The 242,235-nt window shown below is 55.4% G+C and overlaps 75 protein-coding genes and 1 non-coding gene across 76 annotated transcripts; 38 read left to right on the top strand and 38 right to left on the bottom strand.

Moving 5' to 3' along the window:
* Positions 1-27,646: 27,646 nt before the first annotated feature.
* B0H64DRAFT_428690 (uncharacterized protein) lies at positions 27,647-28,687 on the bottom strand (the record flags this gene model as incomplete). The annotated part of the gene is made up of 2 exons (XM_062805861.1): positions 27,647-27,857; positions 28,045-28,687. 2 exons carry the CDS (start codon positions 28,685-28,687, stop codon positions 27,829-27,831), a joined length of 672 nt encoding a protein of 223 aa, XP_062664191.1. The 3' UTR covers positions 27,647-27,828.
* Positions 28,688-29,547: 860 nt separating this feature from the next.
* On the top strand, positions 29,548-30,711 carry B0H64DRAFT_381448 (uncharacterized protein). Its single transcript, XM_062802807.1, has 3 exons — positions 29,548-30,094; positions 30,175-30,377; positions 30,453-30,711. The coding sequence occupies exons 1-3, from the start codon at positions 29,963-29,965 to the stop codon at positions 30,556-30,558; spliced, it is 441 nt and encodes a 146-aa protein (XP_062664190.1). The 5' UTR covers positions 29,548-29,962; the 3' UTR covers positions 30,559-30,711.
* Positions 30,712-30,827: 116 nt separating this feature from the next.
* B0H64DRAFT_352313 (uncharacterized protein) lies at positions 30,828-34,357 on the top strand. Its single transcript, XM_062801489.1, has 3 exons — positions 30,828-31,373; positions 31,453-33,734; positions 33,811-34,357. The coding sequence occupies exons 1-3, from the start codon at positions 31,236-31,238 to the stop codon at positions 33,992-33,994; spliced, it is 2,604 nt and encodes an 867-aa protein (XP_062664189.1). The 5' UTR covers positions 30,828-31,235; the 3' UTR covers positions 33,995-34,357.
* B0H64DRAFT_334139 (muts domain V-domain-containing protein) lies at positions 34,358-39,911 on the bottom strand. Its single transcript, XM_062801093.1, has 9 exons — positions 39,752-39,911; positions 39,484-39,493; positions 37,920-39,417; positions 37,496-37,864; positions 37,093-37,437; positions 36,934-37,033; positions 36,139-36,883; positions 35,931-36,079; positions 34,358-35,875 (listed from the first exon to the last, which is right to left on the bottom strand). The coding sequence occupies exons 1-9, from the start codon at positions 39,834-39,836 to the stop codon at positions 34,713-34,715; spliced, it is 4,464 nt and encodes a 1,487-aa protein (XP_062664188.1). The 5' UTR covers positions 39,837-39,911; the 3' UTR covers positions 34,358-34,712.
* A 635-nt stretch (positions 39,912-40,546) lies between these two features.
* B0H64DRAFT_421731 (aminotransferase) lies at positions 40,547-42,370 on the bottom strand. Its single transcript, XM_062805538.1, has 3 exons — positions 41,898-42,370; positions 41,061-41,824; positions 40,547-41,002 (listed from the first exon to the last, which is right to left on the bottom strand). The coding sequence occupies exons 1-3, from the start codon at positions 41,965-41,967 to the stop codon at positions 40,634-40,636; spliced, it is 1,203 nt and encodes a 400-aa protein (XP_062664187.1). The 5' UTR covers positions 41,968-42,370; the 3' UTR covers positions 40,547-40,633.
* A 1,039-nt stretch (positions 42,371-43,409) lies between these two features.
* Positions 43,410-46,349, bottom strand: B0H64DRAFT_315507 (glycosyltransferase family 20-domain-containing protein; the record flags this gene model as incomplete). The annotated part of the gene is made up of 4 exons (XM_062800245.1): positions 43,410-43,450; positions 43,509-44,175; positions 44,233-46,213; positions 46,327-46,349. The coding sequence occupies 4 exons, from the start codon at positions 46,347-46,349 to the stop codon at positions 43,410-43,412; spliced, it is 2,712 nt and encodes a 903-aa protein (XP_062664186.1).
* Positions 46,350-51,207: 4,858 nt separating this feature from the next.
* B0H64DRAFT_20409 (WD40-repeat-containing domain protein) lies at positions 51,208-53,423 on the bottom strand. Its single transcript, XM_062799309.1, has 7 exons — positions 53,092-53,423; positions 52,913-53,037; positions 52,475-52,857; positions 52,019-52,420; positions 51,815-51,963; positions 51,481-51,753; positions 51,208-51,380 (listed from the first exon to the last, which is right to left on the bottom strand). Exons 1-7 carry the CDS (start codon positions 53,314-53,316, stop codon positions 51,297-51,299), a joined length of 1,641 nt encoding a protein of 546 aa, XP_062664185.1. The 5' UTR covers positions 53,317-53,423; the 3' UTR covers positions 51,208-51,296.
* Positions 53,424-53,662: 239 nt separating this feature from the next.
* Positions 53,663-54,554, bottom strand: B0H64DRAFT_20352 (uncharacterized protein). The gene is made up of 2 exons (XM_062799298.1): positions 54,201-54,554; positions 53,663-54,135 (listed from the first exon to the last, which is right to left on the bottom strand). Exons 1-2 carry the CDS (start codon positions 54,436-54,438, stop codon positions 53,744-53,746), a joined length of 630 nt encoding a protein of 209 aa, XP_062664184.1. The 5' UTR covers positions 54,439-54,554; the 3' UTR covers positions 53,663-53,743.
* A 1,081-nt stretch (positions 54,555-55,635) lies between these two features.
* Positions 55,636-56,301, top strand: B0H64DRAFT_20311 (uncharacterized protein). Its single transcript, XM_062799292.1, has 2 exons — positions 55,636-55,868; positions 56,021-56,301. The coding sequence occupies exons 1-2, from the start codon at positions 55,828-55,830 to the stop codon at positions 56,262-56,264; spliced, it is 285 nt and encodes a 94-aa protein (XP_062664183.1). The 5' UTR covers positions 55,636-55,827; the 3' UTR covers positions 56,265-56,301.
* A 935-nt stretch (positions 56,302-57,236) lies between these two features.
* Positions 57,237-59,198, top strand: B0H64DRAFT_470724 (uncharacterized protein; the record flags this gene model as incomplete). Its single annotated transcript, XM_062807846.1, has 5 exons — positions 57,237-57,558; positions 57,622-57,793; positions 57,859-58,159; positions 58,454-58,973; positions 59,035-59,198. 5 exons carry the CDS (start codon positions 57,237-57,239, stop codon positions 59,196-59,198), a joined length of 1,479 nt encoding a protein of 492 aa, XP_062664182.1.
* Positions 59,199-59,365: 167 nt separating this feature from the next.
* Positions 59,366-62,568, bottom strand: B0H64DRAFT_316024 (uncharacterized protein; the record flags this gene model as incomplete). Its single annotated transcript, XM_062800271.1, has 3 exons — positions 59,366-60,835; positions 60,894-61,478; positions 61,537-62,568. 3 exons carry the CDS (start codon positions 62,566-62,568, stop codon positions 59,366-59,368), a joined length of 3,087 nt encoding a protein of 1,028 aa, XP_062664181.1.
* A 1,522-nt stretch (positions 62,569-64,090) lies between these two features.
* On the top strand, positions 64,091-64,878 carry B0H64DRAFT_381419 (uncharacterized protein). The gene has a single exon (XM_062802806.1). The coding sequence runs from the start codon at positions 64,205-64,207 to the stop codon at positions 64,715-64,717; it is 513 nt and encodes a 170-aa protein (XP_062664180.1). The 5' UTR covers positions 64,091-64,204; the 3' UTR covers positions 64,718-64,878.
* A 1,469-nt stretch (positions 64,879-66,347) lies between these two features.
* B0H64DRAFT_381418 (glycoside hydrolase) lies at positions 66,348-67,731 on the bottom strand. Its single transcript, XM_062802805.1, has one exon. The coding sequence runs from the start codon at positions 67,490-67,492 to the stop codon at positions 66,740-66,742; it is 753 nt and encodes a 250-aa protein (XP_062664179.1). The 5' UTR covers positions 67,493-67,731; the 3' UTR covers positions 66,348-66,739.
* Positions 67,732-68,238: 507 nt separating this feature from the next.
* B0H64DRAFT_20278 (uncharacterized protein) lies at positions 68,239-69,078 on the bottom strand. The gene is made up of 2 exons (XM_062799283.1): positions 68,584-69,078; positions 68,239-68,518 (listed from the first exon to the last, which is right to left on the bottom strand). Exons 1-2 carry the CDS (start codon positions 68,844-68,846, stop codon positions 68,350-68,352), a joined length of 432 nt encoding a protein of 143 aa, XP_062664178.1. The 5' UTR covers positions 68,847-69,078; the 3' UTR covers positions 68,239-68,349.
* A 421-nt stretch (positions 69,079-69,499) lies between these two features.
* Positions 69,500-70,024, bottom strand: B0H64DRAFT_448986 (uncharacterized protein; the record flags this gene model as incomplete). Its single annotated transcript, XM_062807071.1, has 1 exon — positions 69,500-70,024. Exon 1 carries the CDS (start codon positions 69,797-69,799, stop codon positions 69,500-69,502), a length of 300 nt encoding a protein of 99 aa, XP_062664177.1. The 5' UTR covers positions 69,800-70,024.
* Positions 70,025-71,311: 1,287 nt separating this feature from the next.
* B0H64DRAFT_314328 (uncharacterized protein) lies at positions 71,312-72,046 on the bottom strand (the record flags this gene model as incomplete). The annotated part of the gene is made up of 2 exons (XM_062800196.1): positions 71,312-71,634; positions 71,695-72,046. Coding segments are annotated over 2 exons (675 nt in total), but the record flags the coding sequence as incomplete, so codon positions are not given.
* Positions 72,047-72,908: 862 nt separating this feature from the next.
* Positions 72,909-74,655, top strand: B0H64DRAFT_369886 (uncharacterized protein; the record flags this gene model as incomplete). The annotated part of the gene is made up of 8 exons (XM_062802063.1): positions 72,909-73,124; positions 73,303-73,354; positions 73,491-73,649; positions 73,729-73,819; positions 74,198-74,261; positions 74,307-74,335; positions 74,374-74,463; positions 74,523-74,655. 8 exons carry the CDS (start codon positions 72,909-72,911, stop codon positions 74,653-74,655), a joined length of 834 nt encoding a protein of 277 aa, XP_062664175.1.
* A 29-nt stretch (positions 74,656-74,684) lies between these two features.
* On the top strand, positions 74,685-75,930 carry B0H64DRAFT_381411 (uncharacterized protein). The gene is made up of 3 exons (XM_062802804.1): positions 74,685-75,323; positions 75,387-75,507; positions 75,565-75,930. Exons 1-3 carry the CDS (start codon positions 74,892-74,894, stop codon positions 75,750-75,752), a joined length of 741 nt encoding a protein of 246 aa, XP_062664174.1. The 5' UTR covers positions 74,685-74,891; the 3' UTR covers positions 75,753-75,930.
* Positions 75,931-76,903: 973 nt separating this feature from the next.
* Positions 76,904-77,700, top strand: B0H64DRAFT_381409 (uncharacterized protein). The gene is made up of 2 exons (XM_062802803.1): positions 76,904-77,036; positions 77,113-77,700. The coding sequence occupies exon 2, from the start codon at positions 77,125-77,127 to the stop codon at positions 77,458-77,460; it is 336 nt and encodes a 111-aa protein (XP_062664173.1). The 5' UTR covers positions 76,904-77,036; positions 77,113-77,124; the 3' UTR covers positions 77,461-77,700.
* Positions 77,701-78,565: 865 nt separating this feature from the next.
* B0H64DRAFT_20242 (uncharacterized protein) lies at positions 78,566-79,362 on the top strand (the record flags this gene model as incomplete). The annotated part of the gene is made up of 1 exon (XM_062799279.1): positions 78,566-79,362. A coding segment is annotated over one exon (654 nt), but the record flags the coding sequence as incomplete, so codon positions are not given.
* Positions 79,363-80,174: 812 nt separating this feature from the next.
* On the bottom strand, positions 80,175-82,218 carry B0H64DRAFT_314771 (general substrate transporter; the record flags this gene model as incomplete). The annotated part of the gene is made up of 6 exons (XM_062800218.1): positions 80,175-80,310; positions 80,382-81,551; positions 81,635-81,760; positions 81,819-81,843; positions 81,948-82,017; positions 82,093-82,218. 6 exons carry the CDS (start codon positions 82,216-82,218, stop codon positions 80,175-80,177), a joined length of 1,653 nt encoding a protein of 550 aa, XP_062664171.1.
* Positions 82,219-82,781: 563 nt separating this feature from the next.
* Positions 82,782-83,701, top strand: B0H64DRAFT_20238 (uncharacterized protein). The gene has a single exon (XM_062799276.1). The coding sequence runs from the start codon at positions 82,958-82,960 to the stop codon at positions 83,468-83,470; it is 513 nt and encodes a 170-aa protein (XP_062664170.1). The 5' UTR covers positions 82,782-82,957; the 3' UTR covers positions 83,471-83,701.
* Positions 83,702-85,126: 1,425 nt separating this feature from the next.
* On the bottom strand, positions 85,127-86,600 carry B0H64DRAFT_414500 (uncharacterized protein; the record flags this gene model as incomplete). The annotated part of the gene is made up of 2 exons (XM_062805036.1): positions 85,127-86,184; positions 86,579-86,600. The coding sequence occupies 2 exons, from the start codon at positions 86,598-86,600 to the stop codon at positions 85,127-85,129; spliced, it is 1,080 nt and encodes a 359-aa protein (XP_062664169.1).
* Positions 86,601-86,979: 379 nt separating this feature from the next.
* On the bottom strand, positions 86,980-90,579 carry B0H64DRAFT_352287 (amino acid permease-domain-containing protein). The gene is made up of 5 exons (XM_062801488.1): positions 89,317-90,579; positions 89,098-89,259; positions 88,502-89,044; positions 88,382-88,458; positions 86,980-88,192 (listed from the first exon to the last, which is right to left on the bottom strand). The coding sequence occupies exons 1-5, from the start codon at positions 90,187-90,189 to the stop codon at positions 87,151-87,153; spliced, it is 2,697 nt and encodes an 898-aa protein (XP_062664168.1). The 5' UTR covers positions 90,190-90,579; the 3' UTR covers positions 86,980-87,150.
* A 3,115-nt stretch (positions 90,580-93,694) lies between these two features.
* B0H64DRAFT_20185 (uncharacterized protein) lies at positions 93,695-94,503 on the bottom strand. Its single transcript, XM_062799271.1, has 2 exons — positions 94,083-94,503; positions 93,695-93,980 (listed from the first exon to the last, which is right to left on the bottom strand). The coding sequence occupies exons 1-2, from the start codon at positions 94,355-94,357 to the stop codon at positions 93,815-93,817; spliced, it is 441 nt and encodes a 146-aa protein (XP_062664167.1). The 5' UTR covers positions 94,358-94,503; the 3' UTR covers positions 93,695-93,814.
* Positions 94,504-95,879: 1,376 nt separating this feature from the next.
* On the bottom strand, positions 95,880-96,787 carry B0H64DRAFT_20136 (uncharacterized protein). The gene has a single exon (XM_062799263.1). It carries the CDS (start codon positions 96,476-96,478, stop codon positions 95,963-95,965), a length of 516 nt encoding a protein of 171 aa, XP_062664166.1. The 5' UTR covers positions 96,479-96,787; the 3' UTR covers positions 95,880-95,962.
* Positions 96,788-100,044: 3,257 nt separating this feature from the next.
* Positions 100,045-100,870, top strand: B0H64DRAFT_428676 (uncharacterized protein; the record flags this gene model as incomplete). Its single annotated transcript, XM_062805860.1, has 4 exons — positions 100,045-100,338; positions 100,474-100,692; positions 100,733-100,808; positions 100,854-100,870. The coding sequence occupies exons 1-4, from the start codon at positions 100,144-100,146 to the stop codon at positions 100,868-100,870; spliced, it is 507 nt and encodes a 168-aa protein (XP_062664165.1). The 5' UTR covers positions 100,045-100,143.
* Positions 100,871-101,933: 1,063 nt separating this feature from the next.
* On the top strand, positions 101,934-102,955 carry B0H64DRAFT_334112 (uncharacterized protein). Its single transcript, XM_062801092.1, has 2 exons — positions 101,934-102,300; positions 102,403-102,955. Exons 1-2 carry the CDS (start codon positions 102,036-102,038, stop codon positions 102,879-102,881), a joined length of 744 nt encoding a protein of 247 aa, XP_062664164.1. The 5' UTR covers positions 101,934-102,035; the 3' UTR covers positions 102,882-102,955.
* B0H64DRAFT_470713 (major facilitator superfamily domain-containing protein) lies at positions 102,956-104,847 on the bottom strand. Its single transcript, XM_062807845.1, has 4 exons — positions 103,406-104,847; positions 103,212-103,340; positions 103,062-103,161; positions 102,956-103,005 (listed from the first exon to the last, which is right to left on the bottom strand). Exons 1-4 carry the CDS (start codon positions 104,689-104,691, stop codon positions 102,982-102,984), a joined length of 1,539 nt encoding a protein of 512 aa, XP_062664163.1. The 5' UTR covers positions 104,692-104,847; the 3' UTR covers positions 102,956-102,981.
* A 1,912-nt stretch (positions 104,848-106,759) lies between these two features.
* On the top strand, positions 106,760-109,139 carry B0H64DRAFT_20107 (major facilitator superfamily domain-containing protein). Its single transcript, XM_062799261.1, has one exon. It carries the CDS (start codon positions 107,058-107,060, stop codon positions 108,783-108,785), a length of 1,728 nt encoding a protein of 575 aa, XP_062664162.1. The 5' UTR covers positions 106,760-107,057; the 3' UTR covers positions 108,786-109,139.
* Positions 109,140-111,746: 2,607 nt separating this feature from the next.
* On the top strand, positions 111,747-113,858 carry B0H64DRAFT_20093 (general substrate transporter). Its single transcript, XM_062799257.1, has 3 exons — positions 111,747-111,947; positions 112,003-112,319; positions 112,376-113,858. Exons 1-3 carry the CDS (start codon positions 111,847-111,849, stop codon positions 113,644-113,646), a joined length of 1,689 nt encoding a protein of 562 aa, XP_062664161.1. The 5' UTR covers positions 111,747-111,846; the 3' UTR covers positions 113,647-113,858.
* An 87-nt stretch (positions 113,859-113,945) lies between these two features.
* On the bottom strand, positions 113,946-117,741 carry B0H64DRAFT_428672 (uncharacterized protein). Its single transcript, XM_062805859.1, has 5 exons — positions 116,860-117,741; positions 115,405-116,803; positions 115,259-115,342; positions 114,435-115,134; positions 113,946-114,293 (listed from the first exon to the last, which is right to left on the bottom strand). Exons 1-5 carry the CDS (start codon positions 117,446-117,448, stop codon positions 114,123-114,125), a joined length of 2,943 nt encoding a protein of 980 aa, XP_062664160.1. The 5' UTR covers positions 117,449-117,741; the 3' UTR covers positions 113,946-114,122.
* Positions 117,742-118,784: 1,043 nt separating this feature from the next.
* B0H64DRAFT_381381 (uncharacterized protein) lies at positions 118,785-119,348 on the top strand. The gene is made up of 2 exons (XM_062802802.1): positions 118,785-119,164; positions 119,236-119,348. The coding sequence occupies exons 1-2, from the start codon at positions 118,945-118,947 to the stop codon at positions 119,268-119,270; spliced, it is 255 nt and encodes an 84-aa protein (XP_062664159.1). The 5' UTR covers positions 118,785-118,944; the 3' UTR covers positions 119,271-119,348.
* Positions 119,326-120,165, top strand: B0H64DRAFT_428671 (uncharacterized protein; the record flags this gene model as incomplete). Its single annotated transcript, XM_062805858.1, has 2 exons — positions 119,326-120,032; positions 120,083-120,165. The coding sequence occupies exons 1-2, from the start codon at positions 119,363-119,365 to the stop codon at positions 120,163-120,165; spliced, it is 753 nt and encodes a 250-aa protein (XP_062664158.1). The 5' UTR covers positions 119,326-119,362.
* A 106-nt stretch (positions 120,166-120,271) lies between these two features.
* On the bottom strand, positions 120,272-121,941 carry B0H64DRAFT_19970 (tryptophan synthase beta subunit-like PLP-dependent enzyme). The gene is made up of 2 exons (XM_062799231.1): positions 121,119-121,941; positions 120,272-121,031 (listed from the first exon to the last, which is right to left on the bottom strand). Exons 1-2 carry the CDS (start codon positions 121,827-121,829, stop codon positions 120,483-120,485), a joined length of 1,260 nt encoding a protein of 419 aa, XP_062664157.1. The 5' UTR covers positions 121,830-121,941; the 3' UTR covers positions 120,272-120,482.
* A 1-nt stretch (position 121,942) lies between these two features.
* B0H64DRAFT_19992 (PLC-like phosphodiesterase) lies at positions 121,943-124,288 on the bottom strand. The gene has a single exon (XM_062799236.1). The coding sequence runs from the start codon at positions 123,809-123,811 to the stop codon at positions 122,390-122,392; it is 1,422 nt and encodes a 473-aa protein (XP_062664156.1). The 5' UTR covers positions 123,812-124,288; the 3' UTR covers positions 121,943-122,389.
* Positions 124,173-125,614, top strand: B0H64DRAFT_20050 (uncharacterized protein). The gene is made up of 3 exons (XM_062799248.1): positions 124,173-124,636; positions 124,716-124,786; positions 124,886-125,614. Exons 1-3 carry the CDS (start codon positions 124,534-124,536, stop codon positions 125,546-125,548), a joined length of 837 nt encoding a protein of 278 aa, XP_062664155.1. The 5' UTR covers positions 124,173-124,533; the 3' UTR covers positions 125,549-125,614.
* A 377-nt stretch (positions 125,615-125,991) lies between these two features.
* On the bottom strand, positions 125,992-127,444 carry B0H64DRAFT_381376 (uncharacterized protein). Its single transcript, XM_062802801.1, has one exon. It carries the CDS (start codon positions 127,049-127,051, stop codon positions 126,167-126,169), a length of 885 nt encoding a protein of 294 aa, XP_062664154.1. The 5' UTR covers positions 127,052-127,444; the 3' UTR covers positions 125,992-126,166.
* Positions 127,445-128,387: 943 nt separating this feature from the next.
* On the top strand, positions 128,388-129,783 carry B0H64DRAFT_19949 (3' exoribonuclease family, domain 1-domain-containing protein). Its single transcript, XM_062799226.1, has 2 exons — positions 128,388-129,124; positions 129,221-129,783. Exons 1-2 carry the CDS (start codon positions 128,805-128,807, stop codon positions 129,732-129,734), a joined length of 834 nt encoding a protein of 277 aa, XP_062664153.1. The 5' UTR covers positions 128,388-128,804; the 3' UTR covers positions 129,735-129,783.
* Positions 129,784-129,970: 187 nt separating this feature from the next.
* Positions 129,971-131,509, bottom strand: B0H64DRAFT_369870 (uncharacterized protein; the record flags this gene model as incomplete). Its single annotated transcript, XM_062802062.1, has 2 exons — positions 129,971-131,302; positions 131,360-131,509. The coding sequence occupies 2 exons, from the start codon at positions 131,507-131,509 to the stop codon at positions 129,971-129,973; spliced, it is 1,482 nt and encodes a 493-aa protein (XP_062664152.1).
* Positions 131,510-131,915: 406 nt separating this feature from the next.
* B0H64DRAFT_19932 (Vta1 like-domain-containing protein) lies at positions 131,916-133,822 on the top strand. Its single transcript, XM_062799223.1, has 3 exons — positions 131,916-132,375; positions 132,434-132,561; positions 132,612-133,822. Exons 1-3 carry the CDS (start codon positions 132,169-132,171, stop codon positions 133,540-133,542), a joined length of 1,266 nt encoding a protein of 421 aa, XP_062664151.1. The 5' UTR covers positions 131,916-132,168; the 3' UTR covers positions 133,543-133,822.
* Positions 133,823-135,265: 1,443 nt separating this feature from the next.
* B0H64DRAFT_448969 (uncharacterized protein) lies at positions 135,266-136,776 on the top strand (the record flags this gene model as incomplete). Its single annotated transcript, XM_062807069.1, has 4 exons — positions 135,266-135,495; positions 135,555-135,812; positions 135,887-135,955; positions 136,020-136,776. The coding sequence occupies 4 exons, from the start codon at positions 135,266-135,268 to the stop codon at positions 136,774-136,776; spliced, it is 1,314 nt and encodes a 437-aa protein (XP_062664150.1).
* Positions 136,777-137,430: 654 nt separating this feature from the next.
* On the top strand, positions 137,431-138,903 carry B0H64DRAFT_421712 (acyl-CoA dehydrogenase/oxidase; the record flags this gene model as incomplete). Its single annotated transcript, XM_062805537.1, has 3 exons — positions 137,431-137,718; positions 137,781-138,625; positions 138,688-138,903. 3 exons carry the CDS (start codon positions 137,431-137,433, stop codon positions 138,857-138,859), a joined length of 1,305 nt encoding a protein of 434 aa, XP_062664149.1. The 3' UTR covers positions 138,860-138,903.
* A 699-nt stretch (positions 138,904-139,602) lies between these two features.
* Positions 139,603-147,369, bottom strand: B0H64DRAFT_448967 (polyketide synthase; the record flags this gene model as incomplete). The annotated part of the gene is made up of 2 exons (XM_062807068.1): positions 139,603-146,824; positions 146,900-147,369. 2 exons carry the CDS (start codon positions 147,367-147,369, stop codon positions 139,603-139,605), a joined length of 7,692 nt encoding a protein of 2,563 aa, XP_062664148.1.
* A 775-nt stretch (positions 147,370-148,144) lies between these two features.
* Positions 148,145-151,021, top strand: B0H64DRAFT_315727 (uncharacterized protein; the record flags this gene model as incomplete). The annotated part of the gene is given in 4 exon segments (XM_062800254.1): positions 148,145-148,249; positions 148,368-149,200; positions 149,218-149,221; positions 149,627-151,021. 4 exon segments carry the CDS (start codon positions 148,145-148,147, stop codon positions 151,019-151,021), a joined length of 2,337 nt encoding a protein of 778 aa, XP_062664147.1.
* A 136-nt stretch (positions 151,022-151,157) lies between these two features.
* On the bottom strand, positions 151,158-152,012 carry B0H64DRAFT_315296 (uncharacterized protein; the record flags this gene model as incomplete). The annotated part of the gene is made up of 1 exon (XM_062800234.1): positions 151,158-152,012. The coding sequence occupies one exon, from the start codon at positions 152,010-152,012 to the stop codon at positions 151,158-151,160; it is 855 nt and encodes a 284-aa protein (XP_062664146.1).
* Positions 152,013-154,155: 2,143 nt separating this feature from the next.
* Positions 154,156-154,901, bottom strand: B0H64DRAFT_381361 (uncharacterized protein). Its single transcript, XM_062802800.1, has one exon. The coding sequence runs from the start codon at positions 154,816-154,818 to the stop codon at positions 154,465-154,467; it is 354 nt and encodes a 117-aa protein (XP_062664145.1). The 5' UTR covers positions 154,819-154,901; the 3' UTR covers positions 154,156-154,464.
* Positions 154,902-156,471: 1,570 nt separating this feature from the next.
* B0H64DRAFT_19893 (JAB1/Mov34/MPN/PAD-1 ubiquitin protease-domain-containing protein) lies at positions 156,472-158,060 on the bottom strand. The gene is made up of 3 exons (XM_062799217.1): positions 157,722-158,060; positions 157,408-157,661; positions 156,472-157,349 (listed from the first exon to the last, which is right to left on the bottom strand). The coding sequence occupies exons 1-3, from the start codon at positions 157,782-157,784 to the stop codon at positions 156,653-156,655; spliced, it is 1,014 nt and encodes a 337-aa protein (XP_062664144.1). The 5' UTR covers positions 157,785-158,060; the 3' UTR covers positions 156,472-156,652.
* A 479-nt stretch (positions 158,061-158,539) lies between these two features.
* On the top strand, positions 158,540-160,959 carry B0H64DRAFT_19881 (uncharacterized protein). Its single transcript, XM_062799216.1, has 4 exons — positions 158,540-158,859; positions 158,928-159,228; positions 159,291-159,832; positions 159,885-160,959. Exons 1-4 carry the CDS (start codon positions 158,650-158,652, stop codon positions 160,752-160,754), a joined length of 1,923 nt encoding a protein of 640 aa, XP_062664143.1. The 5' UTR covers positions 158,540-158,649; the 3' UTR covers positions 160,755-160,959.
* A 1,113-nt stretch (positions 160,960-162,072) lies between these two features.
* Positions 162,073-163,426, top strand: B0H64DRAFT_381355 (protease). Its single transcript, XM_062802799.1, has 3 exons — positions 162,073-162,728; positions 162,792-162,934; positions 163,002-163,426. Exons 1-3 carry the CDS (start codon positions 162,321-162,323, stop codon positions 163,297-163,299), a joined length of 849 nt encoding a protein of 282 aa, XP_062664142.1. The 5' UTR covers positions 162,073-162,320; the 3' UTR covers positions 163,300-163,426.
* A 1,406-nt stretch (positions 163,427-164,832) lies between these two features.
* On the top strand, positions 164,833-167,632 carry B0H64DRAFT_313757 (uncharacterized protein; the record flags this gene model as incomplete). The annotated part of the gene is made up of 2 exons (XM_062800173.1): positions 164,833-166,885; positions 166,944-167,632. 2 exons carry the CDS (start codon positions 164,833-164,835, stop codon positions 167,630-167,632), a joined length of 2,742 nt encoding a protein of 913 aa, XP_062664141.1.
* A 993-nt stretch (positions 167,633-168,625) lies between these two features.
* On the top strand, positions 168,626-169,560 carry B0H64DRAFT_381350 (uncharacterized protein). The gene has a single exon (XM_062802798.1). It carries the CDS (start codon positions 168,931-168,933, stop codon positions 169,450-169,452), a length of 522 nt encoding a protein of 173 aa, XP_062664140.1. The 5' UTR covers positions 168,626-168,930; the 3' UTR covers positions 169,453-169,560.
* An 820-nt stretch (positions 169,561-170,380) lies between these two features.
* Positions 170,381-172,269, bottom strand: B0H64DRAFT_381347 (uncharacterized protein). Its single transcript, XM_062802797.1, has one exon. The coding sequence runs from the start codon at positions 171,789-171,791 to the stop codon at positions 170,586-170,588; it is 1,206 nt and encodes a 401-aa protein (XP_062664139.1). The 5' UTR covers positions 171,792-172,269; the 3' UTR covers positions 170,381-170,585.
* A 1,026-nt stretch (positions 172,270-173,295) lies between these two features.
* On the bottom strand, positions 173,296-173,940 carry B0H64DRAFT_428657 (uncharacterized protein; the record flags this gene model as incomplete). Its single annotated transcript, XM_062805857.1, has 1 exon — positions 173,296-173,940. The coding sequence occupies one exon, from the start codon at positions 173,938-173,940 to the stop codon at positions 173,296-173,298; it is 645 nt and encodes a 214-aa protein (XP_062664138.1).
* A 1,073-nt stretch (positions 173,941-175,013) lies between these two features.
* B0H64DRAFT_t4 lies at positions 175,014-175,094 on the bottom strand. Its single transcript has one exon. It is a non-coding gene; the product is annotated as a tRNA-Arg (tRNA).
* A 1,053-nt stretch (positions 175,095-176,147) lies between these two features.
* Positions 176,148-177,842, bottom strand: B0H64DRAFT_314405 (amino acid permease/ SLC12A domain-containing protein; the record flags this gene model as incomplete). Its single annotated transcript, XM_062800200.1, has 2 exons — positions 176,148-177,621; positions 177,691-177,842. 2 exons carry the CDS (start codon positions 177,840-177,842, stop codon positions 176,148-176,150), a joined length of 1,626 nt encoding a protein of 541 aa, XP_062664137.1.
* On the top strand, positions 177,661-178,678 carry B0H64DRAFT_19759 (uncharacterized protein). The gene has a single exon (XM_062799193.1). The coding sequence runs from the start codon at positions 178,011-178,013 to the stop codon at positions 178,626-178,628; it is 618 nt and encodes a 205-aa protein (XP_062664136.1). The 5' UTR covers positions 177,661-178,010; the 3' UTR covers positions 178,629-178,678.
* A 616-nt stretch (positions 178,679-179,294) lies between these two features.
* On the bottom strand, positions 179,295-180,366 carry B0H64DRAFT_19790 (Endoribonuclease L-PSP/chorismate mutase-like protein). The gene has a single exon (XM_062799199.1). The coding sequence runs from the start codon at positions 180,132-180,134 to the stop codon at positions 179,652-179,654; it is 483 nt and encodes a 160-aa protein (XP_062664135.1). The 5' UTR covers positions 180,135-180,366; the 3' UTR covers positions 179,295-179,651.
* A 19-nt stretch (positions 180,367-180,385) lies between these two features.
* On the top strand, positions 180,386-182,286 carry B0H64DRAFT_381338 (aldehyde dehydrogenase domain-containing protein). The gene is made up of 3 exons (XM_062802796.1): positions 180,386-180,994; positions 181,051-181,268; positions 181,326-182,286. Exons 1-3 carry the CDS (start codon positions 180,537-180,539, stop codon positions 182,219-182,221), a joined length of 1,572 nt encoding a protein of 523 aa, XP_062664134.1. The 5' UTR covers positions 180,386-180,536; the 3' UTR covers positions 182,222-182,286.
* A 336-nt stretch (positions 182,287-182,622) lies between these two features.
* On the top strand, positions 182,623-184,558 carry B0H64DRAFT_381337 (uncharacterized protein). The gene is made up of 2 exons (XM_062802795.1): positions 182,623-183,796; positions 183,849-184,558. Exons 1-2 carry the CDS (start codon positions 182,656-182,658, stop codon positions 184,319-184,321), a joined length of 1,614 nt encoding a protein of 537 aa, XP_062664133.1. The 5' UTR covers positions 182,623-182,655; the 3' UTR covers positions 184,322-184,558.
* Positions 184,559-185,839: 1,281 nt separating this feature from the next.
* On the bottom strand, positions 185,840-189,160 carry B0H64DRAFT_315062 (uncharacterized protein; the record flags this gene model as incomplete). The annotated part of the gene is made up of 8 exons (XM_062800228.1): positions 185,840-186,094; positions 186,134-186,821; positions 186,886-187,170; positions 187,227-187,341; positions 187,406-188,050; positions 188,119-188,550; positions 188,618-188,810; positions 188,867-189,160. Coding segments are annotated over 8 exons (2,907 nt in total), but the record flags the coding sequence as incomplete, so codon positions are not given.
* Positions 189,161-190,246: 1,086 nt separating this feature from the next.
* B0H64DRAFT_19696 (SNF2 family N-terminal domain-containing protein) lies at positions 190,247-193,167 on the top strand. Its single transcript, XM_062799182.1, has 10 exons — positions 190,247-190,755; positions 190,811-190,906; positions 190,976-191,166; positions 191,231-191,264; positions 191,346-191,524; positions 191,577-192,366; positions 192,426-192,599; positions 192,673-192,823; positions 192,905-193,000; positions 193,062-193,167. The coding sequence occupies exons 1-10, from the start codon at positions 190,349-190,351 to the stop codon at positions 193,098-193,100; spliced, it is 2,157 nt and encodes a 718-aa protein (XP_062664131.1). The 5' UTR covers positions 190,247-190,348; the 3' UTR covers positions 193,101-193,167.
* Positions 193,168-193,569: 402 nt separating this feature from the next.
* On the top strand, positions 193,570-195,142 carry B0H64DRAFT_19688 (glycosyl hydrolase family 61-domain-containing protein). The gene is made up of 6 exons (XM_062799180.1): positions 193,570-193,797; positions 193,867-193,924; positions 193,985-194,276; positions 194,351-194,563; positions 194,626-194,857; positions 194,926-195,142. Exons 1-6 carry the CDS (start codon positions 193,737-193,739, stop codon positions 195,060-195,062), a joined length of 993 nt encoding a protein of 330 aa, XP_062664130.1. The 5' UTR covers positions 193,570-193,736; the 3' UTR covers positions 195,063-195,142.
* Positions 195,143-211,752: 16,610 nt separating this feature from the next.
* Positions 211,753-212,184, top strand: B0H64DRAFT_448942 (uncharacterized protein; the record flags this gene model as incomplete). The annotated part of the gene is made up of 1 exon (XM_062807067.1): positions 211,753-212,184. A coding segment is annotated over one exon (432 nt), but the record flags the coding sequence as incomplete, so codon positions are not given.
* A 733-nt stretch (positions 212,185-212,917) lies between these two features.
* On the top strand, positions 212,918-214,720 carry B0H64DRAFT_381320 (putative trichothecene 3-O-acetyltransferase). Its single transcript, XM_062802794.1, has one exon. It carries the CDS (start codon positions 212,961-212,963, stop codon positions 214,365-214,367), a length of 1,407 nt encoding a protein of 468 aa, XP_062664128.1. The 5' UTR covers positions 212,918-212,960; the 3' UTR covers positions 214,368-214,720.
* Positions 214,721-215,377: 657 nt separating this feature from the next.
* On the top strand, positions 215,378-217,159 carry B0H64DRAFT_19578 (amidohydrolase 3). The gene has a single exon (XM_062799165.1). It carries the CDS (start codon positions 215,465-215,467, stop codon positions 217,121-217,123), a length of 1,659 nt encoding a protein of 552 aa, XP_062664127.1. The 5' UTR covers positions 215,378-215,464; the 3' UTR covers positions 217,124-217,159.
* Positions 217,160-218,285, bottom strand: B0H64DRAFT_19579 (uncharacterized protein). The gene has a single exon (XM_062799167.1). It carries the CDS (start codon positions 218,138-218,140, stop codon positions 217,196-217,198), a length of 945 nt encoding a protein of 314 aa, XP_062664126.1. The 5' UTR covers positions 218,141-218,285; the 3' UTR covers positions 217,160-217,195.
* A 771-nt stretch (positions 218,286-219,056) lies between these two features.
* B0H64DRAFT_19574 (uncharacterized protein) lies at positions 219,057-220,406 on the bottom strand. The gene has a single exon (XM_062799163.1). It carries the CDS (start codon positions 220,252-220,254, stop codon positions 219,274-219,276), a length of 981 nt encoding a protein of 326 aa, XP_062664125.1. The 5' UTR covers positions 220,255-220,406; the 3' UTR covers positions 219,057-219,273.
* A 3,775-nt stretch (positions 220,407-224,181) lies between these two features.
* B0H64DRAFT_19519 (kinase-like domain-containing protein) lies at positions 224,182-226,985 on the top strand. Its single transcript, XM_062799154.1, has 4 exons — positions 224,182-224,556; positions 224,694-225,112; positions 225,464-225,708; positions 225,759-226,985. Exons 1-4 carry the CDS (start codon positions 224,517-224,519, stop codon positions 226,882-226,884), a joined length of 1,830 nt encoding a protein of 609 aa, XP_062664124.1. The 5' UTR covers positions 224,182-224,516; the 3' UTR covers positions 226,885-226,985.
* Positions 226,986-227,963: 978 nt separating this feature from the next.
* Positions 227,964-228,669, bottom strand: B0H64DRAFT_437766 (uncharacterized protein; the record flags this gene model as incomplete). Its single annotated transcript, XM_062806291.1, has 2 exons — positions 227,964-228,275; positions 228,349-228,669. 2 exons carry the CDS (start codon positions 228,667-228,669, stop codon positions 227,964-227,966), a joined length of 633 nt encoding a protein of 210 aa, XP_062664123.1.
* A 745-nt stretch (positions 228,670-229,414) lies between these two features.
* On the top strand, positions 229,415-230,296 carry B0H64DRAFT_369846 (uncharacterized protein; the record flags this gene model as incomplete). The annotated part of the gene is made up of 1 exon (XM_062802060.1): positions 229,415-230,296. The coding sequence occupies one exon, from the start codon at positions 229,415-229,417 to the stop codon at positions 230,294-230,296; it is 882 nt and encodes a 293-aa protein (XP_062664122.1).
* A 107-nt stretch (positions 230,297-230,403) lies between these two features.
* B0H64DRAFT_448929 (peptidase S28) lies at positions 230,404-232,497 on the bottom strand (the record flags this gene model as incomplete). Its single annotated transcript, XM_062807066.1, has 7 exons — positions 230,404-230,735; positions 230,823-231,174; positions 231,259-231,434; positions 231,495-231,811; positions 231,863-232,017; positions 232,073-232,208; positions 232,279-232,497. 7 exons carry the CDS (start codon positions 232,495-232,497, stop codon positions 230,486-230,488), a joined length of 1,605 nt encoding a protein of 534 aa, XP_062664121.1. The 3' UTR covers positions 230,404-230,485.
* A 1,029-nt stretch (positions 232,498-233,526) lies between these two features.
* Positions 233,527-234,261, top strand: B0H64DRAFT_381306 (uncharacterized protein). The gene has a single exon (XM_062802793.1). It carries the CDS (start codon positions 233,875-233,877, stop codon positions 234,163-234,165), a length of 291 nt encoding a protein of 96 aa, XP_062664120.1. The 5' UTR covers positions 233,527-233,874; the 3' UTR covers positions 234,166-234,261.
* A 114-nt stretch (positions 234,262-234,375) lies between these two features.
* Positions 234,376-236,338, top strand: B0H64DRAFT_381304 (phosphatidic acid phosphatase type 2/haloperoxidase). The gene is made up of 5 exons (XM_062802792.1): positions 234,376-234,685; positions 234,744-235,370; positions 235,429-235,557; positions 235,707-236,034; positions 236,110-236,338. Exons 1-5 carry the CDS (start codon positions 234,606-234,608, stop codon positions 236,206-236,208), a joined length of 1,263 nt encoding a protein of 420 aa, XP_062664119.1. The 5' UTR covers positions 234,376-234,605; the 3' UTR covers positions 236,209-236,338.
* Position 236,339: 1 nt separating this feature from the next.
* B0H64DRAFT_470678 (uncharacterized protein) lies at positions 236,340-240,235 on the bottom strand. Its single transcript, XM_062807844.1, has 3 exons — positions 239,806-240,235; positions 238,777-239,729; positions 236,340-238,722 (listed from the first exon to the last, which is right to left on the bottom strand). The coding sequence occupies exons 1-3, from the start codon at positions 240,088-240,090 to the stop codon at positions 236,439-236,441; spliced, it is 3,522 nt and encodes a 1,173-aa protein (XP_062664118.1). The 5' UTR covers positions 240,091-240,235; the 3' UTR covers positions 236,340-236,438.
* A 190-nt stretch (positions 240,236-240,425) lies between these two features.
* B0H64DRAFT_470677 (uncharacterized protein) lies at positions 240,426-242,018 on the bottom strand. The gene has a single exon (XM_062807843.1). The coding sequence runs from the start codon at positions 241,968-241,970 to the stop codon at positions 240,921-240,923; it is 1,050 nt and encodes a 349-aa protein (XP_062664117.1). The 5' UTR covers positions 241,971-242,018; the 3' UTR covers positions 240,426-240,920.
* Positions 242,019-242,235: the final 217 nt, after the last annotated feature.

Below are 242,235 nucleotides of genomic sequence, written 5' to 3'. Positions count from 1 at the left end.
CGAACCCCCTCTACGGGCCCACCGCAGGAAGCAGCCAGTGCAGAAGAACGCACTCTGAAATCCGGAAGAAGCGGCACACGACGAAAGAAGCAGACACGGGAGGAACGAACCATTGCCGTCGTCTCAGTCGACGAGCACGGAATGCTCAAACACGAACAATGGGTCAATCAGCTCGAAGCGGCAAGCATCGAGCTGGCAGCAGAAGAAGTCAGGGAACTCGAAGCAGCAAGCATCGAGCCTGGGAACAACAAGTTCGCGTACTACGAGGGTACAGCGAAGAACGCAAAGACGGGGCAGATCCCAGACGACTACAAGGGGCACCCGGCGTTCACGGCAAAACATCTTGCAGGGCTACCAGACCACGGACCTTGGGATCACGAGATCAAACTCAAGGAAGGAGCCCAGTTGAAGTTTTTCAAGGTGTACCACACCAACGAGAAGCAAGATGCAGAGTTGAGGAGCTATCTCGAAAAGAACCTCGAGGTAGGACACATCAGACCATCGACATCTCCAGCGGGCTACCCAGTCCTCTTCGTCCCAAAGAAGGATGGAAGGCTCAGGATGTGTGTGGACTACCGGCAGTTGAACAACGAGACGGTGAAGAACCGCTACCCACTGCCACTGATCTCAAGGCTTCGAGATCAGCTGTCAGGAGCACAACACTTCACACGACTCGACCTTCCGACAGCGTACGCCCACATCCGCATCAAGGAAGGAGACGAATGGAAGACGGCTTTTCGGACACCCTACGGACACTACGAGTACCTCGTCATGCCGTTTGGGTTGACCAACGCACCAGCGACGTTTCAAGCCGCTATCGACCACGCAATTCGACATTGCCTCGATAAATTCGCAGTCTGTTACTTGGATGACATTCTCATCTACTCCAAGACACTCGAAGAACACAAGAAACACGTGCGGCAGGTGCTGGACGCACTGCACGAGCACAAATTGTCAGTCAACAAGGACAAGAGCGAGTTTCATGTCAAGAAAACAGTGTTTCTGGGTTACGAAATCTCCCCGGGATGGGTCAAGATCGAACCCGAGAAACTGGAAGCTGTTAAGACGTGGCCGACACCGACGAACGCCACGGAGGTCAGAGGATTTATCGGATTCGCCAACTTCGTCAGAATGTTCATCAAGAATTTCGGCGACTTCGCGAGACCTCTGCACGAACTTACCAAAAAGGATGCCACATTCCAGTGGAAGCAGGAGCACGAGCAGGCTTTCCAGCGGATCCGCGATGCGATCATCGCCGACCCGGTGCTCATGCTGCCTGATCCAAGCACACCTTTCGAAGTCGAGGCTGATGCTTCGGACTTCGCGATCGGAGGACAACTTGGTCAGAGGGACAAGGACGGCAAGCTTCATCCAGTTGCGTTCTTCTCCAAGAAACTCGAAGGACCAAGGCTCAACTACCCGATCCACGACAAGGAGCTTCTCGCAATCATTGAAGCATTTCAGGAATGGAGACCATACCTCAGCGGCACGACACACGAAGTCCAGGTGTACACGGACCACAAGAACTTACGATACTTCACCACCACCAAGGTGCTGAACGGACGACAGACTCGGTGGGCAGAATTTCTGTCCGAATTCAACTTCACGATCCACTACAAGAAAGGCTCAGAGAACGCACGAGCAGATGCCTTGAGTAGGAGAGCGGATCATCACGACAACACGTCTGAAGCCTCACCACCATTGCTACATCAACAGACAGACGGATCGCTACGGCACGCTTCCCAACCGACTGAAGACTACGAGATCGCAGCACTTCAGCAACAGTCGGAAGATCCCGAAGCCAGGCCTCTGCAACCGTTTGTAGAATGCTGTGCGGCCTTCAGAGAACAAAGATTGGAACGAGACTTCCAAGGGATCATCGCGGACGATCAGCGCGATGCATGGCAAGAAGAGCCAGAATCCAAGATTGCAGGATTGCGACTTGAAGGGACGAGACTCTGGTACCACGACAAGGCCTACGTCAGGCCTGGTGACCAAAAGGAGCTCATTCGAAAGATCCACGAGTCAAGACTCGGAGGACACATGGGAATTGGCAAGACAATTGCGAAAGTCAAGCAGAACTACGACTTCCCAGGAATCAAGCAGACGGCAGAAGGGGTCCGGGCGGAATGCGACCTCTGCAAGCGAAGCAAACCAGGACGACACAAGCCGTACGGGCTACTACAGCCATTGCCAGTTGCAGAACGACCATGGAGCTCGGTGACGATGGACTTTATCACCAAGCTGCCGATATCCAAGGACTCAGTAACGGGAGTGGAATACGACAGCATCCTCACGATGGTGGACAGACTCACCAAGTGGAGTTACTTCCTCCCTTACAAGGAAACATGGTCAGCAGAACAACTCGCAGACGTGATCTATCGCAACATAACCTCGGTCCACGGATGGCCAGAGGAATGGATCACGGACAGAGACACCAAGTTCGCATCAAAGTTTTGGCAGGCTCTGATGACGAGACTGGGTACGAAAAGTAAGCTCTCAACCGCTTACCACCCACAGACGGACGGACAGACGGAACGACTCAACCAGGTTGTCGAACAATACCTACGGTTGTACGTCAATTTCCAGCAGGATGACTGGGTCGAGCTGTTGCCAACGGCACAACTCGCCTACAACACCACCGTCACGGAGACCACGAAGGTCACACCATTCTTCGCGAATTACGGCTACGAAGCAGATTTGCGACAAGGGCCCGAGGTTTCGGTGCCCAGAGCGGCAGTCAAAGCCGACAAAATGAGCTCGCTGCACGCGATGCTCAAGGAAGAACTCGAATTCGTACGAACACGGATGAAGAAGTTCTACGACAGAAACAGGCTCGAGGGACCTCGCCTAGAAGAGGGGGGCAAAGTTTACCTCATTTCTCGAAATCTTCGCACGAAGCGACCAAGCAGGAAGCTCGACTTTCGCAAAGTCGGACCGTTCAAGATCGACAAAAAGATTTCGGAGAACAATTACGCTCTCGCGTTGCCCTCGACAATGCGACTACGGACCAACGTTTTCCACATCTCACTTCTAGAACCAGCGCCGGAGAACGCGCGACTCGACAAGGACGCCGAGGCGGAGGACGAAGAAAAAGAATGGGACGTTGAGGAAGTCCTAGACTCACGCATCACGAAAGGACAGTTGGAGTATTTGGTTAAATGGCTGGATTTTGGCCCAGAAGACAATTCATGGCAACCAGCTACGAATCTCAACTGCCCCGAGAAACTTCAGGAGTTCCACCAGAGGAACCCGGATCGACCAAAGGAAACCCCACGGACAAGTCAAACCCGGCGAGGAAATCGTCGGATGAGGCGCTAGGAAAAGAGTCGACAGGAAGGGCGGACCCTTGCGGCCAGGAGGGCACCAGGGAAGTGCCGTCAGGGGACAGGACGGGAACCGAGGAGGCCACCGCCCGGGATGACTCAGCGTCCCGTCGCTCTTTCTCCTCCTCCTCGTCCAGAAGCTCCGACTCGCGACGGAACGCCTCCAAGGCCTCTTCCTCAAGGGCGCGGGACTGTCGCTCCAAGCGGAGAAGCTTGCTCAGGGTCGCTTGGCGCTCACTGTCCAGTTGACGTTTCCGTTCGATGAAGACACGCACTACCATGTTAGAAGACACTTGACGAGGCAAGGGGGGACTCACGATCTGCCCCGTGAACGTCACAACGAGTGCGGTTCGCAGCAAGACACGGGCGACACTTGGAAGCGTTGTCCGCCGCGGTGCAGGTTAATTTCTTTTTACGGCAGTACGAGCAAGTAGACATGACGGAGCCAAATGCGTCGGCACAGGCGACCTGATCATGACGGCGGTCAGTACTGTTGCGCTTGCGAACGCGCGACATGACGAAAAGAAGGTGAAGGAGAAGACTCACCACGGACAGAGTAGGAAATTGTTGGATCTATTTCGGGGACGGAAAGAAGCGCGTGGTCTTCGGGACGAAGACCAACAGGGAGGGGCATCGTGTCACGAACAGCCAACGAGGGGCGTGCTGGAGACATGCCACCACGGGGCGCGGGCCGCCCCGAGCCAATCACCGGCGGCCAGCTGGGTGCTCTGCTCTTGGCACGACAGAGCACGCTACGCTCTGGGTGCTCTGGCACAGAGCAGGGAGAGCACGACGCTCTGGGTGCTCTGGCACGGAGCATACAGAGCAAGGTACGGAGATACCTCAAGACTTAGATAGTATATAGTCACTCGTTCTGGAGAGCTCTGGGAGTTCTCCAGTTAGCAATCACAACTACAGTTCGCTACAAGCTCGAGAGCCTACTGTTGAGACAAATCTTTGTTGTGCACCCTTTGGCTGCACCGAACCTAAGCACCCTTGAGAGAATACCTTCGACCGATACTGAACCCTAACAGGACGGGTCCAGAGACAGGTTCGTCACAGTATAGGTTTATACCCTTTAAAAGGTCTAGGTAGGCTATTATTTAACCAGCTAGGGAATAGATTCTAGAGTATCTTAGCAAGTTAGTCTACTATTTTATCGATTAAATAGGCTTAAAGAGTATTAGTTACTAAAGGTTTAGAGGTTGGAATATCTAGGTTAACTAATATAATAGTTTATATAGAGGTTAGTATTAAAATTAGAGTACTATTCATTAAGATTACTGTCTATTTAGAGGGAAGGCTAGTTAGTAGAGGTATTTATATTATATAAAGGTAGTAAATATCCGTTTATCCGATTTCGATTAAGATATATACTATCGAATTCTAATATAGATTTTAATTCCTTCTTATATAATAAGCCTATAACCCTCCATTCTTTTTAGATCTTTACCCTCTAACTATATTACTCTAATAATTATCTATTTTCTCAAGCTAATAGTATCCTTCCTAGTATATATTCTAAAAGAAGTTATAAATATTCTAGTAAGTTTATTTAACTAAACTAAATAACGTAATTATTATCGTTACTAATCCGTTTAAAATAAGCTATATTAAATAGAGAAAAGTTAGTTAGACTAGGGTTAAACCTACTTTAAAGAGGTAAATAAAAAGTTAAATATTATATTAGTGATTTAAAGATTATTATTCTAGATCCTATTATCCTACTTCTCTATAGTAGGCCGATTACTTTTTATATATTGATTACCTACTAGTTAGAAGAGTCTTTTAGAGATCTAATTATTGTTTTTATTAATAAATTAGCGGAGCCTTTCTCCTTTAAGCTTAGTTCGGCCAGATTGGTAACCCTTAATCCTTTGTTAGGGGTTTCGTTATTATTTTTCGAGTCTTATAGCCTCTGCTTTGTAAATTCTCTCGCAACTGAATCCGTCCTTTTGACGAATTGTCTTTCTGGTTAGAAGGTTCTATAGCCTAGTTTAGACCTAGAGTAAAGCTCCTCTCCGATTAAGCCCCTATTTAAAGTAGTAATATACCTTAAAACTATATATACTACCAAATACTTATAGTAGGTTATATACTATATATATATTATAATACTAATGTTATATAAGGGAGGAATTAGTTTAGAGAATAATCTTTAATACTATAGATCCTATAACTGTAGAATTAATATATCTATATATATAGCCTTCTAGTTAGAAGGCTATGGTTATAACTACTGTAAAAAGAGGTTACTTTAACAAGTATGGAAAAAGAAATAGAATTGTATGCCCTGTAAACTCTGAGAGGGCTTGAGCCTCTGACTAAATATAAGGATGCCCCAGGCGGACGAATGTGACGAAGAAACGGAAAAACGAAATTCCAGACCCTATGTCCCTCTGGTTAGAGGGAGCTCGTTGCCCCAGTTCAATAGCAGACTATATAGGCTATACTACTAGGAAGATAAAGTAAAAACTAAGTTGTAAGCTATATAATTTAAGCTAATATAGTGTGACGAACCTGTCTCTGGACCCGTCCTGTTAGGGTTCAGTATCGGTCGAAGGTATTCTCTCAAGGGTGCTTAGGTTCGGTGCAGCCAAAGGGTGCACAACAAAGACTTGTCTCAACAGTAGGCTCTCGAGCTTGTAGCGAACTGTAGTTGTGATTGCTAACTGGAGAACTCCCAGAGCTCTCCAGAACGAGTGACTATATACTATCTAATTTCTGGGTGCTTAGTCTGCTCAGTTGCTGAGCACACTGAGCACACTGCTCACCCTGCTCAGTCGCTGAGCGCACTGAGCACACTGCTCCTTGGTCATGTTAATGATTGGTCCGGGGCGCCCCGCGCCCCACTCCTGTGCTTCCAGCTCAGTGGTCGTGACACGATGCCCCCTCTCCGTGGCTGACGTCTCGGCGGCCTAACCCGCTACTTTTCTTCTTTCCGGCAACGCTGGTTCATTCTTCCCTTAGTGAGTATTCCCCTCGTCCCTCGTTGCCCACCATGTCTAACCGAGTGGTTAAGAGCTCGAAACGTGATTCCTCCAGTACCCAACGCCGCAAGGACCTTGCTCGCGACATCTCGTTCTTTGGCATCGACATGCTTCCTTGTTCTTATTGCGAGGCCAACGATCTCAAAGACTGCCGAGCCTTGGATCGTTCCGTCAAGTGCAACAATTGCCTTGAGCTTGGTCGTCCCGATTGTGACGTCCATGGTCTCACGCGCACCTTATCCGCCTCCTTTCGCCGCCAGAAAGAAAAACTGGACAAGGAGGAAGAAGAGGCGAACGCCGTGATTCTCCAGGCCGCTTCTAAGTTGGCGCGCCTTCGGACTCAGCGTCTTGTTCTGTCGGAGCGTTTCCACAAGGCGGCCGTCCGCGAGGAGCGCATCATCGAGGACCAGGAGCGGGAAGAGGCATTGGCCACTCTTGCCCCGCAGTCTGCCGATCCGTCTGGGGCCCAAGAGTCTGTCGTCCTTTCCTTGATATCGTTCCTCGACTGATTGTCCTCTAGGTCTTCCTTCGACGATTGGCTCGCCGGGGTCGATCCTTCTTTGGTGTCTCCTGTGGCCGGTCAGGGTTCCTCTGGTGAAACTCCTGCAGCTTCTCAGGGCAGTTGAGGTTCGTAGCTGGTTGCCATGAATTGTCTTCTGGGCCAAAGTCCAGCCACTTAACCAAATACTCCAACTGTCCTCTCGTGATGCGTGAATCTAGGACTTCCTCAACGTCCCATTCCTCCTCTTCGTCTTCTGCCTCGGCGTCCTTGTCGAGTCGTGCGTCCTTGGGTGCTGGTTCCAGAAGCGAGATGTGGAAAACGTTGGTCCGTAGTCGCATTGTCGAGGGTAACGCGAGAGCGTAATTGTTCTCCGAAATCTTTTTGTCGATCTTGAACGGTCCGACTTTGCGAAAGTCGAGTTTCCTGCTTGGTCGCTTCGTGCGAAGATTTCGAGAAATGAGGTAGACTTTGCCCCCCTCCTCTAGGCGAGGTCCCTCGAGCCTGTTTCTGTCGTAGAACTTCTTCATCCGTGTTCGTACGAATTCGAGTTCTTCCTTGAGCATCGCGTGCAGCGAGCTCATTTTGTCGGCTTTGACTGCCGCTCTGGGCACCGAAACCTCGGGCCCTTGTCGCAAATCTGCTTCGTAGCCGAAATTCGCGAAGAATGGTGTGACCCTGGTGGTCTCTGTGACGGTGGTGTTGTAGGCGAGTTGCGCTGTCGGCAGCAGCTCGACCCAGTCATCTTGCTGGAAATTGACGTACAACCGTAGGTATTGTTCGACGACCTGGTTGAGTCGTTCCGTCTGTCCATCCGTCTGTGGGTGGTAAGCGGTTGAGAGCTTACTCTTCGTACCCAATCTTGTCATCAGAGCCTGCCAAAACTTTGATGCGAACTTGGTGTCTCTGTCCGTGATCCATTCCTCCGGCCAGCCGTGGACCGAGGTGATGTTGCGGTAGATCACATCTGCGAGTTGTTCTGCTGACCATGTCTCCTTGTAAGGGAGGAAGTAACTCCACTTGGTGAGTCTGTCCACCATCGTGAGGATGCTGTCGTATTCTACTCCCGTTACTGAGTCCTTGGAGGCTGGTAGTTTGGTGATGAAGTCCATCGTCACCGAACTCCATGGTCGTTCTGCAACTGGCAATGGCTGTAGTAGCCCGTACGGCTTGTGTCGTCCTGGCTTGCTCCGCTTGCAGAGGTCGCATTCCGCCCGGACCTCTTCTGCCGTCTGCTTGATTCCTGGGAAGTCGTAGTTCTGCTTGACTTTCGCAATTGTCTTGCTGATTCCCATGTGTCCTCCGAGTCTCGACTCGTGGATCTTTCGAATGAGCTCCTTTTGGTCACCCAGCCTGACATAGGCCTTGTCGTGGTACCAGAGTCTCGTTCCTTCAAGTCGCAATCCCGCGATCTTGGATTCTGGCTCTTCTTGCCATGCATCGCGTTCGTCGTCCGCGATGATTCCTTGGAAGTCTTGTTCCAATCTTTGTTCTCTGAAGGTCGCACAACATTCTACAAACGGCTGCAGAGGCCTGGCTTCGGGATCTTCCGACTGCTGCTGAAGTGCTGCGATCTCGTAGTCTTCAGTCGGTTGGGAAGCGTGCCGTAGCGATCCGTCTGTCTGTTGATGTAGCAATGGTGGTGAGGCTTCAGACGTGTTGTCGTGGTGATCCGCTCTCCTACTCAAGGCATCCGCTCGTGCGTTTTCTGAGCCTTTCTTGTAGTGGATCGTGAAGTTGAATTCGGACAGAAATTCTGCCCACCGAGTTTGTCGTCCGTTCAGCACCTTGGTGGTGGTGAAGTACCGTAAGTTCTTGTGGTCCGTGTACACCTGGACTTCGTGTGTCGTGCCGCTGAGGTATGGTCTCCATTCCTGGAATGCTTCGATGATTGCGAGAAGCTCCTTGTCGTGGATCGGGTAGTTAAGCCTTGGCCCTTCGAGTTTCTTGGAGAAGAACGCAACTGGATGAAGCTTGCCGTCCTTGTCCCTCTGACCAAGTTGTCCTCCGATCGCGAAGTCCGAAGCATCAGCCTCGACTTCGAAAGGTGTGCTTGGATCAGGCAGCATGAGCACCGGGTCGGCGATGATCGCATCGCGGATCCGCTGGAATGTGGCATCCTTTTTGGTAAGTTCGTGCAGAGGTCTCGCGAAGTCGCCGAAATTCTTGATGAACATTCTGACGAAGTTGGCGAATCCGATAAATCCTCTGACCTCCGTGGCGTTCGTCGGTGTCGGCCACGTCTTAACAGCTTCCAGTTTCTCGGGTTCGATCTTGACCCATCCCGGGGAGATTTCGTAACCCAGAAACACTGTTTTTTTGACATGAAACTCGCTCTTGTCCTTGTTGACTGACAACTTGTGCTCGTGCAGTGCATCCAGCACCTGCCGCACGTGTTTCTTGTGCTCTTCGAGTGTCTTGGAGTAGATGAGGATGTCATCCAAGTAACAGACTGCAAATTTATCGAGGCAATGTCGAATTGCGTGGTCGATAGCGGCTTGAAACGTCGCTGGTGCGTTGGTCAACCCAAACGGCATGACGAGGTACTCGTAGTGTCCGTAGGGTGTCCGAAAAGCCGTCTTCCATTCGTCTCCTTCCTTGATGCGGATGTGGGCGTACGCTGTCGGAAGGTCGAGACGCGTGAAGTATTGTGCCCCTGACAGCTGGTCTCGAAGCCTTGAGATCAGTGGCAGTGGGTAGCGGTTCTTCACCGTTTCGCCGTTCAACTGTCGGTAGTCCACACACATCCTGAGTTTCCCATCCTTCTTTGGAACGAAGAGGACTGGGTAGCCCGCTGGAGATGTCGATGGTCTGATGTGTCCTATCTCGAGGTTCTTTTCGAGATAGCTCCTCAACTCTGCATCTTGCTTCTCGTTGGTGTGGTACACCTTGAAAAACTTCAACTGGGCTCCTTCCTTGAGTTTGATCTCGTGATCCCAAGGTCCGTGGTCTGGTAGCCCTGCAAGATGTTTTGCCGTGAACGCCGGGTGCCCCTTGTAGTCGTCTGGGATCTGCCCCGTCTTTGCGTTCTTCGCTGTACCCTCGTAGTACGCGAACTTGTTGTTCTCAGGCTCGATGCTTGCTGCTTCGAGTTCCCTGACTTCTTCTGCTGCCAGCTCGATGCTTGCCGCTTCGAGCTGATTGACCCATTGTTCGTGTTTGAGCATTCCGTGCTCGTCGACTGAGACGACGGCGATGGTTCGTTCCTCCCGTGTCTGCTTCTTTCGTCGTGTGCCGCTTCTTCCGGACTCCAGAGTGCGTGGTTCTGCACTGGCTGCTTCCTGCGGTGGGCCCGTAGAGGGGGTTCGTTCTGACCCGCTGCTCTCTCGTGGCTCCTGTTCTGCGCGTTCTCCCATCGAGTTGGTCGGATGCTCCCGCTGTTCCCGCGGTCGCAGATGGCCATCTCCCTTCCAACTGATGTCTGGGTCGTAATCCTCATGCCATGGGCGTCCGAGAATCATGTCTTTCTCTGGTCCCATGTTCACGATGTCAAATACCACTTGGGTGGTTTTTCCCTCCACCTCGATGTCGAGTGGTTCTGTTTCTCGTCGTACCCATTGCGTGTCGAATGGTCCTTTGACGACGTGTGGTTGCTCCTTGATCCTCCATGGGATTCTGAGTTGATTCACAAATGCGGGCGAGATGAGATCCATCTGCGCTCCTCCATCCACTAACGCGAGGGCTTCGATCTTCCCCCATCGCGCTGTGATCCAGAGCCTGTTGTCTGGCTTGGTGCTTCGTACAGCAGCTACTTCGTGTTCGTCTGCTGGGAGGTCGTTGTAAGGCTTCTGCTTGCGCCAGTTCTTCCTGTACTGCGCAGCCTGTCTCCGTTGTTGTGGAGTTAGAGGTTTCCGGGCCCCCCGAAGGGCCCTGAGCCGTTTCCCAAGCTCTCGTGGTGTTTCAAGGCGTCCCTGTCCGCACCTTGGCTTGCGGCGTCAATCGTCTGGTGTTCTTGGAGCCATTGGGCCGCCCATGCCTCAACTAGGCGCCTCTCGTTCCTTCGGGACGCTCTCGTCCTCTGGTGTGGCTTCCTCTGGGATTGCTGTTCCATGTATCCCCAGATTTTCTCGTCGGCGTGTGGTAGGCAGTCTGCGCTTCGGCATTCGTTGACTCCTACGCCCGCCATACAGCGTCGGGGCCAGGCTGCCTTGGGTTTAACCCTCAGCCTGCCCTCGTGAGTGCGTTGGGTGTCCCACAACATGCCTGCGGGAGCGTCGCCGCTGTCGTATACCCATCTGATGGGTAGGGGTTGCATTCCTTTTTCTTCCCTCGTGGGCCAGAAACTGTTGCGAAATTTGTCCTGGAAGTGGTACCGACATTCGTGCGCGATGCACTGGAACCAGGGCAGGTAGATGTGACTTTCTTTTCGTGGGTTCACCCGCTCGTGGTCTTCTGGCAACAACTGGAATCCCTCCGTGTTGTTCTCGCCCCGGAAACCCCACCATTCAAGGTCGGAGGTTTGTCGCCCGGTGCGCACGATGTGCTGATGTCGAGTCCAGTATTCTTCCCAGTTCTGTTGTTTCCTTCCTTTCGCCGTATTCTGCTCCTGTGCGTAGTCGAAAAGTTGCTCGGGGTATCGTACTCCGTTTTCGTATCCTTCCGCCTCTTCGGTGGGTCCATCCCACGGTGTGTGATGCGGAAGTACCTGGCGGATGTCGTCCTGCAAGGCCTGTGCCTCTCTTAATGTCTTTTCGACGTGATCCCCGGCCCTGTTGTTGGCCTCGGTGATCTCTTGGACTCGTTCTCTGGCGAAATCGAGTTCCGCGCAAAGTTGTCCATACTGGTCGTTCCTTGCTTGGAGAAGCTGCTCGAGTTCTTCTTTCTCTCTCGACAACTCCTCGATCCTTTGCCGTTGGCTTAGGACCCTCTGCTGTAGGAAGGTGAGGTTCGGGCTGACTCCTCCTTCACCCTCGTGGGTTCGCCATTGCCCGTCCTCTTGCTGAACCAGGGTGATGCCCCAGTCCTCAGCGACTTGTCGGATGTACCGCGGGGGAGCCAGTTCTCCCTCGTCATCCGTTTCGATGAAAGCGTGATGGGCGGTGTCATTTCCCTCCTGGTGGTTGCTGCTCCTCAAGTCTTCTTGATCCGAGTCGGTGAGTTCATCGTCCTGCTCGATGACTCGGTCAATGTCGATTTCGAGGTCGTCCTGCGTGTAGCTGGCGGCTGCGACCTCCAGAAACCGGGTTCTTCTTCCGACCGTGTCTTGGTCGATGGTGGCAGCTTCCTTCCCTGGAACCGGTCTCCACTCTTTCTTGCTGCGGCAGTCACGTTTGAAGTGACCCTTCCTCCCGCAGTTGTAACAGGTGATGCCTGATTTGTCCTTGGCACCATCTCTCTTTCCTGCCCACTGTGCCTGGGCAGCGCTGACGTCCATGGGTCCCGAGTGCGTGCCGTATGACGTGCTCTGGTGCTGGCGTTTCTTTTTGTCGTTGGGCTTGTGGTAGCCTGCGGATCGCTGAATCTCGCTGCCCTTCTTCTGTTGTTTGCGGGCGAACTGTCGGTCGTCAATTTTGACAGCCATGGCGATGTACTCGTCGAGCGTGTCAGGTCGGCTCTCCTTGTAGAGCTCGTCCTTGACCTCCTCCTTCAGTCCTCCGTAGAACAGGTGCATCAGCCCCTCGTCGTCTATTTCTGCCTTCATGGAGTCTTGTCGGAAAATCGTGGCGTAGGCGGTGGCTGACCTAGTCTGCTTCAGCCGTCCTAGCCGTTCCTGGGCGTGTAACTTCTCGTCCTTGTCACCGAACACCTTCTGAATCTCACTCTCGAACTCGGAGTAGTTCTCGAAGACCTTTTTGGTGAAGGGTTTGTGGATTGCTCCGCCGAGGAAATCACTCAGTGTTCCCGTGAACCACTTGAGGGCCTTGTCCTTGAGTCGGGTGGCGGCGTATCTGGTCTTGGATTCCTCAGTGGCGAACTGGTGCGAGTTGTGGTCGAGATAGTTCCGCATCTCCGTGATCCAACCTGGCAAGGCTTCCTGGTCGCCCCCGTACTTCTCGGGTTGCTCCAATTTGACCTTCGTCTTGGCCGGGTCCTTGGTGTGGACCTCGGTCGCCGCAAGTCGGGCTGCCAATGCCGCGTTGCTGGCCTTGGTCTTCGCAAGCTCTTCTTCAGTTTCGTCGAGTCGTTCGGTGACTCTCTGAAGCGCGGCCGTGATCTGGCCCGGCGTCGGTTGAGTTGCCATGTCGTTTTACCTTCGAGCCTGAACTGTAACAGATCAAAGGGAGTTAGCAACGTGTGACGAACCTGTCTCTGGACCCGTCCTGTTAGGGTTCAGTATCGGTCGAAGGTATTCTCTCAAGGGTGCTTAGGTTCGGTGCAGCCAAAGGGTGCACAACAAAGACTTGTCTCAACAGTAGGCTCTCGAGCTTGTAGCGAACTGTAGTTGTGATTGCTAACTGGAGAACTCCCAGAGCTCTCCAGAACGAGTGACTATATACTATCTAATTTCTGGGTGCTTAGTCTGCTCAGTTGCTGAGCACACTGAGCACACTGCTCACCCTGCTCAGTCGCTGAGCGCACTGAGCACACTGCTCCTTGGTCATGTTAATGATTGGTCCGGGGCGCCCCGCGCCCCACTCCTGTGCTTCCAGCTCAGTGGTCGTGACATATAGTCTAGGAGAAAGACTAGTTATTAACTTCTATAATTTCAATAATAATAAAGATAGGTATAAATAAATTATATTTATTAATAATAGAGTCTCTCGCTATATATAGAACTACTATATACTGGATAAAATAGGAGAATGGAACCTTACTGCTATCTATAATTATATAGATATTTTTGAATAGTAATATAGTATTAGAGTTAAAAGGATTAAATATAATAGTAAACTTAAGATAAATACCATTAAGGTATAGTTATATAAGAATAATATCGACTTTAAGCCCTTACTGGCCTATATATAAGTACTTAATGGAGCTGCTAAATGTTTAGAGGGTATATTTAAAGAAAGACTTCTAGTAGTATACTACTCTATAAAACTCCCTATAACAATATAGTAAGAGATAAGTAAGGTAGTAGTATATATCCTTAACCGAACGCTATAATAGGGTCTTAAATAGAAGATACTATTCGAAGTTTTCTACTCTAAAGGGGATATATACTGTTAACTAGATATCTTAAACCTTAAAGTCTATAGATATAAGGCTTATATTATAACAATAGCGGTAATAAAGAAAGAAGAATACTTTAAGAGATTCAATTTATATATATAGATTAGATATCTTATAGAATATATATTATTATTAATATATTATATTTAGAACCTAGTTACTAATATTATTATCTATATATATAAATGTTGAACCCTAGAGTTCAGATTACTAGTGCTGTGGCCATCTGGGGGGCTCTACAGTACTGTAATTGAATTCGTATGGCCTGTAGCTATATACTGGTATCTTGGTTGTGGCGGTACGATTACTGGGTGGCTAGCTATCTTAGTTTGAAGAAGGTTGGTTCTTCTTTTCACTAAGTGTTAGTTTCTCCCGAATCGAGCTACCCTGCACCTACCCTGCACCTGGGTTTCCCAAGCGAGCTACCCTGCACCCGGTTGTTCCCAACCGGCCTACCCTGCACCTCTTGGCATCCCAAGCGACCTACCCTGCACCGGTGGTTGGCTCCCAAGCGGCCTACCCTGCACCGGTTTTTAAGGTAGTAGTGCAAGTGGGCCCGGGCACTTCTGGGTGCGGCTGCGAGCAGGTGAGCCCATTTTTAGTCAAACCTATACAAATGAGTTTTGCGGGATTCAGTTTTTTACCACTAAGACCGCTGGGCCGAATTCGGCACTGTGCCCCGGTCGGTGGGTATATGAGAAGGAAGTAGTAAATCCAACTCCAGTGGTTAAGATAGCAAATATAGAGGCATTCCCAAAACAATAGTGGTCTACCCACTAAATTAACCACTGTTATAGGGCCTAGGCCCTGTAATTACTGCTGGTAGCTAAGCAATAGTACTGTGCATTGCTTCCCCAAAGTGCATTGTAAGCCCTGTTAGTGTGTGCACTACAGGGCCTCACCCACCTAAATCTAAATAGGTTATGAGCCCGGAAAAGTACTATTTCCAGCTGTAGGCTTATAAATTGCCCTGCAAATTAGAGCCTTTGAACGCTATAAGCTTAGCCCTGTTTCTACTGCTTGTAGCTTGGAATCCCTGAATTCTTCGTTTCTCCAAGCTAGAAACCACTATAGGAACTTCGACCTATAGATAGACCTCCTAGTGCAAGGTCGTCAACTATACTAGATAGCTGACAGTTAATATAGAGCTTCTGGGGGCCTATATTTTAACTTTTCCAACAAAGCCCGAAACGTTGGTTTTCTCAAAGAGATAGAAAAATCTAGCTTAACTTCGAAAGCTAGGGGTTATTATACCCACTGAAGGTACTATATTTATAGGCCTTCCCAACAGCCTGATCAACTGTATTGGTTCTACCGATTCTAGTAGGTAGGTAAAACGTAGTACCTCAAGGTACTAACTACTGCTGTAGCCAGTAGTTGTAGTTAAACTACGTAAAACAAGGACCTCTAAGAGCCGCACTGAGTAGAACTTAAGGCCCTAACAACCCACTGTAAGGTTGTTGGTCTAGGTAACTAGACTACCACTATAAGAGCGAATAGTGGTTACGCTATATCAAGGCTAGTAGCGTGTAAAAACTTACTGTGGTTACAGTATAGAATATAACCCGGTATTTTATACCGTTGAAGTCCTAGACCTATATAGTGGCATAGGCCCTATAACTACAGCGAAGGTAGTAATAGGATAGTGCTTACCAGCCTACGGCAACTGGTATAGCCGCTGTAGCCTACGGGCCTGTACAGAGGCACCATGGCACAGCCTGGGGGCGCTGGGAGCCCCCAAGCCCAAATAGAGGAGTTGCAAACCCGATTAGAGGCCCAGGCTACCCAAATGGCACAACTGCATGCCACTATAGCTACGTTGACGGATAGTTTACAACAGTTTACTGTTCAACAACAACAACGGCCCCAGATGCCTACCGAACAGCAGCTTACAGAAGCTATTGCTTCTGAAGTAGAAAATAGAGTAAAGGCCGCTTTACAGGCCCAACAGGCCCGTAATACTAGCCAGGGCCCTCCGGAGCCACTAGTAGTACCACCTTATACGGTACCACTACCAAATACAGTGCCTCCAAGCCCTGCCCTACAACCCACTATACCGCAAGACAATTTGAACAGTGGGTTGGTAAAAGAACTGTCAAGAAAGGTGTACGATTTCCCTGAAAATCTACGCCTTACAGGGCCAGATAACTTCGATATCTGGAAACAGGGCCTAAATATCATGTTTAGGGCTATCGGCATACCTACCTTTCCTTCTAACCCAGAGGGATTTATAGGGGGTAGCGACCAAACGTTGGCTCTACTTCTAATGCTGTTACGGAACAGTATAGGCCCTGGACCACAGGCCGCCATAGCCTGGCAAACAGACCCTATAGCGGCCTATAGGCTTCTAATACTACGGTATTCGCACTCCACTGGAATTCAACGGGACCAACTATATAGGAAGTTCCACGAGTCGGATTTCAGTAAATTTAGCGGATCTTTAGCGGATTTCAACGCTGAATTTTCCAACTTGGCTAGCCGGCTAACCCTAAACGGGGTTGAAATACAGCCTATAGACCAAGTGAACCACTACTTAAAGGCTATGGAAAAAGCCTTCCCACAGTGGGCTGAACGGCAACGTAGTCAAATGCGGGCCCTGAGGACAGTTGGCCAAGGTGTTGAAAACCTGAATTTGAGCTTCTTAATAGCCGACCTTCTGGAAGAGCATAGAATTCCAGCCTCTACTACCAATAAAGGTATGGCTAATAGGGCCTACGGCGAAAATAAGGGTGCTAAAGGCCCCTATAAAGGCCCTAAAAAACAGGGGAAAAAGGGTCCCCAAAGCCAACAAAATACCAACGGCAGTAGTGGGAATAGTGGTCAAAACGGCCAAAAGAAGAAGAAGAAGAAGGGTCAGGGTTCAAATTCCAGTTCGAACCACAGTACCCAGCCCGATTCCTTTGCCTGTATTACAGGGGCATACAATATCACTACAGGGCACTATAGTGATAGTAGCGAAGATAGTAGTTCTGAATCCGATTCAGATACTGAAGAACTACCTTCTTTCTTCAATGCTACCCACCAGGCCTCAAAATCTACCACTAAACCAACTAGTGGGAAATCTTCGAAGCCAGCCTGTAAAGATCACTGTAGCCACCAGGTTACCTCTGATGCTCTACTCTATGATACTGGTTCCACAGACCATATCATAAACAATAGGAAATGGTTTACCAGTTTTACTAAAAATACTGGTCAAATACCACCTATTTATACAGGTGGTGGCCCTGTAAAACCCAAAGGTATTGGAACTGCAAAGTTCAAAGTACTGGTCCAGAAGAGTCCCCCGAAATACTTAGAGTTGGTCCTTAATAAGGCCCTCTATATACCCTCTATAGATATCAATCTATTTAGTGGGATCCGGCACTATAAGGCCGGAGGCTATTTGGACCGGGAAACGTTGAAAGGCCCTACAGGGTCTACCATTGCAGCTCTGGACTTCCAGAGATCGGGCTTCTTCCTTCAAATTGAGGGTCACCTTCGGCCAAGGCTCCACCTTACTAGCTATATTAATATAGTTGGTACAGGGTATAGCCTAGCCCAAACTACTAAAGATTTAGTGGTTGAACTACCTTCTAAAACCCAATCTTGGAAGGATAGTTATACTAGGTACGATGACAACGAACCTAGTAGTGTAGAGCTAGATAGTAGGGGTACTATCGGCTCTTCAGGGCCATCGAGCCCTGAATCTCAGGGCATACCCCGGAGGAATAGGCCCCGTGATTCTGACGAAGGATCTATAGGCCTGGGTGCCCCTGGGAATATAGGGTTATAGGATCTACCCCAGGGCTCTATAGTGGAGGAATGGCCCCGTGTGCAAATAGAGCCCTGGGATAACGAATCTTGGGGCCTTCTAGAGGAGGACTTGCCCCGTGTGCAGAGGGGGCCCCAGGATGGAAGTAGTGGAACTACTACTATAGTGCCTGGTTCTCAGGCCTATAAAGATCTACTTATAGTGGCTAAACAGTGGCATGTTCGGCTAGGGCACCTTGGCCTACGCCTACTAAAGAAAACCACTAAAAATACTAGTGGTATCCCTGATTTAGACCCTATAAGGGAGGTTGATTTTCGATGTATAGCCTGTTCTAAGGCTAAAGTAACTAGGAGGGTAGACTGGAAGTCAATTCCAGATCCCCCGGCCGTTTTAGATATAATAGAGGGGGATACAGTAAAAACCAAGCCAATTCCACACAATCGGCTTCCTGTAGCCCTATTTCTAATAGATCGAAAATCGCGGTTCCGGTGGGTAATTTTAATGCCAAACAAAGAGGGTCCTACTGTTTTCAACGCAATTAAAGGCCTATTTCGTGGTCTAAAAAACAAGTGGGGAAAATACCCAAGAAAATTCCATTTCGATGGTAGCACTGAAATTAATACCCATTTACAGGCCTGGTTAACCCGTAAGGGCATCGATTTTTCTACCTCTAGCCCCTATGCCCACGAACAGAACGGTCTAATTGAACGATCTATTCGGGTGGTTTTAGATAGGCTTAGATCTACAGTAGTTCTATTACAGTTGCCGCAGTACCTCTGGTGCTATATACTATCTAGTATAGTGGATCTCGTCAATTCCACAGCGGTAACTAATAAAGACCTTATACCCTACCAGGCCTTCTTCGATGAATTAGAGCCTGGTATTACCCACATACCCAACTTAGGGTGGTATAAGGCTATAGGTTCTAGAATAGAACTACTTATACCGAATGAAAAGAGGCCTAAGTCCCTGAAACTACAGGCCCGTACAGAGCCTGGTAGGCTTCTAGCAGCACTAGGAAATAAGACCTGCCTAGTTTGGATACCTGCTAGAAGAGCTGTAGTAAAATCGCCGTTTGTTAAAATAGTTAACGAAAATGATACTATTCTACAAATTACTACAGTACCCTCGGAGACCTCCTCTAAAGGTGGTTATAAAGAGGATAGTATAGTTCGAGAGGGGGATAATATAGTAGATATAGAGGAAAATCCTACCTCTGAATCTACTAGTGGGCCTCGCGAACCCACTGATCTTGTAGAGGATCTATTATCTACTACTATAGTATCGAAAAATTTCGAACCCTCTATACCTACCTGTCACGGAACGACCTGAGGGGCGGCCCGGGGCGGCCACAGCCGAAGGCGCAGGACGCCGACAGCCAATCGCTAAAAGAACCAATAGGAACGGTTATCACCGACTGTCAGTGATAATGAAAGATTATCACCAGTTGTCAGTGACAACGGAGGATTATCACCATGAGGACGGTGATACTAGATAGTATATAGTCACTCGTTCTGGAGAGCTCTGGGAGTTCTCCAGTTAGCAATCACAACTACAGTTCGCTACAAGCTCGAGAGCCTACTGTTGAGACAAGTCTTTGTTGTGCACCTTTTGGCTGCACCGAACCTAAGCACCCTTGAGAGAACACCTTCGACCGATACTGAACCCTAACAGGACGGGTCCAGAGACAGGTTCGTCACAATATTGTTTACTAACAATACCCTTAACTATAAAAGTAATTAAAGATATACTATAAAGCTGTTTAGTAGATTAATCGGATAGTATATTAGTAAGTAAAATATAGTAACTATATTAATAACTAAAGCTAAACTTCTTACCTTCTTATAAATAATAAAAGAGGCTCTCTTTATAAATAAACTATTAAATAAACTAAAGATTATTCTAGAGGATAATTATATTATAATTTAATATAATAATAAGTAAATAATCTATCTAGTTACTATAGAGATAGCTACCTTTAAAACTAACTTATACTATATTAATATCTATAACTATTAGATCTACTAAGAATATTAATAATAGAAGATTAATATTATATACATTAAAAGTATAGAAATAATTACTAATAGCTTAATAAAGGCCTTTAATAATAAAGCTTTTAAATATTTTTAAAACTAGCTAGATCTTATTAACCTCTATAGCTAATTAGTTAACTAAATTAGTTAGAAAGGTTAACTACCTATAATAGCTAGTTACTAATAATAGCTAGCTACTAATAATAGTTATAAGGCCGAACCTACTACTATAGCTAGAGAGAGGTCTAGCTAAACCTATTACTATAATAGTAGAAGATCTAGCCAAACCTACTGCTATAGCTAAGAGAGGTTTAGCCGAACCTACCGCTATAGCAAAAGGAGGTTTAGCCTAACCTACTACTATAGTAAGGTCCCTACCAATACCTCTAAAAACTAGCAGTACCGCTAGGACCGAAGGCCGGGGCTAACACCGTCTTTATTAAGATCCGCTATAACAGAGCAGTATAGAATCGGAAGCTTCTTCAGAGAAAGTTCCAGGTAAACGTAAAGGGGTAGCTTCTATTACTACTCCTTAAGGAAAGGAGACCCCAGCTTTACTAGGAGGCTGGTAAACCTTTTCAGGAACCTGTTTACTAGGGGCCGGTAAACCTTTTCAGGGACCCGTTTACCGGGGGCCGGCAAACCTTCTCAGGGACCTGTTTACTAGGGGCCAGCAAACCTTCTCAGAGACCTATTCACCAGAGGCCGGCAAACCTTCTCAGCAACCCGTTTACCGGGGGCCGGCGAAGGCCCTAGGTATCAGACTAATCGCTAAGAGGTTTATAACAGCTATATTACCAAGGGTTTAGATATAGCTATAATATACCCGTATCTAGGAGGATATATTATTGAAGCGAAGCTTCAATGATGAGTCTCTGAGATGTACAATGTACATTGAGGAAGCGAAGAAGGAACGCTTCGTTTCATTTACTAGGGTTTCCCTCCAGAGTTCTCAGAGGAGCGATTGGATGCTGTCACGAGAGGTGGTTGCCTGTGATGGCACTGTGGCTCAATCGGGGTTAGCGCGCATAGCGCCTCGCCCTACTTCCCCACGAAACGATCGCTAGCGATCCCACCACCTCTCTTTTTCTCTTTGTCTCAGTTTCGATATTATAGTTGTATTGACTGGTGGCCTGACCCCATGGAATATCTGCTTCTCGTCACAAACTGAGACCAATCTCTCTTACCTGGGAAGGTATAATTAATATCCCACCGAAGAACCGAAGATCAAAGATTGAAAGCGTTGTTTCAATCGACCCGACAAACCAAATCCATCCACCTGCGTTTAGCCGAACCAACCGGGTTGGATACCGAAGACCGCCAAGATGGCACGCGAGTCAGCCGCTGACGATCGCGCCCGGAAGGAAGTACGGTTCGTGATCGAAGAGATCAATCGTCACGATCTCAAGAAAGATACCCCGTTGCGCCGCCGCTCGTCGGCAATCCACGACGTGCCGCTGAACCAGGCAGAGCCCCTCGTGGCCGAAGATGACGAAGACGCCGAGCCGGCTACGATTGAGAAGTTCACCCGCGATGTCACTACACAACTCCCAGACGTGCGTTACACTGAGACGCGCGAGAGCCTTGTGGAAGACCTGCGTGCGAAGCTTGTTGCATTTGCCGACCACTTCGCTGGCAAGTACAAGGACAAGGCTCCTGCGATGCCGTTTACCCGGATGGTCGACGACGACCCCAAGAAACCGGATGCCATGTTCGCGGGCGTGATCAATGGCACAGTCAATGCCACCGAATTCGCGGATCTCGCTGCCCGTTTCCCCGACGAAGTATTCAAGGAAGTCAAGATGCGCGGACTGTTGACCGCAGCATACGCGGAGCAAGTCGAAGAGCTCCATACTATCGCCAAAGACCTGGACCGTAACTTGAAGTACATCCACGATTGGGTCCCGATCATCGCCGACAATCTGAAGACGACCCATGACGCAGACTTGAACAGCCGAACCGAAGAGGTCGTGGGCCTTAACCAGATCATCGCCGATCTCATGATGCAAGCGCGCGAGGGAACGGTCGCTACCCACCATTCTATTCGCAGCACTGAAACCGCATCTGGCGGGAGCAAGGGGCGCAGCGCAAAGCAACCCGACCCGCCTATCTTCCTCAACGACGGGGCTAAAGATACTACGACCTTTGAGACCTGGTACCGCAACCTCCAGAATAAGCTCGCCGCCAATGGCGACCACTTCTCGAACGATGCTGCTAGACAAGGGTACATCGAGGGGAGGGTAGGTGGGAAGGCAGCTCGCGAGCTCGCTCCCTATCTCCGCGAAACCCACCCTGACGTAATCAACACGTCCGAGAAGCTGATGGCTCACCTCTGGTCGGAATACAACGACCCGCTCCAATCCGAGAAGTCCCTGACAGACTTCATCGAGCTAGAGATGAAGCCGGGTGACAGCTTCACTGCTTTTAAAAACGACTTTGTACGACTTGCTGGTGAATGTGGCAAGAGCAAGGTTGAGTGGAAGGCTGAGTTCAAGCGCCGACTTCCCGGCACCCTCCAGAGAGCGTTGGCACCGTCGTACCTCGATCCCGCTGTTACGTTCGATCAGTATGTCCGACTTGGCGCAGAGATCTCGCATTCCTACCGCCAGACAGGCAATGGCCATGCCCCGCGCCGCGATGGCGCGCCACGCGCCGCGAAGACCCCGAAGATCTCGGATCCCAGACCTGCAGCTCCCAAAGCCAAGAGCCCGGCTCCCCAGCTCTCACCCGAGGAGGTGCGCAAGCTCTATGATGAAGGCCGCTGCTTCGTCTGCCGCGAGAAGGGACATACGTCCCGGGAATGCCCGCAGAAGACAGGCGGCGGAGCCGCAGCTGGAGACTGGAAAGCGCAGCGCGAGTCCCGCATTGCGAACCTGCAAAGCCGTTGGGCGGCGAAGGAGCCTGCTGAGGAGCCTGCCACTCCCCGAGCACCCGCCTCCAACAAGAAGAAGCTTGCGAAGGTGGTTGAGCTGCCTGACAGCGCCTCCGACTCGGAAAACTAGATACCCTGGGTAGTCTCGACTCCCTCTCAGGGTTGGTATCAACAGTCGGTGTGACAGAAGCTCGACCGGATTTCGTTAGCAAGTTGCTGGGAGGAAGACCCTTTCTCACCTCTTGTTCCATAGCGAATAATGGAGTTTCGTTAACCACCACCGACGTTTTGGTTGATACGGGAGCCAATGGCTACCTCTTTGTGAGTGTTGCCTATGCAGAACGACTGTTGAAGCAGTTGAAATTGAAGACTCGAACCGACTTCACGCCCCGACCCGTGGGCGGGTTTGACAACAAAGGCGCGTGCCAATTGGTCGACGTGGTGCTCGTCGGGCATTTTACCATCCAGAACCGCACTCTCCGCGACGAACCGCTGCTGGTAATTGATTCCAAGCACGATGTGATCGTTGGTGACAAGTGGCTTGACTATCACGACATCCTTACCGACAGCCGACGCCGGAGACTGATCTTCCCTACTGAATGGCTCCCTGATCCAGGATGGTGGAAGAAGGCTGATATCGAGCTCGGCGCACCCCCGACCGGACGCCCCGATCCTGCTATAATGGAAGACATTCAGCGCCGCGAAGCATTGATGGAAAAGGAAGACCAACGAAGGCGCGATGGGCGAGCTGTCGCGCAGCGAATCGCACAGCTGGAAGCGCAGGCGAGCCGCCAGCCTGTTCCGCGGCCGCCGACGTCATCTGCGTCCCCGATTACCCACCTCCTATCGCGATCCGACCCGATACCCAAGACCGTTCGGTTCGATCCCCCTGAACAGCAGAAGATGCAGCGCGCGCTGCAAGGCCTTCCTCCCCCGCCAAAGGAGCAGCCTCCTAAACCACGCGTTCGGCGAAAGGAACCCGCGATCGACTACAAGCGTGGCACAGATAAATACGGACCGTACACTCTACGTAGGGATAGCATCGGCTGGTACAAGGATCGCCCACCCGATATGGCCGTTATCGGTGCCATTGCATTCAGGCAGATTGCGCGCAACCTGCCCACCGGCTGCGTCACTCTTCACGAGATCGACAGGATGATTGAGGACAAGCTCGCAGAGTCGATGCCCCGAGATGATCACGACCTGCGTCAGAAAGCAGTCAACGCGATCCCGAGCGAGTACCATGACTTCCTCGACGTGTTCAGCAAGGCGGAATCCGACGATATGCCCCCATACCGCCCGCAAGTCGACCATAAGATCGATGTCACTGGCAGGCCGGAGGATCTGGGATATTCGCCGCTGTACAAGCTCTCTTTGGAGGAATTGGAAGCCGCTCGGAAATATATCACCGAGAACCTGCGGAAAGGCTTCATTGAACCAAGCGATTCCCCGTGGGCCGCGCCCATCCTGTTCGCGATCAAGGCTAACGGTGGACTACGCTTCTGCGTCGACTACCGAAAGCTCAACGCGATCACAAGGAAGGACCGGTACCCATTACCGCTGATCGACGAGACTCTGGCGCGGGTCTCCCAAGCCAAAATCTTTTCTAAGATCGATATTCGCCAAGCCTTCCACCGCATCCGGATCAACCCGGAACACGAAGAACTCACAACGTTCCGCACGAGATACGGCGCGTACAAGTACAAAGTGATGCCGTTCGGCTTGACCAACGGCCCAGCGACCTTTCAACGGTTCATCAACAACACTTTGATGGGTTATTTGGACGATTTCTGTAGCGCATACATCGATGACATCCTGATCTTTTCGAACAACCTCCGGGAGCACAAGGAGCACGTCGGGAAGGTTCTGGAGCGCCTCCGCGAGGCGGGCTTACAGGCCGACATCGATAAATGCGAATTCCACGTCACCAGCACCAAGTTCTTGGGATTCATTATTGGAACCGACGGCATCGCTGTCGACCCAAAGAAGATTGAAACTGTTCGGGATTGGGAACAGCCGACTACTGTCAAGGGAGTCCAATCGTTCCTTGGCTTCTGCAACTTCTATCGACGCTTCGTTCGCGAATACGGTCGAACAGCGCGCCCACTAAACAACCTCACAAGGAAAGACGTACCATTTGACTGGAATGCGGATTGCCAGTGTGCCTTCGAGGAGCTGAAAGACCGGCTACTTAACGCGCCTGTTTTAGCCCATTTCTCTCACGACAAGCCAACCCGCGTCGAAACCGACGCGTCACAGGGAGTGGTAGCAGGCGTACTTACCCAGCAACAGCCGGACGGCGAATGGCATCCTATCGCCTTTTTCTCAGAGACAATGCACGGCGCGGAACACAACTACCATATCCATGACAAGGAACTCCTGGCGGTGATCCGCGCGCTGCAGTGCTGGCGAGCCGAGCTTGTTGGCCTCCAAGGGGACGACCCGTTCCTGATCATCACGGACCACGAAGCGTTGAAGTATTTTGGCACGAAGCGCCTGCTCAACGCTAGACAAGCCGGATGGGCTGAGCTGCTCGCGCAGTACCATTTCCAAATCACGTACCGGCCGGGCAAAGAGAATGCTGCGGCAGACGCTCTCTCCCGCAAGAGCGAGGATACAGTGACGCAGAAGGCGAAGAGGGAAGCCTATCGCACCTTGCAAATCTTCACCCCCGTGCTGGAGGATGGCGCAGCAACCCGCACTGATGATCTTGAAGTTGAGTTGATGGCGCTTGACGAGGAGATAGAGGCGCCCGCAGACTCGGGTTTCGAGCTCATCGACGAGCTCCTCCGTTACAACCAATCTGCCCTGGAGTTGGAGCCATACCGTGAGAAGGCCCGCAGCGAGCAGGATTCCGAATACTCGCTCCTGGATGGCCGCTTGCTGTTGATGAGCGGTAGATTGGTGGTCCCAGCCGTCAACCATCTGCGGACCCGCATCATTACTGAGGCACACTCGCGCTTGACGACCGCCCACCCGGGCATAAACAAGACGCGCAAGTTGATCAACACCCGGTACTGGTGGCCCCGAATGGGCAGCGATATCGATCAGTATATCGCTAACTGTGTGTGCCGCGCCGCGAAGCACCCGAGAGACAAGACCCCCGGATTGCTACACCCAATCCCCCCCTCGCAGCGAGCATGGCAGAGCGTTGTGATGGATTTCAACGAACTTCCGAAAGACAAGTACGGATTTGACAACGCTCTGGTCATGATTGACCGCCTCACGAAAGCTTCATGGACTATTCCCTGCACGAAGGGAGCCACGGCTCGCGATGCGGCGAAGATGTACTATGAAGGCCCGTATCGAGTCTACGGTCTCCCGATGGAGGTCATCAGTGACCAGGGGCCGCAGTTTCGAGCCGACTTTACCAACGAACTGTCAAAGATTCTGGGGATCAATTGGAAACTGGCCACACCCGGTCATTCGCAGACCGCGGGCCAAGTCGAGAACCTTAACCAGTATATTAACCAACGGTTACGACCGTTTGTAAGCCATTACCAAGACAACTGGTCCCGGGCAATCCCAGCTCTTGACGCGGTACAGTCGAGCCTCCCGCACGACAGCACCGGATTGTCGCCCCACGAAGTGATGTTTGGGTTCGCGATGCCCTTACCATTCGACTGGGAATCACGAACCGGACTGACAGATCTGCCGCACGAAGAGCGTCTCAATCGCGAAGAGGCCCAGCGGAGGGCGCGCCAGATCCAGGAATTTGGGGACTTCGCGCGGTCCAACATCCTTAAAGCGCAGGAGAAGCAAGCAGAGCAGGCGAATCGACATCGCCGCGTACCAGATTTCGACGTCGACGACCACGTCGTGATCATCAAGCGCACCGAAATGACGAGCAGACCCAGCGATAAGCTCGATTTCCCCGTTACGCGGCAGCACTTCCGCATCATCGAGAAGGTTGGCCACGCGTACCGTTTGGAAGTCCCAGCTTCGTGGAAGGGAACCGACACGTTCCCTCCCGACCGACTACGATTACACCTAAACAACCCTCTTCCTGGCCAAGCACCCGAGTCCCCGGATGCCGAAGAGGTTGGTCCGAATCAAGACATGGAATGGGAGGTCGAACAACTCTTGGCGAGCCGTGTTTACTATGGAAAATTGCAGTACCAAGTCCGTTGGAAGGGCTGGGCAGCCGACCCCGAATGGTATCCCGCGGCCGACTTCAAGAACTCGCCGGAAGCGTTGAAACAGTTCCATGACGCGAACCCCGACAAGTCTGGCCCGCCCACACGATTGCAAATATGGTTGGAAATGGCCGAACGCGACGAGTTCGCGGCGGATCATGAGGATGACAACGAACCAGTCATGGTGGGCGCGCCGTTGAGGCGATCCAACAGGAAGAAAAAGTGATGGACCTTTTCCGAGCAAAAGCTCGCGGACGAGCTTTTTCGTGGAGGGGGGGGGTTGTCACGAGAGGTGGTTGCCTGTGATGGCACTGTGGCTCAATCGGGGTTAGCGCGCATAGCGCCTCGCCCTACTTCCCCACGAAACGATCGCTAGCGATCCCACCACCTCTCTTTTTCTCTTTGTCTCAGTTTCGATATTATAGTTGTATTGACTGGTGGCCTGACCCCATGGAATATCTGCTTCTCGTCACAGATGCCACAGTTTCGACTGCATTATCGTGCATAATCTTGCATGCGGTGGCGTTGTAGCTAACACAGCAGCTTCGCTTCACCCTTACTGTGGCATACGAAGCAACATGGCACAGTCAGATACTTGTATAAAATATATAGTAGATAGTAGCTAGAGGTTATAGTATAGCGGATCAACGATATAGGGGTTACCGGGCCTATAATTGACACCCAGGTACAGAGTTTTCAGGGGTGTAGGAGGCCCTCCGTTTGTTCTAGATATATACAAGTTTATCAGACAATACGATTACGGTTGATTCGGATGCCCTCTGTACAGTGACCTTTGTCGCACTACATTTAGACCCCTGTTCAGAAGTACTGTTACTCTGGCTGTTGGATTTCCAACAGATGCCAAGTCTCAAGAGCTATAACTAGCCGCATGAGGCACAGTGCCGGCCGTAACTCCTCGCCGTTTAACAATAAAAGCACGAATTCGAAAGACTGCATCTGGCCCCCAAACTTTCGGCAAGAAGTAGGTACATGTACGATATCCCGTCTCGTATTGGCACTGGGAGATACCGCTCACTACCACACCTAAGGTACCTATATTATCCTAATACTAAAGCACATGATTTCTTGCCAACCACCAAAGGTTTCACTCAGCGTTGGTCTTCCTCCGGGCTACTGAGATTGCCGGTAAATCATAGTATAGCGCAGCTTCTCGGCTGTGAACGAGGCGCGTGAGAATTGTCAGGTTCGTCAAACTCACAACAACACGGACAACGGGGGGGAGGGTCCGGAAAGAGCTCGTCCTCATCCACTGCCGTAAAACCCGTATCAACTCCTTCCTCCCTTGGCCACGGCCACCAACCCTTCAGCGGCTCGTCATCATAGATACAGTTAAAGTTGTGCTTGGGGTAGCGGTAGTCATAGTTGTATATCAGCTTTCCGGCCCAATTCCAGGCGTAGGAAGCATAGACGTTCTTCCTCGACAGATCCTTGACCCGGAAGGCCGCGAGAGTCGCTAGGAGAGGGCTCGTGACTTCAAGTCTCCCTTTCCATTGAGGAGCCTTGTCGTTGGCTTTATCAGCGATAATCCACGTCCGTTTATGACGGCACCCCAGGCCTTCGCACTCCTTTCTAATATTGTCGGATATGTAACCTTCCTCGGGCACCACATTTTCGGTCGACCAGAAAAAGCCCTCACGCATCAAACGCGGGACATCTTCGCACCCGATCACAAGAAAGGCTACCCAGGGCTTGTCTGTCCATTCTGCAGGCGTCATTCTCATCTCGATGAATCCTGGGCCGGGTTTCGCCGCCGAAGCCTTTTTGCTTCCTTTGGGTTCGTCGGTGGTTTGTGGTGGCATAGGCGTTGTGGCTGGGTCCAAACCCGGATTGTCAAGGCTCTCGGAAGTCGGGGTGTAGCAATTAGGCACCGTGTCCTCCGTGCAGTCGCTGCCACCTTCGTCGTTCTCGCGTGTGTCAACAACGGGGATGAAGCGGTCCGCCATAGCCTTTCTTGCCAGGCAGTATTGGCCGCTTCACAACCCCTGGGATGTCGGAAGAGAAAGTGGGAGATGGCGGGAGTGAGACTGTCATGATTCCACCCCCCTGACGTAACTACCTACCTAGGTACCTAACTACCCCATAATGTATGGACCTACATCAGACCAAGAGTCCACCCCATATGACCGATGTAGACGCAGCTTTCTCCTTACCCCTTCTAGTAGAAGGGGCAATTATGCCCAGCGAGGCAGACTGGTGAAAAAGAGAAAAGAAAGACAGGAAAAAGCAAAGAAAGAAAAAAAGAAAAAGGAAAGAAAAGCGAGGAAAGAGAAAGAAGGAGAAAGGAAAAGAAAACGCAAAACCTCAGGTGAAGCAATAAAGGAAAGTCAAAAGAAAAGGGAAAAGAAGAATACTAAAATGGAGCCGATTGCAATATAGTATATAATAGATGGAGGAAATAATGTCAATTATTTATACATTGGATCGAGTAGATATAGTTCTCCCTATTCCAAGATCAGTTTTTATCCGTTATAGTTGCTCGGATGTTATATTTACTACATTACAGGGGTCATGAATTCCTTACAAGAACGACACCGCCGTTCGGGTTGCCGGTCAGCAATGGCGCCTCCTCTCATGTCCCAGATAGCTTTGCGGTACAGACTTTGGTGGTCTATGGGTGCCATGACACAAAACCCGCTCCGCCGCCCGACCGCAGTGGTCCGCCCTCCTTGGTTGGCCCCTGCGGATCTTTCTCGGCCTCGTCACCATCTTGGCTTCGACTCCAGTTAGAGCGATTGTAAGGATGGACTCAATGGGCGTGAATAAGCACCTTGCCCCATCTAAGAGCCAAGACGCCAAAGCATGGAGCCCACATCTTGTGTCCTTACTCAGCCGGTCATTGTGTTGTTGTTTGCTGCCTGATATGCATGTCACGCGGCTAACCCACCCCGGATGGCTGAGCGTATCTCTACAAATTACGGGAGGAGAGTAAGACGGGGCGGCTTCACAACTCTGGGGATAACTTGTTAGCTTACTATTCAGCGGTGACAGATGGTCGGTTCTCTGCGCCAAGTTGATCAAAGTTTGGTTACTGTCGGTTTAGAGGGACCATGTCTGGCAGCAAGCGGACTCTCCGCGAACGAGCCTTTTAAGGGAGAGCGCCTATATAAAGCACTCTCTCCCGGCACCGAGGTTCAACAAATCCTCATCCCTCAGCAACTCCGAACTTCCTTGGACAGTTCCGCGCAGTCTGCTCTTTTTCTCACCTCGTCTCACCAAAAATGCTCGGTTTCAAGTTCATTGCCGCTACGGCTATCCTCGCCGGTGGTGTCTTTGGAGAGGGGATTCACCTCCTCAACTGCCGACCATTCGGTGGCGCTGGTAGTCCCCAGACTTGGTACTCTGTGGTTGCGGTATGTCCATGAAGTTCTCCTGGGAGTTTGCTGCCCGACGGGCTGTTCATGTCCAAGAGCTGATCAATTATCGGATATAGTATTGCGCGAACGATGCGGACTGCAGCACGCTGAGCTACGTGCTTCCTACCCAAGACACCTGCATCGTGTCGACGTCGAGCACACCCGAGTCTTTCCACACTTGGGAGGGCGGCCAGCAGAGCTGCACCTTTCCGAGCGGAGTGACTTTCAACTGGAACATCCCGGGCAATGCTCAGTCTCAGCCTGATTTCTCCTCGGTCGGGTGAGTATTCTTTTGTTCAATCGCTCTCGGTTGTCTGAGACAGCAGCGCTGACGTGGCACATCGCGTTGAAACAGGGGTGGATGGAACGATTTCAGAAGCTTTTCCGGATTCAAGGACAACAAAGTCAATGGCGCGGGTCTCGGCTCGCACAGCTGTACCAAGATATATTACTATATCTAATTGATGGCCGTTCGGTAGTCGGTAGACCCCTTTGGGTGGGGGGAGGGAGATGTTGATGTTGGCTTGGTGTTCAGTTAGTCATCAGAGGAAAAGAAAAGAGAATCAGAATCCCAACTCCGGCAGATCAATGCTGCCAAGCGGCGGAGATGCGCCCAAAGCTTATCTTGCGCTAACCATATCCGATAATTTTGATTGTGATGAAGGTTTGCGCTCTTTTGACAGTAGCGAACGATCTCGTACAGATTCAACAATAGCCTTTTCCATTTTCCATGCTTTCCATGTCTCGGATACGTTGTTAATTTTCACCACTTCTGCGTTGAAGTACTTCGTAATCTGTCGGAAAAGATACCAACTCTGTTTGTGGCGGTGCGGCGCCACATGTGGCAGTACATACAATCCGTGTGCTCGGGTGGAGCGGCATTGCCTGCCGCCCGCGATTTCGTCACGTCACCGCCAGGTCAAGCTCCACTGCTGGCGCAGCTGCTGTTGGCCGCCAAGGTTGCGTGACCAAACCGAGCTCACCTCTAGTTTCTTGCCTTTTTCCCAACACCGCCTGTACATATCTTATCACCTTGCCTACGAAGGCACGAAGCTCGCAACCCCAATGTCAAGGTCGCCAGCACACATATTGTTCCGACGCATATGCCCTCCCAGGTGAAGCGTCTAGAGCGGCAGCCATGAACTTCGAAGACCCCGACAATCCCGACCCGGACCAGTGCCGCGGCGAGAATGCAATCAGACCCGGCAAGAAGGACACCCAAGTCCAGCTCGTCATCTCTCTTGCTCTGGGCTTGTCCGCATTTATAGCTTTCTGCGTGCGTCTCCCAACAAGGACCGGCGCTCCTCCCCTCTATTTCCCCGCACTGAGCTCGCTCTCTTACACTTCGCTCGCAGATCCTCCGACCACGATGGAAGTCCCTCTACGCCGCCCGAAAGCGACACTCCAATCCCCACCTCGGCCTACCGTCACTCCCCGACAGCTTCTTTGGCTGGATCCCCGTGCTATACCACATCACCGAACAGCAGGTCCTGTCCTCGGCTGGTCTCGACGCATACGTCTTCCTGGCCTTCTTCAAGATGTCCATGCGCCTCTTCGGCTCCATGTTCTTCTTCGCCGCCGTCGTCCTCGAGCCCATCAATCGCCACTTTATCGACAACACCAAGTCGTCCGAGATATTTCTGTTTAGGCCATACGCAACCGACTACAGCCATGAGCTTGCGAGACGGTCCGTTGGTATGGAGAAGCCGGACGGCGACCAAGACAACAGCTTCAACCGCAATATGGGATACCTGTGGTCGTATTTGGTATTTACCTACTTTTTCACCGGCCTCACCCTCTTTTTCATGGACAGGCAGACGTCCAAGGTGATACGTGTCCGCCAGGACTATCTGGGTACCCAGTCTACGATTACCGACCGAACCTTCCGCCTATCCAGCATCCCCGAAGAACTGAGGACCAAAGCCGCCATCAAGGATCTAGTGCAGAAACTCGAGATCGGAAAGGTCGAGAGTGTCACTCTTTGCTGCAATTGGACCGAGATTGACAAGTTGATGGAGGAGAGGAAGACTATTTTGGCCAAGCTTGAGGAGACCTGGAGTGTTTATCTCGCACGTGCGCCGCGAGGAGCCACCGAATCCGGGCCAAATGGGGGCGGGGATGACGGCTTCAGAGGTGGTGCGAGCAGCGCCCCGGAGGTGGTAGATGAGGAGGCCGGGGAAAGTGATCATCTCTTGAGCGGGGACGAGACCCAGCCGTCCGAAAGACAGCGTCCACGGACACGTTTTTGGTACGGTTTCCTGCGCCTCCAGAGCCGCGAGACCGACGCCATCGACTACTACACCGAAAAGCTACGCCGGGTCGACGAGAAGATCACCGCCGCGCGCAAGAAGAAGTTCGAGCCTGTCAGCCTCGCCTTCGTCACCATGGACTCTATTGCCGCCTGCCAGATGGCCATTCAGGCACTCATCGACCCTCACCCGGGCCGTCTCCAGACAAAGCCCGCCCCTGCGCCGTCCGACATCGTATGGAAGAACACATACGCCACGCGCTTCAGCCGCCGCATTCGGTCCTGGACAGTCACCACCTTCGTCGCTATCCTTTCCGTCGTGTGGTTGGTTCCCGTCGCCTTCCTCGCCTCCGTCCTCAGCATCTGTACCATTAATCAGTTCCTCCCATCCTTCGGTGAATGGCTCAAGGAACACGAAATCGCCCGAACCCTTGTTCAGACAGGGCTCCCCACGCTTGTCGTATCCCTGCTCAATGTCGCTGTCCCCTACCTCTACGACTACCTCTCCTGGCACCAGGGCATGCTCTCCCAAGGCGACATCGCTCTCTCCGCCATCAGCAAGAACTTCTTCTTCACCTTCTTCAACATTTTCCTCATCTTCACCGTCTTCGGTGCCGTCACCTCCATCCTCGACGTCCTCCGCAACTCCCTCAAAGACACCACCTACATCGCCTACACCCTCGCCCGCAAGATCGAGGAACTCTCCGTCTTCTACACCAACTTCATCATGCTCCAAGGCCTCGGCCTCTTCCCCTTCCGCCTCCTCGAATTCGGCAGCGTAGCCCAGTACCCGATCCTGCGCATGGGCGCCAAGACCCCGCGCGACTTCGCCGAGATGGTCCAGCCCCCCAAGTTCTACTACGGCTTCTACCTGCCCACCGCGCTACTCGTCTTCATCCTCTGCCTCGTCTACAGCGCTATCCCCGGAGGCTACCTCGTCCTGGCGCTCGGCCTCGCCTACTTCTCGCTCGGCTACTTCACCTACAAGTACCAGCTGCTCTACGCCATGGACCAGCCCCAGCACGCCACCGGCGGTGCCTGGCGCATCATCTGCTACCGCATCGTCCTGGGCCTCGTCGTCTTCCAGCTCACCATGTCCGGCTACCTCGCCCTCAAGAAGGCCTACACCGTCGCCCTGCTCGTCGGGCCCCTCTTCCTCGCCACCCTGTGGTACGGCTGGGACTTCCGCAAGCGCGTCGAGCCGCTGACGCGCTTCATTTCCCTGCGGAGCATTGAGCGCCCCCCCGGTGAGGGTGGTGGTGAGAGTGCTATCATGGATGGCGACGGCGCCGAGGCCGCCGAGCAGAGGGAGGTGCTGCGTAGGGGCAGCACGGTCGATGAGGACCGCGAGAAGGGGCTGCGGTTTGTGAATCCGAGCTTGGTGGCGCCGTGAGTACCTTGCCTATCCCTTGTTTCCCCTTCCTCCTTTTTGACTGTCGTTGCTGACTGACCTTTCTGGCTGCAGACTCGAGCAGCCCTGGATCTACGAGGACGCGCCGCCGCCGCTGGTGGGTTCGGGCGCGGGTTCCAGTCCTGGCAACACGCCTGGCCGTGGCACGCCGACTCGCGGAACCGGTGGCATTGGCGGGGGCAGTAGCAACTCGTCGAGCTCGGTCAGTCTGGGGGATACCCACATCTGGAGGGAATGATGGCGCCCTAGAGCGTTGTCGTTGGTGGTGGTGAATGCCGGCCGGTACGCCGGTCGGTTGGTTCCATTGCGTTGCATAGCGCGCGTCGGTTGCGGCCGTACGTCTCGCTGCGGTTTCTTTTTCTGTTTTTCTGTGTCTTTTTTATCATGTGAATTGTGAGATGACGATGGGTACGAAGACTGGGGTAGCTGGGACGTTGGAGTGATACCAAGGGGTTAATGATATGGAGCAGTGTTGGGAGTATATACCAGGTGGATTTGGAAGCGAGGTAGGACGGACATACGAGTTGAAGTAATATGACATACTCTCCGCAGTACCATTACTGGTGCCATCATTCATCATTCCACATGATAGGTTGTCTGGTCCCCTTGTGACTGGGATATCGTCTCGGTGACCCCTGAATATGGGTTCCAAAACGTCTAACGACACCAAGGCAGTACAACGGTGACAAAAAGGAACCTGCCGAGGACCATAGCCCTTATTAAGCCAGATCTAACTCGGGAAGAAGAATCGAGTCCTCCTGTGCAACGTTTCTAAACCCCAGCTTCGACTCGATCCCACTCACCTCTTCTCTGTCAACATTGTAATCTCATCCCCCGCCACTTCCCCAGCAAATTCACCAGTGCAAATTCCCCTCGATTTCAGCAGCCATCTACTCAGTCAAAACGCCCGTTCAGCCCCCCTAGCAATCAAAACCAAAGCACCCAGCCCCGCACCACTACAGCTCCATACCCTCCCCTTGGGATCCTTCCCCCACCTCCTCATGAAGACCACGCAAGAACTCCTGCGTGGCAGAACGACTCCGGCCCAGACTCCTACAGGCCGATCTCTCCTCAGGCGCCGCGCCCGAAGGCTCAGCGGCCTGATCGCGGGCATACCAATCTCTGAGCGGCTGAAACCGCTCCAACGGCTGCATATCGTCTAAATAGGCTCCGGCAGCGGGGTGCTGCTCAGAGCCTGTCGGCGAGAAGTTCTCTTCATCATCGACGTCTAGCATCTCCTCGTCGTAGTTCGATCCGGAGGAGATTGACATGGCCCGTGGTCGGTTTCCGGTCAACTTATCGACTTCTTTTGGTGTGTTGTCTCCAGTCAACACGTCGCTCATGATGGAGTCGGCGTGCGGGTCTGGGAGATCTGTTGTGACGCTGCTAGGGGTCGCTACCCTCGTGGTTGGTGTGCATGCCCCTTTTCGAAGCTCCTCGATCATCGAGCCCCGGTTGATTGGCGTTGGCTGGGATATCGTGCCCGTCGCGTCGTCCTCCATGCCAGCTCTAACCCTGTTTAACAAGGATTCGGTGCCCTTGCCGGTCGGCGAGACTCGCCTCTTGTCATCGGGCAGAGCCATGTTGGCGTGCATCACTCTGCTCTCTGCAGCGTCACACTTCTTTCTCCACTCCCCGCGCTCTTCCTCGCTTGGCTTTGCCAGAGTCGGCAGGTCGACAGCCGGCTCAATGTCCTTGCCAGCCAAGCTCTGTTGCGCGTCATCATCGGCAGCAATGTTCATCCTAATGGTAAACTCCGTTTGCAGCTTTTTGAGATACGACGCAAGCGCCGACTCGTCCATGGTCGAGTCATTGGCTTGTTTGAGAAGGCCCGGAAGGGCGAGGATCAGCTTGTTTTGCTTCGCAGCGCGAGTAGCGGGACCGATGCCTCGGTTCGAGCCTCTTTGATGAAGGAAATTACACACTTGCTCGGCATTGTCGACGACTCGTTCGGGGAGGAAGCGGCGAGAGAGGTCCAGACCGTAGTCCTCGTTCTTCACCGGCCCAGGCGCGATAGTGTGCGGCAGGGAGATTTGTGTAGTATCGGCTGTCTTGGTACTCTCACCAACCACATGGACGTTGAGGACACTGCTCTGTTTTGTGGTGTTTAATATTCTTGCTAAAAGACGGGTCAATATGGAGTCCTTGGCCCCGGAAGCATCCCGCCCACTTACCGAGCTCAGTGAAGTGGGTTGCAAAGAACACCCGGCATCCAGTCTTGATGAGCTCCTCTGACATAGCAAGAGCAATGCCGAGCCCTTCCTTAGTTGAAGTTCCTCGGCCGAGTTCGTCGATGATGACGAGACTATTGTCCGTAACCCGCCTATGGCTAGGGTTAGCAGAGCCGAGAGCAGAATACCACGCTTATGAAGGGGTAGATACCTTAAGATCATGTTCATCTCGGTCATTTCCACCCCAAAAGTTCCCAGGTTACTCTCGGGTTTGTCTTCGGTAGACAGGCGGGTGAAAAGACGATCGCAGACGGGAATTGCAGCATACGTAGCCGGAACAAAACTACCAACCTGCGCCAGAATCTGGATTAGTGCAACGGATCTGATAAAGGTGCTCTTGCCGCTCATGTTTCCGCCAGTGACGACTTGAAAACGGGCGCCATGGTCTCCCAAGTAGACATCGTTTGGCACAAAGTTTTGCTTTCTGGCTTCCACCACGGGGTGTCTAGCGCCTTTGAGAACCAGATTGTCGGAAATGATGGGCCGGACATAGTTCTGGGTGGTGGCCAAGTGCGCGAAGGAACACAACATGTCCAAGACGGCGATGGCCTCGTTGACGGCGAGCAAGACCTCCGCATGCTCCAGTAGAGATTTCTTGAGCTCCATAATGAATGTGTCGCATTGCGCTGTAACAATGTCGGCGTGGCGCTGGATCTGGCTGCTCCGTTGGATGAGCTCTAATGTCTGGCAGTCGTAGTGGTGTTTCCGCCGGATTCCATTGACGATCCCAACACCGCCCAGGAGCCGTGGTCTCCGATGTTGCATGCGAGCTGGCCGTTCATCCTCCGAGGCTACTTCGCTTCTCATTAGTTCTCGTTCGACATCCGACCACTGGAATCGTAGGTAGTAATGGTTGTCGTTTGCCAACCGAAGCTGCGGCGCGGTGCCTAAGTGTTCTGCATCTTGTTAATGGATGTGAGGATGGGATGACATGGACATCACGTACCTTGAAACACCGTGTTGAGCTCTTCGACGTACTGGTGCATCTCGTTAGTGCAGTCCCGGTACATCTGACGAGCGCCATCTAGAACGCTATGAGGGTCAGCCTGTGAGTTGGGCAGTTGTTAGCAAAGCTAGCGAACAATATGTTGTGTCAGTGACCGACCTTGACAGCCCACATTCTGTTGTTTCTGATATCGATGGGTGCCTTGCTGTATATTGCGTCCTGTTCAATGGACCCTTCAATAAAGGTAGCAATTGGGGCTGTGTTCTCCTGTCGGCACTTGAAAAGCACCCACTTGCACAGCTTGCTAGTACAACCCGCCGCCTCGAGTGTCTCCTGGACGGATTGGACACCTCCGAGGTATGCTTTGACCATAAGAAGATGATTCATGTCCTTTTCTGCTCCCTGGAGCTCCTCGTGGCTGGGCATCGAGATCTGATGGCGGCCTTGAATCAGAGCTACCCCGTCTTGTAAAGGGACACGCAACTCTGCGGTATTCAACGTAACCTGGTTCCAGAATTAGCTTACCGGCACCCCGGCAACGATAATATGGTTCCGCATTTACCCATGGGATGGATCGTTCGACGTCAATATGGAACAGCCGCTTGAGGCTCGCTCGCACCTCTGTGAACAGATCTTCGTTGCTCGACAATTCCTCAACCGCTTCGTGGCGCGCGGTAATCAGTTCTCGGTTAGTGCTTGGTTGGAAAAGAGCGGAACGGATCATCCGACGGCCTTGAGGCGTAAGTGTGTTGTTCAACAATCCAAATAGAGTTGACGTGGTGCCCTTCGAATTCCGAACGTTCTGAAAAAGCTCCAGGCAAGTAATGGTGGACCGGTCTAGGCCCATGGTATCGGCAGGCTGCCTGTACCTAATTCGCAAAGAATTATCCCTGAAAGTCACTTCGGTTTCCTCTTCGACGTACGCCATGACCTAGACACCGCCAGCATTAGTGTGTTGCGCTTGGACGGCTCGAAACGGTACCTACCGCAGAGAATGCACATGAGACGTAGAAATTCCGCTCGAGATCCTGAAGGATGGCTTTGATGTCTGCCCTCCAAGCAAAGCGGCCAATTAATTTTAAGCCTTCGGATTCGTTCCAGTGCTCTCTATCCAGGGGCACAATCTCCGCGTGAGGGAACTCCTTTTCCAGGCAGTCGGTGACTGTCGACTTGCTGTGTTGGTCCATAGCCTTCTTGAGCACAACGAAAATTTGTGGCCAGGTCGACGTCCCCCACAAAGTCTCGGCAAGCCGGTGGTATCTGTCATCATTGACAATCCTGAACAGATCGATTTCTCCTACTGTCATGTTGATGACTGCCACGCCAATCATGTCTGACGAGCGGCTTTCAGATATGGCACACACGACGCGATCTTCTTCATCCATAGGCTCGACACCGCCCGACTGGGGTTTCTGTCCTTTGTTGCCGCGTTGGGAGCGGCCCGCACCGAGGTTGTAGCGAGAGTCAACATCCTCGCCATCAGATTCAGAGTCGGAACTGAAGTCCAAGTCAAGGATATTCAGACCCCCCGACTCCGCCCTCTGACGCAATGTTCCCGGACGATCATTGTCGAGGTTGGCAATCGGCCGCGGAGCGTTCTGGGGAGCGCTTGGGCGTGACAATGGGCTGATAATTGAAGAATCCTGGTATTCGTAACGGGGCAACGGGGGTTGTCGATTGACATGGGCTGGGGCGCACCACTGCTCTCCGGGCTTGTCCACAACACTACCGTGAAAAGTATGACTGGTTGTATTGCCAACGGTCTCTTGTTCGGTCATTCCAGTTGCGTGTCGTTGATATGGAGACGTGTTTGGGGTAAGCGTCTGTGTTACCGCTCCGCTCACAACGGACGGCCCATAGCCACACTCAGAGTTGGTGTCATGGGTACGCCACAGCCTCGGAGAGGCTAGCCGCGCGCGGAACGTGGTTGACGGATGATTTTTCAGTGGTCGTGTATCTGAGTCATAAGACAATGACGCTTGAGCTTCGGAGTAGCCGTGGTTTTGTGTGTTGTCCGTTGAATCATTGGGTGGTTGTTGTTGATTTGACGCGGTGAACCTCGACTGTTGTGGGAAATTGCTCGACTCACGACGAGCGAAAGAACCACCGGGAAATGATTCAGTGGCTCTAGCAGTTGTTGAGAACTCGTGATGGAGGGGTTTGGCGTTTACGGTATCGTAAAACGGGCTGCTGCTGCGGACTTCGGTCGGCCCGGGCGTCGACTCGCCCCTTCGGAAATAGGGGGAACGCATTGATTGGCTGCCATGTGTTCCTTTTCTCAGAGAGTCTGGAGTGCTAGCTCTGGAGTTACCCTGCGTTTGGCTGAAGGATGTTGTGGATGAGAGACTAGCAATATCACAGGCGCTCTCGGTTTCTTCGGTTTCCTCGTAGGGGGTTTCCCCAACAAACGGCAACTCTACTTCATGCCGGAAGGGCCGTGGGAGCAGCCAGCTAGCCGGATCCCCAATGTTCGCCGGAGGAGAGCTATCGAGGGGTTTGTATTGAGGCATAGCCGGTAAGTTAGGGCTCATTGGTTTACCCGGAGGTGACGAGTCGTGGGCTGCGCGGATATTGAGGTTGTGACGATCGGAGGAGAGGTAAGCCGTATTTTCTGGATGGATCGGCTGACAGTTGGCCTGCTGGTCGGCGCTCCTGGAGTATCTGTCTGCTTGATCGCTGCGTCCACGGGTAGGTTGAATGCCATCGATGTTGTTGGTATCATAGCGGACGAACCCCAGCGTCCTCTTTGGCAACTGCGATAGGTGACTGGGACTATCTGAGATCGGTCCAACCAGGCTGCCGCGCTGAGTCGCGAGACTATGGCGCGTTGGTCTGTCGGGCGAGCGGGTTAAGTGTGTTTCGGTAGTCGACTCAGCGGCAGTGTTTCTCATCGCCCCAGACATTGCCCGTCTCCTCAGGCGGTCGGTCTCGGGACGAACAAATCTAATCGCACTGCTGCCACGATTGGTTCCTTGTGACGCTCGCCGTTCCTCGTGATCATATTGTCCGTCTTCTTCAGTTGTTGGGGCTTCCGAGTCGGAGACTGGGCCCTTGAGATTGCTGCCCATGGAAAGGCCTTTCCATGGACTCGCTCGGTCCATGCTTTTCAACTGGTATCCTTCTTGCTTCGTCGGGGTGTTGTTGGGGTCGGTTGGAGATGGGTCGAGAAGTGGCGACGAGGACAACGAGAAAAAGAGAAGACTTTGTCAGGCGAGGAGCATGAATCGAGGGCTGGGGCTACAACTTTGCGGGTACTTCCATTAACGCACGAGCTTTTCTCTGCCTATTATGTTCTGAGTCCTCTGGGTGCAAAAGACACCGAATATGGCAGGTACAGTGCCTTGCTCCTTCCGTAGCTGGAGTCCGGAAGCAGGAGCGGGTCCTCATCAGGACCGCACCAGGCCGGAGCACCGTCGGGTATGGGGGTGGGTTGTCCCTGTTAGTGGTGCATATTCAGACATTCGTATCACCCACCACAGGCGTGGCTCACAAACAAGACACACCGCTCAATAACAACGCCATTGGAATTCCATGCTCTCTTTTTTCACCAAACCCGAGAACATCCACCCCCCACTACCAAGCCCCAAGCTTTTACCAACCCCCTAACCCCCCTACCTACCTAGTCAAGCGACATGCGAAACACCCCATCAGCATACTCAGCAGAAGAAGAAGCACCACCACCCCGCTCAGCACGGAACCCCTAGTCCAGCTGATCCACGGTCTGGCCATTCCCATTCCCATTGCCATTGCCGGCCGCCCCCTCGGCCTCCACCACGCGGCGCGCGTCCGCCTCGCTGACCTCGAAGCGCCACCCGAACGGGTCCTTGCGCTGCCCGAGCTGGATGCCCTTGAGCTCCGCCAGCAGGCGCAGACACAGCGGGCCGGGCTCGTCTGAGGTGTCGGGCGTGTAGGTGACTGTCTCTTCGCCGGTTGTGTTGTCGGACGACACGCGCGGGCTTTGAGGGAGGGCCGCGCTGTTGCGCCGCGTGATGGATCGGATCGGTACGAGGGAGGCGGCGGTTCCGGCCGCCATGACTTCTTGGAAGGCCGGCAGCTCTGTGTACTTGATCTGGGCGGGTGTTAGCAGCAAGAATTTGATGTGTGGAATAGAGATAGGCACGGCTTACCGAGCGCTTCTCGACCTTCCAGCCAAAGCTGCGGGCGAGCTGCTGGATGCTGTCGCTGGTCACACTATCAATGACGGCGGCGCTGTCTGGGACAACGAGCGTGATGTCCTCGCCGTTGACCAGGGCGCCGATGAAGCCGCTGGTGCTGAACTCGTCGACCTCCTCGTGGCGCTTGCTGTCGAGGTGCAGGGTGATGCCGTAGCCCTCGTTGCGGGCGCGCTCGCTCCAGCGCAGCACGGGCGCGTAGTTGCCGCCGACCTTGGCGCTGCCGGTGCCGTTGGGGGCCGCGCGGTCGAAGTCGTCCAGGATCAGGGCCTTGACCGGGTGCGTGCCGTGGTAGACGCCCGTGGGCAGCACGAAGACGCAGAAGGTGTACTCCTCCGGCGGGTTCAGGCCTAGCTGGGCCGACGAACCGTAGACCTGGGGCCGGATGTACATGGCGGCGCCGGTCTCGTGCGGGGGGACGAACTCAGCGTTGAGGGCGACTGCGGCTTTCACGGCCTCGAGGAAGAAGTCCACGGGGACGGGCGGCATCGAGATGAAGTCGGCACTGTGCTGCAAGCGCGCGGCGTTACGGTCTGGGCGGAAGATGGCGATGGATTTGTCACCCGGGAGACGGAAGGCCTTAAGACCCTCGTAGGCTTGCTGGCCGTAGTTGAGGGCCGGAGCCATGCCGTGGATGCGCATGTAGGGGTCGGCAACGAAGCGGAGAGGGGACCATTTGCCGGTCTTGACCGAGTAGTGGGATTCGATGTGACCGTTGACTAGGACGAGAAGCGAATATTAGTTACCTTGCCTACAAACACAAGAGGTAACTAAGGGGGAGGGAGTAGTCACCCTCGCGGACACGGAAGCCGACATTGGACCAGTCAATGGTGTTGACCGGGGGCGGAGGGAAGGACGCCATCGTGACGGTTATGTTGGGGGTTGTTTCAGGAAGGTTGTCGCCGGGGGGAGGAAGGGATTTGGAAGAGGGAGAAGATGTAAAAGGCTGTAATGTGGATATTGGGTTTCTTTTTTTGTCCAAGCTTCAGCTGGTCAACCTAGTCACGGTTCCCAGAGACCAAATATAAACCAAACGCCCTTCCAATGGATACGACAGCAACACAGAACGAGTTCAAGAATTACGTGGTGAAGGGTCTGACTGTACCAGCATCGGAAATTTCTCCCGTGACAGTTTAACCCCTTGCTCCGATCGGACAATGACGGGATCCCGGGGAAGATGGGAGCACCCGATTTAGCTTTGCTTGGCAACCTGAAGCTCTTTTGCTGTTCTTTTGGTGGCATTTTTATTGGCCTGACATGGCGGGGTCAATGGGCTGATGTGATCCATGGGAAGAGAGCTCGGAGAGAAACATGCCCCGCAGTCCGATTGCGGAGCTGGAGATCCATGATGTCACGAGCTGCCAAGATATTTACATGCCCCTGAAAGAGCCCCCGAAGAGGCCTGGAACAAACACAAGAAAAATAAAACAAAATAAAAGGAAACAGAGGGCTGAAACGCCAGAGCCATGATAGTATTGAACCATGAAACGACAACAGTGCAGCAAACCCGTAGTATCCGACGCCTTCCTCCAAATCCCGTGTCTAATAACCTTAACCCTGAATCCTTCCATGTCATGCACGATCCATGATCCGTTCCATGATGTTGTTTCCTTCCGTTAATGCCTTGCTCCATTGCTGGGGCTCATATAATCTCAAGTAGTTCCCATGCCGACCAGCTCGGGCAGTCATTCCCATTCTATCTACAGACCCCCAAGATCTGCAACCAAGCAAGCGATCCCCTACTGCAACCCTTAAATCCATCCATCCATGATGACGTACCGGTCTGTTATCCTTCTCCTCCTCAAACCACGGCAAGGAAAGCCATCCTTCGATCCGGCAATTTGCTGCAGTATTTCAGCGAGCGAACACAGAGACGCGCAAGCCAATGGGTGGCAAAGGGCGGACGCTGAACTTCGACTGCGCTAAAGGGGAGATCTGAACCATACAGAACGCTACATGCAAAAAGAGAGGAGAAAAGAAAGAAAGAAAAAAGGGAAACCATCCATGCGCTTTTAAAAGTGAAAGGAGTTTGTTGTGCAACCACACAGACCGCATATGTAGCAAGAGAAACGGAGTCGAGAGTGGAAAGAAAAGCAACGAAATAGCAGCCGCTGGGTATGAACCAACCCCTATTTTTCCCATTGGAGATCATGGAGCCCACCGGAGCTGGACCGGGGCCCGCGTCGAGCCCGAGCTCTTCCGTCGATGGCGCAACGGAGCGCTGGCCCTGCATAATATATCAAGTTGGCATGCATGCCCTTGGAGCGCCAACGCAACAACAACAACACAACAGCAACAATAGGCTTACGTGAGCGTCGCCAGCTTATGCAGTGTTATCAGGACGCCTGTTGCGGGGTTGATGTTAGTAATGCCTCCAGCGAAGAGAGAGGGAAGTGAACTAACCGCTAACGCCCTGAGTCAATGTGGTCGCCGCCTCGGTGTTTCTAGTACCCAGGCTGACCGTGGCCACCTCCTTCACGGAGCCCTCCTCGCCCAGCGTGTTGGCCCACTTGAAGACCTTCTCGTCCTCGCGGCCGTCGCCGATGACCATGAGGAAGTCGGGGGACTTGGGCCCCTCGGCGGGCGCCATGCTCGTCTGGAGGTCGGCAAAGATCTTTTGCGCCGCCGAGGTCTTGGTCCAGTCGATGGGCTCGACGAGCACGCAGCTGTCGAGCGGGATGGCGTGCACACGCTGCGCTTCGCAGGCGTCGTTGATGTGACTAGCGCAATCGCTCGCCTGGCGCTGCGCGGCCTCGTAGTCCTCGGCCGATTTGTAGTGGAACTTGAGCGAGCAGAGGCGGTCCTCGATCCAGGCCCCCGGCGTGCGCTCTAGGTAGTAGGTTAGGATGGGCTGCACCGACTCCTTCCACTCGCGGATCTGGTTCGAGTCGGCCACCTCGGTCCACTCGGAGCTGCCGAAGTTCTTGAGGTAGCACCCGTTCTCCGCGATCAGGCCGAGGTTCGGCACCAGGCGGAAGAGGTGGTCGAGCTCGTCGGGGCTGCGGCCGGACATGACGTAGATGGTGTTTCGGTCGTCGATGAGGAGGTCGTTCAGGACATCGACGGTTCGCTGATACCATGTTAGATGCTCCACCATACGCTTAGTGAAGGGGGTTTGGTATCCCACCTGCGGGCTGACCGTGATGATCTGGTCGACCGGGCCCCAGCTGACCAGGGTGCCCTCAAAGTCGAGGATGAACAGGCGCCTGTTGCTGCGCGTGTACTGCTGGATGACGTGCGGGATTGAGAGGCGCGGGACCGACGTCATCTCGCGCTTGTGCTGCTGCTCGTGCACCTCGTCCAGGCGCGACATGAATTCCGTAAACCAATGCGAGCCGGTGTGGAGGTTGACGCGGTCAAACAGCTTGGACCAGCGCTGCTCCTTCTCCTCATCGCCCATCTCGAGCGCCTTCTTGATGGCGTTTGCGCAGGCCCGATAGTCCCACGGGTTGACCGACAGCTCGTTGCCGCCAAAGAGAGACGATGTGCCCGTGAACTCGGACAGGATGAGGGAGCCGTGCTTCTTCTCGCTGAAGTTTCCATCCTGGCAGTACAGGTATTCGTGCGACGTGAGGTTCATGCCCTCGCGCTGGCTGGTGATCATTAGTGCGTCGGCGATGCTCAGGAGTGCCAGGTACTGCGCGTAGTCAATATCCTGCTTCAGGTAGACGACCGGTTGGTACGCGAGGTTTGCCCAGGACGAGTTGACGCGAGTGACAATATCAGACACGGCGGCGTCCAGCTCGCTCTTCTCACTGGTGGACAGCGCGACCTGGATCAGGACGACATTGTCCCGCCAGTGGGGGTTTGAGTTTAGGAAAAGCTCGTATGAGAGCAGCTTCTGCCTGACCCCGCGGACGTGGTCCAGCTTGTCCCGGGCGACAATGAGCTTCTTACCAGCGTAGCGTTCGCGCATGATGTCCAGCCACCTCTTAACTTCTGCCTCTTCGCGGTGCTGGGTGAGGCTCACCGGGTCGATGCCGATCGGCAGGTTGATGACATCCACGAAGCGGTCCTCGAGCTGCAGGCCCTCGGGCGTCGCTTCGGCGCTGAGGAGGCGGCTGCAAGTCTGGAGGAAGTGCCTGGTGTACTCGTGAATCTGGAAGCCGATCAGGTTGGCCCCCACCATGCCCTCGAGAAGCTGCTTCCGCACAGCCAGGCACCGGAATACCTCGGAAGAGGGGAATGCGACGTGGAGGAAGAAGCCGATCTTGGCCTCGGGGATCTTCTTGCGGACCATGGAGGGCACGAGCAGGAGGTGGTAGTCGTGGACCCAGACAACGTCGCCGCGCTTCCAGTTCTTGACAATCTTGTCGGCGAACGCCTGGTTGACATTGACGTAGTACTTCCATGAATGGTCCTCGTACGCCTTGCTCTTCGGGTTGTCGGGGATTTGGTAGTGGAAGACCGGCCAGAGGATCTGCTTGCAGAAGTGCGAGTAGTGGCCGTCGAAATCCTTGTCGGAGCAAAACACGCTGAGCATGTTGTGCTCCGTGGCTAACCTGTCCTCGATGTCCTGCAGTTGCTGTGTCCCGTGGAGGGCGTCGGTCGGCATACCCAAGGTCCCGACCCAGGTGTACTCGGCCAGCTTGCCCTCTCTAGCAGCGGCCTCGGCCGCGTTACGCAAGCCGCCGTTACCCTGGTCGGCATTGACGACCTTCCAGTTGGCATGGGCGAAGACGCGGTCGTGGCTATCACTTCTAACCAACGAACGCGGCTGCGTCACACCCTGACGTCCCAGCTCTTTTGCCTTTTGCTGCAGCAGCCGGCCCTTGTCGATTAGCGAAGGGGGAGGCGGCGAGTTCGCGCGCGACATGGGTTGATCGGGGCGACCTCCCCAGGTCGGGGAGCTGCGGTCGGCCGGGGCGCGGAGGGTGTCGGTAACAGGCTCGGGGGCGCCCGGGATATGCACACGGAGGCCATCCTCGTTCATGAAAGGGTCATCTCCCTTCTTTTCCTCCGTCGGCGTAATCGGGGGAGTGATGTTGCTCGGCTGAAACAGGCTCGGCTGTCTCTCGGGCGGCACCGGCTTGGGCTGCTTCTTTTCGGACGCTGAACCACGAGGCGGGGTCCCTGGGAGGGTGAAGTGGATCGTCTTCGGGAGAAAGCTGCGGAAAGAGTCTTGTTAGTTATTGCTGCCCCGACCATGCCACGGTGGCACTGCAGGATCGGCTTCCAGCGAACACGTTGTCGGGGGCCGGTACATAGGGTATGAGCTTACAGGGAGGCTATAAACACCGTCATGACGGGCAGACTGCGGCCGAAACCGGTTCAAAGAAGGGTTCAATCGGTAACCTCGAGGTATCGAGGGACGGTGCGGTAGTCGAATACCGTATAGGACGCAGGAAGATGGAGGCTATCGAGCTCCGCGTGTCGAGCCCATGAGTAGGAAATCTGGGAGGAGTGACGGCCACAAAGACGGCTGAACTTGTGGGAAAGAATGGTTTCGCTTTGCAGGCGGAAATATACAAAACACGCCGGCACAATAAAAATAATAGCGGAGAATGAGTCGAAGGCCTGCGGGTCCGGAGACTACGGCGTACCCTCACGGGAAGGCGGGCGGGCCGAGGGAGTGAGGAAGGTACCGGAACGGGAAGGAGAGAAGGGGCTCGGTCTTCAATTCGGTGCCTGGCGAACAGACTGGAAGGGGGTGGCGGCCAGGAGTGTAAAATCGATCTTGTCCACACAGGGTGTAAAGTTTGGCACAGCTCGGGGCTACTGGCGCAAAATAGCGGGAGGACGTTGATGTCGAGGATGCGTGGGAAACCGCTGGGGATCAAATCCAGGGCTTGTTAAGGATCTGGGTGATGAGGGAACACTGTTAGTCAAGGGGTCAGTAAACAATTACACAGTATAATTGCAGGTTATATAGATAGGTAGCCAAGTGAATCTTGTAATGGTATGGGGGGTTGTGGTGGGCTTATAGATGCTAGTGGTTGAACAAGGCCGAGTGGCCATTCACTGAGTGTAGGGGCCCACCGCAGCAAAGCGAGAGCCGTCACTCTGACGTAAGGACTTAAACAAGCAGCGGAGTCTTTTTTTGCACACAAGATCGTGGCCAAGCACGCAGTCTTGATGGCAAATGGCAAACAACGCACTTGCAGTTGTTTATGACCTTGGCAAAAGGAGGGTTGACACAGGGGATAGACTTGCCTGGTAGCTGAGTTGGTGACCGAGTTGGAGAAGCAACATCAGCGAAGGAGATGAGAGATGGAGAGAGAGACGCGGTCCTGAGGGGTATTGGAGAAAGATGGACGCGTTCGGTGGGCTGTGTCCCTTGGCCGTAGGTGGCAGGGGAAGGGAAGAGGGTGAGATCTGGTGTGACCGGTGTGACGGGTGTGAGAGTTACCCAGGCCTGCCTCCATGGGTCGATGGGAATCAGGAAGCACATGGAGACACAGGGGAATATCAATCATTTTTTTTTATTACCCGGAGCAGGAAACACGGACGTGCAGAGTGAGGAGTTCTTCGAGGGAACGGTGACAGTGGGGCGGCCCGGCTGGGCAGTGGTTTGTCCCGCACTTGCTGCTCGTCATTCCAGCCCAGAAATGGATCAAGCGGGACTGCCAAGGGTGAAAAGGAACAAGGGCCAAACGATGGGGTAGGGATCAAAGCTCCGCTCCGGGCGCCAGGGCGCGCCAGCCAGGAAAGGCTGTTGTCAAGCCGTTTGGGCCGTTTCGACGCCTTGCCGTCCAACTCCAAACTCCAATTGCTGCCATTATTGGTTGCACTTTGAGCTGCTGGATGCATTCGGCTGTTTTGGTGTCTGTCTCTGTCTTGAATGTCTGGTGAAAAACTCTCTTTGCCCCTTAATTCATCACGTAATCGAAAGCCTCATCTTCACAGATCGGGGCCACATGGAAGCACCACCTGATGGGCCGCATAGTGAGAGGAAAGCTTGGCTCGGAAGCTGTGGAACGGGAATGTTTTGTGGTTACGGGGGGATCAGCGGAGCCCAGGCTTGAGACATGCCCCAGCCAAGTGTACCGAGTTACCCCGTTGACGTTGACGATTTCCAGGTTCGCCGTCTCCGAGAGTCAGACGGATGGGTGGATGCATTGGCATTGCAGGGCAGAGCTTATCAAGTTGACACACCTCCTGGGCCGGATATGCATACCAATCAGCAGGAGGACAACCCGCCAAAGGAACCTACGTTTCTTGCTTCGTGGACGGGGATGGGGAGCACCTGTGCGGCCTCCAACGGGGCAACAAAGGATCATACAGCCTGTGACAGATCGCCAAGTCCCCCGGATTGGTCGCTGCAACAAGACGGATTGAGAAATTACACGACTTGCCCAGACTCCGAGACTTGGGCCTGCTTGTGAAGCAGCGTGGCAATACTCACCCGCTGCTTGAGACGATAATACAACCTCAACACTGGATATTCAAATTTCTCGAGGGTTCCAGAAACGGGGAGAGCCGAACGTGCATCAAATCTTGCATCGATCAACGGGTCGAGACTCTTCGAGCTCTTCTGCGCCAAGCCATGGTAACAGGATCTTGGTAATGACGTTGTCGGCTTCGGACCCGTTGCTCCGGCTGAGTGTTCTCGGGGATACTGGTGGTGAAGAGAGGGAACATCTCGATGATGCACGCATCATAGAGTAGAATTCGCAGGAACCGGGTCAGGAGCAGACGTCCCGGGCGGGCAGGTATGCCGTACTGTGTGTACCTATCACGTATTCGTACGTGAGGTGGGTACAGATACCTCTTCCCCGCCCTTCCCTTTCCTCCGGGCATCGAAGAGAAACCTCCACAGTAAGGTTGTGTAAAGCCATCTCATGCCGAAGACTCAACAAAGCATGTCAACGCGCGGTTTTGACCAACTGCATGGAGTGGGCTGGCTGTCATTGGACCCGGTCCAGTGAGAAGTCCAAGCCGCACAACGTGCCGGGGTTACTGAGAATGGGCAGTCGACTTCTGGTCCAGTGGTTGCAGGCGCTGCTGCTGCGAGGCACAGGTGGCATCTTCGCACACCCACTCCGTTCCTGCCCTGCCGACTGTCGATTTCTCAGGATGATGGAACCTTGGCGAACGTGAAAGGGAAGAATTTGCTCGATCTGACCCAACCAGATGGGACTTGTCAGGGAAACGGGGAGGGTTGGCACGGTGGCTGTTTGATGTGCGAGCCGAAAGTGACCCGAAATGTTCCGATTCGATATGGCGGATTTTGATAGGCTAAACGTGAATTCTCTGGCGCACCTTCCAGGTTCTCAGAGTGTCAGCCCAAGCGCTCCATGCGGCAGCCAAGCCCCATATTCCAGAGGGGCGAAGAGCCCGGGCCATGAACGGTGGACCAAACCCAGGGCCCGTTCAAACACGATGTCTCGGCCGGACTCTGACGGCTCGAAAAAATAGCTCATACTGAATTGCTGCCGTGATGGATGCCCAACGGACAGACTTATATCTCACAATCTCACATCACATAAGGTACGACATCAGATCCGGTCATCGAAGCGAGCTAAAATCACCGAGCATGCGCCGCAGACGGAGATAGCTGCCGTGATGCCCATCCTTACATTGACCGACCAGTATCGATTGGATCCTCGAACCTCTTCCCCGAATCCCAATCCTCTCTCTCCTCTCCACTCCCCCGTCCCCGGAGACCGATCAGCCTGATTTCCAAATGCCTTATTGCAAGGATACGCTGCAATGGGACGAAGAAAAAAGAGGGAAGCCGCGAAGCGCCAGCCAAACGCAGCGCCACGAGGAGTTCCCAGCAATGGGACGGCCCGCATTGATAGTTGGGGAAAGCTCGAGCGTATCACAGCCCCTCGCATCCATCAACATGTCTCAGTCGGGCAAGTGGGCCAATGCAGGACACATGCAAATCGCCCGTCGGCTTGTCGCGTTTCGCACACCTGCAGGTCAGAGAGCAAAAGCACGGCGTCTGTCGTGAGCATCCGAGGTACCCCAATGCCGACCGTCCGCGGGCTTCATATCGAGATGTGCGTATGATGCGAGCTGAGCAGGCCGGCTGGGGAACTCGAATGGACTGGGGCGGTTCGTCTCGACTGCCAGTGGACTGACCTTGGATCTCGATATGAACTTCCAGAACCGCACGAGTTTGTGTCCCGGTCCACTGGCAGGATCTGCCGGGAACAGCCACAATGCTACCGTTCCGACCCCAGTCCAGACCACGAAAAATGCCGCTTTCGATTCCAAACGTCTCTTAGCCTCGTCCAGCATCCGAGTAACCCTCATACAAAACACGAATAGTGACTAATTGGGTAACCCTGGGAGGCCGCCCTAGCCGCCGCGACCCCGCCGGAGGAACTGTGCGCACCACGTGTAAGGCAGGCGTCAAAGCCAGCAGACACCCTCCCCATGGCCGGCATCACCAGAGGAGAAAATAAAAAAAGTGCACAACGCTCGATGGCGTTACACGACCGCTGCTGCCTCCCAGCCCGTGGCACAACACAACACCGAACGGTAATAAGTAAAGCATCTCTGTCTCCGAGGGCGCTTATACATGGAGAGAGGGGCATCGAAGCATGTGCCGAGGCCGAGGTTACGACGTCGATGCCGTCGACAACTGCGGTGCCTCCACATGGACGCAGGACCTGGCCATCGCGAGACCGCAACGCGCTCGCGTACATACCCAGGAAAAACCTGCGGATGCGCGCAGCCGACGCAGCGGCACGGCAGCGTCATCAAATCAGCCTCTTGGCCTTTGGAGCTTTGGAGAACACCATGCGGAGAAGGGGAGGTAGGTGTGTAGTGTATGTGGATGCGATTTGTCGCGCCCGCCCATCTTCGGCGTTACTCTTTCGGGGGGATGGAGGCCGCCGTCATGAGAGAGGATCCAATCCGCCCGCCCGTCATCGTGTCCTGTCCAGTCCCGCACATCCATCTAACGTACCACAGAGAGAGCAGCAGACCCCGCAAGGGCGGCGGCGGCTGCCTCCCGCCGGTTTCCCTGATGGGACATGGGGAACCGCTTGCGATATCGCTTGCTGGCACGGTACAAGTACATATCCGTACCTACTCCACACGCCGCCGTGTTGGTGCTAGCCGTCAGTTCACGATAGTAGCTCATGGGTCACTCCCGAACCGGGGGGCTTCGCTCGAATCGGGTCTCTTGTGGTGTACGCAAGCACTGCACCGCATGGCATGGCAGGGTATCATCGGCTCCCGTCCTTTTTTTTCCCCCGCCCCGGCAACAACCCCTCGTCGACTTGCTCGGTTGCCTCAGTTCCTCCACGTCCTCACGGCTTTGTCTTTCCCGCCCGAGCCGACCATCTTCCCGTCGGCCGCCCAGTCGACGGCGTAGACCTGATAGAAGGGGATAAAAATAAAGGTTAGCCATGGCAAATCGAAGAGAGATAGATACACGGGGCGGGGACCGGGTGATCCCGGAGATGGAGCTGCATACCTCGTCTTCGTGGCCCGGTAGGTCCATCGCGAGATTGCCGTTGCGCGCATTCCACACCTTGAGCGTGCAGTCCTTGCTGCCTGTGACGAGGAGCCTGCTGTCGGCGGACCAGGCACACTGGTAGACCTGCGCGGTTGAGTCAGTTAGCCAGCCTGTGATGGGTGATACGTATGGATGACGGGCTGGTCGTTCCGGAGTTGGACTGTGGCTTACCGGTGCCACATGGCCCCTCAAGCTCTTGAGGAACTTGCCATCCCTGGCATTCCAGAGTTTCTGCGCTGGGTGTTAGTACGTGGTTAAAGTGGTGGTGACACATTGGGTTCCGAGGACTAACCGTGCTGTTGTCCCACCCGGCGCTGGCGATAAGTGTCCCGTCAGGGGAGAACTGTACCTGGTTCACCTTATTTTGGTGACCCAGGAGCCTCGCAACTGGCTTGTTGCCGTTGTTGGTCGGATCCCACAGGTACATGGTGAAGTCATCGCCTAAACCACAAGTTAGTGGCCCCCCCACTAGAGGCAAGAGAATGGAGGAACGTACTGGCTGAGACAAGCCGCTCGGCCACCTTGCCCTGGATCTTGGCTGCCTTCTCAAACCTCTCCTGCGCCTTCGCCCGCTTGCCTTCTTCAGTGTCGGGGATCGCGGTAGGATGGTCGAAATAAGCAGTTCGTAGGGCGTGGTCACTCGACAGAGCAATGTGGTTAACCCAATGCCCGTGGGCAGTAAAACTGTGCACCAACGTGCCCTTCACAGCGTCCCAAACTCGTACAGCTTTATCATGGGATCCTGTGTAGATCATACCAGTCCCGCCCCACCGCACACAGCTCACCGACCCTTTATGACCGCTGAGGACGTGCTCCGTACGGCCCGAGTTCACCACCCATATCCGGCATGTGCCATCTTTGCTCGCGCTTGCAAGACGGGGCGTGCCATCTCTCCATACTGCCATCAATGTTAGCTGGATTATGGTATCGAACCCCGAGGCAAGAGACTCACAGTGATATGGCTCCCACGCTACGCCTAGCACCCACTTAGCGTGCCCCTTGAAGTCCTGCCCGACCGGTTTCCCCGTTTCGGGGTCCCATATCCGGACTGTCTTATCCATGGAGCACGTGGCCAGTTGTTTGCCATCTGGACTCCAATTGACCCCTAAAACCCAACCTGTATGTCCTTTCAACGTGTGTTTGGGCGTGCCGGAATCCGTGTCCCAGATGCGGGCCGTGTTGTCGCCGCTTCCAGTCGCCAGACGGCTGGAATTTATCGGGGAGAATTGGCAGGCCAGGATCGGTTGACCGTGACCGGGGATACGATGTGCGAGACGCGAGACGGCGTGGACCTTGAAGACCGCTTGGGGTTCGGCGCTGAGCGTAATTGTGGTCCTGGGGATGGGGTTAGCCCACGGAAACTGCACAGCACGAGTGTCTCCGAACCTACTCAAAAGGGTTGGTAACTCCGTGTTTCTGAAGCAGCCCAAGCAAATCGGTGGGATACTGGTCTATGATAACATCTTTGCCAGGGATGTGGATGCGGAAGCGGTATGGGGTGAAGTCTTCGCGGTCCTAGAGGCTGTTGTCAGGACGGCCGATAGAGCCACGAGGGACTAGGGCACATACCCTCCCTAACAATGTATTCAAGAGCGTCGAAACGTTCTTCTCGGTCGCATCGCCAAAGTTGATCTCGATCACGTCGGCCATCTGATTGCCATCGCTGTCGACAAAATTGGCCTTGAACGAGCCAAGGTCGGTCGCGAGGATGGGTGTGACATCTTGTTGTGTTGTTGTGCGTTCGATCTCCTCCCTCCTCTGCCTTTTCGACGGTGGTGGTGCAACTGTTGCCATATTCGCGGTTGTTATCGTCTCTCTCCTGCGATTGCGAGGGGCGTAGTTGCCGGGGTCTTCTGTCGCAGAACAATGGGAAAATTTTGGCGGTGAGAAGCTGCAGAACCAGATCCCCCACTTTGCGACGCTGAGGATCCAGGAATCCACACAATTCAACCCTCCCCACCTTCCCACTGCCCGTCTCTCTCCCTGCCGGCACCAAGATTCACAGAAACCAATATGCACGAGTTCGGATCAAGAGCAACAAAATATCTAATTTGCGCTAAACAAGAAAAAGGCTCGGTACATATAGCGCAACTCCAAACTCCATCCCTTTCCTCAGGTCATCCAATCTGCGCCGATACCGAAAGTCAAGCACGCTACCGCCGACTGACATGTTGCATCAACCAACACCCAGGCCCGATTACCGGTGCATACTTCTTCCACGTTAGTGCCTCTTCTCCGAGTAGTTGTCGCTGCTATCGGTGCTGTCATAGCTGTCGTATCTCTTCTCGCTCCGGCCCCTCGGTTCCTGTCGGCCAGTGCTGCTCCGACTCCGTCCCTTCGAGGAAGCAGTTGACGACGGGGCACGGCTGTATGTGGCCAGGGGGTCGATATGGAGGAACTGATCTGGCCGCGCACCGACACTCGCCCGCCGATCGGGGTGATACTCAAGGCCCGCCCGACTCGGTGGAAGGTCGACATATGGCTGAGCAGCGCGGTGCGGGACTGATTGTCGCTGCCTAGGTTGCTCGACGGCCCTCGACCGGTGGTGGGATGTTAACGGCGCCCCGTTCTCGAGAATCCTCATGTGCGCGCGAATTCTTCGCATGCCGGATACTGTGACCAGTTGTCAGATGGTTACCCTTCACCGCATTCTTTTCCTCCGCTGAAGCGTAACTCACAGTCCTTCTCCACCTTGGCCACCAGAAACTTCTCATACCACTGTTCGTATTCGATGGTGCTCATCAAGCCCTCGTAATAGGCCCTGCGTAGCCTGCGGAAGATGTAAGGCGCCTCCTCCTCGCATTCTTTTGACTCTTGCTTCCGCTTGACCATGCGGCGGAGCTCCCAGCTCGACTTGATCGAGGTGACGATGCTACCACAGGCGGCAACTGTCGCCAAAGCTACGGGAACGCCCATCACGGGAGGATTGTTTGCCCTCGGGCTTGAGAAGAAGACTCGGTTGTGTTGTAATGGTTGATGAGCGAGTTCAACATCTGTCGCAGCGGATTATGATCCTTTGAGCTGCGGAAATCGGAGCGGGAGATTCGATAGAAAAGGACGTGTCGGATGATTAACTGTTGAGAATGAGGCGACCGCCGTCCAGACCCAAGGCCAGAAACGTCCGTATCGTCCGTGTCTGCGACCGGTCATGATTCAAGCAGACTTCCGACGACTCGACCATTGTCCGTCTAATCGGCCGCCCCCAGACCTCCGCAAGCTCAATGCCGTTACTATTTTCGTCATGAAACACGGCCCCGCCCCGGCCCTCGCCGGGCCTAGAGGGCCGGGCCCACCACCTTACCGGACCCGGCTTGGCGTTCCGCAACCCGATGTGCCTCATGTGTCTGCGCTGTCCCGAGAGGACACTGTGGAGCATTCAGAGCATGCATGGGGCATTCGGACCACACCGTACACAGTAGTTAGTGGTGTAGATGCTGTTGTCGAAGCAGGCTCACAAAATACTGCACTAGGCAAACCTGCCCGCCTTCCTGGCCTTTCTGGCCGTTAGCAATGGCCGCACACGAGGGCCGCCCGACTTCTCCTAGATCGCTTTTCGATACAGCCGCCCTTCTCAGTTTTACCTAGCAAGAACACGAATGGTTACTTCCCATCACGGCGCACGGCGGGAAAACCAAGCCTTGATGTTCTGGGCCCCCACCTGTGCCTCTGAGCTACGTCAAGCGCGCAACTTTCAGGGCAATGGTATGCGGGCAAACCGGCGCAGATCTGAAGTGCTGACATGAGCCGCAGTCCAGTTGGACGGTTGTGCCAACTACCGCCTCAGCCTTCGCCAACGGAACCTCGCTGACGAGCTGCTGTGCCGCCCCCGCCGCTGTGCCCAGCCAGGTCTTGAGCACAAAAGGATGCGAAACCGGGCCTGGTCTCGTTCGACCCATTCTGATCCGGAATTGAAACGACATATAGCCCACGGCCAGCCCTGATTCTTGACCTCCGGGCCCGGAACCTGTTCCAAGAGACTCGCCTTCCTCGCCGGGTGGACCTGCTCTCAGCAACAAACCGACACCGCGGACCACTTTCAGCCAGCTTGCCGCCGTCTTCGACTCCTCGCTCACGTGCAGCCGGCCTTCCAATCGGCCAACTGCTTCACATCACGTTGCGGCCTGCTGAGTGCGATTGACCTCATTGCCAGCCGTCTGTCGTGGCCCCCAACCCCGTTGGTCAATCGCGACTTATTGAATTCGGACCCCTCACCAAGCAGGCGGGGTGGTTGCTCTTGGCGGTGGTGACGTCGACTCCCAGGCCATTGGTTTCGCTTGGGGTGTGTAGCCTTGCACCAAAGGCACAATGGGCTACTATTATGAACCGGAACCGCAGCCCGAGTATTAGTATGTCTCTCGTTCATTAGCTCAGCACCCTCTCGGCATCTCAGTCGTCTCAAATGCCGCGTGCAGCGAGGAAACGAACAAAAGGGGCTGAGCCGAAACCTCGTTGATTCCCAACTCTTAAAGAAGTTCACTGACACGTATCGGGCAATCAGCACAAGACCGCCGCCTAGAGCTTATTATCATTCCCCACCAGATGATCGTGGAGTCATACTCCAGGTCGAGGGGCCGCGGCCCATTTCGCCATCACCAACACGCGTGATTGTGGTCGAAAAGAGGAGACGGGAGGAGCCTGTGGGTTTCTTACCCTGGCTTTGTGCTAGTTTCTGCTGCTGCTTCGTGTGCTGCGAGTGTGCCGACGACTGTTGGTGTTGCTGCCCGGGGGAGGATTACGACTGAAGGGAGTCCATACAACTGCGAGGAGGAAAAGGCACTTACGATGTGATGATTACGAACTACGAGGATACCCCACCTATGACATACTAGAAGTCTCATTGAGTCGCAGAGTTGTGACCGACTCTACCGTCTGATAGACACCTACTAAGCTGGATGTGTTGCCAATAATTATCCTGGTGATTGTAACCACCATCTCACACAACAGTGCCTTCGTAAGTTTCGCATCTGTTCTAATGGTATCCACGAATGACAGATTCAAGTTGCGTCAATGGGAAAGAGGGCTGGTGGGAAAACCACTGCGTGGGGAAGTTGTACCCCCAGCGTGCAGCTGCTATGAACCTTCCCAGGTAGGTAGATTTTGGGACTACTTAGACCACCGTGACTTCTGTTATTTTTTGTTTTTTTGCCGGTACTTAATTGTTTTCACCTGCTCGCTATCATCAAGGGGCAACGCTTTCAATCCACCAGTAATCTGACCCACCACCATCCTGTTCTCTGGTGACGCAACACCCTCCAACTCGGTATGGGACGTCTGAACTCGGCCATCCTCCCGATTGTGCTCTAATCTCTTCCCCCCTGACCCCTCAGGCAAACTCTGCTTTTAACTAGAAGCTCAAACGTTTCCGGCGTTTTGTTGCTGAAGCAAAAGCCACATTCCTCAACATTTCGATCATTCTCCAAACACACACGACTGACACCGAGGATGAGTACGTCTCCCCCCAATCATCCCCTGGTTCGCGATGCAACATCCATTCGTATACGACTTTTCCAGATGAGTGAGCAAGGAATCATTCCCTTCATTGAGCTTTTCCAACGGAATACGGTTGCGAGGCTAGGGTTTGATGGCCACCACGTAGAACGTAGACGACAACGAGAACATACGCCTTTGAACAAGCTCAACGACCATCCTCCTGTTTCCGAACCTATTTCCATGCTGATCCCACTCTAGGTGAAAACTCTGACCGTATGGCGGAGATGGGTATGGCGGAGATGGGTCTCTCGCGTGAAACCCTAGCCCCTTTGGGCCCAGAACTCTCCAGCACACCCTCAAAAGTCTCACACTCGAGCAGCCTTGGCCCGAGCTATATCTCGTCCCCCCTAAGGTCAACTACGTTGCTCGACAAAATCCACAAACAACAACAATCAAACAGCGGGTCGTTTCAAGCCGTGGACCCCAACAACAGTACCCCTCACCCAGAAACTCTCCTCGGGCGCTTCCTACTCGCCGTCAAAAGCGTCCTCTCTTCTCGCATAGTCAACGTCCTACTTGTGTTTGTTCCTATGGGCATCACAGTTCGTAAGTCAGCTATCGGCTACTGTTCATATTTTTCGATGATGGGTTGATCTAACTTCCCGACAGACATGGCACGCATGCCAGTCGGCATAATACTTGTCATGGATGTCATTTCTATCGTGCCACTGGCTTCCCTCCTGCTCTTTGATATCGAGACTGTGGCTGACCGCTTGGATGATACCGCCGGTGCCTGGATGAACATCGCGTTTGGACATGCCGTCGAGTTGATAATCTTGATGTGAGACGACTTCAGCCAGTGGAGGTGTTGATTTTGGACAGGCTAACTGCTGACCGGTCTCCTAGTATTGCCCTCGGCATTGAACACATCTGCATTGGCCGGCTGTCACTTGTGGTTTCGGTTTTGGCCAACTTCCTTTTGGTCCTACGCATGTGCTACTCCCGTCTTCGATTCGGAGAACAGCTGTACAACAGGATGGCGACCCAGATGAACGCCTGCCTTCTCGCTGTAACCATGACCAACCTACTTCTACCGTCAGCATTCCATGTCTTGTTCAGCATCAACGCGGCCGCAGACGGCAGGGTTGCCGGGATCAACCGGGGCACGAGTATCATTGTGTTGGTGGTTTACTTCGGAAACCTCATTGTCCGACTCAGAAATGCGGTCCATATAATCGATTGTTTCGATCGAAAGACAGTTTCGAGGCCGGCTGCCCGGTGTATCAACGCACCTTCTTTGGAGCCATGGGTTTCGGATTCCGAAGTGTCGTCCCCATCAGTCGGTGCAGCTCGGAGCTTTGAGCACGCAGTGAAGAGAGGGGAGAAAACGAAGTGCAGCGCGGGCTCTGAGAGGGATACATCCATCCACTCGGAGACAGACCTCGCGACGTCTCTCACCCCAAGGCCAGCTGCCGATAATCCGACTGACAACAATCTCGAGGAAGGGATCGAAGCCCTCCAAAGGTTAGGGAGGGACCTCCAGCAACGCGGGAGGCAAGAGCCGCCCCAGAAACCACCACTGCCCTTCTTACCGGACCACCTAACAACCCTCGCTGCCCGACCCTCAAACCAAAACTCTCCGTCGACGGCACCGGGGGGTTCCGGTCCCAGCGTTCGCCGAGCACAGTCAGAGCCTTCCAACCGCCAGAACAACCACGACACCCAAGGCCCTACGAGGCGCCTGATAATCAGCAACCCGGAGTCCGACAACCCCCAACGCCTCCGCCCCGTCGCCATCCATCAGCAACACCTGGTCTCGTACGCATCAGTCACTCTCTTCCTCCTCATGCCCACCGTCATGCTCGTCTTCAACGCCTGGTCCATGCTTTCCTGGGTCGACAGGACGGTGTTGCTCTCAACGGCCAGCGGCTCGACACTCCAGCTGATGGACAAGGCCATCGGAGTGGCGGCCAGCGACGTTCTCCCGATCTTGCTCCTCTCGTCGCCGGCGGTCATTCTGGGTCAGTGGTTGGGTGAGGATGAACGATTGTCCTTCAAGCTGTGGCACTCGCTATTTTGTAGTGCTGCCACGTTCCTGTTTGAAATGTTTGGTGATGGAGGGGAGGGGCACTTATCGGCAGCGCATCATGTTCTATGCTCTATCTGTGGGGACTATTGTGGTGACCGTCAGCCTTGAGCCGTATCTCAAGGCGGTGAAGGTGAACGAGCTGGGAGAGGGCAGATGAGGTGATGTTATGGTTTGGGGTGGGTTTACATTACTGTTCTTATCACGGCGAGTTTCTCTTTTTCTTCTACAATACATAAAAGTTGCTGGTCGACCTCTGATCAGAGAACCGCGATCCTCACACCTACCGTCCCCATTTTCAGGGTCTCCTGATGGCTAGGTTGATGGCTACGAACCTTCATCAAACTCATCAATAACACTAACCGGCTTGACGAACCTTCCCAGCGGCTGGTATTCCAAATGATCAAAGCCAAATGCCTTCGGGCCCCCAAGTTCCACGCCCCTTTGTGAACCCGTCCACTTGTCTGACGCCGCGATGCCCAAGACAATGACCAGGAGCCCATAACGGTACTCTGGCGTGCCAACTGCCTCGCCGTTCTGGGCATCAATGACGCAGACTAGATCAGGCACGATCGCGAGGACATCCTCCTGCTTCTCCAACCCATCCTCCTGATTCTCCAGCTCACCCTCCTGACCGTCGTCACGAACCCTGATGGCGGCAATATTCTCGTTTTTGAATGGGATCTTGATCCGGCCGCTGAAGTTACCTCCACCAGCGCCCCTGGCGGAATCAGGATCAGCCACACTACCCCCTTCAATGACACACTCCCCATAGACATGCCCCTTCCTCAGCGTCCGCTCCACCCCCACGATCTTGCCCTTGAAGAGCACCCTCGCGGCGCCCGAACCCCCACACTCCTCCACGATGCTCTCAGCAACGGTATCCACACGGTTCTCGGCCCGCGCCCGCGCAACAGCCCTACCGATGCGCCACGCCTGCGAAACGGTGTTATCCACCACCCAGCGCTTCATCTCGGCGCCCGTGACGGGCGGGTCGGCGGCGGCGACCTGCGAGCCCATCTCGCTGAGCGCGGCGCGCACGACGCGCTCGACCTGCCGGTCCGACGCCGCCTTGGGCATGACCAGCACGTTGCCGTTGCCGTCGGCGATGCTCACGGGCGCCCAGATGGGCGAGCGCTCGTCGAAGACCACGGGCGTCGTCTGCCACTTGGTCGGGTACGCCCGCCCCATCCAGTCGCCGTCCACGCACGGTATGTTCATGTTGCTGCTCGCGCCGAGGGTGAGCCCTTGCAGGCCGTTACCGCCGCCGATCTCCAGCGCGATGATGTGTGTTGCTTGCTGGTCGGCCGGGCAGACCTTGTAGAGCTCGGTTTGGGCTTCCATCATCTCGTCGCCCTGCAGCTTCTCGATGCCTACCGTTGGGCTGCCGACCCCGCACCCGCAGCCGACGGCGCCCGTGTCGGGCACGTCTTGGGGGCTGACCACGCGCACGACGGCGCCGGCACGGAGGAGTTGGCGGAGCAGGATCATGTGCGGGTAGGGCGAGCCGCCGCCGCCGGTGCCGAGGATGTAGCAGCCGGTGGAGATCCAGGCGAGGTCGGTCTCGGTGATGTACCAGACGCGGTTGCGCACGTCGGGGTGGTAGGTGGGGATGTCGACGTCCGGTTCTTCTGGGGAGGCTGTGGCCTTTTGACGAGGTTGTAAGGAAACAATATCGGGCTGTTCAGTTTCGGCATCTGCTTCCAGCATGCTCGCAGTATCTGCGGCCGTGTTTGTTCTTGACATGTCGAAATCTCCGGCTGCTCGAACGATGAAACGGGCTTTGTTTGCAACATACTAACCGCGCGTCAGTCAACTCAGGGGCTAGCTGGGCTTGAGATCAGGGGGAACTTACCTGCAGTGGCAGCGTCTCCATCTCGACGACCGCGACGGACTCCCTCGCAGCTCCAGCGGCAACCGTCTTTTCCACAGCCTCTTTACAGATATCGTCGAGCCACTGCTGGGTTGTTTTCTTTTCGGTAGACCTAATGGTATCTACGACAGCACTTACGCGGGCCATGGCCGCGCCAATAGCGTTCGCAACTTGTGACCACTTCGGCCGCAGCACCTTGCTGGCTCCCTTGAGCTGCGTTGGGGCGATGATGGCGCCACCTCCGACAAGCACCACGGGGAGGTCGGCGGGCGACGTCTTCATTGTGTCGATGATGCGCTCCAGCTTATGTTGGACCACGCCCTTGAACTCGGCGAGTTCCTGCTCGGTTAATATTCCCTTGACCAGCTCCGTGTTGCCGATGTCGAGAGTCGGGTCTGCACACATAGCACAGTCTGTCGCCGTCAACGTGTTTCCACCAAACAAGATCGATTCTTTGGTTAGCTTGTAGCCCACGCTGTCCGGGCCAACAGTCATGGGAGGAGGCCCTTTCCGGACGATGGATCCACCACCAAGACCGAGGCTCTTGACATCAGGGCACGAGAAGTTCTACCGTAAAAGGTACATTAGTACAGAGAGTGTACAGTAGCGGTTCCAGGCAACTTACCATTCGTACGCCTGCCAGATCACTGTAGGCAGCCTGCTGTCTTGGGAAGCCGCTAGGGAGGAGCAGCCCGACATCGGTTGTTGTACCACCAATGTCCACGACCATCATGGCTTCCCCTTCCGAGTCCCCCGAATTCTTGTCTCCGTTCCCCTGTATGAGAAAGGCGGCTCCCCTCATGCTGTTGGTCGGGCCGCTCGAGAAGGTCCGGATGGGCAACCGTGCTGCCATCTCACCTGACAAGACCGTCCCATCGTTTTGCGTGACAAACACCGGACAAGTCATGCCCAGCTCCCGCACCGGCTTCTGGAACGACTTCACCGTCCTCCTCGCGAACTTCAAGATGGACGCATTCAAAATCGCGGCATTCTCCCTCTCCAAAAACCCCAGATTAGCTACCTCCTTCGACAAGACCACATCACACCCAGGCACCTCCCTCCTCACAATCTCCGCCGCCCTCTCCTCCTGCCTCTCCACGCCATCAATCGGACTAAACACCCCATTCACCACCACCGTCCCAATCCCCCGCGCCCTCACCTCCCGACACGCCTCCACAACCTCCGCCTCATCCACCTCCGCAATCACCCCCCCATCAATCTCCAACCCCCCCTTCACCAACACATACCACCCAAGCACAATCCCCCTCAAATCCGCCGGCCAATCCACACACGGCGGCACATGCTTCGAAAACGGCCCACACAACCGCACCACCGCAACACGAGAAAGCCGCGCAGCATCCCGCTCGACGACGGCGTTGACGAAGTGGGTGGTGCCGACGGTGACAGACGCAATATCGGCGGGCCGGACGCCGGCAGCCGCCGCCGCGGGAGAGGTGAGCATGTCGCGCAGGGCGGCGGCGATGCCCTCGCCCGGGTCGGCGGTCGTGGGGGTCTTGGTCCAGGCGAGGATGCCGCGGGACGGGTCGGTGGGGGTGGTGGTGGTGGTGGTGGTGGTGAGGGGGTTGAGGAGCACGCCGTCGGTGTTGGTGCCGCCGACGTCGACGCCGATGCGTAGGGGGGGTTGGTTGAGATGCATGGTTGCGGTTTGGGTTGGGGAGTGGGTGGGGTGCTGTGGTTGTGGTCTTTTTGAGTTGGGGGTTGCTGCAACTACAGGGAGTCCGGGATGGCGAGGGGGTGTGAGGTTGGTTCAAGGGATGATTGATTATTGGTTCTTGAAGCTAAGAGGAGCTGTAGAGATGCGACCCGTGTTCATAACAGATCAACAGAAAACCGTGGGGAACCGCAAAGGGCTGGCTGGGGTCTGCCTTGATTCCAACGAGGGGTTATTGTCATGAAGTTAGAAGCTCCGCATCGGTCCCGCTGCCATTTTGTTGACCCCGAAAACCGGTGTACGGAGTAGCCAGTCTCCACTATCATTTCTCGTACCACCACGGCATCAACCACCGGCAATCACATCAAAACATTCAAGTTGCACCGCAGAACCCATGGTTTCGGGGTTAAGGCTTCAAAGGGAGAAAGGGCACCACCCACTCTGGTGATAAGGGGGGTTCAAGGTGTATCTCCCAGAATCCGACTACCTACACTACCCAACAAGACATCCTGGGTAGGTAGGTAGGTAGTTATAATACGGGCCAGTCTATGGTCGGAACGGGAACCAAAATACCCTCGGGTTGAACTGATGAGGGGAAACACTGGATCATGTCCAGGCAGTTTAGCCGACACACGGGGATGTCTGGGACTCTGGGTACTCGGTACCTCCCTCGGGTTGTCGGCCATTACTGTCTCGAGTTTGTAAAAAGAAAAAAGAAACAAAACTGGCTGGATAGATATCTGCATTGAGATATTCGTACCTACCTAGTTACCTCCCTCAGTGGTAGGTCGGTATTTGATGCAATCGTGTCACTCATGTGATCTTGGGAGGATGTGAGCTTGACATCAATTTGTACATGACTCTTCCCGCAGCGACCGCGCTTGGGGCGTCAAATTTACTATGGTGGTATGGGTAAGTCTTTTCTCCCCTAACAAGTATCGACCGGGGGGCCGCCCAACACAACCACCAAATTTTGTCTTGCCTTCAAAAGCAATTGGTAGGGCACTGCTATCTTATATTCCGACGTCTTTTAGACTTTTTTTAACGGGTGTTGTGGTTTGGTTGATGCAAGAGTTGCTGCTGAAAAAAGGTGTAAAGTTACGCTTTGTGACGATTTGGCGTGCTGCAGGGGGGCTGGTCGGTACGCGGGAGGGGGGAAAAAACTTAAGCACAATACCATAGTAGGGCTGGAATTCGACCCTTGTCCACAGCTTCTGTTGCACAGCCATGCAAATGGTTGATTAACGAGAAGAAAGCATTGGACAACGTTGGCACGTTGGCTGTCAAGCTCTCCACTACCCCTGCACTCATGAGATGACTGCCTAAGTCTCTCATATAGGGTTACATGAACGGCCCCCAAAAAGCCCCCAAACCAAAGTCTTTGCATGATGAGTGGGACTTATGGGGCAGTCCCCGGGGCGCAGCGCTGACCGCAGCGGCAGGATCCCACAGGATTCAACATCGGGCGCCAAGGCATCAATAATCCAGGCAGCTTAAGCTTTTGATAGAATAGTTTATAAACGCTCTTCTCGTGGGAATCACGTTCGAGAGGGATATCTATCATTGTGTGGCGAAATCCCGAAAAATAAACCCACATCTACCCCTGCCCAAGTTGACAATCATGTTCTTCAAGGGCTGTTATACGACCCTGCTCCTGGCCGCTCTTGGCACAATACTCGCTTTCCAAGTCCAGTCTGCCTATGCCTTACCCCTCGGGTCGGCGGTGGCATCTCCCGCCATTGCATCCACTACACGAACAAGTTACCTCACAAAACCATGGCTCGCCACAAGAAGACTTCGCTTACTCGGCGTTGCGCCTTCTCCCGACCGCAAACAACCTGAAGACAACACAGCCTCGAAACTGCACCACTATCTCCTTCCCACCCCAAGCAACGCGCCTCGAGACATCAAGGATGTTCCACAACGACTTCTTCGACGGTCTGACATAACGTCCAACCAAACCTTCATCACGGCCATGTTTGTGCTTCTGATCGTTGTTGCGGTCCTCTTGGGCGTGGGAATTGCCTCCATCGCCGTCTGTGGCCTGGATTGGAAGAGGTACTTGTCCAGGTCAAAACCGAGGGTGGATCTGGAGGAAAAGGGGCCGGAGAGGGCGAGTGAGCCGGCGTCTTAATCTCAGGAAACTGGTCACAGTTTGGAATTTGGGGGTTAAGGGGGGACGGGGGTTGGATGGTCGGGATGGGATGGCGTTGTCGGTTTTGCATTTTTTACCCCCGTCGATACCCAAGAAGATACCCTTTTCTTATTTAAATATGATGATGATTATAACATGGCATACGTTAATTACGCCGAGTTATCTTTCCTGTCGGCCAAAACCCAGCGTGAAAGTGTCGGACACCTAAAAGTGTTCAACCGATAACTGTCTTGCCCGTGGACACTTCGAAACAATCACCGGTTGGAGAAAAGTGTCAACACTCAGGCATTCAAAATTCGTAAAGTCATATCATCGCGCAGTTATTTGTGGTACGAAAGCCCGGGGTGCCCATTTCATTTCCTCCTCAATCCTCACACCCCAATGCTCTCGCACCACCACAACCCCCTTTTAAATTCAGGCTCTCGGCCACCCAAGTCCATGACGGCGGACAACTGAAGCTAGTCAGAGCGGCATCCACAATGGCCCCTAACAATATAATCACGCGAAGCTTCGTATAGGACCCAGGTGCAGTCGTGATGTGACCTTGTCGCGGCGTAGCCATCGCACTCCCGTGTTCTTTTGTATCGGTAGTACCTTGACCGAGCGTCCATCACGTAATGACCGCAGACGCGGTAGCGTCGCTTTTGCCACCGGCACATGATGGGACTTTTGCCTCGCTTGCCGTTTTGATGACGCGTTGGGGAGACCGCCCTGGAGGTCGAAGGGGAACGATGGAGAGACTCTTTTGAACCTCTATACTCCGCAAGTAAATACCCGCCAGACTGGGCAGTTGTCTTTGCAATGTATACGCAGAGGAAGAGGTTCTGCTGTTGAAAGAGGGGCGATAGACAGTTTGCTTGCGGCTGTGATATCTTTTATATCGGAGTTCCTTGTTCGAGGGTCTCGTGTACTTGCCAGAGTGTTTGATGACGGGGTCCTACAAGACCACGTATTATCATAAACGTACGTTTTCCATTGTGGCCGTAATGCCGTGGCCAGCCACGTAGATGTTAATCCATGGTCAGACAATGGCCACTGTTTAGCTTTGTCTTCGAAAAGTGAGCGGCCCATGCTTCGCTCCATCAGAAGTTCTATTCTTACCTGCGCATGACCAAATTTGGGCTGGCAATTCATGGCCACTTTGAGCACTAACTTTACGACTCCCTTATAATACTGAATGGTCACAAACATGCCATGGCCCCAGGCTTGTGAACCATTGGTGCCACAATATTATTCTACCGGTCTCTAGATTTTGAGATAGGGTGGCAACCCTCATTATCTCGGATTAGGGAGGGGGGTTCAAAGACATTCCCGCGCCAGGTTACGCAGGACTTTGGTTGGCTGCATCTCAAGAGATTCAGACCCTTGTCAAGTTACGGTTCTCGCCCCTGGACCAAAACTCCAGGGCTCAGGAGATACACACAACATAGGTAGGGAAGGGATCACGTCATGTCGGACGCCAACTCGCGGCTGGTGAGCCTGTATGCCGCCAAGTGCTGTGAAAACCACCTCAGCCCTTTTGGGGCACGGCCGGACCCCTACCGTTGCTGAATGGCCACACACGAAGCCGCATGAGACTAAGCCCCTAACGTGCATTAGGTGGTGTGATGGCATCGCAGATTGCCCCAAGGAAGTGGGCCGTGTCCCCTATCGCCTATTGGACGAGTGCAAGTTGAGATGATGGCATCAACAGTAGTGGTGAGGATATCTCAACCCGTCGATCTTGATGAGGAAGTGAGGTACTTGACGTGTCTACTGCACTGCAGGATCTAGGGGACCGCATCTGCTCTCACTTCTTAGTTCCTCCTGGCCCCCTGTTTCCCTTTCATTCTTTTCCTCGCCTTCTCTCGCTCACTTCTTCACTCTCACATCCCCTTTGCCCCACGCTTGATCCAATCTCCCCGTGGCGTCTTCCTGGTCACGTTGAAGCCCCAGCTGTCTTTCATATCAGCAGGTAATCGCAAAACACAGCGACCGTTATTAGTCGTACCACTGTACCGATCAAATCAACGGAGGGCCGGGCATCTGATAAACCGGCTTGGTGTTGTCATCGTAGATGTTGTATTGCACGCCCGGGTGGTCCTTGGTGTAGAGGGATGTTCCCACCACGCCTTCCGGGGTGGCATCGCCACCGCCAGTGATCTGGATGTTGGTGCATTGGGGATAGAACTGGGCACCACCAACGTCGTAGGCAGAGTGGAGGGCGAGGATCTCGTGGCGGAGGACGTAGTTTCCGGCCTTGATGGAGGAGGGAATGGTGACATCCCAGTCTCCTCCAGCCAGACGCAGCTGATCGGCAGCCCAAACGCCAGCGGTGCCACCCCCGGGGCCATAGGAAATCTGGCCGACCTCTTCGATCTTGAACCACCGAAGCTGTTCCTTGTCCGCTGTGACGCAATCTCCGTTGCAGGCCGCCAGGTACGTGAAGATGGGCCCGTGGTGAGACTCGGGCCAAGCCGTCCAGTGCAGTCGGATGGTGCTGCCGGCAGCGACGGGGACGGGGTATTTGTTGGAGTTGGTGGCATTGATCGAGCAGATAATGTCGGGACTGCCCACGTCGCTACCGTATACAGGCCCCAGGTCAGTGTTCCAAGCCGGCCAGCTGATGGTACCCTGGTCAGGCGCCCACGGCGCTGTGGTCGGGTTGAACCCGGTGTAGCTTTGGCCGTCGATGTTCCATTCGTCAATGTATCCGTGGGCTGTGACAGTGTTAGCCCCAGCGAGAATAACGCCTAGAGCAGCTTGCAGCAGCATTTTGAGTCTTTGATAGTCGAGACGGGGAAAAATGGATGGGCTCAAGTGAAAATGGTTTGGGGTATTTAGATAGGTAGGTTGGTAGCCAACCCGAGTTATATCCTGCTTTTAGGATGCCTTTCAATCACCAGCCTCATTTTCTTGTCCAAATCAACTCCGACTGCGTCCACCAGTAGAAGTGTTTAGTGTTGCAGAGGACCTTGCCAATATGCGGAACATAGATGCCGTTCTGCATGTTATCCCTCCGGGTCCCGGAATTCCAGGTTTCGTCCGTGTGCCGAGCCGTTGTTGCCCGGCCCTGGTGACTCCGAGCCTGCGCAATTGGGCAACGGCTGCCCAGCTGGAAGCCGTTTAAATGATTTGGTTGGGCCCGTTGGGGGGCACCCTGCCGCCGATCCCACATGTTACATTGACTACGTGGCCCCCTCACCTGACGGCGACGAAATATTCCACCGCACATCTTGAGGGAAGCAGGGTCTCGAGGGCATCGCTCCACGCCGTCTGCCGGGAAGCCCCCCGAGAACCCGGGTTACCGGGCCATCGCAAGGGGGTATGCGTTTGTGTTTCAGGGTTCCAGTGCCGGCGTAGGAGGCCAAGCGAATTGGCATGCTTGGCTTATAAGTTATGATGCCATCCCCCCAGGGGAGGTTGGCCTGAGACGGGCCGTGTGCCATCCGTTGCATTCGTTTGGCGAAGGCCAATGGAGGACAGAACCACAAGCCCAATTCAACGTGGAAGTGGCAATAATGGTACAGGAGATGGTATACATTGAGGGGGGTTGGGGGTTATCCTAGCTAAGGTAGGTACCTACATAGGTAGGTACCTAGGTAGATTACTACCGGGTCATCGTGAAAACCTCACAAACCCCTTAGAATCAGTGCGGCGAGACTGATTGCTCCCACAGCAGCTGTGCCTATTATCCCAGCCATCGGCTTTCCGACCTCTCCCATGATAAACCCAAAAGTCAGGCTGCCAATGTCGACCGCATCCGCGATGATACCCGCCCAAACGGCCCTTCTAATTGCTCTACAGTCGTGTCCGTGTCACCACCATATATTATGTTTATCGTTTCGTGTTTCGAAAAAACGCACCTTCTCCCTCCATCTCCCGTCCCCTTATCCTCCGCGGAGAACAACAGCGCTCCGACCAAACCTTCTCGTACACCCACCATGCGCACAATGAATGCTTGGTCAGCTGGCACGTCGTGGTAGTGTAGCGAACATGTAAACCGTGGGGCGATGAGGCAGCCCGCTCCTGTAGCGATGCGGATCAATGAGAGGACCTTGATAGCGGTCAGGGTTGTCGACGACAGTGGTGTCGATGGTGATCCCTTTATGACCTTTGAGGGAGGCATTGCGCGAGTGTGGACTCTTGGAGCTAGATTTATGAGACGTTTCCGAAATGGAGACCACCTTAGGTACCTAGTACTTTGAAGTTGTTGACATATGGTACTGGGGGAGTGAGGTCGCAAACCTTTTAAATTCCACTTCGTATCGGCGGAACTTGGAGCTTCGACCCGTGAACACCCGACGCCAAGGTCCCGGGGATCGTATCTTGCCCCGGCAGACACGGAGCCCACCAGTACGAGTACTTCCTAACACATAAGGGGACCGAGGAACAGTTATAATACACCCAGCTTTACTAAACAGACTAGCCCATCAATACTAAGAGGAGTTGCTCGCTTGCTCGCCAAGTGAAATATTGGGAAACTATGACATTAAAATCTCCTGGCAGGGCATGTCGAATCCCTTTAAATACATAGAACAGCGGCCCCGAGGAATGGCGCGGCTTTGAAGTGCAAAGCCGCAGGGGGGAACCGAAGTGACAGAAAGTAGGTACCTAATTAAAAAAAAAGATTTGTGGCCCCAAGCAGCATCATCATGGCTGAACGGGATCTTCACCGATCCCATTCGTCACCCCCTGACTTTCCCCATGCTCAACTTCATGCCCAACCTCCCAGACAGCCGAGCCAGTCCTGGTCGAGCGCATCTGCAGCCGCAGACTAACTTAGGTGCAGCGCCAGTCCCAGAGTCCGCCACCGTTGACGGCGACGGAGCCCCCGCCGTAGGTTCTGGCGCAGTAGTCGTTCAGGTTGACGCCGCCGGTGTTGCCGTTGCTCGAGTTGACGCAATACCAGTCGTACTTGCCCTCCCCAGAGTGGGCGGCCGCCCATGTGCTGCCGAATTGCTGGTGGCAAGCCTCGACGATGCTGATACCTCCGCCACGGGCATCCACGTCGGCAGGGGCAGCTAGCAGGGCCGGGACGAGACAGGCGGCGACGCCGAGAAGGGCAGAGGTGGCGACCATGATGACCGGTTTGTTTTGCAGTTGAGCGGTGGGTGGGAAAGGTTGCTGTGAGGAACTGGGCCGATCTTTCTGGGGAAAGAATCGCAGAAATAGTGGTGAATTGCGAGTAGATAGATAGACGGGAGAGGATGATGAGGGTGTATGGCCGATGGAGAGAGCAAGTTGGAACGTCTGGGGACTTCTGAACGACTATTTATACAAGAATACTCAAGCGTTAGGCTCGCATATTGCAGTCCAGACCCGGATAGGCCAGATGGAGCAGCACGTGGGAGAGTTCAGGCTCCGTAGGGTCCCTATGTCAGGAATCATCACAAGGATGTTGCAAGAGGGAGAACCGTACGTACCAGGTTGGGGCGTAGGACACTCCGAACCAATTGTTGGGGCACGCGAGGGAACAACGCGAGGCTGGTCTCGGGGCTTTGGTGAAAGCCACGACACAGTAGACAGAGCAGATCCTTTCACCGAGTATATATCGCCGTTAGAGGTGAGAGAGTCAAGGACATCCCCCGTAAATAAACTTGAACACACCCGAGCACTTGAGTAAATCTCTATATTAGTTTAATAAACAACCTTGTTGTAGGGCCTGTTGGCCTCACCGAATTTCGAAGACATGCATCACCTTCAGCCCGGCGGGCCTTTTCAGAGTCTCTGTCTGGGAGGATTAGTGACGGGGAGGTAGGCTCATGCCAGTGGCGGAGCAACGGAGATGTCGCGCCTGCACCACAGGGGTGTCGTGGACAATGCGGCATCACGTCAGCGTCATGGTTGGTAGCGATACAATATCACCGGTAAATGTCCCCTAGCCCGGCTCCTTCCACATAACTGTCAGATATCGTGTAACCTCAAAAGCTTTGAACGGCGGATGGATTGGAGGCTTGCCTGGGGGATTCCTGGCGGATTGGGGCCGCGTGGTGCTTCACGCAGTTATCTTACAGGGTTCGGAGCGCCTCTTCACTCGAGGCGAGGACAGAACTCTTTCGACCACCTAAAAATAATATCTTCGGTTAATCACCTCTGCACTGCCCTTGTACAGCCCAACCTACCTTACTTACCTACCGTACTGTTGTAAAACTTCCATCAATTGGGAGACCAGCAGAGAGACGTGGCCATTAGACTTCAACAATAAGTAATCTTCGGTAGAAAATGGGTCTGTTGGTAGGAAATGACTTTGGCGGTAAAATATAGATATGCGAAGATGGTTGGGAGATGCTTTCTACGCTGGAATACGAATTTATATCCTCCTCGAATAGAAGGACACTTAACTGCAAAGGCTACTACATGTCTATGGCCTATTGCGGCAGCAGTGTGCGGCTTAGGGTTCTCGGGTAGGTAGTTTACGGTAAAGTACAAGGTAGTGAGGTAAAGTACTAAGCGGGTGAGTCAATTTGCTGCAACCTGGATGCTATCTATGTCAGAGTCTCCTAGTTTCCCGTTTAGCCAATATGTTAGCTACGGTCCAGACCAAATAGCACTCTGTAAACACCGTTTCCTATGTATAGGTACAGATGAGTTTCAAGTACGGCGCTTCGACTCGCGCCAATCCTGACGGGAAGGATAGTTGACATAGTCCGAGACATCTTTCAAGCGCGGGTCACTGTCACTGGGTGGGAGGGGGCGGCGCTCCCATATATCACGGTAGATTCCCGTGGTTTCGATGGCCTCCGTAGGATCAACGCGTTCGAGGTTCGCCTGGTCTGGAAGAAGTGGGAGCGGACAACGTTGTGATGGCGTGGTTCCGGAACCTAAGAACAGAGCAAGCGCCTCCTTTTGATCCTCGAGGAGGCGGCAGATGCGGTAGGTGACTAGGCGCCTGTCAGGATGGATGTATACTGCATCTGGCTGGCATTTTAAGGTCAGTCCGGTGGTTAATTCGGAAACACGACTTGGACATATACTCACCGCTGCCTCGCTCACCGATTCTGGATCTCGTCTATCGAAGAGCATCACGCCGCCAAGGATACGAACCTCGGCCCAATATCCAACACAGTCAGCGATGCCTTCAGGATATTGATCGTAGTCGGGATACCATGGGTGGGAAAAGACGGTCCCTAGAAATGCCCGACGATAAAACCTTTTGTGTTCCTCTGAGGGGGGCCACCTGCCGAGCGCGTCATCTTTATGCCGACTAGTGTCCTGGCGATACAGCCAAACTCCGATGTCGTGAACAGCTCTAGCAACAAGCTCGATAGGCTTGGTGGAGCAACGAGGGGTCCCCGGAGCAACAGCCTCGTAACCATGAAGGAGCTTGGGGCCCAAACCATCAGAAACACGTCAGAGCGGGGGGGGATGTTTAATTCACTGCTTACAACTATAGTTTGCTATAAGCTCGAGAGCCTACTATTGAGATAAGTCTTTATTATATACCCTTTAGCTATATCGAACCTAAAGTACCCTTAACAGAATACCTTTAACCGATACTAAACCCTAATAGGATAGGTCTAGAGATAGGTTTATTATACTAAGAGGGATTAAAGTAAGCCTTCTAGGCTTTAAGGTTGATAATAATACTATCTAGGGTCTCCTTTTACTATACCTAGGATACCTTCTTAGCAGCTCTTAAACCAAAGCCCTATATGCTCGGCTGTACTAGTAAGGCCCTCCTATTAACGGTCTCGAGTGTATTTATCGCCAGCGTTAGGCAGAGCGAGAGCTGGTGCAAGAGGTTATCTATAATGCGCCGCATTCCATCGTCTATAACGGGCGCGATGCGCGACATGAACTCGGCTTGTTGCTTGGTGCGATCCCCTATCCAACCTGGTACGGGCGCCGTAGGGCGGCTCACGGGGGCTGCTTCGCCAGTCGCACATCCGGTCGAGTTGCCTGACGAAACAACACAACCTGGGGAGTTTCGGTTTCCCTTATCAGATACCAGCGGCAATTTGGAGCATAACTGACTCTGCTCCTCTTTCCGTTGGATTCCACGCTACCACCAACTGCTTGTCATTTTTATTCTAGCTGCTACCGTCCCTCTCCCGTTACCAGGTACGTGAGCGACTGTTGCTCTAGGGGCGGGAGGGGAGCGTGAGCTGCTCGACAGGTTACTGGAGGTCCATCATACAAATTGCACGTCGACGCGTACGCTGATCGCCTCTCCCAGAGATTATCCGAAATGACTGCTGGAGACAGCTGGCGTAGGACAGTGGATATAGGCCACTGGTTGCAGTGCTGCGCCTTTGGTGTCATCGGCATGATCACTTACTCGAAGAGGATCGGCTTCCTGGGTTTTGGAGAGGACGTCGGTGATGTGATGCGGAATTTAGGCGACTACCTGGCCTACTCCAGCGTCATTGGCGTGTATTTGTGGTTGCATCTCATCCTCTTCGGGGTGCGGAGCTAACTAGCCGGCTCGCGCGGAAAGGGGAGGCAGTATATCGTCAGCTTTACAGAGGAGTGCATGGCGGCGCATCAAAGCCCAAGACACAACAGATATCCAAAGAGGATGACGCAAAGGGCAGGCCGAAGAACACCGAGAGACAATGGACTTTCTCACCACGTTGATCCAGAAACACTCGGAGGACCCGTCCGTCTTCACCTCGTACCACCTTCTCTCGGGATGTGTGTGTCCAACATGATGGCGGGCTCCGACACAACATCCATCAGTCTCAGTGCTATCTTGTACCATGTCCTGCGCAACCCTACTATTTTGAAGAGGCTGCACGAGGAAGTAGACCAATACTACCCTCAAAGCAAGGTGACCCATATCACGTTTCGCAGGGCCAGAAAATGCCGTATCTTCAAGCGGTCCTGAGGGAGGCGCTGCGCGTGCATCCAGCCACTGGTTTGCCTCTTGGAAGCGTGGTCCCGAAGGACCGCTTGGCCATCAACGAAGTAGCTTTTTCTGAAGGGGCAAGTTCGTCCTTTGTTTTTGGCAATAGTCTACCTAGGAAGTCTTGAAAAGTTGGTTAATGAGAGGCTTGAGGTCATCGTAGGAACTAACAGCTGGGTTGAGCACGGCGACAAGACGATATTCAGCGACTCTTACCCGCGCAAGGGGGGGGTCGAGGAGCGGTACCTGGACCGGTTATCAACACCACGTCAACAGTTCACGAAAACACCAGCGGGGAAAATTTAACTCACCTAAAACAGCGGCTCTCGAGCGGTTCAAACTGAAATGAGCGGCTCGATTGACATACGGCTCATTCAAGGAAGGGGCTATAGCCCGCTCCTTCCCCTGAGGTGTTTGAGAGCAACGTGTAGATCGCTCAAGCGGCAAGAGCGACTCCTACGTTGAGCCGTTCGCAGATCAAGCGGTTAAAGTACTATTGATGCTCTCCTCAAGGGTATTTAAGCAGTGTGTTAACTATTTAACTGTTTGGGTGGTTCATTACAATAAGGTGGAAAGATTTGACTCCCCAACCCCCCCCCTTATCCGGGTAAGGACGGCGTAAACACGTTTAGCCCAGAGAGATGGCCCCATATGGACAAGGAAAAGATAAGTGCCATGAATCGGCACTGGATGCCGGTAAGTGCTCACTAAGGTACCTAGTTACATATCATCAACTCTCAGGATTTCTGTGCTGTAGCAGCATTACCTAGGTAAGTTGAACCCTAAAGTTTGGCTTGGGCTCCCGTAGCTGCATCGGACGGCACATCTCGATGCTGGAAATGTGCAAACTAGTGCCGAGGTTGATTCGAAACTTTGATCTCCGGTCAGACATTCGAGAGTGGGTATTGCGAGTTTGTTTAGGATTCAAAGAAATGATAGGATGAACCCGAATCCGAGCAACCAACCAGCCAACAGCCCGGATCAATCGGCGATATGGATCCAACCTATTGCAGGTTTCCACACGCGGTCAGCTGGTTCTCGCCACCAAAGGATTGGCGGTGCCGAGGTGCCAAGTGAAAGGCGGCCATGATACGAGCTGCACGAACCGCCACCACCCATGAATGATTGGTACGGGATAGAGGTTTTGCAGGTCTAATAATAATCCAAACGGCTGCTTCGGGATGATAATCATCCATCTCTCTTACTGGTGCTTGTTGAATTCAGAATAAATTCAGGACAGCCGGCCACCATCTGACATCACCACCTACCGTAGACGCTCAAACAGAACCTCTCACTCACTCATCGGTCTTGTCTCCTTTCCACACAATGACGCTCGCATCTCTTCTTATCCTTTGCGCCGTCGGCCTCGTCCGCGGCCAGAGCGAGCAACTTGAATTCTGCGGCAGCGCGCCCTACTACGCCTCCGAATACACCTGCTACGACAACCACACACTGTGCCCCCGACTTTACGGACAACCCACCCTGCCCTGCAGCGGCGCTTGCTACAGCCCGGACATGTACCAGTGCCGCGACGGCCAGCTGGGGCTGCTCCCAGTGCACGACGCAACCGGCACCCCCTTCCAACTCCAAGTGCACAGCTCCAACCCGGCCCTCAACAACCGCCTTGCCGAGGTGTGCAGCCTGCAGTTCCACGTGGGTGAGGATGCTGAGACGTGCGTCTACTGCTTCAACGCGCCGCCCCAGTTCGTCTGTTCCGCGTATCGGAATGAGACCGTCCTGCTGCCGTCGGGAGCCATGGTATTTCTCCACTCCGGGCGTCTCGGATTGAGACTTTGATTGTTGCTTGCTGACACGTTCTAGTCTGTTGATGTTCCCGGGAGCCAGTATTGGTTCGTGGACCCCATGACTAGCAGGCTCAGAACCACGGTAGGTGGCAAGGGGGGCGGAGAGGGCATCGAACATGCTGGCAAAGGTGTCACGAGTATGCACAAAACGTCTGCTGCAGTGTAGGACAACGGAAGGCTAACCCGGGCTTCAGTTTATCAAGAAGGGTACTTCTCATACGACGGAACGAGCCATTGGTTGGCATGCAAAGAGGCTGGTGAGAGCCAGAAATATGGCATCTTTGCTCCGACGGGTAACCCGAACCAGAACGACTGCGAGAAAATCAAATTGGTGGCCATGGTCGATACGGAGCCTGGAAAGGGAGCGTATTCGTATACTTGAGCTCGGTCTCATTAGGCGAGAGCTCCTGCTACTGTTACGGCCGGTGGAAAACACTGGACAATGGAGCGGCTTCTCACTTGGTGCCATAGCCTCATAGGATCTACAGTGGGTGATGAAGCATGAGAGTAACGTGCGAAGTGGAGAGCAGAGGGCTGCAATTTATAACTACCCCAGCTGCCACCCCGGTGTCAACGCAACTTAAATCGTGTGTGTCGTATGAGTCCAATCTTGTCGCCTGTGCCACTGGTTATGGCTAGCAAACCTTTGGTGTTATATGTTCTGTTGCTCTCGTTTCTCTTTTTGCCTTACACTAGAAGGTATGAGCAAGGCGCTGACGTCGAATCCGGCACAGAGTCCTTCAGCCTGATCGGCTACGCCGGGACAGAGTTCTTTATGTTCCTGGAAGACCGGGTGGTTATAAACAAGGTTGCCGTCAAAATCTGAAGCGACGTCGGAAAGAGGCATTCCATCGACAATCTGGGCATACGTCTGGTTGGCGATCGGGCTTGATAGAAACGTTGGCGACGGCACGGACCAAGATTTCGCGATGAGGGTCCTTGAGTCCCTGGATTAGCAGTTGTTCGGACTCGGCTCTAGGTCTCCATAGTTCAGAATGATGGGTTTGGGGTATGGTGGGATGGAGATTTGAGGGGGATTGTGTTGGTGATTCTAAGAAGGTACGGGAAGCCTGCATGCGGGTGCCTGGATAGGTACAAGAGGAGAGACGGCGGGGTAAATGGGAACCAACTGCAGAGCGACAATCTCCTGCATTCTTTGGCAGTTGGCATAAAGGGCCGTGCCATTTGCAATATTTACTACTTACCAGTTGTTCGCTGCAATCTGGGTGATATGTCCGCGCACAGACACCATCATCCGAGTCCTCCTACACAGCAGCCATTGTTGGACGCTTAAGCTTTGATGCAGGAATCGTCAATAAAAGGAGGTGAGTTGGCACTTAATACTTGGTACTTAGAGTAAACAGTATAACCATACATTGAATTTGGAGCAGCCTCGAGCCGAGTACCGTTGCAGGTTCCTCCTAACCACCCTTACTTAAACCAAAGCATGCTCCCAAACAATCACATACGACCATACCTGCCAGAAAACACGGGATCCCGTCCGCTCTCCCCTAGTTAAACTCGCAAGGGCCGGATCAGTAGTTGGGTCGGTGACGACCAGCGAATCCCCGGTGTTGTATGTTTTTGACTTTTTTGCTCTCGGGGAGGCTCCATTCAGAGTCTTGGCGTGCTGTTGTTGACACCCCCTGAGCCCCTTTTCAACAAGGTACAGTACATACCCCAGTTACTATTTTTGTTTCACGACACAATTCACCCACTCCTTCGGTACTGACATGTCAGAGATATATTAATTGATGAGAAATGTGCGACTCTTAACTGGGGGTAGTGGGGCTTTGGTAGCGCTTCACGTGGGTTTCCTGCCGAGTACGAAAGCGAAGCCACAAGTCATGGGATGGGTGCTCGGTGTCTGCATCGCGGCCACGCTTTTGCCCGAGTCCCCGAGGCAGATGATCGATAATCACGAGCCATCGCGCAAAATACCACCGCACCACCGACAGATCGCCCCGTACCCCGCCCGGGGAACCCACAACCCTCTCCACCAGCGGCCCCATCCGCTCCGTGCTGTCTGGGGTTTAGTGGAGATTCCGTTGAGGCGGTACCTCGTGTGGGCTTGGGAATGTTACCCATAAAAGTTTCCATGTCCACTCACAAGGGGCTAGAACTGGTACATAGCTATAAGGACGAGAAAGCGGCCCCTTTGAATAACAACACAACGAGGGCAAGAAGCTGTGGTTGTTGCGGGGAGGCCGAGAACGTGGATCTGGACCTGGCAGTTCACTTTCTTATTTGAGTTATTTCGGGCCTTGTCCCGGTCAATGCTATCTCCTGCCTTGCGGCGTAACTCTCTGGCAGTCTGGCTTCAAACCATCACCAGCCGCCCGGTCTTGTTTGGAGCCTTAAACAGGGCCATCATTCATCACGTCGAGCAGCTTGTAGTGTAAGGGACCGCACCAGATACGAACCTCGCCAAGGTGTTCGTTCGGCCTGCGCCGCCTATTAGTAGTAATTACTCCAAATAAGTAAATGCGGCATCAATGTTTGTCTTCTCTTCGTACTTTCTGACTGTTTTCTTTGCTGCTTTGAGCACCGCGGCCTATCAATCAAAACACTTGCTGGCGTGCTCCGCTCGTCATTCGCTCAATGTCCTCCGCCTGTCACAAAGTGCCAAGGCTCGACTCTGTGCATGGAGGGAAGTCGGTGTGTGCGCTGAGTAATTTCCTTACAAAAGCCTCGTTCAGTGAATTACGAGGAACCTAGGGCGATTGGTCGAGAACTCGAGGAACTGGGTCTGGGCGGTTCTATAGAAGGCGGCGTGGAGAGAAACTGCTCATTTTCGGCAGCAGCTCAGGTCGCATGTACTTGTCCCTGGCCTTTTCGCACCGCCCATTTAGGAAAGCGAGATGACCGTCGCCTCACCTAAAACTGATTTTGGATTGAGGCTTTGGGTGCGCTTATGGTAGCCGTGGTAGATGACTGGCTTCCATGGCAACACTGCCGCTGAGATGGTATCATGATACGAGTTGGCAATAGAACGACCAGCTGTTGTTGTAGGTGTTTCAACTGTACCACGTCGGCTGGCCCGTTGTGCTGACGATCGAAAATAGAACAGACAAAACCTGAAGAGCTGCGGCGTGAGGTGGGTAAGTTCTGAGAGGAACGACGGTTTGAACAGGTATATATTCCCGCCTTCTCGACGTAGTGGCATATCCCAAATCTCAATCATCTCGACAACAACTCATCGTTTACCTATCACCCCAGTTCTGCTCATATCAACTCTGCTTCCCTCCATCTCATCAACCCTGTTCGCATCAGCTCCAATCAAACTCCCATCTCTCTTTTGAACAAACCCATCACACTACCAAAATGCTAGGTAGCAGCCAGACCCACAGTGTCTCGATGGACCATGTCCAGTCGAAGTCTCTGAAGAAAGAGCATCATGCCCAGTCCAAACTCCACGGTTGCTCCCTCCTCGGCATCGCCTGGCCAACCACGGATGCCAGCTCCAGAGATAGGCCCATGCCAACTGTGTATGCCTGCCTGGGGGGCACGACGATCAATGACGGCTCTAGCAACCCAAAGTCGGCAAGAAAAAAGCTCTTCGAGAAAATTGCGTCCGCTATCGACGGCCAACTTTCCGACCTTAACGCCAACCCGGTGGATATCACCTACGTCTATGCGACCATCTTCTCCCGCACGGAAGGCTGGGTCGAACAGCATCCGCAAGCGAACGCCGTCGTGCGGGACTTCATCAAGGGCCATTTCCGGAGCCGCAACCGTCAGGTGAATGTCCGCTCTGTTCCGTACCGGAACACCAACACCGCAGCTGGCGTGACCGTTTCGTACTATCCGCACTACTACAACGATCGGAAGGGCCCGGTTTCCATCTAAGGTTAGGCTCTAGCCACCACAGCGACAAAGGGACTCGGCTGCTGGCAGTGGGTATCGTGGTAGGGATTGCTGTGCGCAGCGGCCCGAAGGGACTGCCCGGGAGGCATCCCAGCCAATCATTAGCATAGATAGTACATAGTCACTCATTCTGGAGGACTCTGGAAGTTCTCCAGCTAGCAATCATAACTACAATTTGCTAGTACGAGCTCTGAAGCCTACTGTTGAGACATCATCGTTGTGCACCCTTTGGCTGCATCAAATCTAGAAGCCCTGTTTACCTTCAATCCGGCTGAACCCTCTCAGAATTGGGTCCAGGAGAGGTTCGTCACACTCCTGGACCTAGCTCCCGTTTTGGATCTCTTTGTTATCCCAGCGATGGCGGATCACTGTGAGCGGCAGTTTAGTGAGTCAAATCGAATCCGGTGTCTTCGAGGGAATGGGTGGGCGGTGAGCGAGACAGGCGGAAGTCCGTCTTACCAAAATCGCCGGTCGAGCCATGTCTGTGCAAGGCCGTACATTTGCTGATACAGGAGCCGGTGACCAAGCGGCTTGGTGCTGCAAAAGTCGGGAAACACCTGCCGGACCCGGTACCCGTGCCAATGGTGCGCGCGTTCGAGGGAACCCAGTTATGTGGGCCGTGAGTACGGATATTCCAACGGCCCGCCGAGGTGACATTGGAGTTTCACATCGGCGATGGGCTTGACATACAAGGTGTTTGTGGAGACGCTACGAAATCAGGCGTAACCTTGTGTCAACGCCACAAGAGAACGCAGGAACACAAGGGACATGAACACCGAGCGCGCAGTCACAACAACCTGGAATCCGATACGCAACGGACAACTCCGACTTATTATTTCGCCCCAGCGTGCTCGCTGAGTCCAACCGAATCTCCAGTCACTGCACAACAACCGGGATGTCCAGTCCCAAGGAGACTAAACCATGGCAAACACAACCCTTAGGCCACAATCTTCTCGGCGACCTTGCCGTCTTCGGTGAGAATGACCTTGTCGACCGTGAGCGAAGCCTTGACGGGGTTGGGCTGGTTGTAGACCCATTCGAGCTGTTCGATGGTGCGGCCCTGGGACTCGACACTGTGGGACGATCGTTATTAGCAAAAACAGAACAATGGAGCCCGAGGAAGAGGTGAAAAACCAAAACGTACCCAAAAAAGTACCACGCAATCGACTCGACAACGTCCCAGGCAACAAACACAAAGATGTACTTGTACCCGATCCTCTCGAGCGCAATGGGACCGGCAAACAGGTTGATAAAGCCCATGCCGTTGACGATAAAGGCGGAGAGGGCGAGGCCCTTGGCGCGGGTGGTGGTCTCGAGGGCCTCGGTGGGGATGGCGCCCTGCAGCGGGGTGTAGGTGAAGGAGAAGATGATGTTGAAGAGGAAGTACGAGGCGAGCGCGCCCTGGCCGTACGAGAGGTCGATCTGGCCCGCCGCCGTCTGCTGGTCAAGCACGGCCGAGAGGGCCGAGTTGGTCGCCAACGCCACCGCGCACATGAAGGTGCCGATGACCAGCACCTTGCGGCGCGGCATCTTGTCGGTGAGGCACACGGCCGTCAGGGCGCCGATGGCCGACAGGACCTGGTTGAGGATGTTGTAGCCGAGCTGCTGTGGCACGCTGGTGACGCCGAGGTTCTCGAAAATGGTCGTGTTGAAATAACCGAGACCGTTGCCGGAGAACTGGCCAAAGATGGAAATCATGAGCACCTGGGCGATGCGCCAGCGGCCGCTGTGCGTCATCATGAACGGCCGGTAATCCCACCAGGTCTTGTCCACGCCGTCCTGACGAATGCCGTCCCTCATCTCCTCGTACTCGAGGCGGACGAGGCGCGAGTTGGGGTCGCCGTTGCCGTGGTACTTGATGAGGAACGCGAGGGCCTCCTCTTCCTTGCCGTTGGCGATGAGGAAACGAGGAGACTCGGGGATGAAGAACACGGAAACCATGACGATTAAGCAGGCAAAAGCCTGGAGGATCAGCGGCACACGCCAGGAGTAGTCGTTCTCCATGTAGTTGCAGCCGAAGGTGACGATGGCAGCCGGAATGGCACCGCCGAACCAGCCGCAGTTGTAAAAACCCGTGCAACGGCCGCGCCAGTGAGGGGGAGAAATCTCGATGGCGTAGGCAGGGGCAGCGACCGTCATGACCGCGATACCGAGACCGAGGACAAAGCGGCCCACAACAATCTGCGGGAGATGTGACGAGGTCGAGATAATGATCATACCAATGTTAATAATGACACCACCTGCGAACATGCTCTTCCGGCGACCAAACTTGTCGGAGAGGGTAGCGGCGAACGGAGCGCCAACCATGGCACCACTGCAATACACGGCCCATGTCAGCTTCTTGGCCGTATCGGGGGTTCTTGGCCCGGGACGCGCCGCGACGCGGAGGAGACGTACACGACATAGAGCGAGAAGATGATAGCAGCGCCGGTTCCAACCGCCTTAACGCCAAACATCTCTTGGAAGGGCTTCATGGCGATGATGGACGTCATGAGAGAGCCATCGTACCCGTTCGCGCAAGCACTATTATCATTGAATTAACCGGCAATCCGAGCCACAGACGCGTGTAGGATGAGCATACCAGCAAAAGGCAACAAAAATGGAATCTATGTTGTCGCGGTTAGTTTACATCTTTCTTCTCTCTCTCTCTCTCATTTTTCTTTCTTTCTTTCTTTCTCGTTTAACGCGTTAATTAAAGTTCTTTGCTCACAATAGAGATGCAGGGACGTCCTGCTCCAGGGGTTAATGTTGGCCTCCTGAATGGCAGCGTAGAGCTCGGCCTATGCTTGTCAGTAAATTGAAACGACCGAATCGATTGAAACACAGCTTCGGCCTGGCAACCGTCAAAGACTTACATTGTGCACCGTCTTCTCCTTGCCCTGGACCTTGGGGGTATGGCTGACAGGAACGGCAGCGCTTGCTACCTCGGGAGCGGCGGCATGCTTCTCGCTGCTGATCTGATCCGACCCGTGAGACGACATCTTCGCGGTGGCTCGGGAACGGAATGGCCGGTGTGAAGATGGAGAGTGGTGTCGGGGAGGAGATCAGCACAACCTTGTGGCATCGTGATACATATACACAGTCGCAGCACAGCTTGATGGTTCGAGAACCCTGCTGCATGCAGAGGAAATGGAAGCTTCCCAATGAAGTACCCCAGTTTCCCAATTTAGCCACGGACGAGCATTCTCCGTGCTCCAAAAAGGGTAGCGAGGAGCGTGTACCGCCTGGGCTGGGTTCTGATTGAACAGAAATTCTCCGATCGAATATGGGGACACGGTTTCTCCGCAACAACTCCCTGGTACCGCGGGGACCGTTCGAAGGGAAGAGGATTGTATTTCGCCGGGCTGAACGCCGTGTGCGACGACCATGCGGGAGCGGCCCCAAGGACGAAAATGCGCAGTGTCTGACGGAGGCCGGGCCTGTATTCCCGGGGACTGGTTAGCGTGCGCGCCACGCCCAGGCAAACCGACAGCCCAGAGGCGGGAGCTGAGATGACACGGCAGATCGCAGGATTCAACGGTTTTACCACGCCTAGAACAGCTTTCCCCGAGCCATTGGAGCAATCTCGGGGAGACCAGCGCCGCTGGATGCAAACCAGTGTTTGGCCGGCGCCATCTTTACTCGCAGCGCACCCCTCACATCAGCGGTCCAATTGTGCGCCATCTCCCCGCGACACTGGCGCGGTCTAGCCCCTGAAGGGGCCAGTGGGCCGGGGTGACCATGCTGGGCCTGGGTACCGCGCATCCTCGCGAGCCGTCTGCACGTTTTCTCGTTGCATGTCTCCGCTCGTTTGCGGTCATCCCCTGCCCGGTCATCGCATCAGAGCGAAACCGCAGATCCGCCAACACGCACGATCGAGGAGTCAGCTCCGGTCAAGGGCCCGGAACAATTGGTCTGTGGTTCCGTCAAGCCTTGACCACGCGCATCACATGCCTGCCGGCGTCCACTCCTCTCGAGGCTCGTGATACCCGGACCTTTCCTTCTCAAACCCTCGGGGGATCGAACCAGCGGCCCAATCCAGGAAAGCACTCTGCAGGGCCTGTGGCACACACTCCTGTGCCGCTGCCGCGGGCCCTGGTTGGCGGTAATCAATGGCGTTCAGGGACGGCACCCCTGGCCCCTGACAGGTCGTGGCGTCGTTGCCTGTCTGTTTGCCCAGCCATCAAAGGAGCAGCAAGCCCACCGACTGGGTTTTTCGTCTTCGACCCAACCGATGAATTCTTTTCTCGGTAGTCAACGGTGAGCGGGTACGAAGTATTCCGTGCCGCGCATCGCTTGCTCTTGTCGAGCGTTGGGCTCGCGCTTGTTGTTTCCTTTTCCAGCATGCACGCGCCTTCTGGCCCTGCAGGAAACGGGCCCCCATGGTGGCACTTCCGGGGCCCTTTGAAAGCCAAGACGGATCCCGCCGCCGACTGGCCCCGAGAGTGCGGCTGGGTCCCTTGTCCATTCAGCGAGGTCCATGAAACTTGTCGCCTTCCCTTACTTGTGGCGCCGGCGAGGGCGAGCCGCCCTCGCGAGATTGTGCCACACCATGCACAGCGGCCTGCATCCTAGTCTGAATCGGGAGCTTTGCTGAGAGTTGCCATTGGCTCCTTCAAGGAGCCGCGGCCCGCCCCGGTCTGTCGTTGTTGTCCTTGAGCGAGACCAACAACCTGTCGAGTGGATCAAACGACGCTCTTCTGGTCCGATCGAAGATGGACCTTACTGTATGCAGGTGGCATGTCAGGAATGATCCCTTGGAGGGGCATATGGGGCGAAGGACCTCAACCTCTCAAGCGTGTTCAGCAAGCGAGAGTTGTTGGCAGGGCCGGGAGACGAACCTCGACCGAGCTATCGAGCTCGGTTATTTCTCCTCACGACGGGGGGGCCTCGGGGGCAAATTGAGAGCTTGTACGAGTCGCATCTCGGGCATTGCTAACGGGAAACCGTGCCGGTATCATCGGTCGTGGTCTAGATCGAGAAAAAGCATCATGGATGCCACTCAGTCTTGAATTGACATCAGTCGTCGTCGTAACCGAGCCTCTCGTTTCGCACGAGCTGGCAGTGAGAGAAATTTTGGAGGTCTCACAATAACCACCCACATACGGATGTGTATCGTACGATAGGTAGGTACTCGAAGAAACGCAGCTTATACCCCAAGATCATCAGGATGTGTAGTTCAGGCAAATGGATGAAACACACATTTCCCAAGACTGCCCGGTTACCTGAGGTAGGTGGGTACCTCAGTTACTTCTGGTCAAGGACAATGCAGCCACATTGTGGACGTTGGAAGGTGCTAAGAAGAAGAAGTTCTCGGCCAAGCGGGAGTCCCACCTGCCGCGGAGCGCCTTCCGAGACTTGCAACGATCTGGCGCCGTATCCCATCGACACGCCAGGGAAGGCACCCCTCGCTTACTGCCGTTCTCCCTGCATCTTTTCTCGATCGATGACACCGTGCCAGTGGCTTGCATAATAGTCCGTGCCTGCAATCCTTTTCTTGGCTCGTTCGATTGTTGTTTTCCATCAATTTCGCAGACGTGTCGATATTCGAAAGCTCCTCCTTCGCTGAAACCTCAGCGACCACCGGCGAGCCAGACGTCCCTTTGGCAACTTCCTCTACGCCTTGGGCCCTTGAACAAAAATACAAGCTTCTTCGTACTCCTATTACTTTCAATACCAAGTCACCACAGTTTTCTTTCTATCATCAGTCTCGTTAGGGGAAGCCACATCAACCCAACCATCACTTACTACCCAGGTAGTTTACACCAACCACAAATACCAGCAACTCGATCTCCTCCACGGTACAACACCTAGGAAACCAAGAACGGGTCGCCTGAAAACGCAATCGATGAAAAACAAACAAAGCGTTGTCAAGATGGCAGACGACCTTTCCTTGCCGAGACCCTGCCATTACCAAACCATACCGTGAGTTCGAATGCCTACGTTTGTGACTCCCCTCTTCTTCTCCCGGCGAACGCGGTTGCCACGCAGAAAGTCCTTTGCGCCCATGATGCCGACGCAGAGCAGTGTGACGAGGAGGATTGCAGCGATGCTGAGCATCACAACGACCGGGAACCAGATGGAGGCGTCGACAAATCTTGGCCACACCCCGTCCGGGGGCGAATTAACCATGGCGATGGCGGTAAGGACGACCTGCATGGAGTCGAGGAGGACGGAGCACACGACGAAGATGGTGATGATGGGAGCCAGGGTGTGTTCCAGGAAGGAACCCCATTGGGGGTAGATGTGGTAGTAGGCCAACCTGAACCTGAAGAACATGGCCGTGTTGTTGATGCGCGTCAGACGGAGCTCGCCGTAGTTGTAGCGGTAGTTGACGTGTTTGTCGCCGACTCGGGCGAAGGGCATGATGAACCTGCACCATTCTTCGTAGCTTGGCAGCCTGCCCTTGCCCTTGCCCTTCCTCGGTATCAAACCCAGCTTGCAGGCCTCCTTGAAGTCGATCTCGTATTTGATGAGCATGTAGTAGCTCCGCATGAATCCAACACAGGCCTTGTACAGTGTCTTGTCTTTCTCGCCGGTGTTCTCCAGGTACTCCCAGAACGCTGGCGAGTAGAAGTAGGCCGGGATGGGTTTGACGTAAATAATCTCGTGGTACCAGACGAGATGCAGGCCAGGGTTCTCCGTCACCTTCACGTCGCGTGCATGTGCTGCCTGGTGATGCAGCGGCATGATGTGCTCGTGGGAAGGTGTCTGCACAAAAATGAATCGCATGTAAGGGAGTAGTTCATCAAGCTTGTCGGTTTTGTGTGATTCATCAAGGTACAACAGAAGCGGGTCCTTGCCGTCCTTGGGGCCGTCGTCTAGGCATATACGTGGCTGGCCGGGCAGGAAATTCTTGTTGGGATCCACGGCCTTGAGCATCTTTCGCGTCTGCTCCTCCACTACTTTGAGGTCCTCGTTGAACTTCAAGTCTTCCACGAGGCCGGAAAAGGGCACATCAGTGGGATCTAGAGGCCGGGGAGGAAGCGTGCCAGACGGCGAGACCGCCTTCTCGCTGGAGTTGGGCAAGGCTTTCGACATGTCGTTCGGGATTTGGTGCAACGAGGCCCGATCTCGACCGTAGTTGGGCGTGGCAGTGGTGGCTGCGGTCAGGAACCGTCGTAGGACCTCTATCGCCTCAGTGACCTTCTCTGTTCTGCAACCTATGGGGAGCAGGATGAAAGAATTAAGGATGGTAGAGCGTGATATTTCAGCCAGATGCGTTTGCAGCACAGCGTGGCATGCATGAGGCATCAGTGTGTGTAACCCAACACCTGCGTCTGCCTTGGCGCCACTGAACTCCCATTGGAAGAATTTCCGTTGCCCCATCACATTTGACGAGACGCAATGGGGGCCACTGACCGGGGTATGCGGCTGGCAGCATGGGTACGTACCCCCCAGCTGAGGATGGTGAAGCCGAATTTGGGAGCCAGGCACAGCAAAGTAGCCTATAGATATTTCCTCAAAACCTGTAAGAAAGCATAAAGCGGAGGGGGGACTTCATTCCGGCGTTGTGTGGGCTGGAAGAGGCAAACAGCCTAGGTACCTCCTCTTTGCCACAGGCCGTCGGTCAGGGGTGAAGTGCTTTCGTTCGGTTACCTCGCCGGCAACCCAACGCACGTAACAACTAATATCCCTTAAACGCACACACTCAGCCCGGCTCGGGCCCCAACAGTTCGAAGTGCATATGGGCGACACCAAACCAAGGCAACGAATTAAGGAGGTTGTGTAGCCATTTGGGGAGCGAGAAGTAGAGTGTGGTTACAAGGAAAGGGAAGGGAATTTATTATTGCAACTTATGCTGAGGGCACGCTAAGCCGCCCCCAACGAAGTGTTTCACTTTTGCCAGCGTGTGACCGGATCTTGCCTCAAGCCCGTCAGCTCCATCACTAACCCCAGCCACCAACCTCGAAATGCATCACAACATCGCCAATCTATTGCTTCTCAAACCCGCACCAAGCCGCCTTCCTCTTCTCCAAGAACGCATCCATGCCCTCCTTCGCATCCTCACTCTTCGCGTGCAACGCCATCACTCTCCCCGTCCACTCAACCGCATCCATATAACCATCCCCCCCACTGCCCTCAACCTCCTCCCCATCCGGCCCAACAAAATCCCTCCCCGTCAACCCAGCCTGCGTCCAAAACGCCCACTTCCCCATCGCGCTCTGCTGCGGCGACATACCCACCAACCTCTCCACCGTCCGCAACACCTCCCGATCCAACACACCCACCCGTCCCTCCACAACCCTCACCACATCCCCCACCTCCCTGACCCCCACCTCCTCCGCCATCGCCAACATCCAAAACGCCCTCCCATTCCCCACCCGCCTCCCCACCGCCGCAACGGGACTCGAGCACGGCAACCCCAACCCCGCACCCGGCAACCTCAACCTGACACCCGCATGCGCCACCGGCAAATCCGCCGTCAGCGCGAGCTGGCAGCCGGCCGCGACGGCGGCGCCCTGGATGCGGCCCACGACCAGCGCCGGGCTGCGCCGGATCAGCGACATGACCTCGGCGCAGAGCCGGAAGGTTTCGGAGACGGCTTGCGGGGTGGGCGGGGTGCGGAGCTCGCGCAGGTCGTGGCCTGAGCTGAAGACGGGGCCGTGGGAGGCGAGGACGAGGACCGAGGGGAGGTTGTGCCGCGCGGTGGCGAAGGTGCGGGATGAGGTGAGCCAGGTGTAGTCCGAGTCGTCTTCTTCTGTGGAGAGGGGGGTGGTGGGGGGGTTGGTGAGGGTGGCGTGGGATCGTTCGAGTTTGGAGAGGAGGGAGGGCTTGAAGGGGGGGAGGAGGAGGGTGCGGCCGGTGGTGGGGGAGGTGTTGGCTTTGAGGAGCTGGTCGCGGAGGGAGCGTAGCTCGGTTAGGGAGAGGGCGTTACGCCGTTGTGGCGTGTTAAGCGTGATGTACGCTGCGCGTCGTGGTAGGGCTGGGAGAGACATGGGGTGGTATTGGCGAGCTTGTTTTGGATGTGATGAACTGTAATGATTCGAGATTGCTTTGAAATGGGGTTGGCTTTTGAGTGATGAGACCATGCCGAGGTTGATGTTGACAAACGGGAGGGGTAGTTTGGGAAGCCAAGGGGTTAACCCTAACCCCGTTACATATTCGAGCATGGTTATCGTATGTATGTGGATTGTTGACATCCAGCATAATGAATTTGGACACCAACCGCAGCTAAAAGCATCCAGCAAGACTTTATTGCTAACATCCTCGACACGGATCAGTCCTCCATTATATTCCCCCTATCCCAAGCAATAAGTCCTAGTCAAGCCGTGTCCCCTGAACACGCCTCCGAACGAAATAAAATACCAAACCTAAAGCCCAAAGCCCCACCAAAATGAGTGCCTGTGTCGGCGCAAATGCCGCTCCACGGACGACGACAAACCCGCTCACTAGGGCAAATATGATGGGAATCAAGACGAAGGGCTTGTAAGGCCTCGCCAACTCAGGCTGGCGGTACCGAAGAATGATGGCGCCAAGGACCGTCAGAAAGAAGAAAGTGTACTCTCCCAACCCATTGAACGTCAGAAGGGCGCGGAAGTTGCCTAGCAGAATATAAATGGCGGCGAGAGCTGTCGAGAGAATGATGGCGTTGATGGGCGCGTCGGGCTCAGACTCCTTGTCGGGGTCACTCTGTGCATGCTCTCGGTCAGGCCCAACCCGACCGACGACGGCGAGGGGGCGAGGAAGCCAGTTCTGGTTTGCTGCCGCGACGGCCATGCGGCCAGCGACGAAGGAGTTGCCGAGCAGAGAACCCGCAACGACGAGGCAAATGAAAACTGCCGCTACAATTCCAAACCCGGGCCCGAGCAGGCGTGTGATAGCCGTCTCGATAAAGCGTTAGCAACTGATCTTTGAAGAAATGGAAACGATAAACTTACCACTGCTACGCTGTCGGTTGTTGCAACCACGTTCCAGGGCAACAGAATGTAATATACCGCATTTGCGGCGAGGAAACACAGAATGATGCTGGGAAGGGAGGTGTTGATGGCCAGAGGCAGTTGGCGAGCAGGAGCTGAGAGCTCCGCGGAGATGTAGATGGCCTGCGTTGAATGTGAGCATTTTTCCGTCAGTTCCCCTGGACTCCCTAGGTAGCTTACCTTATCCCATCCCGAGTATGCCCACAAAGCTGCATACAAAGCCGCCGAGAGATGCCCAAACATATCCCACTGCCCCAAACCGTCCCAATGCGTGACACTGCCATCCGGATTGACACTGTCCCTGTACCCGAACCACGGCTTCTCTCTCCAGTCCCCGCCGCCGACCTGCCGATTCGGGTCGACAAGCTGTAGCACGACAACGACAACTCCGGCCAGGACGATGGCCGCAATGGTGATAAACTTGGTGGCGACAAAGAAGTTGTTAAGCCGTGTGCTCGCCTTGGTGCTGATGGAGTTGGCCACGCCGATGCAAGCTAGCACTGCAATCGAGAGCAACTTATGCACAATCCTGTCTCCTTCGCCCGTCACTCCAGCGGCCGAATAGATGCTCTCGATAAAGACGATGCTCAGGATGGCCAGAGTAGCAGGCATGACAGCAACGACCCATGTCCACGCGGCCAGAAACCCAAACACATCCCCGAAGATGTACTTGAGATACGGCTGCACTCCCCCTTCACCCGGAATCGCCGTGCCCAGCTCGGCCATGGTACTCGCCCCCGTCCACGCCAACACACCACCGACCAACCAAACCAGCAGCGCCGCACCGGGGGACGGCACGTTGGTGTCAATCGACCCGGGCGACGTAAACACGCCGCTACCGATGACGATGCTGATGACGATGGCAAACGCCTCGACCGCGCCGAGGTTGCGGGTGAACGTCCCAACTCCCCCACCAACCGCCCTCTCTTCAGTATCGGCGTCCCCGACCCCATCACCGGACGCCCGGCCCTCCCATTCCCGCTCTCCACCCGTAGTCACCGCGGCGAGCAGCGGCCTCCGCTCGGGCCCTCCGTCTTCGCTCGGTGCAGACATGGCCGAATGGAACGTGAACGGTCCCGACCTCACCGCCGACGCAACAACAACAATCTCGTCTGGGCGGCAACTCGAACCGATGCTGAGCTCCGGAATGCTAGCGCTACTATCGCTCTCGTCGACGTCGGAAAACGGCGGCGGGCTGGACGGCGGGGTGATGAAGAGGGAAAAGGACACGAGCGACGATGCCGCGTCGGGTGAATCGAGCGGGCTGGGGCTTGGGCTTGGCGGTGAGGGTCGGACGATGGTCACCGGGCGCTGCTGGAGACCCACTGCCACTGCCGCCGCGGCGTCTGGGGCCTGCTGCTGCTCGCTCGGCACGCCATCTTTCCCCGCGTGGCGTCGTCCCCAGCCGCAGGCACCGTATTGGCTGGCCCCGCGGCCGGTGTGCATGGGTCGCGGCAATGAGCCGCCGGCTGCTCTGAGGTTTGGCCGCTGCATGCTTTTTTTGGTGACGCTTGGTTGAGAGAATGCGGCGCTGATTGGCCGGGTTTGGGTGTCAAGTTCCAGTGGTGATTGATGACTCGGGAGCAGAGGGCGGATGAGAGTTTGTCGTGGTTGGCTCTGAGAGGAGAGGAATCAACAGCTGATTTGTGGTTTAATGAAATCACTGGAAGTTCTAGAGAGGTCGTCGTTGCAAGCCGGGCGACGGATTGAACAGGAGGAAGACGTTGGAAGCCCAATCAGTTTGTTGGGAAAAAGACGAGCTGTTATTCCACAAAGTTGAATCTTTGGTCGGCAGCTAACAGTCCGTGTTAGGAAACTTAGGTGACTGTTGATGCCAACGGCTTCGACCTGATACCAGGTATGTACCGAAGTAGTAATGTAGCGTTCCGCCGGATGGTAACAAATAGCACCCCATGATCCGCGCCGACCATGCCTCACAGAATTTGGAGACGCGGATTCATCTGGTTTTACACTCATATACTTGCACTCAATTTCCTACTACCTTGAACAGTGTGTATATAGTAGAGATCACTGGCCCTAGACTTTGAACATCATTCAAGCTCTCGAACACAGGAAGGGTGAGGTGGGGGGGTAGGGGGGTTTTGGTAACGAAACAGCAGAAGAACAAAAGTATGTGAATGGGGGAATAAAGCAACCCACAATGCTGGAGTGCAGTGATTCGGGATCGGACTACACAACTGTACTTAGGTAGGTATTGAGTCCATATATTCGATTTGTGCTGTGTCAGCGGTGTCAAACGGGATCAAGGTGACCCAACACAGAGCCCAAAACTCTTTCATTCAAGATCCCAACTAAAGCACTCTAGACCCCATAACGCCTCGTCTTTCCCCGCAACGCACAAGTTCATAGTGGTGTCGATCTTGGTCACGCATTTACATGATTACGAGCGGTCTATTAGGGTCAAGAGAAGAGGAAAGTCAAAAAAGAAAAAAAAAGAAGAAAAAAGAAAACAAGAAAGAAGAGCCGGGTGTTTATTATTATTCAACGCCTGTTCCTAATGGACTAGCGTGAGTTTTAGAACACATTCATCAAACCATACCGGCGTCATCAAACAGAGTTCTGCTCTGTGTGACACCTTTTACGGCGCCAGTTCTCTATTATCGTGTTGCCCGATTGTATCCTGCTAGTGATCCAGCAGAATCGACGGAACGTCTTCAAAGACGGGTGCAGTACCCCACGACTCGATTTCATCAAATTCGGTCTGCGTGCAGGTGGACTTATCAAAACAGTACAGCAGCATTGAAAATTGAAGAAATGGGGTGCATAATATAGAGCCTCGGAAGTGGCCTTCGACAGAAACTATCATTGGGAAATGGTGCCCGCTCGGAACATCCTTTGGAGTGAAGCTGGCAGCAACAGTGGTTCCCACCACTCGACCGGAGTGCATGGTGGAGCAAACCCTCAAGAAAAGCATGAATGATGTGTGGCGGCCAATAGAACACCCAAGGATGATTCAATACAAGGAAAAACAAAACTCTTTCCTTGTTTAATTTGGAAAATACTTGTGTGGGTTGTCGTTCCTCGTGAAGAACGAATTGCAACACCAAAAAACATCGCCTTCCCTTCAGCCAAAGTTGTAAGAAAGGCTTCACTTTCCGCCAACGGCGAGACTCATTCGCAACATTCAGATTAAAAGTGTGACGCGCTCAGTAACCAAATGCGTTACGTCAGTTGACCAACTTGCCATGACATTAAAAGACATGGCTGAGAAAACAAAGGCACAGACAGCCTCCAAGATTTATGAGAAACGGCGGCCGGGTACCGAACCTTGTTTCTAATCCTGGAGCACCTGATGAACCGACCCGATGCCGTCAGGCCGACATGGTTCTCAACTTTACCCGGCCACTCAACCCCACTGAACACGAAGATGACACGCCGGTTTTGCTGTAAAACGCAGAGACATCCTGGAAAGGCCGGGCGAGGACTTGGTCGAAACAACCGCAAACATCACCATCCATGCACTTCATGTACACGGCTTGGCTGGCAAGCGAAGATCACGGCTCGCTCCATGTGACCGGAAACAGGCAGCGGACGCGGACACGGGGTTTGGACAGGGTTAAAAAGCATGGACGGGGGACTGGCAGGGCTGGTTGGCATGGAGAGCATGAGCGAGGAATGTCGCACTCCATGATGCGAGTCAAAAAGGGCGGCCTGCGAGGCTGCGGCAGTTGGCCGTGGCTTGGCCAACCTCCCAGTCAGCTCGCGGCAATCTGGAGCCCTGACGTCAGTCAGGGGGCGACCGCGCCCCAGTCCCCATTCTTCGTTGAACCTTGAAGCGCGCAGTGGCGAAAGGAGGACCGATCCCGTGGACTCGGTCCCGATACTTTCGTCCGAACTTGTGGTAGGCATCATGCCCGTTTATTGATCTCTTGGCATTTTTTTCTTTCTTGGTGCTTCCTCGAAGTCTACCTAACGACCAAAGACGTTCCTATTTACACATTCATCTGAAAACCGGTAAGTAATCGTGGGTTAAGGGGGCACGGTTCTCTCCGCTCCCTTCTCAGAACGTAACAAAATGCACGCCCTTCCGTCAAACGCCTGTGATGTGGTCGTAACACAAATGCTTCCCATCCAAAACACCGCTCGCCGAGTTCGTTTGCCAGTAATCCCGCTGCCCTGGCCATTCCGATGAAAAGTCCATCCCCGGGTAATTTTCTTTGTGCTCAAAAAACCGTCGAATCGAGGCCGCGCGCGTGGTGGTATCAACGTCTTTCGGTCGGTATCAAAACAAATCCGCGCACAATAACCCCAACTCCTGTAAAACCCGCACAGCCGTAACAAAGCCAAAAATAAAGTGTGTCGGCGGCCGACGTTGAAGAGGGCGCGAGGTTGGCAGACCCGGGGGTCCCAAAAACCTTCAGTGCCAACGACCCAAGTCCCCAGTCGATCCAGACCCGTCGGAGGGATGGCGATGTCATCCTCGGCGGTGGTGAACGCGTCGCCCTTGCAGTCGTCCTCGGTAAGTACGCTCGGTCGGTCAGGACACAATCGGCGGCAGGTAAGCTGTCAAAAGATGCCGTTCGTCCAGCCGCCGGGCTTTAGTATGGTTCAAGGTGGCTGTATTGGTACGGCCGTAACATCTCGATGTCGTCATCACCTCCTCCCCCTTCGGGCCGACCCCCCTTCCTCCCTCCCAAGCCTTCCGGCATAGCGTTGCTCATTTCTTGCTCCGGCTGGAAGACGTGATCTTGCTAGTCGACATCAAGTCTCCGATATACTTTTGGAGAAACTTGTTGTGGCTATCGAGTTTGTCATGCTCTTCCTTTACCGCCTCGATTCGGTTGAAGAGGGTGACTAGAGAGTCCTGCAATGCTTTGGCGTGCCTTCGCGCAGCTAAAGTTAGCTCGCTGTTTCATCTTCTGGCGCAGACCCTAGGCCGTCCGTCGCAGGCGCGAAGCCAAGCCACTAGGCCTCTCCAGACTCACCTTTCTAGCTCGGCCCTCGCCTCTTTGCCGAGGGTTTGGATATCTTCGCTCGTTCGTCTCGGGCTCATGGCCCTCACGTCGTCCGGACCGGTGTGCACATCAACCGGCCCGACGTCTGTGGAGTCGCGGGGAACAATCATGGTGCCGCTGCTCTTGCGGCTCGGCAACTTTGGTCGCACGGGTTTCGGCGCGTGGATGGGTTGGTCGATAGACGTTCCTGATGATGAATCCGACCAGTCCGGACTTGCAGTTTTGTGCAGACTGGCGTCTCCCATTATGGATTAGGTGCCGACGAGGCGTATCTGATGCAAGGCTGGTCGACCAAGTCGTCTTAGCCTTGGGAGCGGGCTCGCAAAAGGTTCGAGTAATAAAGGGCTAGCGATGTCTTGAATGTCATGAGCGGAAATGTCCAGCTCCTCCGAACGAAAGTCAACCCAACGAGGTCTGTGTTGCCACCATCCGACGGGAATGGAATGGGTGGCGCAGGGTTGGGTATGGTCGAGGAGTTGGGGTGGTGGCGGTGGTGGTGAGTCGCGGTTGGGAAGGGTTGAGTCCGGGCGGTTCTGGGATGGAGGAAGATGGAAGTTCAGGGCGCAAATTCGGAGCGGAACCTCTGAGGGGTAGCGCAAAAGACAGCTCACAGTCCACTCTGGGCGGCGAGGCGGTGGTGGGGGCCCCTGGCCAGGGCCGCGGGTCCTGCTCGTGGAGTCGTGGGGCCGACTGGGACCGCCGCCAGCAAAATGGACGAAGGACGTCAGTGGCCCAATCACTCGGCAAAACGGCGAATTACTGTGGAGGCCAGCTTGGACAGCGGAGACCGGTTCAGGAGTGGCCACTCGAGGTGGGAAACAGCTGACTGAAAGAGGACAGGATTGAGGCGCGGGAAAAGCCGGCGGAGCGCAATTGGGCACTCGCTGGCTGACCAGGCTTTTGCGGCAAGACCTGGTCGATTTCCGGTGGATGCTGGTGTGTGGGAAGCGGAGGAGAGGCGTGAGAAGGAGCAACGCAGCAACGCAGCAACGGCAGCGGCAGCGGCAGGGTGTGTGGTGTGGAGTTGCTGGGCGGGCACTGGCGGGTTGACGGGGGCTGGTCAGGAGGTGGCTCTGTCAGTGTGTCTGTGTCCTGTTTCCACTGCCGCGATCAGCAAGCCGTGCCTTGGTGCACACTGGGCGTCGAGTGGTTGCGAGGGGGTGCTCCCTCGGTGTGGTCACAGGAGCGGAGAACCGGGACTTGTTTTGGGCTGCTTTCTGTGGAAGGCGGGACGACGATCGGTCGAAAGTAACGGCGTCAGGGTCAGGGTCAGGGCTCAGGCCCGGGCTTGGAAAATGACGCGGGCTGCGAGATGCTGCTTCCCACAAACAAGCCCGCGAAGTTCGGGTTTATGGTTTATTGTTGTTGGGTGACTGGATCAAAGAATACGGCCGTCGGGTCGAAGCGAAAGGAAGCAAAAGAAGGTTTTCTGAAACATCGGCAGCGATGAAGCAGGGCGGGAAAGAGGAGCGCCCGCCAAGGGTCCAACAACTTGCGAGGTTCATCGGTCACGTTGGGTTTTGGGCGTTTGCGGTCCCACTGTACCGGAAAAGAACGTAATTTCCAAATCGATAGTTCGTTTCTCCGCCCGTTTCCTGCCTCATTGCCTCATGCCTCAGGCACGATCCGCCCACACGTGTCGGGGACTGCACAGTCAGGGTGCAACAACAGCGGCCGGGGATCGGCACAATGACGCCAAAATCCGACACATTCATTGGTGTACTGCAGCGGGTCTGCAAAGGACCCCCAAAATCGGACAGCAGGGGTCAGCACGGTCAGATCGTCTTCGTTTTGCTCCATGATGCAGTGGCTGCAGAATGGGATTTTTTTCATCCACCACGACCGAGATTTCATTTCCGGCATCTTGCTGCCCGGGCACATTCTTCGTTTTCCCGGGTCTTCCTGCACCCGTCGCAGCATCCCTCCAGGCAAAATGCTAGTTTTTCTCCCGGCGAGGAAACCGAAAACGGGAACGACCCTGCGCAGGCGGCAGCGCTTTTTAATTTCGTCGCTAATCGGATGCGGGAGGCGCGTTCGTTAACGAACGAACTTGGATGCAGATTTGTTCCAGGTTCAAGTTGCAGACTCTGATTTCCGCCCGCCCCCAAGGCCGCCGCACAGCCAGCAAAACCATGCCATGCCACACGCGGATTGAGGGAACCGCCGCGGCGTCTTGGTTGCAACTCTGCCTTCCCTGTTTGAGCAAGCGTGAATCCAGGGCGCTTCCCCGCCGCCACTGACGAATGAGCGGAGCGAGGATTGGACCCTGATTGATGAGCCCGAAGAGGGAATCGCACTGTGTCCCCTCCATGCACGAGACAAACCCAACGTCGCCGACAAGAGGACGATTCGCGGAGAAGCGCCATTCTTATCCGGCGGAGGATTCAGGACGTCACCACCCGAAACGGCAAGACGGACGGTTCCCCACCCTCACCACCCCCATGCTCGCTCTCGTGATGGTTCTGAGTCGGGCTTGACTCATGGCATAAGTAACCGGTCGTGGCACCATCGCGTCTCCCTTTCCCGCGTCTCACGGTTCACAGCCCAGCCGGTCCCGTCGGTTGGTTGCTCGCGGGTTGCAGCAGGGGTTTACGACAGGGGGCTTTGGCCTGTGGCACTCTGGTTCGATAACGAAGCCGGCGACGATTAATGGAAGCAAACATAACCTCATTTTCCCGGCGACGACACGAGCCATCGCGCAGCAACCTAAAACATCAAAAAGGCGCGAGAACGGGAGCCTGAGCCAATCCCAGGCCGGCCAGTTGGCGGAGCGGAGGAAGGTGCCGGTTCCGCACCTCAACCGGCGACCTCCCATCGCGCTGGAGTGGCTGACAACTTAAAGTTGGTGCCCGTGTGTGGAAATACACGACCCGAGGGCATGGGCAACTCCGAGTGATCGCAAGGGCCGCCAGTGAGGAAGAAGCTCACCGCCTGAAGCTGACAAAACGGGCGCTGGGCTTTCTCCAGAGGCACTCATCACTCGATGTCACCAGGTTGTTTGTTCGACCCCTCAGACAGAGAAAGCGTCTTGGCTGTCGCCGTCACCGCCTTGCTTGAGGATTTCCCGCCCAACCACATGAATCGCACTGTGTCGACACTTGTCGATCGCTCCACGGCCGACATACCCGAGCCAATCTTTGCCGACAGCCAGGAACGAATCACCGTTGTGTTACACCGTGTCACCTGCCGACCTGGTTTTCGCGGGAGGGAAAATTCAGTCATGATCCCAACCCCGAGTCGCGATATGTTCTCACAACGTCAGTCTGGCGGTGGCTCTCGCTGCGAGGCGCCATAAACCGACTGGCACGTCGATCAACTGAGAGTCATGTTTTCCGAGCCGAGCTCGCGTCTCAGGCTCGTGCTGTCTTTGAGCAAGCTGGAGGGGGAGCTGTTGAGCGAGGCCCCACGTGTGCCCTCTGAGGAGGCCTTGAGGGCCCGCTGCGGTCAGTCAAGGCAGCCCGGCACTCGGCACACGGTGCTGTGCCAAGCCTGGTCTCATGGCTGAGATGAGCCACATGTAACACCCAACTCTCAACCGCGCGCTGGCAAACAGGCACTCGTTTGAGCAACATCCATTCCTCTCGCTGTCCGCGTGCAACCGCCCAACTGTGCCCGGAGGTTGATCACCGGCCCCGTTCCGTCCCGTCTTGACTGCCCTAAGGGGACAACGAACCTCTCTGAGCGAGTTCTGTACTTCGTATCCCCTGCCAAAACCCAATAACGAGACGCGCTCATCCTCATCAACTTCCTGCACGGAAACCACGGCCTCCGCCCGATCGCTGGTCCCATCGTCCCCACCGGGATGCTTCAATCTCACCCACAGCCCACCACCACACGGGCACGGCAGGGCTGAACCACAATTGCCTTGTTAGGCCAGGCTGGGACAAGCTCCTCGCAGCCGAAAACCTTCTGCACCAACTTCGCCGGGTACCCCTCCCTTTCCTTTCCGTCATCGGTCCGCTTCCGCAAGGATTCGAATCAAGGAACCAGCCCAAGCTTGCCAACGGTGCCAAGTTTAGCGTTGCCAAGGCTGAATCGAGACGGGTCGCGCCGTCCGAGTAGGAAGTATGGGAGTCGCTTCCATGCGGAGTCCTGATCTGAGGAGTCGAGAGTGAACTACCACGTCGGCAACTGGCCTGTGAGGGCTTGTGAGTGAAGAACGTTTCAAGGCCCGTTTTGCAACCCTACTCACCGGTCTGGCCACGACAAGGTGTGGGTCCCAACCAACGGTGGCAGCGGAGAGGGTGTGTGAGCTTGTCTGATGCCATGTTGGCGACCGTTCCTAACACTCGGTCTCTTTCGTTTACACCGCCAAACACCGCCATGGTACCTTTGAGATCACTCTAACACGACATCCAGTTCCCACGTTGGGTGTGTTTCTGACACAAAACTGATAACGCATGTCAGGATGGAACCGATCAACGACAAACAGAAATCTCAATTCTCATCAGCACAGAATGCGCCGATTCGTCTCCGAGGCCGGCTCTTCCAGTTAATGCTCCGCAATTAAGCTTCGTGATATTACGGTGGAGCCCGAACAGCCCATTTCGAGTCATGGGACGTGGTAATGCATGAACATTGCAAGTGTTGGGAGGAGGGAATGTGGGCTTGAAATATTTGTCAATGAACTGAAACATTACTCGCGAACGAAACCCACCCGCTAGCCCTGCATACCCTGTTGCTTACATTTGTCTGTCACATCAAGTGACTGAAGGATTTTGAGCCAAATGCCGTCCCTTGGAAGGCCCGAATCGAAAAAGAACTCACGACAACACACTGGTGCTTGGCTTGCCTTGAGTCCAGTTTATATCCACTGTTACGTGTCTCCCACCGGTCTCCAGGTCAAGGGAGCGGGAAGACCTGACGAAGTTTTATCGCGGCGGTAACTCGCTGTTTTTCGCCCAGAGAGGTTAGAGTCTGAGCATATAGCGCCTCCAGGCCAGCACACCGAACACGTGGGTGGTACGGTATGAGGAATCAAGGCACGGTGGAATTTGTCGGTGCTGCGTAGGTCTCGTCGTCGCCGAGCTAAGTTGCAACTCGGGATTATGCTCGCGAAGAAACGCAGATCAAACTGAGCTATGAGCGGGTCGGAACTCCTCCGACTGCTTCACCATGTGCTCTCATGAGTTGCTGGAACCAATATAAACGGAACGTGCTCCGAGACAGAAAGCCGCTCGCCACTATTCCACCGTCAGGTACGCGTTGAACTCCCGCCTCTCGAGGCAAGACACAGTGATAACTTCTCATGCTCAAATCACACTCCCACATTCCAGCTACTAAACGGACAATAAACTAGTTACGGCCCCACTAGCGGTGATCCCCGACAATGAAAATACCGAGACAACACCAGTTGCACATTGCGGGTAATGTTAGGACTGAATAGGGACAGAATTGAGTGCGATATCGCGGCCAAACGAGGCGTAGCACTTTTTTAACTTGTAGTTACCTCCCTACTCATGGTCTCCATTGGTTGAGTTGAGTCTCTACCGAGGGACTGGGGCATGCAATAAACGCCAAGTGATGAAGGGCAAGAGATTAGTTACGGAGAGAGAGTTTGAAGTACATGCTAAACTACACCACTGAAACGTCATGGTACTTGAGGTATTACCTGATAATTATATCGGGAACTGGTATAGTAATATTTCAAGGTTGGAAGATCTTAGAACAGTCCTTAAGCTCCTTTATCGCATGCAATGATAATCTTGAACCCTGGGATGCCATCAGCTTTGTTCTAGCGCAGGGATAAGAAAGATATTATGAACATGAATGTCAGGTTTTTTGGAGACAATGGATATTGCATTCGACATAGGGGTCTTCGAGTTTCCAGGAGCCATAACGGACACACCACATCGGTCTCTACTTCATATTTAACAGTACAGACACCTGGGCATGTCTAGAGTTTCGGGGTTCTTTACCTATATACTTATATATATATATCCGTCCGGACAACCACTTCAGCCCCACAGACATCCGAGTCAACGCCCCCCAGGCAACGTTCCATATTACCAAAAGACGACCTAGAATAATCATGGCAACTAACGCGAGCAACCTTCGGGCCGCCCACCACAACCCCCCCAGCGTGGGCGAGCTACCAGTGGGCGAAGCGCCACCTCTCTATGATGGCGTGCACCGTAACAACGGGCGTAAGCCGAACATGTCGCAGATTGCCAGCGAGCGCGACTTTTGGATGGGCATGGCTGAGTTCGGGCCCTGGATGCCCGCCGTCGGGCACAGAATGGAGCCGATGCTGGCGGAGTTGTTCAACCACCGGCAGGGGCTGGAGGAGCAACGCGACGCCCTCGACCACCAAATCGCCCACCTCTCAAAGATGATCAACTAGCTGGACTCTGTTCTCCAGGCGCCCGGGGGATCCGCCCGCCAGGGCGGGCCCCAAGAGCGGCCGCAGCGTCGCGGCACCGTCCAGCACGAGGAGGCATCCGACCGCGGCCAGGGCTTCAAGGAGCAGACCGCTTCCTTGGGCGATGGGGCCTCGGAGGTGGAGGCGGAGGACGAGGACGAGGACGCTACAGACCCCGGAACCCCGGCGACTGAAGGCCGTCATGGGACACCGCAGCGGGTTAGGTTGGACAAAGCGGGAGGGTCGTATCCCTGGCTAGGAAACTGAAGGTCGATTTGAGTATGACCTGTTCGCCTTCTCGCAGTACAGCGTCGCACCTCGTTGCCAACGGGAGGGTGGGTGACTAAAAACAATGTAACTTGTATTTGAGACTGAAAAAGATTTGAAAATTCGGTGACTGTGTTAATTTCCTCCTGTGTGAAGTGTAGGTACAAAAAGACAAAAGCTGGGTGGGCTGGTGCGGTGGTGATGCCCTCGGTCGACGGCTCCGGGACTCCCTTCCCGCAATCATCATTATAGCAATTGTGGTTCCGTCACCAGACCTCTTTTACAGGTCAGTAGCTTGTTCCGCCGGTAGTGTTGGCAACGTCATGTCCAAATGTAAACCGGCCTTGTCCTGTAGCTAAATCGGAGATCGGAATTTGATACTTCTGTCCGAGCAGAGACCGACCACCCGCAAGGGGCTGCGGCCGCCGTCGTTATGAATGCACCTACGCTGATGTGGTAATCCTGGGATCAAGAACTGTTCATCACTGCCCCTGCAAGAAGTTCTAGGAGAAGGTCCTCGGATGTTAGCCAAGACTCGTATGAGGAAGGTTGGCGCATCTGTTTACCCCCTTTTGGGCACCAGCTGAATATTCTTACCGCCGTATGGCGGGTCCCAAAGGCCATTGACAGCTTACTACCTAAGCGGAGTTATCCCGGTCTAAGGAAAAGGAGCAGCCCCAGGCGAGTGAGCCGGAGGCTAGCCGTGGGTTGCTGGCTTAGAACCTTGGATCGATTCGATATACAGCCCGCTCCTTCCTCTAAGCTGGTACCCAACTGCTCTTGTCTTCGAGAGCGGTCGCTTTGGCTTACAGGAAGGAATGACTTCAACAAGTAAGCCGCTCAAGATCACAAGCGAAAAGAGAGGGCTTGTCCATGTATTTGGGGGAGGCTGGAGCGTTGTTCATCGTCGAGATCACTTGGTCATGGCTCTATCTCATACATTGGATAAGTCTCCCGAGGAAAAACCACAGATTATGCTAATGACGCTGGTGGATGATGTCCAGTCGTTGATCACCAAGGTTTGAGGGAGTCGTGGTCCAGCGTGACGGGGTAGCGTTTGAGCGGTCTCTTGGAACCAGCACGCATGGAATCCAACAGGTGGGATTCTCGCTGTTTACGGAGTTAAGGCGGACATGGACATACCGACGTAGTCAGCGTGGCTGACGTCTTATTGGGCATTTGACGAATATTTATATCATACAACTCCCTGCGACTTTTGCGAGGTGGGCGAACAAGCATTCCAAAACACATCAAATTGCACCAAAATCCACCAAACACACCGATACTCGCCAACCATGTCCCTCAACGGTAAAGTAGTCCTCATCACCGGCGGCTCTAAGGGCATCGGACGCGCCACCGCCGAGCGGGTAGCCGCCGACGGCGCCTCCGTCGTCATCAACTACCTCTCCGACAGCAAAGCCGCCAACGAGGTCGTGTCCCAGATCGGCGCCGACCGCGCGCTGGCCGTGCAGGCGGACGCCTCCAAAATCGCCGACATGGAAAAGCTGGTCGCGGCAGCCGTCGACCGATTCGGCAAAATCGACGTCTTGATGCCCAACGGTTCGCACACCCAACCCAACCCAACCCAACCCAACCCCTTACCCCTTAGCCCTGACCTGACCCCAAAGCGGATTACTACTAACCACCGCCCCCCCCCCCCAGCCGGCCTGATGCGGATGCACGATCTGGCGCACACGTCGGAGACGGACTTCGACCAGCACTTCAACCTAAACGTCAAGGGCCCGCTGTTCCTGGCGCAAAAGGCCGTCGCGCACATGCCGTCGTCGGGCGGGCGCGTCATCTTCGTGTCGTCCGGCCTGGCGACGTCCAGCAGCGTGCAGCCGGGCCACCTGCTGTACGCGGCGACCAAGGGCGCCGTCGAGCAGATGGTGCGCACGCTGGCCAAGGAGCTGGCGCCGCGGGGCATCACCGTCAACGCGGTGGCGCCGGGCCCGACCGCGACGGAGCTGTTCTACAACGGCAAGAGCGAGCAGATGGTGGAGGCGCTCAAGAGGCAGAGCCCGTTTGCGAGGTTGGGCGAGCCCGCCGAGATCGCGGGCGTCGTGGCGTTTTTGGCCGGCGAGGAGAGTAAGTGGGTGTCGGGCCAGACGCTGCGCGTGAATGGGGCGAACATGGTGTAGGTTGCACATGGGGTGAGGGATGGAGCGAGGTAAAATAGCATTGATGTATAGGGGTATTCTAACGACAAAATACGATCGCTCCCTCTTGCATTTATCCTACCTAGTATGTAAAGCGGAATCCCTCCTGGTGTGTGTTAGTCTATTACAAACAATGTTCGGGGGGGCGTTCAGGTCCCTTACCGTGTTCTCCAAAACGGCAGACCTCTTGCTCTGAGACTTGTTGGCAAGGTAAAAGTGGACGGAAAGCCCAGCAACAACCGAAATCATCAAGAGATGCGACCTGAATAGCATTAGACGCGGGTGATGGTGCCTGTGAAGAGCTGGACATACCCTATCGACACCCAAACAGCCGTAGCATAATATGGCGCCTCGAAATTGCGCACGATGAAACTCCCGGCAATGCCACCAGCGCCGTTGAACATGGTGCAAGCGGCCGCCGTAAAAACGCGTTTCCACTGCCTAGAACCCTCAGATTAGCCCTCCGAGCCCTCCTCCTCATAACTCCACACATGAGACAAACGTACCCAACGACATTGTTCGCCTGATACGCCGTCAAGGCGGCCCAGTTCCCGACGTAGGCCCCCGTCGCCAGGAAGACGCCAAAATAACGAGCGCCTGAGTTCTGCGCAAAACCCAACACAGCAAAGCCGGTGATCAAACACAGGGCGTTGAAGACGATGACGGGGCCCCGGATGCGGAACCGGTCGGCAAAGTACGACGAGACCAAGACCGGGATCACGGCGTAGAAGTAAGGTGGTGCCGATAGGATGATTGCAGAATCGGGCGAATACCCCAATCCATTTTCGAGGATGATGGGAACAAAGTAAGCCAACGCGGTGGAAACGGTATTTTGCATAAAGAACAGCGAGGCAAAGACCCAGACTTTGGGGTCCTTGGCGTGGACGAGAACCTTTGCGAGGGCAAAGTCCTGGGCGACTAGGTCACCGCGGTCGGTCTGGATCCGCTTCGCGACAATGCCGACCTCGTCGGGCGTGAGGAAGCGGAAGCTCCTGTGCGAGTTCTCGGGGAAGTCGATCATCCACCAGTAGGTGACCAGGCCGATGACGCAGGTGCAGAGGCCCTGCACAATAAACATCCAGCGCCAGCCCTCCAGGCCGCCCCGGCCGCTCAGCCGGTTTAGGCCGTAGTTGACCAGGCCGCCGGTGGCGAGGATGATGACCTCGCCGCTCTGCATGAAGGCGAAGCGCAGCTGCTGCTCCCGGCGCGGATACCACGTGCTGATGAGGTAGGACAGGCCCGGGAAGATGCCCGACATGGCGGCGCCCAGCAGGACGCGGAGCACAATCATCTGCTGCCAGGTGCGGACGAAGCCGGTGCACAGCGTGATGATGCCGAAGGCCAGGGTGATGGCGGTGAACCAGACGCGGGGGCCGAGGATGCGCACGGCGATGGTGGAGGGCAGCTGGAAGACGATGCTGGAGATGGTGAAGATGAAGATGGAGACGGAGAAGCGGTTTCCCTGGTCGAGGCCGAGGTCGGACAGCATGGAGGTGACGGCCGCGCTGGATAGGACGCCGCTGTCCAGCAGGTTGAGGCTGCATAAGATGCCGGCGATGGTGCAGAGGCGGAAATCCACCTTGAGCCGGATGCGGCGTTCTAGGCTATCGTCGACGGCCATAGCCATGGTGTCGGTGACTGGACCGGACCCGGTCACATTCACGGCATCTTCCTCGGCTCCGGAGACGGCATCGTCCGAGGGGTCCGGGTTGGAGTCGACTTTGACAGTCTTGCTCTCGAATTGAGCCTTCTTCAGTGGTGCCGCCGGTTCGGGCGATACTGAGTGCGACATGGCTTTCCCGGAACCCCTGACGGAAATGGGTGGGTGGAGGAGGAGAGTTGGGGTTGCGTTGTTGTGAACACGTCTGTCTGTCTGTCAAAACTCGACTCTCCCCCTCCGAGGCCGAAAATGGCCGGGGTTCGGGCCGCCTCTTAGCTTCACTGGTCGCCCTCGGTTAATCCCAACCAGAGAGGCTGGAAAAGACCCACTGATCTTGCTTCCCGCGTCCGACAAATGCTTAATCTGGGCTGACTAATTCCTCGCGAGACTTTGTCACATTGTACAGACGAATCGAAAAACGGTGGACCGGAAGTCCATGCTGTATAAACATGACACAAGCACGCCTGTTCGAATCATTATACCAACCTTGAAGAATACCATACTCACATAACAATGGATGGAAGAGCACTTAGACTAGAAGTACTTAGCTATCTTCCTTCTCCTTTCCTTCTCCTTTTTTATTTCTTTTATTTCCCACTTTTCCCCCTCTTTTCCCTGTCTTCTTTTTCTTCTTCTTCCGTCTCTCTGGTCTTCCAGAGGGTCGGTAGCCTTTTTCTCTCTCTTTTGCTCTCTTTTCGCTTTTCTCTTTTCCTCTTTTTCTTTTTTTTTTTTCACTTTTTCTCTTTTTTCTCCTTCTTTCCAACAAACAAAACCCACCCCCCCCCCCCCCCCCTGTCTTTTTTCTTTCCTCCTCCTTCTTTTTTTCTTGCCCGCCTCTTTTTTTTCTCCCCTCCCCCCCCCCCCACCCCCCCCCTTTCCCTTCCTTTTTACATGGCCTGTTATGCCCGCAGCGTTTTGTCTCCGGGAGAGGATGGGGTAACTCATGTTTACCCATCTTGTGATGGGGCCGGCCCGTTTGACTGGCTCTTCAGACGTTAATATCAGGCAACTGAACGGAGACACAGAGAAAGGTAAGAACAATGATGCGTGCTTGCCATCGTCCACCAAAATTGTACCGCACCGTTTGGCAGATCCTACGTGGCGGTGCTGGTTATAAGCGCAACACAAATTTTCAATCGGCCTGAGATGAGTGCTAGCCACAAGGTATGTGTGGTATTGGGGCATGGAGACATGGAGCGTGTGGGGTGACCTGACGGGTCCCAAAGACCTTAAAGAGCGCAGAACAATTTCGGACTGCGTCCAGGTCAGTCATACTAGTTCATTTCACGAGTGTCATATTTATAACTTGTACTTTAGCTACGACGACGATAATTCCCACGTCGCTGTAGTCTCACGGTCCGTTGTCCAGGGCATGTTCTGGATCTACCAGGCAGCCTGTGTTATCAAGGAGATCCGGTTACCGGCGTACCTTGTTGACCGTGGGAAAGGCCACTTCTACATCATTATTGCCCTGACCGAGACCTTTGTCGACCAGTTTTACGCTGCCTTGCGGCGGCTGACGAAGGGCGGTAAAGTCGTACACTCGTTTCCACGACGAATCGGAAGCTAGTAAGGCCGAAATCCGCCGCTGGTACGTCTAATACGCTTGGTTAATTCAGTCTGAGCAGTTCGATTAATACAATCTAGGGACTGTACGATCGTAGAACATCCAGCGGCAGTGGACGCCCTTGTCGACCACCTTGTAGATGATCGCGGGCTGGTCATATCTGGATACCTTGATGATGATAACAAGACCTTCAAGGCCAAGGCCTTTGTCAGTCGCGCAAGGGCCAACGAGCAGCTGAAGCCCGGGGAATAGCATCAGCACTGTGTCACCCTCAACTTCGATATCGACCCCAACGACACCCGCCCGACTTCGGTTGCTCTATATCCATTGTCAACCTCTTGGCGGTGCAGGACCAGCGGTACGTGGACGCCCTGCTCCAACAGACACTACCGGCCAACCGCGCCCCGTTCCGCGTGTACCTGACGAAGCGAATCCTAGGAATCGAGATCGTCACCGTGGTAGGTTGTGTCCTGGTTATCGCGTTACCGTGTATCGACAGCTCACGGAGGCACCTGGATCTGGCAAGAGCACTTTGTTGTCGGTGGCGGGCCTCGCAATGCAGGCCTCTCTCGGCCAGATACTCTGCTCTGGTCCGTCTAACGCTGCTATCGACAATCTAGCTCGCGGCTTGGATCAAACCATTAGGTCCATCTGCGCAAGGTATGACGAGGTGAACTGGCCAGAAGACTCTATTATGTCCCGTGCCCCCGGTTATTTGAGGGGCAGGGAAAAACGGGGGCCTCTAGTGGATGTAGCGGCCGGAACGAGTCGGGAACGATGGGGATAAAATCTTTAAGTCCGGGTGAACTTGTAGAGCTTTTCGAAGTGAACGGGAATAAATTCACCTTTTTCTGCGAACCAGATTGTCCAGACTCTAGAGCCGTCGTTGGAGACTTCACGAACCCTCATCAACCGAAAGATACGGGGGCAAATGGAGGCCGAGAAGGTTAAAAATGACGAAAACAAACTGGAACCGAGCGCGACCGACGGGCCGCAGCCAGGATGTGGTGATGCGCCCACACTGATGGAAACAAGGGTTTCAGAACGCCTGTCTGTCCAAGACTCACCGGAGGTTGTTCAAAGGCTCGTAACTCCTCCGCCCCAGGACCGGTCCACCCGTGGCTCTGCCGGAGTCGAAAAGGCCGATGGGAAACGCGAGTCGGGAGTCATGGTTGGGGGAGACGAGCCTCAGGACCAGGCCCCGTACAGCGTGTTTGACGCCTGGGAGAAACGTTTTATCGTCTTCATGGTGGCGCTCGCCAGCTTCTTCTCGCCCGTTAGCGCCAACATCTACTTTCCGGCGCTCAACACCCTTGCTCAAGACTACCGTGTCTCAACCACGCTCATCAACTTGACAATCACCGTGTACATGATATTCCAGGGACTTGCCCCCTCCTTTACGGGTTCACTGTCAGACAGCATCGGCCGGCGGCCCCTGTATATCCTGTGCTTCGTCGTCTACATTGGGGCAAATATCGGTCTCGCGTTGCAGCATCGGTTCGCGGCCCTCATGGTTCTACGGTGTCTTCAAAGCTCCGGTAGCAGCGGCACGATTGCACTTGGCAATGCTGTCGTCTCCGATATAGCCAGTCCTGCGGAGCGTGGAGGATACATCGGATACGTTTCCCTAGGCGGTGTGGTTGGAGTCTCGCTTGGCGCCATCCTCGGCGGACTTCTCAGCGACTTTCTGGGTTGGAGATCCATTTTCTGGTTCCTCGTCATTTGCGCTGGTGTCGTCGTCATATTGATCGCTCTGTTCCTGCCGGAAACGGCACGAGCTGTCGTCGACAATGGTTCCGTCAGACCTCCCAACTGGAACCTGTCCCTCTGGGATCTGCTGTCACCCACCAGGAGCAGGAGAACAGCCACGCCAGAGACGGAGAGGTCAGTAAGCGGCCTGAAGGGCCGCAACTTTGTCAACCCCTTCATGACACTCAGGATATGCGCCGACAAGGAGGCAGGCATCGTGCTCCTCGCCAACGGCATCATGTTCGCGGGGTATCTCGCCATGGTAAGCGCCATACCGTCGCAGTTCCAGAAGCTCTACGGTTTTAACGACCTCCACATCGGTCTCTGTTTCATCCCCGGCGGAGTGAGCGCCGCCATCTCCGCCATCGCCGTCGGCTACGCGGTCGACTGGAACTTTACCCGCCACTTGCGCCGGCTGGGCGTCAGCGCCGGAGAGGCCAAGCAGATGAGCCGGGACCTCGGCAGCTTCCCCATCGAGAGCGTCCGGTGCGAGGTTGCGCTCCCGATGTTGGTTCTGGCCAGCGTTTCCTTCATTGTGTACGGCTGGCTACTCTCGTATCAAGCCAGCGTGGCCGGGCCCCTGGTCATGCTCTTCTTTGCCTGTTTCGGGGTGAACGGCTTCTTCACCGTCCTCAGCGTCCTCATGGTGGACGTGTATCCGCAGGCTCCGGCCACGGCGACGGCGGCTAACAACCTCGTCCGGTGTTGGCTTGGGGCTGGCGCGTCGGCCGTGATCGTTCCGATGATAGATGCCATGTCGAGCGGGTGGGCGTATACTTTTGTCGCGTTGGTATACCTCCTGCTCGCGCCCTTGCTCTGGGTTATAATGCGCTGGGGTCCAGCGTGGAGGGCAGCGCGCATTGTGGCGGAAAAGGCGCGGGTGTCGAACGGCCTGGACGTGGAGGCATGAGACGGTGGTATTTGGTAACGGAAACGGTGATTTGGCTACCTGTGTAGTAGAGACGTTTGATTCCCAACTGCTGAACTCTCAACATCGAGGTCTGCCAGAGACTCAGGTCACATTTCTCGCCCAAAGAACATCTGTCGCATTCGGAGCCTGCCAAGTCCGTCGTCGGACGGCTAGACATGTGCGTGGAGTTCCCATTCACCCGCTCGATACAGCACAAGTTGGGCTTGGCCGTCGTTGGGATGGTTTAATGAAAGGACGCATTATAGACTGGGAAGTTAGCGTGTTTCCACCGACCTGGACAGTCCCCCACGTCGAAGGGGAAACGGAGAGCTCTGTCGGCAGGCTGCCTCACTTGCCGTTGTGCCCCGACGGTTCTATTCTAAGATTCAAATCCTAAAAAAGCTGGCAGCTCGAGCTCATATTGGTGGAGGTTCTTCAGGCACCATGGCCGTTTTCAGATCGCGTTTTCCTCAGCATCCTTCCTGCAAGAGGATGAATCACCGCTGTAATTGGAATCACCGAACACCGACATCCTTGGGCTATACCCAATACAGAAGGCAATCATCAAATATTGCCGGAAAAACCTGCTGGATGAACTCGAGACGTGGAGTTTTGTTGGGGCACGACTTCCACTTCTGGCGAGTTGTTGTTGGAGCGGCTAATGCCTGCTATTTCTGCTGCGACAACGTGAAAAATCTGACACTTGGATGGTGCGAGAGACTCGCCTCGGACGCGAAACAAGGGTGAATATTTTCAGCGTGATCAAAAGGTTGCGTTTGATGACGGCGCTGGTTGGCCCTACGGCGGCGCTTGTGCGGCCGGGCTCCACGGGGATTCAGGGGCGGCATCCGGAGACGGGCCGAGCGGACTTGGCATGTCGATCCACACAGCGCACTAAAGGCAACTACCGGGATGCGGCTGGGCGGTTGGTGGTGGTTGCGAGTCAGGTACCGAACTTTGCCCGTCGCCGTCGTGGCGGATCCGAACCGGCACGGCGGACGGTAAGCGGGCTTATCTCCTCGGGGCCGAGGCCGCCCGTCGGTGAGGCGACGGCGAGGCGACGGCCACGGCGATTTGTGGCGCTGAGATCATCGGGAACAGCGCAGATGCGAGATCGGAAGATGGTCTGTCGAGCCTGTCTGCCGAGCATCCATAGCCAAGGCGTCGGCGTTTCCCGTGTTTCTTGAACCACACCTCAATCCCAACAAAGCCGCAAAGTCTCGGCGCATCTGATGGAGGGCGGGGTCTCAACCACAGGCTCCCTCGCCGCACGAGTAGAAACCATTGGCGACTGTGAACACACATTGCAAGGCAGTTAGTTGCATTCGAGAATCAAGCCAAGAAGCGGCTCTTGTGACCGGCACTGACGGCACAGAATTGTTATCGGGTTGTTGCTGGCGCTGCAAGTCGAGCTAGGCAAAATAAAAGTGTAGTCGAAAAAAAAAAAAAACGTGGTGTTGCAGCGTGGATACAATGCTCGCCGGCCTACCAGACCGCTCGTCTCCATGTTACCGAAAAGGTCGTGATTCCTTCTCGGCCAACCTGGAGCAGCGGGGAAAATTGGTGACCGCTTTTCTCATTCGAATACCGTGGGTCCCGTGGGGACGCACAAACGTGGAGGAAGGAGGGGTGTAATTTTTCAGGGTCTTCGGGGTTCCCCAGACTGCGAAAACGAGAATGAAATTCGAGTGAGGGGTTGCGCATCATCGCTCCATTGGGGTTTCCCCGAGTGTGGGAAAATAATGTTTGGGGCAGGTGCCACCAGCGTCATGCGGGATGTGGGTTTGAAGGTTTCATCACACGGCGCACGAAAACATGCGGCTTTCCCCAGAAACGCCTACGGGTACGAGGAGTTCGATTCATGAATACTTGGGATACGACGATGATAACGATAATTAACGAGATGTGCGCCTTGTTCGATAGTTTTGCAGACCGACTCTTGACCCAGCCTGAAAAGAGAAAAGAAAAACAAGACAAAAAAGGCCAGCCAGGGATGCGATCGTCACGCCTCCCGCCGCTCAAGACCGGGTCCGAAGTTTACATACGAGGAACTCCCCTGGTTGGTTCCGGATTTGAAATCCTATGTGACGCCACGGTCCCACCGTGTGGGCAAAGGAACAACGCCATTTTCCGGCGTTTTCCACGCCAAGCCTGTTGTTGCCTTCCTTGATGCGACTGCATCGGAGGTTTCTGCGGATTCAGACGAACGCGCCTCCCACTGGCTGCAGCTGCGAATCCATGTGATGCTGAGTTTCATCGATTTATCGAACATAGCACTGGCATGTGCACGCGGGGAACACAGCAGGAAAAGAAGCGTTCAAGCCGCGCTAAACCCGCGCCAATTCCTCAACTCGATCGCGGCGCTCCATCTCTCCCCAACTTACCGCGACGCTACTCGGTATACAAGCCTTCTTCACAGGCAAGCTTTTCGGGTCGACAGGTGCCGAGAGGAGCCAAGTTGACTTGGCAGTTTTCGAGATACCCACGCGATGACCTCATACTCCACGGCTTGGTGGAGTTGACCGGGCCGCAGGAGGGTCCAACGTTGGAGGACATGTCTCTGTGGCTGGCCTATGACAATTGTGTCTCGCTGCTACGAGCAGGGATGGTATCTCTGTATTGCCGATGATCCCAATCCTGACTCCGGGATTTGTCACATTCTGCGACAAGCCCATCGGAACGAGATCGCCTCTCTTGCCATCCAGGAACATGCAACTCGCCCGAAATCTACGCGAAATCTCGGAGTAACGTGTTTGCCTCGGCCAGGGTGGCCAGGCACCCAGGGACATGGCTCCTTTCACATTCGTTGTGTCGTCCAAAGTTCTTCCAGATCTCCCCCACGGTGGCTGATACCGGGTCATAACGCCGTCTCCGTCCGTTCCACATGGCCGGTGTGCTGCCGCATGCACGACCGACGTCCGAGTGAGACCCTCGCCCCATCTGCAGCTTGGCCTTAACTCCCCTGCACATGTCTCGCTATTTAGGAAGACGTCTTCCCCCTCTCTCGACTCTCCCCGGATTGTCGTTTTGCTCCTAATTCATCCACCCCAAGTCTTCGACAATGGCCCCTCCCAAGTTTATGGGCCTTTCGGGCAGGCCCCTTTCGCTAGCAGTTTCGACTGTTGCGACAACGGGCTTCCTTCTCTTCGGATATGACCAAGGGTAAGTATTCTCAGCGGCATGCGCCCGCGGCTCCCAATAATAACACCTCGACTAGTGTCATGAGCGGTATCATCACCGCCCCGGCCTTCAACCACATGTTCAAAGAAACCGACGACAACCCGACGATGCAAGGGTTGGTCACCGCCATCTACGAGATCGGCTGCTTGGCGGGTGCCATGTTCATTCTCGGTGTGGGCGACCTCCTCGGCAGACGGAGGGCCATCATGCTGGGTGCTTTCATCATGTTGCTGGGCGTGATCATCCAGATCACCGCCATGCCTGGGGCATCACCCCTCGCGCAGCTGATCGTGGGCCGAGTCGTCATGGGTGTCGGAAACGGCGTGAACACGTCGACGATCCCAACCTACCAAGGTGAGCCCGAATATTTGGAGAGTATATGACATCATGACACTAACATGACGGAACAGCCGAGTGCAGCAAAACATCCAACAGAGGACTCCTTATCTGCATCGAGGGTGGTGTCATCGCCTTCGGTACCTTGATCGCCTACTGGATCGATTACGGAGCTTCCTACGGCCCTGATGACCTCGTCTGGCGATTCCCCATTGCCTTCCAGGTCATCTTCGCCATCTTCATTATCGTTCCCATGTTCTTCCTCCCGGAGTCTCCCAGATGGCTTCTGAGCCACCAGCGCATCGAAGACGCCGACAAGGTCATTTCCGCCATCCGTGGCTACGAGCTCACTAGTGAAGAGACCCTCCTCGAGCGCAACCTCATCATGGACTCCCTTCGCGCCGCCGGCGGGTTCGGCCAAAAGAGCACCCCGGTCAAGGCTCTGTTCACGGGCGGCAAGACGCAGCACTTCCGACGTATGCTCCTGGGCTCCAGCGCCCAGTTTATGCAGCAGATCGGTGGCTGCAACGCCGTCATTTACTACTTCCCAATTCTCTTCGAGGAGTCCATCGGCGAGGACCACAACATGAGTCTTCTCCTGGGCGGTGTCAACATGATCGTCTACTCCATCTTCGCCACCACCTCGTGGTTCCTCATCGAGCGCGTCGGCCGGAGACGCCTGTTCTTGATCGGCTCCATCGGCCAATGCCTCAGCATGGTTATCACCTTTGCCTGCTTGATCCCCGACAACAGGATGACGGCCCGTGGTGCCGCTGTCGGTCTCTTCACCTACATCGCCTTCTTCGGCGCCACCTGGCTGCCGCTGCCTTGGCTCTACCCGGCCGAGGTGAACCCGGTCAAGACGCGCGGAAAGGCCAACGCGGTCAGCACGTGCGTCAACTGGCTCTTCAACTTCCTCATCGTCATGGTCACCCCCATCATGGTGCGCAACATCGGCTGGGGCACCTACCTCTTCTTCGCCTCGGTCAACGCCTGCTTCATCCCCGTCATCTACTTCTTCTACCCCGAGACGGCCCGCCGCTCGCTCGAGGAGATCGACATCATCTTCGCCAAGGGCCACGTCGAGAAGATTTCGTACGTCAAGGCCGCCAAGGAGCTGCCGCACCTGGAGCCGGTCGAGATCCAGCAGTACGCCAAGCAGTATGGTCTCGTTGAGAGGACTTCCGCTGAAGGAGGCGGCCGTGACGCTCGCGACACCGAGGAGAAGCCCGCCCTCAGCGGTGGCTCGTCCAACAACAGCAACGACGCGGTTATCAACGAGCGCGGTGCGGATGCTGGCCTGGGCGATGGTGTGAACGCGTCTGACCGGGCGGACCGGGACTAGATTTGAGAACGGCAGTGTGTGGAGAGGTTGAGCGTTGATTATTGATGAGATCCAGGAGACAGGCCTGGATGATTGGAGATGTGTTGTTTTCATTCTTCAAGAACTGATGCCGTAGGGTTCCTGTTGCGGTGCAACATTGGAAAGGGATGTGGGCGGCCTTGTGCATACGGTGCTTGATCAAGGTAGAGCAGGATACCCCGGGGACGGTGTGATTTAGACATGACCATAGATGGTTAAAGGCTAGACAGGATCTTTTATCTCGAGAGCATCTAAACCTAATAGATGACTACAAAGGTTCAGTTCACCTTATCCCCGCTGTTGAAGCGTTGTTTTCCGGTCATATTAGTAGCGCAACGCCCTCGCCGAGTCTGGCCCGACACCCCATGGCCGGCATCCGCACTTGGAGTTCGGCTTTTTTAGCCCATGAGCTGCCCAACAACAACTATAATCCCCGATGATTGCCAACCCTCCATCTCTCACACACCCACCGCCTCCAAACGGAACCCAAACTCCATCTCCTCCACCGGCACCAACAAATCCTCTCTCACCCCCGGCCCACACGCCGCCGTGCCCACCCCCGCAACCCTCCCATCCAACCTCAACAGCGTCGCCTCCTCCTCCACCAAATCACACGGATGCCTCGCCGCCTGCACCACCCGATCGGCCACCGTGCCAACCCGGAAACTAAACCCCCCCTCCTCCTCCCTCTCCCCCCCCTCCTTTGACTCCTCACCAACCTTCCCAACCCTCACCCCCCCACCCCCATCACCCCCACCACAAACACTCACCCACCTCGTCCCCATGCGATTGCCCCCCTCCTGCGGCACCTCATACTCGCCACCCTGTAGCTCGCGCACCTCGCGCGGCCCCCACACCCCGACGCGCTGCGCCGCACGCTTGTCTGGGTACGACTCGCCCGGCCCGAGCCCCCGCCAGCGCACGGTGGATAGGGTGGGGGGCAGGCGTAGGTCGAGGCCGGCGCGTGGGATGTGGGTGGGCGGGTAGGAGCCGGAGGGCTGGAGGTGGATTGTTATGGTGAGGGCGCCGCCGGTGGTGGTGGTGGTGGTTGTGGTGGTGGTTGTTGTGGTTGGGTGGATGGTGTAGGTGGTGGTGGCGAGCAGGCCCCAGTCGAGGACGGGCGGGGTGTGGAAGGTGGTGAAGGTGATAGTGGTGGTGGGGGTGGAGGCGGTGGGTGGGGTGATGGATGTGCCGCGGAGTTGGGTGGTGAGGGCGTCGACGCCGAAGCGCTGCCAGTAGGCAAACGAGGAGGCCATGTCGTTGTCTGTGGGTGGCCGCCAGAAGGAGGGCGTGATGGCGGCGCCGGTGGTGGGGTCTGGTGAGAGGAGGGTGGTGCCGTTCGCGCTCCAGTGCGTGAGGTAGCCGAGCGCTTGGTCGAAGGTGAAGGTGAAGGTGTCGCCGGTGACGGTGATGGTGCTGTCGGTAGTTTTGAGGACTGGGCCCCGAGGCAGGCTTGGTGTTTCCGTTGGGCTGGGGGCATTTGTTGCTTGGAGGCGGTGTTGGAACCATGCTATCTCGTGGCCGGCGCTGGCCCATCGTGTTTCGGTTTTGAGAGTGAAGGATACGGTCAGGTATACTTCTGCGCCCGCCTCACATTGGAAGCGGTGTGCTGAGCTTGGGAGGGGGACCTTCACGCTCGAGCCCGGCTTGACTTCCGGCAGTATTATTGCGCCAGAGGCTAGCAAAGTTGTGCTAAACGCATGTTAATGGGCTTTTCTGATACGGGCCAGGGCTTCTCACCTGTCGGCAAACTGTTCTAGTTTGTAAGTAGCAGCGAGGTGTTCGAGTCCGACAAACTGGTAGAGGTTTGAGATTACAAGCTCATCCCCGTCGATTGCCACCTTCACGGGTTCGATGACCTTCTTGAGCTCGATCAAACCAGGGGTCGGCTCGTGCGTGCTGTGTAGTAAGCCATCCATCACGAAGGTGCCGTCGTTTGGCACATCCCCAAAATCGCCACCGTAAGCGTAGTACGACTTACCGTCGGCGTCCTCCTTCCACAGGCCGTGGTTCGCCCACTCCCAGACAAAGCCTCCCTGCAGCCGGGGGTGAGTGCGGAAGGCCTCCTGGTATTCCTCCAGCCACCCCGGCCCGTTTCCCATGGCGTGGGCAAATTCGCATAATATAATGAATCTATCGAAGCTCCCGTCTGGCTTAACGCCCTCGGTCTTCGCATGCTTGATCAGCGTGTCGACAGACGGATACATGTACGAGTACATGTCGGCAGATTCGGCATCTGCGTCTCCTTCGTAGTGAACCAGTCGTCCGGGGTCAAACTTCTTGGCGTACTCGTACATGGCCTTGTGGTTCTGGCCGTAGAAGGCCTCGTTGCCGAGAGACCAGATGATGACCGAAGGGTGGTTCTTGTCGCGATGCACCATTTGTTCCATACGATCGACATAAGCGGGCTGCCAGGATATCTTGTCGCTGGTGTACTTTGCAGCCTTTGGAAACGTGAGCTTCTTGCGCTCTCCATAATCCATCTCCTCGGGTATGTTTTGGGGCCGCGCGACGGCGTCGTAGAATCCGTGGCACTCGAGGTCTGCCTCGTCCATGACCCACAGGCCGAGCTCGTCGGCAATGTCAAACAGCCTCGGGTCGCTGGGGTAGTGACTGCACCGGAGGGCGTTGATGTTGTGCGTCTTCATGAGGAGCAAGTCTTTCCGGATGAAGTCTAGGGGGACAGCGCGGCCGAATCGGGGGTGGTGATCGTGTCGGTTGACTCCGTGAAGTTGGATGGGCTGGCCGTTGACACACATCAGGCCGTTCTTCAGCTCCACCTTGCGGAATCCCACGTTCTGACGCACTGTCTGCGTGTTGGAGGGGGTCGTGATGGATAGCTCGACTAAGTAGAGATACGGGGTCTCTGCGGTCCACTTGGCCGGGTTCTTGACCGGGATGCTGAGGTGAATCTTGCCGCTGCTGTCGATAGCGTGTTGTGCCTCGACAAGCACATCGCCTCCGTTTCGAGGCAGCTCTCGAACCGTCACATCGATTCTGGCGGCTTTCGAGGTTACGACGTCAATGGCAGCATCGAGTGTTGCATCCTTGTATTCGGCGTCCAGGTCAGCACGAAGAAACCAGTCCTCGATCCGCGTTTCCGACGGCATGGATATCAAGTGCACGTCGCGGTAGATTCCTGTTTACAATATTAATAACCCCCAGCCGACAAAAACGGCCCTTAGCAAGACGAACCGGAAAGCCACCATTGGTCCTGATCCTCGATGTAAGAACCATCAGACCACTGATAGACCCTCACGCAGACCTCGTTGGGGTGGTCTTTTGTCACGCCAAAATCGGTAATATCAAATTCGTGGGCATTTCTGGATCCTTGAGCATACCCAGCCAATATTCCATTGACCCAGACGTGGAAGGCGCTATCAACGCCATCGAAACGCAGCCGAAGTTGCGAGTGGTCGTCCCAATGGGAGGGCACGTGGAAGGTTCGGCGGTAGGTGCCGGTGGGATTGTCGGTAGGGACATGCGGGGGGCAGACCGGAATAGGGTACTGGACATTCGTGTAGTGAGGGATGCCGTGGCCCTGTAGTTGCCAGTGGCCGGGGACTTGGATGGCCGTCCACTGCTCGTCGGGGGAAGATGTCGGGCTCGGAGCCTTTAGTGGAGTCGGAGCATAGTGGAAATCCCAGCGGCCGTTGAGGGCGAGGGCTGTCTCCGGGATGTGGTAGGACCGCGGAGGCAGCGTGTTTCGTCGGAAAACGGCTTCATTGGCATAGTCCGGTGTGCCATTTGTTTCCTCCTTGGTGATGCCGTTGGAAAGTCTCATCTTGACGGTTGACCTATTGCTGACAGGTTGACAGATTCAATGCAAAGTTGTGGATGGATGGATGAAAGGAGATGGCCATGGGTTGCTCATCACTTGTTTCGTGTCTGATGTCCTGATGTAAATAAAGGATATCCCGTTATGACGTCCGAATTATCGGCGGCATTCACGGCAACCAACACGGTCCGCTCATCGGTCCCGTTTCGGGTATCGGATGCGGGGGAATGGGGAGCGGGGGCGTCATCGGCTCTTAGAGACTTGAAATGGCTGGGCCGGCAAAATGATGCATCACGAGAATATCCAAAATCTGGGCAGTCACTGTATCACGCATGCAGGGAGGAGGAGGGCTGTGGGTTCAACCAAATTGGGAAACCGCAACCTGGGGATGTGAGGGGTCGAGACCGGCAGGTACCATTCGGGTACCTTAGCACACTTATTACGGGTTGGGGAACAGGTTGGACTTATTTTCTTCCTCCACCTAATGGACCTGGACACTTCCAGTCTTCCAGTAGTTTAACCAGTCCGTCAGTTCAGTGTGCCAGTGACGCTAATCCAGCCACCGATTCAATCATAATTTCAATCACCATCGTTTTATTTCTCTTTGACGATGGTCAAACTTGGAAGCTGTGAATGGGAGTGATAGTGGATTTCACGTAGGTACCGACCCTAACATCGTCCATATCACGAGCGCTAATTGTGGTATCCAATTACAGGACGATGATCTGAGAAACCTCCCCCCCCAATATCCCGCCAATCGGTTGCTGCCTTCAAAGTGAAGCCACAGTGCCTGGGTAAGTTTAGCCCGGGCGTGGTTCCATTCGTACTGCCCATGCATTTGGGCTGGCCGCTGGACTCCGGCCCGGGGATTTGGACTGCCTGCCTGGGTTGAAAGATGTATAATCCCCTGAGTTCAAGGCGTCACTATCCGTACGATGAGAAAAATAACAGTTGCTACTAGGTCTTATTGAGTGCCAAATCCAAGGTTCATTCCAGGAGATCTCTTCACCTACAACTATGTTCATCCGAATCTCAAGAGCTGCAGATGATTTCCATCTCAATCTCGGGCAAGCAAGGACCGAGCAGCCTTCCCAAGAAAAGAAGCCATGAAACCCCTGCCGTGGCATCAACCAGTAACCCACGGTGACACAGACCGCCTTCCGAATGCCGCCCCAATCAAGGCCTCGCCCGTCACACGACAGCAATTGCTTGGTGTCCCTTACGGGCAATATCGCCCGAACATACGCTGGTCCAGAAAAGGAAGGTCTGAAGATATCGACCATTCCCCGTACCCGTACCACGGCGCAGGAAATCAAATGCATACCCAAGCGAGTCATTGCATCATGGGTCCCCATGGGGAGACAGAATCTAGGCCCTGCAGCTCTATTGTATGTGGCATTTGATTGAGGGGTAGACGCCCAATATAATACTCCAATTCGAGCTGAAACTTGAAGCTGAAACTTGTTCACCGTTCTTTATCTCTTTTCTGCATCATCGTCATCATGGACCCCAGCGACGAAAAGGCTGCCGCGACCGGAGTCGAGCACGCCGACCTTGCATCCCGCGAGAACGACGTGACTGTTCAGCTCGCCCACGATGCCGACGACACCGTCTACTCGCCATGGTCGCCACGGATGCTCCGCCTCTATCTTGTCTTGTCGCTGAGTTATCTCTGCGGCTGCCTCAACGGCTACGACGGCAGCTTGATGGGCGGTCTGAATGGTAGATATCCGCCATTCCTTCGAGATCGAGCCTTCTTGGGTGTGGCCAAACCTAACCTCGCTTGTGCCCAGGCATGATAAGTTACCAAAAGTATTTCAACATGTGAGGGTTCTATAAGGATACTAGGGAGACTAGGCGGCTGCTGACAAGGACATGTACAGGACCACGGCAGGGTCAGCCACGGGGCTGGTCTTCGCCATGTACAATATCGGCTCTGTCGCTGCTGTCTTCTTCACGGGCCCCGTCAACGACTACTTCGGCCGGCGGTGCGGAATGTTTGTCGGCGCCCTGATCGTCGTCATTGGGACGTGCGTCCAGGCGCCCAGCACCACCAAAGAGCAGTTCCTAGCCGGCCGGTTCGTGCTCGGCTTCGGGGTTAGCTTCGTCGTCGGCCGCCGACCACTCCTCCTCTACACCATCGTGTTCGCGTCCGTGTGCTTCGCCATCATCACGGGCACCAGCAAGCTAGCCACGGACGACCCGACCCAGGTGGCAGCGGCCAACACGACCATCGCCTTCATCTTCATCTTCGGCATTGTCTTCTCCTTTGGATGGACGCCACTGCAGAGCATGTACATCGCCGAGACCCTGCCCACGGCCACCCGCGCCAAAGGCACTGCCGTGGGCAACTTTGCTTCCTCGGTCGCCTCCACCATCCTGCAGTATGCGTCTGGCCCGGCCTTTGAGAAGATCGGTTACTACTTTTATCTTGTCTTCGTGTTCTGGGACTTGCTGGAGGGCGTCTTCATGTACTTTTACTTTCCAGAAACCAAGGAGAACTCTGGAAGAATTATCCGAAGTATTCGAGGCACCGAATCCCGTCAAGAAGAGTCTGGAGAAGAGGAGCGCGCTCACTGTTCTCAATACTGTGGGTGCTCAGAACGAGAAACTGGCTGATGTAGCTTGAACAGCAACCAGGTAGAAAGGGGCAGTCGAAACTTATCCATCTATTCAATTGGGAAGTGGTGTTGCAGGAGGCTAGAAACAAATGTTCATCCTAATAGTGGCCTTTCAAGGTGCAATCTTCTGCCATCCTCAAGAGAGGAAGTGTAGATTCCAGAGGGTTCTTCAGTGGATTCACATCGGCTCCGAGTCCTCACCTACCCTAAGCTTAGAGGATGGGATTCACATTTAACCAACAACGGCATTCAATACCCCATGACTCCTTACGAAATAGGGAAAGAGCAACGAGTTTACATACTCAATCCAGGTTCACAACCGCCACGTAATTCCGACACTCCGATCACTGTGTCCACGATCGTCGTTTTAAATTCTAACCCCTTCGGATAACAGTGCCAGGCCGTATTGACCCACTGATTCAAACCGGTGTGATATATTCCCTATGCCCCTCAGTGCAGTACAAGACAACAATTGACTCCTCGGAAAGCCCCAAGTTCACCCGCTCGGTCTTGCAGGACTTCTCTAGAGCGGCGAGAGTAGAGGAGCCACAGGGCCCTGCTTTGAACCCATGCACTTCTAGTTCCTGAACAGCATTGTGTGCTTCCACATCACTCACCACCACGGTACCGTCAATCCCCAACTTCAGGATAGGCCAGGCTGTGGTAGACAACGTCCCACAGTTCATGCCACACATGATGCTATCCCCAGTCGGCACGCTAACCATCGTCCCGTTCTCGAGCGATGCCCTCAAGCACGCCGCCGTGTCAAGCTCGACAGCAAGCACAGCCGCCGCCGGGCTATCAACACCCCGTTCCCTCGTCGCGCTCTTAAAGTGCTGCGCCACGGCCTGAGCAACCGAGCCGCAGCCGACGGGGACAACAGCATGCGTGGCCGGTCTGCCGCCCGTCATGCGAAGGACTTGTGCATCTGACTCATCCAGCATTGTCTGGTAGCCTTCAACAACCCACTAACGCGCAGTTGTCAGCGGTGACACCCAAACCCCCTTGCAGGAGGAAACCCCCCAACAAAAAAGAAAGGGGCCAAAAAAACAAACCTGCGGCACGACCTCAAACCCCTCCCACCCAATATCCATCACCAACACCGCCCCATCCCCACCACCCTCACCACCCCCCTCCCCCGCCGCCCGCCTCGCAGCCCCAGCCGCGTCGTCATAATCCCCCTCCACCACCCTCACCTCGGCCCCCTCCCCCCGAATCAACCCGCGCGTCGCCTCCGGCACGTGCGCCGGCACATACACCACCACCGCCACCCCCACATACGCCGCCATGCGCGCCACCGCCCGGCCCCAGTTGCCCTCCGTGCACGTCACCAGCGTGAGCCGGCGGCCTGCGGCGCGCGCCGCGGCGCCGAGGGAGGTTAGAGGATCGAAGGGCGGCCCGTTCTTCTGGGGTGGTTTTGATGGTGATAGGAGGTTGGAGATGGCGTCGATGCCGAGGGCGGCGGCGACCGCGCGGTAGACGGCCCAGGAGGCGCCGAGGATCTTGAAGGAGGGCAGGCCGGCGCGGTGGGACTCGTCTTTGAGGAGCACGTGGGCGAGGTTGAGGGCGGTGGCGACGGCGGGGAGGCTGTGGAGGGGGGTGGGGGCGTGGTTGGGGAGGAGGCGGTGGAAGGTTTGGACGGGGGTTTCGGTTTTGGTTTCGGTGTCGGTGGGGGGAGGGTGGTTACCTGTGGGAGAGGGGGGTGTGTAGCGCCAGGATTTGGCGGATGGGTTGAGGAAGACGGGGGATGGGGATGGGGATGGCATGGTGTTGGGTTGGGTTGGGCTGGTAGTGACAGATTGGAGTGTGATTGATACTAGAAGGGTATGGCTATTGATCGGTGGTGGTTTGGGGTGGAGAGTTCTCCTGCTTCGGTTGCGATGCGGGGTTCGAAGCTCAGCCGGGCCCGAGAAGAGATCAAGCCGGCGCAATCCCGGGCCGGTACCGGGACAGGAACGGCATCCACTAGGGCCTGGTCGGGGAGCGAGATGATGGCCGGAGCAGCGCTGGTGTTGCCAGTTGCTTTGAAAGCTTGAAATCACAATCCCGTTCTGGATCTGTACCTAAGGTACTCCCTAGTCGATCGAGCCGGTATTATGGAAAATAATGTGACACGGCCCATTGAGGTTGCGTTCACTAACACCGTCCGCCGGTACCTGAATGAAAAAAGGACCCAAATAGAAGAGACTGGCCCCCGTTGAACCACCAGCCTGTAATGACATCAGACATCGTCAATCATCTCATCCGTCAAAAGTCTACCCGGCAAGCACCTCCAACCAGCACCTCGTCTGTGCTCCCATCCTCGGTGACGGGGGAAAGACACCCATCACTTCTCCAACCTCTTCCTGCTCAACTGAACCGCGATGTCAGAAGTCGCACCGTCTATCCAATCATTCATCAAAACAATAAGGTGGTTGACGTCGCAAGTCCGCAGGATATTGTCCCTGCACCACGGTAATGTCTTGGAATCGCACAACCCCTTGGTGGCCAACAGACAGCTGGTGGTGACGCTCGACTCCAGAATCGAATAGACCACAGCCTTGATGATGTTGGACGCGGTCGCCTGGCACTGGATGTTGGTAAAGGCCTTGCCCTTCTGCTTGCCCGCCGTCAACATCTTGGGCAGCGCCGAGAGGATGCTGTCGCCGTCGAGCGTCGCGTTGCCCTCGTCGGTGTAGGTCGACAGCGAGTCGACGCTGTCCAGCATAATCAGGCGCTTCTTCTCGCGGCGCAGCTGGCCGATGGTCAGCCGCTTCATGTCGGTCAAATTACCCGCCACGATGCTGCCGTCGGCGTGGCGCAGCGCCTCGTCCAGGTACTGCTTCTTCTCCTCGCGCGACGGCTTCGCGCACACGTCGGGCACGCCGTCCCACCGCAGCTGCACCACGACGATCTCGGCCGGGTGCGCGCGCAGGAAGCCCACGACGCCGCGCAGGAAGGCGTCGTACGCCATGCCCGGGATCGCGCTGTGCTGGAAGTACAGCCGGTCGGGCAGGGCGCCCGTCGGAATGACCGACTTGTGCAGGTGCGCCGGGCGGAACTCGAAGTAGCGCGCGCCGATGGCCAGCATGGCCTCCAGGCTGTCCTTCTGCGTGATGGCCAGGCCGAAGATGATGTTGGGCGCGATGAGCGCGATGGCGCTGGCCGAGAGCTTGTCGGCGAGCTTGACCAGGACCCGGTTGTCATTGATGAGCTCCGCGACTATAGCGCCGCCGACCTTGCGGAGCACCGCCTCGCTGCTCTCCATGCTGTTCATGCCCACGTCGTGCGCCGAGGGGAGGACGAGCCGCGCGAACGGCTTGTTCTCGAGGTCGGAGCCCGGCGGCGCGACATTGCCGATCCAGTTGGAATAGTTGGGCGTGACGGTGATGTAGCACTGGTGGCGGTTGGGAAGCAGGTCATGGCCCCCGCCGGCCTCGTACATGCCGTACGAGATGATGATGTCGTCGCCGTGGAAGATGGAGGGCGTGTTGGCGATGGACTCCATGGTGCCGCCACTGGCGTTGCCCGTAATGGCGTTCACATCGATCCATTGCTCACAGATCTGCTTGCCATGCTGAAACACCTTGAAGGTAAACCTCCCTCTCTTGTCGAAGAAACTCTCAATTGCGGACGTCTCCACCTCTAAGCAGACATCGCGGAAGCGGTGCAGCTCCTTGACTGACACGCTTTGTCCAGGGACCGACAGCTCAATTGAGCAGCCATGGGCCGCGAGGTAAGTGAAAGCATGGACTCCTTTGCTGGGCATCTTGACTGGTCTGGTTAGCGACAGCAACGTCGTAGATGTGGGGGTTGGAGATCTGGATCTGAGATCTCTCCATCAGGGGGGCGGGGAGAGGTGGCCAGGGGGGGGTCTTAAAGACTGCCGCCGTCGGCTTGCAGCAAGCCTGAAACGATCGAATTCGGAGCTTGGCCGGTGCCAATCCCAGCCGCGGCGAGGGATTTGACCGGCTTCACCAATCGCTGGGCTTCATTCAAGTGCGTGTGGAGGCTGATAGTCGCTGAGCCCCCCAGCCCAGCTGTGATGGTGCAAGCCCCAAGCATGCGTCGCCCGTGTGCGGGGATAGGCCATGATGGGAGCGGGTGAAGTTTCTCTTCTACACTGTCCACAGTATAACTAGGTAGTTAGTACGAATGATAAATGCAGTTCTTCATCCAAGCAAATTACCCCTGAATCCGAGACACGCAAGCTCCACAGCCACGAGTCAAAAAGGGGCTTAGACGGGTTAGGGTTACCCGCGATATTTGGTGGATGACTTCATGTTGTTGAGAGCTTGCGCCGTTCAATAGCTTAATTGATGCAAATGCTCATGTCAATTAGAAGACGCGCGTTGTCAAACACAGTCAGATACTCAAAACAAGAAATGCAATGAAACGTGGGGTTCCCACCAAGTGCCGCGTCGGCAAGCCACATCAAACATTTCTTCTGCTTCCTACGCCGCTTTGCCGCAGCCTTGCCTCCAACGTCTGATGGAGATAGAGGGGTATCATCCGGCTGTATGTCTGCATGCCCGAATGGACGCAGAATCCATTAAAGGGTGCCGAAGTCATCTTCAAGCGCCCTCGGTGACCGGTGCGTCCCCGCATTCTTTGTCCAAACTTCAACCTCCCCCGAGTCCCCTCACAACTCCGATGCAATTCGGCTCTAACAGAGGCAAAACACCTCTCCGATTACAACGTTGCTACTCAAAAGCCAGTTAAAATGTCCACCTATATAGAACAGGTAATTTTGACCGCACCTTTCCCAGTGTTGCTCGGCACATCCTCGACCTCTACCCCAAGAAGCTAAAGTAATGGACCACGACTAATACCCCCCTCACAGTTACCCCTTCCTGCCCTCCCTACCGGGGATTTCTCAACCGTCACGCCCTTATTCAGAAACACAACCAACAATGGCCAACCACAAACAGCACCTCTCCCACCAACATACCCCAACGCAGCATCACTAAACCCGCCCTTCTTCGACCCAACTGCGCCCGCCCCTTATCACGCCAGGCAGTTCAGCAACGGCCACCCAACCTCCAGCGTCCACAGCGACAGCACCGGAGACTTCATCACCCCACCGACCCACCCCAACCCCGAAATGCCCAACCCAAACCATCACCACCACTACCAACCCTACCACCATCAACCCCCCTACCACCACCACCGCCCATCCCGCCCCAGCCCGCCAAGCACCGCCCGGCGCTGGATGCTGCGCATCAACGCGATCCAGCGCTCCGAGCTCGGCGACGGCCTGCACCTCCCGCGGCGGAGCAACAACACGGCGGCAGAACCGAGTCCCAGCGGTGGCGACGGCGCAGCAGACGGCGGAGGGCGTGGTCAGACGCCGACGCCGGGGTCAGTGGCAGCCGCACACCAGCAGCAGCACCACCAGCATCGGCGGCTGGTGAAGAAGCAGCGGGAGCGGGAGCGGGAGCGGGAGAATAATGAGAATCACAGGGGGTTGGTGGGTGGGTTTCGGGTGCTTTGGCATCGGGGGTGAAGAAAGGGGTGGCGGGTTGATGGTGTGGGGCGGGGTATGTTTTCGTGGGGGATGGACGGAGTAAAATGGCAACTATGGGGATTGGGTGTGATTGAGGAGTTCTGGAACGTCTGGTTATTCATTTTGCTTGGGTTAGCTTGGGTTCGACGAGAACCCCCCCTTGGGTCTGGATATGTGGAAAGACGAAAAGGGGATTGCGAGATACGTTTGGAGGGGCGAGATTGGGCCGCGCCCCCTAGAACAATGCAAGGGAGCGCTCGAGTGAGATTGGGATTCGAGGTAATTGTAGGACTCAATGGAAAGGGATGCAATGGATCGCGACCTGGGCGAGGGAGTTAAGGAGCGCGGCATGGTTCAACAAGATGTAAGCAAAGATAAAACGTGATGTGGGCATTAAGTATATACAGCCGACGCCCTGTATCCGGAAAACATTATTCACAAAGCCTTGTTTCCAGGAGAGCCCAGCCAATACTTTGTCCCAGCCAAACCATGGATATAGCGAACAGAAAAGCAAACCGGGTGCACACAAAAGCAGAAGCGTCGACCCCTATCAGGCGCCATTAAATTGTCGTATCGACACCGTCAGTCGTGGAGAATGAGAAAACCGGAACCCCCAATCTAAGAGAAACCGACGTAGACCTTGATGACGGTCTTGCCGGGGACGATGTTGAGGCCAATGCCGTCGAGCTTCTCCATGCCCTTGGTGTAGGCGTTGTCGCCAATGCCGCCGGCGAGAATGGTCGAGTCGACGCCACCCTCCGACATGCGGCAGCCGGGAACGTCCAGCTTGTAGTGCTGGGCGACGAGGGAAGAGCAGTCGGCACCGGACCAGCCCGTGTTGCTAGTGTTCTCGAAGTCAAACTCGGCCCAGACACCGGCGTATTGGCCGTGGAGGGTCTTCTGGATCTTCCCGGGCGCAAAGGCGCAGACACCCTGGGTGTTCTTGTCGGCCACCACAGTCTTGGTCTCGCCGGGCTCGAGGTTGAAGATCAGCTGCTTCTGGCCCTCGACCTCGAACATGCCGGTAAGCCCGCCGTCAGCGCCCATCTTGTTGGCGCAGATGACCTGGTACGTCTCGTCGGCGACGTTCTTGTACTCCTGGACGTATTTGTACTTGTCGGCGATGCTGTTGGGGACCAACATCAGGTTGGAGTTCCACTCGCAGCCGTTGTTGGTGCCTTGGTTTCCAGTGTACATGACCTGCTCGTACGTGACACGCTTCGACTTGCTCGAGGTGCCGCCGCAGAAGGGAATGAACTCGTCCGACTCGGACTCGTTATCCTCAGAGGGCTTCGGCTTCGGGGAAGGAGCGACGCTCGGGGCTGGGTCGGCGACCTTGGCGGCGGCGGCGGCAGACTTGGGGATTGGCCTGTTGTGGACGTTCTTGACGTGGGCCGGACCATCGCGCCTAGCCTGGACGCTGCGGTGGAGGTGAGCATGGCCCGACGGGTGCGCGGTGGCGCCGAGCGCACCGGCGAGCAGAAGGAAGTGAGTGAGCTGCATGGTGACGGTTTGTTTTGTGTGGTTGTTTTTTTTTCTATCCAGATGTCGTTGGTTTCGTGAGTGGTCGTCAGGGCCTGAGGCGCTGTAGATGGTCCAATGTCGCAATTGGGAAAGGAGTGCGGTTGTAATTGAAGCTTGCGATCGTCTCGAGAGAACGGAATAGTTTGTCGCGCGCGGTTCAAAGGAGTGAACTGAGATGCAAGATCTCCAAAAGAGTGGATGTGATCGCGAAAAGCGTCGTTGTTGCTTGAAAGATCGCGGAAGGAAAGGAGAGACGGGTGGGGGGAGATGAAGGTTCAAAAGCTGCTGCTGCTGGACAGGGGGTGGGAAGTTAAAATGAGCCGAGAGTTGGTTCCTGAATAATCCCGGTCAATTGCCCTGCTTGGCCAGACCGCTGGCGAGGGCCCAGAACGGAGATCCCCAGACGTCCTTCCTGACTGGCCGCTTACGACTGGACCCACAGTTAGAACAGGGCCAAGGCCCAATGGATGCAGGTCCACGTCCATTTTCATTGGCTGCGAACCAGTCGAAGGCCTGCTCCCGTCGCAGTCGTGCCCTGATCCAACAGGCTGGCTCGCTGCCTGTGTTGATGTTTTGTTCGCGCCATCCAGGCTTCGATCTCATGCTCTGTACTATTCCGTACGAGAACTTGCATTCTCCGACTTGGCAACGACAAGAAAAAGGAGGCATATTTCAGTCGAGGGCAGTGCAGGTCGGTGGCGGACGCTTCCATGGTCTGGAGCTGAAATTCATGGATCTCTCGCCGGGTTCCCTTGCGTCTCATCACGGTATTACCCGACCGCTGGGCGTTGGGTTTCCAAGTTGTTTGTGGAGATGAAAACGGTCGAGAACACTAGCACTTTGTTTGCGGCTTTTCTGCACAAAGTGTTAAGCTGTCTTGGCCGCAACGGCCCCTTTGATTGCAGCGTTGCGCGCCCATGCTCGGCAGATGGCTTGCCCAAAGCCATGGCTCGCTGTTTCATCAAACACCCAAACGGCCTTACACCGTGTTTTAGCCGCCCCCATGGGCCATGATCGGACTTTTCGACCTTTTGGCCCATCCAACATCAGATGCCAAATCCGTGTACACAGTCACACAGTAACCATGGACATGCTATTTCCATCCGATGAACATTGTGGCAAAGCCGCCCTGTGCCGCCGATCGTTGCTCATGGAAGCAGTCGAGACCTTCCGAAGCTCCACTCGACATCAGGAGAGCAAGGTCCAGATACGGGATGCCAGGGAATGCTGAGAACAATCCAGGAAACTGATCTTTCAGGGGACGAAGAGGCGGTGCCGACGACAAGATTGTTTTGGGAGCCAAGTTTATGCAAGTCCCGATCTCGAGGATCCACTGTTACTCGGTGGGCTTGAGGTGGCCCAAGCTCCATCTCGCGAGTGCCCCGCAACCTTTTTTTTCCCATTCGGGATTCAGCGACGGGATGTGAGGATTGGTTGCAGACATCCACGCCGCACAATCAATCCGGATTGAGAGCGCCTTCAGGACTCTTTCTGCGACCCTATCCCCGAACTAGAAGGAGTGGGCAACCCAAATTCCCTGCCAGCCGCGTCCCAGCTTCGACGCAGATCCCAAACACGCCGACCCGCCGTCCGGCCTCAGGGAACACCCGATAGTTAGTCCGAAGTGGGATGCGAAAGCAGCCCAAAGCACAACTGACCGAATTGTGAACAACCCGACCACCCCGCGAGACCACCACCACCACCACCACCGCCACCACAGAGCTTCCCCACAATGCCGCTCGACACATCGACGTACAATCTCGCGCTCCTCCGCGTGGACGGGCGGAGATGGAACGAGCTGCGCCGGGTGCACGCCCAAATCCGCACGCAAGCCGCGGCCGACGGCTCCAGCTACCTCGAGATGGGCCACACCAAAGTCATGTGCGTGGTGACCGGGCCGAGTGAACCCGGGCCTCGCCGCGGCGGGGTCGGTGGAGCGGGAGGAGGCGGAGGAGGCGGCGGCGGCGCAGGCGGCAAGGCAGAGATTGTCGTGGGCATCGTGATTGCCGGATTCAGCTCCGTAGACCGGAAGCGGCACGGGCGAGGCGACAAGTAAGTCTTGAACCGCCCTTCCACCATGGCGGACGGAACGGCCACACGGCGGGGCGGGGCCGGGTCCATCAGCAGTAGCTAACCCGGGCACAACAGGCGCACGCTCGAGCTCGCGTCGACGGTAGCCAACGGGCTGGCGGCGAGCCTGCACACGCACCTGTTCCCGCACAGCCAGATCAACGTGTCGCTGCACGTGCTGTCGCAGGACGGGTCGCTGCTGGCGGCGCTCATCAACGCGGCGACGCTGGCGTGCGTGGACGCGGGCATCCCCATGACCGACTACGTCGCCGCCTGCACGGCGGGCTCGACGTCGACCTACGCCGCCAATGACGAGGGCGCCGACCCCCTGCTCGACCTGAACCACCAGGAGGAGCAGGAGCTCCCCGGCCTGACGGTGGCGACGCTGGGCGAGAGCGACCGCGTCGCGGTGCTGGTGTGCGAAAGCAGGGTCCAGGTCAGCCGGCTCGAGGGTATGCTAGCGGTCGGAGTGGACGGGTGCAAGCAGATGAGGGAGATATTAGATAGGGTTGTTCGGGATAAGGGCAGCCGGATGATACAGGAGGGGACGGTGGAGAAGGGGGTCGGGCTAGACGATATGGAAGTCGACTGATGCTGGAGGTACGTCGGGTTGGGTTACGATACAGGTACATGCCTACTGTGGCGAACGGTGCAGGTGAGAATACCCATTTTTTTATTACACAACCTCGAGACAACCCACCTCAAACCTACACGACAACCAATTTGGTAATTTCATGATACTGTGAATGACCCAGCTACGCCCGGCGATGCCGCCGCTAACAAAACAAACCTAGCGCCCACCGAGTCCGGACAAGTAACTAAAGCACATCAAAGCTCGTCGTGCGCGGTCTCGGGCTCCCCAGTGGGGTCAGCGGCCTGAGTCGACGTGGACTCGGCGGAGTCGTCGGCCGCGTCACCGCTAGCCTCGGGGGTAACCGGGGTGGCTTCCTCGCTCTCGCCGGCCTCGGTGGCATCGGGGGTGGCCTCCGACGACGCTTCTGGGGTAGCTGACGTAGGCTCCTCCACCGCAATGGCAACAATGCCCTCGGGCAGCTTCTTCTTCACTCCCTCGCTCATGCGGATGGCGTCGATCCAGCTCTCGACGCTCTCGTGCCCGAAGTCAGCTGCGTCATAGTGCCTCCACCAGCCGCGGCGGGCGTTGATGGCGATGATCTCCACGTCCCCGACGAGATCGAGGGACTTCAGAAGAGCCGCCGCCCCCTCGTTGCTCTTGGAAACCTCGTAGAAGGGGAACAGGTTGCGCTTGCTCTGGGCGTGCTTGAAGGCCAGCTCAGAGAGGCTGCCGAGCGCCTTCTTGGCCTTCTCGTCCTCGCTTGAGGAGACAATAGCCAGCACGCAGGTGTGAGACTTCTCGGTCAAGCACTCCTTGATCAGCTTCTCGGGCGAGTTGATGGCGGGGATGGGTAACGCGGTTTCGACGATGACCGGTGCTTCCTGCGTGGCGGTCTCTGTTTTGGACTCGGGCGCGGCGGATGAGGACGAGGCCTTGTCGGAGGCTTTGTTGTTTTTCTCCTTGTTTTTCTTGCCGTTACCCTTCACCGGCGAAACCGGGTTCGGTTGTCCGGCTTGCGAAAGGAATTTGACGATCCCCTCCTTCTTTAGCTCCCCATCGTAGACAACGGCATCAGCGTCACCGCCTGGCAGGAGAACCAGAGTCGGAAACTTCTCGACGCCGAAAGTCTCAACCGCCTTCGCCTCCTTGTTCCGTGCCTGGCCGATGGTGATCACGCCCGCAAAGTCGATGGCGACGCTCTTCAAAAGTGCCGAGGTGGTGCCCTTCTCCGTGAATAGAATTGCCTTGGGTGCCTCCTTGTCGCCCAGGAACTTATCCAGCGACTTGTCCTCGACCTTGACAACATAATTGTTGATCTGCTGCACGACGGCCTCGACGATGGCGCTGGCTGTCCGTTGTCCTTGGTAGTCCTGGACCATCGGCTTTCCTCCTCCCTTCTTTGGCCGGACGATCTTCAGGGTCGGGAAGCCTTGGACGCCCATCGATCCGCAAAGGGGCTTGTTCGCCTCATCGTCGCAGTCCACGGCGGCGACGTTGGCCAAGCCGTCGAGGTTCTTGGCCGCCTTCTCGTACGCCGGCTTGAGGTTCTTGCAGTGACCGCACCATGGGGCGTAGAATTCGACGATCTAAGAGGCGAATGATCAGCATGTGGATAGATAAACGAATCAACGGCGCCGACTCACGGAGGTGTAATTGCTCTTAGCAATCAATCTCTCGTAGTTTTTGCCGTCCACCTGTAACACGGGTGATTTCTTAGTGTAGAGCCCTGCCTGTGCTCCTGGGAGGGCGGACAGCAAGGCGACCGCCACAGCGCAGAGGGTGGGGTGATGCATAATGCGGACGCTCGATTCACAGCAACGCGGAGATGGATGTTGTTGCTCAAATGTGCTTGGATGTGCTTGGATGCACAGGAGAGTGGGGTATTTACAGAATCGCAGGAAGGGATTCAATCCGTCAAATTGGGGGATCAATGTATCGGAAGGTACTCGTGTGTCTTTTTATCCCCATGCGGCGAGGAACGGACGAGGAAGAGGAAAGAATCCAAGCTGGCATCTTTCCATCTTCGGCAAAAGAACACATTTCCAATGCCGCAGGAGCTGGTGCCACCCGCGATCGAGAACCCCAAAGGGAAACGCAAGCTCGGTCCGAAAGGTGACCAAAGCTCCCTGCCCCTCCTCGTTGGCGATCAATTACGAGGCTTGGCAACTTGAAAGTGACGCGAGGCGCTCTCCCACCAATGCACCAACAAGCAGGCAGAGTGACGACGAGCTCCAGGCGCAACGCAACTTACAAGGCAGCAGGATTCCTTTTCCTGGCGACACCCTTCGTACTTAAATCTACTTTGCCTTCTCCCCAAACCGGGATTTATTTTCTTGTTGATATTCGCAACCCGCAACCTGCAACCTGCTTCTTGCATCGCATCCCCGGCACCTCCCACCATGGCCGACGCTGTCCCCGCTGCCCTGAGGCAGGCCGATGTCAACATTTGGAAATGCGCCACCAAAGCTACGCAACTTCAGGCCGTGAAGCCCATTATGTCCTATTGGTGTATGTATTGTACAATGAATGCGAAGGGGTGACGGTCTCTGATTTTCCAGGCGAATACTGGGCTGTGAACCAAATCCTAGCGAAACAGCTGCACACAACCGACGAGGGCATCCTAAACTACACAACAAACTTGATGGATAAGCTGGAGCAGGTACGCGAGTTTTAAAATCTTTGGAGGTGATTTAGTAAAGCTAATGGACACTCGCCAGACGAAATCAGAGCACGCGACTGAAGACGCCATTACCGACGATCTCGCAGGCCAGGCGTACGTGGAACAGTTTGCACAGGAGACATTGGACCGAGCCGAACGGGTGGTGAACGCGAATCGGGTGACACAGTAGGCTTATGATGTCTGTTTGAGACCGGCGCTCGCTGACCGGTTGCCAGACAAACCGCGACAACATTCGATGCAGCCGCAACCTTCTTCCATGTCGCGAATATTTGGGGCCCGGTGGATCAGGAGACACAACAAAAGATCAAGTACGCAAAATGGAACGCGGCGCGGATTGCCAAGGCAATTAGAGACGGCAACGACCCCAATGAGTCGAACCCGCGACATGAAGAGGCGCCCCAGCCGGAGCTAGATCCGAACGACCCCGCGGTTCAGAGCTTGAGCGGCGCGTCGCCAAACACAGGGCCGAGACCTGTGACGGTAGAAGATGTCCCTGACTCGGAAACGGCCAAGCACGCATCGGGCGTGTCGTTGCCGCACAGCCCAGTCCTGGGCGAACCATCTCCGATCTCTGACGGCGGCCTCCAACTCCCGGGGGTGCCGACGGATCTGGCCGAACCTTCACCATCGAGTTACTTTGGACCAGAAGCATCGGTAACCCCACCGCCACAACATCCCGATTACTCCCAAGCGTCCCCCGGTCTCCCACCCCCACCAACCGGATGGACGCCATCCCAGCAGAGCCCAACAACGAGTATTCCGCCAACAACGTGGTCACAGGGCCCTGTTAGTCCATCCGGATCTGGCTTCTATCACCAGCCTTCGGCTCCTACAACGATACCGCCAACATTCGCCACAAATCCCCCATCAACGGCTGCAGTGGCGTCACCCCCCGTTAGTCCGCCCACCAACCCTTACTACTCGCACGCGGCTCCAACCGCGAATACCGCACGGCCGACAGCCCCTCCTGCAGCCCCGCCGGCTAGCTATGTGCCGGTTCAGTCTGGGGGTTTCACGACGGATGAGGCGGCAATGGTCGGGGCACAAAAGCATGCGAAATGGGCCATATCGGCTCTCAACTTTGAGGACGTGCCTACCGCGGTAAGGGAATTACGAGACGCGCTGAGGTTGCTCGGGGCGACATAGGGAGTGGGAAGTGATACGAGCTACGTAATGATGGTCGTGATGAAATGCCAGCGTATGATTCGAACAGCAAGAGTCTTGACGTATTCGTTGTCTCAGGGGCCCTACTCCGGCAGATTCGTTGTACCCGAGACAATGTTCGTCCCGTTCTGCCGCCCGCCCCAAGCGGAAACAGCCAGCAGAGCACTGTCTCACAACATGCTATCTAGCCGCCTCAACGATCTGACGGCTACCCACACGGCAGCCCTAGCAAAGCCAATCTTGTACCACCACAACACTTTTCTGTGCCGCGGATCTGGTTCCAAGGCCATCATCGTCCTTCCTCCCGACGCTGGCGATGCCGGAGCGCATGGTTACAGCGGCTCGGTCCGAATTGTTCGCTCGATGTATTGAACTACTGCGCCCGGCAGCTGTTGTGTATACACCCCACCGAATCAGAGCCGCTCAAGAGACAGCCTGGAATCGGAGCTGATACGGCAGGTTGGGTAGATGAGGCTAGCATCCATGCGGCCCTGCGGCTACAATGCTAATTCGGATGGAGATTATTGGCCCTGGCCTGTTCTTCAGCCGCACAGTGTTCCCCAACGTTCGGGAGGCTTGCGCGGCGCGGGTGGCCCGGGGGAGGTCGTGGGGGTCTCGGGCGGGCTGTCGACTGGGGTCTGAAGGTTTTGAGATATAATAGAGGTCTCCAATGCGTTGACACATGAGAAAAGGGAAGGAAAAGGTTCAAAAGCCCTCTTACACTCCCTGACGACTTGCCAGCCGTCTATGGTCATCGCCTTGCTACCTCTACACCAAAATAACCAAGTAGCTGTCTATTAAAGTAAGATTCCGAGAGAAAAACAAGTGAGTCGAGTCAACATGTTTTCCACGCCATGCCTAACTCGGGAGGCAGTCTCCAGGAACATCCGACCCAGCAGTCAAACTGAAGATGGACAACGAAGAAGGCAGTTACTCATACGGGAGCTCTTCATCAAATTCTACAGATGCGGTTAAAGGCGACTGGCGGACACGCGTCTACACACCATTGCCGGCCCCACCGCCTGGAGGAAACACTGGAACCAGAGACGGTTCTTGTCGGGGCAAGCGATGAGCTCTGGAGGTGATCATGAAAAGCTGTCTGAACCCGGCTGGATTTATTATGGAGTCAAACATTGTTCCAATAGTTGAAAAGCAAAGAATCCGGTGGTTATAAACCCATGCCTCAAAAAGAGATGGTGGCGAAGTCAACTAGACAACTAGAACAGCCATAACCTGAACATCAAGAAGGGGAAAAAGCCGAACTACTCTACAGTTCACTCAGTGAAACATCCAAACTTGCCCCCCCAGTTCCTGCCATGTAATGTTCCCATCGAGTCCTGAGTTCATGAGAGCTATTTCCAAAGAAGAAATTGATTATGTCAAGGTAAATATATCCACGGCTACCATCCAGAGTCAGACACAGTGCTATTCTGACCTACCTTTGTCCATCCGAACTAAAGAGCCCGAGCCATGCCTGTTGCCAATATGAAACAAGAAAGCTGGCACTTGTTGTCCAGGAGTCACAGTAGTCGGGCACAGCTTGCAACCTAGAGATAATCTATAATATACCTAGGTACCCGGCTTTCTTCCTCCCGCAACGAATCGGCTAGATCTGCAACCTTTCAGTTAAGCTTTCACATCTCTACCTAGTATTTATCGACCCATGATATCAGCCCAACCATAATTTGACTGGAAATCTACAAAAATGATGTCGCCGATGGTCTCGGCGACCGGGATCGCGATGCTTCTCCTCGGCGGAGCTCACGGTCACATGGTCATGAACTCGCCAGCTCCTTACAGCCTCGACATCCAGCCGCTGCTGCAGGTTGATCCCATCAGCGGTGGCCTCTACCCGTATCCCTGCCACAACCAGTACGGCTTTACCCACCGTACCGCAGTCGAGGCTGGCGGTGCGACCTTGGTAAACTTCACAGGGTACGTCCATCAAGTCTATTAATACCGGTAGTGATACAAAAGCTAACACAATTGGGTAGTGGTGGCCAGCATGGTGGCGGTTCATGCCAGTTCAGCATCACCTACGATGAGCCTGCCAACGGAGGCGACTGGAATAAATCGGCCGAGTTCAAAACCATCTACAGCATCATCGGTGGTTGTCCTGCCGTATTTACCGATGAGTCCCACAACCTCGCCCCCGTGGCCGTGGACCAGAATCGGCGCCAAGATGGCAAGCATTGTGGTAATGACTCTGGCGTTGACTGTATTCGCCAGTTCATGGTTCCGATTCCCAAGTTGTGAGTTAAAGCTTGTCCTACATCCACGTTCATAGCTCGAAGAGATTATTGGATTGACTGACACTCGTGAACAGCTTGAAGAACGGCCCGGCTACTTTTGCCTGGACCTGGTTCAATAAACTCGGAAACAAGGAGATGTACATGTAAGTTGTCAAGTTGTCACCAGCTAACTGATTGCTTCCCATTCCTAACCGCTCTGTCTCTTAGGAACTGTGCTCCGATCGAGATCACCGGCGGTACTAGCGATGAGACGGAGATGAAGAACCTGCCCAACATATTTGTGGCCAACTCCCCCAACGACCCCGAGGTTCCGAACTGCATCACCGGTACTCGCGCCGACAATGTTGTTGTCAACTTCCCCGAGCCGGGCAAGTACGGCCGCGTTCTCCAGGCCCCAGTTGAGCCAATGAACAAACCATCGGGTTACTGCACCCAGATCCCGGCCGCTCAATCGCCCCCGACCTTCGAACCAGACCCGCCCTTCACCGTCGCCAAGATCAAGCAAGCCGGCCCGGCCGCCACCACTCCCACCCCGCCGGTGGAGGACACCACGTCCCCAACACTAGGCCACTCCGTCAACCAGCCCATCACCGAAACCGCCAACACCACCACCACCAGCACAGCCGACCGGTCCATGACCCGATCCCCGCCTCCAATCATCGTCCCGACTACCCTGTCGACGACCATCTCAGAAGTCTCAACTATCAACCTCTCCGTCACACCCACACCGACACCTACGGCCATCCCAGCCCCCGCGGTGGCGGTGGCGGCGGCGGCTGCCATGGCCAATAAGCCGAACGGCAAGGCCGTCGCCTGCGCGAGCAACGGCGCGCTCGTCTGCCTGGACGACGGCACCTTCGGCCTGTGTGACTGGGGCTGGCTCACGCCGCAGCGCGTTGCGGAGGGCACTGAGTGCAAGGAGGGCAAGATCGTCAAGCGGGACGGGGGTGGGGAGGATTCTTGATACTCAGTAGAGGACTGGGACGGGGACGCACAGCACAGCACACTTTGTTTGATGCCATACTGGAGGTTGGCGGGGAGTGTGGCTGGCTGGGCTTGAGGCGTAAGCAGGTACCATAGCTTTGAGGCATGGGGCCGTTATTCATCAGCTTAATTTCTGATCTTCCGTTCTGCTCTCTTGTGATGCGTATTAGTTATTAATTTAGGGAAGGCCCAAACGGTACCTCCCTACCTATACAAGTCATGAGTTCTTGACTATATTGTAATGTCAGTAAAAACGGCAACATGAGACCCCTGATCACTAATACGAGCTTACATATTATTGCAAAGTCTACAAAGGCAGAGGCGTTGTGATATGTATTTCACCCTGGTGGGCTTACTGAAGCTCCGACAACGGGCAAAAAGCTGACAGACCAGCTAGCCCGTATGTAAGATCATCTAGAAAGTGGATTCAAACCCCTCAAACCCCTCTCGGATCCTTTTAGAGAGGTACGGTATAAATAAGCCCAGTCATCTACGCCAAGTCCGATTTCCCCCTGTCCACAACTTCAACTTGAGGTTCTCTGTTCTAACCCCTCACTCCCACGCCCGCTTACTAGGTCTCACGGTCTCACCCCCAACCTCAAACAAAACCTCAACATCGACTTCAACCATCAACATGCCTGTCGACTTCCATCTCGGCCCAACCGAGGCCGCCACCCGCGCTGCCGCCGCCGGATTTGCCCAGCATGTCCTCAAGCCTGCCCGCGCCGAGTACCTCAAGCATGCCCAGCATACGGAGAGATTCCAGGCCACTAAGCCGGCCTATGCCGCCGCTGTCCAAGGCGGCTTACTGAAGGGCCAAATCGCCCCTGCCCACGGCGGCACCGGTGGTAGTCTCATCGAGGCGGCCATAATGGTCGAAGAGTGCTATTCTGTCGAGCCGTCGGCGGCACTCACGATATTCGTATGTAGAGCCTTTCCATAACCAACCAAAAATGTAACAAACTAACCCTCTCCGTCTGTCAGGCCACCGGCCTAGGTCTAACCCCGCTCAACATCGCAGGCAAGCCGGAGCACGCCGAGTTCCTGGCACCCTTCCTCAGCGGCGAGGGCACACCGCTCGCCTCACTAGTCTTCAGCGAGCCCGGCGGCGTAGCCAACGCCTTGGAGAGGGGCGCACCGGGCTTCCAGACCACCGCCCGCCGCGAGGGCGACGAGTGGGTCATCAACGGCGAGAAGATGTGGGCGACCAACTGCGCGGGCTGGGACTTCCGGGGCTGCGACCTCGCCTGCGTCGTCTGCCGCGACGTGACCGACTCCCCCACTTCCACGGATACGGCTAGCGACCCCAAAGACCACGTCATGATCATCCTCGTCACGCGCGCCGACCTCGACCGCAACGGACCCGGCGCCTTCCAAGTCCTGCGGCACATCGCCACGCCGGGCCACACCTCGGTATCCGGCCCGCACGTCCGCTACACCGACGTGCGCGTGCCGGCCAAGAACGTGCTCTGCCCCCCCGGCCAGGGCGCGCAGGTAGCGTTCGGCGCCTTCGACGCGAGCGCCGTGCTGGTGGGCGCGATGGGGGTGGGGCTGATGCGCGCGGCCTTTGACGGTGCGTTGGCGTTTGCGAAGAGTGATGCCCGCGGCGGTGCGGTGCCGCTGCTGGAGCGCCAGGCCGTGGCGGACTTGTTGTCCGGGGTCAAGATGCAGGCCGAGGCGGCGCGGGCGCTGACGTGGAAGGCGGCGCATGCGATGGAGCATGGGCCCGGGGGGTATGAGGCGAGGAGGGAGTTGGCGCTGGCCGCGAAGGTGTTTTGTAGTGAGGCGGCGGTGAAGGCGTGTGTGGATGTGATTAATGCGGTTGGCGTGTAAGTTGTTTATTTATTATTGGTGACTTCGTCGAGCAGACATGCTAACGCGGACTCGACAGTACGGCGTATGATGTCGAACAGCCCTTCGCGGAGCTCTTGAACAACGCGATGGTGTTGCCTATTTTTGACGGCGGCAATGTTGGGATTCGGAGGCGCCACTTGCAGCAGTTGATGCTGTCCCCAACGTACGACGCGTGGGCGGCGACGTATGGCCCGTCGGAGAAGGCATAGGTCGAGGTCTTTACAGGGGACGCTGAGACTACAGGAATCCTACCTACAATGTTGATCTTATCTACGAGGTGGAACACCACCAATAGGAAGAATTGTTAACCGCTCTGGGTTCAAGTTCCTTTTCTCTCCTTAATCGTTCCGTCCGCGCTGAATCTAATTACCATCACCGCCTTCATCAAGACCTGTTTTCCCCCTGTATTCTTTTCGTACCTTTTATTCTATTATTGGATTTATTCGTTCTCAAGAAAAAGCGCCCTTCCTGATAAGGCATAGCACTGAATCAGAGCTGCATCAGAACTGCATAGAAAAATTGCGGTGTGAGTAAGGCTGTGAGCTAGGCTTACTTTCCCTTCCTTGCTCTCAAAGCCCTTCTGTGCTTTGGCATAATTCTCTACGGATTCCTCAATCCTGACCTTCAAGTCCTCAGCCAAGGTCGCCTCAATCTCTACCTAGGTATTGGGCTTGTCAAAATGCCGGGTGACCTTTTGTTCGAATTCTTGAACAGTGGAACCTCGTTGAGTTTGATCCGCCCCTGAACGTCTCGGTCTCGAGCAGGAGGGACGGTGACATCAAAGAGCAGCTTCAGCACAAAGTCAACATCAGGATCTCGGCAACAGATAATTAATGAACAGGATATCATGAAGTTTGTTCGTCACCAGATCTCAATATCCGTCTCTCTCTACAATGCTCCCACATGCTGTGCTGTACCTCGTCTTGTCTTTGACGAAACGGACTGTAGCAGCTCAGGTGCTCGCCTGACTGATACGATCGCAATACCCCCTCACAAACTGCTCGTCAATCAACGGCACAGGGTACGCGTCTCCCCCTAACACGTGCTCTCCAACCATGAATGCACTCTTCATTATCCCGCCCGCCGTCTCAGCCGTAAAGCCATCCAAGACGGCCGTAATGCGGGCTAGCGGGCTTGTCGGATGCTCAGCGGCATAGTCCAACGCCCGTTGCTTCCAGATAGCGAAATCTATGATTTCCTTGGGCTCCCCACCGCTCACGGCCCCGATCAGCTTAAAAAGGTCGGTCGAGGTCGGCGCCCGCGGGTTCAAGAAATCCCAGTCGCGGCCGAGCCGATCGAGATCGCCCGTCATGACGGCGACGATGGTCTTGGCCAGGTAGTCGACGGGCAGCACGGCCGACAGGTCGGCATCCAACGCCGGGAACGCGCCCATCTCGAGGCCCCCGACCACCAGGTTGTGCAGGAAGTCGCCGCGGTGGTGCCGGAAGTGGCCGGTCGCGGCCGACGCCGTGACGTACGGCAGGCGGTACACCGACGCCCGGGCACCGCGCCACCGCGCCGCCGCCACCAGCCGCTCGGCGGCGTACTTGGACGTCGCGTAGCCGTACTCGACATCGTCCTCGCCAACGTCCAGGCCCATGTGCTTGGGCAGCGTGGAGACGGTGGACACGAGGTGGACAGCCTTGACGCGTCGTCGCCGACCGCCGCGTGCGGCGGCCAGGCGGAGGACCTCGTGCGCGCTGACGATGTTGGGGCCGACGTACTCGTCCAGGGGCCGCATCCAGTCGACGAGCCCGCCGGCGTGGCAGATCGAGTCCACCCGGTCCCCCAGCTCGGAGAAGGCCGCGTCGGACAGGCCGAATAGGGGTTGGGCCATGTCGCCGACGATCGGTCGGACCAAGGACGCGAAGCGGTCCTCCCAGAGACTGTACTCCTGCAGCGTGCTGACAACCCGTTGCCGGGCCCCGTCTGTGTCGTCCGCGCGCACGAGGCAGTGAGTGGTGATGCCTTGCTTGAGCAGCTCGTGCAGGATGGAGGCACCGACGAAGCCGGTGGCGCCGGTGAGGAATACAGACTCTGGACGTCTAGTATCGACATGATCCGAACGCTCGAACGTGAAACTAGCATCGAGACACCCTGTGCGGACCGCCGCCATGTTTAGCAACCCCCCAGCAGACGCAACTGCAGCCGTCGACGCATCCATATCCTGCAGCTGAGCGAGCAAGGACCGGCTGAGCACCCTCAAGTTTGGATGGAGAAGAGCGATGTTGGCTGGGAGCGCCAGGCCAGTCAACGTCGCCAGATGGTTCCGGATCTGCACCGCGGTCAACGAGTCGATGCCGACATCCTTCAGCGGACGGTCGACCTCCGCATCGAGCGGGTGGCTGAACCCCAACGCCTTGGCGACGACTTGCCGGACCATGTCCAGCAAGATGCCGGGGCGCCGTGGGGGTTCCGTCTCGCGCAACACATCGCGCAGATGCTTCTTCTGCTGGGAGGGGCCGCTGGGAGTCTTCGTCATGGTGACCCCGTCCCGTTGTAAGAGCGAGCGCAGCAATGGCGGTACTATGCCGCCGCGCTGTTCCTCGTAGAAGGCCCCGAGCCGTGCCGTGTCGAGCACAGCGGCCACGGTTAGGGCGCGCTTGCTGACAGCAGCCTGTGCGAGCAGATCCAACCCGTCGCTGGGTGCCAGTGGGTCCAGGCCGAAGCTCACGAGGTGGGCGTTGGTGGCCGGGCCGAGCCGGGACGCCATACCGTCGCCTGCCCAGGTGCCATACGCTACCGAAGTGGCTGGCAAGCCCTGGGCGCGGCGCAGGTGCGCGAGCGCGTCGAGGTAGGTGTTGGCCGCGGCGTAGTTGGCAAGGCCCGGCATGCCCATGACGCCGGAGAGGGAGGAGAACATGACAAAGAGGTCTAGGTCCATCCCGCGAGTGGCTTGGTGCAGGAGCCATGCCCCGTACGCCTTGGGGGCGATGGTCGTCTCGCACCGCGCCTGTGTCATGGTGAAGAGGATGCCCGAGTCGACCACCCCGGCGGCGTGCACGACGCCTCGCAGCGGCCGGTCTTTGTTAAAGGTTGCCACAATGGAATCGATACTGGCCGGATCGGCAATGTCGCCGGCCATGACGGTGACTCTGACGCCCAGCTCTGAAAGTTCGGCTACCAGCGCATCCGCACCTGGGGCTTCCACTCCCTGACGTGAGGTAAGTACCAAGTCGCGGATGCCGTGTTCGCTCGCCAACCACCGGGCCACGCACGCTCCAAGGCTACCGAGGCCCCCTGTTATTAACACAGCTCCGTCCGGTCGTATCAATCGGTCCTTGACGCCCGGCAATGGCGCTGTTACCGCATCGACGCGCTGCATCCGTGGAACAAGCACCAGACTCCGGCGCACGGCGCATTCCGGTTCAGTGTTCAACAGCAACGCCGACGAGAAAGAGGCGTCGGTGGTTTCCTGCCCCAGGTCGACCAGCCGCAAGCTCAGTTCGGGATGCTCGCTCCTGGCGGTTCTCATCAAACCCCAGAGCAACGACCCTGCCCCTGGTCTCATGGCCCGATCATCACACTCGATGCCGACACCGACAGCGTGGCGAGTGACCCATATAAGCGGAGGCGTAAACCGAGTCTGAGCTGCCGTCTGCAGCTGTGCCAGCGCCTTAGCGATCAGATCTCGCGTCTGCGATATCACGCCGGTATCCGTGTCCCAAAGGCAGACTACGCCGTCCAGCTTCGCAGCCTGCCCGAGGTCATCGATATGGACCAGTCGGAATCCGGCTCCTGACAGGGCGGTTTTGGCACTCGTTGTCCACGTCGAGTTTCCGGCTGCAACCAACAGGGCCCAGGTCCCGCTGGGTTGTTGATGAGTGCCGTCCGTCTGGGTTGGCTGCCACGCGATGCCGAACTGGAAACGATCATTACCGTGGCCGTTGGGGACACGGTGGGCGGTATGGCTCAGACCAGTGCTGGTACCATTCAAGCCGGGAGCCCTTCCCGCATGTGGCTGCTCGTAAGTGCGCTGGAAGGCATAGGTGGGCAGTTGTACACGTCGACACCGAAACGGCTTGAAGTAGGCTTGCCAGTCGAGGGACAAGTGACGCATATGTAAGTGGGAGAGACTCCGTTGGAGAGCCGCGGTGCCGTCCTTGCGGCGTAGGAGAGACGGCAACCAGGAAACAGGGATGTTATTATTGTTGTTGTCGCTATGATGGTCTGCGAGACACTCTGCACCCATGCCACAGAGCACCGGATGCGGCCCTATCTCCAGGAAGACGTTGACCCCCTGACGGGCCAGCGTCTGGATCCCGTCAGCAAAACGAACCGGCTCCCGAGCCTGCCTCAACCAGTATTGCGCCTGTTCGAGCTGGCCCGGCTTTGCCAGCCTGCCGTCCAGGCTGTGGATAACCCGTATCTTGGGCGCGTGGAACTTCACCGTCTCGGCTACGGCCAGAAAGTCGGCCAGCATGGGGTCGATGTACCGCGAGTGGAACGCATGTCCGACCATCAGCAGCTTAGTCTTGTAGCCCCGGGAAGCGAAATGGCCCGCAATGCTTTCCAAGCCATCCGTAGTACCGGATATGACCGTCTTCATGGGCGTGTTGTATGCAGCAATATCGACCTCTGGAGTACGGCCTAGCGCCTTGACTGCTTTGGCGACCTCAGCGGCGCTTGCTCCGAGCGATACCATGCCGTAGTCGCCGGACTGGGCTTGCATCAAGCGACCGCGCGCCGCCACCAGCCGACACGCGTCGGGCAGGTCGAGGATGCCCGCTACGTGAACAGCCACAAGCTCGCCCAGGCTGTGGCCGAGGACGAAGTCCGGGTTTACCCCCCAGCTCTGCCACAGCCGCCATAACGCCACCTCCAAAGTAAAGAGCGCGGGCTGGGCAAAGTCGGTGCGGTCGAGCAACGCGGCTTCTGTGCTTTCGGGGTTCGCCCACATGACATCGAGGAGCGGCAGTTCCAACCCGGCGCCGTCAAACTCGGCCGCGATCTCGCGGACCGCTTCCCCAAAGACGGGGTGCACCTCGCTCAGGTCCTTTCCCATGCCTGGCCACTGGCTACCTTGGCCAGTAAAGAGCATGGCCAGCCTGTTGTCGGGTGCCTCGGCGACATCGCTGGTAATACTGGCAGGACTGGCAGGCAATGCCGAGCCCAGCTTCTGCACCAACTCGGCCTTGTCCCGGGCCATCAATACCAACCGCCTGCGGAGATGGTTACGAGTGGTTGCGAGTGAGTAGGCCACGTCACCGAGGCCATCATCCGGTGAGTCCAAGAGGTGTTGGCAAAGCTTCTGGGCCTGCATGCGTAGGGCCGCGCTGGTGTCGCCCGAGATGAGAAACGGCAGCATGACCGGGAGCGGCCTCACTGCTGTGTCCCCGTTACCCACGAGACGGGCCACCCTCGGCGGCTCCTCGACGATAACGTGAGCGTTCGTACCGCCGATTCCAAACGAACTAATGCCCGCCCGGCGCACCCGGCTTCCCTTCCTCCGACTCGACCGCCACGGTCGTTTGTTCAGCACCGGCGTCATGTTGGCGCCCTGCCAGTCCACGGCCGGAGTAGGCTTAGCGACGTGTAATGTCTCGGGCAGCATGCCGTGCCGCATGGATAGCACCACCTTGAGCAGACCCACGAGACCGGCCGCGGCTTGCGTGTGGCCGATATTCGACTTGGCCGAGCCGATCAAGAGAGGCTCCATGTCCTTGTCACCAACTCTGCCAGGCCCAAACACCTCCGCCAGCGCCGTGGCTTCGATCGGATCGCCCAGCCTCGTGCCGGTGCCGTGCGCTTCGACGTAGTCAATATCCTCCGGCCGCAGCTGGGCCGCGGTCAGCGCCTTGCGGATGAGCTGCTTCTGGGCCGGGCCGCTGGGCGTCGTCAGGCTGGCGCCGCGGCCGTCGTGGTTGACGGCCGTGCCACGGATCACGGCATGCACGTAGTCGCCGTCGCGCCGCGCGTCCGCGAGCCGCTTGAGCACGACGGCCGCGGTGCCCTCGGACCACCCGGTGCCCTGCGCGTCGGCCGAGAAGGACCGGCACCGGCCGTCGGCCGACATCCCCCGCAACCGCGAGAACTCGACGTGCAGCCCCGGGTTCAGCAGCAGGCTCACCCCCGCGGACACGGCCATGTCGCACTCCCCCTGCCGCAGCGCGCTGCAGGCCAGGTGCGTCGTGACCAGCGAGGACGAGCAGGCCGTGTCGATGGTCATGGTGGGGCCTTGAAGCCCGAGCTGGTGCGAGATGCGGCCGGACATGGAGCCGCCCGCCGAGCCGGTGACGGTGTATCCGTCGAGGTCTGCGAGGTCCCTGACGGCGGTGGCGTTGAGGGCCTGGTGTGCGAGGATGTTGCTGGTGCCGACGAACACGCCGGTCTGGCTCCCGCGCAGTTGCTCCATGGTGTAGCCGGCCCGCTCGAACCCTTCCCAGCAGGTCTCGAGCATCAGATACTGGGCAGGGTCCAGCCTGCGTGCCTCTCGCGGTGAAATGCCGAAGAAGGATATGTCAAAGGAGTTGATCAAGGAGGAGGGTTGAAGGAATCCGCCACGGTGACAGCTCGCGTCCATGTCGCCGATGGTGTTGCTGCGACTCCAACGATCGTCGGGTACATCGCCGACCGCATCACCACCGCGCTCGAGCAGCTGCCAGAAGTCCTCGGGTGTTGCGATACCACCCGGCAGCCGACAAGCCATGGACACAATCGCAATGTCTTGGTCAGCGACATAGTCATCCACACGAGCTTGCTTGCTGGCTTGAGGGTTGTTCGGGCTATTATTAGGCGTGCCCGGCGAGCTGCCCCCGAGATATGCCGCCAACGTCTCGATTGTGTAGTGTTCGAACAGTTTGGGGACAGGAACCGGGCGGCCAAGCTGTTTCTCTAGCTCTTTGTGCACTCGAATGGCCCGCGCCGAATCACCCCCTATCTGGAAGAAATTATCCCGGACGCGGATGCGGCTGTGGCCGAGAACTCGGGACCAGATTGCCAGTATCTGACCCTCCAACTCCGTGGCAGCTATTACAGCGGCGGCGGTACAGGGAGTCTCAACGGGAGCCACCGGGTCTGGGAGGGCTTTGCGGCCTATCTTGCCATTAATCGTGACCGGGAGAGCCTCGATCTCGACGACAAACGCCGGCACCATGTAGTCGGGCAGCCGCTCGGCCAGCCAAGGACGCAGCACCTGGTCAAGCGTCGCCTCTGTCTTAGCCGCCGAAGCAGTAGTAGCCTTTGGCACGCAATAGGCAACCAGCTGGTCATCACGACAAACGACAACCGCCGCAGAGATATCCTCGCGTGCCGTAATGGCCGCTTCGATGTCCCCGACCTCGATCCGGTAGCCGCGGATCTTGACCTGGCCGTCCATGCGGCCCAAGACACTTAACTTCCCGGGCGCCACAAACCGCGCGAGATCTCCGGTTCGGTACATGACCCCTCCATCAAACGGATTCTCCACGAACCGGGCGCGACTGAGTTCGGCGTTACCCCGATACCCGCGCGCCACGCCCGCCCCGCCGACGCACAGCTCCCCTTCGCTCCCCAACGGCACGGGCGCGAGCGTCTCCGGGTCGAGCACGTACAGGTGCCCATTGGCGACGGGGCTCCCGATGAGCACCCCCGTCTCACCCCCCGGCTGCACCCGCCAGATGCTCGCGTACACGGTCACCTCGGTCGGGCCGTACAAGTTCCACACACCGCCGCCGCGGCCGCACGCCAGCAGCAGGCGGTCGGCGAGCGCGCGGGGCAAGCCCTCGCCGCCGCACAGGATCTTGCTCAGGCGCGGCGGCGGCTGCACGCCGCCGCCGCCGGGCCAGCCCGAGTCCAGCAGCATCTGCCAGAGCGTCGGGGTGCCCTGCATGACGGTGACGGCGTGGCGGTCCATGAGGCGCACGAGGGCGGCCGGGTCGCGCACCTCGCGGCGCCGCGCGAGCACGGTGGTGGCGCCGCAGAGCAGCGGCAGGAAGAGCTCCGGCACCGCCATGTCGAAGGACACGGTCGTGACGGCGAGCAGGCGGTCCGCGGGGCCGCAGCCCGGTTCTCCGGACGCCATCGACTGCAGCAGGTTGATCACGCTGCCGTGCGTCACCTCGACGCCCTTGGGCCGGCCGGTTGAGCCGGACGTGTACATGACGTAGGCGAGGTCGGTGCTACTGTGGACTGCCGCGTCCGAGTTGCTGTTGCTGGTGCCGTTGCTGGTGCTGTTGCTGGTGCCGTTGCTGGTGCTGTTGCTGGTGCCGTTGCTGGTGCCGTTGCTGTTGCCGCCAAAAGAGTCCGGGTCTACCGCGGTGGTGCGCAACACCTCCTCGATCGTCAAAGAGGACACACCCCCTCCTGGAGTGAAGGCGTCTAGCATCTTGGTACTGGTAACGAGTAGCTTGGGGCTGGCGTCGTCGAGCATCTGATCGATGCGTTGACTGGGCAAGTCTGTGTCGATGGGCACGTAGGCGGCCCCTGTCTTCCAGACCGCGAGCAGTGCCGCGACAAGGTCGACGGAGCGGTCCAGGGCCACGCCCACGAGGTCGCCCTTTCCGATTCCTCGCCGTACGAAGGCTCTGGCAAAGTGGTTGGTGAGCGAGCTGAGTTGTCCATAGGTGAGTGCCGTGTGGCCGCAGATCAGGGCGGTCTTGTCCCTGTACTCCTCCGCGGTACGCTCGAGAAGTGAGTGTATATTCTGTGATGCATGTCTTGTGGAATCATCGGTGCCGCTGGCCCGGAACCCGGGAACGATCGCCGGGTTTCGGTTGTCTCCGGCTTGGGTAGGTTGCATCTTGTTCCCGTATCGATCCGTAGCAAGTGCCGAGAGCAAAGGGGTTATGGAGTGCCGGGTTGGCGAACCAAGTCCACTACGTTCAGTGGCCAGCCTTTGAAAAAAGGGGAAATATCCGGAACTGTGAGGTGCAATGGACTTGGGATCGCTCGTCACTTCAAGAAAAGTAAAACACTGGTAATACTGTAGGTACCCATCCACATCCTCATGGCATCTATGTAGTCAGACTCAGAAAGGCCTGGAGTTGGGCTTGACTTCCGGGTTTGCCCGAGCACTGGGTTTCTTGAGCTTTGTTGTCTTCATTTGTCAGCCCAAAACGCACAATTATACAAAGTACAGGGTACTAATGGTACATGTATGTACAACTCGGTTAACCTTGACTCAACTGATCCCTTCAGTCATGGTGGGCAGTGACACGGAGGAACCGGGACGCGTACGAAGCATCCCCCACGAGTCCCCGGACATGCCGGGGTCTGCATGTCTGGTGGCTGGGTGGGTGATGAGGACATAATCCTGGAGGATGGCGCTGTGACCTTTTAAGGGACGGGATTTACCTGGTAGACAGAGTCCGAGTCCATACGCGAGGTTGGGGGCCAGAACACCTAGTCCGAGATCTACGCCCGGTGTGAGACAGGGGATAGAAGCTGAGGTGCTCCGATGTCAACCATCAGGCAACAGAGCGATTTGTAGCCGAGCTCTTCAAACACATTGCGCTAACTTTTTCGACGACGTGCAGAGTCCAGCACTTGTCTTGCCTTGAAAATCACCACCCACGATGACTATTGTCGCAGTCGCTGGCGGCTCCGGCGATCTGGGCCGTCTCATTACAGACGCCTTGTCGAAGACCGGCAAGCACGAGATTTACATCACATCAAGAAAGGTAGGCAACATATCCACCTTCACTGTATTGTAAAGCTGTTGACACCCGGATGTAGAATGTGAACACCACGTCCCGGATATCGCCGTTGACAGGCAGTCCCTACTTGCCTCTTATCCAGACCGACTACTCGTCTGAGGATGCGCTAGTCGAGCAGCTCACCAAGAGGAACGTCCGGGTCGTCATCTGCACCTTCATCATGGACTGTGATTCCGCGTCCGACGCCCAGCTCTGCCTGATCCGAGCCGCCGATCGATGCCCCTGCGTCGAGCGCTTTATCCCCTCGGAATTCAACGTCGAGTACGACGTCGACGACGGCATCCTCCCCTACCCGGAGAAGCGATTCCATGTGGCGGCTCGACGCGCGCTGGAGAAGACGACCTCGCTCGAGTACGCATACATCTACCCGGGCATGTTCATGGACTACTTCGGCCTGCCGCGCGTCCCAAGCAGCCTGCGCCCGCTGTGCTTCTTTGTCGATCCGGAAAACGGGCTGGCCGTGCTTCCCGGTGACGGAGAGGCGAGGATGAGCATGACGTTTACGACAGATGCGGCGCGATATATAGCGCTGGCGCTCGAGCTGGACAAGTGGCCGCGTGTCATGACCACGGCGTCGAGCACCGTCTCGTTGAACGAGCTCGTCGCCCTCTTTGAGAAGAGTCTCGGTCGTAAACTCCAGGTGCGGTACCAGCCAGTGGAGAAACTGCTTAGGCACGAGGCGTTCGACCTCCCCACGAACGTGGACATCGCGGGTCGCTTCCCTGACCGGTTTCCGGGGGGGTTGGAACAGCTGCGGGGGCTTATCGCTGATCTCGAAGCCGGCGTGGCGGTTGGGGCATTTGACTTTGGCAACCTGAGGGGGGATCTTAACCTGGTTGAAGCGTTTCAGGAAACGTCCCCCGCGCCAAAGCTGATCGAAGACTTGGTAGAGGAGGCCTGGAAGGATTCGAGGGAGTCGAGGGAGTGAGCAGGAAGGTGGGGGCCGCGCGTCTTGTGATGGACTTGCGCTTCAAGTAGAAAACTAGGTTACCTTCGCGACCCTGGACCCTGGTACTACCGCCCATGTATTGGTGTTACCCTCAGATGGTTAGGGTATGAAGATGGTCCGAGTGCGTAGTCCGAGTGCTCGCTTACATACCTAGCTTACATGTGATCTCCCTGCGTGACGGATCTTGTCCCAGTCCGGTCACCCCGCCGCTTGGATACAGGAACTTGCCCGGTGCCGATATAAGTACCAATGACATTCACCTCTACTTCTAGCGAGGCCGTGCCGGACCCCGTGGTCAAACGGTATTGCCAAACACGTCCACAATGGCGCCCACAAACAAAGCACAACCCCACCCGTCATGGGTCCAAACCGGCCCGAACACCTACTCGCAGCCGTACGGCTTCCAAGAGGTGCTCTACAACGCCATCTCGGTACCGCCCGGATCCCCGGCCCTCTTTCTGGTAGGCTCGTCTGTCACCTTCAGCCACACAGCCTCCTCTCCCCACGGCGAACTCTCCTCCCACGCCCTAGCCCCTCTGCTCCGCAACGCCTGGCTACAGGTGCGCAAGCAATACCCAGCGCTGGCGACCCAGAACCCTCGGGATGGCAAGAGATACACGTCCCCGTCATCCCCAGAGGACCTCGAAGCCTGGCTCGCCACCACGTTCATCGTGATCCCCGGCAAAAAGACATGGCGTGACCTATGGAAGACCCTGGTCAAGACGGCGCACATGACCCTGTACTACCTGCCGGAGGCACGACAACTCTTCCTCCAAGGCGAGCACCACACCCTCGACGGCCGGGGGTTGATGAACTTCTGGGACCGCTTCTTCCGCGCGCTCGCCTCGCCCGTCAGCACGCACGAGCTGCTGCAGCGGACGGACGGGTCCGAGGTAGCCCGGCTCCCGCCACGCTCCGACGACCTCCTCGGCACGACCGAGCGCCGGCCCGGCCGCGGCGAGCAGCGCGCCCTCGAGATCCTCGCCCCGCTCGCCGCCATGACCGAGCCCATCTCGATGCCGGTCCGCACCCCGCTCCCGGCCCCCTCCCCGCACAACTCGGCCCTCACCCTGCAAGCCCCCGGCCGCACCACCGCCGCGATCCGCGCCGCGTGCAAGGCCCAACGCCTCAGCGTCACCGCCGCCTGGCACGCCGCCGCGGTGCTCGCGACGCAGGCGATCCAGGCGAAACGCTCCACCGTCCGGGGCACGCAGTTCGCGTGCTTCGGCAACTTCGACCTGCGCCGCTACTTCCCCGCCTCACAGTCACAGTCACAGTCACAGTCGGGCCGCGAGGACTCGGACGACGACGCGCCGACCGCGCTGAGCAACCACCACGGGGTGCTGCCCTACGTGGTCGACGCGTCGCCCGGCCGGGCGTTCGGCCAGATGGTGCGCGAGCTGGGCGCCTTCTACGCGCAGGACCTGCCGCGGGCGGACCCGGAGGTGTGGAGCGCGCTGGGGCCGATGATACGGCTGATGGTGCCCGACTTCGCGGTCGCGGGGCCGCAGACAAGGGAGACGACGCCCGCGCTGTCGAGCCTCGGGGTCGTGGACCAGTTCGTCAAGGAGAGGTATGGCGAGTGGGGGGTCGAGGAGGTGTGGTTTGGGGATACGGTTACCGGCCCGTGGCTGGAGCATTTCATGTGGGCGTGGCGCGGGCGGTTGGTGCTGAATTCGTGCTATAATCCGGCGTTTTACTCGCCTGAGGAGGTGGGGGAGTTTAACGCGACAGTGCTGGAGGTGTTGTTGGACGGGTTGGGCGTGGCGGAGCGCGGTAACTTGTAAGCTTTGAAGTGGTAAGGAGGTGCGGTGCGGTGCGAGTATAATAGGTACTCGTTATGCGTTTTATTCTTGTTTCTGTGGCTTCTGAAGAAAATACATAATAGCAAACCCGGCACTTATCCCTTGAAAAGTCGGCACCTTAACAATACGCCTCATCCACCTCCCCGTAGTCACGCTTCCACACGCCGGGGCTGTCCTTTAGGAACTGGGATCGGAACCCGATCATACGCTGGCCCCGTGGACTGAGCGTCTTCGCAATCTCCTTGGAGACGATAAATGGATACGCCTCTTCCGGCGTGAGATAGGAGCACTGGAACACCAGAGTGATAGCCCTCCTCGTAACGTCCTTGGTGCGGTTGGCGCCGCCGCCGTGCACGACCTTGCCGGTGATGAAACAGGCGTCGCCCACCTCCATCTCGGCGGGAATAGTGTCTTCGGGCGTTCCGTTTTGCTGGAGGTCATCCCACCTGTGGCTTCCGGGGATCACTCTGGTCGCGCCGTTCTCGTCGGTGAACTCGGTCAAGGCCACGACGAAGTTGACGCTCGCCTGGGGCGCGTCGGGGCCGCAGTGCGTAAAGATCGGGAACTGCCACTGGTCCCGGTGCAGCGGCTGCGCCTTGCTCCCCGGGCCGATGTCGATGACCTGCGCCGAGTTCATCCAGTACCCGCCCGCATCTTTGAGATAAATCTCCTCACACAGTTGGTGGATCAGGTCGTTCTCGAGGATCTCGTGCCGAAACGTCTCACTGAGCGCGACCACGCCGTTCAGCCGCTTTGTCTTGTCGCCGTGGAAGTCCTTGAGCCATTCCTCGGACTGCTTGGAGCCCAAACCGATGTTGTCCATGGCAGGTTGGACCTCATGGTTGAGCCGGCGAACCTGGTCTTTTGTGAAGAGACCCTTAATGATAACGGCCCCATCCTCGCGCAGGGCTCGAAAGACGGCGTCGCGGCCCTCGGAGGGCTTGACTTGCTGGAGCTTGGGCGTGGTGGACATTTTACCATGAAGATGAAGCGAAAGCAGCTGACGTGAATTGGAACCGTTCGTGCCAGCTGAAATTCATCTGTTATCCGCCTACACAGCCTGTGCGATCTGCGGAAGAGATGCATGACTGGGAAACGAGATGACATGACGCGCAATCCTTCCACGCATGCGCCTCCAGGCCGCAGGGGACCGGTTGCTGGATACCTAGGTACGCTCGGACTCTGCAGTGCGAAGGATTCTATAGTGCAATTATCTTCTCCCAGTCGAGATCCGCTAGCGCGTCCTGTGACTCCTGTCTGACGTCGAAGGGGACAAACACGAGACCGGAGTCACCGGACCAGTCCATCCTCTCGGGCACGGCTTGCGTGAAGTAGACAGTGCGGAACTCTGTATTGTCACAGGCTCCAATGCTAAAGGTTTACGGGAACCGCTTTTGGTTGCCGCTCCTGGAGAGGGCGAGAACCGGTGAGGACGGTAGATCAGGCTGCGTATCCAGAAAGGGATGCCGACGTGGACTAGAATGATGAGCTATACTTCGTGTCGCCGTCCGGGCCGTCCACCAGCCAACTTTGACGACGCCCACACAACTTTCTGCCAAGGTCGGACCGCCACCACCACTACCTCGGCTTACTCGCTAGGGGGAAGCAGACCGAGACGGAGTCCGATATGTAGCACTACCTGAGTCCTCGATTACAATGCCCAGCGGCTGAACGAGAAAGAAGACTAGCGCTGTCGGATTCCCCCGGTCGCATGGCTAAAGAGAAGAACAACAGATACCAGTCTGTCTCGCCCTTTACTGTGTGTGTATCGTGATGTGTGTACGTGTCTGTTTGTCTGGTGTGTGTCTGTGTATATGTCTGTATAATATCACCTAGGTACGGGACCACTGCCTTCCATCTCCTCCTCTGAGACTCGGAACGCATAAGTGTAAACCGCCGTAGGTTCGGCTTCCCCCTAGCCTGCTGAGATATTGCGGCGCTTGTATATATGCCAGGTGTTTCCTAAAATCAGGGTCAATAAATAAGTTCGCACTTTCTTTTCGGAGTTTGTGTGGGGAATTATATGAGAAGGGCTGTATGTCAACTTGAAGCCAATGCGGCCACCGACCACATGTGGCAAAATGGGAAATACCCTCCTCCCTAGGAGTTAAACGGAAAACTGTACCCTCTTATATTTCTCTTTCGTTTTCTAAAAAATGCTAGTGGTGTATTATCGCCGAGTGTCAGGCCCGAGTTTAGGCGAATTTAGGTGCCAAGATGGGAGTGAACTTACTTTTTGACTATGACTATACTATACGGGTACTATTAACACCGGCAGGGACATATAGCCCGCCAGAGATGTACTTATAGGAGCGGCCTGGACTGCGGAAACTTGAGGCAACACTCCCGCCAAAAGAAGAGCAGTTCAACACGGCATATGTTGTCTAGAAGTGGAAAAGCGTACATTGCCCCATCGTGGTCCTGGGGCTCAACATCGGGCGCCGTTCGCTATTTCTTGAGTATCAGTTCAAGTTCGAACCCTTGGCCGAGGTCCTCGCCTTGTCCTACGTGCAAACGTCGTCAGATCCCACTGGTGCTGTCAAAGGAGGCTCCCTGAAGATTACCGGTCAGTTCTAGGCTATCGTGTTGGAAATCAAACCTCGCCCAACGGCTCCTTGCGATTCGAGCTCCAACGCTTATGCATTCATCTATGAGCCCGGGGAAGACGAGGTTCGGCCTTTCCCGGACAGAGCGATGGAGATCGGAGTATACTCTCAGGGGTATCAGTGTCTTGTTCTAGGCGCCAACATCGATACCTAGGTTCAATGGAGCGAAAAGGCTCTAGTTTTTAGTCGTCAAGGAGAAAGAGATTAGGTGGTCGGATGGGCTGCGGGTTGACAAATGAACGGGGATTGGGTTTATAAATTGGACCGACAGCTGGCTGCTATATTCGGACTTCGAAACTGTAGAAGGCTAAGCGAGCGGGTTGAGAAACAGATTCTTGCCAGCAATCAAGGAGCCCTTTGTCCCATAAGCTGGTACCTCATGGTGCCAGGTAAACGAGGGTTCCAATGGATCAAGTGGAGTAGAAACATTTGTTATAAGTTGTAGATGCCTGAGAAACACGAAGGAGAGAGATTTGGGTGTGCCTGGGGGGCTGGGCACCCAGGGGGTTTGGGGTAGTGAGAATCCAGGTTCTGGGAAGCCGTGAGGGCCTAGACAAATCCAGTTTCGACCGGACAAGTTTTGCTGAAACCAGCACCACGATTCTTGCCCTTGATTGCGCACTTCGGGCTTCCCCTGAGCACCCGACAGGTTTGGAAACTTGCAAACTACAGAAAGGCCCAAGACGCGGTAACACTAGGAGCCTACCTCGAGAAACCTTGACACTGCTTTGTACGCAATCAGGTGACGTCCCGCCGTTCAAAGGTACCTATGGTTGTAAATCCCCCTTTGGTAAGCCATCACATCGTGAAGGCAAGGGATCAAAGCTCCGTGTTCGAGTGGAGGCCGCACATCGCCAGCAGGCCCACGGCCTCGGGATACGAGTCCACAAACGGGCGCCAGAACTCCCAATATAAAACAACTGGCACATTCTCCACCGTCAGCTTCCACCTCGCCCTCTCGCCATGCACCTCCGCATCGCGCGCGAGTCGCCTCAGAATCCACAGCACCAACTCGGCGATACGTCTCTCCTGCTGCCCACCCGTACGATCTGGTTGTTGGCGCACACAAAAGTACCACGCCCTGGCAAACTCATCCAGCAGCGTCGGCACCGCCATCACCCTGGCCTTGGTACGCAGCATCACCCCCACCCACCCGATGTACGGCTCCGGCATGCGCAACGGCCGCGCCGTCTCCAGCCGGCGCCACCTCGCGGCGCCCACCGTGCGCAGCCGGAACCCGACCACCTCGGCCGTGCCCTCGAGCGGCACCCCAATCACCTCGGCCGTGCGACTCCGTTCCTCCCCTTCCGTACCCCGACCCCCGTCGTCGCCATCGCCATCCACACCATCCTTCCCCTTTACCGCCTCACCATCATCTTCCTCCCAGCCAGGTTGACCCTCCTCCACCGCGGGCGGGTACACGGCCCACCCCACGGCGCACGCCCACGACAGGATGATGAGCTTGTCGTCCACCGGGCAGACGATGCCGACGTAGGGGGGCATGGCCAAGGGGTCGGCGGCTGGGTCGGCGGTTGAGTCGGGGCGGAAGCCCCATACGGCCAGGGCCGAGCGGCCGCAGACGGCGTAGTGGGTGTGGGCGAAGGCGGCGTTGAAGGTGTCGAGCAGGCGCTTGAGGGAGGCCGGGGTTAGCGGGGTGGTGGATAGGGGTGGCGGGTCGGGGCGGCGCGCGGCGGGGCGGCCGGGTTGGGCGCTGCTTTGGGTGGTGGTGGTGCTGGTGGTGTTGGACATGATGGGAGTGGGGTTTGGGGTGAGTTGGGGGGTTGGTTGGAGGTTGTTGAGGCAGGGAAGGGGAGGGAGTGGACGGCGCGTTTGGCGGTTGGGGCTTTGAGCGGCCTTTGTGTGCGTTCTTTTGAACGTGTTCTTTGCAACGGCCGGGTGATGGCTTGTTGGCAACCTTGGACAGGGCTGATCGGTTGGGGAGGTTCTCATGGCGTGTCGGGGTTTGGCCCGCGGTGTTCTGGCGGATGGCCCCTTCGAGGAGTTGGGGAATGTTGTTGCGACTTGGTAAGTGCGAGGTACAGATACGTCTGCTGCGTTTGGGATATCCAGGCCAATACCCTCATCCGGCTCATAGATTTGGGGTGTTTGTTTTGCGCTAGTCTGAGGAGACCTTGTTGCTCTGTCAGCGTTGGCAGGAGTAAATGGGATGATGCGCGTTGGAAATCTATCTGCCTCGCTACGTGGTACCTCTTTAGTTTTCGGGAGTCTACTAGCATCACTTCCTCTGAGCTGTTCCACTTGGCAGTGATTGCTGAGACCGTTACTAGGGGGGTTTGCAACTCGTGCGGCACTATAGGTTCTGCTGCTTGGGCATTGCGGCTCTTGTTCCGCGTGGGCTTTGCTGCCACAACCAAGAATACGCCAGCGAGAGGGACGTCGATCTCGGGAGTGTGTTGCGGTTGGGGAAACGCCGGGTGGCATTGCGATTATAAATTCTGAGAACGGCCGTTCTCCCTTGGGGTCTGGGGAAGATATAAAAGTTTGGGATTCGTCAAGACGCATGCGCGTTTCCGCTTTCAAGGGCGCACGGCGGGTCAGCCAGCTGAATGCATCAGCTGTCTTCCAGAGGAGTTTTTGCAACATGGTGAAGCAAGGGTGGCGAGATAGGGTGTGCTTTGAGAGCATGGGTTGTCTTTAAATGGAGGGCAACTATCGAGGTCGACTCCTTGTTGACATCTCGGCCCTCAAAAAAGGACCGAGGGTCAGAACAATACTCGAATGACAATCACCCCGAACCCCCCTCGGAGGCATGAGTCCGGAACAAAGGGGCATGCGACAAAGAACTTACCACAAAGTAGCCACCACCAATGTTAAGAGGCAGAGCACTAGGCACATGTTTTGCTGGGTCGCGGCAACGGACGAGGCGCTAGAATGCGCCAAACAAATGGCTACCCGTCTAGCTCCCTTGCCCTACCCGAACGCCTAGTCATACAACGCCTGGCCGAGGTCACCGCTCGCCCAAGGGTATGTCGATTTAGCCGTGATTTCAGAGCTCCTCTTCCTCTACTTCCATCTGGTCACCATTTCGCTGGCTACTCGGCCCACCCGGCGCGTCCTTCTTCGCCATCGTGGCCTCCTTGTCGATCATTTGCCTCGACACCGCAACAATGTTGTCTTCGATTAGCTGCTGCCCAACATCCTCCAAATGCTTCTTGGGGTCCAGTTTGCCAACGTAGCGTGTCTTGAGTTGGTCCTTAGTCAACTCTGTCTCCTCCTTGACCCTCTTCTCGTAGCCCTCGGCGAGGCTAACCAGCCGCTCGAGGCGGTCCTTCGTCCGCTGACCTTCGGTTCGGAAATCCTCCATCTGCAGGGCATCTGTCCATGGGTGCTTGTGCAGGTTCATCAACATGTTCTCCTCGAGGGCCGTCTTCCTGTAGTTGATGCCGATGGAGTAGTAGTGGCGGTTGAGGCCATGAATAAGCGCCTGGATAGAGGGTTTATTCAAGTGACCCAAGTTCGACGTGGTCTGACGGGGCTCTTGGCCCATCATGAGAGACTGTGGGTTGATCAGGCGGAACGCATCGATAACGACCTTGCCCTTGACCGACTGAATGGGGTCGACGACGACCGCAACCGCACGCGGGGTAAGCTGCTCGAAACTTTGTTGGGTATTGATGTCGACCGACGAGAGCCAGCAACCGAAACCGGGATGGGAATGGTACCAGCCAACGACGGACTCGGGTCTAGAGCATGTGTCAGTGGCTTGTTCCAAGGCAAGGTGTTCGCCTCCACAATACACACCTGCCGGTCTGCCGCAGCATATCCATCATCTTCATTTGGAAGACTGGGTCGACAGCCTCTACACTGACCCCGGTACCGCTTTGGGGCATGGCAAACACATCCACCACACGAACAGTAAAGTCGTCCACAAACTCGCCGAGCATCAGACCCATGACTTCCATGGGTACTCCGGCGCGACCGTGCCGGAGCATCTTGAGGAGGGCGAGGGATGAGATGTGGACTGTTTCGGAATTGTCGATGAGGTTGGTGTTATCCTAGGAAGGCGCTTGTCAGTAAATGCGGTACAAAAACAACAAACTCCTAGGAAATCGTACCGTCCCCGGGGCAGAGCCGCCTAAGCTCATGCCGCCGCCGAGCAGGTTTCTGAATCGCTCCATGTTTGCTCGGGCAACTGCAACGAGGAGGGGTAGAAGACGGGTGGAGGTGGTTGTCTGGTTGCAGAAAAGGCAAATCGGTAGGACAACGTCACCCAGTCGAGAGGTCGAATAGTAACCTAAAAATGGAGATGGCTAGGCGTCGTCGATGCGGGAGGTGGGTTGTGTTGTTGGGGGTGGGAGCGATTGCTGTTGGAACTGGAGCTCCTGCCCCAGGCTGGTGTTGACGAAAGCGCTGGCAGCCTGCAGCTCACGATTACCTAAGCTTGGTGTGTGCGCTCATCGGCAGTCTTGCCCCACAGAGCTCTCGCCCCCATCGATATCATGCCCGCCCACAAAAGCCCAGGAACCCAGCCTTGCATGTCTCCAAAAGCCGAAGTTTAACCGCTGCCAATCAGCTCTCCCAGTTTTGCTTGACGCACGAGCCTTTCATCCCATCATCCAATGGGCATTGCGATACCGATAAGCTCTCCCCATGCGACATCCACCAAGCGGCTCTTCGCCCTGGCGTGTCTGGGCAAGATGGGTGCTCCCCCTGCGAACCAGCAACTGTGATACCTCTGATTCAATCTCCTCAGACGACCATTGAATTCTACCTATCTCGCAGATCGTACAGCATTTGGCCTCCTGACCTAACTATCTTCTAGCGAGGGATCGGCCAGCGAATCTGACAAGCAAAGCGATCGTGACTACGAACAGAGGGAAGACTTGGTTATCGAGCAGCGAAGCAAGCGCCGATCATCCCGCGAAAAAGGTTGGCAACAACCTTTCACCTAGCATTGTTTTCGACCCGGCACCTATCAACTCTTCGATTGCGAATCTCGACCGCCTAGTTTCTGACGCCAGCAAGGCAACAGTTGTTAAAAACATGCCGAAAACCACTGATCCGTCGGGAGTCGAGCGCACCCGGCCGCTCTATGAAGTTGTCAATAACGACAAAAAGAGGGTTGCGTACTTCTACGACTCCGACATTGGTAACTATGCCTACGTCACCGGGCACCCGATGAAACCGCATCGGATTCGTCTTGCCCACAGCTTGGTGATGAACTACGATGTTTACAAATTCCTCGAGATTTACGTGAGTCGATCGTGGGGCGGGGTCAGGTTTTGGGACATCTGCTAATGGTATTTCTTGCCTGAAAACAGCGCGCGAAGCCAGCGGTCACGTCGGAGATGACGCAATTCCACACAGACGAATACATCGAGTTCCTTCAAAAAGTCACGCCCGACAACATGGACGGTTTCATGAGGGAGCAGGGCAAGTACAACGTTGGCGACGACTGTCCGGTGTTTGATGGTCTCTTCGAATTCTGCGGGATAAGCGCAGGTGGTAGCATGGAGGGCGCCGCTCGTCTCAACCGGGAGAAGTGCGACATTGCTATCAACTGGGCTGGAGGCCTGCACCACGCGAAGAAGAGCGAGGCTAGCGGTTTTTGCTACGTCAATGGTATGTGCTCACGAGAGCGAGGTCTTCATTGCGGGTCCGGTTTGACTGATGCACTTCTGCAGACATTGTGCTTGCCATTCTCGAGCTGCTCCGCTTCAAGAAGCGCGTCCTTTACATCGACATCGACGTCCATCACGGTGACGGTGTCGAGGAGGCTTTTTACACGACCGATCGTGTCATGACAGTCTCGTTCCATAAGTATGGCGAATACTTTCCTGGCACCGGTGAGCTTCGCGATATCGGCATTGGCAACGGCAAGCACTATGCTGTCAACTTCCCCCTACGCGATGGTATCGACGACACAACGTACGACACCATCTTTGAGCCCGTCATCGAGGCTGTCATGAAGTATTACCAGCCCGAGGCAGTCGTCCTCCAGTGTGGTGGCGACAGTCTCTCTGGTGATCGTCTCGGTTGCTTTAATTTGAGCATGCGTGGCCACGCAAACTGCGTCAATTACGTACGCAGCTTTGGTTTGCCCACTCTCGTCCTCGGCGGTGGTGGCTACACCATGCGGAACGTCGCCCGCACCTGGGCGTACGAGACTGGCCGCTTGGTTGGGGTGGAAATGGACGCGGTTTTGCCATACAACGAGTACTATACGGTAAGTCATCTCGGCATCCTTTGGCACCCGACAAGATGCTAATTGTTCCCAGTACTATGGGCCAGACTACGAGCTCGATGTGCGGTCTTCCAACATGGAGAATGCGAACAGCTACGAGTATCTGGAGAAGATCAAGATTGCCGTCATCGAGAACCTGAAGCGGACCGCTCATGCTCCCTCTGTTCAGATGCAGGACGTTCCTCGCCAGAGCATGGGCATGTCCGACGACCAGGATGCTGAGCTCGATGACCGTGACGAGGACGAGAACCAGGACGTCAGGTTAACGCAGCGGCAGTGGGAGAAGCGCGTCGAGCGCCAGGACGAGTACGAGGAATCCGATGATGAGGATGTGGCGCGTGCCAACGGCGTCTACAAGCCTAATGGTCGTTCTCGCCAAGAAACCAACTTCCGCCCTACGAACAAGGAAGATGACACTATGGAGGTTGACAGCCGTGCTGCTACGCCGCCCGAGCCTGTCGTGGAATCCGCTGCGGACAATGACGAGACGATGATCGAGGAGGCCTTGGCCGAGGTGTTGGCAGAGGTCGCTCAGACAGAAGCTCAGAACGCCGCTGCGGTCGAACAGCCCGCAGAGGCAGAAAAGACAAAGATTGACGGCGATGGCGATGTTGACATGACTGAGGCCGCCATCCCCGACGTCAAAGAACCTGAGGCCACAATCAAGAGGGAAGAGGTCGAGGGCATCTCGGCAACCGAGGCAGAGCCTACCAAGAGCCCGGTCCCCGAGACCAACAAGGTGGCCGACGACAGCGAGGCTTCCGCCCCGAAGGAGCGTGGCTCTGCCTCCCCCGAGGTCGCCATGCCGGATGCCAAGCCGGCCGCCGAGGCCCCTACCGCGGAGACCTCGGACAAGCCCGCCACTGACGAAAAGAAGGCGGGCGACGAAGAGGCGACGGCATAGTCTCCGATGCGCTCCGCAGTTGCGGCCGAGGTGTCCGGATGTTTTTGAAGGTGGTTTGCGACGGCGTTCAGGAAGGCAAGGGCCGAATAGGATTGGCGGTTTTGGGTCGAATTTTCGAATTGGTGTTTTTGTGTCTGAAGCACGGCAAGTTAGTAGTAATATACCACTATGGGATGGTTTTTACGTGTATATTCATGGCTTTTTTATTGTCATTGCCCCCCTTGTTTTATGTCTTTCCACTTGCCAGTGACGAGTGTCAGATCTTGATTTGCCCGTACCCGACGGCATTTGTACCTTCCAACTGCTCCTTTGCTGTCAATGCCACGAGGCGCTTAAGCAAAGGGGTTTCCCATGAAGCCACCGCCGAGTGATCATAGCCAAGGGCCAAACCGACGTTGTAGGAGACTCCTCAGCTGAGGGGTTCTGAAGCCCCAGCTTCAATAACGAGCGTCGGCGAACCATCTTGCCCGTACTTCACGCCCTTCGATGCTCCTAGGTCAGTACTTTGATCACAGGATTTGAAGGTGCGGCCGAGCGGGGGATGAAGAGAACCGCTGGTGGTTTCGTCCTGATCTCCTCTTCCGACCTTTTCCTTTCCTTCTTCTGGTAATTTGTCTTCTAGAATTTGCATTTTCGCTATCTTCCTTCTTGCCTTCTTTTCTTCCTCGGTCATGACCTCTATTGTGCTTCTTCCTTACCCATACCCATAAAGAGTTGCCAGCACAGTGACTTGGGTACCTTTAAAGTTTACCATCAGACGAACCTCTATGTAAGGACAGCGCCCACTTCCCGTCTGGGGAAACCGCAATCGCGGTCTATCCTGATCCAGAATAGTCCCGCATGTTACGTTCCACGTACCTGTGCGTCCATCCCATTGGGGCTTGTTGTACGTACATACTTCGTGGAATCCGGCTCTCTCTCCTTTTCGGGCCACTTTACGGATACATCCATGGTTAAAGATGGTCCCGAAGGGATGGTATATCGGGCCCGTTATAATAGGGCACACCCGCCCCGAGACGCAACAGGTTGCCGAGACCGTTGCGGCCCGCACTGGCCGGAATTGCGCGTGTTATTTTAAGACACAACCCTGTCCCGACCAGCTCCAGAAGGGGCTGCGGGGTGGCAGAGATGCAACGCTGGGGCGCGCTAGCCTCTGAAAATCCTGGACTATTGAAGGGGAAAACCTGGATTGCTGGGCGCATTGACGGGACCATGACTGTGGACGGGCGGCCGAATTGGGGGAGTGGGACCCGTGCTGGAAAAGGTCTTTTCTTGCCGGGGAGATGGAAAATGGAAGAGTCGGAATGTGTTAGCCTCCAACACGAGGCCCCACGCTCACACACCAAGGCCCAGATCCTCGGGTGTGGATTGACAACATCCCCGGTTGCTGTCCTTTTTTTCCCTTTTTGTTTCCCGCTGTCGTCGATCCCCGTACGCCGCCTCGTTCGTGCGCATCGCGGGTTTTGGAGCAACCCTGAATCGCCAGCGTTCCATGACTGAAACACGCGTCTTGCCAAGCGTTGATCAGCACCTGGAAGGACTGATCGCTCGAAATTCCCCGACGACATGTGGTCCTTTGTCCGCTCCGTATCACTCGCCTCGCTAGTAGCGACGACAGTCACTGCAGAACTCAGTTTCAAGGCGAGCATCCAACAGGAAGGCCAAGATGTAGACGCCTCAGCCCTAGACTTTGTCCGGATCCCGGCCCTACAACACGGCAAGCATGCCTCCCGGCTGCATCGAAATCACGCCAAAACAGAGGAGAGGGATACTATTAGTTACAGTTCCAATTGGTGCGGCGCATCGCAACACACGACGCCGGCGGACAGCATCACCAACGCGATCGGCTACTTTACCGTCCCGGACCTGACGCTCCGGCCGGGGATCCCGGCGCCGCAGTTCGCTGCTGCGTGGGTTGGGATTGACGGGGCGGAATGCAACACGACCCTATTGCAAGCCGGCGTGACGACTGTTGTAAGATAAGAGCCTGGCCGTGGGAGTATCGAATCCGAGAAGCGTGACTAAAGCTGTGGACAGGTCAACTCTAATGGGGGGCAGAGCTCCTCGGCATGGTGGGAATGGTACCCGGAGGCTGCCTTTAACATCGACGGCCTCAAGGTCAAACCGGGCGACTGGGTGTCGGTAAATATCACAGCGAGGGATGAGACGAGCGGGATAGTGTAAGTGGTTGCGGCGGGAGAGGCAGTTCCCGGCGATCCCTTGGCGCGACGATCTGACAAAAACTAGGGTCATCACCAACTCGGAACAGGGCACCTCAGTCACGATGGAGATCAATAACGGGCCGAAGCTGTGTCGTCGGGATGTCGAGTGGATCGTGGAGGATTTTTACCAGGCGGGCGAGCAGGTCGAGTTGGCGCACTTCTCGGACCTCTGGTTCGTCGACTCGGGAGCGACGACGGACAGGGGCAAGTCGATTGGCTTCGACGGGGCGACCATGGTGCATCTTCAAGACTCGGACGGAAGCGTCCTTTGCACGGCTGAGCCCTACGACAACTCCAACGTGGTTATCGTATCGCATCCCTAGCCAAGACCTTCCATACATTAATTAACAGAGGGGCATTGCGTCCTTAATTTAGAGCCAGCAAGTTCACGATACTAAGGTTGCATCGACCGCACGTGGGTCTCGTGGTTGCGCTTGCAGTTGACCGATGGATGGTTTTTCAATTTTGGATTGTGTTGGGGGGATTTGCTTCGAGATTTTTTGGTGACCCGGCCCGTGCAGTTCCATGGTCTGTGCGCAAATCCGGTTTTGCCCTCTCCCCCTGTCTCTGCCTGTCACAGCTTGTCTCGAGCCTGTCCCCTGTCAGGGCGGCAGGCCTGTGCCTGTCTGCATGGCAATCATTCCAGGGACGCCTTCCGACTGGAATTTAGAAGAGCCGCATCAACCTCGAGTTTTGACATCATCAACAAGTCATCGAGTTTTTTTCACGTCGACCCCAACCGTGCCATTCCGAACCACCGCACAGCCGGCGGTGCGTGCATCGTCTCCATACCCGCCAGGCCTCCCCCATGACGCCAATTGGGCGCAAACCTGAAATCTCGGTTCTCATTCCCCCGACCCGCCGTGATCGAGGCCCAACTCGCCAAGCGATAAAAAACCGACTCACGACAGCTGATTGACTCACTCGAGCAAGGTGTGCATGGACGTCATGGGTGGATGGGGGTGATGGGAAAGAGAATTGCGCTCCTCGGCTCCCCCGCTCCTACGCATGATGGTGCATTATCCGCCCTGTTCCCGAGCGCGAGGTGATGCAATTGACTTTTCCATGGCGGCTTGCGGCTTGCGGCTTTCGCCTGTCGGGCGGGTAGATCGGATGCGGCATCCCGAGTGACGGTTGGACCTTCTTGGCCGGGCTGAGGAATGACGTGTGGGCCCGCATGTCTTGCGAAAACTTCAAAACTCGAAACCAAACGGCCCACCGAAGTGGCGGTAAACAATGCACCGAGTCAAAGATTACGAGCGCAGGGGCGCGTGCTGGCCCGGCCGTTGCCAAAGCTCTGGGAACGTGGGCGGGAGTGAGCTCTTGGACTCGATGGCCTGGACTCTTTATCAGTGGAGACTTGGGCGACCAGAACCCCGACCGAAGATCTCGACAAACACTTCATCCTGGGCACCTTAGACTTTGCCGTCACAATGGGTTCCACCTTCCCGGTGAGCGGCAAGCTTCTGGATGCCGCTTCTCCAGCAAGATCCGAGTCACGAAACAAAGAGAGCTGCTCCCCCCCTCCCGCGGCTCCCGACCCGTGCGAAGCTCTTTGAACCGCCACCCTTCTCGCCTCTCTCCATGTCCGTTTTGTGATTTGAGATTGTGCTCCTCTTCTCAATCTGTCGATCTAGTTTCTCCCACCTCCATACCCGCCCCACCGGCAGTCAATCCAAATTTGTGAGAGACAAACTGAAGCTCCCAGGGCCGCCCCGATCGCCCAACCCCTCGACCAACGTTCTCGAACTCATAACCCCATTCCCACTTGTTCCCCTATAAACCTAATTTGAGGACCTGATCTCCGGCCTAGATCAGAGGGGCTCATCATTGTTTGAACGGGTCTTGCCGCAGCGATGGCGTCGCCGCGTGCACAGGGAGACCAAATCACGCCCGGGGGGGCTAGCCCCGACCAGCAACAAGATTCCTCTATCTCTCCTTCACCACAGGGGACCACCGAAGGGCTACAGCCGCTCAGGGGCAAAGAGAAGAAGAGGGTTGGCTTTGCGAGTGACAGTAACGGTAGCACTCTCGGCAGCCCATTCCGTGTCACGCCCAATGAACCGCAGTATGACGGCCAGGATTACTTCTCCTACGCTCCATCGCCATACAGCAACGGCTCTACTCCCTTGAACGGCGAACACTTAACCAGACGACCTTCTGTCGACGAGGCCGAACTTGCCGCCGCGGTGGCCGGGTATTTCGAAAAGAACCAGGCCGGTGGCCAGCCCGGCCCGAGCCGACCTCGTCCGGTGCTTCGGAAGTCGTCTGCTCTCCCAACATCCGCCGACATGCCAACCACACCCCACAGGTCTGAAGTCGAGGCCAAGAACCGGGCGGATCGGCTCGCTTATGCCGTCGGGACTGCCTCGGCTCCCGTATCAAGGCGGGCGTCAATCGACTCCGGAAGAGGAACCATCGTCCAAGACCGCTTGCTCGACTCGGCAGCCTCCTCGGCCCAAGATTTTACGTTCCCCTCGGGAGACTCGGAGAAGGTCAGGCCTCGCAGAAACGCACAGTTCGAGGCCGATCAACTCGTGCGGACCCATCGACGCCACAAGAGCCCGTTGCTGAACTCGTTCCTCCCCCCGAGGTCTGGCACCGCCACGCCAATTGACCACGATTGGGAATATGTGCCCGCGCCGAGCACATACAAGGGCGGCATTTTAGGAACGTTGCTGAAGCTATACGGTGGCGAGGACAGGTATGGCACCGCATACCCCGACTCTAGCGCAGCGAGCACGCCGGGGAGCACTCCCCCGACCTCGAGGTCCAGCACACCGAAACCGGATAACCGCCGCCCCCGACCATGGAGGACCCAGTCGTCGAGCACCTTGACAGGCCTCATGGAGTCTTCGTTTATGTTCGCTGCCCCCGGATCTGCTAAGGACATCTCTGACGCAGTGTCCGAGAAGGTGAAGTTGGAGGCGGGCAAGGCCAAGAAACCATCAAAATCCAGGAAAAAGAGCGACGAGTACCGCATCAAGATTCACATCGCCGAGATCATCAACCGCCACGCCTACCTGCTCAAACTGTGCAGGTCCCTCATGATCTATGGTGCTCCGACCCACCGGCTGGAGGCGTACATGACGATGTCGGCTCGTGTGCTCGGGATCGAGGGCCAGTTCTTGTACCTTCCGGACACCATGATCATCTCGTTCGATGATAGCAACACTCACACGGCAGAAGTCAAGATTGTGCGTGCCGGTCAGGGCCTCGACTTTGGTCGCTTGCGCGACGTCCACGAGATCTACAAGGAGGTAGTGCACGACCGCATGGGCGTCGACGAAGCAACCGCACGCTTAAAGGACATCACGGCTCGCAAGCCAAAGTTTCCCGTCTGGCTGCGCATCTTCCTCTACGGTATCGCCTCGGCAATGGTTGCTCCATTTGGCTTTGAGGGCCGTTACATCGACATGCCCATCTGCTTCATTCTCGGCTGCCTCGTTGGATTCCTGCAGCTTTTCCTCTCGCCGTCGAACGAACTCTACGCCAACGTATTCGAGATTACAGCGGCAGTTGCGACCTCATTTTTGGCCCGGGTGTTCGGTTCGATCTGGGATGGCGAGCTCTTTTGTTTCTCGGCTCTCGCACAAGCATCCATCGCTCTGATCCTGCCGGGTTACATGGTCCTTTGCGCGAGCTTGGAGCTGCAGAGCCGTCAGTTGGTTTCGGGGTCGGTCCGCATGGTTTACGCACTCATTTACACCCTCTTCCTTGGCTACGGGTTCACCATCGGGTCGGTCATTTACGGATACATGGACAGCAACGCCGTCAGCACCGTGCACTGCTCGGTCGGCGATAGCTGGTACACGCAGCGACCGCCGGAGAACTACTACCTGTTTTTCGTCCTCTCCTTTACCCTATGCCTCTGCGTCATCAACCAAGCCCAGTGGAAACAAACACCAGGTATGAACTCCCGCCCATACGCCCGCGGGAATAGAAAAGTTGCTAACACCCCTTGCAGTGCAAGTCTTCATTTCTGTCGCCGGCTTTTGCGTCAACAACTTCGCGTCGCGCTTCTTCAAGGGCAACGGCATTGTCTCGAGCTCTCTGGGCGCGCTCACCATCGGTGTGCTCGCCAACCTCTACTCCCGCCTCGGCCGGTACGCACAGAACTGGCTTCTCGATATCTGGGAGCAGCAAATCGAGCCCCGCCTCAACCGGCTCACCGGCAAGCGCGCACAGCACTCCCCCTACTACAACTGCCCGCCAGCGGTCGAGTCGGACGAGACGCTCGCGTCGGCCAACCCCAAGATGTCGCCGCGGGACCCGGAGATGGGCGGCGAGAACCCGGACCCGTCGGCGGGCCTCACGCCGCGCGCCCGCAAGATCGGCTACGGCCTCGCCGCCGCCGCCATGCTCCCGGCTATCTTTGTCCAAGTGCCGTCGGGCCTGGCCGCCAGCGGCTCGCTGCTGAGCGGCGTCACCAGCGCCGACCAGATCGTCCACAACCAAACCATTTTGGCCAACGGCACCATCGTCAACGGCAGCATGTCCATGACCACGACCCAGTCTGCCGACTTGAACAACTCGGCGTTCAACGTGCTGTTCAGTGTGATCCAGGTTGCTATCAACATCTCGGTGGGGCTGTCGCTGAGTGCGTTATTGGTGTACCCGCTCGGGAAGAGGAGGAGTGGGTTGTTCAGTTTCTAGAACCAGGGGATGGTGGGATTAAGGAGTTGGATGATTGCAAGGGCCAAATGGGGGGTGTTTGACGGCTTGGGACCGGAGCCCTTGCCGATGCGGTGTTTTTCCTGGTAGCCGGTGTTGGCATCTTCCGTTCGGAGTTAAGTGGTTTCACGGTTGAGTTATTGCATTCAGCGTGCGAGTTCAGGATTTAGGGTTCGGGTGTTCACACTTTTTTCTCCGGTTGGGATCTGGGAGCATTACATTGGGGGATATCACGATAAACATCATTCATGACAAACATTCATACACGGCACGGGTTAGATTACACAAAAAGAATTAGTAGTAATACATCTTGGCCGGCAGGTAACGGCGCTATCCATCCAGTCCAGCAACCCCAATGGGAACGGAATGATCGTTGAAGGGATATGAGAAGAAATGCGGGAAACGTGGCGGGCGACGGAATACCCCGTAAATCCAAGTCTTTGTTGCTCTAGAATGGATGCTCAAGCGCAGCTACCGTGCGGCACGTCCAGCCCGTCCCGGGTTACATTCCACCCTCCATGTCCCTCTATCTTGTTTTCTAATCCCGGCCCCGTTTCTTTATCACTCCCTCTAGCTGAAGTGGTGCACAGCCTGAGCCTGAAAGGAGGGCCCCTAGGGTAGGTGGGACAAGAAAAGGCTCTTTCCGTTAATCACCAAATCTGTTGAGTGTAAAATCGAGGAAAGGAAAGGGAAGGAACGGGAAAACAAAATGTGATAGACAAGGCAATGCCAATAATAGGTTAGCATCTTCTTTCTCCCTATTCTTCCCGGCCTACCACTATCCTATCTTCTCAACTTAGATTGCCACTTAGGTTCGTGCCCGCCTCCTTCGCCGCGTTATAGTAAGTCATGCTGTCCAAGAAACGGCTTGCGTTAATGGGCAAGGGATTGGGCTCGAGATCTTGAACGGTGGTCATCAAGCGCAAAGGTGCATATAGTTGTTTAGTACTAGTACTACTACACAGTCGTGTGTTAGGAGGAAGTTACCATGACGCATCAAAGGCGGGAGTGGTGGGGCCGGCCTGAGGATCTCGGAAGAAGGGAAGCCAACCTGGAACCGAGCACGAGCCAACTCTGGACTCAAGGTTCCATTCTTCCTACATTTGTACCCAAGTTTATGTTCGCCAATTCCACGTAACGTGACAACCGTGACCTTGCCCCAAACAGCCTCCTTTATCGTCGATCACTCGGCATGTTATAAAATACGTGAGCCGACGACGCAGCTGCAGAAGGTTGCGAAGACGACAACCCCCCAGAGCAAGCCTGCCGAAGTCACAGTCATGAACGATGCTGATGAAGAACCCGAGGTGTATCCTCACCCCTGGACCGCTGAAGCGTGGGAAAGAGCAGGACAAGCGGTTCTGAGCGGCAACATACCACCGGAGCCCGTAATACGCTTCCCCGTCGTTCTCACCCCCGACGGTCCGATTTCCTCGGCCTCGAAACTCCAGCAACTAGCAGAGACGGAATCACTTCCTGAAGCCACGGTGACGAGTGAAGTCGACATACATGACCGGGAGATTAGCAAGGTGACCATCTGCAGCCTTGAGTGGGACGAGTGGGAGAGGATGGGGGAGAAAGCCCACGTCTCTTATGGTATTGGTGGGGGTGGTATGTTGGTCATATTTGAGGGTAGGCAGAGGTATGCGGGAATTGTGACGGCTCTGAAGGAAGGCGTTACGCTCGAGGATGAAGACGATGGAGGCAGTGCAGGCGAAAGTCGAGGGGAAGGGGTGACGGAATCTCCAGAGCCCGCCAACCCAAAACCTGGGAGTGATGGAGAACCAGTGACAGAGACATAGGCCGGGCGCTTGCCTCGCTTGTTCTTTTGCAGCGGTAGTGGACGTATATATCCCCCAATGACAGTCATTCGGCGGTCCGTGCCTGCGCAACCACTGCCACACTGTTTTGCCATCCTTTCAGCAACCTGCCTCATTGCTCTCCCGTGCCCTTCATAAAACGCTAGGGGTATCTGCAACGCACCTTCTTCGTTCGATAGGTATGGGCGGCGAATTCATAAGACAAATTTGTCTCATGCCCCGAAGAAATATGGAACAAAGCTCATCTTGCTTCTCGAAAACAAGCCCTTTCCGGCTTGATCTCTGATAGTCTCCACAGCTTGGAAGTTCCTTATCTTGCTTGTGGATGTATCGTGGCTTAAATCGCACTTCTTTTGACCGTCGTTGTTTGCTAAGATGACCTCCTCGAGATGAGAGAGGGTCTGAAATGTTGACTAACACAAGCGTCCCCGTCCCTCTTGACAATTCGACCCACTTGCTCTTCGATGCGACGAGGCACCGGCTGGGACATGTTGGCTGAGGCTCGAACGGGATGTGATGTACAAGACCTTTTACGACAAGCAACCCAAAATCCAATGCGTTCCAATTCCGGGCTGTTCGTGTTCCTATCACTCCAGCCTCCGGGCCATCGCAGCTCTGCACAACGAGGGACAAGACACTGACGCTTAGCGTTGCGCGTCACGTTGTACCCCCACATGACAGGTGCTGTCAGCCTGCGAGGCAACAGGAAGAAGGCCGTCTTGGCGGCCACACAGGGGAGGAGGGGGGAGCTGCATTCCGGGGTGGGCCCAATGACTCATGCCGCAGTGTTGACCGAGAACAGTCACCACGGACATGGCACGCCGATCAACACGCCCTCCCCACGACAAGGTGAGCAACAGGTCCGGTCATCAGCTCAGAGGCGCACAGTTCAAGCCACGAAGAAAAGATGTGATCCAAAAAGTCAACGTATTATCATTGTTTGTCCCGTGGTATCTTTCCGGAACGCCATTGCCAAACCCGTCGGCAGCCCCTCAACACCATGCCAAAAGTAATCCCAGTATTTTCCCCGGGTGACCATCCCGTCCCGAGATCATGCCCAAACAAGCGTAAAACGTAAAACCATAAGCCATAAACCATAAGCCCTCATTCCAAGCTCAGACGTGCTTCAGGAGCCGCCTGTACTTCTCCAAGACCAAGTCGCGGTCGTTGGCCTTCCAGCGCAGCCGCTGGTCCTCGTCGATGGTGATGGCGTCGGCGTCGCGGCCGGCCAGCGTGCCCGGGGCCGGGGTGACGGGGACGGCCTGGCGGACCAGGTCGCCGAGCAGGCCCTTGTGGGGCACGCCGCACCACTCGGCCTCGTAGACGAGCCACTCGCCCAGGCTCTTGAGCTGGGGCTTGACGGCCGGGTCGAGCGCGACGCCGGCCCCGCAGCTGAGCCGCGCGAGGCACCCGACCAGCAGCACCCACGCGGTGACGTCGCCCGCGCTGGAGGCCCCCGGCGGCTGCCGGAACGCGACGGCCCCGAGGCCCGCGCCCTCGTTGAGCCCGACGAACCCCCACCGGTACGCGTCGTGCTGGAAGTCGGCCCCCGGCCGGACCCCGAGCGCCACGCCGGTTGGCGAGTCGGCCCCGCACCAGTTCATGCGCGCGCCGAGCGCCTCGCACGTCGCCTGCGCGTCGACGCGGCCGAAGCACTCGGCCATGGGCAAGCCCTCGAAGTAGTGGTTGTGGCGGTTGCTCTTGGCCCACACGCTCTTGCGGCGGTAAGGGGGCACGAGCGCGTCCAGGCAGCGCTCAAAGTACAGCGCCGACTTGGCGAGGCCCTTGGCCTGGTCGAGCTCCCAGTACCCCGACACCGGGGTGATGTGGATGTGGGTGAAGCACTGGTGGGTGGTGGTGAGCTCGAAGTGGGTGTTGAGCGCGTGCATGACCCCGCGCAGCTCGGCCTGCCACGCCTCGGGCCGCTTGGCGAAGCGCATGAAGGGCGAGACCAGCTTCATGCCGAAGCGGTGGTCGTTGGGGCGCGACGGGATGCACAGCTCGCTGGCGATGGTCCACTGGCGGGACGACACCGGCGAGGTGTGGGTGCTGGCGAGGTGGTTGGCGATCCCCGCGCGGGTGAGCTGTGTGCTGATCTCGTCTTCGAGGCCGGTCACGGTCTTGTGGTTGCGTTTCCTGCTGCGGATGACGAGGCCGAGCTCGACGCAGAAGCGGAAGTCGGGGGCTTCCACCGGGCGAACCTCCTGACGTCGGGAGTGGGAGCGGTGGGTGGTGGGAGCCCATTCGTAGTGAGTCTCGGGTTCATCGTGGCGACGACGATGATGACCCGACTCGGCGGCCACATAGGAGAAGTGCGGCATGGTGGGCAGTGGTGAGGTGGCTGTTGTGAGTGTTGTATGCTGTGGTCGATGGTGGTGGTCGATGATGGTGGTCGATGGTGGTGGTCGATGGTGGTTGTCAAGCGATGGCTTGTGGTCATGATCCCGGATGGTCAAGGTCGAGGGGGCCCAGGACCCTATATATACGAAGCTGGTCCATGATGGTTCCGTGGAGGGCGCCCATCCTCAGAAATTGTCTGTGTTCTGCCTGGAGTCCTAGATTGGTGTCAGAGGCGGGACCAGAGGACGGAGTCACGGTGAGGACGTCACTTGCTTCCAGGTTGTGTCCGGACCGGGTGGGACCGCTGCTGCGGGGTGGGCCGCCGGATGGCTCAGCGCGGGCTTTCATTGTGGGGAGGGAACCAATCTGGAGCCAATCTGGACCGCTCAATCCGGTGTGCGCCATGCAGATTGACAGAGAAGAGTGAGGACAGGCAGGAGGTGGGGGAGGGGCCATCGGCCGCGGCCAGGCAACAGCCAGCGAATCAGGTCGCACAATGCCACAAGGCAGGAGACGAGGTGAAATTCTAAAAATTTGGCCAGCCAGGAGCCCCACTCTCGCGGTCTGCACCGCCTTCCAAAAATATGCGGTTCGTCCTGGAGTCCTGTCAGGCGACGGGGACCCACTGCCAGCCGGCCAGTCTCCCGAGGCCGCCAGGCGGCTATGGCTGCAAACCTTCATTTTCCAGGGGGCTTCCCCCCACATCGTCGCGCAGGCTCAGCCTCTATTTTGTGCATGAAACACAAAGCATTGGGCAACAGCGCCCCATTTTGAGCATCTCGCGGACCCGACAGAACGGAACCGAGTGCTTGGACGCACCCATAAGGAGGAGCGAGTTTCTTGCCCAATGTTCGCCAGACGCGCGCGACTAGATTACGCTGGAGCAGCGAGCACAGAGGCGCTCGAGTTCTCTGTCCTAGCGCTGGGGGTCATGAAGGACAGCCAACGGTCAGGCTAAGTTTCAGGGAAGGGATTTAGCTGGGAACATTGAGGTCTGATTAGTACCGAGACATTATGCTGAGGCGTGCTCCTCCCTCGAGCGCTTGCTGGATGGCTACCTAGGCTCAAGTTCCATCCAGATCATTTTTAGATGCAGATCGCATGGTAACGGGACGGGGCCCGGGGCTCACGGCTCGGGACAGAATACCCGATGGCAGCAGCGGGGGCCTGAGTTGTTTCATCAGGCGCGTATTCACGGCGGCAATGGGCTTTACTGTGTGCTTTGTGAACTTTCTTTGTCTATTTTATTTTTATCCTACTGTTCCAGGTTCCAACCCAGCTGTTTTTGATCAGCCCTTTAACCTTCATAGGCGTCATTGGTCGTATCATCTTCATTGGTAGCATCAGTCGTTCAACGCTCGTGGGCGGCATCAGTCGTGTAGCTCTCATGGACGGCATCAGTCGTATAACCCTCACGGGTTGGCATCCTGATTCTTTGTCCCAAGTTCTTCCTTTCCCAACCTTCTCCTAGGACTTTCCCCGTCACTATCGGCAGGCCCAAGCCAAAGCCATCTGATCCAGGACCCCGGCTTCATTAATCGTGTCAGGCCCTGCAGAGGATATCTCCTCTTCCTCGGGTGCTTCGTCGTCTGTCTCTGTGGTGGAAAATTCCTCGTCGTCGTCGGACTCTTCATCGGAGTCGGCGATCAACAAAGCGAACAAGGCCGCGAGCAATCTCTGTTGGGGTGATTCTTGGTCTTCTCCCCCCTCGTCTTCTTTTTGCTCCTCTTCGTTCTTCCCCTGCTCTTCTTGCTCCTCTTCTTCGTCTTCCTCGTCTTCCATGTCCCCCCTGCTTGACCATCCGGGCGACTCTTGTGCTTCCGTGAACTCAGACTCGGACTCGGACTCGGTGAACAAAGGCCATTCGGGACTGGTCATGGGCGATTCCCCATTGCGATAGATGGAAATATACTCGATTGAGAAGCCATTTCGATGGTTCAACCAGTACAAGCCGCGAAGCATCTCCCTTTCCAGTTTCCTCTCGCATTTGGGGCAAAGCTCGTCCTCTTTCATCACCTTCCGGTACCTCTTGTGGTCGCTCCACCCATAGTTTGGGACCACTATGCCATATTCCAGGGTGTGACAGCGGTACTTTACGGTCTGAGGAAAAGTGAACGTTGGGGAAGACATGGCTGCTTTGCCCCGAGACCGCGCCTCTTTCTCACCGAGCCCGTGTATCCCGACCCTAACCAAGGTAGTAATTGAAGAAATAACAAGGCCGTAGCTGGAGGGCAGACCAGGTACCGATCTATTAGAGCAATGAACTCCTAGTTATAGCATTGCCGCTTGATCAAGCCTAAGTTGGGATCATGCGCCATGTTTTTAGCAACTGTCTGTGCATGAGGGGGTTGTTCAACCCTCAGCAATGGAGAAGGCCCAAAGGGGATTTAGAGATAGACAAAAAGCTTAACAAACGGAGCATCGCAGTGCACTTGTGCAGATTTCATTCACCATGGACAAGATAATACGGGTGCCCCGGTAATATTATGGAAAGCCTAACCTGATGCCGAACAATACGTGGTTGTATGTATGTTCCTAACACGCACCAAGGACCTTTCTGAATGAGCGTGCCGTTTAGGACGAGTGTGGTGTTGACAATGACACGTAACTTTACCCATATGTAACCCCAACCCTGCTGTCTGTCCCTCCCGAGCCCCCTTTGCTCAATTCAATGGCGCATGTAAATGCACCTATGTATTCTGTATGCGCATTCGAATGCGCTCAATTCTTTCAGCAATGCAGTGAGATGTAGCTTATTCAACTTATTAAGCATGTTTCATATGGCTATCGTCAAATTCGCTAGTATAGTTCCAGTTACAGCCGCAGCGCAAGGTCTTCCAACTAAGCCCTAACCCTAGGCCATTCATCAGCGCCACCTGGCAGGAAGAGGAAAGGGCGCAGAGAAGGGGGCGAGAGGCACAAAACTAGAAAGAAATAGAATATTGGAGAAATATGTTATTCCATTTCTAGGCGATCCAACCGCAGCTAAATTAATGGACTTAACTATATTATTGATTCAACTTAATTAAATTAATGAGTCCAATTGAGAAAATGGGTATGTGCGAGGGTTGGGGTTATATATAGGAGAAGTTACGATAATAGCCCTGCACGTCCTCAGCACACCGTGAGTCCCAAACGGCACACTATTCTAAATTTCTAAAAGCATCTACAAAAAAAGTAATGTAATGGAGAGCAAAAGTAATCGATCCAACTGGGATTCGAACCCAGAACCTTTGCCATATTCCTAACCGGAAAGCAACGCGCGGCCATTGCGCCATCAGACCTGTTGATTAACAAGCAATGAAGTGTATAATGTATATATGGTTAGCCACGGACGAAAGGGTTTCGAGAGTGCTACGACGAGTTGTTAACACAACTACTCTACAACTACTCTAGATCCAATATGTCTAATAGTTAGTAGGCAGTGAATAGAAAATAAATGGCTTTGTTTATAAGCTACTAGACTAACTGCTAAAATACTAGCCTCAGATATTGATAGCTTAGCGTATTCTCCTTGTCGAGCCGGTACTCGGTTATAACACAGAGTACGCTGTCGAACAACCTTAGGCTATAGTTAGGCTGACTGGACTGAGGAAGCCTGAAACTCTCCGATATTGTAGGGCCACGGTAGGCGTCGAGAGCTGCGGGCTGGAAGGAGCTGGCCTAACTAGGGAATAACAGGGCGGCAGGTTTCTGCAACGCACTCCCATCTTCGTTAATATCAGAGTCTACCAATAGGGGAGGGACTCTTGTCTTGGTCAGCCACGAGTCAAGCTCGCCCTGCTTCACCCGCGAGGGCGGGTTGGCCGCAGGTAGGATGGTTTGGCGGCCAGGAGTATTGGCAAGTACCGAGTGGGATAAGCCCGTATCGGTCTCGGTGCTGATAACCAGCTCCTCGACCTTGTCAGCAGTCACGGTGGGAAATAGCTGTTGGGGTTCGTTACTGATACGAGGTAGGATCTCGTCTCACCCGGTATAGTCAAGCTCCTTGATGTTCAAGCCATCGTCACGAAGATGTTGGAAGGTAGTTTGGGTGTGGGCTTCCACTGTTGAGGCAGGGGTCGAACTCATTGTAAAAGTCCGAAGCTTCGAGTCTGAAAGCTGAGTCAAGTAGGTCTTTATCACAACGTTCAAGAAATGCCTTTGCCAACAGCCATTCACACTTGCTTCGCCTAGAATGCAACACGGGGGGCAACGTTGCTCAGACAAGATCTATTTTGTCTAACTATTGTTTACCAAACTCCCCAAGCTTTTCGCTCACAACGCGGACAGAGAAACCGGCTTTCGGGTATCATAACCACACCGGGTTAACGTCCAAACAGTACAACCCAAAACCTCTAAGCAAGCCAGAACCAGATCCTCTGCAAAAAGTTCTTGGGCACCGGCGGGTGGTCGTTGGCGCAGAACTCGTCCATCTCCCTCTTGCCCGTGAGGACATCGATCTCGTGCACGTTCCTGAGCCACGGCGTCCGGAACCACAGCTTGTGCCCGAGGTACAGCACCAGGAAGATGGGGATGGTGATGTAGGCGGCCAGGAAGTCGCCGACGTCCCAGCGGGCAAAGACCTGGAACCCGTTGGTGAGGGTCAGCAGGGTGATGACGAACAGCGTGGCCCACGCGGCGTACGGCTGGCCGATGGTGCGGAAGGGCAGCGTGCTCAGCAGGCCCTGGACGTGCATGGCCTTGCGGAAGCGCAGGTAGGTGACGAGGACGACGATCCAGCCGATGAAGCCCGAGATGGTCGAGATGTTCATGAACCAGAGGAACACCTGCGCGCCGCTCTGAGACACGTTGAGGTAGGCGAGCAGGCCGACGGCCCAGGTGGCGATCACGGCGGCGTAGGGGACACCGCGCCGGGTGGTCCGGGCGAAGATCTTGGGTGCTTGGCCGGTGGCGGCCATCGAGTAGAGGATGCGGGAGCCCGAGTAGAGGAAGGCATTGCCGGCGGACCAGGCCGAGGTCAGGATGGCCGCGTTGATGACGTGGTTGAGGCCGCCGATGCCGGCACGCTGGATGCCGATGACCCAGGGGCTGGCGCTGGCGTTGGCCGTCTCGCTAAGCAGTCGGTCGTCGTCGTAGGGTACGATTGCGCCGATGATGAGACTGCTGACGCCGTAGAAGATGGCAAGGCGGGCGAGGAAGCGGCGCGCAGCCTTGGGGATATTGCGGCGGGGTGCGACGGTCTCGCCGGCGGCGAGCCCGATGAGCTCGGGGGACGTGATGAAGCTGAAGCCGGCGCCGACGAAGGCGGTCCAGTAGGCGGTAAATCGGCCAGTCGCGCCCGTCCCGACGAATTCTTTGAAGGCGCCGGGATTGTTCCAGTACGTGAATCCAATAGCCCCGACCCCGGGCGCCCCGCCGGCCATAATGACAATGCCAACGATGACCAGCCCGATAATGGTGATGATCTTGATACTGGCAAACCAAAACTCGGCTTCGCCAAAGACCTCGACGGCGATGATGTTGAGAGCGAGGCAGACGACTAGGATGATGGTGATCCATACTGCTGAATGGACTGGCGTCTCCCAGTAGCTGAGCAAGATGGAGCCTGCCGAGGCCTCGGCCGCGACCAGAATTGCATACGCGTACCAATAGTTCCACCCCGAGGCGAACGCCAGGCTACTGTCGACGTAACGGTTCGTGAAGTAGGGCAAAGTGATGCCCTTCATCGGCAGATATGTCGTCATTTCGGCGATGGTGTTCATGACGATCCAAACCACCATCATCATGGAGAGATAGCCGAGCCATAATGGTACCGGGCCGACCTTGGCTAAAATCGCACCGGACCCGACAAAAAGGCCTGTCCCGATGCTGTTGTTCCATCATGTGTCAGAAGGCCGGGCCGGCGCTGGAGGATGGGAGTAAAAGGGACGGACTCACGCGCCACCCAGCGCTAGAAATTGGATGTGTCGACTCTTGAGACCGCGTTCCAATTGCGTGGCTTCGTCCAGAGAAACGACGCCGTCGATCACCTGCGAGCCGCCCTGCGCCTCGTCGGCGCTGGGCTTTTCGTCAAACCCCTCGTTCTTCATCTTGAGGTGGCGGGAAGCTGCTTGGTGGAAACCCGGGCAGCACTTGCTTGGTGGGAGGAAGACGGGGAGGGTTCGGTGAAGTATTTGAACGCGTCGCTTATCTTGGACGACTTGCACCCCACAGCGACAGGTGGGCGCGATTTGGATACGACACACGCGGGGGAACCGATGAGGACCCACGACTCTCCGGAAAAGCTGGGGATCCAAGAGGCGTGGTGGAGGTTGGGTAGTACCCGGCCGTTATTTCAGGGCTTGAGATCCTGGAGGGCCGTAAATCCCGGGCGGTTGCTGTGCGATGGTGGCAAGGACCGGCCGACAGACTGGGAGCAGGCGCGGGCTGCAGGGAAAGCAGGGCATGCGTCAAAATATGACATTCCCATTCCCACGCGAGGGAGTGCAGGGCACCTTGTTGGGCGAGCTGCTGCTGACTGCATCACTCTGTCGCGGGCGACTCGTCAGGCACGTGAGGGTCACAACATGGGAACGGGGATTGCCGGACCCATCCAGCCATGGAGCCACGTCCGGGGAAGACGATGGATCATGGATGGAGAGAAACTCCGGCAGAGAGCAACCATCGCCGGGGTTACGCCGTCGCAAGTCTCTGTTTGGGGCAAAAGCCGGTCGGTGAGAGAATCGATGACCTTCCTAATTGGCAACGAACCAATCCTTGAACAATCCTTCCCATTTGTCTTGTGCAGGATCCATGCTGGGCAATGCAGCACGCTGATCGTGCGGCCCACAAGCCAAGTAGCGCAATCGTGCACCACTGCATCAGGAACTGGGTGAGTGGTTCAACCGCGACTATCCGAAAACCAAGACTCGAGCAAGATAAGCACGGGGACTGTGGATCGTGTGCGGGTTCGATAGTCGTCAGTAGAGAAAGGAGTTAAAATCTTCGTACGAGAGTGCCTACTTGAACTCTCAAATTGTCGATTCCGTTCCCAATTCGGCGGTTCCGGACGACAGAGTGGGTGATTTTCCGTGAGAAAAGCAAAGCTGGTGCCGCCGAGAACGAAACCCCGCGGTGCGTTGACTCGGGGTGAAGTCGGCATTGGGTTTGCCCAGACTCAGCCCAGTCCAAGCCGCCTCTGCCATGTCGGAACCCTGCCCGTTGCTGTCGGCCCCTGGTATCTCCGATGCCGCTCTCTCCAGTGGGACCAACCGAATTGGCCGCCGACGGGTGTTGATGAACTGGCAGCATTGATCAACCCAACATCGGGTATTCTCGCCTCAGCACTCAGGTACCTGCGCCGAAACTAATGCACCGAAGGCTTCGAGAACTTCCTTGGACCTGGCTGAGCAGTCGCACTTCCAAGTGCCTCGCCCTCCACAAGATAAGATGACGGGTTCATCCGCCCCACCGAACGACAAGTGGTCTTGGCTTTGAGTGGTGGAGACACTGGATGCCTCTGGCCGCTGATAACGCCAGGGCAGACTGTTGATTGAGATAACGAATGAATCAAAGAATAGCCCGAGCGGTATCCGTCGCTACCTGGGACATTCTTCACTCTTCACCCCCGAAGTTGATCGTCCAGCCAAGGTAGCATTGGAAAGCGAGCTGAACTCAACATCAGGTGCTGTGGTCTCAAACTTGTCACGTTGCTTATGGGGTAGTACTTCTTGATAAGTCTACCTAACGCAAGCATGAGCGGGTCGACCGCTCCGACCCCGAGGAACCCCATTATGCACAGCTGAGGGCTCAAGTTCTGCCGCCTTTATGTTTTCAACCCGGAAGTCGCGATCGACATAGGTACCAGTAGTCAACCTTCCACCCTTTGCAAATCATCGAGTCCACTTCAACCAACCCCTTCATGACCCCCCCCACGGGTTCTTTGCCCATTCCGACACCACTGCCTGGCATTTGATCTCGACCAGAATCTTCTCGTTGGGCAGCGCTGCAACCTGGACACAGGTCCTTGCCGGTGCTTTGGTGCGGTCGGGCCAGATCTTGTTCCACTCGGCGTTCATGGCGGCATAGTCGCGCCGAATGTCGACCAAGAACACGGTGGCGTCGACAACGTTCTCGAGCCCGCAAATGCCGTCGGAAGCGCCCCGGATGACGGTTTCGATATTACGTAGCACCGCCGCCGTTTGTACGCCGCAATCCAACTCTTGAGTCCCGTCGGGCTTGGTCTCACAACCTTCAAAGGTGCCATCGGCTCGCCGGCTGGAAATTCCCGAGACGAAGATTGTTTTGGCCGTGCTGGCAATGGTGCGCGCATGCGGGTAGTTGGCGAGTCCCTGCGCCCCGGAGGGGGGGAGGATGAAGCTGGTGCCGTTGGGGGTCGCCATTGAGGTTTTTGCACAGGTGGGAATTCGAAAATTCCTGCAATGACTCGAAAATGTTTACTTAATACAAGGAAACCAGGAAACCTCAAGTTATCGTCTGTTGTTTAGTTCGAAATTCAGGTGTGATGATATCATGTTCGAGCCGTTGGTCTCGTGATGGGCCGCCGCTAACCCCCGCCGGCCTCCCGCGATCCGCGATCCGCTCCGCTTTTTGCCGAGCTTCTCCTTGCCACTACACATCCATGGATGTACGCTTCATCAATGTGGCGGGCGGGGTCCGATGACAGCGACAACAACTAAGGAGAACATAGAATATAACCTAACTACACATTAAATTCTGGTTTTGGTCAAGTACCCTGAACCATCATCACTATCTATCACCATCATCACACACGCACGCTCACCATGGGCGACATAAACACAAGCCCGAGAGAATGGACTCAGCAAATCCTAGAGGAATTCGCCGATGTAATTTGGGGCTGCGACACGATCGAGAAGGCAGCCTCGTTCATCATGTCGCTCCCTAGTCCGATTTTCCTGCCGAATTATGTCGCAGGCAAAATTGGGTTACCGTCGTCGGAGGCAACAACATTTATCGATTCCTATGAGCCCAAAACTGGCAAACTACTCTCCAGACTTCCCCGTTCACAAGATGTTGACGTCGAGGATGCGATTCGCCATGCAAGGGCTGCCTTCCAAACATGGAGCAAAACGACACGCACCGAGAGATCTCGCCATCTTCGTCGCATAAGCGAGCTGCTCCAGCAAAACCGCGAACTCTTTGCCGTGTGGGAAAGCATTGATCAGGGAAAGACGCTCGAGCGTGCAAGGATCGAAGTCGACCGGGCCATCTCGAACTTCTCGTAGGTCACCCATGTCCGCAGTGTGCTCAACCTGGCAGTGCTCTGACGCTGATTAGATATTTCTCAACTTACATTCTCCACGAGCAAACGGCTGCGCGGATGGTTGACGGGGTTGCCCTCACATACGAACACCGCTCACCAGCCGGCGTCTTTGCACTGATCTCACCATGGAATATGCCCTTGTACCTTCTCACTTGGAAGATTGCGCCCTGTATTGCGTTCGGGTGCACCGCGGTTGCAAAGCCCAGTGAGGTCACGAGCATGTCCGCGTATCGTAAGTTGGGTTCCCAAAGTCTGGTGGTCCGTATTACGTCGCTCACATCTATCATAGTTCTGGGGATACTGTTGCAAAAAGCCGAGCTGCCCGCTGGTGTCGTCAACATTGTTTTGGGAGATGGGCCAACCACGGGAGCGGCACTTGTTGCTTCGCCGCAGATTGACGGTGTGTCGTTCACTGGAGGTACCGAAACGGGAATTGCCATTCGCCGTGCCACTGCCCACCAAATCAAAAAGCACATATCCCTTGAGCTCGGAGGCAAGAATCCGACGTTGGTGTTTGCCGACTCGATGGCCCCGGCAACGCGAGAGCGCACCATTCGCATCGCAGCCACCGCTGCCTTTGAGAACCAGGGGGAGATCTGCCTCTGCGGATCCCGCATCTATGTTGAGCGTGCGGCCTACGAAGAGTTTGTCGGTCTTTTTACCGAGTACGTGGCCAAGACATATGTTCCTCGGGAAACAATGGGTGCCGTCACCAGTGCGCAGCACTACAGCAAGATTCGAGGCTACCTGGAGTTGGCGGCCAAGGAGAAGGTCACGTTCAACTTGGGAAGTGTCCCTTGTCCGGTGGAAGAATGCAGCAATAAGGGGTACTGGGTGCCCCCTACAGTCCTGACGGAGGTGGCCCCGAACTCGGCGCTCTTGAAGGACGAGATCTTTGGTCCCGTCGTAACTATCTGCCCGTTCGACGACGAAGCGGATGCGGTCCGTCTTGCCAATGATAGTGAATATGGCCTGGCGGCCGTGCTTCTGACCACCAACGGGGCGAGGATGAGGCGTGTCGGGGAGCAGATCGAGGCGGGTTTGGTGTGGGTGAACTGCTGGCTGGTCCGGGAGCTCGGCACGCCGTTCGGCGGGATGAAGAACAGCGGCACCGGCAGGGAGGGCGGCGAGTACTCCAGGGACGTGTTTACCGTCGCCAGGACGCTGCATTTGCCGGCATATTAATGTTTATAGAGTTGAATAGCTATGAGGTACTGATTACCGCGAAATAGCAATACGGTTGATGTTAGTCTGGTCACTCAGAATACTGGCTCTTGCTGTCGTGTTTACCAAGGTTAACGCCAGGTCAGGGGTTCTCACAACCGCTGGCTCCCGATGTGTCCCGCATCAACCGCCTTCGCTCCCCGGTATCAGTGCCGCGGTTAAGCTAGGCCGGCGCCGGAAACTCGGGTCCGGGGTGCGGAGTGAGATCCGGCCAATCACAGTGCGCCATTGTCCACATCCGTTCCGTGATCCGTCTTCCGAGATCAGCGGCACGGATCCGGGTGGGTCTCAGCCGCTCGGCAGCCCCCTTTGTGGCAGGTCGACTTACACCGAGATTTCCCGTGACATCATTTTGGTTGTCCACAACACAGGTACCACCGACCGTTAAGTTTGGCATGTTATATCGTTCTTGCTGCTGCTGTTGCGAGTCGTCACACCATTCTTTCTCTTATTCTGCCACACCAATTGCCAGGAAAACAGCAAGTCTCCCACAACAACCTATCTACCTACCTATCACAACTCAAGCATCCCATTCTCGACACACCATCATGGCGCCAGCAACAGCTCACGACGAGCTCCAGCTCTGCTGCTCGCCCACCCTGCCCCCCTCGGACAACAACAGCTACCCCACGCGGAACCCTTCATCCCCAACCTCCCTTTTCCGCATCGACATGCACACCCACATCATGCCACCCTCCCTCCCGGACCTCGCCTCCCTGACCCAACAACCACCATCACCACCACCAACAACAACAAACAACCCAACCCAACCCACCACCAAGGACACCACCGCCAAACCCTACCCCTGGCCCGCCTTCCGCCCCTCCCCCGACCACGCCACCACGGGCGCCGTCGACATGTACGTCGGCAGCACCTTCTTCCGGCGCGTGTCCGCCTCGTGCTACGACCCGGCCGCGCGCCTGCGCGACATGGACGCCGCGGGCGTCGACGTGCAGGTGCTGAGCACCGTGCCCGTGCTGTTTTGCTACGACGCGCCCGTTGCGCCGGCGCGCGTCCTGGCGAGGGTGTTGAATGATCATGTCAGTGGGGTTTGTGCAAGGTTTCCGGGCAGGTTTGTCGGGTTGGGGACGGTGGCGTTGCAGGATTGTGATGCGGCGGTGGAGGAGGTGCGGCGGTTGAGGGGGTTGGAGGGGATGGTGGGGGTGCAGGTTGGGACGAGTGTTGAGGTTGGGGATGAAGGGGGGGGGAAGGTGGGGATGTTGGATGATGAGCGGTTGGAGCCGTTTTGGGCGGCGTGTGAGGAGCTGGATGTGCCGGTGTTTGTGCATCCGCTGGGGTACGCGTTGGGGAAGGAGAATAAGGATCGGTGGGGGAGGTATTGGAGCTCGTGGCTCGTGGGGATGCCGTGTGAGACGGCGCTGGCTATGCACGGGATTATGGCGTCCGGGTTGTTGGTGCGGCATCCGGGGCTGCGGCTTTGCTTTGCGCATGGAGGGGGTGCGTTCCCCGCGCTACTGGGGAGGATACAGCACGGGTTTGATTGCCGACCGGATCTGGTGGCGACCAACGCGTGTGGTGTGACGCCGACCCAGCATTTCAGGGGGGGAAACGGCACCGCCTTCAGCAGGATTGGAAGCTGGTCAAGGGCAGATATGGATCGACTCGCTACTACATGACCCGGACTTGATGGAATATGTCATACGCAAGTTGGGTCCGGGAGGTGCGGATCGGATTGTCTTGGGGAGCGACTACCCATTCCCGCTGGGAGAAGTCCCGGTGGCGGGGAAGATGTTGACAGAGGACGAGAAACTCGGGCGGTTCATGAGCTGGCAAAAGAGAGCCGGGGTTCTAGCTCGGAATGCTATCCGGTTTCTCAAGCTAGGTCGAGAGTTTGAGGACAGGTTTGAGGAGCGGCTAAGGCAGTTCGCGGCCGCTCATGTTCCGTCACCGGATGAACAGATCAAAGATGCCAGCTGGGATGGGTGGCGGCATCGGGATAGTGCCATTGATCTGGACGAGGGCGAGGACCTGGCCAGTCGCAAACCAAGGACCGAGAGCAGCAGCACAGGGAGGTCTCCAGGCAGTGTCGGGAGCCAGTGAGGTTTGGCCAGATGAGGAGAGGGCTGGGGATTGGGTGACCGAGGTTGTGGCGTTCTGTTATTCTTTTCACTTTGTACATGCTGCTTTCGAGCTTCTCAGTGTTTTACGGTTGAGGCAGAGGCAGGGCGTTGATCAATATGCAGGAATAACAATCTGGAGTTCTGCGATACATTGAAAGAGACAAGAGGATAGAATAACAAGGGTTTGTGAGAAAGCAAGAGCTATCTAATTATATATGAGACGTAGGCGTGCAAATGTGGTGTTTGAGCCACACGAAACCATAGCCGCCATCCTCCAACCAGACCGTTGTGTTACGGCCCTTGGGCGGTTTATGGTTGGTGGTCATGACCGAAATCCAACTCATTTGCAAACAATCAAGATAGATCAGGCGAACAAAAGTAGCTGCTTGAAGCATACATAGGACAAACCCTCTGGGCTTGTTGAACAAAACGGCCTTGCTCGTCCTCCTATATCCTTCTACTACTCTTGTCGTGCTTGATCTAGCGCTTGAAGCCCAACTGCTGCCTCTGCCGCCTCTGCGTTTGCCTTTTTCATCAGTCTCTCCTTTCTTCGCGCCTCCAGAAGCATGAGCTCAATTTGGTCATCTGGCAACCAAGGGTTGTAGCTTCTCATTATCCTCAACTTGTTTTGCCACTCCAGAACCATGAGCTGAGGTAGGTAATCTTGCAACGCATGGCTACTAGAGTTACTACGACCATACCTCTCCTCTAACATGATCTGCAGCTCGATGCGTACTTTCTTCTGTTAGTAAAAGCTAAAACCTAACATGAAAAGTAATAGAAGATGCTTAACTCACCTTCCTGGCTAGGCTTCCAAGATCGATTCTGCTCTTTGTATCTATGGTCTCGCGCTTGGGCGAAAGAAAAAGGAAATTGAACGTTAGCTTTAGAGACTTGCACGGCAGGGAACCTGCCTAAACAAGAACAACTCACGTTGGGGTCCTCTGAGTTTGTCAATAACCACCGCAACGTCTTCAAGATCCATGTGGCGGGCCATTTCTCTACATTCTCTTAGTTGCCCATCCGCCAGTCGCAAGTTTCGATATAGTAGCATGATCTTCGCTATTAGTGGCATCTTGAGCCCAAGGGCTTTGATGATGGGAAGGTTGTCAGTAATTTGAATGCGCCCGGTTGACAGCAGGAGCTCGACTTGGCTGGCAAGCCCGGATTCAACAGCCACCAAGAGTAACTTCTCGCTCAAAAGTTCTTTAAAGTCCTTGTGAGCAATCAAGTCTTTCAGAATTTTGTGGTTCTTCATCTTGATCGCGTGGATAAGGTGGTATCCGTCTGCTGCAATGCATCCGGATGGGAGAAGAACTTCCAACATGGCTCCGTCTCCAAGGCCAATGACCTTGCGCAATATTTTGTCACCAACCGAGAAGCGACTCGGATCGTTACGTCTTCTTAGCTGGCCCAGGAATAGAATGACTAACGCCATGTTACATTCATCGACCGCCACACTAAGCAGATCACGAGAATTAACGTTGGTGCTCTCGCGGGCAAGGATGTCTGCATCGTGGTCGAGGAGCAGCCGAACAGTGTCCAAGTCATTGTTGGCCACTGCCGTGTGTAGGGCTGTTCTTTGGTGTTTTGTGCAGCGAGCGTTCACCTCGGCCCCTTGCTCCAAAAGCCATCGACAGACTTGGTAATGTCCAGCCCTTGCAGCTAAGAACAATGGAGTTAAGCTGTCGTTGCTCCTGGCATTAACATCCACCCCGGAACCAACCAAGGCTTGAAGGACATCGAGTTTACCCTTTGTGGCGGCCGCAAAGATGCGGGTATTGCCAACGACCGGGGGGAAGTCCAGAGAGCTAACTTGGCAGTGGACACGGTTGTTGTGCCTGACGAGATTTGGCTCCTCTGAAAATCCGATCTGGAAGCCGTAGCAGCCATCACGGCCGCATCTAAATGGGCGTTCGTGCTGTGCTATGTGCTCTTGGCGTGCTTGCAGAATTTCGAAGCCCTGGAGGAAGAAATGGCACCACGGTTTGTTGCATTTGTAGTTCACACGACCATAGAGCCCTCGAACTTCTTCCAGCTTCTCTAGATCCTGGTGGGTTGGGCCGTTAAATAGCAATTCGAGGCAGTTCCGTATCGGCTTTACACGTTTCTCGGTCGGGAATTTGGCTTCCCAGTCCTTTCCGCCATATTGAAGTTCCTGGGTTCGAGACCATGTTGTGGTGACGTCGTTTGCGGTGACTTGGCTTTCGTTCCCCGACGAGGAGTTAAGGGAGGTCAACAACTTGCGCATTGTTGAGGCAATGTCTTGATCCAGAGTGAAGTCCGGACGCCTGGCATGTTTCCACCAGTTCGCAACTGCATAGTCGAGAAAACCGTAGTAGCCAGTCAGACAGTGAGTCTTGATGCTGGAGCTATCCTGTTTTGGATTGAAAGGTGCAGATGATAGGTATTGTGCGCAGAACAACGCCATGTCCTTGTGAAGATCGGCCAGTTTGAATCTACCAGTATGTAGCAGATACCTATCACTCGTTTCAGTTACCAAAGTTCTTCCCGCTACCGCCCAAAGGGATTTGAGTAACTCACGTTCGCGCGGTTTCATGGACGAGGTTCACCAAGTCGTCGGGCCCAGAACTGAGACCGTCGTATCGGCCGACCTCAACCAAGGACCCGCAGTACGTCTTGCAGGGCTCCAACAACCTGAAATCGGGGTCGGCCGTCTCAGACTGGATTTCGATGCAGAAGCGAGTCTGAATCTCTTTCCACATCAGCGGCCGCTCAGCGCACATGACTAGACCCAGGATCTCCCGGGCTAGCTTGTTTTGTTGCTCATCTTGACCCTCCAAGATTTGGATCACCACCCGCTCGTACCTGGCTCCGTATTAGCTATGTCACTGTTCCATTTGCCGTGCCAGACAAAAACATACGCTTGGTTCATGCCCGTCGGGAAATTTTCTGCCTTGAGTTCTCTCTTGAAATGGCCGCGTGTGGGTTGGCGCAAGAGATTGTCCAGAACGACTTTGGCATACAAAAACATACCTTCTCGCTGTTAGCCTACCTGTACGAGCAAGCGTGCTTTAATTAGTCAAGGTAACTGTGAACGTACCTAGGGCTCTTGCATTGATCTTGTGAATGATGTCTAGCCGGGTGGCCTCGTCGATGCCGAATCTCTGCTGCATTTGCTGGGTCTTTACCTCAGAATACGCCCCGATGTCGTCCATGTGGGCGGACGAAGAATCAATCCGTATGGCAGGCCAATGTTTCAGCCGTCCCTCAAGGAACCCGTTTCTTTGACCACTTATAAGCAGGTGCGTGCATCGGTCGTCTTGTTGGTCGCCATGTCCAACTGTGCCGCCGGACGTTGATGTTACGGTGAGAGCCTCGAGCCAATTGACGACTTCCCCTTGAGAATCCTCTGGCTTCATTGTTCCCGGGCCAAGACATTCGTCGAGTCCGTCAACGACCACAAAACAGACACTTTGCGATTTCAAGGCCAGTTCGGTGAGCTCGCGCAACAGAGAGACTGAGCGAACCTTTTGCTGGGCGGCCAAGATGAGACGTTGGTAGATGAGGTCAAGAAGCACCTCATCTTGGAGGACGGCTTGGGAGAGTAGAGAAAGAAGCATAGCGGAAAAGTCTCGCTTGTCGGGATGATGGTGCTTGAAGAAGAAGTAGAAAACCGAGAACCTGTGGCCGCTCTCTCGCAGTTGCTGGAGGTGTTTCACCACTCCCGATGCTAGAATCGTTTTACCTATTGGGATTTAAGTCAGACGTGTGAAAGGATGTTCTCATAGCTAACACGGGACCAAGCCCACCCACCTGTACCGGGAATCCCATTCAGGTACAGAGCTCGCGGATCCATTGTAGTCAAATCCGCCCATTCACAAAAAACGGCGTCGGCTCGGAGCCATTCGCCTGAAGTGGGATCCCCTCGTTCAGTAGATGCCCTTTCAAGGTCAAGGCTATAGTCTGGCGGGTCAAGTTTAGAAAGGATAAACTGGCGCTTCCGGTCGATTGCTTCATGATTTCGTACAGACTCTTCGTCGCTGTTGTCAAGATGGAGCTTTAGCATTTGACGCGACAACTCATCGAACTTGTCCTCAAAAGACTGGCGGAGATCGCTCGCCCCAGTGAGGAGGGCTGTGATCTTTTCATCTGACAACAGATCTCGATGCCGCTTGAGTTTGGTCAGGATAGGTCCAAATTGCGTCTTGAACGTCTTCCAGGATGAATGGAACGCAGTTTTCCAACCTGCCAGGTGTCACGGGTCAGTATGGTTTGGCTAGATATACGGAAAGTAAGTATCGAAGAGTCCTACTGGGTCTTGAAAACACCTGCAGTGCCTTCCTGTGGAAATCCAGCACATCGCAGTAGTAGTTCTGTAGATGAACGCCAATGGCGGGATGGTTTCTGAGGAAGCTTTCGTACTGTGATAGGCCTGGGAGGAACTCGCCGATTTCGGCATAGGTATCGAGAAGGCAGTCCAAGGTCTCGACCCAGGTGCCGGCAGCCTTCATCCAACTCGGGGGTTAATCAGAGGCAAAATAGATTTTAATACACGACTTACAAGTAGCACAAACTTGATGGGAGCCCAGACAAAGGCGACGGTAGAGTCGCAATTCACAAAGATTTCGATGACCTTGCCCAGCTGGGTCATACCCTCGACAAATTTTGAAATTCTGTGCATATTCCGCTGTTTTCGCTGCGAAGCAAGGCGGGTTTGGATGCCCAGGATTGTGTCCTCAACATGTTTGCGCGTGCAGCTCTGGAACTCACGTCGCTGTTTGTCAGTCAAACTCGCCTTAAAACTGCTGACGGCCTGTTGGAATATGTCGTCGAGCAAGGCAGGAGTGGCTGGCATTGTGTGGTATTGTTGGTGGCAGTATTTGGAAGGAGCAAACCGGACAGGAACCCGGCGTCAGCAACAACCTGGTGTCGGCAACCTGGTGGTAACAACAATCTGGAAAGTCCCCTGGGGCATGTGTGCCTGCCCTTTTGGTCGGTGCTTGGTTCCTAGGTACCTTCCAACTGAAGGACCTCGACGCTGAAATGAAAGTGAGGCACTGGCAGGCGATAACGTGGCTATCGTGGCTGCCTAAGCTCTGCCCGAACCACCCGGTGTAGGCCGTGATTGGCGGTTTCCAGGTTGGCTTTTCGGCTTCGCCCCCAACACTACGGTGGGTGGCCATGGCAAACTCCTCAGGCGCACTGCTGGGCGCACAATTTCCAGGTCCGTGAGTCGCGGGGCTGGCAGCGGCGTCCCTCATTCGCTTTGGAAATCCTGCCATGCAGCCCACCTTTGCAGCAGGTCTCTGCTAATTACACGAAGCGGGGAGCGCGGGGAGCGGAGACGGAGGAAAGGCAAGCCTGAGATTGAAGATTAATGGTTATTACTGGGAACCGGGTTGTGATCCTTCAAGCAACTTGTTCTGGGTCATTAGATTTTGTTTACCAGTTTGCCATGGAATTCAACACTTTACGGCCTCCGAAGCGGCATGGCGAGGAGGATGGTGCCTCGCAAAGAAACTCACCCAAACGGCCTCGGTCATCGGCCGATCCCGGCGGCGGGCCCTCCTTTCAACCTGGATCTGGTTCCATGGTTGAAACACACCTAACCTCACCCCTGCCACCCTCTTGTCCTCCGTCTCGAGGGCCACACCACCTCCATTCCAACACTCGCTCTGTCTCTAGTCCCGGAAATGCAACCCGAGATGATGTGCTCCCGATGGACTGGACCCCGACCCCCCCTGTCGGCGAGTATGATGCCAAAAGCGAGACCGAACACCTTATCTGCTATGGAGCTGTGAGGAACCGTCCTAACAATAAGAACAATGACGATTGTTGACATTGGTCTACTTAGCTATGCGAGGCCAGAGCCCGCTTCAAATCTACCGGTAAAGCAAAGCAGTTGCTACTATCCAGTGACCGGAGATTCTATCTGCTCAACATCGTTCACTCTGGCCAGAATTATGCACTATCAACCAGGTCCAACGATATTGTTGCTGAGCTCGACTTGACCACCGCTCGGGCTCTACGAAGACTTGACGGAATGGTAGGCGTAAAAGCAACAGCTGTCATTGAAGTGGCAGTTGCGGCCGCCGGGCCAAAGGAACTCAGGACCAAGGGCATTGTGCCCCTGACCATCAACGTATATGGGCAGCCATCAAAGGCTAATGACGCTGGAGACGCACTATCTACCATTTCTGCTTTTCTTCAGCACCCTTTCTTTCTCGAATCTAGCTGCAAGGGTTATTTCAATCCCCAGCTCTTCCGGGTCGAGAGCCAGATGCAAGATCTAACATATCTCGTTGGTTTGAAGGAGAGAGAGCTTAGGGCCAAAACAATATCGGATCAGGTCGAGGATATTCTCGGATCTTTAGATGACACTGTTTTCGTTCAGGGCCCTCCTCTCCAAGTGGGCGACGAATTGGGTGCTCTTCTCACCAACTTGACAGAGTATGCCATGGGTACCCGGCCACAGAAGATAGGTGCATGGGCTAACATAGCAAAGTCACCAATCTGCTGCACTCCGTTTCATCCACCAGAGGGAGAACCAACAACACTCGCAATGGATGCAAGAGAGGTTGCGAAACCTGACCAACATGCCGTGCGTGCTTGCTCCATAGTGTCTGGCAAGTGCAAAAGCATGTTCAAGTCCGACTAACGTCAGACACAGACCAGCCCACAACATTCCCTCATATTCCACCGGCGGAATCTTGGCTGACGCGATGGGACTCGGTAAAACCCTTACCATGATCTCAACAATTATCGCAACCTCGAGCCACGCCGAACAGTGGCGTGCCCACTCTGGGCTCCAAGAAGGCTTCTTGAGATCCAGAACAACATTGGTTGTTGTGAGCTCGGCACGCAAGTATCCCGCTTCATTTCAAATTGGTCGGTCGAGATGGGCATGCTAATCGGTGTCCGGCAGAGGTCCTCAACGTCTGGGAGTCAGAAATTGAGAAGTAAGCGGTGCTTGCATTTTATCACCTTACCCTACCCCCTGGTCCCATGTTTGAACAGTTGACTAACCTCGAAGTTGGCAGACACGTCAAACCAACCACGCTCAAAATATGCAGGTTCCACGGCAAGGGACGCCCGACATTACCTGCCAGCCTGACCGACTATGACCTGATTCTCACGACCTATGCCACTCTATCGGCCGAGTACAAGAGCCGAGGCGTCCTGCACGACATTATGTGGTTCAGAGTTGTGCTTGATGAAGGCAAGGGTCACATTCTGGCAGACAGCAGACATGTTGACTAACCTTGACGCAGCACACTGGATTCGCAACAAGGGCTCTACCCAGTTCAAAGCTGCGGTTGCCCTTCAGTCAGCGCACCGCTGGTGTCTAACAGGGACCCCGATTCAAAACAGTCTCAACGACCTCGTCTCATTACTCAGCTTCCTTTCTTTCGAGCCTTTCTCATCTCCGATTATCTTCCAACGACACATTCTGGAACCCCTAGCGAGAGATCCACAAACTGGTGCCTCCAACTTGCGAGAGCTGTTACGAACGATATGCCTGCGGCGAGACGAGAGGCTGCTCAAACTGCCCGAGCCGAGTTTTGAACAGGTCGAGGTGACACTGCAAGAGGGAGAGAGGATACTCTATAACATGATCATGGCGCAATGTGCGCGCGAAATCGACGACACTGTCAGCTCACAGGTCAAAATCAAAAAGTACAACATTTTGTTCACCGCCATGACGAAGCTCCGAAGATTGTGCAACAACGGAATATTGCCAACATTGCCAATGACCAATGTCACTACTGAAGGCGATATTGGCTCCGAAGGTTGTGAGTTCTGCAGCGGAGCAGACGAGGACAAGTTCGAACTTGTCATGCAGGATGACATCTGCCCCGAGTGCGGCAGCCAGCTTGTCTCAAGGGTGAATTTGCCGTGTTTGACCCCCAAGGGGACCCAGTTACAAGCGCTAGCGCTCATACCCGGCATGGTGTCACCGGGGGAGATTTTAACTGCCAACCAAGCATCGAATACGACCCTTTCGAGCAAGGTCCAAGCCGTGGTAAACCGCCTAAATCAAGTCGGGTATAGATCCAAAAGGTATGAGGAAGCCCGCCCTCACAGTCCAAGAACGTCCTAACCAGCTCTTAACCTCTCAGCCTTGTCTTTTCATCCTGGGTTACAACATTGGACCTATTAGAACAGAATCTCAAGGGCAGGTGCCTGAGAATCGACGGCAGTGTCAACTACGCCACCAGACTCCGCATCCTGGAAGAATTCCAGGCCACAGACGTGCCCATCCTTCTAATGACGGTCCAGACAGGCGCTGTCGGGTGAGTAGCCCCATCCGCATCCCCGAACCAGCACGTGCATGCAGCCCGACTTTAACACCCAACACACGCACAGATTAAACCTGACGGCCGCAAACTACGTGCACATCGTCGAGCCTCAGTGGAATCCCTCAGTCGAGGAGCAAGCCATTGCTAGAGCAGTCCGCATGGGCCAGACACGGACCGTCACCATCATCAGATATGTGGTCAAGAACTCGGTCGAAGAGGTAAGCTGGTTGGACGGCGCGAGGCGCTAACAAGCCTAGGTACCTAGAGGGGCTCTTTAGGTTTGCTAACTCGTGGGATAGAACATTGTCCAGATTCAAAAGAGGAAGCGAAGTTTGGCCAAATTCACGCTGGATAGTGCGTCGCACGATGGAGATGGAGCGTCTGGGACACTAGATGTGAGAAAAACCCTCCTTTGATCGAGGAGATTAACCCCGAGCTAACTGTAAGGTTTGTTAGGATCTCCGGGTTGTGTTGGATATCGATCTGATTCCATGATGGCCTGCATGCCCCTGCTTCTTCTGTGTTGTTCTTATTGGAGAATCTTCAACAAAATGCGGTAAAAATAGGGTCAGGAATGCGAAGTTGTCTCGCTTTCTACGCGTTTTACAGTATAGAATCGACGCGCGGATCAGGACCCGCCTGTCCGGGTATTTTGCGATAGGTATCCGGCAATTTTGGCGCCACCTCTCTTCCAGAGAGGTGGAGTGGAATTGAGGTTACCTGACCACCGGGTACTTGCAATCAATTCAATTCTGATCGAGTGCCAAGACAATCAATTCAATTCCTCTATAATTGAATTGATTGAATTGTGGCGAGCCTTGAATTATTATTATCTACCGTAGGTAAGGTACCTAGTCAAGTCGGCTCATGTACCCCCGTGTTTACCCATCCGGCAAGTGTATATAGTACCGGGCTCGTTTCTCCACGTTTGCTGCATGTTTGTGTTGCCTTGATTAAAAATAAAGTAGAGTCCGAGGGGGATTACAACGCTGACCATTGCCGCTCCTCGCGACAGATGGTACCGCGTTAGTATTGAGCTATAAGATCATGGCCAACGTTCAGCTCTCCCAGGTGATGACCTTCAAATCGTAGGACATCCCCCGGTTCAACTCGCTCACAATCATACTAACCATGGGCGTGAGCGCACTTCTCTTCATTTTGATGGTCGCGACCAGCCTTGTGGAAGGACATAGTAAGCCTCGGCCAACTAACAATGTTGCGCCCCTTTCATTACAATATGCTAATGCAACAGTATTGAAAGATGCATGGGTCCGTGTGGCAGTGAACGGAAAATGGGCTCGTCCGTTTGAGTTCATCCGGCAAGTACCCTATCTACGTGCATCATAGACAACGACTTCAAATATTAACTAGTGCCTCAGGAACTTGACCGCGCCATTCGAGGAGCTGGAGCGGCCCAGTTGTACCGGCTGTAACCCTCGATGCTATGTTTGTCCGACATGGGCCGACTACGATTATCCACAGTCGGTTCGCTGCGGCAGAGACAACATGGCCCATGCCGCCGACACCGATGTCCTGCGTGTGAAAGCAGGCGACGAGTTGACCTTCTTGTCTACAACCTTGGCGCAGGATGCATGGCAGGCTTCAGGTGTCCAATGGGACGGCTGCCCGGATGGAAAAGGGGTGTGCACCCCTGGTAGGACATCATCACCAGTGAGTGACTTCGAACTCTCCGTTGTATTTCAAGGACAGCAGGCAAAGCGGTGAACTGACTCAGCCTTCCCAAGCCCGACCGTGTCTATCACAATGGCCCGATAATTGCGCACCTCTCCAAGGTTCCCGAAGGACAAGATGTGCACGAGTATGACGGAAGTGGAAAGTGGACAAAGATTTACACGATGGGAGCTACACTCGTCACTGACGTCGATCGGGAGGACATCCCCTCGCCTTACTTCTGGAAGGGGTCTGTGGACCAGGATTTCCAAGTCTCGTCTCCACCGGTAAGCCTGCCCCTTGTCGATGCCTCCGGATATTGAGCGCGCGCTGTACTAGCCGAGCCCAGTTCAAATTCCAGATCCCAAAGCAAACACCGGCGGGACAGTATCTCCTTCGAATGGATTCGGTCAACATTGGCATGCACACCATGCCTAAAGATGGGTCGGACTGGATATGGCAAAGCGGCGAGACACAGGTGTATCCCGGTTGCGCCCAGATTGAAGTCCAGAGCGACTACACCGGTAGCCTGCCAGAGGGCGGCGTCCAGATTCCCGAGGCATTGTTCACGAAATCTCCTGGTAAGCAGCCTTCTCGTCGGATAATCACATGACTTCTGGCTAGTTTCTAAACGAGCAAAATGATGCAGGTATGTCTCTTCTCGGGGTAAGCGGAGAGTTTGGACCAGGTCGATACCAGCGGATTGTCCTGGACCCGGAATATGTCTACCCCGGAGGCCCTCTGTGGGACGGGGAGAAGCTGGTTCAGGACCGAATTCTACCGTGATGAGGATGAGGTCGCGTCGCAGGACACTCCTCGTTCAAAGGCTATATTCTACCCACCACGATAGATAGCTTACTGTAACCCTCAAGTTCCAACCCGCCACCTGACACGCCTTACATCAATGCTAGCATCTGAGAGACAGCGGACTCCTCGTACATATTTACAGCATTGCGGATCTGTCTTGGTTTTCTCGCGTTTGGGTCTTGCAAGAAGTGGCGGTGTCGAGAGACGTCACTTTAATCTACGGCGGTGCTTCGATTTCATGGGACGATTTTGTCAATGGATCATCAGCCATTGGAAAGCGCGTAAGCGCCATGCACAACATCCGAACCCTGTACCGATGGCATGAATCGAGGATAAAAGCCGCCAAATTCTGCCGGGAGTATCAGCAGGACGAGACATTCTCCAACCACTAGAGGTGGGCTTCCGCAGAGCACAGGTACTGGCGGTTTTTGGGCAGGAGTTGGTTGAAGATCCGACCTTAGTCGATCCTCTCGTCGATGCAATGCCCGAGACTATCAACGCAAGGAACTGTTGGGGAGAGTGCATTTTCAACCAGGGTGGACCAATTTCCGTTTCCGACGAAGAGTTTTATTCAGCTTTGATGCACCGGGGGACAGCGGCGGTCAGCGAGTCTGAACTGAGGACCTTTGCGGCATTTGAGCTGATTCGCCTCGCAGGCGGCGCGCCATTCGCAACGTCCAATGGACTGTTCGGATTTTCTAAGATCTTGAATTTGCTGGAGACATCCGCTGATGTAGTGGTTTGTCTATTCGAAGGCTGCCGCGCGCCGTTTCTCATTGATGGAGGCCCGGAGAAGTACACTTTAGGTTTCTGGTTATTTAGATTTAGGTGGGTGAGGCCCTGTAGTGCACACACTAACAGGGCTTACAATGCACTTTGGGGAAGCAATGCACAGTACTATTGCTTAGCTACCAGCAGTAATTACAGGGCCTAGGCCCTATAACAGTGGTTAATTTAGTGGGTAGACCACTATTGTTTTGGGAATGCCTCTATATTTGCTATCTTAACCACTGGAGTTGGATTTACTACTTCCTTCTCATATACCCACCGACCGGGGCACAGTGCCGAATTCGGCCCAGCGGTCTTAGTGGTAAAAAACTGAATCCCGCAAAACTCATTTGTATAGGTTTGACTAAAAATGGGCTCACCTGCTCGCAGCCGCACCCAGAAGTGCCCGGGCCCACTTGCACTACTACCTTAAAAACCGGTGCAGGGTAGGCCGGTTGGGGCCAAGCGGTGCAGGGTAGGCCGCTTGGGAGCCAACCACCGGTGCAGGGTAGGTCGCTTGGGATGCCAAGAGGTGCAGGGTAGGCCGGTTGGGAACAACCGGGTGCAGGGTAGCTCGCTTGGGAAACCCAGGTGCAGGGTAGGTGCAGGGTAGCTCGATTCGGGAGAAACTAACACTTAGTGAAAAGAAGAACCAACCTTCTTCAAACTAAGATAGCTAGCCACCCAGTAATCGTACCGCCACAACCAAGATACCAGTATATAGCTACAGGCCATACGAATTCAATTACAGTACTGTAGAGCCCCCCAGATGGCCACAGCACTAGTAATCTGAACTCTAGGGTTCAACACCCCCTCTTTGTAGGCCTGTATGCTCAGTGGAGTATAGAAGGTTTAAACCTTAGCTATACTAGCGAAGAGAATAAAAAAGACTAACTAACTAAACTAAAACTAAAGAACTATAGTAGTTAGATACTATTTACAGGCTTTTCTAGCTGTTGAAGCTATATAAAAAGGACTAAATTACAGGACCAATTTCAACACTATTTACAAAGGGAAGAAATAGTAGGGAATGGATAGGCTGTTATAGTGGGTGGTCCAATCTAATAACCACTATAAACGCCTCGGCTTCTTTAGACCTAGTAGGTCTATAAACGCCCTGAAGAGTTGGCTCACCAAAGCCTTCGTAAGCCCATCGGCCGGCATACGTTTAGTATCAAGAAAACTAATGGAAACTAAGCCCCCTCTGACCTTCTCACGCACATAGTGGAATTTCAGCAGTGTATGCTTAGTTCTACTATGTAGAGCTGGGTCATAGGCTGTAGTAATAGAGCCAGTATTATCCTCAAATATAGGTACTGGGCCTATAATTGAGCGCTCTAATTCCTTAAAGAAATCCATTAGCCACTGAGACTCCCGTATAGCCTCTGTAAGTGCATCGGTTTCGGCCTCAACTGTTGAAAGGGCTATAGTAGAAGCCCGTTTCGATTTCCAGGTTACAGGTCCACCGGCCAATTTAAATAAATAGCCGTAAGTGGATTTAGACGTTTCTTTGTCGCCTGCATAGTCGCTATCTGAAAAGCCCACTAATTGTAGGCTCTTTGCCCCCTCTAAAAGAGTATTTACTATATCCTTTTTAGTAGGACTATAACAAATAGCTAAATCCTTACTACCGTTTAGATACCGGAGTAGGTTTTTAGCGGCATTAAGATGCTCTATAGTAGGGCCCTGCATAGCTCGTGAGAGCCACTGTACCGCAAAGGCTATATCTGGCCTTGTTAGGAGCATTAGGTACATTACCGTGCCCACTATCTTCTGGAACAGTTTGTGGTCGGACCTATTTACAGGGCTGCCTTTACTAGATATATTGGATTTATAACTAGTAATTCCTGGTTGTAGGGGTATAGAGATTGATCGACTAGAATCCAACCCGAATATCTTTAAAGCTTCTTCGATATACTGTTTTTGATGGATATATAGTGTTCTCTTTTCTCTAACCCTCTCTATTTGAACTCCCAGGAAAAAGGCTGCCGGGCCTCTATCTTCTATAGCATAGACCTTGTTAAAACGACGTTTAAAGGCCTGTATTTTCTTAATATCAGGCCCTATAAGAAGGCAATCGTCAACGTAGGTAACTATAAAGATCCTAGCAGTAGGATTATAGAAGATAGCAGAGTCTGAAACTAGTGGTTCGAAGCCTTCCTTTCTTAGTAAAATACTAAGATTGGTTTGCCACAGTCTAGGACTCTGTTTTAGGCCGTATAGGGCCTTAGAAAGAAGTATAACTTGGTCCTCCTTAGGGTTATATCCTTGCTTCTTTAGTAAAGCCTTAGTAGATTTTGAGGCCCTACAAGCATAGTCTATAAAACCGTCTGGAATTTGCATATAGTTTTCTTCTTCTAATTCCCCATTTAAAAATGCCCCTATAAAATCGATTTGTTCGATTTCCCAGTCCTCTATAGCTGCTATAGCCAGTAGGACACGCCACGAAGGTGGTATAGTAGTAGAGGCAAAGGTTTCGTTGAAATCTAAACCTTCGATTTGTTGGAATCCTCTAACTACTAATCTAGCCTTATATTTAACAATTTGGTTATCCTTGTTTTTCTTTGCCTTAAGGACTAACCGGCTAGTTAACGGTTTGCGGGCTTTTGGGAGGTCTTTATAGGGTAGGAACTTAAAGGTTCCCTGGCTAACTAGTTGATCGAATTCACTATATATAGCCTCTAACCAGCGGTCTTTATCTTGAGATTTATAGACCTGTTTTAGTGTTTGGGGCTCTGAGGCAGTGCCTTTCGAGGCCTTATAACAACTGGAAAGATAATATATAGTTGAACTGATAAAACTATTCAGCTGCATTCTATCCTCAGGATCGATATTAAGATCAATATCGATATCCATATTGGATAGCGGGTTTACTGGAGGGGCTAGTATAGATTCGGCCATTATAGGATCTTGTAGATTAGATACCATAGTAGGTCCATTAGGCTTGCTATTTAGCCTAGCCCTATCACCCATAGATTTAGATTGATCTATATTAGTGGTAGGTATAGAGGGTTCGAAATTTTTCGATACTATAGTAGTAGATAATAGATCCTCTACAAGATCAGTGGGTTCGCGAGGCCCACTAGTAGATTCAGAGGTAGGATTTTTCTCTATATCTACTATATTATCCCCCTCTCGAACTATACTATCCTCTTTATAACCACCTTTAGAGGAGGTCTCCGAGGGTACTGTAGTAATTTGTAGAATAGTATCATTTTCGTTAACTATTTTAACAAACGGCGATTTTACTACAGCTCTTCTAGCAGGTATCCAAACTAGGCAGGTCTTATTTCCTAGTGCTGCTAGAAGCCTACCAGGCTCTGTACGGGCCTGTAGTTTCAGGGACTTAGGCCTCTTTTCATTCGGTATAAGTAGTTCTATTCTAGAACCTATAGCCTTATACCACCCTAAGTTGGGTATGTGGGTAATACCAGGCTCTAATTCATCGAAGAAGGCCTGGTAGGGTGTAAGGTCTTTATTAGTTACCGCTGTGGAATTGACGAGATCCACTATACTAGATAGTGTCACGAGAGGTGGTTGCCTGTGATGGCACTGTGGCTCAATCGGGGTTAGCGCGCATAGCGCCTCGCCCTACTTCCCCACGAAACGATCGCTAGCGATCCCACCACCTCTCTTTTTCTCTTTGTCTCAGTTTCGATATTATAGTTGTATTGACTGGTGGCCTGACCCCATGGAATATCTGCTTCTCGTCACAAACTGAGACCAATCTCTCTTACCTGGGAAGGTATAATTAATATCCCACCGAAGAACCGAAGATCAAAGATTGAAAGCGTTGTTTCAATCGACCCGACAAACCAAATCCATCCACCTGCGTTTAGCCGAACCAACCGGGTTGGATACCGAAGACCGCCAAGATGGCACGCGAGTCAGCCGCTGACGATCGCGCCCGGAAGGAAGTACGGTTCGTGATCGAAGAGATCAATCGTCACGATCTCAAGAAAGATACCCCGTTGCGCCGCCGCTCGTCGGCAATCCACGACGTGCCGCTGAACCAGGCAGAGCCCCTCGTGGCCGAAGATGACGAAGACGCCGAGCCGGCTACGATTGAGAAGTTCACCCGCGATGTCACTACACAACTCCCAGACGTGCGTTACACTGAGACGCGCGAGAGCCTTGTGGAAGACCTGCGTGCGAAGCTTGTTGCATTTGCCGACCACTTCGCTGGCAAGTACAAGGACAAGGCTCCTGCGATGCCGTTTACCCGGATGGTCGACGACGACCCCAAGAAACCGGATGCCATGTTCGCGGGCGTGATCAATGGCACAGTCAATGCCACCGAATTCGCGGATCTCGCTGCCCGTTTCCCCGACGAAGTATTCAAGGAAGTCAAGATGCGCGGACTGTTGACCGCAGCATACGCGGAGCAAGTCGAAGAGCTCCATACTATCGCCAAAGACCTGGACCGTAACTTGAAGTACATCCACGATTGGGTCCCGATCATCGCCGACAATCTGAAGACGACCCATGACGCAGACTTGAACAGCCGAACCGAAGAGGTCGTGGGCCTTAACCAGATCATCGCCGATCTCATGATGCAAGCGCGCGAGGGAACGGTCGCTACCCACCATTCTATTCGCAGCACTGAAACCGCATCTGGCGGGAGCAAGGGGCGCAGCGCAAAGCAACCCGACCCGCCTATCTTCCTCAACGACGGGGCTAAAGATACTACGACCTTTGAGACCTGGTACCGCAACCTCCAGAATAAGCTCGCCGCCAATGGCGACCACTTCTCGAACGATGCTGCTAGACAAGGGTACATCGAGGGGAGGGTAGGTGGGAAGGCAGCTCGCGAGCTCGCTCCCTATCTCCGCGAAACCCACCCTGACGTAATCAACACGTCCGAGAAGCTGATGGCTCACCTCTGGTCGGAATACAACGACCCGCTCCAATCCGAGAAGTCCCTGACAGACTTCATCGAGCTAGAGATGAAGCCGGGTGACAGCTTCACTGCTTTTAAAAACGACTTTGTACGACTTGCTGGTGAATGTGGCAAGAGCAAGGTTGAGTGGAAGGCTGAGTTCAAGCGCCGACTTCCCGGCACCCTCCAGAGAGCGTTGGCACCGTCGTACCTCGATCCCGCTGTTACGTTCGATCAGTATGTCCGACTTGGCGCAGAGATCTCGCATTCCTACCGCCAGACAGGCAATGGCCATGCCCCGCGCCGCGATGGCGCGCCACGCGCCGCGAAGACCCCGAAGATCTCGGATCCCAGACCTGCAGCTCCCAAAGCCAAGAGCCCGGCTCCCCAGCTCTCACCCGAGGAGGTGCGCAAGCTCTATGATGAAGGCCGCTGCTTCGTCTGCCGCGAGAAGGGACATACGTCCCGGGAATGCCCGCAGAAGACAGGCGGCGGAGCCGCAGCTGGAGACTGGAAAGCGCAGCGCGAGTCCCGCATTGCGAACCTGCAAAGCCGTTGGGCGGCGAAGGAGCCTGCTGAGGAGCCTGCCACTCCCCGAGCACCCGCCTCCAACAAGAAGAAGCTTGCGAAGGTGGTTGAGCTGCCTGACAGCGCCTCCGACTCGGAAAACTAGATACCCTGGGTAGTCTCGACTCCCTCTCAGGGTTGGTATCAACAGTCGGTGTGACAGAAGCTCGACCGGATTTCGTTAGCAAGTTGCTGGGAGGAAGACCCTTTCTCACCTCTTGTTCCATAGCGAATAATGGAGTTTCGTTAACCACCACCGACGTTTTGGTTGATACGGGAGCCAATGGCTACCTCTTTGTGAGTGTTGCCTATGCAGAACGACTGTTGAAGCAGTTGAAATTGAAGACTCGAACCGACTTCACGCCCCGACCCGTGGGCGGGTTTGACAACAAAGGCGCGTGCCAATTGGTCGACGTGGTGCTCGTCGGGCATTTTACCATCCAGAACCGCACTCTCCGCGACGAACCGCTGCTGGTAATTGATTCCAAGCACGATGTGATCGTTGGTGACAAGTGGCTTGACTATCACGACATCCTTACCGACAGCCGACGCCGGAGACTGATCTTCCCTACTGAATGGCTCCCTGATCCAGGATGGTGGAAGAAGGCTGATATCGAGCTCGGCGCACCCCCGACCGGACGCCCCGATCCTGCTATAATGGAAGACATTCAGCGCCGCGAAGCATTGATGGAAAAGGAAGACCAACGAAGGCGCGATGGGCGAGCTGTCGCGCAGCGAATCGCACAGCTGGAAGCGCAGGCGAGCCGCCAGCCTGTTCCGCGGCCGCCGACGTCATCTGCGTCCCCGATTACCCACCTCCTATCGCGATCCGACCCGATACCCAAGACCGTTCGGTTCGATCCCCCTGAACAGCAGAAGATGCAGCGCGCGCTGCAAGGCCTTCCTCCCCCGCCAAAGGAGCAGCCTCCTAAACCACGCGTTCGGCGAAAGGAACCCGCGATCGACTACAAGCGTGGCACAGATAAATACGGACCGTACACTCTACGTAGGGATAGCATCGGCTGGTACAAGGATCGCCCACCCGATATGGCCGTTATCGGTGCCATTGCATTCAGGCAGATTGCGCGCAACCTGCCCACCGGCTGCGTCACTCTTCACGAGATCGACAGGATGATTGAGGACAAGCTCGCAGAGTCGATGCCCCGAGATGATCACGACCTGCGTCAGAAAGCAGTCAACGCGATCCCGAGCGAGTACCATGACTTCCTCGACGTGTTCAGCAAGGCGGAATCCGACGATATGCCCCCATACCGCCCGCAAGTCGACCATAAGATCGATGTCACTGGCAGGCCGGAGGATCTGGGATATTCGCCGCTGTACAAGCTCTCTTTGGAGGAATTGGAAGCCGCTCGGAAATATATCACCGAGAACCTGCGGAAAGGCTTCATTGAACCAAGCGATTCCCCGTGGGCCGCGCCCATCCTGTTCGCGATCAAGGCTAACGGTGGACTACGCTTCTGCGTCGACTACCGAAAGCTCAACGCGATCACAAGGAAGGACCGGTACCCATTACCGCTGATCGACGAGACTCTGGCGCGGGTCTCCCAAGCCAAAATCTTTTCTAAGATCGATATTCGCCAAGCCTTCCACCGCATCCGGATCAACCCGGAACACGAAGAACTCACAACGTTCCGCACGAGATACGGCGCGTACAAGTACAAAGTGATGCCGTTCGGCTTGACCAACGGCCCAGCGACCTTTCAACGGTTCATCAACAACACTTTGATGGGTTATTTGGACGATTTCTGTAGCGCATACATCGATGACATCCTGATCTTTTCGAACAACCTCCGGGAGCACAAGGAGCACGTCGGGAAGGTTCTGGAGCGCCTCCGCGAGGCGGGCTTACAGGCCGACATCGATAAATGCGAATTCCACGTCACCAGCACCAAGTTCTTGGGATTCATTATTGGAACCGACGGCATCGCTGTCGACCCAAAGAAGATTGAAACTGTTCGGGATTGGGAACAGCCGACTACTGTCAAGGGAGTCCAATCGTTCCTTGGCTTCTGCAACTTCTATCGACGCTTCGTTCGCGAATACGGTCGAACAGCGCGCCCACTAAACAACCTCACAAGGAAAGACGTACCATTTGACTGGAATGCGGATTGCCAGTGTGCCTTCGAGGAGCTGAAAGACCGGCTACTTAACGCGCCTGTTTTAGCCCATTTCTCTCACGACAAGCCAACCCGCGTCGAAACCGACGCGTCACAGGGAGTGGTAGCAGGCGTACTTACCCAGCAACAGCCGGACGGCGAATGGCATCCTATCGCCTTTTTCTCAGAGACAATGCACGGCGCGGAACATAACTACCATATCCATGACAAGGAACTCCTGGCGGTGATCCGCGCGCTGCAGTGCTGGCGAGCCGAGCTTGTTGGCCTCCAAGGGGACGACCCGTTCCTGATCATCACGGACCACGAAGCGTTGAAGTATTTTGGCACGAAGCGCCTGCTCAACGCTAGACAAGCCGGATGGGCTGAGCTGCTCGCGCAGTACCATTTCCAAATCACGTACCGGCCGGGCAAAGAGAATGCTGCGGCAGACGCTCTCTCCCGCAAGAGCGAGGATACAGTGACGCAGAAGGCGAAGAGGGAAGCCTATCGCACCTTGCAAATCTTCACCCCCGTGCTGGAGGATGGCGCAGCAACCCGCACTGATGATCTTGAAGTTGAGTTGATGGCGCTTGACGAGGAGATAGAGGCGCCCGCAGACTCGGGTTTCGAGCTCATCGACGAGCTCCTCCGTTACAACCAATCTGCCCTGGAGTTGGAGCCATACCGTGAGAAGGCCCGCAGCGAGCAGGATTCCGAATACTCGCTCCTGGATGGCCGCTTGCTGTTGATGAGCGGTAGATTGGTGGTCCCAGCCGTCAACCATCTGCGGACCCGCATCATTACTGAGGCACACTCGCGCTTGACGACCGCCCACCCGGGCATAAACAAGACGCGCAAGTTGATCAACACCCGGTACTGGTGGCCCCGAATGGGCAGCGATATCGATCAGTATATCGCTAACTGTGTGTGCCGCGCCGCGAAGCACCCGAGAGACAAGACCCCCGGATTGCTACACCCAATCCCCCCCTCGCAGCGAGCATGGCAGAGCGTTGTGATGGATTTCAACGAACTTCCGAAAGACAAGTACGGATTTGACAACGCTCTGGTCATGATTGACCGCCTCACGAAAGCTTCATGGACTATTCCCTGCACGAAGGGAGCCACGGCTCGCGATGCGGCGAAGATGTACTATGAAGGCCCGTATCGAGTCTACGGTCTCCCGATGGAGGTCATCAGTGACCAGGGGCCGCAGTTTCGAGCCGACTTTACCAACGAACTGTCAAAGATTCTGGGGATCAATTGGAAACTGGCCACACCCGGTCATTCGCAGACCGCGGGCCAAGTCGAGAACCTTAACCAGTATATTAACCAACGGTTACGACCGTTTGTAAGCCATTACCAAGACAACTGGTCCCGGGCAATCCCAGCTCTTGACGCGGTACAGTCGAGCCTCCCGCACGACAGCACCGGATTGTCGCCCCACGAAGTGATGTTTGGGTTCGCGATGCCCTTACCATTCGACTGGGAATCACGAACCGGACTGACAGATCTGCCGCACGAAGAGCGTCTCAATCGCGAAGAGGCCCAGCGGAGGGCGCGCCAGATCCAGGAATTTGGGGACTTCGCGCGGTCCAACATCCTTAAAGCGCAGGAGAAGCAAGCAGAGCAGGCGAATCGACATCGCCGCGTACCAGATTTCGACGTCGACGACCACGTCGTGATCATCAAGCGCACCGAAATGACGAGCAGACCCAGCGATAAGCTCGATTTCCCCGTTACGCGGCAGCACTTCCGCATCATCGAGAAGGTTGGCCACGCGTACCGTTTGGAAGTCCCAGCTTCGTGGAAGGGAACCGACACGTTCCCTCCCGACCGACTACGATTACACCTAAACAACCCTCTTCCTGGCCAAGCACCCGAGTCCCCGGATGCCGAAGAGGTTGGTCCGAATCAAGACATGGAATGGGAGGTCGAACAACTCTTGGCGAGCCGTGTTTACTATGGAAAATTGCAGTACCAAGTCCGTTGGAAGGGCTGGGCAGCCGACCCCGAATGGTATCCCGCGGCCGACTTCAAGAACTCGCCGGAAGCGTTGAAACAGTTCCATGACGCGAACCCCGACAAGTCTGGCCCGCCCACACGATTGCAAATATGGTTGGAAATGGCCGAACGCGACGAGTTCGCGGCGGATCATGAGGATGACAACGAACCAGTCATGGTGGGCGCGCCGTTGAGGCGATCCAACAGGAAGAAAAAGTGATGGACCTTTTCCGAGCAAAAGCTCGCGGACGAGCTTTTTCGTGGAGGGGGGGGGGTTGTCACGAGAGGTGGTTGCCTGTGATGGCACTGTGGCTCAATCGGGGTTAGCGCGCATAGCGCCTCGCCCTACTTCCCCACGAAACGATCGCTAGCGATCCCACCACCTCTCTTTTTCTCTTTGTCTCAGTTTCGATATTATAGTTGTATTGACTGGTGGCCTGACCCCATGGAATATCTGCTTCTCGTCACAGATAGTATATAGCACCAGAGGTACTGCGGCAACTGTAATAGAACTACTGTAGATCTAAGCCTATCTAAAACCACCCGAATAGATCGTTCAATTAGACCGTTCTGTTCGTGGGCATAGGGGCTAGAGGTAGAAAAATCGATGCCCTTACGGGTTAACCAGGCCTGTAAATGGGTATTAATTTCAGTGCCACCATCGAAATGGAATTTTCTTGGGTATTTTCCCCACTTGTTTTTTAGACCACGAAATAGGCCTTTAATTGCGTTGAAAACAGTAGGACCCTCTTTGTTTGGCATTAAAATTACCCACCGGAACCGCGATTTTCGATCTATTAGAAATAGGGCTACAGGAAGCCGATTGTGTGGAATTGGCTTGATTTTTACTGTATCCCCCTCTATTATATCTAAAACGGCCGGGGGATCTGGAATTGACTTCCAGTCTACCCTCCTAGTTACTTTAGCCTTAGAACAGGCTATACATCGAAAATCAACCTCCCTTATAGGGTCTAAATCAGGGATACCACTAGTATTTTTAGTGGTTTTCTTTAGTAGGCGTAGGCCAAGGTGCCCTAGCCGAACATGCCACTGTTTAGCCACTATAAGTAGATCTTTATAGGCCTGAGAACCAGGCACTATAGTAGTAGTTCCACTACTTCCATCCTGGGGCCCCCTCTGCACACGGGGCAAGTCCTCCTCTAGAAGGCCCCAAGATTCGTTATCCCAGGGCTCTATTTGCACACGGGGCCATTCCTCCACTATAGAGCCCTGGGGTAGATCCTATAACCCTATATTCCCAGGGGCACCCAGGCCTATAGATCCTTCGTCAGAATCACGGGGCCTATTCCTCCGGGGTATGCCCTGAGATTCAGGGCTCGATGGCCCTGAAGAGCCGATAGTACCCCTACTATCTAGCTCTACACTACTAGGTTCGTTGTCATCGTACCTAGTATAACTATCCTTCCAAGATTGGGTTTTAGAAGGTAGTTCAACCACTAAATCTTTAGTAGTTTGGGCTAGGCTATACCCTGTACCAACTATATTAATATAGCTAGTAAGGTAGAGCCTTGGCCGAAGGTGACCCTCAATTTGAAGGAAGAAGCCCGATCTCTGGAAGTCCAGAGCTGCAATGGTAGACCCTGTAGGGCCTTTCAACGTTTCCCGGTCCAAATAGCCTCCGGCCTTATAGTGCCGGATCCCACTAAATAGATTGATATCTATAGAGGGTATATAGAGGGCCTTATTAAGGACCAACTCTAAGTATTTCGGGGGACTCTTCTGGACCAGTACTTTGAACTTTGCAGTTCCAATACCTTTGGGTTTTACAGGGCCACCACCTGTATAAATAGGTGGTATTTGACCAGTATTTTTAGTAAAACTGGTAAACCATTTCCTATTGTTTATGATATGGTCTGTGGAACCAGTATCATAGAGTAGAGCATCAGAGGTAACCTGGTGGCTACAGTGATCTTTACAGGCTGGCTTCGAAGATTTCCCACTAGTTGGTTTAGTGGTAGATTTTGAGGCCTGGTGGGTAGCATTGAAGAAAGAAGGTAGTTCTTCAGTATCTGAATCGGATTCAGAACTACTATCTTCGCTACTATCACTATAGTGCCCTGTAGTGATATTGTATGCCCCTGTAATACAGGCAAAGGAATCGGGCTGGGTACTGTGGTTCGAACTGGAATTTGAACCCTGACCCTTCTTCTTCTTCTTCTTTTGGCCGTTTTGACCACTATTCCCACTACTGCCGTTGGTATTTTGTTGGCTTTGGGGACCCTTTTTCCCCTGTTTTTTAGGGCCTTTATAGGGGCCTTTAGCACCCTTATTTTCGCCGTAGGCCCTATTAGCCATACCTTTATTGGTAGTAGAGGCTGGAATTCTATGCTCTTCCAGAAGGTCGGCTATTAAGAAGCTCAAATTCAGGTTTTCAACACCTTGGCCAACTGTCCTCAGGGCCCGCATTTGACTACGTTGCCGTTCAGCCCACTGTGGGAAGGCTTTTTCCATAGCCTTTAAGTAGTGGTTCACTTGGTCTATAGGCTGTATTTCAACCCCGTTTAGGGTTAGCCGGCTAGCCAAGTTGGAAAATTCAGCGTTGAAATCCGCTAAAGATCCACTAAATTTACTGAAATCCAACTCGTGGAACTTCCTATATAGTTGGTCCCGTTGAATTCCAGTGGAGTGCGAATACCGTAGTATTAGAAGCCTATAGGCCGCTACAGGGTCTGTTTGCCAGGCTATGGCGGCCTGTGGTCCAGGGCCTATACTGTTCCGTAACAGCATTAGAAGTAGAGCCAACGTTTGGTCGCTACCCCCTATAAATCCCTCTGGGTTAGAAGGAAAGGTAGGTATGCCGATAGCCCTAAACATGATATTTAGGCCCTGTTTCCAGATATCGAAGTTATCTGGCCCTGTAAGGCGTAGATTTTCAGGGAAATCGTACACCTTTCTTGACAGTTCTTTTACCAACCCACTGTTCAAATTGTCTTGCGGTATAGTGGGTTGTAGGGCAGGGCTTGGAGGCACTGTATTTGGTAGTGGTACCGTATAAGGTGGTACTACTAGTGGCTCCGGAGGGCCCTGGCTAGTATTACGGGCCTGTTGGGCCTGTAAAGCGGCCTTTACTCTATTTTCTACTTCAGAAGCAATAGCTTCTGTAAGCTGCTGTTCGGTAGGCATCTGGGGCCGTTGTTGTTGTTGAACAGTAAACTGTTGTAAACTATCCGTCAACGTAGCTATAGTGGCATGCAGTTGTGCCATTTGGGTAGCCTGGGCCTCTAATCGGGTTTGCAACTCCTCTATTTGGGCTTGGGGGCTCCCAGCGCCCCCAGGCTGTGCCATGGTGCCTCTGTACAGGCCCGTAGGCTACAGCGGCTATACCAGTTGCCGTAGGCTGGTAAGCACTATCCTATTACTACCTTCGCTGTAGTTATAGGGCCTATGCCACTATATAGGTCTAGGACTTCAACGGTATAAAATACCGGGTTATATTCTATACTGTAACCACAGTAAGTTTTTACACGCTACTAGCCTTGATATAGCGTAACCACTATTCGCTCTTATAGTGGTAGTCTAGTTACCTAGACCAACAACCTTACAGTGGGTTGTTAGGGCCTTAAGTTCTACTCAGTGCGGCTCTTAGAGGTCCTTGTTTTACGTAGTTTAACTACAACTACTGGCTACAGCAGTAGTTAGTACCTTGAGGTACTACGTTTTACCTACCTACTAGAATCGGTAGAACCAATACAGTTGATCAGGCTGTTGGGAAGGCCTATAAATATAGTACCTTCAGTGGGTATAATAACCCCTAGCTTTCGAAGTTAAGCTAGATTTTTCTATCTCTTTGAGAAAACCAACGTTTCGGGCTTTGTTGGAAAAGTTAAAATATAGGCCCCCAGAAGCTCTATATTAACTGTCAGCTATCTAGTATAGTTGACGACCTTGCACTAGGAGGTCTATCTATAGGTCGAAGTTCCTATAGTGGTTTCTAGCTTGGAGAAACGAAGAATTCAGGGATTCCAAGCTACAAGCAGTAGAAACAGGCTAAGCTTATAGCGTTCAAAGGCTCTAATTTGCAGGGCAATTTATAAGCCTACAGCTGGAAATAGTACTTTTCCGGGCTCATAACCTATTTAGATTTAGGTGGGTGAGGCCCTGTAGTGCACACACTAACAGGGCTTACAATGCACTTTGGGGAAGCAATGCACAGTACTATTGCTTAGCTACCAGCAGTAATTACAGGGCCTAGGCCCTATAACAGTGGTTAATTTAGTGGGTAGACCACTATTGTTTTGGGAATGCCTCTATATTTGCTATCTTAACCACTGGAGTTGGATTTACTACTTCCTTCTCATATACCCACCGACCGGGGCACAGTGCCGAATTCGGCCCAGCGGTCTTAGTGGTAAAAAACTGAATCCCGCAAAACTCATTTGTATAGGTTTGACTAAAAATGGGCTCACCTGCTCGCAGCCGCACCCAGAAGTGCCCGGGCCCACTTGCACTACTACCTTAAAAACCGGTGCAGGGTAGGCCGGTTGGGGCCAAGCGGTGCAGGGTAGGCCGCTTGGGAGCCAACCACCGGTGCAGGGTAGGTCGCTTGGGATGCCAAGAGGTGCAGGGTAGGCCGGTTGGGAACAACCGGGTGCAGGGTAGCTCGCTTGGGAAACCCAGGTGCAGGGTAGGTGCAGGGTAGCTCGATTCGGGAGAAACTAACACTTAGTGAAAAGAAGAACCAACCTTCTTCAAACTAAGATAGCTAGCCACCCAGTAATCGTACCGCCACAACCAAGATACCAGTATATAGCTACAGGCCATACGAATTCAATTACAGTACTGTAGAGCCCCCCAGATGGCCACAGCACTAGTAATCTGAACTCTAGGGTTCAACACTGGTCCACCAAGATTTCGTTGGGACAAGCCCAGTCTCAGAACCCGGGGCCTAAATCACAATGTCCCAACTTAGAGATGACCAACTAGCGAGCGGAAAGGCCTTTTACGGGTACATTCTAGACCTTGCAAGAAAGTGCGTTCTTAGCGAAGTTGTCCAATACTAAGCGTCGCCAGCCAAATTCAGAATTCGTCTTCATACCGTGATAACAGCCTTCTTCGGAGATCATAATATCAGAGTTCTGGATACCAAATTACCAATCATAATGCCAATCCCGACACTTCTAGCCTCGCACAGCAGGTCAGCCCCCGACAGGACTTGGACGAAAACGGAGACCTAAGCATACAACTGGCAGACGAGGCCCCGAGGGACCCGAAAGCACTCATGCCACCCGTGACCCGGCCAGACCAGAATCGCCTACGAGCAAAATCTCGCCGGTTCGCTCTGAACAGGATGCTGAGGTGAGAAGCGGCCCGATCAGTAACTGGGAAGGGCGTTTCTATTTCAAAAACGCCAGATCGAATGAAGTCCCCAGGTATGATATCTAATAGGGATTCAAAGCGACTGAGGCTCGCCTCAGCCGAGTTGAGCACGAAGCTCCTGGTCCGTTTTTTCCAGCAAAACCCTTCGAAGGGTACGCTAGCAGCAAGCCCGCAGCACCTTTGTCATCTCAGTTCAGGCGCGAAGCAGCTCGCTCGATTTTTATTCCGGAGGCATATCTACCTATACCGGCAGTTGAGGATGAGCAAGAAACTCCTCGCAGGATTCTCGTTCCGGGGAGAGAATCTTCAGATTCCCCGACCACTCGGATGGACGAGGAACCTGCGTGCGGCTTCAGGGTGCTTCGATGCAGTTGACTAAGGCGGTCGCAATCACTTCCCATCATTGTCAGGTTGGTAAATGTGAAAGTAGTAGCGGAATCCAATAGTCGCGCTTTTCAGACTTCAGAATCTCCGATGCCGCTTGCCAGAATTGTCTTCCGCCGACGAAATCCTTCTGGTAAAACTCGGCGTGGGCCATAGAAACGAGTATAATTGCTATGGTGAAGCGATGACTATGCTTGAAGCTCGGGATTCGCCCGAAGGGCACTCTGCCACAGCACCAGGGCTTTGTCATATTGGCTTTATAGGCCAGAAGATAGTGCAGCAGATCTTGCATTCCTGCCTTTGCTATTTTCCCTCTTTCACCTCTAGGTTCAGGATCTTCATCTGTAGTGCCTAGTCGAGTAGTTACATACCTCACCGTTGCCATGGCCGTGACCATTGGCACCGTGAAACAAAGTTCTCAGCTGAATAGGAGTTGCTTTCAAGCATCAGAGCGCGGGGCAGAGGGACCACACGGTCGAGACGAGGAACCAACAACTTTGTTTGACTTGGTCGCGCTTGTCTTTTTCTCTCTCTTTCTTTTCGAGAGTATAGTCATGCCATAGCGTCAAATTGATGAGATTCTTCCGTCATGCAGGGAGCTCCAGGGCCTTAAGGCCAGGGCCGGCTTGTCGAGGCCGAAGCCATGTACGATCGCGCGCTACAAGGCTACGAAAAGGCGCTCGGGCCGGACCACCCTTCGACGTTCGATATCGTTAGCAACCTGGCCAATCTTTACTCTGGCCAGAACCGGCTCAACGAGGCCGAGGCCATGTACGATCGCGCGCTGCAGAGCTACAAGAGGGCACTTGGGCCGGATCACACATCGACGTTCTCGACTCTCAACAACCTGGCCAATCTCTACAAAAGCCAGAGCCGGCTTGCCGAGGCCGAGGCGTTCTACAATCGCGTGCTGCAGGCCCTCGAGAAGGCGCTCGGGCCGGACCACACGTCAATGCTCGACACCGTCAACAGCCTGGTCCTCATCTATCGGGCTCAGGGCCAGCTTGCTAAGGCTGACGCCCTGTACGGCCGGGCACTGCATCGGCGTTTAGACGAAGGCCAGGCTAATATATCAGGGAGCCAACTAAATGATTCCGAACAGGACTCCGGTTACGCATCAGGAAGATCTGCAAAATTCTACAATGTCACCCGAGTTTTCTCTCCCAGAAAGTAGGGGTCGTCCGGCTGCAGACGGTTTTGTCGAGACGGAATGGCAGCATGACGAGATCGAGTCTGTCGCGACCTTCGATGACGAATTCCGCTCCCAAGCCAACGATCAAATGACGCATGATAAATTAATCGGGTGAAACTCTATTAAGACTATTTCTTGTTCAGGAGCCTCACTGTAGAGCACTATGTGAGAAGGCCTTTGCAAGGATGAGCAACGAACGATTCTCGAACCCCCTTCCTGGTCGTAGGTGTAAAGTATGCCGAATTTGGGAGCCCTGGAGTCTAGGAAATGGGATGATGAGTTCCGGAAAATGGGATGCATCTGACGCCGGAAAGACCGGCCACTACCTAACCTTTTGCACCGTTTCCTATTGTTTACACCAGTTTAAGAGCATAGAATGTATCATCTTTATCAGCTCTCTGTGTAGATGGAATATCCATCAATACAGCTTTTCCTAACTACTACTCCGTCTTCAGGGTGACCAGGTGCAGGATGAATCATAATAAATCATAATGAAATTTATTTGGCAGACCCCCTGAAATGCGGGGGCGGGGTCTGATAAATAACCAATGGTCTCGGCCTCATGTCGACCTCTCACTCAACTCCACCACTCGAGTCTGTCACTCCCCATCTGGTTGTACCCAAATTCCACCATGGCCATGAAACAATTCAACCTCGACATCATCGGCCAGCCACCCCACCTGCACATTTACACACAGCTCTGCCTCTGCTATTCCCTCGCCGACAACTCAAACGCAAATGCAACCCGCCAATCAGCTGTCGACACCCTCGCTCAAGGCCTGAAAACCCTAGCACGGCGCATCCCGTGGCTCGCAGGACAAATCATCCACGAGTCGTCAACCGAGCCGGGAAACTCTGGAGTTTACAAGCTCGCTTCCTGGCGCGATGCTCCGCCCCTGCTCATCCGTGATCTTCGTGGGAACCCATCCGCGCCAACGATGCAGAAGCTGCGGAAACGGAATTTCCCCATGGAACTACTCGACGAGAGAATCATAGCGCCCTATATGACCATTCCCGGTGGGATGGCGGGGGCGAATCTGGATGAGCCAACGGCCGTGTTTGCAGTGCAGTTGAATCATGTTGAGGGAGGGATATTGGTCACGTTTGTAGGACAACATCAAGTTATGGATTTGGTGGGGCAGGTGCAGGTTATGAAGATGCTGGATAGGGTGTGTCGAGGGGAGGAGATACCGGAGGCGGAGGTGGAGGTTGCGAACAGGGAGCGGGATGGGGTTATTCCCGATTTAAGGGACGACGAGGAGGGGCCGAGGGAGCAGCTCGGGAGGCAGACGGTGAAGATGCCACCTGCGGCCGACATGGATGCGACTCGGCATGATGAAGAGGTGGAACAAGTGGTATCGCCAGCGGTTTGGGCGAGTTTTTCGTTTTCGGGGCAATCTCTTGCTGCGCTCAAGGCAGCGGCTCTGGAAACGGCCACCAGCAAGAAAATCTCCACCGACGACACGCTCACCGCGTTCATCTTCCAGTCTATCACCCGCGCTCGATACTACCGCCTTCGAAATGACTCAAGCGCCACGTGCACGCTGGGCCGCGCTGTCGACGCCCGCCGGTACCTCAAAATCCCTGCGACCTATCCCGGCCTCCTGAACAACATGGTCTACCACTCTCACTCCATCCAAGAAATCATCTCAATACCCCTGGGCGTACTCGCGTCGGAGCTTCGGCACGAGGTGGACCCCGCCACATCTCGGATCGGACTGTACACGCGCACACTAGCCGCACTTCTCCATCGAACCCCCGGCAAGGGGAGCATCTCTATGGGAGCGAACATCAATCCCTCCCGTGACATCATGATTAGTTCATGGGCTGGTGCCGGTGTAGATTGCTATGAGATGGATTTCGGGATGGAGTTGGGGGTTCCTGCTGCGGTGAGGAGGCCAGTGTTCGTTGCCGTCGAGGGACTGGGGTATTTATTGCCGAAGCATCCGAGCGGGGAGATTCTGTTGGTGATTTGTTTAAAGGAGGAGGATATGGAGCTTTTGAAGGGGGATGAAGAGTGGAGGAGGTGGACGGGTTAAGTTGGGTGATAGCCAAAACGATCAATGCGTGACGCTCCAACAAATCCGTTGTCATGAAGTTGGGAGGACCGGGGATCTCGTACGCAGCGTGCCGCCTGTCGTTGTTATCGCCGTTGCAGTTCTTCCAGTTCATTGGCTGCTCAGAGCGTCTTTGCTACAAAGGGTGGCGGCTATGTGATATATCATGTAACACCCATTATCATCACCCAGATAGTTTCAGCGTGGCTCGCCGGCTACAGTGAGAGTTAGTTACTACTTTCCTACTACCGTTTATCGATTAATATAGTTTTAGGGTTAAGCGGCCTATAAAGGCCCCACTTATGGGAAAACACAATCACCATTCTTCAAGTAGGTATGGTCGTATGTGATGGTTGGGAGGCGAAAGTGTGGTTTTATTTGGATTGGTCTGGAGCCTCAGGGGCTACCCCTTATTTGAACGGAACTCTTGGCAACGGTGGTAGTTGGGCTATATTACGATGACCAATTAGTATAAGAAAGACTCCCTAATATAACTTTTATTTAGACTTATCTACATTGAAAAGCAATCAATAGCTGACATGCTTTAATATCCCCTTCTCGTCCTCACTAGGTAGCTGGGTTGCAAACTATGAGTCAAAGACTACAAGCTCAGTCCACTTCTAGTGTAGTTAGCTCGCGTTAAAAATATCTCGGCCACATGCGGCTCTCGAGCAAGATCACCCTCTTGGCCGGGTTGGGGACTTGTTCTCGTATCTCTTGCTGGAGTATGATCAGCCCCTGGCCCGATGCTCCGGTCCTCGGCCCAGCCCAACCCCGCTCCCCCGAGTCCACCTCTTGGTGGGCAGTTCTGAGACAAGAGTGGTGGAGGGGGTCCGCACTAGGAACTTTCAGGAACATGCCGCTCGGCTTATCAGATCAGACCAGATGGATGGTCCCTACATAGATGCGCCGGTGCCCAAGACCGCCCAGCCCAGAACTGTTACACCAGCAAACACACCCACTGCATATTAACAAATTAACCTCACATTAACCTCACATTCCGTTCCGCTCTCAGACCCCGGTCAACCCAGACGTCACTCTCAGTCTCAGCAGCACGAGCCGTCCCAAAACCCGGCACCATGGCAACCCACCTCTTCACCAACGGCAAGATCTTCCAGTCCGGCGTGCAGCCCGGCACCAACGCGGGCCTGCACGGCCAACCCACCTTCGCATCATGCATGCTCATCCACGGCACCCAAATCTCGCACGTCGGCACGGCCACCGACCCCCCCATCACCGCCGCTCTCGCCTCCCCCTCCACCACCACAATCCACGACCTCGCGGGCCGCACCCTCCTCCCGGGCTTCGTCGACGGGCACATGCACCTGATGCTGCTCGGGCAAGCCCTCAACAAGCTCGACCTCGGCCGCTGCACCGACCTGCCCGCCATCCAGGCCGCCATCCGCGCGCACGCCGCCGCCCACCCGCACGCGCCGCGCCTGCTGGCCCGCGGCTGGATGCACAGCATGACCCCCCACGGGGCGCGCGCGTCGGATCTGGATGGGCTGGACGTGCCGGGGCGGGATCGGCCGGTGCTGGTGGATTCCAAGGATCTGCACTCGACGTGGTGTAATACGGCCGGGATGGAGGAGCTCGGCGCGAAGGAGTGGGCGGATGTGCCCGGGGGGGTGATTGAGAGGGATGAGGGGGGCGGGTTGGTCGGGGTGTTTAGTGAGGCGGCGAATATCACGTATGTGTGGCCGTATCTGGCGAGTGTGGCCAGTGTGGAGGAGAGGATGGGCGCGATTGAGGCGGCGGTGGCGGCGTATCATGAGGCGGGGTATACGGGCATGGTGGATATGGCGATGGATGAGGGGGGGTGGGATGCCTTGCAGGCGCTGAGGGGGAAGAGGGAGGGGAGGATTCCGATGCGGATCGCGGCGTATTGGTTGGTGAAGCCGTGCGAGGAGGAGAGGGATATGCTGAAGCAGGTGGAGAGGGCGATCGAGCTGGCGGGGGAGTTCAATGCCGACACGACGCCGGACTGTAGGATCGTGGGGATCAAGGTGATCTGTGATGGGATTGTCGATGCTTGCACGGCAGGGCTGTCGGAACCGTACGCGCATAACGGGCATACCGAGGTGCCGCTGTGGACGGCGGAGCAGCTGGAGCCGGTTGTGCGGAGGGCGGATGAGGCCGGGTTACAGATCGCACTCCATGCTATCGGGGATGCAACCATGAAGATGGTAGTGGATATCCTGACCAAGTTTGCGAGTCCGGAACGCCGGCCCCGCGTGGAACATCTCGAGCTCACCACCGAGGAGGACGCCGCTCGCCTCGGAAAGGGGCGCATTACCGCATCCATCCAACCGGTTCATGCCGACCCAGCCATTCTGAAGGCGTGGCCGAAGCTGCTGGGCGAGCACAGGTGTGGACGGGCTTTCGCTTACCGCGAGTTCTCTGATTTAGGCGCGCCGCTTGCGCTCGGGAGTGATGCCCCTACCGCCCCGCATACGCCATTGGGGAACATCTACGTCGGAACTACGAGGAGGTCGTATCGGGAGCCCGAGATGGAGAGGACGGTGAACCCCCATTTCTCGCTCGGGCTGTGCGAGGCGGTGGCTGCGGGGACAGAGGGCGCGGCGTACAGCTGTTTTGATGACCACAGGATAGGGGTTCTCAAAAAGGGGCATAAGGCCGACTTTGTAGTGGTCGACATGGAGTGGGAAAAGGAGAAGCTCATGGAAGCAAAGGTAGTTGAGACCTGGTTCGATGGCGAGAAGGCCTGGTCGGCATAGGGGTAGCATAATATCGCTGCCAGTGCTTGGTAGGATGCTCGCGCTGTATTTGCATCCTCATTGTATCTATCCTTAGTCGGTTGAGTAGTACCGCCTTGGCCAGATATTCATAGCCGTCTTTCGCCCTGATTCCAATGGTAGACCAGCATGCTTCGTCCGCGGGTCCCCGGTCTCGTTCGCATGCAGGTTCACCCAGAAAACCGCGTTCCCAGCAACCGGTCTGAACGCCAACCCCCCATCCTCGTGTTCCCTCCACAGCGGCCGGACCTCCTCCTCCTCCCCCTCCGTTTGAGCCACCCCACCCCGCCACATAATCTCACCCTTCGGACTCGGGGTCGTTATGGGCTGCGCATAGGGGAAATGCGTCTCCCCGCCCGTGCAATTGTCCTCCAGGATGGCGAAGAAGCTCGCGACGCGGTTCCACTTGCGGGTGCTGCCGTCGGGCGCCCACTGCGGGTACTCGTACCAGTCGTGGTGGACGTTGAACTTCTGGCCCTCGCTGTAGCGGACCAGCTGCGGCGGGCCCATCTCGTCCCACCCGTCCCGCATCATGGTGCCCAGGAAGGTGCGCGCGCGGTCGAGCACGCACCGCACGGCCGGGTCGTCGCGCGGCAGGCCGGCCGAGCTCGAGGTCCGGTCCGATGTGTGCTGCTTCCGCCCGCCTTTGGTTACCTGGGACGGGGCGAACTTCGGCTCCGCGGTCTCGAGGAGGGAGGCGATCTCGATCGGCGTGATGATGTTGTGGATGTAGATGATTAGGGGGTCCAGCGAGACCAGCTCGGTTCGGTAGGTGTGGGAAGTGTCGCATACGAATGGTGCGTTCTCGGGAGGTGAGGCCGCGGCCGTTGTTTGATCTTTGAAAAACGGAAAGGCGAAGGGGTAGTCTGGGATGGGGAAGTCGCCGACCAAGGACGCGAGCCGAGGAGACGAGAGGTTCGGGAGATACGGTATGCCCAGGCCAAGAAGAAGCCCACCTGCCCAGAAGCCAGCCGACTTGGCGATGCTTGTCGCTGTCATGTTGGGAGCTCACTGGTTCCCAAGAGCTGTTCCTGATCCGCCAGATTTCCGTGACGAGAAACAAGCTTCGCGGCGTGCATCATCCAAGATGCAGAATCGTTACGGCCAAGATGGAGGGGGAAACAGGGAGGAGGTCTTGGGACTGAGCACGTAGTTATCAGATGGCGGGGAGGCAAGGAGCCCTGCTCCATGTTGCCCATCTTCGATATCCAGGAGCATGCTCTTCCGAACACCAAATATGACTGGCCTGTAGGGAGAAACACCGAATTCCCACGCTGCCAGATCGATCCATGCTTGCATCGGAGGGGTGTCTTGGAGGGTGTTACCAAAATGTGAGTGGTCCTGGCGGTCAAGCCGGAGCATGGAACGTCTCGTTTCCGGCCATTGGGTGGTCTTGGACTGGCGTGCCCTTGTTTGTCCAAATGAGGTCCAAGATCGGGTAATATCCCGGGAAGCCGTTGAAGACTGGGGAAGTCTTGACCGAAAGTGGAAGACTGCTTGGCTCGTCCAATCCCGTCTGGGCAGCTCGGAGGGAGACGACCTTGCATTGGGGGACAAGGGGGGTAACTGGGCCGGTCACTCCACCAACCCACATGGACGTCGGTGGCCGGTCGCAGCTTGGCAGTCGGTCTGGGCCTGGTTCACTCTGGGGACAGTAGGATTCTTGCGCGGCCGCGTGCCGAGTGCACCTCTTCGGCATGGCACTGCACGGGAACGCTAGTGTTTTGGTGGGCCAAAATATTGAAGAGACCAGGTCGCTGGGATTCGTCTCGTTTGGGCCGCGATGACGACGATAAAGTTTATAAGAATGTGTAAGGTGCCTATGGACAGAGGGAGGTTCCCGACTTGTCCCGGGATGGGCAATATATTTCAGGCAGTGATCATATCAGCTGCTACCGTCATCGGCCAGACGATTATCATTACCAAGAAAAGGACCGGAACTCGAAGGGAATGAGAGCGGTGGCTCTGGCGATCAGGAAACGGGCGGAAAAGACGCAGGGTGGTGGACCACGCGGCGTTCATTTGAGCCACCAAGGAGTGTAAAAGCCCGGCCAAAAACACCAAACACAAACAAACCAGGCTCAGATCATCACTCAGTAAGATCAACACAAGACGCGCAAGCAAGCCCTGCCCTAGGTTGCCTCTTTACCCCCCTCCTTGACCCAAGTCCCCTGACTGCCGGCCATAAACCCACCATCAACCACAATATCAGCCCCCGTAACGAACGACGCATCGGGCCCCGCCAAAAACGCAACCACGCCCGCGATCTCGTCCGGCGAGCCCGCGCGCCGCAGGGGCGTCCCGGCGATCATGGCGTCGACGGCCGGCTTGAGGGGCGACTCCATCTCCAGGCGGATCATGGGGGTCATGACGATGCCCGGGCTGACGCAGTTGATGCGGGCGCCGCGGGCGGCCCAGGGGCGGGCGGCGGCCTGCACGCGCAGGAAGTTGGCGGCCTTGGACAGGCTGTAGGCGGTGCCCTGGTCGAAGGCGTCCTCGCCGTCGGCGTCGATGTCGAGCAGGGTCTTGGTGGTGAGCAGCTGGTCGCGGGGCGCGGAGGACAGGAAGGCGGCTAGTTCCGGGGAAGGGTTCTCGCGGAGGCGGACGACGCTCGCGACGCAGGTCAGGGAGGCGCCGGGCGGGATGACGTCCTGGAAGGCGTCGATCACGTTGGCGGTGCCGAGCAGGTCGACCTCGAATATGCGCTTGGCGGGCGCCATCGTCGGCGAGAGGCCGGCCGTGTGCACCACGGCGTCGATGTGCCCCGCGCCGGCGGCGGCTGTGGCGAAGGCCTGGACTGAGTCGAAGTTGGCTACGTCAACAAGGTGGGTTTCGACATCTTGCCCGTCGTCCCCGAGCGTTTTGGCGGCGGAGTCGAGGTTGGCTTGGGAGAAGTCGGCGAGGAGGATCTTCCGGCCGCCCCCGAGACGCCGGGCTGTGGCCAGGCCCATGCCACCACAGCCGATGACGGCGAGGACACGGCGGGGGATCGACATAGTGCTTTGCCGGTTCTGTAGATTATTGGGATTGGTTTGCCGTGGAGAGGAGCAGAGCACGGGACGTGAGAACGGGGAGAACAGCCGAATATATTTGAAGGGAACACCGTCGCCCATGGCAAGATGGTTCCCGTCATGGTTTAACACCTCATCGACTCGCCTCGGTAATTGTGTTTGCCCGTCTAGCTGACGACAGCAGGCTTGGCAGGACACATTCCAGCCATTTGTGGCCTCGGACGGCTTGCTTTTGGGTTAGTGAAAGCGGGGGAAGGAAATGCCGTGCAGTGGTACGCCATCGTATTCCTTGCGGTGGTAGTGAGAAATTCGGCTTGCAGGAGACGGAGCGGAGTCAGAAGCGGCCGAACATAGTGGAAACCATATCGGCCCCGCGCCGCGTGTTCTCCGGTGGACCCCCGGGGTAATGCGGGTTTTGAGCGGCTTTCTCGGTGGAGATTCAGGCGCTCGGAAAGCCGAACTCTGTGTGTGGAGCAGTCACGGCAGTGTCCCGGGGGCGGCATGGATGCACGCTCGGGTACACTGTGTGACTGTGTATACTACACAATCCAGAAGTTGGAGAAGGTTGGATATATCACGCCATACCGCCGTTGTCTCGGGCCTGCTCCAGCCATTTTCGGCAACTGGGGTTACATGGCATAACCTCCAATTTGGCTCCTTCGACCAACTGGAAGTCTGCACATCAGTCCCTTGGCTTTTGCGAAGCCGAGGCGACAGCGAGAGTCAGTCTAGATGATGGGCCTCATCGACCCAACAGGAGTTGAGCATCCATTGGGTTTGAAACAGATCGGGAGCCGCGGGTCCCCAGGGCGTGGAGTGATATTGAGCAACTGTCCGTACTACTCCATACCGCAATAGTCATGACGTCCAGGCTCCTCTTTTCAAGCCACAATTTGTGAATGTCGACATCGGGGAGACGGACCTCGGTCCAGACCAGATCGACAGTTTTCCATGCGGCAGCCCCATGCTTGTCACGCTCACTGGGGCTGTTTCACCGGGTTCCTGACGAGTTTCGTGCAAGTTGCAAATCGAGCTTGGGAATGGTGGCATCAACCTATGGCTTTGCTGTGTACTGTCTAGTTAATTTTGTCTCGAGTTTACTGTGTATAACAAAAAGACCGGGGAACGAGTAATTTTAACAATCGTCGTCGCAGCGGCGGTCGTCCCAAGGAGAGGTCACACCACCGAGATGATGCATCGCATCCCCCGAAAAAAGAGGTTGTAGCTGGCGGGGGGTCCTGAAGACTTGGCGGGGGGTCCTCGGCACCACTTCGGGGAAACCTGGCGGGGGGTCCAGATTTTTCGACCCCCCGCTAGGTCTTCTTAATTACCACTCGAGATTAAGATTATTTATTACCAGTATTAAAGTGTAATATCTAGGCATATGCTATACATATGTAGAGCTAAAATAAAATTATAATTATTAGAATTAGGGTTGTTTTAAAGTTAGTTAGTTTTAGGGTTAGAATAAGGTTAGGGTTAAAAATAGAATTAGAATTAGAGTTAGAGTATATCTTATCGCATATGCTAGGCATATGCCTATAGGGTTAATTATAATGTTAAGTTAGCTTTAATGTTATTTTTAAAGTTAGTTTTTTTTAAGAATTAGAATAAGAATAAAATTAAGTAATTAGATTTAGGTGGGTGAGGCCCTGTAGTGCACACACTAACAGGGCTTACAATGCACTTTGGGGAAGCAATGCACAGTACTATTGCTTAGCTACCAGCAGTAATTACAGGGCCTAGGCCCTATAACAGTGGTTAATTTAGTAGGTAGACCACTATTGTTTTGGGAATGCCTCTATATTTGCTATCTTAACCACTGGAGTTGGATTTACTACTTCCTTCTCATATACCCACCGACCGGGGCACAGTGCCGAATTCGGCCCAGCGGTCTTAGTGGTAAAAAACTGAATCCCGCAAAACTCATTTGTATAGGTTTGACTAAAAATGGGCTCACCTGCTCGCAGCCGCACCCAGAAGTGCCCGGGCCCACTTGCACTACTACCTTAAAAACCGGTGCAGGGTAGGCCGGTTGGGGCCAAGCGGTGCAGGGTAGGCCGCTTGGGAGCCAACCACCGGTGCAGGGTAGGTCGCTTGGGATGCCAAGAGGTGCAGGGTAGGCCGGTTGGGAACAACCGGGTGCAGGGTAGCTCGCTTGGGAAACCCAGGTGCAGGGTAGGTGCAGGGTAGCTCGATTCGGGAGAAACTAACACTTAGTGAAAAGAAGAACCAACCTTCTTCAAACTAAGATAGCTAGCCACCCAGTAATCGTACCGCCACAACCAAGATACCAGTATATAGCTACAGGCCATACGAATTCAATTACAGTACTGTAGAGCCCCCCAGATGGCCACAGCACTAGTAATCTGAACTCTAGGGTTCAACATTAAGAATAAAGTTAAAGTTAGAATATAATATATCTTATATATATATACAAGGCATATACCCAGCATATGCTTAGTAGAGTTAATTATTTTTAACGTTAATTTTAAAGTTAGTTTTTTAAAATTGGAATAAAATTAGAATTAAGGTTATATATTTTCTTCCATATGTTGAACATATGCTATAATATTTCACTTAATTACCTGTAACTAAAATAGTGGTATTACTCATTGACTTGGCGGGGGGTCAAAAATTCTGGACCCCCCGCCAGGTTTCCCCGAAGTGGTGCCGAGGACCCCCCGCCAAGTCTTCAGGACCCCCCGCCAGCTGGAACCTGCCGAAAAAAACAGTGGCGTGGGCTTTATTTAGCTCTGTATTGGACGGCCCGCAGGCCGCGACTCAGGGTCCTCCGCTGACGTGCCGGACTGCCGGAGAAGCAGAAAAAGACAGGGCGTGTGCCGTTGCCGTCTTGGCAGTGACGATGCGGGGTAAAGGGAGCTGGAGAAATCCCGTCGTCAAAGAGGAGCGGGAGCGAGTGCGAATCCCAGCAAAAAAAAAAAAGGAACGTTGGCCGGAAAATGGTGGGATTCCCGAGTATTATTAATGTCACCACCCCATCGCGTGTTTTTCGATACCCTGACAGCCTGACTAGGCCGTCGCCCCGGAGCACTCGGCACGGTTGCGGGCAAGCATGGCAAGGCACTGCGAGGCTTGGGCAAAGCAAACTTTCTCGCAGATGCGGATGGGAGAATCCCCTGTGAACCCACAGCGCTGCCTGCTTCCCATTGGGGGGAGGGGTGACGCAGCTGATGCCAGGCCCGCGCTAATCTCCGCTCCAGGCGCCATGACGCTGCGCACTACGTCATTGCGAGGGCCCCTTGCACCAATCTGGCAGATCTGGAAATGCCCAGCTGTGAAAGCCAGGGCAACTGCCCGCCTCCGCCAAGCAGCATGACCTTGAAAGCTTTCTTTCTTGGTGGCCTGGTGGTGCCATGGTGCGGCGCATTGGGAGGGAGGGAGCAAGAGGTCTCCGTGGTCTCCCATCCGTTCCGTCCCGCTGCAAACTTGACTCGTCTGTTTTTCTGATCCATCCGTCCATTGGAACAACAAAACGTTCATGCATCCCGCAGTTGCTGGCTGCTGCTTCCGGACCCCGCCGAGCAAGGTAACAGGTAAGATAGTCACAGAGTGCAGTATTCGTATCCGTAGTAAGTTTGTTGCCCGAGGTGTCTCGGGCAGCTTCTTCGAGGTTGCCATCCATAGGCTTGTGTGCCTGCGCGGTAGGCTCACCAGGTGACCCATTCGCCATTCCCAGTCCCCCGGAGCTCAGCCAGATTTGCCCGATGATGAAAACGATGATGACAGCGGGTGCCTGAGCAAAAACGAACACGGCGCATTAGGAAGTCCTTTAAGCTATCCCCCGCCTAACTACCACTGATCGGTTACACCCCTCTGCACATCAGTGCCTTGGTTTTGCAGTCATTGAGTTCAACCTTGAGGTACCCGCCACGAGCTCGCCTTTTATTTCCAGCTTGGTCCGGTCTTGAACCTTACCGGCTTTTGGCTTTTGCCCCAAAACCCTGCTCTTTCCCGCATCCGCCCTGTTAAAACCTCCCCATCCGCCGCAATCCCCACCACGCCGGCCTCCTGCCGTACCTATTCAGTTCTAGCACCCCTTTCATTCACCAACATCGTCGTCCATTTCGTGCAGTCGCAAATCGCCCGTCGTTGTCGCCTCGCATCGCCTCTTCCGTTTCCCGAGCATCCAGCGCGCAGCCTCCTCTTCGTCCGAGATCTTCCGGCGTTTTATTCTTTTGGCGGTATTTCACGCCGCTGCGCTGCTCTGCCGATCCCCAGTTTTTCGGCAGCATCCCGTCCGACCCTGCTATATCGAGCGCCCCTCCATCTCTGTCTTAAAAAAACACAGACTAGAATAAAAAAAGAGAACAAGTGGGGGACAAAGGTCGCACACGCCCACCATGTCGACAATACAACAACTTAAAAACTTCATCCGCCATGGTAGGTCTTTCCCCACCCCGCGCTCCAGGCGAGAGCAGGACGTCGGTTGTGCGAGCGCACGGGTCGGCCCTTTGCTGTAGTGGATGTATGGGACCCTTTGGGACGAACGGGAACTGATGTCATGGTCATGGGCACAGGCAAGCAAGCCCGCGTGGCCGACGAACCGCCGCGAGCGAAGAATGACAGCTCACCGTCAAAACAACAACCGGCTCCGAAGAGCACCGCGCCGTCACGAGCCACGGACCCCGAGATCGGCACGTCCACTGCTGCGAAATTCCAGACCACGACCCAATATGAACCCGCGCAACCCCAGGCCATCGACATCAAGACGAAGTCGCAGAAACGCGTCCCCGACGAGAATATCGCAAAGCTCGTAGCTGAGGAGAATGCAAGCAAGAGCAAGTTCCCGCACTACCCGGGTCTCGAGCGCTGGGAGCTCCTCGAGAAGATGGGTGATGGAGCGTTCAGCAACGTCTACCGCGCTCGGGATCGCGAGGGGGACAATGGCGAGGTTGCTATCAAGGTTGTCCGCAAATTCGAGATGAACAGCATGCAGGTATGTGACATTACGGCGCCCATGTTGTTGTCTCGCCTATCTGTTTTCCTCTTTCTGTGCTTGTTTCTTCCTTTCCTTTCTGCCCAGCCGCCCTTTACCGACACCAGGGCCTCTTCTAGGGCAGCAGACATCTTCATCCCGACTTTAAGCCAAAGGCTCCCAGGGCCGCAGAGGTGCGAGGATCCTCCTTTTCTTTGTCCCATCTTGCGTGTGGGTGGCAATCCATCGACGGTGACTACGAGGCAACTCCAAGGCTGTCGGTGGCCTGCTTTTTACCTCCCGAGTCAAGCGCCGGGGATGCTGCGATTGGTCTTTTTTGTTGCCAGACACAAGCGCTAACCGTGGTTATAGAGGGCAAACATCCTGAAGGAGGTGCAAATCATGCGCCAGACCGAACACCCCAACATCATCAGGCTTATCGATTTCGCCGAGTCTCGCCAGTACTACTACATCATCCTCGAGCTTGCGCCAGGCGGTGAATTGTTCCACCAAATTGTGCGCCTGACGTACTTTAGTGAGGATCTGTCACGGCACGTCATCACACAAGTGGCGAACGCCCTGGAGTACCTGCATGAGGAGAGGGGGATCGTGCATCGGTAGGGACTTCCCTGGTCGTGTTGCTCCCATGTACTGACAGGTTTGGCAGTGATATCAAGCCCGAAAATATTCTGTTCAGCCCCATCCCATTCACCCCGGCAAAGAACCCCAAGCCTAAGCAGCCTGGGGACGAAGACAAGGTTGACGAGGGTGAATTCATAAGGGGTGTTGGCGGGGGCGGCATCGGGCAGATCAAGATCGCCGACTTTGGCCTTTCTAAGATCGTCTGGGATAACCAGACCATGACACCGTGCGGCACTGTCGGGTACACAGCACCCGAGATCGTCAAGGATGAACGGTACTCCAAGTCAGTCGACATGTGGGCCATGGGCTGCGTGTTGTATACCTTGCTATGCGGCTTCCCGCCATTTTACGATGAGAGCATCGAGGTGCTTACCGAAAAGGTCGCCAAGGGGCAGTACACGTTCCTCTCGCCATGGTGGGACGACATCAGCAAGTCAGCGCAGGACCTAATCTCGCACCTGCTCTGCGTCGACCCGGAAAAGCGCTACACCATCAGAGAGTTCCTCGCCCACCCTTGGATCCGCGAGTCCGGCCCCACGCCGCGCGACGAGAGGAAGAGCGCCTTTTCGACCGGCGACCAACCCGCGCGCGCCTTCGACATGACCAAGCTCGTCGACGGCGACAAGCGCTACGACTTCCGCTCCCCCGCCGCCATCAACCTGCGCGAGGTCTTCGACGTCGGCTACGCCGTCCACCGCCAAGAGGAGGAGGGCAAGCGCCGCAAACAAGTCGGCGCCAAGGCCGGCGGCCTGTCGCGCCTCGGCGGGCTCAACGAGGACGACGAAGACGAGGAGGAGGACGAGGACGGGGACCAAGAAATGGCCGAGGAGGACGCCGGCGCCAAGGCCGCGGGCTCGACCGCCGCCACCACCCAGCAGCTCGAGCAGAGCATGCGGGACACGCAGATCCGCGACCAGGACCAGCAGCGCGAGCGCGGCCGCGACCGCGAGCGCAAGGCCCACCCCCCGCCCGCTGCGGCTGCCGCTGCTACCGAGCAGCGTGGCTACGGCCAGCACTCGGCCACCGTCGCCGCCGCCGCCCGCCAACAGGTGCGCGAGCGCAACCGCCAGAAGGGCGCCTTTGAGCTGAACCTCGACGGCGCCACCCTGCTTGGTCGTCGTGGTGTTAAGCCCGCTGCTCAGATGGCGTAGGATGCCGGTGCTGAGAAGTTGGGGTGAGGTCGCCGCGGTGTTGGGTTGTGGGTTTGCGGGACGGTTGTTGGGGATGGTTGTTAGGGGGTAGGGTAAGGGGGTAGGGTAAGGGGGGGTAAGCGGGGGGGGGGGGGGGGGGGGGGTTCGGTAACAGCATTGTTTTAGGTATACTCTGCTTCGCCCTTCTTTGGGCATCTTCTTCTTTTTTCGCTTCGCTTGAGCCGGCTACGTTCGCTTTACGCCCATGTCATGTAATTATGCATTGGTTGTTGTCGATGGCTGTGGTTCGTCCATCTTTGTAGGGATCTTCATGGGAGGTGTTGGAGGCATGTTTTAATCTTTGTTTTTGAGTCAGCCTTGAAAGTCTCCTGTCTGTGTGTGTGCTACTGCGGTTAAGAGTCTGTGCAAGAAAGGGGTTCACGAGCGCTTGGTGTGGCCTGGTCGTTGGATTCTGTCGTGTTGTGGTTACTGGCCTTTTGGCTCATCCCCTCCCTGCTCAGGTGGCCCCTGAGGGATCGACCCTAACCCTAGCCCCTGAATTTTGCCCCTGAATTTTACCCCTAAAGGTTGCAGAGTTGTTGTGTGACTGTGTCGGGAGCGGGTGGGAAACCCGCATGGCATGCTTCTTGGACTGGGCTCGCGTTGGTACTTGACTCCTACAGCCAGCTCTCGCTTCGATTAGGATCTTTTCGTCTTGGAGTAATGGTTTCTACTGCTAGCTACAAACCCACGATATTCCATTATCCATCCCATTCCGATGCGCTCATGTTGCCCTAGCCTGAGCAATCACCACATGCAGAAAAGTCCCCAGCGAAACCAGGAGAGCGATCACCTGGCCTGCTGAATTAACCTCATCAACCCCCGAGATATTGTTCACCCGAATCGTCATCTCGACTGCCACAACCGAGAAGATGAAAACAAGGGTCGTGAAGGTCAGACTCGACCGTTTGGTAACCTTTTCAGTTAGCCACTCTGTGTATGACTTTTTCGGCGTGCAGAGTCCGCAAAGCTTCCGGGGTGGATTCCCTAGATAGATACCAATGTACCTGGTCAGTAGTTGACCAAACCACCTTGCATGGCTAAGGTAGGGTAGATTTACGGTCGCGACGAGACTTGCGAAAGAAACGGAGGGCGTCAATGAAAGCACCGATGCTGAGGATCGTGAACAGCACTCGGAATATGGCTTTGAGCGTCCCACTATGTAGTCGTCTGGGTTGCACGAAGGCCCAGATGTACTCCTCGCAAGGTGTTGAGGGGAGAACCTTGATACCCCGCCACCAGAAGTATGCCTGGTATATGATGAAGGCGCGCACCACGAAGAACAAGACGGTTGCGTGCAACTCGCTCACTTCGGGATAATGCTTGATGAGGTCTCGGAGTTCTGGGCGCGGCTACGTCGCGGATCTCAGCACATGCCATAACGACAGTAGTGTAGGTAATAAGACAAAAAACAAGTTTGCTTACCCTTACCATGGGGGTCAACTGCGGGAGTAGCTCTAGGAGCAGGATGACCACCTCCACATCACGGACACATCGGTTCCGGTTCGCGTGGAGGAGAGCTATGAAGTTGGCGAGAATGTAGACAAGTGCGACACCTCGTAGGTAGTGGATTCCCGAGTTCTTGTTCTCGTTGGGCTCTCCAACATCGGCCCGATTCGACCTAGGATCTTGACTCAGGAAGTTGGCGAGGGCGAGGGAGACATACTGGATGTAGAGACCGGTCCGCAGCCCGAGTCCGTAGAGGTCGTTGTTGCCCTCGAAGCCACATACGGGTTGCTGCTCCATTATGGTGTTTGTTTGACGGTCAGTCTACTTTGGATGTTTCGAGGAAAAGTCCGCGTACGGAGAGTTCAGAGCAGACGCCGTGAGTCCTTGACGACCGGTGGGCTTTTATATCGGAGCGATACTGTCTTCACATTCCTCACCTATGCTGGCCGCCTTTGCCAACGGGAATTCGTATCGGCCGGGAGCCGGAGCCTTGTCATTAATTTCCTCAGCTGCCGCTATATGCGCGATGATCATGCATTTTCGTGTCGAGATCCTATTTGACATCCTCTACCTTTCTCGCAGCAGCTGAACAGCACTTACAGCAGCTACAATCAAGTTCAGCCTCGTTAGGAATCCCTATTGGTTTCTGGTGTGTATACATCAAACCGAGCCCCCGAAATTCATGTTGTCCGACAGCAGGCTGTGTATCACACATCGATGCCGACACCCGATACCTACCTGCTTATGTACCTACCGAGGTGGTCATCAATATGCCGGTTAACCCGACAAGGCTGGGCGCTTTCAGGGTGCGGCACCCGCGTCAAATAATTGTGCACTTTTGTGATATGCTTCTGGGTATCCTTGTCAAGCTGAATCAGGCCCCTTGAGCAGTCAGACCTATTTATCTAGTCCTATGCTCGCGCTGTCTTTCAACTTCTTTTCCGCAGAGTTACCCACCCTCCATCATCAGCTCACCGATCCATCTCATCCTCTTCACACGAATAGTTCAAGTCAGCTCTTGTGTCACTATCCAGGAGTCCAGATGGATTCCACCGCACAATGCCTCGTGTCTGCGGCTGACGCCGCCATCCTTACCGAACCCTGCGCCATGGTCAGCGACGCAGACCTCTACGGCATCGGGATCCGACTGGGCTTCTATTTCCAGTGGATAATCACCTTAATAGTGACATACAACGCCTTCGAGTACGAGATGCTCCACCGCACCATCAACATTATCCTACAGGTCGGCGTCTTCTCTGTCATGCTGTTGTATACCAGCACCGGCTCCTTGCGCATTGCCGACGCCGCCGTCGGCTTCTGGCTGCTTTTTGGCTCGCTATCCGCGCTGAGTGGAAACACGTCTACCTACGGGTTGCTCTCCCGCGTCGTGCGGATGGCCTTTTACACTCTGTTGTCGGGCTACATTGCCTGGCTGTGGTTCGGCGGCATCACCCAGCTAGAGGCCCGTCCCGGCAACGGTGTCGATGGGCTCCCCTGCGAGACAGTCGTGTTCTTTGGCCGGGCCACTGCAGAGAACCCAGGCATGCAAGGGCTTGCCCGAGCCGCGGCCATCATCGGCGTCCTGGCCTTCTTTTTCCTGATGGTTAGGCGAATATATGACGCCACGCCGGCGGGGTCGAAGCAGGAGGAAAAGGCACGTCAAGGTGGGGACGATGGGCCGAATGGGTGGCTGGCGCTGTTGTCTGTGACACTGATTATCATCTCCATCGTGGCTATCGAGTATCTGATTCGGGCGAACCAGATGGGAGGCATGGGGGGCCTCTGGCGCGTGGATCAACTCATACCATTTTTGATAGGACTTTTTGGACTCTTGGATACGCTACTGAAGATATTCATCGACACCGATAAGCTACGTAGCCCTGTATGGGATCTGGGATCCTTCAGGCGAAAACTCCCTTCTTAGGTCACCGCTTAGACGGCAAGAATGAGACAAATCAACTCGTCACGAGAGTGGACATATGTACGGAGGAGGTTCGGACGGCATGATCAAACAAAGATCCTAAATTTTGTGTCTCTTGTCAAGCCAACATGGCAATCAATCTTCGATGTTGACTCACACCCCCTTCCGCTTGCAAAGCCAACCTCCCCCGGCCTACTCACCATCATGGCCCACCAAGTACTGGCTGACCCACAACTTTATAAGCTCGATCGACTGCTCCTGAACCTTGACCACCTCCGGGTTGACCTTCATACCGAGGTTGGCCAGTGCCCTCGGGGTGAACGCGTCGTCACCATGCTGGGCATTCTTTATAATGAAGGCGGCGACATTGTCAGACGACTGAAGCGGGCCACCGGGGCGAACCTCGCTGGACATGCTGGTGGCTCTCCAGGGGTCGAATTCGCTTTAAGCAACCACAAGGTCAGCAAAACCCACAACCCGCGGCGGAACGACCCGCCCAAAAGATAAAAAGGGCCCCGAGGCCACTCACCCGCCCGTCCAAATGACCCTCGTCGAGTTCCTCAACCACCCCCCCGTCGCCATATTCAGACTCGCCGGGGTCTTGCCGTTCGAACTACCATACTTCTGCCCATCAACGGGGGGGAAATGCATCTCGCACTGGCGCTGCCAGTAGGCGGCGCCGATGGTGCGGGAGACGATGGAGGGCTCGCCCTCCGGGGCGCCGGTCGCCCACGACGCGAGCGGCTCGTTGCACAGGAACCAGTACCAGGTCCGCCACGGGTTGCCCAGCGTGCGCGCCTCGAAGAAGGGGTTCAGCAGGTCGTGCGTGTTGAGGCACCAGAGCGGGTCGTCTTGGCCCCAGGTGTCCAGGTAGGTGCATGCTGTTGTGGGGGTGAGGTTGTTAGGTTTGGGGGTTTTCATGCGTGGAGTGGGGGGTTGTGATAGAAGAAGTCAGTCAGGCTTACTTGAGTCACGGAAGTTCATTCTGAAATAAGCGGCGTAGTTGCCGACCGCAGCGGAAATAGTACCGAGGAGCTCGTGCTCTTCGGGATCAGCGGGACCAACAATGGCGTCGCACATCTCGAGAACATCACGGTAACCTCCTGTCTCTTGCCAGTACCGGAATGGAGTAGCAATGGCACTGGGCAGGGTATGTCAGCATTAAAGTGAGGAACATCAATGTGCTAGGAAGACTACTCACTAGGCAAAGTCGTCATCAGCAATGGGGAAAGTGGCGCCAAAATACTGCTTCACCGCGTCCACTTTGGCCACGTCCTGAGGTGACTCGAGCAAGAACTTGTCAACAAAGTCGGCGACTTCAGTAAGAGCGAGACTGCAGCTCGTGTCATTGCGGTAGGCATCAATCCCCTTTCTGATAGTATCGTAGTAGTACCAGTTCTCAGTGTTGGCTTCGACGGTGGCGCTGCTGAGATGAAAGGCGTGAAAGACGCCAGGATGGAAATGCTCGATCCAGCCGCCCAGTGTTGCCGCATAGGATGCTCCCCAGTACACCCAGGGCTATGTTTCGGTCAGTCGTACGTTTCTACTTTTCCGGCTGTTTAAACTTGCCGTCTTGGAGGCCACACTGGTCTGCTCCTTGTCGAATGGGAACACAACGTTCTTGGCAAAGTTGACAATGTCTTCAGCCGCCTGATCCATGCTGAGGTACTGGAGGGTGCGGGAATCAAATCCATCGTATGGGGAGGATCCGCCGAAATATCGATCTGGGGCTGGACTTAGCAGACGCGAGCTGTCTCAAGCGGTTGATACTGTACGGACGCTCAATCACAACCGCCGCTGCCCCGAGAATCTCAGCGTACGTGCCGGACATGGTCGTGTTGCTCAAGTACGAGTATCCGTACCCGGAGTTGATGGCTGATGTAATGGGCATCTCCCCTGGCGTCATCAAAACAACCTGCCGGGGGACTTTAGTGAATGACCGAAGAAGAGGGATGGTGAGATAAAGTTACCGGGGATCCTGGAACCCACCACTGAGGGTTGACACAGTACAGCTGCTGCCATGTTCCACGGCTCATGTTCTTGTGGTCTAGCGGCTGTGGGAACCATTCACAACTGGCACTGGGGCCGGCAGCACGGATGACAGCCTGGGCAGACTCGGAGGTGATATCCTGGACACCTCTCAGTGCTGCCCTGGGTGCGATCCAAGGCGCAAGCGGCAACACTGCACCGGCTGGGATTTTCATGGCGGACAACTTGTCGCAGGAACGGTCCCTGTATTTTTGTAGCGACTCGGTATGAGAGGTGATGGCTTTGGAAAGAAAGCCCACACCATGAGAACCATTATCTGACCCGCAGACACAACAAGGTCGGCATATTTATTATCAGCCAAAGCTGGAGTTACAGCAACGGCACATTCTCAAGTACCGAGCGAAGGGATCATTGTGGGGAACTAGTGTAACGGTACGGGTGAAGGGGCTGGGTAAGTTAGTAGGTCATATGGGGAGGTCTTCTAGCACGGAGCACTCTCCATGGCTTGGTTGATTGGGTCTGGGTTGAGCTGGGTTGATAGCTGTGGCCTGTCCATGACCAGGGTTCTAACAACATGTCAATGGTCGATCTGCATCAAAACTAGGTATCGACAACGGACACTCTCTCAATCACGACACGGTCAACTCGTTCTAGAACGGCTCCCATGCGAACATCTTCCCTGCAAACGCTGATCCGGGACGTGGTCGTGCACGAGACGGGTGAGTTGGGGACCCGGTTCGCCCGGCTAAAGCTGCCACCCGTTGATGACGCCCGAGCAGCTATTGCCGTAAATTTAAGTTGCAATATCTGAATCATAACGGGCGCATCTTATACCAAAAAGCGGCTGTGGCTTGACGCGTCAAAGGGAAAGGTAATCTAAACCATGGAGCGGACTCAGAAGAAGCGCGTCTGGCCCGGCAGATGCATGCGCTCGACCAGATTGCGACCCTGGTAATGTTGGGGAAGTGGTATTCGGGAACGCAAAGAAGGGCCGGGGAAGGGGTTGCTTGCGCGGGGAAGCGTGGTTTGAGTCGATGAGATGAGCAAGTTGGAGGGGCATGGCGCAGGCGGTCAGCGTATAAATACCACGGACGGGGCTAGTCCTGTCGAAGCCAAGACTTTCCCTTTCTTTTTAAGTTGCTGGCAGACATGAAAAGAGTTTTGGCCGGACTTTCTCTCCCCGTCGCTCCTTAGGTACCTATTCAGGCTTCTCCAAAGTTGGGGGTGAGTTCACGTCACCGGGAGGAACAGGGGGGAGGGGGGGTTTCGACAATTTGAGTCTCGGAAAAGAATGAATAGGTATAAACCAAACAATGATTGTTTAGGTACATATCTACCTCGGTACCCAACATAGAAAATCAAGTTGTAAGAGAGATACCGAATGACTGGAAACCGACGAAGCTTGGCCAACTGTATTACCCAGGTAATAGAGTCAAAACATGCTATAACCTGCCTAAGCAAGAATATCGTCTTTTAGCACTCCGCAGTGATAGGGAATAGCTGTAAGTGACCTATGCATAAAGCCCCTGCTACCTAGGTACTTAGGTACTGGAGGTAGTTAAGAGGGATAGGGATGACATTGTTCCACTATCATGGACCGAGTCGTACTTTTTGCGCCCATGGTTTGCATCTTACTTCACAACCGAAAAGCCTGCGACATGGGCGATTACCTGATGCCGGCCCCGGTGAGCCTTACTCACCCGGGAGCATTCTCGTTCGGTGCCGATATTCGACGGGATACTACTCTGCCTTTCGATAGCAGATGCGCACGTGGGGGTCGAGGTGTGTTTACCATTGAGAAGATTCAGCATCCGCGCTATAAGATCGTGATCAACAATAAAAGACCCATGTGGGTGTCGACATTCCCCGAATCAGTGTTGTAGCCCGCACTAAGAAGCGCCGCAAAATGGCGCAATACTGCGGATCTCACCCGGATGGCTCAACCCCCTGGGACCTGAAGTTGCGTCAACTGGTTACCCGCGGGATGTGCTACGGTTTAGCTGCGCCAAGATGACCAAAGAGGCAGGTTCTTGGACAAGCTGAAAGGATGTCACATCGCATCGGGCATAGGCAAGCAGGTGTGCCGGGCTTCATGTTATTGTCAATTACTACTGCAGCTTGCGCCATTGCTTGCTTACCTAGCATCCGGGAACCTGGTTTCCGAGACAGTGATGGGTTCACATTCGCCATGGCAGCAATAGCTTAAATGCGTTGATCATCCTCCCGCTTCACCACTGCCGGGAACAGACGGGTTCCTGCGTCTTGGGTTTGGGACTCAGCCGGCACTTTATTATCGAAGTCACTTGACCTCTTCTTTAACAAGATGAAGCTATCCCTTCTCACGTTGGCCACTGCCGCCACAGTCGTCAACGCCGCGTACCCTGGGGACATTGTCTACTACTGGTACCATACCCCTTCCTTCACTCCACATGCTGATAACCCCCTGCTTACGTTCAACAAGGGTCGACCAGTCGGCAACTTTTGTTAACGGGACCGTCATCGGGGGCTTGCAGTCGCCTCCTTCAGCATGGTATCAGGCCATTGTGCAGGCGGCAGTGTACCAAGCTGCGGTGAAGTCGAAGAACGAAAGCCTTGAGTTCCAGCAGCTGGCTGTCTCTCACGCAGCCCACAATTCCGCCCTCTGGGTCTTCCACGGAAGCCGCCTTTACAATGCAGTCGATGCTTCCCTGCGGGCCATCATCCCAGCCATTGGACTGGACCCCAACTCCAAGAAAGGCAAAGAGGCAGTTCAAACCGGCCAGAAGGCGGCAGCTGCGGTTGCCCAAGCCCGCGCCGAGGACGGGATCACCAACTTCCTCGACTTCACCTACGGCCCCAAGGAACCTGGCGTCTACCAGCAGAGCCCCGGTGCCAACCCCTTCCCCGACACCCCGCAGGCCCAGTTTGTGAGACCGTTCGCCGGCCTGGGCGACATCACGCGCTTCCGGCCCCCTCCGCCGCCCCCGACCGACTCGAAGCAATACGAGGAGGAGCTCCTGTACGTGAAAGAACAAGGCTCGCTCGACTCGAGCGCCAGGTCCGAGTACGACACCGACACGGCCTACTTCTGGCGCGAATCCTCCATTACGTGAGTCCATACCACCTTGTGACCAACCCCTTAATTAGTCACTAACCATCACCTCAAGCGTATGGAACCGTTTCGCAGGCGCTCTCGTCGGTGACAAGTTCACAACCAAGGTCCTCGACTCAGCCAAGTTCTACGCCCAGCTCAACTACGCGCTCGCCAACGCGGGCATCGCCTCCTGGGACTCCAAGTTTGTCCCCCCCCCCCCCCCCTCCCCTCCTCTTACCCCTTACCTCTTCCTAGCCATCCCGCCCCTACCCCCCTCCCCTCCCTTTTCCCCAACCCCCATCCATCCATCCACCCACCCACCACCACTAACCCCCCTCCCCACCACCACAGATACACGCACCTCGGCTGGCGGCCCATCACCGCAATCCACCACCCCACGCCCTGGGTCTCCTCCGGGCGGGACATCTCGGACCCGTCCTGGACGCCCCTTTTACGGCCCACACCCAGCCACCCGGACTATGTCTCAACACACTCCACCTTCGGCGGCGCCGCATCCGCCGTGCTGCAGGCGTGGAACGGCGGCAGCGACGAGCTCGCCGCGCCGGGGGTGACGGTCAGCAGCAACGTCACGCTGGACGCGCGCGGGGTGATCGAGCGGACGTATACGAGTCTGAGGGAGGCGGCGGAGGAGAATTCGGCGAGTCGCGTGTTTGGCGGGGTGAGCTTTTTATTTTCTTGGTTGTGTTGTGAGTGAGTTCTGTTAGGGTGGGGTGCTGACTTTGAGGTGCTGCAGATTCACTTTACTTTTGCGGGGGTGGAGGGTGTGGCGTTGGGGCAGAGGGTGGCGAAGGAGACGCTGAAGCAGTTTGATGCTAATTGGGATAAGTTCTGAGTGCGTAGTGCGTAATGGGGTGGTGCTTGTTAATCGACTGCTGAGGCTGTGGCCGGGATGGTGGGAACCTGGCGCGAACGACAGTGTAGGAGGGTAATGTCAATGGTATCCGCGAGAGTGTACCCCTCGATGTCCTCTTCAATGCAATGTAGCATAAATCCTCTCGCTCTAACTGGTGAAACATACAAACGGATCGCTTTTATCTTGTCTATGCCCAACCGAACCCCCTTCTAAGGCGCACCACCACGCCCGCCAGTGGCGCCCACGGCCAGCGCAGCCAACACCTCAGGCTTCAACTCGGGCAGCGCCCTGCCCCTCCCGCTCGGGCGCCCAACGAACTTGATCTCGGCCAGATACGCTAGATACCTACCCACGTCCTCCCTGCTGACGCTGTGACCCGTGCTGTCGTCAACGCCGGTCCAGCGGTCCGCATCGGCCTTGAGGATGGCCACGGCGTTCCTGTCGTCCATCTCGGGGGCGCGGGTGTTGGCGGGCAGGTCGTTCATGCAGAAGTGGTACAACGGCATGAGAGCGTGCTGCTCCTGGTCCTTCTCGAGCGCGCCGGCCGACACGAACTTCTCGAGCTCCTCCTTCCACGCGGCGTACGTCACCTCGGGCGTCGTGTAGCCGTAGAACTCGAGGATGGAGAGGTACTCGCTCATGCGCAGGCGCGGGTGGGCCGTGACGTGGACGACGTGGACGCCGCCCGGCAGCGCGTTGAGTGCGGACGCGACCACGACGCGCGCGACGTGGTTGACCGGGACGGCGTTGACCGTATTGATGATGTGCGGCCGCGAAGACAGCTGGATGCAGCCCTTGAGCATGCGAATCAAGAAGTCGTCAACGTTGCAGACACCGGTTTCAGAGTCGCCCAAGATGTAGCCGGGTCTGACGACCGACCCGAGAAGGCCGCGCTTACCGGCCTCCCGGACGAGCTGTTCCGATACCCACTTGGTCTGGCCGTAACCGGTGCCAAGCCCGGACCGGCTCCCACTCATGTCGTCTTCCTCCATAATGGCGCCCTGACCAGTGCTGGTTTGCTGGTCGGATAAGTGGATGTAGTAGTCGGTATCCAGGACGCTAGTCGAGCTGACGAAGGAGAAGGCTTTCGGCTTCCCTTCGTTACACAGGCGCATGGCATCGACGGTGGAGAGAACGTTTGCGGCCATCATGTCCTGGTATCGCTTGACCCAGTGGACGGTGGCGCCATTATGAATCACGACGTCGGCCTCTTGCGCGAGACTTTGCCAAGTGGCATCGTCGATACCCAACTGGGGCTTGGACAGATCACCCACAACAGCGCTGAGCCTCCCTACCCACTCCTCTTTCCACAAGCCATAGCCCTGGAGAGACCTTTGGAGGCGGGCAAGAGCCGCGGACGGCTCCTTGACACCGCGGACGTGCGCAATAAGCTTAACATTCCGCGCCGTCCGCTCAAGAACGTCGCGTACAAGATAGGAACCCAAGAAACCAGTCGCACCGGTAAGGAAGATGGTCAGCTGCTCAGCCGAAGCGAGGGCTTCACCGTCGGCGGACTGGTACTTTTCAGGTAGCTGGTGCAGCAACTCGTCCAAGGACTTGGCGTAGGCAGCCTCCCCAGCTTCGGGACCAACAGTGGTGGTGTCGTTGTTCCGAATCCTGTCGACCTGGGCACTGAAGCCAGCCAGGCTGGGGTGCTCATAGAGCGTATTGATCGGGACATCGGTGCCCAAGCTCTTGCGAACAGTCAAGAGGAACTGTTGAGCTAGCAGGCTGTGTCCGCCGAGATCGAAGAACCCATTCTCCCTCTGGATGGTCTTCGGGTTCAACCCGCGGATGACATCAGCCCACAGCTGGGCCACGGTCCGCTCGGTTTCGGTAAGAGACTCCCAGCTCTTCAAGTCCTCCTCTGACGCATCCTCGACACGCTCAGCAACGTCGGGGAAGGGGAGGTTAGGCTTGTCAATCTTTCCGTTGGGGTTGAGGGGCAACTTGTTGAGGACAATGTAGATGGTGGGCACGGCGTAGGTCGGCAACCGGGTCTTCAAGTGGTCGCGCACCTCGGTCTGCATCCTCCTGTACTTCTTCAGGAAGACTGTGACTGACCCCATTTCGACACCTTCATCCTCAACATCGGCCAGCCCGCGGTCATGGAGCCAGCGCTGCCATTCCCTGTCTTCGGGAACGACGTAGCTGACGAGGGTGGGTTCCTCGTTACGATCTCTCCGGACCAGGGTCTTGCAGTCGCGGATGAGAGGGTTCTGGCTTAGATTGCTGTCGATATCGTTCAGCTCGATGCGGAAGCCGCGAATCTTGACCTGGTCGTCGGCACGGCCGACGCATTCCACATCCCCGGACTCGAGATAGCGCCCGAGGTCTCCTGTTCGGTACATCCTATCCCTAGGCCCCTTGTAATAGCGCCGCCACGACTCGTCCTTGCTGGTCTTGAGATCCGCGTCGACCCACTTCTGGTTGTCGACGAACCAATTCATAAGGAATTTCTGTTCGTTCAACGCTTGGTCTCCCAGATAACCGCTAAGATGGTATTTGTCAGCAGCTGGTAGCAACTAAATGGTACTCAAGACTCACTCGGCAAGACCGGCGGCCCGGACAAAGATCTCGCCCACCTCGCCCACCTTGCACATTTCAGTTCGGTTCTCCCGGTTGACGACAAGCAGCTGGACGTTCTGCATTCCCTTTCCAGCAGGAACAGTGTCCTTGAGCTTGTCCAAGTAGTCGGGTTCCCTTGTCCGGCTCGGGATTTCGTAGTAGCTGACAGCTCTCTGTGTCTCGGTTGTGCCATACATGTTGATGATGTTGGCGTTGGCGGCCAAGCGACGGAGAGCGCGGCAATCTCTTGTGGTCAGCACGTCGCCCACGAAGAAGACATGCTCCAGGCTGGGAAACTCTGCCGAGGCGCCGCCCACCAGGATTTGACCCATGGCTGGTGTGAGGTGGGTGACGGTCGGCTTGTGCTCCCTCATCCATTCGGCAAGCTTCTCGTGCTGGATATCCTCCCTGGAGGGTACTAGTAGCTGCGCGCCGAGGAACAAGGGTGTGAAGATGTCGCGCTGCACGGGATCATGCGCAATTCCGGACAAGAGGGTATATCTACTCTCCGAAGAGAGACTGAATCGCTCGGACATCCAGCCGAAGTACTTGACCAAGCTGAAGTGGCGACCCAGCACACCCTTGGGGCGCCCTTCGCTGCCAGATGTGAAGGAGAGTGTGGGATTCGAGTCGGGGCCAACAATGACGTCGGGAGGGGAGGATGCGAGTTGCCTCACGCTCGCAAAGATGTCCTGGCCGTCAACTTCGCCGCCGTAGAGCACACCATCATCCCGGAGCCTGAGGTCGGGAACGTCGGTCTTGAGTGGTAGCTCGTCGTCGATGTACTTCTGAACCAAGGGTGCCAGGGGCCCGTTCTCGTCGGTGGCCCGTCCGATCCTCAGCAGCGCGCGGGGCTGGGAGACTTCAAGGTAGATCTGCTGCCTTGCTGGAGGGTAGGCGGGATCGAGGACGGTCATTGTCGCGCCGGAAGCCTTTAACATTGGGCCGAGAGGTTAGAAGTCTCGACTCATGGCATGTGTATCCGTACAGAGGACCAGAAGACTATACCAGAATACCCATAAGGGCCACCACCAGGTCGACGGAGCGGTGGGCCCAGATCATGACTACGTCCCCATTGGTGACGCCGGCATTGTGCAGATACCATGCCAAGGTGTTGGCAGCCTCGTATATTTGACGGTAGGTAAAACTTCTCTCGGGGGTGGTGGACGACTTGGTCTCGATGACACAGGGACGTTCGGGGTGCGCCTCGGCTTGGGTCTTGAAATGTTCCTGAATCGAGCCGACATAGCCCGACCAGTCGAGGTCGACGGTGGGGTCTGGTAGTTGGGTCATTGTCGAGTAGGGGTGATGGGGTCGAGTATTATTGGATTGTCGGTCGTGGGAAAGAAGGAACTCGTCGTACCCGACGTAATCCACGGGACTCGGGCTGCCTTATACCCAATTTGTTGCACGACGAAATTTCTCTGCTGAGGTGACTCAATGCAATGGCGGGACAGTGGACAACAGGGGCCAAGCTCCGACAACGGGGAGATAAATTTCAGTGGGTCTGAATGCCCCTCCCCCGCACTCCCCCACCACCCTGTCAGTCGCTGGGCTGCCCGTGCATCACTCGGGCTGCAGTGGCAGGTCAGGTCTCGCTGCGTGAGCAGTCTAGACTCGCCTCTTCCAGTTTTGCTCACATTTCCCCAGGACGGCGGCGGGAGACGGGCAACGACGATATGATGATCAAGGCAATGACAACGGTTGATTCTAGATCTGCTCCGTAACTATCCAGGCAAATTCAACCCGACCATTCTCAATTTCCACGAGTGGCGTCATTGCTGCAGTCCGCAGATGCTTTATTTCAGCCACCTGTTACTCCGACTGGTGCTTTGCTTCACCGCAACTTACGAATCACGCCTCGAACGGACAAGGTTGGGCTATCACGGCTATCAACACACGAGGAGTTTCGAGTCATCACAGTGCCCAACTCTTTAGCCAAGAAAAGAACTTTACAATATACGGGGCTTCAATTCAAGTACAAGGCAGGCATTGGATTATATTTCATATTTGATGGGTCGTAGGAATATTCCAGAGGGGCCATTAAAAGGCATTGTAATGTTTGTTACTCCTTCGTTTTGGCTGGGAAAACGACCCGTTCGGAGTCATGGAGGTCACGTACTTTACGGCACCACCAACATATCCTTCAGTGGGTGCAAAGCGTCCTCCATAGCCTTCTTCTGCTCGTCAGACATGGAGATGCCGAGAAGATCGTGGCGATAAAGGAAGTCGAGCATAACCAAACCGGCCTCAGGGGTAAACTTTCCCGATAACAGTGCGTCCCGTACCTCCTTCGGCGTCATCCACTCCGGCGTTCCCTCGGGCGTTCTTCCCTGAAGCGAGATTTCCTCCTCAGCCCTAAAGTCCCAGCCCGGAACAACCTTGCAATCGAATACGTGGGTGATACCGAGGTGTGGTAGCCCAGCGACCCCAGTCCCTATAGTCCTGTCTTGAAGATGGCGAAACGAGACGAATCCGGCCCGACGGTAACTGAGCACGTCCACTCCCTCATCATCATTGTATACAAGCTCGCCTGCCTTGCGGAGTTCGTCTTCAAGTCCGTCCGCCTCATGCGCGACAAGATACTCTGCCTCGCACAGCGTGCTTAAGCATTCCACCTCGCCCGCCATCTTGCGTACTAAGACACAAACATCGCCGTCCTCTGTCTCGGAATAGACGCTGGTGGCATGCCTATCAGTGACCACGCCAAGAATATGAGCGAGGTTGGCTGGCACTCTGTATTCCTCCTGCGGAACCCCGTTCCGTAACCTGAAATTCCAAGCATCACAGAACTGATCAAGGTCGCCAAACGGCTTCCCGGGGAGGTTCCTGATCACACACAGGATTTGGGACAGGGTGTCGTTCACCTTCGTTACTTTATGACAGAACCTAGCCCGCAACGCGATTGTGTTCCCCGCGGAAAACATAAAGTACTCGGATAGCTGGGGGTCGGCCTCGAATTGCGCGACGACCTCCGGCAACATGACCCCAAATGGTTTCGAGAATATAACGGGAACCATCTGCTCATCCTCACCCTTGACGACGATCCCAAACGGGTTCTCCAATGCGAAGTTCCATACCTTGTCAGCCACTCCTGCTTGAGAGTACATGTCAGCCTTCTTGATAACATTCATCAGTTTGTCCACCATGAGTTCGTCAGTTGAGGACCCCATCCTAATTACTTGTTAGATCGTGGCGTGCGTGGTGGGTACTGCTGCGAGATTTTAAGCCGTGCCGATAAAGTATTGTTGTCAAGAGTGGTGAGCTGCTTGGTTGTATGACTCCCATTTCTCGATTCCGCCTCGCTACCGTAGTTTATATCCTAGAGGCGCCCATTCCGGTTTAAGTGTGTCGAATTTGCACAGCCGAACAGAGCCTACCAACATGGAGAACAACAGCATTGATACCGTATGGTAAACCACATCTTGAATGCGACCT

Source organism: Chaetomium fimeti (assembly GCF_033439085.1).
Source record: "Chaetomium fimeti strain CBS 168.71 chromosome Unknown B0H64scaffold_1, whole genome shotgun sequence".
NCBI classification, from domain to species: domain Eukaryota; kingdom Fungi; phylum Ascomycota; class Sordariomycetes; order Sordariales; family Chaetomiaceae; genus Chaetomium; species Chaetomium fimeti.
This window is presented reverse-complemented; position numbering and strand designations above follow the sequence as displayed.

What these genes read in the sequence shown, in the direction of transcription:
- B0H64DRAFT_381448 (XM_062802807.1), top strand. Translation starts at nt 29,963, where the DNA reads ATGCTCGGTTTCAAGTTCATTGCCGCTACGGCTATCCTCGCCGGTGGT. An exon ending in CTTGGTACTCTGTGGTTGCG is followed by an intron (nt 30,095 to 30,174) that starts GTATGTCCATGA and finishes TATCGGATATAG; the next exon opens with TATTGCGCGAACGATGCGGA. An exon ending in CCTGATTTCTCCTCGGTCGG is followed by an intron (nt 30,378 to 30,452) that starts GTGAGTATTCTT and finishes GCGTTGAAACAG; the next exon opens with GGGTGGATGGAACGATTTCA.
- B0H64DRAFT_352313 (XM_062801489.1), top strand. Translation starts at nt 31,236, where the DNA reads ATGAACTTCGAAGACCCCGACAATCCCGACCCGGACCAGTGCCGCGGC. An exon ending in CCGCATTTATAGCTTTCTGC is followed by an intron (nt 31,374 to 31,452) that starts GTGCGTCTCCCA and finishes CTTCGCTCGCAG; the next exon opens with ATCCTCCGACCACGATGGAA. An exon ending in AATCCGAGCTTGGTGGCGCC is followed by an intron (nt 33,735 to 33,810) that starts GTGAGTACCTTG and finishes TTCTGGCTGCAG; the next exon opens with ACTCGAGCAGCCCTGGATCT.
- B0H64DRAFT_334139 (XM_062801093.1), bottom strand. Translation starts at nt 39,836, where the DNA reads ATGTCTGGGGCGATGAGAAACACTGCCGCTGAGTCGACTACCGAAACA. An exon ending in TCTCATGTGCATTCTCTGCG is followed by an intron (nt 37,865 to 37,919) that starts GTAGGTACCGTT and finishes GGCGGTGTCTAG; the next exon opens with GTCATGGCGTACGTCGAAGA. An exon ending in GAGATGAACATGATCTTAAG is followed by an intron (nt 36,080 to 36,138) that starts GTATCTACCCCT and finishes CCCTAGCCATAG; the next exon opens with GCGGGTTACGGACAATAGTC.
- B0H64DRAFT_421731 (XM_062805538.1), bottom strand. Translation starts at nt 41,967, where the DNA reads ATGGCGTCCTTCCCTCCGCCCCCGGTCAACACCATTGACTGGTCCAAT. An exon ending in CGGCTTCCGTGTCCGCGAGG is followed by an intron (nt 41,825 to 41,897) that starts GTGACTACTCCC and finishes TTCTCGTCCTAG; the next exon opens with TCAACGGTCACATCGAATCC. An exon ending in GGAAGGTCGAGAAGCGCTCG is followed by an intron (nt 41,003 to 41,060) that starts GTAAGCCGTGCC and finishes ACACCCGCCCAG; the next exon opens with ATCAAGTACACAGAGCTGCC.
- B0H64DRAFT_20409 (XM_062799309.1), bottom strand. Translation starts at nt 53,316, where the DNA reads ATGGCAACAGTTGCACCACCACCGTCGAAAAGGCAGAGGAGGGAGGAG. An exon ending in AGCGTGGGAGCCATATCACT is followed by an intron (nt 52,421 to 52,474) that starts GTGAGTCTCTTG and finishes CATTGATGGCAG; the next exon opens with TATGGAGAGATGGCACGCCC. An exon ending in CGAGCGGCTTGTCTCAGCCA is followed by an intron (nt 51,964 to 52,018) that starts GTACGTTCCTCC and finishes CTTGTGGTTTAG; the next exon opens with GCGATGACTTCACCATGTAC.
- B0H64DRAFT_20352 (XM_062799298.1), bottom strand. Translation starts at nt 54,438, where the DNA reads ATGGGCGTTCCCGTAGCTTTGGCGACAGTTGCCGCCTGTGGTAGCATC. An exon ending in GGCCAAGGTGGAGAAGGACT is followed by an intron (nt 54,136 to 54,200) that starts GTGAGTTACGCT and finishes AACTGGTCACAG; the next exon opens with TATCCGGCATGCGAAGAATT.
- B0H64DRAFT_20311 (XM_062799292.1), top strand. Translation starts at nt 55,828, where the DNA reads ATGGGCTACTATTATGAACCGGAACCGCAGCCCGAGTATTA. An exon ending in GAACCGCAGCCCGAGTATTA is followed by an intron (nt 55,869 to 56,020) that starts GTATGTCTCTCG and finishes TCGGGCAATCAG; the next exon opens with CACAAGACCGCCGCCTAGAG.
- B0H64DRAFT_381419 (XM_062802806.1), top strand. Translation starts at nt 64,205, where the DNA reads ATGTTCTTCAAGGGCTGTTATACGACCCTGCTCCTGGCCGCTCTTGGC.
- B0H64DRAFT_381418 (XM_062802805.1), bottom strand. Translation starts at nt 67,492, where the DNA reads ATGCTGCTGCAAGCTGCTCTAGGCGTTATTCTCGCTGGGGCTAACACT.
- B0H64DRAFT_20278 (XM_062799283.1), bottom strand. Translation starts at nt 68,846, where the DNA reads ATGCCTCCCTCAAAGGTCATAAAGGGATCACCATCGACACCACTGTCG. An exon ending in ACGGGAGATGGAGGGAGAAG is followed by an intron (nt 68,519 to 68,583) that starts GTGCGTTTTTTC and finishes ACACGACTGTAG; the next exon opens with AGCAATTAGAAGGGCCGTTT.
- B0H64DRAFT_381411 (XM_062802804.1), top strand. Translation starts at nt 74,892, where the DNA reads ATGACGCTCGCATCTCTTCTTATCCTTTGCGCCGTCGGCCTCGTCCGC. An exon ending in TGCTGCCGTCGGGAGCCATG is followed by an intron (nt 75,324 to 75,386) that starts GTATTTCTCCAC and finishes GACACGTTCTAG; the next exon opens with TCTGTTGATGTTCCCGGGAG. An exon ending in TGCTGGCAAAGGTGTCACGA is followed by an intron (nt 75,508 to 75,564) that starts GTATGCACAAAA and finishes CCCGGGCTTCAG; the next exon opens with TTTATCAAGAAGGGTACTTC.
- B0H64DRAFT_381409 (XM_062802803.1), top strand. Translation starts at nt 77,125, where the DNA reads ATGAGAAATGTGCGACTCTTAACTGGGGGTAGTGGGGCTTTGGTAGCG.
- B0H64DRAFT_20238 (XM_062799276.1), top strand. Translation starts at nt 82,958, where the DNA reads ATGCTGGGCCTGGGTACCGCGCATCCTCGCGAGCCGTCTGCACGTTTT.
- B0H64DRAFT_352287 (XM_062801488.1), bottom strand. Translation starts at nt 90,189, where the DNA reads ATGTCTGCACCGAGCGAAGACGGAGGGCCCGAGCGGAGGCCGCTGCTC. An exon ending in CAACCGACAGCGTAGCAGTG is followed by an intron (nt 89,045 to 89,097) that starts GTAAGTTTATCG and finishes CGCTTTATCGAG; the next exon opens with ACGGCTATCACACGCCTGCT. An exon ending in GATGCTTTTAGCTGCGGTTG is followed by an intron (nt 88,193 to 88,381) that starts GTGTCCAAATTC and finishes GAATCATTACAG; the next exon opens with TTCATCACATCCAAAACAAG.
- B0H64DRAFT_20185 (XM_062799271.1), bottom strand. Translation starts at nt 94,357, where the DNA reads ATGGGAGACGCCAGTCTGCACAAAACTGCAAGTCCGGACTGGTCGGAT. An exon ending in GCGAGGGCCGAGCTAGAAAG is followed by an intron (nt 93,981 to 94,082) that starts GTGAGTCTGGAG and finishes AGCTGCGCGAAG; the next exon opens with GCACGCCAAAGCATTGCAGG.
- B0H64DRAFT_20136 (XM_062799263.1), bottom strand. Translation starts at nt 96,478, where the DNA reads ATGGCGCTTCTCCGCGAATCGTCCTCTTGTCGGCGACGTTGGGTTTGT.
- B0H64DRAFT_334112 (XM_062801092.1), top strand. Translation starts at nt 102,036, where the DNA reads ATGTCCCTCAACGGTAAAGTAGTCCTCATCACCGGCGGCTCTAAGGGC. An exon ending in CGACGTCTTGATGCCCAACG is followed by an intron (nt 102,301 to 102,402) that starts GTTCGCACACCC and finishes CCCCCCCCCCAG; the next exon opens with CCGGCCTGATGCGGATGCAC.
- B0H64DRAFT_470713 (XM_062807845.1), bottom strand. Translation starts at nt 104,691, where the DNA reads ATGTCGCACTCAGTATCGCCCGAACCGGCGGCACCACTGAAGAAGGCT. An exon ending in GCTGTTTGGGTGTCGATAGG is followed by an intron (nt 103,162 to 103,211) that starts GTATGTCCAGCT and finishes AATGCTATTCAG; the next exon opens with GTCGCATCTCTTGATGATTT. An exon ending in CTGCCGTTTTGGAGAACACG is followed by an intron (nt 103,006 to 103,061) that starts GTAAGGGACCTG and finishes AACACACACCAG; the next exon opens with GAGGGATTCCGCTTTACATA.
- B0H64DRAFT_20107 (XM_062799261.1), top strand. Translation starts at nt 107,058, where the DNA reads ATGGAGGCCGAGAAGGTTAAAAATGACGAAAACAAACTGGAACCGAGC.
- B0H64DRAFT_20093 (XM_062799257.1), top strand. Translation starts at nt 111,847, where the DNA reads ATGGCCCCTCCCAAGTTTATGGGCCTTTCGGGCAGGCCCCTTTCGCTA. An exon ending in CTCTTCGGATATGACCAAGG is followed by an intron (nt 111,948 to 112,002) that starts GTAAGTATTCTC and finishes CACCTCGACTAG; the next exon opens with TGTCATGAGCGGTATCATCA. An exon ending in GACGATCCCAACCTACCAAG is followed by an intron (nt 112,320 to 112,375) that starts GTGAGCCCGAAT and finishes ATGACGGAACAG; the next exon opens with CCGAGTGCAGCAAAACATCC.
- B0H64DRAFT_428672 (XM_062805859.1), bottom strand. Translation starts at nt 117,448, where the DNA reads ATGAGACTTTCCAACGGCATCACCAAGGAGGAAACAAATGGCACACCG. An exon ending in CTAGAACAGTTTGCCGACAG is followed by an intron (nt 115,343 to 115,404) that starts GTGAGAAGCCCT and finishes CAACTTTGCTAG; the next exon opens with CCTCTGGCGCAATAATACTG. An exon ending in ATCGCATGGGGACGAGGTGG is followed by an intron (nt 114,294 to 114,434) that starts GTGAGTGTTTGT and finishes CGGGTGGTGCAG; the next exon opens with GCGGCGAGGCATCCGTGTGA.
- B0H64DRAFT_381381 (XM_062802802.1), top strand. Translation starts at nt 118,945, where the DNA reads ATGGACCCCAGCGACGAAAAGGCTGCCGCGACCGGAGTCGAGCACGCC. An exon ending in CTTGATGGGCGGTCTGAATG is followed by an intron (nt 119,165 to 119,235) that starts GTAGATATCCGC and finishes GCTTGTGCCCAG; the next exon opens with GCATGATAAGTTACCAAAAG.
- B0H64DRAFT_19970 (XM_062799231.1), bottom strand. Translation starts at nt 121,829, where the DNA reads ATGCCATCCCCATCCCCATCCCCCGTCTTCCTCAACCCATCCGCCAAA. An exon ending in GGTTTGAGGTCGTGCCGCAG is followed by an intron (nt 121,032 to 121,118) that starts GTTTGTTTTTTT and finishes ACTGCGCGTTAG; the next exon opens with TGGGTTGTTGAAGGCTACCA.
- B0H64DRAFT_19992 (XM_062799236.1), bottom strand. Translation starts at nt 123,811, where the DNA reads ATGCCCAGCAAAGGAGTCCATGCTTTCACTTACCTCGCGGCCCATGGC.
- B0H64DRAFT_20050 (XM_062799248.1), top strand. Translation starts at nt 124,534, where the DNA reads ATGGAGATAGAGGGGTATCATCCGGCTGTATGTCTGCATGCCCGAATG. An exon ending in TCAAGCGCCCTCGGTGACCG is followed by an intron (nt 124,637 to 124,715) that starts GTGCGTCCCCGC and finishes CGGCTCTAACAG; the next exon opens with AGGCAAAACACCTCTCCGAT. An exon ending in TGTCCACCTATATAGAACAG is followed by an intron (nt 124,787 to 124,885) that starts GTAATTTTGACC and finishes CCCCCCTCACAG; the next exon opens with TTACCCCTTCCTGCCCTCCC.
- B0H64DRAFT_381376 (XM_062802801.1), bottom strand. Translation starts at nt 127,051, where the DNA reads ATGCAGCTCACTCACTTCCTTCTGCTCGCCGGTGCGCTCGGCGCCACC.
- B0H64DRAFT_19949 (XM_062799226.1), top strand. Translation starts at nt 128,805, where the DNA reads ATGCCGCTCGACACATCGACGTACAATCTCGCGCTCCTCCGCGTGGAC. An exon ending in CGGCACGGGCGAGGCGACAA is followed by an intron (nt 129,125 to 129,220) that starts GTAAGTCTTGAA and finishes CGGGCACAACAG; the next exon opens with GCGCACGCTCGAGCTCGCGT.
- B0H64DRAFT_19932 (XM_062799223.1), top strand. Translation starts at nt 132,169, where the DNA reads ATGCGCCACCAAAGCTACGCAACTTCAGGCCGTGAAGCCCATTATGTC. An exon ending in TGATGGATAAGCTGGAGCAG is followed by an intron (nt 132,376 to 132,433) that starts GTACGCGAGTTT and finishes GACACTCGCCAG; the next exon opens with ACGAAATCAGAGCACGCGAC. An exon ending in AACGCGAATCGGGTGACACA is followed by an intron (nt 132,562 to 132,611) that starts GTAGGCTTATGA and finishes ACCGGTTGCCAG; the next exon opens with ACAAACCGCGACAACATTCG.
- B0H64DRAFT_381361 (XM_062802800.1), bottom strand. Translation starts at nt 154,818, where the DNA reads ATGCCGGAGCCGTACATCGGGTGGGTGGGGGTGATGCTGCGTACCAAG.
- B0H64DRAFT_19893 (XM_062799217.1), bottom strand. Translation starts at nt 157,784, where the DNA reads ATGGAGCGATTCAGAAACCTGCTCGGCGGCGGCATGAGCTTAGGCGGC. An exon ending in GCGGCTCTGCCCCGGGGACG is followed by an intron (nt 157,662 to 157,721) that starts GTACGATTTCCT and finishes GCGCCTTCCTAG; the next exon opens with GATAACACCAACCTCATCGA. An exon ending in ATGCTGCGGCAGACCGGCAG is followed by an intron (nt 157,350 to 157,407) that starts GTGTGTATTGTG and finishes CACATGCTCTAG; the next exon opens with ACCCGAGTCCGTCGTTGGCT.
- B0H64DRAFT_19881 (XM_062799216.1), top strand. Translation starts at nt 158,650, where the DNA reads ATGCCGAAAACCACTGATCCGTCGGGAGTCGAGCGCACCCGGCCGCTC. An exon ending in CGGTTTTTGCTACGTCAATG is followed by an intron (nt 159,229 to 159,290) that starts GTATGTGCTCAC and finishes GCACTTCTGCAG; the next exon opens with ACATTGTGCTTGCCATTCTC. An exon ending in CATACAACGAGTACTATACG is followed by an intron (nt 159,833 to 159,884) that starts GTAAGTCATCTC and finishes AATTGTTCCCAG; the next exon opens with TACTATGGGCCAGACTACGA.
- B0H64DRAFT_381355 (XM_062802799.1), top strand. Translation starts at nt 162,321, where the DNA reads ATGTGGTCCTTTGTCCGCTCCGTATCACTCGCCTCGCTAGTAGCGACG. An exon ending in AAGCCGGCGTGACGACTGTT is followed by an intron (nt 162,729 to 162,791) that starts GTAAGATAAGAG and finishes AGCTGTGGACAG; the next exon opens with GTCAACTCTAATGGGGGGCA. An exon ending in GATGAGACGAGCGGGATAGT is followed by an intron (nt 162,935 to 163,001) that starts GTAAGTGGTTGC and finishes GACAAAAACTAG; the next exon opens with GGTCATCACCAACTCGGAAC.
- B0H64DRAFT_381350 (XM_062802798.1), top strand. Translation starts at nt 168,931, where the DNA reads ATGAACGATGCTGATGAAGAACCCGAGGTGTATCCTCACCCCTGGACC.
- B0H64DRAFT_381347 (XM_062802797.1), bottom strand. Translation starts at nt 171,791, where the DNA reads ATGCCGCACTTCTCCTATGTGGCCGCCGAGTCGGGTCATCATCGTCGT.
- B0H64DRAFT_19759 (XM_062799193.1), top strand. Translation starts at nt 178,011, where the DNA reads ATGAGGACCCACGACTCTCCGGAAAAGCTGGGGATCCAAGAGGCGTGG.
- B0H64DRAFT_19790 (XM_062799199.1), bottom strand. Translation starts at nt 180,134, where the DNA reads ATGGCGACCCCCAACGGCACCAGCTTCATCCTCCCCCCCTCCGGGGCG.
- B0H64DRAFT_381338 (XM_062802796.1), top strand. Translation starts at nt 180,537, where the DNA reads ATGGGCGACATAAACACAAGCCCGAGAGAATGGACTCAGCAAATCCTA. An exon ending in CGGGCCATCTCGAACTTCTC is followed by an intron (nt 180,995 to 181,050) that starts GTAGGTCACCCA and finishes GACGCTGATTAG; the next exon opens with ATATTTCTCAACTTACATTC. An exon ending in CACGAGCATGTCCGCGTATC is followed by an intron (nt 181,269 to 181,325) that starts GTAAGTTGGGTT and finishes CATCTATCATAG; the next exon opens with TTCTGGGGATACTGTTGCAA.
- B0H64DRAFT_381337 (XM_062802795.1), top strand. Translation starts at nt 182,656, where the DNA reads ATGTTATATCGTTCTTGCTGCTGCTGTTGCGAGTCGTCACACCATTCT. An exon ending in GGTGGCGACCAACGCGTGTG is followed by an intron (nt 183,797 to 183,848) that starts GTGTGACGCCGA and finishes CGCCTTCAGCAG; the next exon opens with GATTGGAAGCTGGTCAAGGG.
- B0H64DRAFT_19696 (XM_062799182.1), top strand. Translation starts at nt 190,349, where the DNA reads ATGGTAGGCGTAAAAGCAACAGCTGTCATTGAAGTGGCAGTTGCGGCC. An exon ending in GTCGGGTATAGATCCAAAAG is followed by an intron (nt 192,367 to 192,425) that starts GTATGAGGAAGC and finishes TTAACCTCTCAG; the next exon opens with CCTTGTCTTTTCATCCTGGG. An exon ending in GTCCAGACAGGCGCTGTCGG is followed by an intron (nt 192,600 to 192,672) that starts GTGAGTAGCCCC and finishes ACACACGCACAG; the next exon opens with ATTAAACCTGACGGCCGCAA.
- B0H64DRAFT_19688 (XM_062799180.1), top strand. Translation starts at nt 193,737, where the DNA reads ATGGGCGTGAGCGCACTTCTCTTCATTTTGATGGTCGCGACCAGCCTT. An exon ending in CGTCCGTTTGAGTTCATCCG is followed by an intron (nt 193,925 to 193,984) that starts GCAAGTACCCTA and finishes CTAGTGCCTCAG; the next exon opens with GAACTTGACCGCGCCATTCG. An exon ending in CTGGTAGGACATCATCACCA is followed by an intron (nt 194,277 to 194,350) that starts GTGAGTGACTTC and finishes AGCCTTCCCAAG; the next exon opens with CCCGACCGTGTCTATCACAA.
- B0H64DRAFT_381320 (XM_062802794.1), top strand. Translation starts at nt 212,961, where the DNA reads ATGGCCATGAAACAATTCAACCTCGACATCATCGGCCAGCCACCCCAC.
- B0H64DRAFT_19578 (XM_062799165.1), top strand. Translation starts at nt 215,465, where the DNA reads ATGGCAACCCACCTCTTCACCAACGGCAAGATCTTCCAGTCCGGCGTG.
- B0H64DRAFT_19579 (XM_062799167.1), bottom strand. Translation starts at nt 218,140, where the DNA reads ATGACAGCGACAAGCATCGCCAAGTCGGCTGGCTTCTGGGCAGGTGGG.
- B0H64DRAFT_19574 (XM_062799163.1), bottom strand. Translation starts at nt 220,254, where the DNA reads ATGGGCGACGGTGTTCCCTTCAAATATATTCGGCTGTTCTCCCCGTTC.
- B0H64DRAFT_19519 (XM_062799154.1), top strand. Translation starts at nt 224,517, where the DNA reads ATGTCGACAATACAACAACTTAAAAACTTCATCCGCCATG. An exon ending in TAAAAACTTCATCCGCCATG is followed by an intron (nt 224,557 to 224,693) that starts GTAGGTCTTTCC and finishes TCATGGGCACAG; the next exon opens with GCAAGCAAGCCCGCGTGGCC. An exon ending in GAGAGGGGGATCGTGCATCG is followed by an intron (nt 225,709 to 225,758) that starts GTAGGGACTTCC and finishes CAGGTTTGGCAG; the next exon opens with TGATATCAAGCCCGAAAATA.
- B0H64DRAFT_381306 (XM_062802793.1), top strand. Translation starts at nt 233,875, where the DNA reads ATGGACCGAGTCGTACTTTTTGCGCCCATGGTTTGCATCTTACTTCAC.
- B0H64DRAFT_381304 (XM_062802792.1), top strand. Translation starts at nt 234,606, where the DNA reads ATGAAGCTATCCCTTCTCACGTTGGCCACTGCCGCCACAGTCGTCAAC. An exon ending in TGGCGCGAATCCTCCATTAC is followed by an intron (nt 235,371 to 235,428) that starts GTGAGTCCATAC and finishes CATCACCTCAAG; the next exon opens with CGTATGGAACCGTTTCGCAG. An exon ending in ATCGCCTCCTGGGACTCCAA is followed by an intron (nt 235,558 to 235,706) that starts GTTTGTCCCCCC and finishes CCACCACCACAG; the next exon opens with ATACACGCACCTCGGCTGGC.
- B0H64DRAFT_470678 (XM_062807844.1), bottom strand. Translation starts at nt 240,090, where the DNA reads ATGACCCAACTACCAGACCCCACCGTCGACCTCGACTGGTCGGGCTAT. An exon ending in TGGCCCTTATGGGTATTCTG is followed by an intron (nt 239,730 to 239,805) that starts GTATAGTCTTCT and finishes CCAATGTTAAAG; the next exon opens with GCTTCCGGCGCGACAATGAC. An exon ending in CGGGCCGCCGGTCTTGCCGA is followed by an intron (nt 238,723 to 238,776) that starts GTGAGTCTTGAG and finishes ATACCATCTTAG; the next exon opens with CGGTTATCTGGGAGACCAAG.
- B0H64DRAFT_470677 (XM_062807843.1), bottom strand. Translation starts at nt 241,970, where the DNA reads ATGGGGTCCTCAACTGACGAACTCATGGTGGACAAACTGATGAATGTT.